Here is a 272,667-nt window from a genome sequence, read left to right as displayed (position 1 = left end):
GTTGCCTTTGGAGATCGTTAACAGGACGCAGCAATGTGACAAGATGAAGAAACACACCTGCCGTGGCCTCCTCCAGCACGAGCCACCTGCCCACCCCCGGGCACTGGGCACTGAGGGTCAGAGTTGTCAGCAAAGACAGCGTGTCTGAACACAGGGGGCAGAATTTTAAAAGCCTACAGGATTTTGTTTAGAACTCCAAAGTTCAACAAATGCCCTATTTTAGGGTGAAAACAATTATAAATCTGAAAATGATGCACAGCATCCATGAGCAGTTTCCCTTTCATAGTAATTTTGAAGTAGTGTCATTAACTACGACAGATATTGAAGGTTTACATTTCTAACGAGAAATAACAGCAGATTGAATAGTTTCTTTCCTATCACAAGTGATAACCAGTGTTTGATATTTTACATTTTCTTCCAAGAAATATCAGTCTATCAACGTTTTAAAATAAAATGTTTGCAATAACAATTATCTTAGAACTTTAAATTAAAAAATGATTCTGAATTTAGACTTTCAAAAAAGACCTAGTTGTACTTCAGGGTCTTCTGACAAACAAATTATTAAAACAGAGACCAGATGAGGCCTTAAAAATAGACAATATACTATATTTGAAACAAGATTGCACTCTTGAATTTTAGAATATATCAGAATTGCATTATTATTTCATAAATTCTTCTTTTACTTAACATGCTGACATGTCCAGCTATTCCCAGGTGTGTGTGTGTGCGTGTGCGTGTGTGTACATGTGTGTGCATGTGGGTTTTTTTTGGTGTTCAAGTTTAAGGAAGAAAAATCATGGTTCTTTTGTTTAGCATATATGTTTTCCACCTTAATTAACTAGATCTTTAAAAATGAAAATGAAAACCTTCTCTGACAGCAGTATTTATCACGTCGAAGGATAAATAATTCTTCAGAGCGGAGTGTTGCTAGTCTATTAGAAAACATGTCCGGTGTGTCCTCCCGCGCGGCTCCTCCCGCCGGCCCGCGGCCACCTTCTGCTGCTTCCTCCTTTCCACAAGGTCCTTTTCTGAGCACGAGGACCTCGATGGAGACAGCCGGTTCAAACCCCCCAGAGGAGTTGCCTTCTGCTCAATCCACCTCCCCAGTGACTTGTCAGGGGTCCGGCAGATCCGAAGTATCCACTATGACTTTAATAAAAATGGTATCATCTTTAATATATGTCCCGTTTTCTAGCACAGTTTGGGCCACAAACACTGGGCAGCCAGAGGCAATATTCATCTCCCCGGTGGGCTTCTTGAAGCTGCTGCTGTTGGGGTCCGGCTTGAACGCATCTCCCAGGTGACGCCGAGAGGACCCCTGATCCATCAGCATGAGCGTCACTTTTTGCTTGAACGGCCAAGGAAGCAGAGCATCGTACTCTCCACGCATGATGACAAAAAACAGCGACAAATGCGTCCCCTTCCCCATGCCATCCCCGTTCAGGTAGACCCTGGCACACATCTTATAGCCAAAATAGCCCGTGTAGAAAGGCTGGCTGTAAAGAGACAGGGTCTTCCCCATGACAGCTTCCTGCTTCCGCCGCTTATAATCTCGGATCTTCCAAATCAGCACGCCATTGTAGCTGGCCGTCTCCAGGACCTGGAAGCGCAGGTCCATGTCGGCCAGGCGGATGTCGTGGACGCTCAGCATCTGGTCGTGCCGGCTCAGCTGGGACTCCAGCAAGCCTGCCGTGGGTGAGGAGAGACGGGGTGAAGGAGGCCAGTGAGTGTCAGGAAGGCGGGAGGAGCCCATTCCTAGCACCGGCACTAAACGAAATGGGCTTCTGGGTAGAAGACAAGCACCTGTACGTGTCCTGAAAAACAGGCCTCAGATCCCTGCCTCGTTGGCCCCCCACACCCACGGCCACAGCCTGCTGGGAGGCAACACCTGGGGGACCCGGGCCTGTGTGCCCCAGGGCACATCACCGCAGGGCCCTCTCTCCCACAGGGCGCCCTCAGAGCCCCACTGGGGGCAGGGAAAGGCCAGCTTCCTGTCACATGCCCCCACCTTCCAGCCTGATGCTCAGTCACCTGTGCCCTGCATGGCCTCGCACCATCCCGTCCTCGGCCTAACCCGATGGGGAGGGGGGGGCGGTGGGCGTTGCCATAACCTCAGTTCTTCTGCACCATTAATCCTTGTCATGCAAACATTCAGAATATTCACTCAGTCCCCAAAGCAGCTTCTAGATATCAGAAACACACTGGCTGAGCACACTGCAGGGTCTTGTGCTCACCTGCTTGTCACTTCTGTCCCTTGGGCCTCTCCCTCACCTCCCCCCACCCTCCCGGAAGCCCTGCCCTCTGCCTGGTGTCCACCCTACACCTCCTCTCTACCCTGCTGGCGTCACATGGAGGGGGTGCGTCTAGGTGGGAGACGTTTCTCTCTCAAAGGCATCTCTGGCTGGAAAGTCATCACACCTCTGAACAAGTAATATCTCACTAGAAATCACTGCTTAAGGTGGTGTGTGCCCAACGGACCACCTACCCGCCAGCTCAAGCCCCCAGACTTGGCCGGGCTGGCCAGGCTCCCCAGAACAGACCAGGAGGCACGCTGCCCGCTCCAGACCCCTCCCTGACCTCCCTGCACCTGCCCCCGCCGCCCCCACCTGTGTTCCGCGCCGCCTGTCCTGCACTCTTGTCCACGCTCTCCAGCTCTGTCACTCGGTTCTGGAGGGATTCCACGCTGCTCTTCATGCTGTCTGCTTCTTCCCAGTTCTGCCGGAAGGGACGGATCTCTTTGTCCAGCTCTTTCAGTTTCTCCGCCTGGCTGTCTATCACTCGCTTCCAGATCAAAGGCATCAGAAAGGTACAACACAGTTAGAACTCCGCAGACCCCGTGCTACTGCCCCAGACGCCAGCTGGTTAGGAAGGACAGCCGGCCCAGCGCCAGCCCCACGCCAGCTCCCACACGGGCATCTCACCGGTCGCCCAAACACATCTCAGGGGACGCAGGGGCCACAGGTCCCTAGCCCAGAGGAGGGCCCAGGCAGAGAGAAGCCTCACCCACCAGCTGCAGGGCACGGGGCCCACACCACTCTGTCCCAAGCCTCAGGTGCAGGACCCTGGAGCGACACCCATCAGCCGTCGGAAGGTCTCCGTCTCCTAAAGGGCCGAGCCATCTCCAGGGGCCAAACAATGTGGGTCTCCCACGAGGCTGCCTGACCCAGGGCTGGAGGGGTCGCCCTCTCTCTGTGGCTGCAGGCAGCGCCCCGGGGCCCTGCTGGGGCCTGAGAGACAGCAGCCACCACCCGGCCCCCCGCTCCAGAGACCACCCGGCCCCCCGCTCCAGAGACCTGGCACCGCACAGGGCTGGCCGCAGGAAGAGCCCGGACAGCGCCTCTTCAGACCCTGGCTGAAACCGACAGGCCGATGCCTAGGAGTGGGGCTTGCTTCCCCCATCCCCACGATGCTCAGTGCCCTGTGCCCACTGGGCCCAGAAACACTACTGACAAACATGTGGCTGTTGACAGCAAGGCTGCATTTCATGCTATCTTAATTTAAGTAATTCAGAAAGCCTTTTTTTGCAGAAACACACAGACCATTTACAACAATAAGCAAAGGGTAAGACTCAGACTCCAGCCTGTTTTTAAGGACTGGCACGCCCACCTGTTGGATGAAGCTGGGACCTAAAGGGTTTTCACTTCTTTTTAAAGGTTTTATTCATGTACCTGAGGTGGGGGGGGGGGGGGAGCGGCAGAGGCAGAGGGAGAAGCAGGCTCCCCGCTGAGCAGGGAGCCCGACGCGGGGCTCGATCCCAGGACCCTGGGACCATGACCTGAGCCAAAGGCAGACGCTTAACGGACTGAGCCACCCCCAGGCATCCCAGGGTTTTCACTTCTAAAAAGGATTTGCATTTTTTGAAGTGAAGCTCATGAAGGCTGGGTGGTCTGGCCACCAGTGAAGCCGTGAGTAACTGGGCCGCCTCTGAAGCTTCAGGCCACACAGGGGAGAGCCCCAGGGCCTGCTGAGTTCACTTCTCCTTTCAGAAGCCTATTTTTAAACATTCAGTTTCAGCACCTTTGCTGGCTGTTAATAACCACCAAGGAACAAACATGGTAGGTTTGGGTTACTTTTTTGGGGGAGAAGTACAGTGTTACTCTTCCTCTTCTTTCCAAGAAAGATATTAGCTAACATTGAAAAAGAAAAATGGTTTCTGGAAAGAATACCTCTTCCCACACTGATGTCAATTTGTTTAGATTCACGTGTCTGGAGGCATATTTAATTAGTTCGCGAAGTCTGGGTTCTGGGGACAGCACTACTGGCCTCCCCAAACACCCAAACCCATCATGTATTTCTGATGAGCATCTGCTACTCCACCCGCTCAAGCAACCAGCTGAGCTAACGTGGATACTAGTGCGTTTAGGAGGGAGGTTAACGGAAACCTAGGTCATCAGTGGTGGCTCTGAGAGATGCCATTCTGTGGCCTGGTCCACATCGAGTGAACTGCACGGTGGCCCGGGACAAGCCACGCATCACCCCTCAGGCTCATGCCCCTGAGATAAAGCGGGGGTGACAAAGAGGTGCCTCCTCCCCAAGACCGGTGCTGTGCACGGGGCGATGGGCGCAAAGGCACATGGCGATCTCAGGAACAGAACTGTGGGTGTGAGAGGAGGACTGCCGTGGGGGCCCCGGGCGCCAGCTCAGTGACACAGAGTCGGCATGTGGGGGCGGGGGCGGGGGGGACACATGCACACACTTGCACACACTCACACATGCATGGACGTGTGCACACAGACAAGGCTCCACCAAGTCACTTAAAAGGAGCCCTCCCCCCACATAGCAAGGGACAATGTGTAGTTTTAAACACTCGTCTCCTTTGTATAAATGGCACAGAGTCAAGCAGAGCACTGATCTCAATCAAACTTTCTCTGCAGAATGCAGTAAACATGATCTCATTCCTCAAGAGCGGTCTGCACTCAGCTGCTGTCATCTTTCTATAAAAATAGATCTTAAATGCAGGTGTAGAAAAAGAACCCAGGAGCTGAGAGACGGTACACACTGCAGGCGAGGGAAATAAATCCTCATCAAAAGATGAGCTGCCAGAGCATCAATTCATCAATGTCATGCACAGTGCACCCGAGGGCTTCAACTACCGTCTCTCTTCCTGTCCCTTGCACCGCTCGGGTCACTGGGACCTCTGTACCAAACACCGTGCCAACGAGACCGTGTGGGGGTGGTGCAGGGGCCGGGTGGCCCGCACGGCTTCAGTCCTGCACTCCTGACTGCAGGACTGACCAGCTCCTCTCGTCTCTGCCAACAACAGGGACACGGGGAGTAAGCGGACACTAAAAAAAGTGGTCTTTTTTTCATGAAGAAAAACAGGCTGTTTAAAAAGTATAATATTAAGAAACTGCCCTTCCTGGGTCAGCAAAAGCAAATACTCTCTTAAATTCCACTCCCTTTGGCCAACTCTGATCGCATCCCTGTCCACCGTGTACATGTGGGGCCCTAAGGGACTCTACACTTTATGTGTTGCCACCGTCTCTGGGATTTTAGGGTCTCCTAGAGGATCCGACAAGGAAGGAGATGATACAGAGAGTAACATGTCTGTTGTCACCGTGGTGGTCCGATGCACAGGGCTGGGGGAGCACGCGAGGGGAAGCTGACGGGAAGGGTTTGGGATGAGGAAGGAATAATGAGGGGCACAGGTGAGCCAGGCTCAGGGTGGAGAAGGCTCTGAGGGACCGGGGAGAAGTGCCCCCGGGCCAAGCGTGCTTCACAGATAGCCAAGGCCTCCGGGGGCCAGCCACAGAGGTCTTCCACCCATGCTCCCCAAAGACTGAGAGCCCCAACTCTGTCGGTCGGGCCAGCCCCACAGTGAAGCACAGGTGAGCTGCCACCTTTCCCGTCACACAGTCACCCAGACGGGTTCAGTCTACAGAAGCCGCTGCGGGGGGAGCAGTGTGCCATCCCGACGCCCTCAGTAAGATCAGCATTGCATGTCCAGTGTGATCGGAGTCTCTTTCTTTCCACATAGTCTGTTTCCCTCCATGCTTTTCTCTACGTGGAGAAGAGCGATGGCAAGTGGCTGCCCTCCTACTTAGGACCCAACAGGGGCACGAACTGTGTGGCTGCTCAGCCTCCGCCGCGCTGGGCGCCAGCAACCCGGTTTCCCCCTTTCTTTCTGACTTAGAGCTCGGCGGTTTAGTCCCTCACTGAAGTGTTCAAACATACATCACACACGGTGCAACGACTGAACTCTACTAAAAAGTAAATTAGGGGCGCCTGGGTGGCTCAGTCGTTAAGCGTCTGCCTTCGGCTCAGGTCATGATCCCAGGGTCCTGGGATCGAGCCCCGCATCGGGCTCCCTGCTCAGCGGGAAGCCTGCTTCTCCCTCTCCCACTCCCCCTGCTTGTGTTCCCTCTCTCGCTGTGTCTCTGTCAAATAAATAAATAAATAAAATCTTTAAAAAAAAACTAAAGTAAATTCAAATTTTTCACCCTGGGAGAAGTGGATGTGGAGGATGCATGTAATGACATCAGAGCTTTCAGACAAACACCCCAATGACCTCATCATGGAGATCCTAATTTTTCTGGTTACAAATGACAATGCATAAATGAACCCTTCGGTTGTTATTTTTAACAGGTGGTTTTCTAGCATTGCTTTTATTTCCGTGTCCTTTCCACGCACCTCTGAGAGCCCCAAGCCAGCAGTACGTTGCTGGTAGCTCGGAGCCGAGTGGGGCATCCTGAACTACATTCCCACGGGCACTCGCCAGCAGGGGGCTTGCTGGTGTTTTATGGGATGTACTTTTCCTGGCTTGATTCAATACCAATGACTTGTACCTTTTCTAACACAATCTATTATAATTTCATTGTGTTTTTCCTCGTCTCTGGACAACCACAAAGTTTTAACACAAATGAAATTAATTTCATACACCTCTATGCAATTCAAGCCACTATGACTAATCTCTGACGTTAAAATGGGAGGAAAGGCATTCTCAAAGACGCTGTGACTCTGAGCTCTTGGAAATAATTTTTTAACTTCCAGATAATTTAAGGAAACGCACCTAAGTAAAAGCACAGCAAAGGCATTTTGGAAACATGTTAGTGATTCTTCCATGGGTGTGTGAGATACACGTGGGAATCCGTGTACAGACGCACACCCTGAGGAAGCTAACGTGCAGGGAGATCTACAGGAGTCACACACTAACAGGTGCCTGTGTAGGTAACAAACGAGAAGCGACACCTAATGAAGCCCCTTACAGAACAGCAAAGGTTTGCATGCTTGTGTGAGGCACATGCGGACCACTATGGTGAGATAAAGTGCAGTGTGTGTCACTAGAAAATCCAGAACAAAACAGATTGGCTTCACTTCACTTCAGGAAGTGAAACTTTACACATAACTACTCTTGAACAATATGAAATCTTAAATAATAATAAAAACAGCTAATTTTTTTAAAACACAGGCTTTAAGTCTTACTTCACCAACAGTGAATCAAAGACACATAAGAGAGGCAGTGGGCTTGCTTTCCAGGGAAAAGCAGGGAAGAAACAGCCGCCTGGGTCTTTCTCAAGTCTTCACTTAAGCAAGAGAAACAGGTCGTCTGTTTGACAAAAGTCGGGGCTTTTGCTCAAACATCTTACTGAGAAAGTCTGGAAGGAGAACACAGACATGCTCCTCTACCCTTTGATCCAGCCACAGTCTTAAGCTTCTTACCTGTAAATGAAGTATTTTGGATTCATTATTTCGGAGCATTTCCTTTTGTCTCTCAATTTCAATTTCAAAGCTACATATCTGATTGTGCAAACTTTGTATGCTCTTGTTTTTCTCTACACTTTCATTCTGTAGCAAGGAAACCTGAAAAAGAAATTCTTCAATTAAGCAAAAAGTGGTTTTATTAATTAATACAATTATAATGACAGTACTTACATTTTCACAATATAGGCCTTCTACTAGCTAACTGGAAGACGTTCCAGGAGAAAAAAAATCCCTTCATACAGGAAACAGAAGTCCCGGTAACTTAACAGGAAATCCTACACATTGCCTCCCAGTAATTAACTAAGATGAGGCAAAGTATTTCAGAATGAATGGGACATACTTTCTAAAGTTTTTGCTGAAAAGCAATAAACCTCTTACCAGAGTGGCTTTCAAACTTGACCAGGAAACACATTCGCACATCTCAGCCGTGTGTGTGTGTGTGTGTGTGTGTGTGTGTACCTAAGAAATAGGGATCGCAAAACCATCCTTGCCCTAGTCATTTCCATGCGACCTGGTACTTTCTCTTTTATTCTAATTTACTCTAGAAAGTACTAGTTGCAACCCACTAAATTACTTCACTTCCACCAGTGGGCCACATCGCACACTCTGAAAAGCTCTCCCAACACAAGGGGAAAGCACAGTGAGAATAAAACAGCTATGTATGTGCCCACTTACTCCTTAGGGCCGACCACTACCCTGCAACAGAGACACGGAGCTGCAGAGTCCGTGCGTGCGGCCTGTGGCCTGAGAAGACCCTCCACAAAACTCAACATATTCACCTGCAATGCCACGTCAGCCCCAGGAAGGGCCTGCTTGGGGGGCAGTTCTAAGCTCACCGCGGACCTTTTCAAAATATCTTTCTGAAAACTACCTAGCTCCCAAGAACACACTTACACTGGTCTTAAAAGCCCTCGGGTGAGGAGTCCGAGGGCAAGTCTGACAAGGCGGCCTGCTCAAAAAACTTCTCCATGGGGCACTCCGGCCCTTGGAAAGGCCCCTGGGAAGATGTGTCTGTGCGCGGGCGCGGCTGCCGCCCCCGAAGACAGCAGGCTCCATGAGGGACGCTGTGCCCCGAATACCAGCCAACACCTAACCTGACAGCCCAAGGGCGCCCCAGGACAGACCTGGGTGTGTAAAGCACGGATTCCTGATGTCCCTGCAAAGAACCACCTGCCTTAAGACAGGCAACCAGCAGCGCCTTTGGATACAGTCTGTTTCGTCTTAGAACAAATGCGTATTTACTAAGGAACCTGCAACGTCTCATGGGCAAAAGAACACTTCACTTTCCTAGGATTTTACTCAGCACCAGTGGACTTTCCTCTCTAAAATACACTCTCATGCCCCCGGACTCCTACAAGTGATGCAGACGGGCCATGTGCGCATCCTGCGGGCAGGTCTGCCTTTTCCAAAGTTATGGCTCACTCATTCCCATCTCTCAAGCTGGACATGATTCCCAGACTCTTCAGTCTCACACCCAAAAAAAGAAAAGCCTGCATGCATGCCAACCCTTTTGATAAAAAATCTCAGTAATATCTCCAAAAACAATGGCAATTTTTTTCTATAACAGAACAAGCGACCTGAGGATGAGCAGAAGCATTTCACATTAATGAACACACATCATGCCATATTAAACTCTTAATTTATTAATTTAGGGGCCGCCCTAATTTAAATTTTTATTTATTTACTTACTTATTTATTTTAATGAAAAAATCCACCTCCCAAGCGCCTGCAGATCCCAGCTTTCACCCGTCTATCAGGTAGACATGACATGCATGGGAAAATCTACCTGGCAGGGGTGTTTCCAAGAAAACAGCAGAACATCCCCATGGCAGATGAAAGCAGGAGTCCCCCTGTCCTTTCCTGAGACCCTCCTCAGTGAGAACAACATTTACTCCAGCCTATTTTGGTGGGGCACTCCATATTTCCCTGTAAGCTTCCCTAGTACAGAAAATGGGTGTTTTTAAGTCCACATTTTACAAAATAGTTTTTCCTTAATTTGACATGAACGTGATGGATCAGAGTTTTTGAACCAACTCAAACATCCTATTTTCCACTACACATGAACAAAATAACCTGAGAGATTCCAACTGAGTAATTCTATAATGAGAAATAAATTCCCATTTTAAAAAAGATGAGTATCTCCATTCTTTGTCTAGCCTCTGCCTCTGGGCCCAGGGAAGAGACAGGCACCTTCGCGTGCACACACACAACACCACACCGCCCAGGCTCGGCTGACCTGACGCCTGGGCAGGGGTCCATTCTGCTGGGCAGAGTCAGGAAGAGACCAAGAGGGCAAAGATTTCGAGCTGTCAGCTGCAGTGCACGGCGACGCATCCTGCTCTTGCAGGTGCTCGGCGTGGCCAGCGATGGTTCCAACACATGAGGTGTTTGCAGGGCGAGAAACCGCTGTGGGCCGTGCACAGGCAGCCACCGTGCTGGGTCCCGGCATTTCCACGGACACAAACCACTCACGTGGAGGGGGGCACGCATGATGAAGCAGGGTGGGGAGAAGAACAAAACCGAGGGATCACCCTCTGCGCGCGTTCGCGGGGGCTCAGCTCTGGGAGCAGACTTGGCGAAGGCGCCTTCTACGACTGTCCCGCTGGACAGCCACACCCCTCAGAACCGCAAACTCTTAGCTAACTAGTACAGCTGGAACAGAACCAATGCATTTTAAACGAAAGAAATAACCTTTTTCCTAAGTGAGAAGCAGAGTGCCGACAAGAGACAGAGAGCCCTGGCGTCTACGCCTGTAATTTTTTAAAAAGCAGAAACAGAACACATTCTTCAAGCAGAGGGGAAAAAAGACTTACGTAAACCATCATTAACTCAGAGTGACTACTATGTGTTCATGGGGAGTTCACAACGACTCTTCTCACACACATTTTATGTCCCCGTTGACGAGGACCCCCCTATGCCGTACTTGTGTGTGTACGTGTGACAAGTCAACCGTTCTGTCGCTTCTCATCTTCAGCATAAACATTTGTATTAAAAAACTATGTCAGTTCATATAAGTCTTTTGATTAAGAATTTTAGACTTTTTCAAATACATTCACATTTTAAATTGGTTGGATTTCATACTGGAAACAAGGTATTCAAATCTCTACAAATCTTTAGAAAATAAACATCAATTCCACCGGTTTCTCTAATTCATCTCGGTACCTTCCTACTCCAAATTTTCTATAAATGTTTCCCGAATACTGAAATAAGTTTTTATTTTTGTATAGAAACCACAATGAGAGATCCTATTACAATTTCTTCTCTATCCATTCTTGGAGGTCTTCATGTTTTTCTCATGAATAGAGGGCCCGGCCCAGGTGAACACCACGGACCGAGAACTCCCCGGGAAGAAGTATTACATGGGGAAGGTGCCTGCTAAGGAGCCCACAGCCCCCACAACTGAGGCCTCCTGAAAAGAAGCCCAGCTGGAGAACAAGGGCGCTCTGCACCAAACTTCCACAAAGTGTCTGGTGAGGAAGTCAACGGTAACACCGGGCGGGGGGGGATTGTTGCTCAGAAAAGACAAAGAACGGTGAAGCATTTAACCCTCATCACCTTCCAGACTGGGTGCTGGCAGACTTTTTCTGTAAAGAGCCAGAGAGTAAACATTTTGGGCTGTGAGGTCTGTGCAGTCTCTGTCTCACTCCTAAACTCTGCAAAAGCAGCCATGGACACAGGGAAACGAATGAGCATGGCTACATTCCAATAAAACTTTATTTACAAAAAGATGAGGCTGATGGGAAGAAAGGAGGTTTAGCAGTCTGAGAACCCCCGTTCTAGGTCAATGCTAAGGTAACCACAATGTGATTAAAAAAAAAAAAAAGGCACTGCATGCTTGCTTGGCAATTAACAAACAAAGAACACACACACACAAATGCCTTCATTTAGGAGCTCAAGGTCATGTGAAAAGAAATTTACTTTTTTGACATTCTCTTGATACTGTTTCTTTTATCCAAAACCATTAGTAACTATAAAAAAGATTTTCTTCTTTAAATAATTTGAATAAATGATTAAAAGCCAACAAAAGCGGGAAGCAGTCTGGCGTACCTTTTTCTCTAGAGAGTTACTCCACTCTTTCAGTAAGTTGACATGCTGCACCGCGGAGCTGGCCTCATGGGCCTTAATCTGCTGGTTTGTCCCCTGCGAGAACAGAGATGCAGTGCATTAAGCTGACCTCACTCCATCACAGAGTGCAGCAAGACTAACACATGACCTAAACCCAGCACTAAACACGAAGAGGGGAGCCCTATTCTTTACAGCTATCGGGCGGTCTCTAAGCCTTCGAAAGGCCATGCTCAGCAACCCCCCACTCCACCGAGTGCAGGTGGGGAGGCAGGCAAGAAGAGCAGACATCCTGTAATTCTACAGCAATCTCAAGTTCGTCATGCTCATCGCTCCTCAAGCTTCTTACCAAGAGCCTTCTCATCTGCATTTTGTATTTGTAAGATCAAGAAATTAAATCTTAGACCTCTCATTTTTGTTCCTTTATAACTTTTTTCATTAAAAATACAAATGGGAAATGTTTAGGCACCTGCAGTTACAGCTAGACAGTGCTACAATAATCTAGTGAACGAACATGTAATCAAAGTGGGATTCTAAATAATTTTCTAGAATATTAACTTATTAGGGAAATACACTGTATTAGAAAACGTATTGCTCCTCACTGTTCTAAGTATACTTGGAAAGTTACATACAAAACATAAACAATCTACAGAGTACATAAGATGGAGACCATTTTAGAGTCAGTAATAAGCACATGAAATAGTACTAGAAATATATTTAAGGAAATAATCGGTATGAAAACATAATTTGTTTTGATATTAGAAAATTAAGAAGCCACAGAAAGCATTTTAATGATCTCCAAAACATATACTCTGTACATAGAATATTCATATATATATGTTGATATAAGTACTGCTATATATAAACATATATATATATACATACACAGAATGAATGGTACTACATACGACATAACAGTGGCGAGCGCCCCGTCTCGTTAGGAGACGGAGACAGAGGGAGGCTACAGTCACTCTCACTCTTGGGGTTCTTTACTTTCTAAGAAAATACTGAGATGCCAGTATCTCTCTACTGATTTCATAATAATGTATTGATAATACACAAAATTAAATATAAAATACTTTAATTGTAATATATACTGCCCTCTGATTAGTTTTAAGATTGAGATATACGTTTCAATGAAACTCAGTTCAAATTCACTAGCAATCTCAGACGTGTTAAAAAACCAAAAACCCCCAGACACAGGATTCTCGCAGCACGAGTGTGGTGGTGGAGAAGCTCTCTCCACACGGCTGTTCTGGGGGCGGCACAGATACTATGAAATGCGTTTGTGGACACACGAGTGTGGTCCTCACGGCTGTGTACTGTGCGCACATCGCCCAAACCGTGTCTGGTTTGATAGCCACTTATAGTCAAGTACTGGCTAAAGTTCCATAACCATCTCTCTAGAAACCCCCCCACGACTGTCAGTCCTATTTGTCCCACGTCCTCGCTGGTTTTAGATGGAGTTGTTCTGCTAACGTCCTGACTTCCTTCTCAGCACAGGTGTCCACCTGAAGTCTCAGAACACCACAGGCATGGAGAGCGAGCGCCCACGTCGGCTGCATGGGGCTTTCACCACCCATGCAGCATGGTGACTCGGTCCCATGACAAAGGCTACAAGTCCAGAACTTGCATGTTAAGATGTTAAGATAAACTTTCTCTCATGGCAGAATGTCAGTGACTGGGAAGGACAAATGTTGGATACTGACCTGAAAAACGCAGCCATAGCGCTTAAAACTACAGGTGCTGGGGGCATTGACACACTCTGACAAGTGTGCACTCAACTGCAACGGGAAAGAGACGTGAGTTGTGGCACAAGCGTCTGCATGAAAATGTTCAAACATATTAAGGGCACAGAGAGCATCTGGTTTGCACTGTCACGAAGGGGGCTTATCAGCTAAGGTGTGTATATACCATCCGCTTCCTAGACTTAGACGCAGTAAATATACACTACTGCCACGTGTATGCACATAGGTACGCCAATATACATAAATACAGTTACTGTAACATTTCTTAAACCTGCAGTTTCTTTAGAACAAATTGTTCAAAATGTAACATGCCGTCTGCAGTGCCAGAATTTAAAAAAGAAGGAAAAAAACGTAAACTGAAATGAACATTTAAAGACTATAAACAAAAATTGCATGAAACACAAAAAAGAGAAAGCATTCAGGATGTAACTGGGTCACACATCTAATATACAGTACACAAAAATAAATATATTTTTGAAGCAAGCTTACACGATGTACCATTACTCTCAATACTCAAGATAACGAGATGAGTTTTTCCTTCTTCTGAAAAGACTTTTTTTTCCCTCTGAGTGTCCATAAATTCATGTAACTTCTCACAGATCGCTAAGGTCATTCTAACAACATGAATCTTAATATTGTCACCTCTAATTGGTAAAAGAAAATTAAGAGAGATTGGGAGAGGATAGCTCTTCATACAAGGAAAAACCCCTTTGGTTCAGCTCAAATGTTGGCAAATCGTCAAATAAAAACCACTTATGATGCCCCCTCAAGAGAAAAGGGAATTGAAATGTCTACATTTTAAAGACATAGTGCTATTCATTAGGCTAATACAATTTAAGGACAGCTTCTTCTTTTACTGAAGAAATTCTCATCAGGAAACTCTAGGGATAGATCTTCTTTATAGAGAACAATTAGACCCTGAATTAGGAAAGGGGGTGTCTGAGCGCACTGCAGAGCTGGCCCTGGGTTTTTGTGTGTGCACACAGGCTTCCAGAGGCTCCTGGGCCCATCCTCTGTCACCAGGACAAAGAGTCCTTGAGTCCTTCCCCTTTAGGTCAGTATTTAGGACAGGGAGGAGCGTGGGTCTGTGGCGAGAGCTGCAGAGAAGGGCCAATGTCACGGGGAGCCTATGGGCCCATCTCTGCGGAAGGTCTCTGAGCCGGGGCAGAGTCATGGTGGTTACAGATCTAGCAGCCTAGCACACGTGATGTTCCTCTGAGCCAGGCCAGGAAGCTCTGGCCCGCACCTGGAGGAAAGCGCCCAAAAGGTAGATCACAGGTGACTGGCAGAGAGACGAAGCATGAGACTGTGTGTAGTAACAACAGCTTCAAAGTTTTAAGATCTACTCTTACAGTGCCAGCGCTATAATCGTGAACCTATCCAGCCAACGCTTTTGGTATTAAAGTCAGGGACACAGGGGTCTGATGTCATTTTCAGTGGGGCACTATAAATTCAGGGTCACACTTTCTCTTAAACTGGCTCATTATCATTCCTCTCAGAGTCTTTATCATCATTTCTCACAGGAGCTTTGGAATAGAGGCAAGAATAATTTATAGACCAATAGCATTGTTCACCAGAAACCCAAGATAAATGCAGGTTTAAAGATTTTTAAAAGAAAAATAACTTGGAGGCAAATGGAGTTAGCGTCTGTCCCTAATGCAGGTAGCCCTGAGTGAAAATTCTGGAAAGCGTATAAAACCCTGGTAATCACTTCAACATTGCAGACGCTTCATCCATTCGCTTTAGCAGAGGGACTTCCTAGTAGTGGAAATCTATATGCATCTCCCTGCCACTCCCAGAGGCACATTCCAGGCCTAGGGACCATGGCCACCCAGCAAGACCCTGCCCTGTCACCTTCCTGGGAGGACACACTCTGGGTGAGAGTGGTTCTGGGGGGTCCTCTCTCTACCCCATGTTCCTGGCTCCAGGCCCACATAGGTCCTCTTGCTCAGTGGGGATGTGAGAAGACACCGACCCTCACACCTCCTCAATATCCAATGGTAAAATTCCAGGCTGCTGAAAAAGGCTGAGGTGAGCAGCCTCCTCAGATCAGAGCACCCGGGCCCGAGGGCCCTGCCAGGGGACCAGGGGGCACAGGAGCCCCAGATGCTCCCAAAACAGCAACCAAAAGGGCTCCAGATCAGGACCAGATGCCAAAACATTTAAGAATCCTTGGAATTTTTCCAACTGGATATGCCCTGATCAAATTAAGTTAATGTAAAATCTACCTGTCTTAAAAAAAAGTGTGCCCAAGGGCAGTGTGAGACATGACCTCTGGGGGAGGCTACACAGGGCCCTTCTCACTGGCCCCTGCAATGTGGGAGCCACCTCCGGGCCCACTTGCTCCCCGGCACCAACCCTGCACAGCGTATGTGGCCACACGGGTCTGGAGTGTCTGTACAAAGTCATTTATTTTGAGATAATCTTAAAGTAACTCCTATTTTACAGATTTTAAAAATAGCTTTTTTTAGAACCTAAGCAGTTATTACTTTTGCTTGCACTTTTGTAAAGTAATTCCATTTTCTCAGTTCCTAACAATATTTTGCTCTGAATTTAACCACTCCGTAGCGTTTATTTGCTTGCTTCTGAAATTTCTGATGCCCCAAAATAGCGTGAGGTTCTCTGTTGTCTTTCTACCGTACGCATCACTATCGTGATCTGTGAAACCTTCGATTTCAGCTACTGGGTTAGGATGGAGTCTCTGGCATGCTAGTCTCGAAGATGTCACCAACTCCTCAACAGGCCTGGCCATGCCCCTTACCTCACTCCTCAGAAGGGTCTGGACACTGCACTTATGGGGGCAGGACACCACCACACAGGGACACTCAGTGTCTTCGTGTTTCTGGAGGAAAAAAAGAAAGCATCATCAACTTTGAGACATACAACCCGTCTCCCTTCAGACCCCATTGGTATCTCCAATGTCACCATGAAGACCCAAAGGACACCCTGCTCACTGGCCCGGTTTCCTTGAGTTCTGACACATTTGGAGGAGTCCTCACGCTCAGTTTGAGAGCCAAAAAAAGATAAGGTGTCTCAGGAGATCTACCCAAATCTGACAGGTGAGGGCCATCCGTGGGAGCACAGTGGTGTGGGGGGAGCTGGAGGTGGTGTCCCCACAGCAGCCTCCACGAGACAGCACCCATTTGTGCGGGTGCGCACAGGCAGACTTGGCCCTTGCTGCCACTCACACTGCAGCCCAGGGTCCAGACTTTGTTCGCTGGAGAGAAGGGTGGTTTTCTTTTGGCCTCTCAGGTTGGGGTCTGTAAATGATGCTTCTCCGACACCTGCAAACAGCATGAGCCGCTGGGTATTTAAATTACCACCCTGGAATTTTACTAGGTTATCTATAATGCATGGAAAATATGGACAAATTTTGATTTAGCCCTTCTTTGGACGGTATGAATTTCAACTCTGCAGAGCCTGGATGACAACGGTTCGACCCATGCCACGGGCACCTGCTGGGCATCTGTTCAGTAGCAAAGTTACGGCAAGAGCTGCCCACCAGGACACCAAATCCAAAAGCCCTGGAAGCACCGCCAGACACATGACAAAGGGCCACTCGAGAGAGACTAATGCAGGCAGAATCAGAGCTGTAACTGCAGGCCACACAACACAACCGGTGGGACAGGCTCCTGGAGGCCGCATCACCAAGCGAGAAGGAATCTTGTGCTGTTTTCCTCGTTACCCTCGATACTTGTGATTCTCCTCATCTGGTTTGTCAGATTAGGGCCTCCGCAGTTATGTTGGGATGCTGAACGACGGGGGTGGGGAGAGTGGGAGGCACAGCTGAGAGCCTCAGTCCAACTAGGAAGGCACCGTGTGGACCAAGGGCAGTGGGGGCCCAGGTGAGGCGCCAGGCACCGCACTCTCTTCGGCGTGGTCTGAAGTCCGGTGTCTCTCTGAGCGTGCTGGGGTATGGTCTGTAGAGCAGAGATGGCTCCGCTCCTGGGCTTGGGCCTCGGAGGCCTGCAGAGGCCCCAGAGGGCAAGTCCACAACTGCTCAGAGCTCAACAGAAAGCGCCTGACTGGACTGAGCCTGACCAGCTGGCCTCCCACAAGAGGCACCACGTGGGGCGGGGGGAGGGGGTGGGGCCCTGGCTTTCTATTCTGCCTGGCTGTGCTCGGATCCCTGAGAGTTCCCAGGTGCCATCAAGTCAAGGCTTTGTCTTTCAGTGGAAAACCCTGGACAAATGGCTCCACCTCCCTGCCTCATCTAGAAGTGGGAGGAGTGTCTGCGCTTCCCTCACAGGGGGGCCGTGAGGGCCCGATCAGTCATGGGCCTGGAGGGGTAACATGGTGAACGTTCCACAGATGCCAGGCCTCCTCCCTGCACCTACCCTTGAACCCACCTCCATCCCCCAGGCCCGGCGTGCACCAGGTGCTGCGGCCGGCCCGATGAAGACAGCTCGCGCACAGGTAAGCACCGCTGCGGCGAGCAGAGACCAGGAGGGAACACGGGGCAGGGGGCTCTGGGAAGGGAGCTCTGAGGAGGACTGGCAGTGGGTGGGGGCAGTGTTCTAGGAGGGTGGGGCAGGAGATGGTGGGACAAGAGGCTGGGGCCAGACCCATCAGTATCTTCCAACGTCTGTCTCTGCAGATCTGTGCAAACATACCAGAAAATAAATTTCTAGAAGTAGGCTTTGTTGGGTATCAAAGGGTACAGGTATTTTAAATGGATTTTGATAGATATTGTCAAACTGCTCTCCGATACCCTACACAAACGCACTCCCGTCATCACAGGAACATGGGCTTATACCCTTGTCAATTCCATCAGACTTTTCAATCTCTGACGTGACAGGTGGAAAACGCAGTGAGTGTGATTTGCAATTATTTAATAATGTGTGGGAAGGTATGTTTTGATATTTATTAATCATTTATAGTTCCTGTGACTTGCCTTTTCAAGGCTTTTGCCCATAGTAGTGGGCTGAATAGTGACCCCCAAAATTCATGTCTCTCTAGAACCTCAGAATATGACCTTATTTGGAAATCAGATCTTTGCAGATGTAATCAGTGAAGATGAGGCCCTGGTGGATTAGGATTAGGGTGGGCCCTCAATCCAACCATGGGTGCCCTTATGACAGGAGAGGACATGCCCCAGAAAAAGGCGTCTGAGCAGGGAGGCAGACAGCTGCCAGCCAAGGAATGCCACGGACCACAGCCTCTGGGAGCTGGAAGGGGCAGGAAAGGGTCTTTCCTGGAGCCCTCAGAGGGAGCCCTGGCAACACCTTGGGTTTGGATTTCTCGCCTCCAGAACTGTGAGAGACTACACTTCTGTTGTTTTAAGCCACCAGCTTTGTGGCACTTTGTTAGAGCAGCCCCAGGAAAACAACATGCCCACTTAAAAAAACGGATAACCTTCTGATGCATACGAATCCTCTCCATACTAAGAAGTTAGTCCTGTCTACCAAATTAAATGTAACTCTGACAGGCACAGAACAGATGTAACGATACGGTGGACACCCACCAAGGACAAGAACAGAACTGATGACTTCCTGTTTACCTGTGTGTCCTCCACCTTCCCCCAGGGAGGAACCCCTAACCCGAAAATCTGAATTTTGCATTTCTACTTCCTTTGCTTAAAGAAGTTACATTACACATAAATGTGGGCCAGACAAAATACTGTTTTGATTGCTTTTGAATTTTATTAAAATGGAACTCTACCCTGAGTCTTCGGAGACCCGGGTGAGTATGGTGTTTCTCAGGCTAACGCTCGTGTCGTGTGTAGCTGGGGGTCCTCAGTCCTAAAATTTTCCTGCCACGTCCGTCACATGCAGTCTGCTGGGTCCACAACTGACATGTCCCTGCCCCAGCTGATGGATGTGTGGGGTTGCTCCCAGAGTTCTGCAGCTCGGTTATGCTGGGCCCTGTCTCCTGGTGTGTATGTGTGACAGTTTCTCTCACACAGCTAGGAGAGGGACTGCTAATTAGCCAAGTACAGGAATGTTCAACCTAATAAAACATCGCCAAACTGCCTTCCACAGTGGCTGCACCTATATGATATATTCCCATTACAAGATACACATTTTCCCAGAAAAGGAGATCTCTAGAATTCTGACTTTCCACAAGTTAACAGAACTGTTTAGAGATCACATTCGACAGTTTCTAGACTAGATGTGACAGAGGGGATTCTCTCCTGGCACTTTAAATTATGCTGATTTATAGATTAAGAAAAAACAACTTGAAAACAGCAATGTAACGTCAATAGCATGGTTTAAACGTAGGAAAGGAACTTTCATACGAGCTGCAACGGGCTCGATGCTTTATCAGTCTGGATCTCATCAACACCCAGTGTACCTGATGCCCTTCATAAAACACAGGAGACGTGGGGATGTCAGGGTGACCTGGGCTGGAGACGTGCCTCTGAGATGTCTGCTCTTTCTAAAAATAAGCCCACAGCAGGGCAGGATGAGACGAAGCGTGCTCCTAGCTGACAGGAGGAGACCCGGGAGCCCCATCCCAGGCCCGACAGGACAGGAGCCCTCCCAGCATGTAGCTGCCCTGCTGTGGTCCAGGAGGGGGTCACCACGGTGACCTGGGGCAGGCGAGCCCCTACCTTGTTACCTGAACAGTCTCTGTTCAGCCTAGTTGGAGTTCAGAGTCAGTTACTTACATACTGTCTAACTGACACACTCTACAATTCTTTCTTGAATGAAGTTAACTCCTGGATTCTATTCTGCAAGTAAAGATAACTGGTTTTTGCAAGAAGCGAAGTATAACTTTGATAGCAACACACCAACATTGTAAAGGCTGCAATACTGCTCACTAACTATAAGTCTCATTGGTCTGAACTGAGTTATTGAAGGAACGATTCAATTAGGCCAAACACTATTCCTATTTTCTACAGTTCTTAAAAGTCCTTAATAACTGGAAATGTCTACAGAAATCGTACAGGAAAAAGACTTCACAAGAGAAGAAAATCACAGGCACAGGAAAGTTGTACAAAGGAAGGTAAACATGTAGATTATGAAGTAGAGTACATTTCATTTCATTTCATACAGAAAAACAAAAACTTTCCCTAAATTTTGGTCAATAAATGCTCTAGAATATCCACCAGGAACCACCTGGACCCCCACACCCTGGCTGCAAATCTCTGGTCCTCTCCCATCCTGGTCCCATCAGTCACGGTCCTGCCAAGTCCAGAGGTCATCCCCAGCAGCCCCCAGCTTCTCAGCAATGTCTGCCCCTCCTGCCCACCCCACCACCCCCAGCTCTCTCTGCCTCCGGGGCACCACTCTGCTGACCTTTCCATACTGGCCACTCCTTTGCTAGATGACCTCCCCTCTTAGCAGTCTGTAAGCATTCATGTGCCCCAGGCCTCTGTCCCCAAGGCTCCAGGGACCACCTAATTAAGATGCACCAGTAGCCCAGACCACTGCCCTATTCTCCCCTCCAGCCTGCTATGCTCCACCGAGCCCCACCTCAACAGAACACTCGGGTTCATCCAGCTGCTCTAGTTACAGACATCATCCTTAACACATACTCCGCATTTAAGCCATGAACCAAAACCACTGCCTCTACCTTCCCAGTGTATCCCAGTGTACCTCCCTTCTCCTTCCTGCACGGGCCAACACTGCCTTGCCTCCATGTTGTCCTCTCACCCTACATCTACCTGTCACACCTGCCAGAGTGCTGCACCTGATGGGGAGCTCTGACATCACCCCCTTGCTCAAGGCTGCCCAGTGCCTGCCTGCCCCCTCCCTCCCCCCTGCTATCCATCACCTCTGCACCAGGCATGTGAGCCATGCTGGCCTCTCACAGCTCCTGAAATCCACCTGCCAAGTCAGTTCCATCGCAGAGCCTGCGCACCCCTTGCTGTTGCCTCTGCTCGGGGCACTCTTCCCACACTACCTGCCTGACTGCCTTGGAGAGGCCAGCCCTGATCACCCCTTTGCCCATGATGCTAGTGCATTTTTCTTCATAGTACAAATCACTATCACACATTATGTTTGCCTATTAATTACCTCTTCCCACTAGAAGGTGAGTGTCACCACTGAACCCCCAGCTCCCAGCACAGTGCCCAGCACATAGTAGGTACTCAGTGAATATTTGTGCAAAAAATGGACAAATATTTGAGGGCTACTGTATTACTGACTGTTTTTTTGTTTTTGCTTTTTTTTTTTTTTAAGATTTTATTTATTTATTTGACAGAGAGACAGACATGGAGAGAGGGAACACAAGCAGGGGGAGTGGGAGAGGGAGAAGCAGGCTTCCCGCCAAGCAGTGAGCCCGATGCAGGGCTTGATCCCAGGACCCTGAGACCATGACCTGAGCCGAAGGCAGACGCTTAATGACTGAGCCACCCAGGCACCCCTACTACTGATTGTTTTTAAAGTCTGTCCTCCACTCCCAACATTTCTCTCTAATTTACAGATAAGGGATCTGATTTCTAACACGTGCACAATACAGAACTGTGCCAAAATAATCAAGGTGTGAAAAATGTGAAATTCTCATCTCTCTCCCAAGACAGACAGCTGCACTTCGATGCTGCAGGATGAATTACCCTGTTGAAGTGATGATTATGTCCCAGAGCTGCTTAAAAGATTAAGCAATCCAATAAGATTTTGAGGACATTCCCTGGGACAAGAGAAAAAATTCTACCTTTTTTTGATAATTAGTCTTCATTTTTTTTTTTGGCATCCCAAATGATAGTCAATCAAGGCAATGGGAAAATGTTAATTATACAAATCAAAATGGGCAAAATAAATAAAGCTTAACTCTGAATTAAAGCCAGATGAAAACTGCCATTTCCTCCTCTCTTTTCTCTTTATTCCTGTTAGAATAGTGCTTTAAAATGCTATTCTGTGACAAATTACACTTGGACGGAGCTGCAGGTAGGTGGGGGGGGGCAGCGCACCTGCAGCGTGATCATCGGGACCTGACTTTTGCAGTGGCTGCACGTGGCCTCCCGGTACTTGCAGGCCTTTTCCACGTGGTCACGCAGGTCTCTTCGCAACACTTTATCTTTGCAGTCAGCACGGACGCACGAAAGCTCTTCAAACTGGCAATCGTTCTTTAAATGCACCTGTAAAACAAACACTTCAAGGTTCTTAATTGGCAAAGAAATTCAACCTGAAATACTGAATTCTAGCCTCCAGAAATGTTTCTGCCTGCTGCTAGACCCGTTTTTCACAGAGAAGAGTGACAAATGTATCGAGAAACAATGAATTTTGTATTCTATTTAGTGATTACCCAAACTATACTGCTTTTGAAGGAGTAAGCCAACTCTTCTTCCTGGGTAAATGAATGGTTAACTGCTAAGGACTTTGTTTTATTCCAGTTCGAGTATCTTTCCAGGATAAAATAAGATGCCGATTAAAAAAAAAAAAAGAAGTTATGTGGAATTTCATGGTTAAAAAAAAAAAGAGAGAAGGTTTTAACAGGCCTTCCAAAATTAAAAACCAGTTCAGATTTCTTTCCATTCTAAATAGGGTGGGGGTGTTTAAAAACCAGTTGGCAATTCTGCCAATGATGTCATAAAAATAACATTTTGTACCTCAGTGGTTTGGACTGCTATTATGTTTGGTTGTGTTTTGAAAATCAATGTAACCATGGTCTTAGGGTACCACATCATACTGATCAGGGAGTTATATTTCATTTTTTTTTTTTTTTAAGATTTATTTATTTGACAGAGAGAGTGTGAGCAAGTGTGTGCGAGTCGGGGGAGGGGCAGAGGGAGAGGGAGAAAGAGAATCTCAAGCAAACTCCCTGCTGAGCACGGAGCCAACCGGGGGGGGGGGGGGGGGGGGGGTTGTTCCATCTCACCACCCTGAGACCATGACCTGAGCCGAAATCAAGATGCTAAAGCAACTGAGCCCCCAGGGCCCCAAGATGCTCTATTTCCTACTGTGAGCACGGAGCACGGCCCCAGGACTCACCAGCAGGTGTCCCAGTGCTAACTGCTCCGTGCAGCCCCCACCTTCATTCCTGCAGTAGACCTGAAGGGCGAGGATCTCTCTCTTGCAGCAATTATCCTTAAACACCTGAAATGGGAAGACAGTTATTTCAGAGGATTAATATTTCTTAATCTCCACATGCTGCTACTTCAGAGAAGGCAAAACCACTTTAAAAAAGTCACGAGAGCATCTCTTAAGTGGACCTCAGAAAGCATTAAGGACCAACTTAATTTCTAATTTCTAGAATAGAATGAAGGAGATGTCCCCACTAAGAGTCACAATTTAAACAATACAATCTTAACTACCGTCTTTTATTAGATAAGCCAAATGAAAACAAGTTATACCAAATAATTAACTCTGACATAATCTCAAGGTGGGGATGCACCAGGGCCAGGTTTGTATTTGGACTCTGGAGACTTCCAGGAGCCAGCTCTGTGGGGGTGTCCATGGGTGGAACATCCTACCAAGGGACAAGGGCAGAACCCACTATCACTCAATGCCTCCTTAGGTCGCTTGTTAAAGAAACAGCAAGACTACTGTAAAAGATCATATCTTGCAGATGGTTTGTAAAACATTTTAGTTCTTTCTCCTAAGGTTTGGTCCCTCGTAACTCATTTTTCACCAAAAAGGAGGCAGTATTAGCCTGCTACTAAAAAAAACCCTCTTTTTTTTTTTTTTAAAAAAGACTTTATTTTTATTTATTCATTTGACAGAGAGAGAGACAGCGTGAGAGGGAACACAAGCAGGGGGAGTGGGAGAGGGAGAAGCAGGCTTCCCGCTGAGCAGGGAGCCCGATGTGGGGCTCGATTCCAGGACCCTGGGATCATGACCTGAGCCGAAGGCAGATGCTTAACGACTGAGCCACCCAGGCAACCCCCCAAAAAAGCCCTCTTTTTAATAAATCTTGCAATGACTGAAGTTAATCCAATAATGAAAATCTTTCCGTTTCGGGGGCACCTGGGTGGCTCAGTCCGTTAAGTGTCTGCCTGTGGCTCAGGTCATGATCCCAGCGTCCTGGAATCGAGCCCCGCGTCGGGCTCCCTGCTCCGCAGGAAGCCTGCTTCTCCCTCTCCCACTCCCCCTGCTTGTGTTCCCTCTCTCGCTGTCTCTCTCTCTCAGTCAAATAAATAAATAAAATCTTTTTCAAAAAATTTTTAAAAAATAAAAAAAAAAATGTTTCCCTTTGAAAATGAAAACATTTAATTGTGTTTTTCCCTTAGAAAACAAGCAGGTTCATTCCTTCTAGCAAGAGTCTAGACCGTCTTCATCTTCAGGCGTTTCTAAGAAACTCCTATATGTTAACACTGTAACAGTGAAAAAAACAGACAGGACCTTACTATGCCTTTCTCAACTCCACAGGCAAAGAAATAGAATCAACAGCTGTTAAGAGTTAAAAATAATTTGGAGTCAAATCTAATCCTTCATAAACATGACCTTTTTAAAAACACACTAAAGTCACCAAACAGGTATTTTTAGCCAGTCGGAAATAAGCTTCCTTTTTGTGGCATTAAGTTTCTTAAGTCATTTGAGTTTAACTTTACGGATACAAAACAAAGATTGGCAATGTCAAAATAGTGAAAGTACAGCATCTGAGAGCTGAGATGATTTACTGCAACTTTCCCATTGTATAGAGGAGGAACCTGAGGCCCCAGTTACCTGCAGAGGGCAGATCTCAGTCTCCAAGCCCCATTTTCCCATGAGGATCCAAGGCATTCGTCAGTGTCATTCATGATGCTCCAACAAAACTAGTAATTCTTCTTCAGTTACTAATGCCATTGAAAAATAGGGATAGGGCGCCTGGGTGGCTCAGTTGGTTAAGCGACTGCCTTCGGCTCAGGTCATGATCCTGGAGTCCCGGGATCGAGCCCCACATCCGGCTCCCCGCTCAGCGGGGAGTCTGCTTCTCCCTCTGACCCTCCTCCCTCTCATGCTGTCTCTCATTCTCTCTCTCGCAAATAAATAAAATCTTAAAAGAAAAAAAATAGGGATAATAATTCTGAACAATGAGACAGACAAGGTCCGGTGTTTGAACCTCTACCTCGATCACAGGGGTCGGACACATGTTAACAAGCTGGCGGCCGTGCTAAGATAAGGGGTAGCTGAGTGACTTGTTTTCTTGGAAACAACCCCTTCCCTTCGATGCAGCGCAGCTGCAGCAGCAGGGAAACGCTGAGGGAGACGAGGGATGTGGTCATGGTGCCAGTTCCGTCTCTAAGCTGCCCAGAGGAGTTACGCCAGGCGCCCCTGTTCTGGCTGCGGCGGGGTCCCTACTGCCTGGATCCTCAAATCCTCGTACTCACCTGGGTGGCCCTGACCACAAACCTAATCTGCAAAGTGCTCTGGACACAAAACCCCAGAGCAGGAATTTTATTGTACAATTTAATGACCTACATTTAAAAAATTGTTAGGTTCATCAATCAAAATATTGGTACCACACATTTTTATTGATATTTTAAGTACTTTAAGAATGAGTCCTTTCAAACTAAAAGCAAGCCTAGCGGGCCTTGGCAATGCATAGATGACCAAAGGAGCCGCGGGGGGGTCAGAGCCCCAGGAGGGAAGCTGGTGGGCGCCCCCAGAGGCCCCCTGAGAGTCCACTCTGACAGAGAGCTTTCACCGGCACACACAACCATGCGGCGGGGGAGGGTGGAAACCCCACATCCGTCTAAGGACTGGGAGTGGCGCACAGGGGCAGGCGGAGAGCAAATCCCGCTGCACTCCGGAGACCTGTCTGGCGGGCAGGCTGTCCCGGGGTCTCCGGAGGTGGCGCCACTGCCGTCACCGGCAAGGACACAGGTGGGTGAGGTACCTGGCCAAGGTCCCCCAGCTGGGCAGCTCTGCTGCCTCGACCCTGCAGCACCCGCGGTCAAGCCCCAGACACAATCCGAGCATGTCCAGAGCACTGGGTGCAAGCCGCGGGCCAAGTATGACCGAAGCATTTGACAAGGTCGTTTATTAAAATCCCAAGAATACCTTATCTTTAATGATGCCTTCTTGACACGCAGTACATTTTGGGCTTGAGGAGCTGAGGGGAAAGCACACCATGAAGACATTAGATAGAGCGGAAGTCCTATTCTCACTTGAACCAGTATGGTCAACCCGCTGTGCGAAGCTCACGGCAGCGACCAGAGCCCCAGGATGCCACGGCGAACCGGGTTCAAATATGAAGCCACAGGAGAAAAGGGCTCAATTTTTTAATGGTAATTTTTCATAAGGAAGTTTTTAAGCAGCACAGCTTAGATCAGTCCCACTTGGAAAGCCCCTTTCAATTAAAAGTGAAATTTTATTTCAGAAACCAAAACTAGCTCTCTGTGGAGAAGCTCTGTGTGAGCGTCCATAGCTTATTAGGAGGGCCTACAAACGGTCTTGCTTTATAAAAACAGTCAGTACTTACTCCACAAGCTATTCTCCTTCACAATATACTGAAAAGCCAATGCAATTCTACAGTTAACAGGGGAATTTAACACTGACCTTGTCTAAGGAAACCACTCGTCCACTATATCATTCTTGTCCCCAAACGCAGGACAAGAGCCCCTGCTCCCAAGCTGCCCTTTTTTGGACTTGATTCTAACCCCATCTTGTGCCTGGAAACCATCTCCTAGAGATTAAAAATAAAACGAAGTTTGAGCCCTCTCTACTTCCACGGCCCCTGCCCTAGACAGCCAAGGGCTCCCAGAACCCAGGACAGGGAGCGTCAGCAGAGGCTTTGGGAAGGAGGACGCAGGGCTGGACATGTATACACCGGGGCCCTGGGCACAGTGGGGAGGCTCCAAAAGCCTGGAAGCTGGGCAGGAGAACTGAAGGTTGATGAGAGACAAAATTAATGTGTTTTTAAATAAAGGCTTTCATTTAAACTATACTAACATGAAGCCTGTGCTAAATTGCTTTAATCATACAAATCTTTTTACATCCTTAGACCCTAGGGCTGAGTAGCATCTGAGTGGGATCCCCTGACACCTGCAAAAACATGGAGCAGGAGGAGAGCCAGGGACAGAAAAAGGAGGGAAACCAGAAGAGGAACAGCCCTCTGGATCCCTAGCTCTAGGGACCACCCCCCACCCCGAGCCCCACAGCCAGCAGCCCTACCCTGGCCCAGCGCTCTGTCCAGGTTTGCATGGTAAGAAAAACCAGGTGCTCTGAGTCTGCTCTGCCATCACTAAGCTTGACTCAAGAGTCATTTTAGCCACAAAGCAGGGGAAGCTGAGCTCATTGTTTGGGATAAGTGGGTAAGACCACAGCCAGAAGTACCCAGGGGAAGGATGACAAGGAGGAAGGCTGCCTGCAGTGTGGTTATTAAGGGCCGTGCACTCAGCAGTGAATCAGGAGGAGAAGTGGGCAGCCCTCCCAGGCCCCTGTGCCCTGACCTTGGGGACCAAGTCTGAGAGCATCCTGCCATAACCCCCAGTGCCCAGCACCATGCCCAGAAAATACCTGGGGGATGAACCAAGATGCTCACTTGGACAATGTTGTTTGTGCTGTCAAACTCCAGCCTGCCTCCCAGACTCCCTCGGTGATTCTAAACTGTCAGTGATACTTAGCTGACAAGGGCTTCCAAAGGCTTGGTGCGTGCTTTGCTGACTGCTGGGTAAGCACACACTCGATTCCTACCCAGGCTGGGACATACTCAGTCCTCCCCGCTGACCCTGTCCTCCTCAGCCTCTGCCCCCCAAGAGCACCTGCACCTTCAGGGCTCCTTTGTCACTTGCTAATGGGCATGTCTCTCCATGGAACCGGAAGCCTCTAGAGCAACACAGAGAGGGGACACCGGGGCACAGGGTCAGAGTGGCGAGCACCATTGGGAAGTGGCAGGTGCAGGAGTGACTTTCAGGAGGTGCTTGGTGGGGAGGAGACAGAAATCTGTGGGACAGGCCTGGGCAGTCCAGGCTGCGAGTCACAGATACCCTGGAAAATTCAGGCATGAGGTTCTACTGAGGTTCCCTAAATGATTCACAGGCGAGGCTCAGAGAACTTTGAGTTTCTTCAGAGCTTTTAACCTTCCGAACGTATTGTTTGGAGAAGTGATGGCGCAGGCGGGAGAGAGACTGGAGAAGCTGGGCAGCGGGGCCTACCTCAGCAAGGCAGCCATGCAGGTCTCGCAGAACCGGTGTCCACACTCCGTCTGCTTCGGGTTACACAGCACCAGGCGGCACTTCTCACACTTGTACTTGTCCTCCACAGTCTTCACAAACCTTTCTTTGTAGCCTCCTTGTTCAGGGATGAAGACGGATGTCCCGGCGCCGCGCTCAGGGTGCAGCTTTAGCGGTGGGTTAGTCTGCAGGGTGCCGGCGGAGTCCATCTTTTTACTTGGCTCCATTTTAGGAAAGAGAAATTCTGTGGGGGAGAAAGTAACAGTAATGGGTAAAATGCTATCGCGTCCTCCCGTGCAAGGAGAAGAAACACAGGTTTGGGGATGGAAAAGTGCCTGAGAGCTGTGGGTTTTTTTCAGTTTAAGTAACACTCAAGAACCCTCCTGACTTAATACGTGATGGGAACAAGACAGGAGCAAGCGTGCCTCTTTCCCGACGTCAGCCAAACATGACTGTTACCGTTACTGTGCAGAAAACCTCTGAAAGGTACTGACTGTGTCATTAAGGCTCGTTGAAATACAGGTAATACTTGACTGTAACCTAAAAATTCTATGCATCATTTTGATATTTTGGCCAAAGCAACAGTCGTTCTCAGCCAGTTTTATTTCTTGGTTCTCCTCACTGCCGATGGCAGTCCCGTGACGTGCCTCAGGGGTGGCCGACCACACGGCGACAGCATCGCTGCGGAGCCCGTGCCCAGAACAGCGTCATTCGCTCCAACCACAGCAGGCCCTGCTGGATGGTGTCTGCAGACTCCTCATGCGACTTTTGCCCCCACACGGACCCCACGAGTGTGCCCACAAGGCTCCAGTCTGGGCACACTGTGACTGTCACCCGCTTTCTGCCCAGGCGGCGGCCTGGCCCCGCCTCGCCTCCCGCCTCCCCAGGAGCCCACCGCGCACCACAGAGCGGCAGGGTGCACCCGGTGCGGGGATGGAGCTGGGGGAGGGCACACGGCGACTGCACGACTGAACGGGTCTCCTGTCCGTGGGGGCAGGCTGTCCTACCGCACGTGGTGACAAGTGCACAGATGGCTGGGTCCCACCTGCAAGTTCCCATCGACAGGCAAAATGAGCAGCCCCTAGACACGAGCCACAGAGCGCTCAGCCTGCGCAGGCCTCCAGCTGAGGTGCACGGCAGCACATCTGGTGAACCTGCAGAGGAATTTTTTGCAAAGCTCACCAGGTCTCTCCAAACTACACTGTGTTCTTGCTCAATCCATCTATTTCTGTTCACTATAAAAATAAGGGCCAAATTCCTTCTACTCACAAGGCTGCGGGTGTCTGTGCTTCATCCCCTTCCCTTCTCTCGTCAGTGCAAGGCTGCCGGAGCCGGTGCGGGGGCCTGGCAGCGTGCCTCGGGTTTGCTGGAACGGGAGGCAGACCCTCACCCCGGGCCACGGCCTGCTGGGCGCAGAGCCCACTCTCTAGAGCCTGGTTCCTCGCACTGCCTCGTTCTGCCTCTTTATGAGGCTGAAAGAATGAGCGTTTCACGACTAGGGCCGTCAGAACGCCAGCAGCCTAACATCTGAAAAATAAATGAACTGGTGTTCTAGCCACACTCAGGCGGGTTTTAATAAAATAGAACATCACTGTGGCAAAGAGTGGGAGCCTCCTGTGAAATCCATTTATGAAAACAAAAAAAGCTTTCAAAATGACCTCAAAAGGCCAGCAGCCCTTTGCTCACCAATTTGTTGACCAGAATCCTTTTCATTAAGATGCTAAGCGGGAAGGTGCCTGGTGCTTACTTTGCCCGTCAGAGAAAACGGGTGACCAGGAGCCAATCTGCTGCCAAGTGGCCATGTCAGCTCTGGCAATGTGTGACCCTCTCCCACTCTCCATGTCGGGCCCTTGCTTCTGCAGATGCTCTGGGTTCCCCCACCCCCCGGAATGCACCTCCCCACCTTCTCAAGGAGGCTCACCCCGGGCCAACCCCACTCACCCGACCCACTCACCCGACCCCCTTTGCCCTGCTGTGCTTTTTCCATGGCACTTCCCACCCTCTAACTCTGCGTGCTTCTTGTGAATTGTCTCTCTCCTCAGGCAGAACGTAAGCTCCCTGGAGACACGAGTTTTGTTCACAAACCATAGTGCCTGATGGGCAGAAGGTACCCAGTACACAGCTGAGCTAACAGAGGGAAAGGTGAGGTCTGTGCCACTAGTACCAAGCTGTGTTTCTATGACAACCGACTCTTCCAGGAAAAGAAAACTCTTCAGCTTTTAGATCTGATCTTGGAGCTTCCAGCCTTGAAAACTCCTTCTTAGATTATAAGCTACTTATGACTTTGGTTTAGTTCCTAGCCCATGGTATGTAGGAAGCTATGTGTTCAATAAACAGTTTTTACGGAGAAATACTTGATTCTCAGGGCGCCTGGGTGGCTTGGTCAGTTAAGGGTCTGCCTTCAGCTCAGGTCATAATCCCAGAGTCCCAGGATCAAACCCCATGTCGGGCTCCCCACTCAGCCGGGAGTCTGCTTCTCCCTCTGCCCCTCCCCACCATTCATGCTCCCTCTCTCAAATAAATAAAATCTTCAAAAAAAGAGAGAAATATTTGCTTCTTTAAAGGTAATTCCTATTTCAAACCTGAGAGACAATTAGCTTTGGATCAAACTAATGATAAATGATAAATGTTCATTTACCTACAACATGGCATACTCTGTATGAACAAGGAAAGAATACAGTGTGGGATCTTCTGTTTTTGTACACTACTTAAGATAAGTGAACAGATGCAAAAGGTATGCCAGACACATCAAAGAAGACATCACAGCAAACCCGTCCTAAAGGGCAGAGGACGGCCCACGGCCAGCAGGTCTGTCAGGGCTCACCTGTAATGCAGGGTGCCCACGTGGGCATCTCTGCAACGGGCCACTGGGGGCCTCTGGCAATCCTACCCAGCATCCCTGCATTTCGTCCCACGCATGGCCCATTCCCGACCTAGGCTGCAGGCTGGAGGATGAGCCTTTGGGGAAGGAGGGAAAGACGCCCTACAGTGCTTGGGCTGCAGGAACCAGAGAAACACCAGACCTCCTCTACCTCATATCCACAAGGGAGGAAAAAGAAGCATAAGAAAATGGTCTAAACATGAAATGTCCAGAACAGGCAGATCCATAGAGACAGAAAGCAGATTCATGGTTGCCAGGGCTGGGGGATGGGGAGCGTGTGTACTAATGCATGCAGGGTTTCCTGCTGAGGTGATGGAGGTGTTCGGGAACTGGATAATGGGGATGGGTGCATAGCTCTGTGAATACACTACAACCCACTGCTGAACCAGACATTTTAAAGCGGTGAATTCTATAGTACGAGAATTATATTTCAATTTAAAATCTAAACAAAAAATATTACAAAATAACTGTTCAAAATGGCTCCACATTTGGGTTTGGTTAATTTGTGACATTTATATATAGCGGCATATGCTCTAAAGTATGAGACTCTAACACTGAATCTGTGTCTGCCCAATGCTGGGGTCCGTGACGGACATCTGCGGGAGCACAGGCAGACTTTCATTCATAATAGTACGTGCCCTCAGAGAAGACAACAAACAACTAAGATATGGGGGTGTAAAGTGCAAAGGATAAGGACCAGATCCCCCGACTGCAGATACCCAGAGGCAGATGCTCTCTTCTGGCGTTCTGTGAGAGCATAGAGACATCCAGAAATGGCAAATGCATGTAAAGAAAACGTGTCTTCTTTCTCCCTCCACACAAACTGTGTCGCACATGCAAATTAATCAACAGCTTCCTTTTTAAACCAATGCTGTATTCTGGCCATTTTCTGTATCAGCATATACAGATCTACTTTATTATTCTGAAGGGCTGCATATAGCACTCTACTGGATGGTTTACCATAATTTATATAACCAGTTCCATTAAGAGACTTAGGCTGGTTCTGAAGTTTTGCTATTTTTTTTAAAAAAGATTTTATTTTTTTTAGAGAGAGAGAGTGCGCGAGAGCACGCAAGCACGAATGGGGGGGCGGGGAGGGAGAGGGGCAGAGGGAGAGGGAGAATCCCAAGCAGACTCCCCACTGGAGCCCGTAGGGCTCCATCTCACAACACTAAGATCATGACGCTTAACTGACTGAGCCACCCAGGCGCCCCGATGTTTTGCTGTTATGACCATCTGCAGTGAACATTCCTGAACATCTATCTTCACACATTTAGGCAACCATACAGCAACAGAACTGCTGGGTCAAAGGTGATGTGCATTTTACAGTACTGTAATCACTGCCGAACACTTCTAAAAGGTTGTAAATTACATATTTCTCCAATATTTACTAAACTATTAAACAAATATTATTTTAGAGGACAACACCCCATTTCACTGCACTTCCCACTTTATTTCGGCCTCGACGGTGTTTCCTGAAGAGTGTTGCTGGCTACACCGTCATGCAAACATCATGGCCCTAAGCCTGGGAATGCCGGGGTGGGGGGCATGCCCACCACCCTTCTACATGGGCAGGAGCACCTTTCTCCACGAGAGTGACTCTGCAAAGGTTTGCCAAACCAAACACATTTTATTTCAACAAATACAACTGGGCACCTACAACATACACAGCTCTGTACCTCACATATCAGGGACACAGGGGTGGAGGAGACTGTCCCCATCCTTAGAGAGCTTTGAGGGAGTCATGAGGAGAGGAGATGAGCACTCCAGGATCAACAAGCAGAGGATGTAAGAACGGGAGTTATAAAGGGCTGCAGATCTTCAAAAGAGAAAGATATCACATTGGTTCTGGGGAGATCGGGGCTTTGTGAGTTGGGACTGGTGGTATCATTTCAATTCCAACACAGAAGGACAAGAAGGAGCAGCAGCAGACACAGCACTGTTAGGCGGTCGTGGAGGGGAACCTGGTGTTAGGGGTTCCGGGGGAGGAACCAGCCAGGCAGGACAGCTGGCACTTAGTGGCCTGGGTGATAAGGCTGCCCCAGTGTCCTTCCCTGAGGTGGATCCTTGGGCACAGCACTGATCCTCAGGGCCTCACTTCTCTTCACCTGAAAAGCAGATACTACCCCTAAGTGTCCCAGCACCATCAGGCGTCACTGTAATATTTTACGCTGAGTCCATCTGCAGACTCTGCAGCATTGCATACAGAGAAGACACGTCCTCCCGCCAGCAGTGGTCAGGAGGTCTGACAAGGATTGGGCTGTTTCCTCATCTTACTTAGCCCCAAGCCTTGTTTTAAAAGCCCCTTCTCAGCAATAGGACAAGAAAAAGAAATAAAAGGCATCCAGATTGGAAAGGAAGAAGTAAAACTATTTGTTTTCAGATGACATCATCCTGCATATACAACTCACAAAAGAATCAACTAAAAATGAGTTGAACTAATAAACTTATTCAACAAAGTTGCAGAATAAGAGATCAATCCATAAAAATCAATTGTATTTCTATACACTAGCAATGAGCGATCCAAAAATGAAATTAAGAAAACAATCCATTTGTAATAGCATCAAAAAGAATAAAATATCCAGGAATACACATAACCAAAGGAGGGCAACATATGTATACTGTACATTACAAAACACTGTTGAAAGACATCAAATTGTAAATAAACTGGAAGCCATCCCATGTTCATGGGTTGGAAGACTCGACACCTGATGAGGTGGCCACACTACTCAAACTGATCAGATGCGTCTCAACCCCTATTACAGTCCTTGCTGGTTCTTTTTGCAGAAGTTAATAAGTAGAACCTAAAAGTCAGATGGAAATTCAGGGGACCCAGAATAGACAAAACAATCTCAACAAAGAACAGAGCTGGAAGACTCACACTTCCTTGCTCTAAAACTTACTACAAATTATTCAGGACACTGTGGTGCTGGCGTTAGACGTACAGATCGATGAAAGAGAACTGAGAGCCCAGAAATAAACCCTCATGTTTATGGTCAACGGATTTCTGACACGAGTGCCAAGGTCTTTTCAATGGGGAAGGAACAGCACGCACTCAGTGCCAGCAACCTCACTATTGTTTTTGAACAAAGAAGGCCCTCCTCCTGGGTGTTCTCTTTACAGCTCTTCAAGGGCTGTACTGGTGGTCACCACCCAAGAGCGGCTTATAGCCCTGTCTTTCCCTCCCAGGGGAGCCACTCAGCATAGCTCTGGCAAACAAAGTACTGTTTCAGGGAGGACAGCTGGGTGGGTTCTGAGACCTCCCTGTCTGGTATCCTCCCTTCCTTCAAAAAAATGCATTAGGTGATACCTGACACATAAAAAAGGTGATTATGTGCAGGGGGCACCTGGCTGGCTCAGTCAGTAGTGCATGTGACTCTTAATCTCAGAGTTGTGAGTTCAAGCCTCAAGTTGGGGGTAGAGCCTACTTAAAAAATAAAACAAAATAAAGATTATGTACAATACACAGGAAAGGCAAGAATACAACAAAAAAAGAGCCCCAGAATCCACCACGTGCTTAACGGTCACCACCTACCCGTGTGCTTCTTCCTCAGCTGTCGTCCTGCCTCTCTCCAGAAGCAAGTATCAGCCTGAACTTTGCATCTGTAATTCTAACATATATATTTTTCTTCTTAAAAAATATACTTTCGCCTGTTTTTAATTTCACAGAATGCCGTCACACCATATGTAGCCCTCTGCCATCAGCACTGTAAGTTTTCACCCGCGTTTGCTGTATGCAGTAGTTCTACTTCATGCATTCTCACTGCTGCGTAATATTCCACAAGTGACCTAGCCATTTTCTGATCACAGCTGCCAGTCCTTGCTATCATGAAAAGTGTGCTCTGAACATTCTGGCACATCTGTTCTGGGGCCCTTGTGTAAGTTTCTCTAGGGTCTGTACTCTAGATCAGGGGATCAGGGTTTAGCAAACTGAAGTGTGTGGGTCAAATCTAGCCAGTAGCCGATTTTTGTTAGGTTATGGTTACCTATTGCCTATTTCCTTGAGCCAAGAATGCATTTTAGATTTTTAAAGGGTTGAACAAACAAATGAAACAATGGCAACTATATGACAAGACTGTATGTGGTCCACAAAGCCTAGAATTATTTACCACCTTGCCTTTTACAGAAAACGTCTGCCAATCCCTGCCAGGGACTCTGCATCTAGAGTCCAGAGGAACTGCTGATCTGCGGGTTGTACACACAGCCAATTTACAAGCTAGGGCCAACCTGCTCTCCAGAGCAAAGCAGCATGAATGTTTCTCTTAATCCACATCCTCACCAACACTGGGAATCGGACATCTTAGGTTCTGCCAACCTAGCAAGTACAATGGTTTCTGTTTTCTTACTCTGGTGATTAAAAAGGTTTAGCATCTTTTTATACATTCATGAGCTCATGGGCCACTTATGCTTTTCCTTCCGTGAAATGCCCGACTGTGTCTCTCTGCCATGTTTTAATTGGGCTATTATCTTTTACAATACTGATTTGTGGGGGTGACCTACATATTCTGACTGTTAAACCTACACCTGTAATATGTCTTCCCCCAGTCTGTGGATGGCTTTAACTTTATTTATGTCTTTTAATGAAGAGAAGTTCTTAATTTTAATGTAGTCAAATTTATCCAGATCTTGGCCTTTTAAAAATATTCAGATTATCTTACAGGTGGTGCTGATGAAAAAGGGACAACAAGCAAATACGAAACTAAAATAGAAAGCAGCTCCAACTCTATTACAAAATCGTTTTCAAAAGAAGAATATTATGTTCAAATAAAACTAGCAAATAAGCCACTATGTCAAATAGACTCACACTGCTCAAGGAAAACATTCTTCCTACATAAGAGCTGTTCAAGTCAGAAATGACATGAACCCTGAACGGACCCCGGGGGTAGGCCCATGACCTTCTGCATCAGTGAGATGGCAGATGTGGGCCTTAGCTGACCCAGGGAAAAGAGGAGCTAGGCACCTCAGCAGGTGCCAGGACAGGTGCACAGATGAATACTCTCAGGTGTACTGATCATCCCAGATTCTACCAGCCATCAACTGTCACTATGAAAAGTCAGTTCTGATTTAAAGTGCGAGAATCATCTAATCACTTCCTAAAACAACTAGGATAATAGGAACGATGTCTTTAAGTCTTAAAATAAGACAAATACCCACCTATTCTGTCCCAAGGAAAAGGAAGTTTGGATTTGGAAAAACCACCACTGGAGGCAAATTTTTCATAATCAACTCAGAGGCTGACAATCATGAGCTTTCCTAAAGTTGGACAGTAATGTGGTGATCACCTTGAGACCATCTACAAAGTCATGCAGATGGAGAAACCACGGAGGTGAATCTGCTTCAGGTTCCCTTCAATCTATGTAAGAGGGAGGACAGAAACCTCAAGATCACCAAAGGAAGCAAAACTTCAATCTGCAGGACCAAGTTTTCAGTAGCAACATGGGAGGGCACAGTTTTGACCAGAATGGCCTCTAACCAACAGGCACAAAACAAATACGAAAAATAATTTATCTTTTATCTTGTTCACCTCCCTAAGCCATCTTAAATCCTTTCTGAAATCAGGTGCGGTTACTTAAATTAGGCAAACTCAAAGTTAGTCACAATTAGTCACAACAGACTAATGAGTGGTATCAGTGAAAATGGCTGAGTAAGAAACTCCAAAAGTCTATCCTTCAATAAAAGCAGGAAAAAAATCCTGGCAAAATCCATCAGATACAACTTCTTTGGGACCTTGGAAACTAACTAAAAGCTTGCAGCAATCAGAGGCACACTTAATCATGAGAAACCAGCTGAATCTTGGTAAGAACAGTGAGCTCAGTGGCATTTTACCCAATCCTGAACCCATGTGCCAGGATAGTGGCCTGGAGGATAACAGTCTGTGATCCTGGGACAGGTATCTGGCAGGAGGTGGAGGGGTAGTGGAGAAGAACAGACCTCATTTGCAAAGAATTTCGGTGGTTTGTTTTGACCAACTCAAAGCACTTAGCTTTACCTTAATAGACTCAGAATTCTCCCAATGCTGAGGTGGCTACTGGTGATGGTGGCGGGGGGGTGGTTACTGAAAACATTTAGGGGCAAATTTATTAGTCATCATTGCCTGGAGCAATCAGTACAACTGAGGGAAATAATAGATTAACCAAAATGTTGAGAAGAAAAGCTGGGGGAAAAGGGCTCTGACAAGCTCCAATGTGTTTCTGGGAATCTAGAAGGCCACACAAATGCCCAGGGCTGTGTGCATGCTCAGGAAAGACCTGAGAAGACCTTAAGCCTCTGGCTGACCTTCAGGTTCTGCACAGAGAAAGTGAATGGTAAGTAAGAGTTGTTGACTGCCCAGCTGAGTGTTGAAAGCATACTCCAACACTCATAAAGACTCTACCTGAAAAGACTGGGAGATCATTTTGGTTGTAGGCACTTAAGGAAATCTGTGTCCAATCACTAGCTTACTACTACGCTAATCGAACAGGGACTTCAGTGACCACAAGATAAAGAATATAAACTTTACAAACTTAGCTCAAGAATTCATTACACAAACAACAGTTATAACAACAAATCCTGGGGAGAAGGGAGAATCTCATTTCCAGATTTGCCACATTATAATATTAAAAATGTCCAATTAAAAAAAAAAACTACAAAGCATGCAAAGAAACATGGAAGTATGGCCCCATACACAGGGGAAAAAGCAAAAAATAGAAACTGTCCAGGAGGAAACCCAGACACTGGACTTATAAACACTTTAAATCAGCTATTTTACATGTATTCAAAAAGATAAAGGAAGCCATGTCCAAAGACTAAAAGGAACCATCAGAACAAAGGCTCACAAAACAGAGTATCAATAAAGAGAAATTTTTTAAAGGCACAAAATAGAAACTCTGGAGTTGGAAAGCACAATAACTGAAATGAAATACTCACAATTGGGGCTAAACAGCAGAACTTAGCAGGCAGAAGAAAGAATTGTAGAACCTAAAGATGAGTCAACTGAGTTTATCCAGTATAAGTTACAGAAGGGAAAATACAACAAAGAAAAATGAACAGAGCCTCAAAGACCTGTGGGGCATCATCATCACACCAACATATATATTAGGGGAGTTCCAGAAAGGACAGGAGGGAGAGAAAGGGTTGGAAAGAATATCTGAAGAAATAGTGGACAAATACTTCCCATAGTTGATGAAAAATATTAATCTGCACATCCAAGAAGCTCAACACCATATAGGCTAAACTCAAAGAAATCCACACTAATATACATTATAATCAAACTGTGGAAAAACAAAGAGAAAATTCTGAAAGCAGCGAGAGAGAAGCTATTCCACTCATACAAGGATTTCCTTAATAAGAGTAACAGCTGGGCGCCTGGGGGGCTCAGTCGTTGAGCGTCTGCCTTCAGCTCAGGTCATGATCCCAGGGTCCTGGGATTGAGGCCCATGTAAGGCTCCCTGCTCCGCGGGAAGCCTGCTTCTCCCTCCCCCACTCCCCCTGCTTGTGTTCCCTCTCTCGCTGTGTCTCTCTCTGTCAAATAAATAAAATCTTAAAAAAAAAAAAGAGTAACAGCTGACATCTCCTCAGAAGTCAGGGAGGACAGAAGACAATGGACGACATGTTCAAAGGACTGAATGAAAAAAATTAACTAAGAATCCTGTATCTAGCAAAAACTATTCTTCAAAAATGAAGGAGACTCTCAACAAAAAAAATAGAAAACTGAATCCAACAGCATGTTAAAGGTATTATATACCATGATCTAGTGGGATTTATCCCAGGAAGGCAAGAGTGGTTCAGTGTAAGAAAATCAATCAATGTAATGTACCACATTACTAGAACAAGGGAGAAAAAAAAACCACACAATAATCTCAATTGATGCAGAAAAAAAATAGCTGACAAAATCTAACACCCTTTCATTATAAAGACCCTCAGAGAACTAGGAATAAAAGGGAACTACCTCGGGTGCCTGGGTGGCTCAGTTGGTTAAGCGACTGCCTTCGGCTCAGGTCATGATCCTGGAGTCCCAGGATCGAGTCCCGCATCGGGCTCCCTGCTCGGCGGGGAGTCTGCTTCTCCCTCTGACCCTCCTCCCTCTCATGCTCTCTGTCTCTCGTTCTCTCTCTCTCAAATAAATAAATAAAATCTTTAAAAAAAAAAAAAAAAAAAGGAACTACCTCAACAAGATAAAGGATATCTATGAAAAACTCACACTTCATGGCAAAAGACTGAGAGCTCTCACCCTAAGATCAGCTAGAAAGGGAAGGATGTATGTTTTCACCACTGCTATTCAACATTATATTGGAAGCTCTAGCCAGAGCAAGAAAAAGAAGTAAAAAGCATCCAAATAAGAAAGAAGGAAGCAAAATTATTTCTATTTACAGATGACACGGTCCTACATATAGAAAATCCCAAAGAATTCACAAGAAAAACAACTAGAGCTAATAAAGAAATTCATCAAAGTTGCAGGGTACAGGATTAAGACAGGAACATCAGTTGTGTTTCTATACAACAGTAATAAACAATCTAAAAAGTATATTAAAAAAGCAATTCCATTTACAATAGCATTCAAAAGAATAAAATACCTAGGAATAAATTTAACCAAGGAGGTAAAAGATTTGTTCACTTAAAACTACAAAACAACTGAGGGGTGCCTGGGTGGCTCAGATGGTTAAGCGTCTGCCTTCGGCTCAGGTCATGATCCCAGGGTTCTGGGATCGAGTCCCGCATCGGGCTCCCTGCTAGGCGGGGAGCCTGCTTCTCCCTCTGCCTCTGCCTCTCTCTCTCTCTCTGACTTTCATGAATAAATAAATAAAAAACATTAAAAAAAAAAAAAAATTAAAAAAAAAAAAAAACTACAAAACAACTGCTGAGATTAAAGAAGACACAATTAAGCAGCAAGACATGTGTTAGCTCCAAAACAAGTCTATGTACATGGATTAGCAGAGTAAATATTGTTATAACGGCAATACTACTTGTTGGTTAATTTATGTGTTAACGTGAATGGACCACAGGGTGCCTAGATATTTGGTCAAACACTATTTCTAGGTGTTTCTGTAAGAGTGCTGGATGAGATTAACATTAAAATTGGTAAACTGAGTAAAGCACACTGTCCTCCCCAATATGGATGGGCATCATCCAATCAAAGGCCTGAATAGAACAAAAAGGCTGACTCACCTCCAAGTAAGGAGGATTCTTTCTATCTGCCTTCAAACTGAGACATCGGCTTTTTTCTTACCTTTGGATTTGAACTGAAATACCAGCTCTTCTGGATTTTGAGCCTGCTGGCCTTTAGACAGGAACTACACCATTGGCTCTTACTGCCTCAGGTCTTCAGATTCAGGCTGGAACTAGGCCATTGACTCTCCTGGTTCTCCCGCTTGCCAACTTACCCTGCAGATCTTGGGACTTGCTTGCCTCCTTAACAGTGAGAGCCAATTCCTTATAATAAATATATCTTTCTAAACAAGCGTGTGCATGCACACATGTGCACACACACATGGGTTCTGTTTCTCTGGAGAACCCTAATACTCTACCCAAAGTGATCTACAGATGCAATGCAATCCCTATCAAAGCTCTAATGGCCTTTCTTCGACAGAAACGAAAAATCTGAGCCTCAAATTCATATGGAATTGCAAGGGACTGCAAAGAGCCAAGACAACATTGAAAAACAAAAATGAAGTTGGAAGACTCACACTTCTCAAACTTACTACTTCAAAACCTACTACAAAACTACAGTAATCTTAACAGTGTAATACCGGCATAAGGACAGACATACAGACCAATGAAATACAACTGAGAGTCCAGAAATAAACCCATATAGCTATGGCTAAATGATTTTTGATAAGGATACCAAGACCATTTAGTGGTGGAAAAAAAAAAAAAGTCTCTGGGACAACTGGGTAACCACAGGACGAAGGATGAACCTGGACCCTTACATCACTCTATATATACAAACTAGGATCAAATGAGATTACCAACTAAAATGTAAGAGATAACACAAAAAACTCTAGAAGAAAACATTGGGGCAAATATTCATAACCTTGGATTTGGCAAAGAATTCTTAGATATGACACCAAAAGCACAAGCAACAAAACAAAAAATAGATAAACTGGACTTCACCAAATTTGAAAACCTCTGTACATAGAAGGGTGTTACCAAGAATATGAAAAGACGGGGCGCCTGGGTGGCTCAATAGGTTAAGCGGCTGCCTTTGGCTCAGGTCATGGTCTCTGGGTCCTGGGATCAAGCAGGCATCAGGCTCCCTGCTCAGTGGGGAGTCTGCTTCCCCCTCTGGCCCCCCCCCCACTCATGACAGGTACTCTCTCTCTCTCAAATAAATGAATAAAATCTTAAAAAAAAAAAAAAAAAAGAATGTGAAAAGACACAAAATGGGAGAAAATACCTGCTAACCACATATCTGATAAGGGTCTACTATCCTAAATACATAAAGAGCCCTTACAACTCAACAACAAAAAGGCAAACAACCCAATTTAAAAATGGGCAAAATATATGAATAAACATTTCTCCAAGGAAGATACAGAAATGCCCACAAGCACACGAAAAGATGTTCAACATCATTAGTCACTAGGGAAATACAAGTAAGAACCACGATGAGTTACCACTTCATACCAACCAGGATGGCTGTAATTCTTCTAAAAAGGTAAAATAACTAGCATTGATGAGGATGTGGAGAAATTGGAACCTTCATACACTGCTGGTGGAAACATAAGATGGTTCCGCTGCTGTGGAAAACAACCTGGTGGTTCCTCAAACAGTTAAACATAGAATTCCCATATGACCCAGTGATTCCACTCTTAGGTACATACCCAAAAGAACTGAAAACAGGTACTCAAACATATGTACACACATGCTCACAGCAGCACTATTCACAATACCCATAAGGTGGAAACAACCAAAATGTCCATCAACAGATGAATGGATGAACAAAAGGTGGGATCTCCAATAGATTATTATTCAGCCATAAAACGAAATGAAGCAATGGTACAGGCTACAACATGGATGAACCTGGAAAACGTTATGTTCAACGGAAGATATCAGAAACAAAAGATCACATACAGTGTGATCCATTTATAAGAAATATACAGAATAGGTGAATCCCTAGAGACACATAGTAGACTGGTCATTGCCAGGGGTTGAGGGGAAGAGCAATGAGGACTAACTGCTTAATGGGTATGGTGTTTCCTTTTGGGGTAATGAAAATGTTTTGGAACCACACATAGGTTGTGGTTATACAACACTGTGAATGTACTAAATGGCATGAATTGTTTACTTTAAAATGGCTAAGTTGTGTGAATTTTATGTCAATTAAAAAAATTAATGTTTAAAAAAAGCTGACCATCATGAGATATTACTTCACAGCCACTAGGATGGCTATAATAAAAGAAAATGGAAAATTCGAAGTGTTGGTGAGGACATAAAGGAAACTGGAACCTTCATACACCGCTGGAGGGAATGCAACATGGTGTGGGCACTGTGGCAAAGTTTGTCAGTTCCTCAAAAAGTTAAACAGTTACCATTTGACCCAGAAATTCTACTCCTATGTATATACCCAAGAGAATCGAAAACACATGTTTACACAAAGACTTGTACACATATGCTCAAAGCAGCAACATTCATAATAAACAAAAAGAATTAATAGCCCAAGGGGTCCCAGAAAGAGATGACCAGATAAACAAAATGTGGTCTATCCACACAATATACTATTATTTCACCATAAAAAGGAATGAAATACTGAGACGTGCTACAACGTGAATGAACCCTAAAAACATTGTGCTAAATAAGAGAAGTCAGAAACAAAAGGCCACATACTGTATGATCTCATTTATATGAAATATTCAGAATAGGCAAATCCAGAGTCAGAAGGGAGATTAGTGGTTACCAGCCGCTGGGGCAAAGGGAAAATAATGGACAGGAACTTTTAGTGGTTACAGAGTTTCTTTTTGGGATGAATGAAAATATTCTGGAATTAGTGCTGATACTTTAAAATATTGTGAATATACTCAAAACCATTGAACTATATTTATTATTTTTGAAGATTTTATTGATTTCTTTGACAGAGAGAGACACAGCGAGAGAGGGAACATAAGCAAGGGGAGTGGGAGAGGGAGAAGCAGGCTTCCCGCTGAGCAGGGAGCCTGACGTGGGGCTCGATCCCAGGACCCCGGGATCATGACCTGAGCCAAAGGCAGATGCTTAACGACTGAGCCACCCAGGCGCCCCTGAACTATACTTTAAATGATAAATTTTTTCTTATTAAAAAATGTAACGTAAAAAAAAAAAAAGTAACGTAGTATAATATAAAAACCACTCTTCAACAACCCCAAGGAGAAAAATAATAATGGCAGTAACAACATAAAAAAATGGCTAGCACATTTGAACCTGATGTAATAAAATTCTGTCCATATTTAGATCCAAAGAATTTCATATCATTGTATTTTAATAAAAAAATTAAAAGTTGAGGAGTGCCTGGGTGGCTCAGTCAGTTAAGCAGCTGACTCTTGATTTTGGCTCAGGCCATGATCTCAGGGTCCTGGGATCGAGGGCCGTGTTTGACTCTGCACTTGGCGTGGAGTCTGCTTGAGATTCTCTCTCTCCCTCTGCCCCTCCCCCTGCTTGTGTGCCCTCTCTTTCTCTCTTTAAAATAAAATAAATCTTAAAAGTTGAGAGGGGAAAAGATATTAGAAGGCACTGAAACACTCGAGGTAATAATGTTTTAAATCAAATAGAGAGGGGCGTCTGGGTGGCTCAGTCATTAAGCATCTGCCTTCGGCTCAGGTCATGATCCCGGGGTCCTGGGATTGAGTCCCACATCAGGCTCCCTGCTCCGCGGGAAGCCTGCTTCTCCCTCTCCCACTCCCCCTGCTTGTGTTCCCTCTCTCGCTGTGTCTCTCTCTGTCAAATAAATAAATAAAATCTTTTAAAAAAATAAAAATAAATCAAATAGAGAAAAATAAGTGGCCAAGGGACGAGTGCCAACATCAACACATACCCTGCTGAGTGCCCATGCACATGGTAAATGGGTATCCACTGGAGCTGGCCAGATCGGAACAACGCTATCTACTGTAAGTATAGTTCAAAAGCTGATAGCGTGTTCAAAGGCCCCCAAACTAAAAACCACTGTAAAAAGAAAGTTCCTGCAAACATATTTACTGAAAATGCTAAACTTTTCCATCTGTGATGGCAATTTCTAACCTGCAACTGCATCTGGACATCCACACCAAGCTACAGACAGGCCAAGAATCCCATCGTGTGCTCCACATGTAGGCTAAGCACCAGAAGTAGCAACGTTAGAAAAGTCACATCTTTGGAACTTTCCAAAATATGTGATCGTGAAAACCTCTGACTAGGTTTCTTGATTTAAATATACATATTTTATTTCACTTGCTTATACATGGGTATAAAAATAGTTAAATTCTGCCTTAATTTCTAAAGTTTAGATGCGACAATTATAGGTTAATTAAATCCTATAATATTTACAATAACTGTGTTGAAGAAAACTAATGCACACTCAATCCGATATATTAAAGAGGCGGTAGAGGAAGGGCGACTCTTGGGCACAAGTGGATTAATATCTGACAGGCCAGTCTGGGGAAGCAGCCTGGGGGTTACCACACCCAGAGTGGACACACGTGCCTCCGGCCAGAGCGCCGGGCCGCGCAAGTGATGAGAACCTGAAGCTACCGCCAACACCTCACCTTTTCAGCATCAAGTGTGGGAAGAAGATGTTTGCTTCCACACATCAAGAAAAATGTTCTCCTGGGGCGCCTGGGTGGCTCAGTCATTAAGCATCTGCCTTCGGCTCAGGTCATGATCCCGGGGCCCTGGGATCGAGCCCCACGTCAGGCTCCTGTTTCAGTGGGGAGCCTGCTTCTCCCTCTCCCTCTGCCTCTCCCCCTGCTCATGCTCTCTCCCTCTCTCTCTCTGTGTCTCAAATGAATAAATAAAATCTTAAAAAAAAAAGAGAGAGAAAGAGAAATGTTCTGCTGGACAGAAACAATAGACACACGAAGCAAAGAGAGCACATTGGAAACTATAAGGTAGGGAAGGGATGGGACTGAGAGATGACTCCGGGGGTCTGTGCACTCTGGGGAAAAGAGAAGCCAAGAGCAGAAACCACCGGGAAGCAGCAGCCTTGGAGGTGGTGGCCGGGGCTGCCCCAAGGACCAGGGCCTGCCCAGGGCCTGACCTTCGTAGTTCTAGAACTCCCACTCTGCCGTGTCCTCTGAGTAGAATTACTACTCTATTATTACGTTATTTACTTTTGCTACATGTTTAGGCATGAATTTATTACATTCTGAGGCCATATTTTTATCCAAATGCAAAAACTTCTATTTGAGAAAATTCACAAAATTTTGGTTTCTAGTCAGCTCCGCAGGAAGCCCCCCTCTCTCAGCTGAGGCATATCCGTACTTAGGGATACAGCAAAGAGCTGGACTGGATTCCTCTGTGCCTTCATTACTCTAACGATTTATCTTCCCTACTTGTGATTTAAGTTGAGCTACATCTTACTTGGAGATTGGAAATTGGAAACCAAAGCACATCTGCTGACAAAAGGGTGTTCCAAGAACTGGAAAGCCCGGGGAAAACCAAAAAAGGGAAGCATCAGATAAACAAAGAAAATGGCTCCTGCCAGCAAGAAAGTACTAAACATAACATGGATGTAGGAAAATGAGCTCGACATCAAGCCCAGCAGGGGAATTAAAAATATCATTTAAGTAATGCCAATAAAAGATGAGAGAAAACCATAAACAGACAGGTGTGCTCTGTTGATAAAAAAAAAAGTTTTCTGGCAATACGTGTTTATGCAAACATTTCAGCACAGGCTCTTTTCACGATACCTGATGCCAAATGCTCAGCTAGGAGAGAGGGCCTGTGGATGACGCACTGACAAAGTAAAGAAGAGAGGAGACCCGATTCTTCTCCAAACAAACAGGCAGATCATAATCATGTATGAAAAGCCCCACTTGAGAGAGAGAAAGAGACTGGGGGGGAGGGGCGGTGAGGCAGGACAGACGGCGACAGGACAGACGGCTGGCCACAGGCTCCCAGCTGGAGAAGAACCAGATTAAACCCCAGTATAAAACTTGGTCCTAAATCCTTTAGAAAAACAACAGCTATGTGAGGCCCAGCACTGCCAATATTCCTTGATTTAGGGATTTTTTGTAAAGCACTCCTTCAACCCTGACTGTGCAAAGAAGCTGCGCCTCTCCTGGCCCAGGGCCAGAGTCCTACCGTCTGGGAGGGAGACAGGCTGAGGCCCAGGGCATTCGGCGGGCCACAAAGAGTCACATCCAGGTGGACGCGGCCCTGAGGCTGAGCCTGGACAGGAGGCAGAAGCAGCTGCACACGTGTGATAAGGTTCATTTCCCTGGAGCATCAACTTTACTTGAAAATATGAGTGAAAAACATACAGCGTGGTCACATGAAGGACTGGATTACAGTATTTAAATCGACTTTTAGAATAAAGCATGAGATTTCACAAAGCACTGGCTCTTATATCAATGTCTCCCCCCCAAATCTCTCCAGCAGACTCCCCCCTTTCTGACTGTGGTCTAAAGGCAGGGGCTGTCCGGGTGCTGATGCGGACACTCTTCTCTCCTCCGCACACTCATGCTGGCCCATCGCACCCCCTCCCAAGACCTCATCCGGCAGACCTGTACCCATGAGCCTCTCCTCTGAGCACCGCAGTACCACCCTTCCTGAGCTCCCAGACCACCTCGCTCAGTCTGTCCTGCTACACAGGTCCCTCGTATTTAATGCAGCCAACGTGCAATTTGCCGTTCTCGGTGCTTCCCATCCCTAGCTGACACATCTCTGCCCCCGCCACAACAACCTGCTCCCACCTCAGGAAGCACCACCAGCACTGAGCCAGCCGCCCCAGCAGAACCGTCCTAGCCTCCCTGGTTCTGACAACCATTTACTGACCAAGACCTGTGGGTTTCAGCACGCCTGATCTAACTCCCTGTCACCACCACCTCTGTGGATATAGGGTGTACATTTTTTTTGAAGATTTTATTTTTTTAAGTAATCTCCACACGCACTATGGGGCTCGAGATCAAGTGTCGCATGCTCCACCAACTGAGCCAGCCAGGCGCCCCACGGTGTACATTCTGTTGCTAGGGAGATGCTCTCAGATCCAGTTTACTTATCTGCAGTCTTTCAGCTAAAATAACCCATCTTGAGCTTCTAGTCCAAACCTTACATTTTATACATAAGGAAAACCAGGCACAGACAAGCAATGTGCTTATAAGGTCCCCCAAATTACTAAGAAATCAGCAACTGATTAAAGAGCAAAACTGATGACATTCACATACAGGAGAAACACATACGGACTAAAGCCAACATATTTTGAAAAATAAGCTTTTTTCTGTAATACATCCAGCATGATGGGAATACTACACAGCTACACAAAAAAGAATGAGGAGGATCCGTGTATACTACGGTGTGGGCCTCACAACATGCTGTTTAAGTTTAAAAAACAAAAACAAGATGGAGAAAAGCTGTATTGTATGCTACCAATTTCTAAAAAAGAGGGCTGTGTGCACATACATACATTAAAAATAGATCTGTTACCTATGGAGGAAGGAAGAAACAGGGTATAAAGATTAGGAACAAAAGCCTGATTTCTGAAAATATTTTATTTTGATTTGGAAAAATGAAAATGTTTTATAAACTTACAACAAAATTTTAAAAGAAGCTATTCCTTCAAATTCAAATAAAAAATGGATATGACTGTGTAAACAAGTTGCTGGCACACTAAGGGGCTGGCTCAGTGACTTTAAAGCTTAATTTGGCAAAATATCCCTAGGGATGTATACTCTAAAGACAAAAAAACCTGCAGGAAACCCTAAACTGTTCTCAGGAATCATACTGTTGGTAATATATTGGTATTGTTATTCTAAAGTATCACATAGATTTTATAGGATAAAACAAGTAATGATGCTAATGTTGTTAGAAACCAAGGTTTTCAGCATTAGAGAAAAGACATATCAATATAAACACAAAGAAGTAAAAACCAAATAATACTAAATTTGAAACAAACAGTATGAACTCATGATATTTTCACTTAAAAAGCATATTTGCTAGGCTGTCTGTCCAAAAGGCCTGGAAACAATAACAGCCCGGTAGCAGTGAGTCTCCCCAGTGCCCAGAGTGTGGTCTCAAGATTTTCTACAAAAGGGAACCAGAGCTGCTCAGAGAAAGAGGCAATGCCAGGCCTGAGGCAAAGAAGTTTAGAAGGAATCGGAAACATGTTACCAGCACAGAAAGCAAGGGAAGGAAGAGTGTGGGGCCCATCAAAGGACAAAGGAGCCCACTCAACGAGGCTCCGCTGGCCATAGTGGCTCAATGTTAGCATCTGTAAGAATCCTAATTGCGAGGGATTTAAACATACCACAGAGGACTAATTTCATGAGTTTGTCACACTACTTAAAACAGTCATTGGTCACTTTGGGAGTGGCCGGAGAACCATCTCACTGTTTTGAGATCTGATAAAGAGAAAGAACCAGCATTGATCCTCCCTTTTCTATTTGAACTGCCCTTTAGGGTAACCAAATACTTAAGGAGGGGAAGTTTCTATCTGTCGAAGTATTTCAGTTACTCAAGGCAAAGTAAATGACGAAGCGTGTAACACCATCATTTCATGACTTCCAGCGACTGAGGCCAGGCTGGCCCCGAGCCCGGAACACCTGCTGAGGGCACAAAGCGCCGCTCTGCAGGGCCTGTGCTCCAAGGCCGCGTGGGCCGCGGGCAAGCCGCTGGTCTACCCACCACGTCACAGCAGATGCAGCGGGCAGAACGCGCTCAGTGGAAAGGGCAGAAGTCAACACAGGGAAACCTCGGACTACAAACAAGCAACCAAGAAAATGCACAGAGGAAAAGGGACAGGGAGGGGTTGTCGAGTGATGGAACAGACTGAAGGGCCGCATCCGCTAGCTGCCACTGTTTGAACCCTGCTCCACACAAACTAAAAAACTCAAGACAGCTGAGAAAAACTGAGTAGTCCTGTGATTATGAATGATTTTTAAATAGCAGTTTTCTTGATACTTACCAATTTATCAAAAATAGCTATATATTAGATCTCACTTTGGATGCAAATATTTCAAACCCGTTTTATATTTATTTTACTGTTCTAACATATTAAAGAGTTCTTAATTTCAAGTATAAAGTGCCACTCAAGTCACAAATTAGAGACTAAAACACAGGGTATTTTGTTTCCTTTCAAACTCCTAGAGAACGATGGTTACAGAGCAAACAGTCCAAGTATCAAAAGATGCAATCCTGAGCTGAGCAGGCCTCCAGCCTGGGCCACTGGCAACTTCATGGCAGTGGGTGTCCTGCTGGGAAGGGCGGGCCTTGGGCTTTTGGAGGGCAGGCCTAGGAGGCAGAAACCCCTACCCCTGCCCTGGGTTTCAAACACATTCATCATTACTGGGCCATCAGGTGTAATGTCACCTATTCTCCAAGTGCAATGCTGGTTTAAAAAAATGAGAAATACAAGTAAGTTAGACAACCCCAAAGCACGGTGCCACGCGTGTGGAAGATACTCAGATACGTCTGTCACAGAGTGAGACTGCTAACGCCAAAAATGAGTAAGTTCAAGATGTGTTTTAATCACTTTATTTTTATGAAAAGCAAACTAGTTCCAGCTGCAAAAAGAAATCTATACAAATCAAAATTTTCCAGTGACGTACCCGTGTGTCATATGCTGTAAGGAAGATACAGCAAAGCTCAGTCCGGGAGGAAGAGACTTCGGTAAAGAAAGAAGCGAAGCAGTGCCAATCTTATCCTTCTTCAAAGAATGTAGTGGAGTCTCTTACCTGGGGAGTAAGAATAATACTTGGTCAACTCCACCGGGAATATTTTTCCAGATTTTAAAAACAGAAATCCAAAAATGTAAATTAAAAAAAAATGATCAAGAAAGAAGTTTAAAGAAAACATTTTAACCACTCTACAGAAACATGTGCTTTGGATTTTCCACATTTTTTTAGTTGGACACAAATTACAAAGTCTGAATATGTTCAGACTATTTTAATTTTAAAATAACTTTTATCACGGGGCGCCTGGGTGGCTCAGTCGGTTAAGCGTCTGCCTTCGGCTCAGGTCATGATCCCAGGGTCCTGGGATCGAGCCCCGCATCGGGCTCCCTGCTCGGCGGGGAGCCTGCTTCTCCTTCTCTCTCTGCCTGCCACTCTGCCTACTTGTGTTCTCTCTCTCTGTCAAATAAATAAATAAAATCTTTAAAAAAAAATAAAAAAATAAAAAATAACTTTTATCATGAAGTATTGCACACATAAAAAGCACAGGCAACACATATGTTCGCTACACAAACACTAGTCCAACTACCATCCAGGCCAAGGAAGGAAGATAACACTGCTGAAACCCCAAAAACTCTGGGTGCCTCTCCGACCCCAAGCCCCTTCCTCCCCCTGTGAGCAGCAACTACCCTAGCCTTTACAGTTATCACTTTACTTTTTAGATGTACCATCTAGGCATGCAGCACTGATATAGCTTCCTTTTGCCAAAATTTGAATTTTATATACACAGAATTATATTGTATGTATTCTTTCATCTTGCTTTTTTTTTTTTTCTCCACCTCTGCTGCTGTACCTGCCATTTATTTTCATTGCTGTGTAGTATTTCACTGTGTAAATATACCATAATTTACTTATCCATTCCCCTGTCCCCTGGGTAGTTCCTGCTTTGGAGCAAACACACACTACTGATAGTAGATCTTCCTGGTGCAGCTCCCTCAAGCACATGAGCACGCATTTCTCCCGTGCAGACCCAGAAATGGGACTGCTGGTTACTGGGTATCAATTCACCCTTGCTACATAAAAGCCAGACTATTTCCCAGATCAGTTGTTACAATTATACTCCCACCAGAAGCGTGTAAGAGAGTTCCTGGTGCTCAACTTCTTCAACAAGATTTGTCAGGCTTTTTAATTCTTGCTAACTGAATGGCTGTGTAGTGGTATCCTAAGAATTCTTTGTTACATAGACTTTTACAATTATTTTGAATAGGGGTGCCTGGGTGGCTCAGTCCATTAAGCATCTGATGCTTGATTTTGGTTCAGGTTATGACCTTGAGATGGAGCTCTGCTTTGAGCTCTGTGCTGGGCATGGAGCCTGCTCAAGATTCTCGCTCTCCCTCTCCCTCTGTGCCCCACTCTCTCTTGGTCTCTATCTTTAAAAAAAAAAAAAAAAAGAATTTTTTACATTTCTTACATCTGTAAGAATTTTACATCTGACAATCGCTGCAATGCAATTTTTTAAAAAGTAGGCTCCAAACCCGTGTGGAGCCCAAAACAGGGCCTGAACTCAGGGCCCTGAATCAACACCCGAGCTGAGGTCAAGAGTCAGACGCGTGGGGCGCCTGGGTGGCTCAGTCGTTAAGCGTCTGCCTTTGGCTCAGGTCATGATCCCAGGGTCCTGGGATCGAGCCCATCAGGCTCCCTGCTTGGCAGGAAGCCTGCTTCTCCCTCTCCCACTCCCCCTGCTTGTGTTCCTGCTCTCGCTATCTCTCTCTCTGTCAAATAAATAAATAAAATCTTAAAAAAAAAAAAAAAAAAAGAGTCCGACGCTTAACCAACTCAGCCACCCAGGCGCCCCTGCTACAATTGTGCAGCAAGCACCTGTTCATTTTTCTAATGGTTACTGTGCTACGATTTCTCACCAGATTTAATGAACTCCCCAGTCTCAGTCCACCAGCTTCCAGAGACACTGACTCCAACCCCCAGGCACAGGCGGCCGTGTGTCAGTCAGGCCTGGCCAGTGAGAGCATCCTATTCCCTGGTCAGAGCTGGTTTTCCCCTGTGAACATACAAGTCAAAATTAATGAAGTCTTTTCTTGCTCCTCGGGGACTACAAAAGATTCTCTTTCCCAAAGAACTCGAACATGTGGAAAGCAGCCTGCCAACTAGGACTACCTATCCTGAACTTTGTGTGAGCCAGAAATGAACTTGTTTATAATCTATTTATTTTGTTATGGGGCCTAGAGTTGCCCACCATGTTATGTGAAATGGCACTCTAGTCCTGCTTTTTGCCTTAAAATATATTTTGTCTAACACTACACAATCTTGCTCTTGGTGTTTGCATAGTTTATTTTTGCCATCATTTTACTTTCAACACTTCTGAATCCTTTTAGATGAATCTCTTGTAAACAGTATACACTTGGAATTTTTTTTTTAAATCTTATTTTAAAAAAACCTTGGTATCTTTGCCTTTTAAATGGAAAATTTACTCTATTTACATTGGAAGCCATTCCGAATATGTAGATTTATTTCTACTATTTTACCAGGGGCTATCTGCCTCCTTCAGGATTGTTATCATTCTAATCCCCGCTTCCCAGTAATCTAGAAGCTACAGGTTCTGTTTTTATTCTTTTAATGGTAACTTTAGAAATTACAATGTGCAGGTTCTTCTCAAAGGCCACTGTATCTTTACCCTTCTCCCAGATAGCAAGGACTTTAAAATATTATCTCCATTCATATTTCCAGTTTATGTCCTACCGTTGTGTATTTACACATGTGCACGAATTTTTGTCGCCATTAACGTTTTATGTAACATTTAATCATTTTGGTTAGAGAGAGAATCCTTTCCTTTCTCGTACTGAAGGTATCACTCCCAGCGCTGTGTGGCTCTCATTGCTGGTGTTGAGAAGCTGCCCGCTGTCCCTTTGTAGATAATCATGTGCTTCACTGCCCTGTGTTTGGGTGTGGATTTTTTACTTAGGATATCTTGTCAAGCCATTTGTTGAACATCTTAACACTGCAGTTTGGCTTAACTTTCCAGAAAAATTACAGCCATTATCTTTTCAAACACTGCTTCTGCACTGCCCCTCTCCTCTCAGAACCCAATCACTACTTCCTGTGTCTCCTGCCTTCCCTTTGTGCTTCCTGCATTTCCATCTCTTTGCTTCTCATTTTTCTGTTTGATCTATTAAGACGGTGGATTACATGGATTGATTTTCCAGTGTTAAACCAATTTTTCATTCCTGAGATAAACCTCACTTGATCATTACGTAATATCCTTTTTATATGTTTCTTTTCTTTTTTTTTAGATTTATTTGACAGAGACACAGCGAGAGAGGGAACACAAGCAGGGGGAGTGGGAGAGGGAGGAGCAGGCTTCCCGCCGAGCAGGGAGCCCAGTGTGGGGCTCGATCCCAGGACCCTGGGACCATGACCTGAGCCGAAGGCAGACGCTTAACGACTGAGCCACCCAGGCGCCCCTCTATGTTTCTATATGGATTCTATTTGCTACAATGCATGGAAGACCTGTGTGTAAGACAAATGCACTTGGTGGTTTTCCTTTATTGTAATGTCTTTGTCTAGTCTTGCTTTCAAGGCAGTGCTGGTTCACAGAATGAGATAGGAAATATTCCCTCCTCTTCTATTTTCTAGAAAAGTTTTTGTCAGATTAGTATTCCTTCTTCTTTAAGTGTTTAATACAATTTACCAGTGAAGTCATTTGGGTCTGGAGTTTTCTTTGAGGCAAGGATTTTTTTTTTTAAGATTTTATTTATTTATTTGAGAGAGCACGAGAGAGAGCATGAGCAGGGGGGAGGGGTGGACAGAGAGAGAGAGGGAGAAGCAGACGCCCAGCTGAGCCGGGAACCCAATGCAGGGCTCGATCCCAGGACGCTGAGATCATGACCCAAGCCGAAGGCAGAAGCTTAACTGACTGAGCCACCCAGGCGCCCCAAGGATTTTCATTACCAATTCAATTTCTTTTATAAACATAGAGTAATGAAAGTTATATATTTCTTTGAGTGAGCTTTGATAGTTTGTGTTTGTCGAGGAATGTTTTCATTTTAAGTTATCAAATCTATTGGCATAAAATTATTCGCAATTTTACTCTTACTACCCTTTCAATGTCTGTAGGGTCCGTAGTGGTACCCTATTTTACATCCTGTTATTGGCATTAATGTTTCCTTCTTTCGCCGATGACAGATTTTTCTGGATATGATGGTTATCTTTAACTTATCACAATTTACCTGCAAATACTATTATGCCACTTTAAGTATAGTGATACCATATTTCCATTTCTCCCCTCCCATCCTTTGTACTACTGTTTTCATTTATTTACCTCTACAAGTATTATAAGGCCCATCATATATTGTTATTTTTGCCTTAAATAGCCAATTTTTTTAAAAAAGCAATTAAAAGTGAGAATATTTATCCACCTATTGACCATTTCTGGTTCTTTTCACTCCCCTCTGAAAAAATTTCCATCTGGTGTCATTTGCTTCTACCTGAACTTCCTTTAAGTGTAGGTCTGCTGGCAATAAATTCTGTCAGCTTTTCTTGGCCTAGAAATTGTGATTTCACTTTTATTTCTGAAAGATATTTTCTCTGGGTACAGAATTCTAAACTAACAGGTTTTTCTTTCGGTGCTTTAAACATGTCACTGTGTTGTCTTCTGGCTAGCACAAGCTCGGACCAGATGTCAGCTGTCATTTCTGTCTTGTTCCTCTGTAATGTCTTTTCTTCTTGCCTTTTTTTTTTCCTCTTTAGCACTGGTTTTTCAGCAATATCATTATGCAGTACATTGGTATGGTTTTCTTTGTTTATTCTATTTGGGGTTTTTGAGCTCTGTGGTTTGTAGTTTTCATCAAATTTGGATTTTGTTTTTCAGCCATTATTTCTTCAAATGCTATTTGCATTCCCTCCTCTTTTGGAAGTCTAGTTACACGTATCTGAGAACAGCTAATTTTGTCTCACAGGTTCCTAAATATTGTTATTCTCTCTTCAGTCTTCTCTTTTTGTTTGTTTTTTAAAGATTATTTATTTATTTATCTGACAGAGAGATAGAGAGCACAAGTAGGCAGAGTAGCAGGCAGAGGAAGAGGGAGAAGCAGGCTCTCCGCTGAGCAGGGAGCCTGACGCGAAGCCCGATCCCAGGACCCTGGGATCATGACCTGAGCTGAAGGCAGACGGTTAACCAACTGAGCCACCCAGGCGCCCCAGTCTTCTCTTTTTGCTGTATTTTGGATCGTCTTGAAGTTCACTGAGCCATTCTTCTGTAATACCAAACTGATGTTCATCTCTCTATTGCATTTTTCATTTCAGATACTTTATTTTTCATCTCGAACTTTTATTTCAGCCTTTTTTTTTGTATTTTTCATTTTGCTAATTATGTTCATTTTTCTCTACATTTTTGATATGTGCAACTTATTTCTAACAGTTATTTTAAGGTCCTTATCTGTTATTTTGGGTCTGTTTCTATTGGTTGACTTTTCTCCTGGTTAGTATCATATTTTCTTGCTTCTTTGTATGCCTGGTAATTTTTATAAGATGCTGGACACTAAAATTTTTTTATGCTGCTGGCAACTGGATTTTATCATATCCTTTTAAATATAATTGGGACTTGGGGCACCTGGGTGGCTCAGTCACTTAAGTGGCTGACTCTTGATTTTGGTTCAGGTGATGATCTCAGGGTCTTGGGATCAAGCCTGGCATCGGGTTCCGCACTCAGTGGGGAGTCTGCTTCTCTCTCCTTCTTCCTCTGTCCTCCCACCCCCATGCACACACACACACACTCTTTTACTCTGTCAAATAAATAAATAAATAAATCTTTAAAAAAAAATAAATACAGGTGGGACTTTGTTCTGGGAACTTACTTGGAACCAGTTCGGCAGGTCCGCAGCAGCCCTTCTAGAGCTAACCCAGCCCCACTACTGAGGTGAGGGGAGTCTACCTGATGCCCTAATTGAAAAAGCTGCTCTGAAACCACCCTAACAAAGATTTAAAAACAAGCCTTAAAAGGACCTAACTGCTATTACCCTAGGTGGTGGGAACACAAACTATCTCAACCCTGTGTGATATCCACAAATTGTCCAGTCTACTCCTTTCTTGTGGTTCTTTTCCTGGCTTTGAGGTTTTCTCCTCCTGTATTTGCTGGTCAGTATTCAGTCAAAATCTCAAGGGGGTCCTTTTGCAGATCTCTGGAGTTCTCTAAGTAGCCCCCTTCCTCTCCTATGCTTTACCCCCCGACCCAAATTCTAGCTGCTTTGTCCTCCCAAACACTGAATGTTTGTCACTTCAGTAAGCCTGTGGGCTCTGGATTCTCTCTCCCTGCCCTGCAGTGTGGAAACTGTCTCTAGGCCAAGATTGGCAAACTATGGCCTGGGGCCAAATCTAACCTACCACCAGTTTTTTTAAACAAATAAAGTTTTATTGGAATACATCTACACCCATTCGTTCACATACTTGGTATGAAAGCAGACACAGAGTTGAGTTCGTAGTTGTGACAGAGATCATATGGTCTGAAAAGCCTGAGATATTTACTGTCTGGCCCTTTACATAAAAATTTCATGGACCCTGATCTAGAGAATAAGCTGGAATAACCGTAGGGCTCATTTATTTCAGGGAACACAGTCCTAACCTGTCTGCTGAGCAATGTCTAGAACTGTGGTTTCATATATTTTGTCTGGTTTTCAAGTTGTTTAAGATGGCAGTCAGGTTTGGAACTAGGGTAAGGTGAGTGAGATACTTGCCTCAGATACAAATTTTAGGGAGGAACAAAAAACACTCAGTAACAGAGATAAAAATCAAAATTAATGAAAAAAATCCACGAGAAACAAAAATATTAAAATTTTAAATAAAGATAGTACCAGTAACAGTGCTGAACTGAGCCATATTGGAACTGAGGCAAAAGGAAAAATCATTAATTCTGATCCTGTCTATATTTAATATTTGATTTTTTTCATTATGGATCTATTTGCATCAAATTTGATTTTCTCAAAGCACTGTATTAAAATGTTTATTCTGAGGGCAGCTGGGTGGCTCAGTTGGGCTTCTGATTCTTGATTCGGCTCAGGTCATGAGATTGAGCCCCACTTTGGGCTCTGCACTCAGCAGGGAGTCTGCTTGAGGACTCTCTCTCCCTCTGCCCCTCCTTCCACTAAAATAAATAAAATCTTTAAATAAGTAAAAAAAAAATTTTTTTTAATATTTTAAGTAATCTCTACACCTAACATGGGGCTCAAAATTACAACGCCAAGATCGAATCACATGCTCTACTTACTGTGCCAGCAAGGTACCCCTAAAATATTAATCTCAATTATTGAGCTTTCTGGTGCCCCCTTCAATTCTGCACCTGAGGCAAGTGCCTCACTTGCCTTACCTGGTCCTGGTGGAGAGTAAGTCTGGTCCCTGTTATTCAGTCATGGCAGAAATGCAAGACTCACGAGTAACTTTCTTACTAAGCACATCACACTAATATAACTACAAGAATTTATCAGAACTGGAAAATTCTTTTCTTTCTCAGAGATATCTTAAAACAGAAAATGCTTCAATATGAAATGCTATGCTCAAATTCCTTCTATTTGCAACTAAAGTCTTTTTTTTTTTTTAAGATTTTATTTATTTATTTATTTGACAGAGCGAGAGAGCACGAGCAGGCGGAGCAGTAGAGGGAGAGGGAGAAGCAGGCTCCCCACTGAGCAGGGAGCCCCGATGCGGGGCTCGATCCCAGGACCCTGGGATCATGACCTGAGCCGAAGGCAGACGCTTAACCGACTGAGCCAGCCAGGTGCCCCTAAAGTCTTTTTAAAAAATATTTTATTTATTTGTCAGCGAGAGAGCGTGCACAAGCGGGGGAGCAGCACACAGAGGGAGAAGCAGGCTCCTCACTGAGCAGGAGCCCGATGTGGGACTCGCCATGACCTGAGCCCAAGGCAGATGCTTAACTGACTGAGCCACCCAGGTATCCCAATTTGCAACTAAAGTCTTATATGTACATATTCCCACACATACCCACTTTGTAGGCAGGGAAATACTACAAGAATATAAAAACTTTCCTAAAATTGGGGCACCTGGCTGGCTCAGCTGGTAGAGTATGCGGCTCTTAATCTCAGGGTTGTGAGTTCAAGCCCCATGTTGGGTGTGGAGCCTACTTAAAGAAATTTTAAAAATAAATTAATTAAAAAAATAAAAACTTTTATATAATTACTAAATACATGCACACAAAAATACTATCACTGTAAAACAATACTGTAATTATACAATGTCAGGGTGACATATTTATATTATGGGGTATACGAAAAACAGCCATCAGCAGCAACTGCTACAAAGTCAATTTACTAACTGGTGAAAGTAGGTGCCAAGGTTCTCAATATATCAGTTCAATTCAAAGCAAATCAAGCAACAAACTATCATTCCAGATTCTGCAGGATTACCACCCTGCTGGTGCTCCTCTCTAGTAAATGCAGCAGGAAAGCACTAGGCAAGCACAAGCAAAAGGACTGTCATGGTTGCGAGAATAAAAGAACCTCCACCATAAGCCAACTTTTACGTATTCTGCGTTTACTTCATTTTCTAAAAGCACAAGTGCAGGAAAATGTTTTCAAATGTAATGACCTAAAAAAGTTTTCCCTTATATGGTATTAAGTTTAGTGGAGAAACAAAGACTATGAAATTAAAATTTGTAATTTTTATGAATAGACAGTCGAAACTCACGAAACTAATTAACAATCAGACACTGTTCGAGTTCATAAAGTATCCCCTCACCCCCAAATTCCCTCTTCCATCTGCTCCTTCTGACCTGGCCTTGGGTATGAGTCTGCCCCACCCAGCCCGGTGCAGCAGGCCTGCCCTCCCCTGCCAAGACCCTGCCTCTGCGTCACAGTGTCCTACTAGACACTTCATCCTCAAGACTCCAGTCAAGTATTTTGACACCTACCATTTACACTCAACTCACAGTTTGTCATGAAACTTCAGGGCAGGGATCATGCTAAATTTTTATCTGTAGCCTCCCTCCACCCCCAGCACCTAGCAAGATGCCAGGCACACTTGGCAGGCACCTGTTTTCTACGACGTTAAACGTCTCTAAGCATCTTTCCGAGAACCTTCCCTTCCTCAAGCCCTGATCTATACTATAAGGACACCCATCATAAGACAAGCCTACACTGGCTCTGCTTCCTTCTCTCTCTCCCACCTGACTGTGAGCTTTCTGAAGACAGAAAAGTGCTTTTCTTAGGTTTGTATCCTCAGCACTTAGAAATTATCTACCACACAGTAAACATTCAATATATATTAGTAGTTATTACATTATTCCTGTAATCACTCATTTATTCTTCACAACTCTGTAAATATCCTCCTTTACCGCCCCCTCCATTACAGAGATGAGGAAACTGGAACAGAAAGATTCAGCAATTTCCCAATATTACACATCAGCAAGCGACAGAGTGGTCTGCCTCTTCAGTAACATTCGTAACATCTATGACAGACAGCAACTACATCAACAAAGGCTCACTGACTCATGATGTCATAAGGATTAATAAAGATTTATGCTGTAAAATCGAATTTGCCATTTGCACCTCTCAAATTATCTTTAAAAGGTTATTACCCAATGCTCCAAATCTCTCCTTGGACTATTGAGGAACTAAGATAATGATACTTAGCAACTTGCCCAAAGTCAGAGTCAGCAGGACTGAAACCCTGGTCTCAAAGACCAGTGCTCCCGCCACGGTGACTTGAATGGGTTCTCAACAGCTCAGACACCTGTAAATTCAAATCCTGGGTGAGGAAGCAAAATACATGCCTCAAAATTCCCAAAACATCAATAATGCCTAACTAATGCATTTGTCACTTTTGAAAACCAAGCACTTTTTTTATTGTTTGAATGTCAGCGTTGACATCCCTGAAGTTTATTTATTCCCTTGGGACTAACAGGACATTCACGACCAGATGCACCAAAGACAGGGCCTCTGGCTGAACCAAGGCCGTTTCTGACTTCAAGGAAGATACTGAGATCTTGGCGAGGCTAAAATAAATTTCTCGCATCACTTAACTAATTATTTGCTTGGTTTCTAGCTACTTTAAATATGAGAACTGACTACAACTATTGAGCTTACTTTTGAAAAGCATTATCCAAATGGATTTGAACAAGGAGGAAAAATGCTAGTTAAGAGTGAAATGACTATCCCATGCTACTGGGTAATAGTTAAAATTACACTTGTGTGAAAAAAAACCATGTTCTGGAGCTGTAATGCAGTGTTTGGTTTTGTTTTTGGCAATATGATAGGTTTCTCTGAAGTCTTGTCCACCTGAAATCATGGTCGAATATCCATTACCACTGCATACTTACTTTAGTCTTAAAATATGAAATGTCACATATATTGTTACAGATAGAGTCACGTTGAAAATTTGAGATGTCTAGTGTAATATTTCTAGGACCTTTTTTTTTTTTTTTTTTTTAAGATTTTATTTATTTCCTTGACAGAGAGAGACACAGCGAGAGAGGGAACACAAGCAGGGGGAGTGGGAGAGGGAGAAGCAGGCTTCCCACGGAGCAGGGAGCCCGATGCGGGGCTCGATCCCAGGACCCTGGGATCATGACCTGAGCCGAAAGGCAGACGCTTAACAACTGAGCCACCCAGGCGCCCCTGAATCTAATAATTTTCATGCTACATAAATCCTCTAAAATAAATCGACTTCCTAATCAAATGTGATCCCATTTGCTAAAATTGCTGGACCCACCAGTAGGAAGTTTCCTACATGGCATCCAACTGATCACACTGTTTTAATGTAAGGGTGTACAAAAGTGTGACATCTTTCAGGTCACCTAGAAATTTTCATCTGATCAGTCTTTCAAATAAACCCTATTCTGCAATGTTTGCTTTTGCATAATTAATATAGTTACGATTCACTGCAATTTACTTGGTGAATTTAAACAGAGATTTGTTATGCAACATCAAATCTCTTAGGTTTCCCCCAAAATTAATCAATATTTTGAACATAAAATATTCTGTCAACACTTTTTATAAAAAAAAAAAGGCCACATTAATAAAATTTTCTACTGGAATAATATGAAAAGAAATCTAAATTTGTAGGTTAGATCAGTGCTGCTGAAAAACTCCAGGACTGACTCATTAGCCAGAAGTGCCCAGAGGGCAGGGAGCACCTGGCCACATTGTGGCCCCACAGCGCCACGCCACACCTTACACACAGCCCCTGGTGCTGTCCCAAATGGTCCAGCGGTTGGGACCAAAGTTTGCTTTGCCAGGTCCCCCTGTTTCCACTCTCACAAGTGCCCAATAAATAATTCTGAATGACAGCACCCTTCCCCAGCCTGGCACTGTCCTGAGAAAAATGGAAGAGCACTTCCTATAAATTAAAATATCAAAAGTGGGGCGCCTGGGCTCAGTCCATTAAACGTCTGCCTCCAGCTCAGGTCATGATCCCAGGGTCCTGGGATCAAGCCCCACATCGGGCTCCCTGCTCCACGGGAAGCCTGCTTGTCCCTCTCCCACTCCCCCTGCTTGTGTTCCTGCTCTCACTGTGTCTCTGTCTGTCAAATAAATAAACAAAATCTTAAAAAAAATAAAATAAAATAAAATAAAATATCAAAAGCACTGGGGCTGGTTTTACTAGTTTCTCAAAACTACCTCATTTTCCTCAAAAATCTCTACACTTGAATTCAAAGGATGCATTAAAGTCTGCTAGCCTCACAATGTATTTGTTCACTTACAAGAAAAGGAACATGGAGAGCGAAAGAGGAAAGGGCCATTTAGGACATAAATAGTCTTCTACTCTTGGTTGTTTCCGGCTCCTCGGTGGAGGGGAAAACACAAGTATTCAATAATTTGAAAAGATATTAAATTAGTAATGGAAAAAAGATTTCTTGGTTGAATCAAGAAAATAGTTGAAAACTTCCAAGACAGTCCTGTAAAGGACACAGAGCATCACAACCACCTTGGAGGGGCCTCTGGTGTCCTGTGCTCCTTCAACACGCACTCCAGCGCCTAGGATGGCCAGCACAGTACAGACAGGAGGGGACAAGAAAGACAGGGGCCCTGAAGACCGTTTACGGGGAAGGGGACACAGCACACGTAACTGTGTGTGCACATGCGTGTGACATGAAAACTACCAAGGAAGAATGTGGTGAGCATGCCAGCGACACCCATTTAAGTGGGTACAGGGAAGGCCTCCCTGGGGAGAGGACATTTAAACCATAATCTGAAGGATCACTAGAGATTAACTATTTCTGTAATTCTCAGATTTTAAAAATATAAACAAAGATAAATACAATAAGAAAAATCAAGGGTGTAAGAAGTGGCTCAGTACTGAGTATCAATACCTCACTTTATAGGTTACACAGGAAAAAAAAAATCACCTTATAATTTGAGGGTACCAATCTTTTTGCTGTACTTCTGCTTGATATTAATTAGTATTAACTAATGCACATACACGCATATATGCACACATACACACTAATATATATCAAACACAAGGAGATAAGTATATATATAACATAAATATAATCACATGGTATATTGATAAATATTGGTGATTAATAAATATGAATAAACTAAACGAATGAAACGGTTTCTGGCCAGAGCTCAGAAGATGCGTTAAAAAAAATACTTTTTTTCTCACACTTCTTTTGCAAGCAAGGAACTAAACCTCCAAGCAATTTACTTGCAGGCATTAAATTACATTTCAAAAATAGCTTTATTAAAGGGGGTACAGAGCTGTTTCTCAACAACTCATAATAGAAGCCTTCTTCTGAATAAATGTTATAAACAGAATTTTTAGATGAGCACAATCTGAACGCAGGAAATGAATTTGTTTTACCAGAGTTGTAGCTGCAAGTTGTAATAAACAATACCACTCATAATGATGAATAAAACCACCCAGCACTATTAGACATTTTCGAAATCCCAGGCAGAATAAAAAGGGAAACGATATGCTAGGAACTGTGGGCTGGGAGTTAAGGCTCTAAGCTGAGAAAAAGTCTGGGCAACAAGACTCCAGGCTGGCGTTGGAGGAAGAAGGCAATGCTGGGCAGGAGTGCATCCACCTGGGCTCTGACACTGCCCTCCGAGCCCCGGGGCTGGGTTTCAGTGACACGGGGCTGGGGCTATGAGGAAGGACTGAGCAAGATTCTGTATGGAGGTTTTAACATTTCACAGTTTGGACGGTCAACAGTCCAGAACACAGAGAAGACGGCAGACCTGAGCTCCACCCTGACCCTGTCTTTGCAGACTGTCTCAACTCCACCTGCTACTAGAGAGACAGTCTCAGTGCAACAGGGGAGTAACTCAGAAAATACAAGTCACCCAATTACATAGATGTCTTATGGCTGAGCACAAGCTGCACATAAAAGGGGTGCTTACTCCAACCTGAGGGTCTGAAGACCCTTGCAAAATAATCCTAATTAATGAACCTGCCTGAGAAATGCCATTTTAAAAAAATATTTTACTTATTTATTTGAGAAAGAGAGAGAGAGCACAAACAAGTGGAAGGGCAGAGGCAGAGGGAGAAGCAGGCTCCCTGCTGAGCAAGGAACCTGATGCGGGACTCGATCCCAGGACCCTGGGATCATGACCTGAGCCAAAGGCAGACGCCCAACCGACTGAGCCACCCGAGCTCCTCAGAAATGCCATTTTGTTAACATATGCAGGGCTTCTCTAAGTGTGAAATTTTGTCATTTTTAAGGGTTCTAGAGGGGAGGGGGTGGGGGGATGGGTTAGCCTGGTGATGGGTATTAAAGAGGGCATGTATTGAATGGAGCACTGTGTGTTATACGCAAACAATGAATCATGGAACACTACATCAAAAACTAATGGTGTAACGTTGTATGGGGATTAACATAACAATAAAAAATTTAAAAAAAACTAATGGTGTAATTATGGTGATTAACATAATAAAAGAAAGAAAAATTTGTCATTTTTAATTGAATGTCCTTTTTGACAAGTCAAGATACTGTTCTTCAATTAAAATGTTTTTATTCTTGGGCGCCTGGGTGGCTCAGTTGGTTAAGCGACTGCCTTCGGCTCAGGTCATGATCCTGGAGTCCCGGGATCGAGTCCCACATCGGGCTCCCTGCTCAGCAGGGAGTCTGCTTCTCCCTCTGACCCTCCCCCCTCTCATGCTCTCTCTCTCTCATTCTCTCCCTCAAATAAATAAATAAAATCTTTAAAAAAAAAAAAAAAAATGTTTAAAATGTTTTTATTCTTCTAAGCTAAAGAACAATTTTATTTTATTGTATTTATTTATTTTTTTAAAGATTTTATTTATTTATTTGACAGAGAGATAGCGAGAGCGGGAACACAAGCAGGGAGAGTGGGAGAGGGAGAAGCAGGCTTCCCGCAGAGCAGGGAGCCGGATGCGGGGCTCGATCCCAGGACCCTGAGATCATGACCTGAGCCGAAGGCAGACACTTAATGACTGAGCCACCCAGGCGCCCACTAAAGAACAATTTTAAATTATACTGTTGAATTTATTTTTAGTGTATCACAGGCTTCTAATAGCAGTACCTGATTCATTTACCATAAATTAGCGTGTGCTCCTGCATCTGGACTTACATGGTGGTGTGCAGTCAAAGAGTGTGCTGGTCTTCCCCCTGGGTTCTACTGCATCTCAACTGCCTGGGGAATGCAACACCAGGCTGTCTGTAGGGCACTTTCTCTAGAGACCTGATGAAGGCAGACTCTTAGGCAGGGCATCTGGGTTACAGGATTCCTCACCTATCGAGAAAAATCAGTATCCCCTAAGATCTGAAAGCAGAAATCTTTCTCCACCTGAAAGGTTACATCTAAGACTCTTTTGATCCGGCTCTCTATGAGAGAGGTCATTTAATTCTCTCTCACCTGAGGGTAACAACACACGTGTCCTGAGCGCTTTATACATCACCAAACGGAAACCTCTAAAGACTGCATTTTCAATCGCGTTCTCGCCGTCTCAGACTGTCCCGTATTTTACCACATGCCTCCTAAGCAACAGGATCCAGATGCTGCTGGACCTGCACCTGGCCTTATTCCTTCTGTCATCTTTGCCCACCGTCCCCAAATCTGCAACAGCCCTACCAGTTTTCAGGGACTCCAAAGTTATCCAGACACTTAATGGGTTTCTGTTATGTACTGAGCCTGAGATCCCACAGTGAGAAATGTGCCTCCTACCCTCACAAAGCTCAGTGTCAGGGGAGTGGGGGGGTGGGTACAGGACCCAAGTCCTGGAACACCCTAGCTGCCTGTAACCTGAGTACAAGCAGCCTTACAAGCTGAACCTCTTATTATTTGTAATAAGTAAGGTGTAATGTGTAAGCTGCACCTAATATTACTATGTTGTTTTGCCTTAGTGAACACAGCATTGTGACCTTGATTTAATAGCTAATGATTCAGTTCACCCCCCCCCCCCCCGCCCGAGACCACTGGGCACCCAGCCTCTCTGCAGAATACCACAGACAGGCAGAATGCAGCTGCAGAGCCACGACTCATCTCCACACACAGGCTGAGTGCTCTTGTGCTCAGGGCATGACCTCTCATCACAGCATGAGGCCTGGGGGGCAGAGGATGTGCCCCTCGAGTCTCCGGCACACTGAGTAGAAGCTGGGTAAATGATGGAATAAAGAAGAAAGGGAAAGTAGGAACTTTTATAAATTAGACAGTTCTATTCCTGTTATTACGTAGGCCTTTTTTTGATAAAAAGGAAAGCAAAAAACAGTTACTGAGAACAAAACTCTTCTGTCAGGAAAGCGATCTTTAGGAAAACAGAAAGCCAGGAGCCAGGGGGCGCCTGGGTGGCTCAGACGTTAAGCGTCTGCCTTCGGCTCAGGTCAAGATCCCAGGGTCCTGGGATCGAGCCCTGCATCGGGCTCCCCGCTCAGCGGGAAGCCTGCTTCTCCCTCTCCCACTCCCCCCGCTTGTGTTCCTGCTCTTCCTGTCTCTCTCTCTGTCAAATAAATAAAATCTTAAAAAAAAAAAAAAAAAAGAAAGCCAGGAGCCAGGTTTCTAACCTTAGATCTGGTTCTGACCTGCTGTGGGACCTTAACCACACCTTCTTTGGGCCTCAGTTTCCTCATCTGTAAAATACAAGGACTGAATGAGATGAAGATTCTTAACAAAGGCCTGCAGGTGAGCTACCACAAAATGCCCGCTGATGGGAGTCTGAAAAGCGGACTTTACTTTCAGGTTTAAAATCTAAGCTATATGATCTGAATGACCCTTAATACAGAGCATGAACTCCACACGAGTGTGAATGTCCTCCCCGAGCCTGACAGGGCCCCCTCCTGGGAGGGACTGCCTCAGCTGCCACTGCCATCCCCAGGGCTGTCTTGGACTTCCTAGGCAAGCTGTGCAGGTGCCTTTTTCAAAATATTTGCTAACAGATATTCTAGTGCCATGCAATCAAGGCATCAATATGGTTTACATGCACAAGAGGAACTAGTTTTCAAAGAAACTATGCGACACAGATTTCTAACCAACAGCAAACAATCCTCTGGTAATGAAGACAACAGGCCTTCGTCAAGTTTGGCATTTTGAAGGCGGGTCTTTCTAACCTGGGCCTCCCTCTCCAAAACCAATCGTCATGATATCCTAGAAATAGAAATTAGGCAGGGCGGCCTCCCTCGAAGTCAGCTCTCTCAGAGCCCTGCGCTGTGTTACTGGAGAGACGCTCTCCAGACAGACAGAAGGCCCTGCCAGGACCACACCAGCACACGGGCCTGCAGCTATGCTCTGGGGCTGTCGAGGATTTCCAGCCCTCTGGAGGCGCAGACGTGCCAGCCCATCCTATACCAGCCACACACTGAGGTGTCGGGACACAGCACACCCAGGCTCGCTCCCCAGCCTGAAGCTGAAAACCATCAAGAGACCATGGCAGATGTTAGCAGAGAAAGAACTGAGCTGAACAGACAAGTGGTAAACGAAGAAAAAGGATGTGATACACACAGAAAGCTGAATTTATTTACACGAATCATGAATGCAGGCTCTCAGCTGGAACATCTCACTTGAAACACCAGAAGGTTCAGTGCCCATTCATAAGCTTTTCAGAATGCATGCAGTTGCCATGGTAACCCTGACAGTGTATTTCTTGGCATCGGACATATAAATTACCACCCATAATGCATTTAATACAGTTTGGGGGCCAATTCATAGACAAATAAATAAACCTGAGTTCTGACTCTCAGCCTCCCTCTTAGATAAACAAAGAGGAGAGCTGGAGGTAGTCTCCAACTTGCCCCAGGATAAGCAGAGCTCCGCACTTCTGAAAACGCTCATCTGAAGGCAAATAAGAACTAAGGAACTTAGATTTCCTCATCCACTGCCATATGGTTGAGATTTTGTGAAACAAAATGTTCCATGCCAGATTAATGACACTGTCATTGCTTAAGTTAAAGAAGCAAATCCATTCTATCCGTGACCACATCTCTGGAACTCAACCATGTTCAGTAAGTCAAAGAACAAGCAGATCTCTTTAAAGAACATCTTTAATAATTTATTTAGATGGCATTTGTCAACACTAAATAAGAAGACTGTTCAAACATTCAAACTGTCCTTTAATAAGAAATCAAAGTTTTATTTCTTTGGTTCAGAAAAGATCGACTCCATTATAATTCTTCCCCTTCAATAGGGATATTCATTAACATTTAAAATACATATTATGCATGATTTCTAAAGTCCTTACCTTCTCATCATCCACCATCTGAACACAGAGAAGAAGACAGAATTACCATGTGCAAGCTGCAAAGGCATCTTGAATCTCACATCCCAGGAAGCCCAGCGCATCAGTAACTTCACAGAACTGCTGCAGGACATGCCTGGGCTGCCACAACGTTCTCAAAAATCACTCCCGCTCTGTCCCTAAACAGCTAAGTCCAGGGGAATATGGCCTTCATTACCTCCTCCTTCATACTGCAGGCCACAGTCCGTGGTAGGAAAGGGAGCAAAAGACCTCACCACCAGTTGTTTCCATATTAACAGAGACTTTGGTGACCGCTGCATTGCAGTCTTTCTGAAAGCTACAAACCTCAGAAGCAAGAGCGCTGGAGAGAGACTCCCCTGGCACAGGAAAGCTGCCTTTTGAATCACAAAAATTTTATAAGGATCTTTAAAAAAAATGTTGCAAATACCTCAGTGGGGGGTGGCATTTCTAGATTTCCAACCTGTTTCCTAAAGGCTGACTGGTTTGTGGTTTTTACTGGAGGATGGTTTTGACAATTTATTGTGCTGGGTAAGAATGCTGAAATTAATGAAATGTGCATGATGACACACCACCTTTTACGCTCAAGTACTCTCTGTGAGAATCCTGCACATCTGCCACTTCACACAAGCTTCGAAGCCCCTACTGAAAAGCTACTGAGAATGAACCATGACTTTCATTCCAGAAAATGCAAGTACAGTAAGAACTTCTAGTTCCTCTGTGGGGAGCAATCACCTTGAACAGCCAGCTACCTTCGCAGTATAGTAAAAACCATTACAATGTCAGAGCCCTTGAAATATTAAACCATTAACCATACAACCAAATTCAGAAAAAGACTTAAAATAGTAGCATGATTACTAAGTGACCTTTACTTTTCATTCATTCTATTCAATATATTTAATGAGCATTAACCAACCACACGCTGTGTGTGGAAGGGCATGAGTAAGGCAGAGCTCACCATCCTGGTGGTAACAGGCACTCCAGTGGGCAAGATCACTGGCAAACAAGTCACTCCAAGCATGAGGACTTGCGTGACGGAGGCGGGCAGACCTGGAGCTAGTCTGGGGATCCAGGACAAGCTCTATGAGGAAGGAGTATTTAACAGGAGCTAAAGGATGTGCACTCAGCTGGGAAAAGGGAGAGATGAGGGGAAAGCATCCTCAACATGGCACACACGTTCTTCACCACACACTAGTGCATCCTCAGCAAGGGTGTGTTCCGGAGCCCGTCGAACCCTCCCAGCAGCTCCAGGCAGGCACAGCTCCGACCACGACTGACAGACAGCTGAATGTCTCGTACCTGCGGCGTAAGCGTGCCCCAGGCACATGGTAGCCAAGTAGAGGTAACAATCTGAACCCTTCAGGGCGGCTCTGTGCCGTGCTCTCACACCACAGGGCCCCTCAGTAAATGAGAGCCGTCTTCTGGACATTCTGGTGACTGCCTCCTGATGGGAAATACTAAGTGGACTTGTTCAGACGTGTTCTGTTCTACCCTAAGTTGAGTGCCCAGCCTGGCCCTGAACAGTGCTTGCTAAATTTGGGTGAATGAACACATAGATTAAGGAACCTACTGGTCACCCCTCATTCTGGTAACAGAAATGAACTGTCGTATCCCTGCAAACATACTATTTCCTCTGATGATGAGAATCCTCTGCTTCACCTTCCCTCTGTTTACCTAACCCCCCCTTCACACATCTTCTCCCCCGGGTAGTCCTACCGACTCCCTGGCGGCAAGACCCTTCCTCTGGGCTCCCATCATCCCCCGCAGTCAACACACTACAAAGAAGGATCCCACCCCCCCACTGCCCCAAAGCAGTCACTTGTGTGGCTGCCACGAATCACCGTGGCAGCCGGCAGTCTCAAGAGGGCTCGCCAGGGTCAGCTGCCACCGCTCCACAGGCAGGACTCAGTTGCTCTGTGAGACCACCTCCAGCATCCTCTCCAGCAGCTGAGGAGACCTGGGCACAGGGGAGAGCCAGGATTCAAACCCAGCACCCAGGCTCCCAGCCCACACCTAACTACCCGATAGGCTGCTTTTCTAGGCACCCAGCAAAAGTTCACTAACATGGCCTTTACTCCTGGGAGTGGGAGATCAGATTTATGGAAATACTGCACCCTTCCTACCCTGATCTCTTCCCAAAAAGATGTGATATGAATCAATGAATATTTTCAACCAAACCAGATGCACCTCATGTGTAAATTCCTGACTGGCTGGGTAATCTCACAGCATGAGGTAGACGATCTGAGGGGAAGGCAAGAGGCAGTGTATGAGGAAATTTCTTTTTGTCATCATTGTGCTTTGTAGAGACTGACTAGTGATTTAACTGCCTCACAGGAACTTTGATCAAATGCCTCTGGGCATATTCAGGCGCCAGTCTGGGCACTCCCCCAGAGAAGACAGTCTGTAGAACTGTGCCTTTCAAATCAGAGATCAAGGCTGGTCCTCAGTGGCAGGCGCACCCCCACCAGCCCAACAGCTGCTATGCTGTAACAGGGCTGGTCCCCTACCAATCTGTCAGTCAGTCCAGGGACCCCGTGACTGGCAAGTAGAAATCCTGGGTTCTGGCCTGAGTGGGCTGTCCCAGGAAGGTCTGGAGGAACCAGTAGGGGTCTTACCCCAAGACTTTTGCATCTCCTGGAACAGACGATGCCTAGAGGGGGGGAGCCAACGCTGGCCCAGGGCTGAGACCCTTGCCCCACCCCCCAGCAATGAGAACTACCTTTGGGGTACTGGTGGAACAAGGCCCCCAGGAGGCCTCTAGGGCCAGCGGTTGAGGTCAGAGGAAGGGGGTGATGAAAGGAGCATGCTACAGGACCATTCAAACCACTTTTCAGGCCAACCAGAATCTGAAAACTAAGGGCAGCAAGTCAATGGTCAGTGCATGGAAACCAGGTCCAGTGACTAACAGACCAGAGATCCCCACCTGCCTGTAGAGTGGGCTCCTCTTATCTCCACTTTATGGATGAGGAGGCAGCGAGGCACAAACAGGAGAAATCTTCGTAAGTGCACCACTAGGTGTTAAAACAGAGTTGCTTGGCTGATAGCCGTCCGGTTGCTTTGGACTCGGCATAAGCCCCCTGGCCCAGGCACGACCTGATCCTGCCTCCTCTCTGCTCACAGCGCGGGGCAGAGTGAAAAGGACGCTGACTGCTCTCAGCCACTGCTCGCTCCTCCGAATCTGGGACTCCCGGTCTACAGGAGAGCAGTAAGACCTACCCTACAAACCTTCCGGGTGGATTTAATTTTAAATTGATCTAATACATGTGAAAGATTCTCAAAGTACAAGATTCCCAAAATGGAAGGCACAAGTGTTACAAAATACAGCCAGTATCTGTCAAGCACTCAATAATTTCCCAAGCTTAACTCCGTTTAAACACATGACCAGAGGCCCAAAGGGTTCTCACCACTAACTAGAATGACCACGGCAGAACACGAACCTTTATTAAATAGCAGTAATGAAATTCATAATCTAACTCAGGCAACCAACTAATACTGGTAATGCACATTTGCACGAATTTGATCCAAATTATGGAAACATTCCTCTAGGTCTCATTTGCACACCAAACAAAATGCTCAAGAGTATCACTAGGACCTTAAGGTGTTTATTACTTCAAAAATAGGCAACCCAGTTACCAGAACTACCATGAGAAAGAAAAAGAAAGGAATGAGTGGCATACAGCCTGAAGGGAAAATACACAAATCATTCACTGTCACTCCCCGTGCTGCTGGGGTCAAAGAACAAAGGATGTCCCCCGAGAAGAAGCAGAGAGAACACAAGGAAAATATAAAATACAGACAGATTTAGTTGGCTTGGATAAAGACCAGACTTAACTATCTGCCCAAAATCTAAAAGGATACTTATCTGATAAGACCTTGTGATGACCATCAGATGTGATCTGGTCTTAGGAAAGGATACTGTAATTCTACCTGTTTCCCCAGCAACAGGGGGATCCAGCCTGAAACAGCAGTCACCAGGTCACCAACACAGGTCTTAAGAAGCCCAGTCAAAAGTAGCAAAGTCTACAAACATAAATGAAAACCTGAACAGCAGATCAAAGAAGCATCAAAAGCTGATGCAAACTCCTAGGTATAAGCCCAAGAGAAATGAAAACACAGGTCCACATAAGAACCAGGACTCGCATACTCCAAGCAGCATTATTCCTAACAGCCAAAAAGAGGAAACAGCCCAAATGTCTACCAATGAGCTAATGGGTACATAAAAAGTGGTACATCCAGGGACACCTGGGTGGCTCAGTCAGTGAAGTGTCTGTGTCTGCCTTCAGCTCAGCTCATGATCCCAGGGTCCTGGGATTGAGTCCCGCATCAGGCTCCCTGCTCACCTGGGAGTCTGCTTCTCCCTCTCCCTCCGCTTGTGCTCTCTTTCACTATCTCTCCCTGTCAAATAAATAAATAAAAATATATTTTTTAAAAAAGTGGTACATCCATACAATAAACTTATTCAGCAACAAAAAGGAACAACTTAGTGATCCATGCTACAACATGGATGAATCTTAAAAACATGATGCTAAGTGAAAGAAGTCAGACACAAAATACCACATATTATATAATTCTATTTACATGAAATGTCCAAAATAGGCAATGACTGCACAACTCTGTGACTATACTAAAAACCACTGAATTAGATGCTTCCAATAGGTGAATCATATGTTATACGACAATCTCATACAGTTACATTTTTAAAAGCTGACATAATCGTACCAAAGGCCAAACATCAGATAGTTAACATCCCTTAATGAGACACAGCTCACCATCTCAATTAAAGAAACAAACAAAAGGAAAATGTTATTACAAGAGTCTTCATTATGCTCCTAAAAATACATTATTTTGGAGATGGCCCTTCCAAATAATTTTAAATAAGCTTCTCACTGTTCAAAACAACTCCTAACTATTTTGGGTAACGTTTCTCCCCCAAATCTGAGTTCAACAATTTTTTAAGAAGAAATTTGATTTTTACTTCAATGCAAAATATAAATTACACACATATAAATATGTGGCACTTTTAAACATGAGGGAGGAGCATCACTAGGGGAACTATCAACCCCACATCACCACCAAAAAGTACTCGTTTTCTTAGTTCTTTCTACTATGAAATAAGTAAGAGCACTTGGGTTTTTAAGACCGAGAAATATTTACAAGACTTGAAGTTAATACAGTCAAAGAAAACACATTCATTAACAACATAAAATTCACAAAAACGAAAATAAGACTTTGTATAAAATAAACAACTAACTGATTTACAGAAAGACTACGTCCTCAAACCTAACAAAAGAGCCCCAGGTCGTTCCCATTACTGTGTGTTCAGCTCGGGTCTTGACAACCCAACCCACAGAAAGCACGCGGGGCCTCAGCACACTCCTGTCATTGGATAACACTGTCATTGAAATAACGTGTTTCTATTTTCCGCAGGAAGAGAATCATGTCTACTCACAATTTACAATGAGTCAACCAGTGTGTAAAATATTTTACATAATGGGAAAATTTATTGTGCCCCCAAAGTTCAGTGTGTTCTCATTAAATTACCAGAAATTACAGATGTGAAGATACTGCTGTTAACCAAAATCAAGAAAAGAAACTACTTTAGATATGCACACATTTTCGGTTTGGCATATCTAATTCTTTTTATGCTACTATATTTCAAATTACTCAGATTGATAAATTTGTAGTTTAAATACCGAATAAAGAAAATCTGTATGTTGACAACATAGGTAGTTTTAAGTTGGGTTTGACACTGCATCACTTGCTATCTGTAAGCTAAGCAAACGTCAAAGCCTGGCTGGCAGAGAAGGCTGCAGTTTTTGTAAACACCCCTATGGTGAAATGGTTTTTCCAAAATTATGATACCATCTAAAGTGTTAATGGAGCCTTCCCATGTGCCTCATTGTGAATAAAAAACTTCTGTGGAAAATCTTATGGTGTTTGCATCCATTTCACATTTTCCCACATGTTACATTCTGTGTTTTTCTTAATAATCCCGGTGAAAGAAAATATTTAAGCAATTAAGACACATAAAACTTTTCAATTATGACCTTTCAAAAACAACTCCACTCTTCTATAATACTCTAGAGGCTACACTTGGAAACTGGCATGCTTATACATGCCCTACAGATGCAAACATTTTATTTTTTAATTTTTTTTAAAGATTTCATTTATTTATTTGACAGAGAGCGAGCGAGAGCAGGAACACAAGCAGGGGGAGTGGGAGAGGGAGAAGCAGGCTTCCCGCCGAGCAGGGAGCACGATGTGGGGCTCGATCCCAGGACCCCGGGATCATGACCTGAGCCAAAGGCAGACGCCTAACGACTGAGCCACCCAGGCGCCCTGATGCAAACATTTTAAACTAACACACTCGCTCTAAGAAATAATACTACCAGATATTGTTTACATTATAAATTGGTCCCCAGGAAAGGGTAATTATAAAACCCAAGAAGGAGTCTCTTTTAAACGCTATTAAATAAACTGTTTGCAAAGAATGACCACAACTGCATGGGTGACGCCACCTTGTCCTGTCACCATTACTCACTCATAAAACCCCAGAGTGTGTCTTGGAGCAAGTTTTCACAATACAAACTCTACTCTTGATGATCTTAAAATACATTGCAAAAGACAATTCTCACAAGTCCTTTTGAAAACCGTAGTATCTCTTATAAATGCTGAAAGACTGAAAGCATGTCTCTAATTCAGTGTCATGGCTCATTAAATCTTAAGTCAAGTACCTTGGACAAAAATAACTCTAAGTTGAAAGAATAAGCTTCAGTAGACATGCTCAGATGAGATTTAATACATTCTACATAATTTATCAAACACCACAGAAAAACTAGAAATAGTACAAAGTGCCACACCTGCTCCAGGAACAAACTACTCCACACCACATCCTTCTAAATGCTTGAAATATTTGAGTATGGGCTCCTCATTTTCTAGTAACACAGAGCTGGCTTTCCTGCAGCCTGGCAATTAAACATTTTTTTCACAATTCAAGCACCATTTCAGAAAGCAGGTAGATTTTTTTAAATTGAAGATTTTTCTCTACATCAAAAATGCATCTTAAACATTAAAATAAAGTTATACTCATATTTTAAAAGTCAGGAGACATAGATTAAATCCATCTAATGTTGAAAACTCCTGATCCAGCCAAGAGGGCAAAGTGTAGGGCCGCAGAGAAGTCCGTGCTAGCACTCAGGACCTCAAACCTGCCCCCCACCAGCCTCTGCCTCTGGGCTCCGGCCCCCGGCCAGTGAAGGAGACAAGGAACACAGGGTGTCCCCCGCAGTGCATCACGCTCTCTACTCCTTGAATCCCTGTGGCCAGATCCAAGGGAACCCGATCCAGAATGACCCCCGAACAGCCCCTTCCTACATGGGCCACCCTTTCCACCCGCGCCCCCGTGTAGCACACATGAAGCACTGAGCCCCTGCAGAGGGCACTTCTCAAAAGCAAATGGGGGTGACAGAAATGCCCGAGCCCCCCGAGCAGTGCCTTCTGTGTATGTGTGTGCTCAATACTTCACATGATGGCGGTCGCCCACCCTACACAGGAGGGCAGGAACTGCTTTCTTCCTCTGCATTTACAGCACACGGCAGAATGCGTAATAGACATTCACTAAAACAGGACCATCCCTTATCTGTGATTCTGAAACCCCAAAACCTCTGAAAACATGATCGTAACTCACTGAGCAGCATGCCCTGATGCGACGTGAGGCTATCCATAGTCTCTGTTTGTCCCACTTAGTGCAAATAGTTATGTACTTTGCTGCAAAAATCTGTTTGATTAGAGGATGCTGCTTAGGATGTTCCACAATATATGGTATATTCACTAATGCCATTCTAAAATCTTAAAATTTCCAAACTCCACAAAAGCTCTGGTACCAAGAATTGTGAAGGACTGCTGAATGACAACAGGCCAAGCCCTGGCTGAAAGAGTGACACATGAGCCCCCTTAATGGCAATCTGGATTACAAGTCTAGATTCATACATGTGTTCATTCTACATACTTTCTGAGCACGAGTGTGCCATACCCCTCACCAGGTGCTGGACCCAGTAGGCTCAAAACAAGACCATGGTCCTTGCCTTCATGGAGCCCACAGACTAGAGGGGAAGACCAAGAAGTAATAAAGGAGTGCTCCCGTCACACTTGGTGGAGGAATAAAGGCAAGAAAGGTGCCTGTGCAGGGATCCAAAGAGGGGCCATGCAGAGCGTGGTCAGGAAAGGCTTCCTGTCTAGTGACCTGAGGAAGCCAGCCTCTAGCAATGGAGAGTGCTGCAGGCAAAAGCACGTACCCCTGTTTTCCGGATTCAAGACAGGATGAGGGAAGGAGCAGGGCCACACCATACAGGTGGGCCCACAAGGTGGTGTGAGAACTGGGAAGCCAGGGGCATGTGGCCTAGTCATGCAAATAAACCACCCATTACAGATCAAGCTCCCCCTAGGCCCCAGCCATCTCATGTGTGGGGGACAGACCTCTGATTTTTCACATGCTCCCATCCCACGAACTAACTGTGGGATAATTCAAACAGCACTCTCACTAAAAAGGTTGAAAAACTAGGGCGCCTGGGTGGCTCAGTCAGTTAAGCATCTGACTCTTGATTTTGGCTCAGGTCGTGATCTCAGGGTCTTGAGACTGAGCCCTGAGTGAGGCTCTGAGCTCAGCGGGGAGTCTGCTTAAGATTCTCCCTTTTCCTCTGCCCCTCCCCCCTTTCTCTCTCTCTCTCCCTCCCTAAAAAAAAAAAAAATTAAAATTAAAAGGTCACTCTTTATATATAAAAAAAAGAAAGGTTGAAGAACCTAAATGGGGGAGGTGGGTATTAATCATACTAAAATTGTATGGAAAGAAAGTAGGCAAATGCGACTAACAGGAAAGAAGCCGAATAACTTTTTTTTTTTTAAGATTTTATTTATTTTTGGGGGGCGCCTGGGTGGCTCAGTCGTTAAGCGTCTGCCTTCAGCTCGGGTCATGATCCCAGGGTCCTGGGATCGAGCCCCACATCGGGCTCCCTGCTCCGCGGGAAGCCTGCTTCTCCCTCTCCCACTCCCCCTGCTTGTGTTCCCTCTCGCGCTGTGTCTCTCTCTGTCAAATAAATAAAATCTTTAAAAAAAAAAAAAAGATTTTATTTATTTTTTTGACAGAGAAAGAGAGAGAGAGAGCATAAGCAGGGGGGAGTGGGAGAGAGAGAAGCAGACTCCCTGCGAAAGGACTCAATCCCAGGACCCTGAGATCATGACCTGGGCCTAAGGCAGAGGCTTAACCGACTGAGCCACCCAGGCGCCCCCTGCCAAGTAACTTTCAGTCACTACAGACTGTTAAGTATCATAAAAGGCTGGCTAATAGCACTACACTCAGCTCACTCAAACCACCCTGTCAGAATTAAAGATGTGCAGTGTATCTGTTAAGTGTTTTGAGACAACAGGAAAAGGTCTGCTAAAATATTCTTGGAGGGCGTCGCACTTCAGGGGCCCTGCCTTCTTCCACACCCTCTTCCCCAAACGGAGTGGAAAGGATGGGAACGAGGGCATTCAACCTACAGACACCCGCGGCCTACCGCACCAGGCCTTTCCTGCCGCAGAATGAAGTGGCTTGCCAAGCAACAATTAAGATGCACAAATGGAGGGATATTTGGAGCAGCTGCAAAAGCTCTATTAAGGATAACAAAATGGGTAAGTGAATCTCAAACTCTTTAAGGTTAAATACTCACTTGGGTGAGATTTAACAACATAACAATAGAATACAATAATGAAGTGGCTTCTCAAACTTTTCCACCAAAATACCCCCAAAGGCACAGGAGAGAGAACCCCAAAGGTAAGCACTTTGAAGTAACTCAATTTATATGAAGTCTTATGTTTGATATTAAAAATTTATGCGAATTTTACATTTAACTCCGTAACAAATCCTACAACACCCCTTCCCACCTTGTCACACTCTGTTTCTTTGGCAACAGAGGTGACCTGAAATTTTCTCAACCTCTCACTGCTGAATGGAAAGCCTGCCAGTCTACTTGGCCTTCTCTCCTGATGCTAGGAGAGAGGCCCATCTCCACTCTGGGGCAGGATCTCAGCCACTCCCCCCACAGCCTCTCTCCAGGACACTCCCACCAGTGCAGGGAAAGGGCAATCTGTCCCCAGTTCACCCATCCCCCATCATTCTGTCCATGTTAAAGCAAACTCTTTCAAGGAGTTGTCAATACACGCATCCCATTCTTCCCTGAAAAATTTCACCCACCACCCCAGCACAGCCTACAGACACCTCTTACCAAAGTCCCCAAAGACCTCCATGTTCCCAAATGCAATAGTGAATACTCACTCAACCTGCTTGATGTTCAAGTAGCTTTTTTTAACTCCAAATATGCATCGCTAGCTCCACGTCCCCTGTGATTTCCAGACTGGTGCATCATAGTTACCACCTCAACATCTCCACTGGAGCACCCAAAAGGCATTTCAAACTTAACAGGTCTAACACTGAACTCTGGGTTCCCCTCCCTCTCTAATGCAGTCTGGCAATCCCTGGCTCAGTAAATGGTACCACACCATTCATTGCTCAGGTCATGAAGGCCTCCCATTCCTCACATGCCCCACACCCAATCCATCAGCAGAGACTGTAAGTTCCATCTTCAAAATGCTTTCCAGGGGCACCTGGGTGGCTCAGTTGGTTAAGCATCTGCCTTCAGCTCAGGTCATGATCCCAGGGTCCTGGGATTGAGTCCTGCATCGGGCTTCCTGCTCATCAGGGAGCCTGCTTCTCCCTCTCCCTCTGCCTCCCCCTCTGCCTGCTCATGCTCTCTCTCTGTCAAATAATAAAATCTTTAAAAAAAAATGTATTCCAAATCCAACTACTTCTCAGCACGTTCTAGCTACATTGGCCTCCTTGCTGTTCCTAATAAAACAAACCAAGCATATTCCCGTATCAAGGTCTCTACACTTCCCGACTCCTCTACCTAAAAACATTCTTCTCCCAGATCTGCACAGGGCTCCCTTCCTTGCTTCTTCCAGTCCCTGCTCAAATGTGATTTGCTCAGAAAGCACCCCCTGACGATTCTATCAGGACAATATTCCCACCACACTGTAGCCCATAGGCCGGTTTTCTTGTCCTTCCCAACACGGCTCTTCAGTATTAACTGATACGGTTATGGTTTATGGACTATCCCTTTCCCCTCTTACAACATAGGCTCCATGAGGGCTAGAATTTGGACTCATGCAAGTTGTGTTCCCATCTCTTAGAACAGACCCTGACACATTGGGAGAGGGGCTCAATCAGTATTTGTGGAGTCTGTTTACAGCCTTATTTTGAAACAATATTATTTTTTAAATATGGAAACATTAATTCTCAACTCAACTCTATAACAGGATAGTTTGCATGCCCTAGACTCAGAAGCAGCAAACACATTTCCCAAGTCCTCCAGAACCTGGTCCGGACAGCATCACAGAAGTGCACAAAGACCTGGATACTAGGTCACTCATTAGAGCACCACATAAAACAGAGAACACTGGCAACAATCTCAGTGTCCAACCACAGACAAGTGAATCAAGAAACTTCATGCCACGCTATTAAAAAATACTTCTGGGGGCACCTGGGTGGCTCAGTCGTTAAGCGTCTGCCTTTGGCTAAGGTCATGGTCCCAGGGTCCTGGGATCAAGCCCCGCATCGGGCTCCCTGCTCCATGGGAAGCCTGCTTCTCCCTCTCCCACTCCCCCTGCTTGTGTTCCTTCTCTCGCTGTTGTCTCTCTCTGTCAAATAAATAAATAAAATCTTAAAAAAATAAAATAAAATATACTTCTGTTTAACACACATATGAGAATCACATAATTTGAAATCTTCTACTAGCCATGTTAAAAATGTAAATAGGTAAACTTATGCAATGTGTATTATTTAACCCAATATAAAATTTTATCATTTTAATATATAATCAACATAAAAAATTGTTCATGAGATAGTGTGTGTTCTTTTTTTCCATATGAACTCTTCAAAACCAGGTGTCAGTATAAACTGCACATATCAATCTGGACTGGCCACAATTCACATGCTCACTAGGCACATGTAGCTCATGGCTACTGAACTGAACAGCACAATGACAGACTAAGAAAAAGAAAATGTTCAAGACAGGGTGCCTGGGTGGCTCAGTTGGTTAAGCGACTGCCTTCGGCTCAGGTCATGATCCCGGAGTCCTGGGATCGAGTCCCGCATCGGGCTCCCGGCTCGGCAGGGAGCCTGCTTCTCCCTCTGACCCTATCCCCTCTCATGCTGTTTCTCTCTCTCTCTCTCTCTCTCAAATAAATAAATAAATAAAATCTTTAAAAAAAAAAAAAAAGAAAGAAAATGTTCAAGACATAATAAAAGAAAGTTGTAGTTTGCAGAAATTGACAAACTGATCCTTAAATGCACAAGGGAATGCAAGGGACTCAGAATAGACAAAACAATCCTGCAAAAGAACAAATTTGGAGGATTCACAATTCCCAATTTCAAAACTTACTACCAAGCTAAGTAATCAAGACAGTATTGGCATAATAAGGATAGACATAAAGATCAACAGAATAGAATTTAAAGTCCAGAAATAAACCCCTCCATTTGTGGTCAATTAATTTTGACAAGGGTACCAAGACCATTCAATGGGGGAGAAGACCAGTCTTTTTAGCTAATGGACAACAGGGTATCCACATGCAAAAGAGTGAAACTAGACCAAAATCCCACACCATACACAAAGATTAACTCAAAATGAATCACAGGCTAAAGGTAAGAGCTAAAACTATAAAATTCTTAGAAGTAAGCAGGTGCATATCTTCATGACCTTCAATTAGGCAGTGGTTTCTTAAATATGACACCAAAAGCAAAAGCAACCAAAGAAAAAATAGACAACGTGGACTTCACCAAAGTTAAAAAAATTTTTGCATCAAAGGTGACCATCAGGAAAGTGAAAAGATAACCCAAAGAATGTGAGAAAATATTTACAAGTCATATACTGATAAAGAAATTGTATGTATGTAAAGAACTCTTATAAATCAATAAAAAGACAACCCAATTTTAAAAATGGGCAAAGGATATGAACTGACATTTTTCCAAGGAAGATACCTAAATGGTCAGTAAGTATATAAAAGGATGCGTAACATCATTAGTCATTAAGGAAATACAAATCAAAACCACAATGAGAAACCACTTCACACCCACTAGGATGGCTGGAATAAAAATGATGGACAATAACAAGTGTTGGTGAAGACGTGAAGAAACTGGAACTCTCACACATTGCCGACAGGAATGCAAAATTGTCCCAGCTGCTTTGATAGTCTGGCAGTACCTCAAAATATTAAACACAGAGTTACCATATGACCACTTATATATACAACAGATTAAAAAAAACAGGTTCTCACAAAAACTTGTACAGGACTTTTCACAACAGCATTATTCATAATATCCAAAAAGAGGAAACAACCCAATGTCCATCACCTGCTAAATGTATAAACAAAATGTAGTCTATCTATTCAATGGAATATTATTTCCCTATAAAAAGAAATTACTGGGGCGCCTGGGTGGCTCAGTCGTTAAGCGTCTGCCTTCGGCTCAGGTCATGATCCCAGGGTCCTGGGATCGAGCCCCGCATCAGGCTCCCTGCTCAGCGGGAAGCCTGCTTCTCCCTCCCCCACTCCCCCTGCTTGTGTTCCCTCTCTCACTGTGTCTCTCTGTGTCAAATAAATAAATAAAATCTTTAAAAAAAAAAAAAAGAAAGAAATTACTGATACATGCTATAGCATGAATGAACCTTGAAAACATGCTGTGTGAATGAAATCACTTGCAAAAAACTACATACTATATGATTCAATTTGTATAAATTTCAAGAAATGGCAAACCAGTAGAAACAGAAAATAGATGAATGACTGTCTAGGGTTGGGAGCGGGGAAGAATGGGAAGTGACAGCTAATGGGTACAAGGTTTCTTTCTGGGATGATGAAAATGTTCTAAAATTAGAAAGTGGTGAACACTGCAAAATTCTTTAACATACCAAAACTGACTGCACTGTATGCTTTAAAATGATGAATATTATATCTGAATTGCATCTCAATAAAGCTATTATTTTAAAAAGCAAATTATAAAATGGTATTTAGAATAAATCTACTTTTATAAAATATATGCCCCCAAAATGGCTTAGAAGAGCATATACAGCAGTAATCTGAATGGACAGGATTTTATTTATATTTTTCATCTTTTTTGATTTTTTTATAGGAGATGGTCACAAATTACTAGACAACAGTAAGGTATTTTCAGGTGTCATTCAATAATGCACTATACTTCCACCCATCTGTTCTAATAAGCTTTTTTTTTCCCCACATATAAGAGAGATCATATAGTATTTGTCTTTCTCTTATTTACTTCTCATAGCATAATGCCCTCAAGGACCATCCATGTTGTTGTGAATGGCAAGATTTCATTCTTTTTTATGGCTGAAAAATATTCCACTGTATGTGGAACTGCTGGATCATATGGTAATTCTAACTGAGGAACATCTATACTGTTTTTCATAGTGGCCGTAACAATATACATTCCCACTGACAGTGGATAAGGTTCTCTTTTCTCCACATCCTTGTCAACACTTAAGATTTCTTGTCTTTTTGATTATAACCACTCTATCAAGTGTGAGGTTGTATCTCATTGCGGTTTTGATTTGCATTTCCCTATTAATGAGATCAAACATCTTTTCTTGTACCTGTTGGCCATCTGTATGTCTTCTTTAGAAAAAAAATATCTATTCAGATCCTCTGCCCATTTTTAAGTCTGACCGTTTGGGCTTATTTTTTTTATTTGCTACTGAGTTGTATGAGTTATTTACATATTTTGGACATTAGTCCCTTATCAGATACATGACTTGCAAATATTTCTCCCATTCAGTAGGTTGCCTTTCCATTTTGTTGATGGTTTCTCCTGTGCTGTGCAGAATTTTTTTTTTTTTTTTAAAGATTTTATTTCTTTATTTGAGAGAGAGAGGGAGAGCGAGCACAAGCAGGGGGTGGGGCAGAGGGAGAAGGAGAAGAGGCTCCCTGCCAAGTAGGGAGCCCAACGTGGGGCTCGATCCCAGGACTCTGGGATCACGACTTGAGCTGAAGGCAGACGCTCAACTAAGCCACCCAGGTGCCCCTGTGCAGAAGCTTTTTAATGTGATGTAGACCCACTTACTCACTTTTGCTGCTTTTGATTTTGGTGTCAGATTAAAAACTCATCACCAAGACCGATGTCAAGGAGTTTATTACTGCCTGTTTTTTCTGCTAGTTTTACGGTTTCAGGTCTTATGTTCAAGTCTTTAACCCATTTTGAGTTTTGTGTATGGTGTGAGATAGCGGTCCAGTTTTCCTGGCAACATTTCCTGAGAAGACTGTCCTTAGCTCACAGTATATTCTTGGCTCCTTTGTGGTAAATTAGCCAACCATATGTGTGTGGGTTTATTTCTGGGCTCTCTTTTTTTTTTTTTTTTTTTAAGATTTTATTTATTTATTTGACAGAGAGGGAGACAGCGAGAGAGGGAACACCAAACAGCGGGAGTGGGAGAGGGAGAACCAGGCTTCCCGCCGAGCAGGGAGCCCGATGCGGGGCTCGATCCCAGGACCCTGGGATCATAACCTGAGCCGAAGGCAGACGCTTAACGACTGAGCCACCCAGGCACTCTGGGCTCTCTCTTCTGTTCCAATGATCTGTGTGTCTTTTTTTGAGGCTGATACTGTACTGTTTTAGTTACTACAGCTTGGTAGTTTAGTTTGAAGTCAAGGAGCACAGTGCCTCCAGCTTCGTACTTTCTCAAGATTGCTTTGGCTATTCAGGGTTTTTTTGTACTTCCATGCAAATTTTAGAATTATTTGTTATTTCTTTGAAAAATGTCATTGGAATTTTGATAGGAAATGCACTGAATCTGCAGATTGCTTTGGATATTAGGAACATTTTAACAATATTTATTCTTCCAATCCAAAAGCATGGAATATCTTTCCACTTGTTCGTGTTGTCTTCAATTTTTTCATCAATGTCTTGTAGTTTTCAGTGTACAGGTCTTCCACCTTCTTGGTTAAACATTCCTAAGTACTGGGGAGCATGGGTGGCTCTGTCAGTTAAGCACCCCACTCTTGATTTTGGCTCAGGTCATGATCTCAGGGTCTCGAGATCGAGCCCCACGTTAGGCTCTGCACTGGGTGTGGAACCTGCTTAAGATTCTCTCTCTCCGGGACGCCTGGGTGGCTCAGTCGTTAAGTGTCTGCCTTCGGCTCAGGTCATGATCTCAGGGTCCTGGGATCGAGCCCCGCATCGGGCTCCCTGCTCAGCGGGAAGCCTGCTTCTCTCTCTCCCACTCCCCCTGCTTGTGTTCCCTCTCTCACTGTGTCTCTCTCTGTGAAATAAATAAATAAAATCTTTAAAAAAAGATTCTCTCTCTCCTCTCCCTCTGCCCCTCCCCACCACCCTCAAGCACATGCACACGCACGTTCTCTAAAATAAATAAATTATAAACCTTAAAAAAACAAAATATTCCCAGGTATTTCATTCTTTTTGATGCAACTGCAAATGGGATCATTATCTTTATTCCTCTTGAGTTTGCTATTAGTGTCTAGAAACACAACAGAATTTGTGTATTGATTTTGTACCCTGCAACTTTACTGAATTCATTTATTAGTCCTAATAGTTTTTTGATGGGATTCTGTAGGGTTTTCTATGTATAATATCGTGTCATCAGCAGATAGTGTGTTTTACTTCTTCCTTTCCAATCTAGATACATTTTCTTTCTTTTTCTTGCCTGATTGTTCTGACTTGGACTTCCAATACTATGTTCAATAAAAGTGGCAAGAATGAGCATCCTTGTCTTGTTCCTGTGTATTTTTCATCTTTGGCTCTGCCTATTAACACAATTTTCCTGTTACTGAATGGGCATTCCCTTTTGAATAAGAAGGGGTGGGGTTTTTTTTGGTATTTTAAAGGGTGTTTTTAAAAACTAAAAATTATTTAATATGCTATTTTTGTAAAAATGCATAGAATTGTGGCCCCAAAAAAGACAAAATATCAACCGTGGTGAGGCAATGGTAAATATTTGCATTTTTTATATTCTACCACGAACACACTGGCTTTCTCCTTAAACAAAAGACACACACACACACACACACACACACACACACCCCTCTCTCCTTCCAGGACACTAAAATTCTGGTGTGGGGGCAGTATGGCTCTTGGGAAGCTCACCATGAGAGGGTAAATGTTAGCAAGTGCTGGTCCATGTGGGTGCCTGTCCTCTGAAGTGAGGTCCACAGGGACCCACATGTTTGTTGCTAAAACCAGGGGGGCCAATCTCCCATTCAAGGGAAAGGGGAATCACACAGCCCCACTAAGAGTAGTGGCTGTGTCCAGAGACCATGGCAACTCTCATGGGGAAGATGGGGAGGGAGGCTCTGGATGGACAGGCCCAGGCAGGGATTTGGGTGGGGGGGACCCTGACCTCCTAGGACTGGTCAGGAATCCTCAGGGATGACTCTGGTGCAAACAAGGCCTTTTGAAGGACTCAGTTCATAAAGGTAACTGCTATTGGGCTGGAGCAGTACCCTCTTCACAATCTTAGTCCATCTGAACAACTTTGGATGAAGCCAATCAACAAATCAAGACGTTTGAATGAAAGCCTTCATCACCTTTGCACTCTGAGACCAGGGTTCTGACTTCTGCAAAAAATAGTTCACATACCAATGGTTCCCTGTTGGCGAGGCTCAGAATCAGTACAGCGCCCCTCGTTTGCTCAGAAGAGAACGAGTATGAGAGCGAGGAGACTCCAGGGAGAACCATGGGAACACAGTATTCAGCATCCTCCTCAACTAGCAGGCCACACCTTATTCCACCACAAGGTACAAAGTGTGTAACATATAGGACTTGATTCTCACAAAATGATCTAAGTGCATACGTACTGAAAAAAGACTCAAAAACTACTCACCTAAATGTTAACAGTGGGGGAATAATTGAAAAGTTTATTTTCTTTATCTTCACCCATTTTCCCTGGGTGTGTACACTTAGAAAGTTTGGATACTGTTATGCAGCTTTCTCCTGGGAGACCCCCTTTTGGAAACAGGTTACCGTAAACTTCTGTCTTCAGAGACACTCTATCATTGGCAATCAGGGCATCTTTTCTACATTTCTATATTTCATCTCTCAAAGAATATAACCACACCTAGGTAGGCTGATTCTGAGAGCATACAGATTTTAAATTCTCTGTGAAGAAATTTAACAGCTGAAATACAATTATTGACTTCAGCAAGAATTTTTCTACCTTTTTAGAGATTCTCTGAAGTTCTTCAATTTACAAGATCATGGATCCTTCACAAATGTTTGCTGCTGCTCAGAAAACATAAATAAAATGAGAAGCACATCAACCAATCTTTAGCCTTAAACTTTCTGGACCCATGTGCACAAGCACCAGAGTCAGGGGCCTGTTAAGTGATACAATCACTTCTAAAGAACAGATCAGGAGAGCATATCTCAGAAAAAATGGAATACTTACCTCAGTTTCTCACAATTAACTCTAATTATGACGTTGACATTCTCCTACTCAGAAGTTTTTGATGGTTCATGTCTCACTTGAGAACTGTTGTTACTTAAGAGGAGCTGTGATGGGACACCTGGGTGGCTCAGTCGGTTAAGCGTCTGCCTTCAGCTCAGGTCATGAACCCAGAGTCCTGGAACAGAGCCTACACATCGGGGTCCCTGCTCAATGCGGGGCCTGCTTCTCCCTGTCCCTCTGCCACTCCCCGTGCTTGTGCTCTCTCTCAAATAATTTTTTTTTTTTAAAAAGAGGAGCTGTGATTGTTTCCTCCCCTCCCCCAGTCCTCACATACTCAGCCCACTCTCAGCCCTCCCCACCCCATTGTAGTACTTTTGCCCCGCCTCATGTCTTTTCTCACTTTGGACCTCCCACAGCAACACCCCCACCCTCAACCTTGCTGCCCTGAAAATCAAAATGTTATTTTTATCCTATAAAATACCAGCTCAAATTTTAGTTTTTGTAAAGCAGTTCCTGATCCCTTAAGCCAAGAGTCAGCCAACCTTCTCTATAAAGGGCCAGATGGTCTCTGTTACATTTTCTTCTTTGCTTATTTTTACAACCCTTTAAAAACATAAAAAACATTCTTAGACCTATAGTTTGCCAACCTCTGCTTTAAAAACCAGTACTCCCACATTGTGATCTGATGTCCCATTCTACGCTGCTTCTGCCTCTACTTCTAACGTGATTACTATTACTCTATCACACCTTCTGTCTCTTCCGTCTTATCCGACAGCTCATACTGTCACATGCCTGCCCCTCCTCAGACTGCATGTTCTCTGCAGGCAAGAAAAAGCTATTCTATCCCTATGTCACCTACTATATAATACTAATACACATAAAGGGCTTTGTCCATGAATCTTTTAAACTGATTGCCTTTAAGTACAGTGTGTTAAATTTTAAATTGCTTATTTAAGCATTTTCTATCACAAGTAGCGAAGAATTTGGTTTTGGTAAAGCAGATTTCTGATGAGCTTCCTGAACACATGAAGACTGTCTGGAGTTAGATGGGTGAGCCTCCTTGGTTTATTTTCGATTAGATGAACTTTTCAAGCCAAACTGAGGTTTCCCTTCAAAGACCTGTTCCTGTCCACATGGGTCTTTAAAATTCTATGATGTGAAAGATTTTATTATAGAACCTAAAAATAATCCTCACATGGTATAGATTCAGTTTCCAGGAGATATGTAAGCTTTAAAAAACCCAATCTTATCAGCAAGCTCAAAACAATCAAAATTGAGACTAGGACTCAAATTTTTCTAGAAACCTCAATCAGTTGTTAAGAGGATGTATTTTCCCTCTTTAGGAAAATGTATTTTCAGAATTTCCAGCTTATTACTTCTTGTAAAATAGCTCTATGTCTGGGATCCACCTGCTAGACAAATTCAGAAGTTTCTCTGTCACCAATCATCTTAAATAACGTCGTAGGCATTTCTTTCTCTCAGAGGCCACCTGGGAACCCCTCTAACTCCTGACTGGTATGGGCCTTCTTTCATACTCATTTTCTATGTGGAAACTTAAGAATTCTCAGCATCAGCCTGTGGCAAATAAGGAACAAGGCCAAACAGATTCTTTGTGCCCACTTCCTACATCCTGCTCATCCAAAAAACTGAGCCAAATAAATGCACTATGATTCAATGATAAACACCTGGAGTATGTGTTCTTCTGTATCTAACAAAACTGTACCTCAGGCCTGCCTTAAGGACCAGCAGGGCAGACAGGTGTACTACCCTAACTTCCTCGCACACCAGTATGCATGCTGGAGTAATTATGCCAGACTGGGGCACTGGTTGTCCACTTCCTGTTCTGTAGTAAGAAAGACCTACTAACTCACCATGCTTTACTTTAAAAGCTTACTGACAAAATCAGTACATAGCTATCTTTCTGTCCTCTGTGAAAACAGGGTGGAATATAAGCCAGCCGTAGGGATCAGAGAACTCCCAGGAGGTGTGGTCACTGCCCCCTCCACATACACACACACACACACACACACACACACACACACACGCACACGCGCGCGCGCGCACACACGCCCTACGGCCACCGCTATTTTAATACTCCAAAAGGTGAGGAAAAAATAACTGACAGAAAAATCCCCTATGCAAAAACCCCAACTCTGCGGGAAGGAGGGTGGGTCCCTGTGAATCACCCACTCCTCCTCCACGTGAAATGTAGCCAGGTGAGTGATTTCTCAACTAATGATGGCCAACATAAAAGGACTCAGCACGGCATGGACATCTGAGGGCGCCTGCAGGAAACAGAGCAACGGGAATCCAGAGTGGAGGGGCAGGAAGATAGGCTCCAGCTCCCCCCCCACACCGCCCCAAGGAAGAGGGATGAACACACAGGCAGGACAGGCCCTAGTCCAGAGGAGAATGGACACAACCTCTGGGCAGGCAGATTCTTTTGGGGAAGAAGCCCACAGGGAGGCGAGATCATCTGGAGCTCAGTCAGAAGGGCTGCACAGGGCCTAGTGAGGAGGCCGTACAGGGCCTCGGGCTGTATTTTCTGAGTGCAGTGGGAAGCCACTGCAGTGAAGGGCGGGAGGCAACCTAAAAGACCTCGGTGGAAGCTATGTGGGGAAGGGCCTGGAGTAACTTGGGACAAGTGGAGAGACCAGTCAGGGGCCACCGGTCCAGGCAAGAGGGCTGGACCTGACTGGGAACCAGGGAGGTGGGGAAAAAGCAGGACACAGGCCTGAGCCACAGACAGAAAGAGAAACAAGGAGAGGGATCAAGGAATGCTCCCCAGTGTTCTCATTTAAACAACTGGATATGGGTAGCAAGGATCAAGAGTTCAGAGTTCACTGGGGACAGGTCAGGTGACGTCTAAGGGACAACAACAAGTACCTCAGTCGTGTCTGACCACTCTTACTCAGGGCTGAAAACACCCCCTCCCGCAAGGCTCTCATCAGCAAGCTCCCCCAAGACCAGCTACTTCAAGTGGCTCACTCTCAACTCACCCCCTTCCCACCAACCCTGCTCTATTCTGGAACTAGCATCTGGACCTCCCTCTCTGTCCTCAAGCCCTGCTGTATCATACAGGCTTCATGATAATGGGAAGCTGCCTACATTGTTTCTTGCTGTGTCCCTGGCACTTAGCAAGGTGTCTGGCACACATTGAGGACTCCGTCAATTGCTTTTATTTATTTATTTATTTTTAAAGATTTTATTTATTTATTTGACAGAGAGAGACACAGCAAGAGAGGGAACACAAGCAGGGGGAGTAGGAGAGAGAGAAGCAGGCTTCCCGCTGAGCAGGGAGCCCGATGCGGGGCTCGATCCCAGGACCCCGGGATCATGACCTGAGCCGAAGGCAGACGCTTAACGACTGAGCCACCCAGGCGCCCCCGTCAATTGCTTTTAAATAAATACATGGGGCTAGAGCTCAAAGAGAGTTATGGGTTAAAAACAAGTCTGGGGAACTTGGGAACCACAGCTGGAAAATTCTTTTATTTTTCTAATGGTACCTTCTCAAAAATTCCCATCCTGCTAACCAAAGTTTCAGTGTAAATTATGGTATCTCAGGGAGTTTATCCAAACGGAGTGATGGACATCTGGGCTTCTGTTGAAGGCACTCTGATCTCCCAGTTCCCTCTGCTGACTTTAATACATACTTCTAGTAGAACCTCACTATGTTAAAAAGATTTTTTTGACTCCTTAAGATCTCATGTAATGACTAAAGATTGAATTTTTGTAGAAAGCACCTCACCTTGCAAAAATATTAAATCTTAATAGTCATACATCTGGAAATCAAGAACATCTTTGACCATCTACACCAGGTTTCTCAACCACAGCACTACTGCCATATTGGGCCAGATAATTCTTTGTCATGGGGGGATGTCCTGAGCATTGTAGGACATTTACAGCATACCGGGCCTGTACTCACTAGATACCAGCAGCATTACCCCCTCTCCACCCCCCTCCCCAAGCAAGTTTCTAGACATTGCCAAATGTCCCTTGGGAGAACAAAATTGCCCCCCCTCCCCCCGAGAACAATTATCTAGAGACCAAGTGGTCTTTTCCTATTATTAACACAACCAAGGAAACAGGGATCAAATTCTAAGTTTGAAATGCTCACTTAAAAACAACTGGCCCAAATTACATCCTCTAGTGAAACCGAAAGCAAAACAGGTACTTAACACACACACACAAACCATCCTGGTAGGGTTTTGAACCATAACATCAAGAAATGCTAACATTTCCTTTGGAGAGAGTCTAAGTCTAAATGTGAGAATCGCTGGAAGGGCTGCCTCACACTCCGGGTGAGGGAACTCATTACCAAGCCTCTCCACCTCTACAGGATGGAGAGCCTGCAAGTAAAATGCCTGTACTGACCAAAGCCCTTTCAGACACACAGGAAAACACAGCCTTGTAGAGCTGTTCTTACATGGGTAAGACTGGGTATAATCACGGAGGTGGCTGAATGCCGGCAGCTCCCTCGCACCACCTCCTCAGCCCTCCCTGCTCCTCAGCCCGGGGAGAGGCCCACAGAAACCTCCGGGCAGTGCAGTTAGGGCCGCAGGCCCTGAGGCGTCCCCGAGGCGGGCCTGTCTGCTGTGAGGGAAGGTGCTGGCTTCAAGGACTAAGAGCCAGTTAGTTAACAGTCAATTACTCGGGCATTCTCTTCTACCTACCATTGTTTTTATGCACACTGCTCTCTACAAACAAGTTAATAAGTCTTACATGCTTGAAATCACTTAAGACATTTGTAGTATCAGATTCCCACATCAGTTTACCACAGAGTTTCTGAGGTCGTGACTTTTCTCTCCCCGTCCCAGAGCATTCGAACCCAGAGCAAGCATCCAGTGAGTCTCAGTTTCCAAATGACCCTCGATGGGACCGATGATGATGGAATCCAGATCAAAATTTTTGATAATAAGATCAAAACTAGTTGCCAATTACCTAAATTATCTAAACCAAAACGCACCAAATGTACATGTGGTGCAAATACACCCTTACGGGTCAAAAAAAGCCCTGAGGACAAGTAATTAAGGGCTTCAAGATGTGTCAGTCTCGATACAGATTCTGCTCTGCCCACAGAAGGTCAAAACCTCTTCTCGTGCTTCTCAGAGTGCAGCGGCTTGCAGGGGCACATTAGCTCGGCCCGAAGGTCAGTTTTGATAAGCAGAAAGATTTTTAGAGGTTTGTAACATTAAACACACATTATACAACAAAATGTAAATTTCATACTAATTTCAGATAAAACAGACCACAAAAACCATGTGTTAAGAACAGGCCGCCTCCGAATGCTGTGCCCTCCGCCCTGCGAAGGGGTACTCGTCACACGTCCACTGTTCTGTCGCTAGGGGGCCTCCCAGTGGGAAGTTCGGGACTGCTGATAACTGTCCACTACTGTGCACCAAAGAGTATCAGAGAACCCAAGAGTCTAAGTCTCCACAGAGAAAAATAAGTAAAGGGGGAGGGAGCTATTTATAAAGGTACAGAAGTAAAAATGTCTCTGAATTTTTAGCCAACTTCATAGGGTCACCTCCTCCAAATCAAGAGCTCCATCTGTGCATGTTTCTGTGATACACATAGTGGTCATCGCACACAGAAATGTCAGAAGAGAGGCTGAGCGAGGTCAGAGACTGCCCAGAGCCACAATGCAGTGAGAGGTCCACACCCTCAGCCACCACACCCCATTGCCCCTAGCGCCCCCCCACCCCACCCTGAGGCTGCACCACGGGGTGAAAGGCTGAGCACTAACATTCTAAGAGCCTATCATTCTAAAGCATAAGGGTCCTTCAAGCTCACAAGAATTCCACCTCTTCTATGAAAGCTTGCCAGGAGGCCAGGCCTCTTGGCCTGAAAAGTTATTCAATAGATTCTTTTTAAAAAACCATCCACATTTTCTCTTTCTAGGACTAATTTCTAAGCTCTTGGTCAGCAGGGACCATGTCATATACACATTGCCATGACATCCAGCCCAGATACATGCACAGAGTGGATGACGAATACCCAGTTGCAGATTCACTTTACTTACAATTTATGGAAAATACTGAATTATCTGAAGAATAAAGTCTGGTATGCCAAATATAAAGGTACTGGGAAATCAAAGAAACCAGATGGGGAAAGTATAAACACACAAATGGAGGAATTAAAGGAGCATTAATAGCCGCATTTGTTGGATGCCTATTAACTGCCAGGAGTTTTATATACATACTGACATGTAAATTTGATATACACTCACTCCCTACAGCCACCTATCAGCTGAATCTCCTCAGCTCCACAATCTCTTACCCAAACCAAACCCAGATGTGTTTCAGAGTTTAGAATTCTTTTTTGGGTTTTAGAAAGGAAATACTGTGTGTATATCTTAACATAACGCCACCAGTGAAGTCCGGGACAGCGCCCACAAGAAAACACATTAATTAACAGTCTGCAGTAAAATACAGGAATATTCATACTAAGTGGAAGAGAGATTATATATAACATCATATCACTTCAGCTCAGGTTTTGGCACCAAATATATGACAGTATCATTCCATTTCAGAGGCTCTGGGGCTTCACAACTGTGGCTGGGGAACTGGGTGCCTGGCTTTACTGTCCTTATTTTACTGCAGGGACCTGAGGCTCAGGAAGGTCAAGTAACTTGCTTAAGTTGACTCAAGCTGAGGAGGAGAGGCAGGGTTTGGCCCTGCTTCTCTTGCCCAAAGCCTGTATGGAGCTTCATACCCGAGAGCATGCCCATCAGGAAACCCTGAAAACTCAGACTGGGAGCCAGCAGGTCCAAGGCACCTGGAAAGGTGCTGCTGATGGGATCATCCCCTGTGGGAGGAAAAAGTGTGCTCCTTCCACTAAACCACAGGCTCTCAGGCCTGGCTCAGTGTCAGCATCCCCTCAGGACTCTTCAAAGATAGCCATTAAAGGGGCGCCTGGGTGGCTCAGTCGTTAAGCGTCTGCCTTCGGCTCAGGTCATGATCCCGGGGTCCTGGGATCGAGCCCCACATCAGGCTCCTTGCTCCACGGGAAGCCTGCTTCTCCCTCTCCCACTCCCCTGCTTGTGTTCCCTCTCTCGCTGTGTCTCTCTCTGTCAAATAAATAAATAAAATCTTAAAAAAAAAAAAGCCATTAAATCAAATTTCTGGGGTCTTAACTGATTGAAATCATCTGAAGTGGGGCCCCCAGCTTTTGTGGTTCTAATAATTCTAATGTGCAGCCAGGATTCAGAATCACTGACATGAGGGGCACCTGGGTGGCTCAGTTGGTTAGGCATCTGCCTTCGGCTCAGGTCATGATCCCAGGGTCCGGGGATCGAGCCCCACATCAGGCTCCTTGCTCAGCAGGGAGCCTGCTTCTCCCTCTGCCTGCCGCTCCCCCTGCTTGTGCTCTCTCTCTCCGTGTCAAATAAATAAATAAAATCTTTAAAAAAAAAAAAAAAAAAGAATCACTGACAGGGAAACCATTAGGAGAAAAGAAATCACTGATAAAGTAAGACTCTTGAGAAGGCATCCTGCAAGCCCGGTCAGGACTTCCACTAGAGTCTCTGTATTCTATCAAAGGTGTCTGGGAGGCTTCCAGTCCTGACCAGGAACTGTTACTAAATTCCTTAGGGATAGAATACCCCAGCCATCCCAGGCTCTGCGGGTCATAAGCACTTTCTCCTCCCTTGAAAGCACTGAAATCCTAGACATCCCACACTAAAGGCAAAGTCCTACAGGACAAGCACACATCAGTGCAGAACTAGGAGGTAATGCTGCCTACCAGCTGACAGAAACAAGTATTTAGTAGGAGACTATGCAAAAAGAAGTTCTAACTCTTATGCTGTACGTACACTATGGTATCAATGCGTGAATGGAGTAGAATCTGCACACACAAATCAAGTTGTGGATTTTAAATTATGCTCACTGAATCCTAAGATTGAAAGGCACATTAGTGGTCATGCAGCCTGCTCCCCCCACAGATGTCTGCCAGCTTCCACTGGACACACCCATCCAAAGAAGACAGAATAGGCCTTCCACAATGCAAATCTGCCCCTTAATGCCACCTGAACTCAAATTTTGCTTCCAAAATTCTGAATTAGCCAACATCTTCCACACCCAGTCTCGGGTCATTTCTGGTATGACCCATATGCACTCCAGCCCAGCAAATCCCTAACGTCAGTTCTCTGGAGAGGCTTGTTTGGTAAAATTCCTCATGGAAACCGAAGAGTCCTATTCTGACCTGTGTGTTAGCTTGCTAACTTACTCATCCTGTAACCTGCACCACCCCCTGCTTTTTAGGCCATGCAGAGATCCTCAGGGCCGCCTCCTCAGTTTCCAAGGTGGGTGGCCATCACCAAATTTCAACAGGCCAAATGGCAGTCGCCTAGAGACTTGAGGCCACAACCCCCACCCAGAAGAGGCAGGACCTCCACCCCAAAGGGTCGACAAAGCAGGGAATCAAACCAAAGAGGTTCTTCTCAAGCCTTAAGATCTAATGGAATTGCCTGGCTAAGTGTGGACGTGCTTGGGACCTGCCTTCTTTCCTATTTCTCCCTTTCAGAATGGGAACAGCTATCCTATGCCTGCCCCACCATTACATTTTCGAAGCTCCTAACTTACATGGTTTCATAGGTTCACAGTTGGGAGAGGAATTCTGCCTCAAGATGAATTCATACCTCGAGGCTTACCCACATCTGATTTAGATGATATTTAGATGAGACTTTGGACTTTATAGGTTGTATTAAGATTTTGGGGCTGCTGGGATGGAATGAATGTATTTTGTATGTGAGAAGGACATGAATTTGGGGGGTCGAGGGCAGAATACTATGTATGGTCTGAATTATGGCCCTCAAAATTTATCTAGTGGCACTCTAACTCCTACTGTGATGTATCTGGAGATGGGCCTTTGGCAGGTAATTAAGGGCCAACAGAAGAAAGCTTGCTTCCTGTCTCTCACTCCCCACCATGTGAGGATACAGTTAAAAAGAGGCCATCTGCAAGCCAGGAAGAGAGCCCTCAACCGGAAACTGACCTGGCTGGCACCTCAATCTTGGCCCTTGAGCCAACTACCATGAAAGCAGACGGGGGCTTTAAAGGTTAAACAATTTGCCCAGGGTCACAAAGACTGGTGGGGCCTAGCTTGTGGGGCCCTCACTCCTACTTAAATCTTGTCCCTCCACCGCAGGGAGGCCACCAGCTCCTTTACTCAACCTCTCCAGCACCAACAAATACTCTTCCATGCTTTCCACCATTCTATATATTTTAGAAACTTTTACACTTGTAGTGTTACACTTAGAAGAACAGAATGTCAAAGCTTGGGGCACCTGGGTGGCTCAGTCAGTTAAGCATCTGTCTTCGACTCAGGTCATGATCCCAGGGCCCTGGGATGGAGCCCTGTGTCAGGCTCTCTGCTCAGTGGGGAGTCTGCTTCTCCCTCTCACTCTCCCTCTGTGCTCACTTTCTCTCTCTCAAATAAGTAAATAAAATCTTAAAAAAAAAAAAAAACAATGTCAAAGCTTTAAGAGCCTTTTTTCATATGCAGAATTGGGACCTCAATGAAGATGCCTCACAGACAATTGGTTCAGGTTAAACTATACCTTATATATTCCACTCCAAGCAAAAGTGACTAAAATCTGATGCAGTTCCCAAGAACCCTAAGACAAAATGAAAAGCAAGGGTAACTATCTTAATTTATCTTAACACAAGTACACATCCTTGTTTATATGAACCAGAGCAGAGAGAAGACAGGCAACATTATCAACTGTGTGAAATGCCGCTGCCCTCCTGGCCCCATCCTCCCTGTCTGGGTTACCACCCTCCCCAATCCTCCAGTTTCATTACCCTTCCTCAGCCCCGATGCTGGTCACCTCCAGGCCACAGTCACCACATTATGGTGTAGAGAATCTTGAAGGTGATGGTGAGTGAAAAAGGCAAGTGGTATCAAAAGAAGCATCCCCAAAGACATGCAGAGAGCAAGTATTTTCTCCTGATGATATGTCAAAGGTCAGCACACTTTTGGAATTCATAAAAGGGCAGAATGAGAAATGGGCATGTGTGTGCATGAAACGTCACTGCTATAAAAGTCCTCAGACCGTCTAGACCACAGGCTCTTGACCTCAGGCATGACAGAAGAGGATTCAGGAACTCCCAGGACTCCCTGAAATTTCGTGCACTAGTCAGGCACTCTGGTGTATCACCCAATTAAAGAGGTTGTTTCTCTTCATTCATGCCTACTTTGAACAGGTGGTTAGATGCCCAGGAGTGATGGGTATTTGGGAACAAAGGCACAGTATGCTTGGGAAACAGGACCGGGCAGCTCACATGGTGGCTGGCCTCCTGGCCAGGGATGCAGTAATGGCCGTGCTCTATCTGGCAGGGCTCTCTGTGCAGCTGCAAGCAAAGGGCCCACAGGGAGCACAGACACAGCTCTTCCCCTCTCCACCCTCATCAGTCCCCATACAGATGCAGATTTCTTCTTTCGTTATTTAAATCTACTCTCTCACTCCTCTATGACCTCATCACATTTGCTTGCTCAAATAGTGTTGCAACAATCAGCTGAGAAAGGCTGAGAAAGCAGGGTTTACAGAAAATGCGACTTCCATGTTACAACTAATGTGTACACACCTCTTCACCAGCTGTCAAATTATCCCACACTTTTCTACATAAACAGCCATAACTTAATTCTAATAAGTCTCTCGGGGATTTACTAGAATGATAGGGTGAACACAGGAAATTTAGGATATGTAGGCTTACTAATTTTTTCTCGATGGAGCTTTTTTTAAGAACAGAAAGAAATATAAACTTCAATTCCACAACACTCTTCAAAATGAAAGTGAATTTTCAAATAATTTTTTTAAATGAACTAATAGGAGGGGTGCTTGGGTGGCTGAGTCAGTTAAGTGTCAGACTCTTGATCTCAGCTCAAGTCTTGATCTCAGGGTCATGAGATCAATCTCCACCTTGGGCTCCACGCTGGGCATGAAGCCTATTCAAAATTAAAAAAGAATTAAATAAAAAATAAATGAACTAACAGGAAGGGAAAATTTACAGACCCAAAGTTGTACTTGAAAAACTCCTGACAAACAGATGATCAAGGATGCCTGCTGATTAAGTAGAAAAAACCTACATTTTATTACCATTTTATGAATGGGTGTATTCCAAAATTTTATTCATGAATTCTTGGTTGAGAACACAGAATGCATTTTCTCACAGAAAACAGATAACACACAACAGTTGGGGTTTCCATTTTAGCCCACAAAAGCCTGTCTTACAAAGTATATGCAACCCACACTGCTGATAGCACTAGAACCGAACCACCACACATACAGTGGGTTAAAGAGGGCCACAAATTCCTTGACACTCCTTTCAATAAGAGCTAGGCAATGTGTCCCCTCTCCCTATTTAAACCGGGAGTACCTTGCGGGTTCTTCGACCAATAGAACAGAGCAGGGATAATGGTGCACCAATGCATCAGCCTCTGCTTCCTCTCCCAGAATACTCACTGTAGGAGTCCTAGGCTGCCAGGTAAGAAGTCCACCCACCCTGGCAGACAGGCCATCTGCAGAGGCCCTGACAGTACCTGGAAAGGGAAGAACCACTAAGCCAGGCCTTCCAACCATCCAGCCATGTTGGACTCCAGACCAGATGCCAGATAAATACCAGTGAGTGACCTAGGTTAATGCCACACAGAGCAGAAGAATCACCCAGCTGAACCCTGCCTGATCAACTCACAGGACCATGAGATCTAAAAATAGATTACTGCTGTTTTAGGTCACTGATGCTTAGGACAGTTTGTTACTCAGAAGTCATTATCTGGGACAATCTGTAGCTTTTTCAGAAAATGACAAGCATATCTCTCTCCTGTCCTGGCAACAGGAATAGTGTCCCCTCCTCCCTTCTCCACTGGTGGACACAGAGTTATGGTGGTCACGTCAGCCAGGATTTTCCCAGTGATAGGCCATGAAGGGCAGCCTTGTGTTGGGAAGCGGGGAGGTATGTGGCATGATCATCATCATCCTGTCTGCTTCAAAACCCTTCTTGAATTTTCTACACACTACTGAGGACAGGAAAGTTTTCAAAATTCTGAAGAAATAGGATGTCCAATCAAAATGCAGTTGGGGGGCGCCTGGGTGGCTCAGTCGTTAAGCGTCTGCCTTCGGCTCAGGTCGTGATCCCAGGGTCCTGGGATCGAGCCCCACGTTGGGCTCCCTGCTCCGCGGGAAGCCTGCTTCTCCCTCTCCCACTCCCCCTGCTTGTGTTCCCTCTCTCGCTGTGTCTCTCTCTGTCAAATAAATAAATAAAATCTTTAAAAAAAAAAAAAAATGCAGTTGGTATCCTGATACAAAAGCCAGACAAAGATACCACAAGAAAACTAAAAACCCATATCCCTTATGAACTTGGATGTAAAAATCTCAACAAAATATTAGCAAATCAAATCCAACAAGACATTAAAAGGATGATACACCCCGGCAAAGTGAGATTTATCCCAGGAGAGCAAGTGTGGTTCAACATACCAGAATCAATTAACATAAATACACCACACTGATAGAATAAAGGGGGAAAAAACCACATGATCATATCAATAGACACACAGAAAGCATGTGACAAAAGTCAACATCCTTTCATGATAAAACACTCAGCCAAGTAGGAACTGAAGGGAACTTCCTTAACATGATAAAGGGCATCTATTAAAAAACAAAACAAAACAAACAACCCACACCTAACTTCATAATCAATGGTGAAAGACTGAAAACTGTCCCCTAAGACCAGGAACAAGATAGGGATGTCTGCTTTCACTTCTGCTATTCAACACTATAGAAGTGGTAGCTAGAGCAATTAGGTAAGAAAAAGAAAAAAAAAAAAGGTATCCAAATTGGAAAGAGATAAACTATCCCTATTTGCATATGACATGATTCCATATATAGAAAATTCCATAAAAACCCCAGAAAACTACTAGAGGGGGCGCCTGGGGGGCTCAGTTATTAAGCATCTGCCTTTGGCTCAGGTCATGATCCCAGGGTCCTGGGATTGAGCCCCACATTGGGCTCCCTGCTCAGAGGGAAGCCTGCTTCTCCCTCTCCCTCTCCCCCTGCTTGTGTTCCCTCTCTTGCTGTGTCTCTGTCAAATAAATAAATAAAATCTTAAAAAAAAAAAAAAAGAAAACTACTAGAGGTAATAACCAAATTCAGCAAAGTCTGGGTGTATGATCACCACACAAAAATCAGTTGTGTTTTTATACACTAGCAATGAATAATCTGAAAGAAAATTAAGGAAACAATTCCATGTAAAAAACATCCAAAAGAACAAAATATCTAGGAATAAATTTAACCAAGGAGGTAAAAGATTCGTACACTGACACTACAAAATCTTGCTAAAAGAAATTAAAGATATAAATAAGTGGAAAGACACCCCACAATCATGGATCTGAAGACTTAGTATTGTTACAATGGCAACTCCCCAAAGCAGATTCAATGCAATCTGGATCAAAATTCCAATGACCTTTTTTTGCAGAAAGAGAAAAACTAATCCTCAAATTAATATGAAGCCGCAAGAGGTCCCAATAGTCAAAGCAATACTGAAAAAGAAAAATAGAGTTGAAAGACTCATACTTCTCTTACTACCTCAAAACTTTCTACAAAGCTATAGTAATTAAAACAGTGTGCCACTGGCATAAGGACAGACATACAGACCAAGAGAACAGAACTGAGAGTCCAAAAAATAAATTCAAACATCTATGGCCAACTGATTTCCAACAAGGGTGCCAAGACCATCCAATGGAGAAAGAATAGTCCCTTCAACACATGGTGCTGGGACAAGTGTATAACCACATACAAAAGAATGAAGTGGGACTCCTAGCTCACTCCATATAAAAAAATTAACTCAAAATGGATCAAAGACCTAAATATAAGAGCTAAAACTATAAAATATAGAGATAAATCTTCATGACCTCAGATTTGGCAACAGATTCTCAGATTTGATACCAAAAGCTCAAGCAACAAAAAGAAAAAAAATAAATTGGACCTTATCAGAATTAAGAACTTCTGTGCATTAAAGGGCATTTATTAAGCATGTGAAAAAAACACCTACAGAATGGAAGAAAATATTTGTCAACCACATACTTAATTAGGGTTTAATATTTAAAATATATAAAAAACTCTTACAACCCAACAACAAAAAGATAAACAACCCAACTAAAACATGGGCAGAGGGTTTGAATGGATATCACTCTAAAAAAAGGACATACAATTCAAAGATGTTCAATATCACTGGCCATTAAGGAAATACAAAATTATAATGAAAATACCACTTAACATCCACTAGAATAGCTTATGTACATACTTACATACATACATACATAAATGTTGGTGAAGATGTACAGAAATTGGAACCTAGTACATTGCTTGTAGAAATAAGTTAAACACAGAATTATTGTATGACCCAGCAATTCCATTTCCTAGGTATTTCACGCAAGAGAAATGAAAACACATGTCTACACAGAAACTTGTACGCATTGTTCATAATAGCCAAAAGGGGAAAACAATCCAAACGTTCATCAGTGGATGAATGGATAATTTGTGGTATACACACACACAATGGAATATTATCCAGCCATAAAAAGGAACAAAATACTTATACACGCTCCAATGTAGCTGTACCTCAAAAACATTACACTAAGTGAAAGAAGCGAGACATAAAAGGTCACACACTGTATGATCCCTTTTATATGACATGTCCAGAGAAGACAAATCCATAGACAGAAAGCAGATTAGAGGTTCCCAGGGGTCGGGAGGAAGAGAGAATGGGGAATGATTACTTAATGGGTATAAGATTATTTAATGGGGTGATGAAAAAGTTTTGAAACTAGACAAAGCTGGTGGTTGCACAACACTGTGAATATGCTAAGTACTACTGAACTGCACACTTAAAATGGTTAATTGCATGTTCTGTGAATTTTGCCTCAATAAAAGAAAATGTGGTTAGACTATAGTATATTGATTCATCCATACGAATACTTGAGTACCTACCACACACCAGGCACTTCTCTAGTATATGGATTAAGATGATGAATAAAAATTTCCTGCTACGAATTTAAAAAGCAAGGTAAGAGACTAGAGTTACAGCATGGAGTATTTTAATTAGGGTGTTCAGGGACGACCTCCTGGAAGAAGTGACATTTGAACAGAGACTGGAATGAATTGAAGAATGTTATTCTGCTAAATAATAAAAGAAAATAATGTACTAAAATTAAATATAATTTTTATCAAAAATCATCACATGCAAAAATTCCTTTTCTAAAAATCATTTTACTCTTTATTACGAATAATTTCTTTATAGTCCAATAATACGCTGCTTCTACACTTACCTTGTAGCTTTCAGGGCCAAGCCATAATCTCAAGAGAGCGTCATTCACCTTGCTAGCAAGGCATGTTTTCCCTTTAGGAAATCACTCAGGAAAGGAAAGAGAGGAATTACCACTTATGATATGATAGGTTCTCACATTCACTCATATTCTCACTTTTATTCCTCACAACTACCTTTTCATCAATGAGAAAACTGAGGTTCAGAAAGGGTAAGTAACTTACCACCATAGTTAGCTAAAGGAAGGACCAGAATTCAAATCGGGTCTGATTTCAAACCCATACTCCTTCCATACATAAATTCGTCTCATTTTTACAGAGCACATCTTAGGCTAGACTGAAAATATGATGAAGTGACCCTGTCCTTGAGAAGCTTGTCATCTCAACACTAGAGACCCATCCAAGATGCACCAGAACATTCCTCAATCTGAAGAAGGCAGAGCAGGCTCCAGAAACATGAGGTCTTTGCTATCCAGTGCCGTGGCATGCACCCAAAAAGTCCAACTAGTGTTAAGAACTATGGAATCTACCCTCTACCACGCCAGGAACATAACCTCGTGGCCTCGGCGTCCAGCTGCGTGCCAGTATGCACAACCCTTCCTGGAGCTACCGATGCCTATGCAACCAGCCTCCTCGCCCCAATCCAGCCATCACTGACCCCTCCTGGTTCTGTGTTCAAAACTGTACAGCGGTTCTAGCAGAAGAGCCACACAAAATCTTCTCCAAAATAGTCAACAACATCATTTCCTTGCTAAATCTGGAGAAGGCTTCCTTGCCTTTAACTTATACTCCCGTAAGTAATCTGTAGTTAGAATTACATTCCAGATGAATGGGTAGAAGTTTGACTGTGCTGGGCTGCAATCATTACACTCTCTACAGAGTGCCCAGGCCTCGGGGACTTGTTCACCACTAACAAGCTAATGTTTGTAAAACTCTATAAAGACATAATGACTAAATACTATCATTATTACTAGACTACCAGTTTAAGTGTAAATTAAGAGAGGGAAAGGGGAAAGAAAACACATTAGTAAGTCAGGTTTGGGACTGCTACTCAGCAAGATGTAAGCAACATTTGAGCCACAAGGGTAAAGAACGTCTTAACCGAATTTGTTAAAGGATACTGAATGCAATACTGCTGCTATAAGAAAATAACTCAAAAGAGAAAGAAGGAATGGAGGGAAGACCGGCTAGAAAAATAAGTCAATACAGGCAAAGCAGATGTTAAAGGAAAGGAAAGGCCACATACGAAAAACATATGCTGGAAAAATACATAATTTCTTTAAAAAGCACTGCATAGCAGTAAAACTAAAACACTAGAATCTGAAAGCAAAACTAAAAAGTCTAGAATGCGAACAAAATCCAAAACTGGATTATAATTTGGCTTAAACTGACGACACGGCACAGTAATGAAAACACAAACTCTATGGAGTCTATTGCTCTTCATTATTCTCATCTGTAAAATGGGAATGATTCTTACTTCAAAAGTTAGGCTGGCACAGAGGCGGCCCCCAAAGGCAGCCAGTTCCCAGTTCCTGAGCCCTCTCCCTGAAACACAGCCGTGGGGAACAGCTTCAGACTCATGGGCCCTCTGACATGCAACTCTGCCAGCGAATGCTCTTCCTCTTCTGCAAGCTTGCTCATGCTTGTTCTCCCTGGAAAACACCTCCTAACCCCCCAGTCCACATTACACGGCACCCACGCTCCCTCAGCAGCTCACAGCATCTACCACACTATGCCATAACCCACAGCCTCTTCTGGTTCACCACCTTACAGAAGCTCCTTGAGGATGGCCATCATACAGCATCTTACTTGACTATTTAGCTTTGACATCTGGCATAGCTCCTGACTAAGCTCTCAAATGTGTGCTGATCAAATAACTGTCAATTCTCCTAAGTTGGAACAGAGGCCAAGCAGGTTCCCTGGGGCAAATCTTGACAAGTGAAGAATGTAAAGAAAAAACTCTAGTCTGGGTGAACAGTCCATGCTTTGCCATTACCTGACTGGGGACAGTTACTAACCCAAACACTCCAAGCCTCCCATATAAAAAGAGGGAATTTGACTAGAAAGTCTCCACAGTCCTTACCATAGGCAAAGACATATCATGCAGTCAAATGCTCTACCACTGAGCTGTAGCCCCGGCAAAGACATATTATGTTCATATTTTAAGATCTTAACATTCTTATTCTACTACATCTTGACTAGCTATTGTATTAGTAGTTATTGTTATGAAAATTAACATCAGGGGCACCTGGGTGGCTCATTCCACTGACTCTTGATTTCACCTCAGTTCATGATCTCAGGGTGGTGAGATCGAGCTCTGCATCAGGCTCGACATTGGGCATGGAGCCTGCTCAAGATTCTCTCTCTTTCCCTCCCCCTCTCTTACAAAAAAAAAAAAAAAAAAATTAACATCAGTAGAATGCTTTATTGTCCATTTCACTCATAACAAGCATGTGATGTGCATGGTGCTTTCTACCCCATTTTAAAGATGGGGAAACCTATTCAGAGAGAACCAAGAGCATGCCCAAGTACAGAGGGCAGGACTGGCATTCAGATCCTCCCCTTCTCAAGCTGGGGAATGGACAGCTCCAAGGACACATGGTAGGATGCCAGGGAAGCCCTCGGGGATCCTAGGGAAGCCAAGGACAAACGAAATGCATCTTTTGGAGAATTAACTATACTCAAAAATTTGGGAAACAAAGTGTGTTTATATTTTTAAAAAATCGGACATATTATTGAGCACGACGTAAAATCTGTATTAAAATTTAAGATAAAGGACGCCCGGCTGGCTCAATCATAGAACATGTGACTCTTTTTTTTTTTTTTTTTAGATTTTATTTATTTATTTGAGAGAGAGAATGAGAGAGAGAGCGAGCATGAGATGGGGGAGGGTCAGAGGGAGAAGCAGACTCCCTGCTGAGCAGGGAGCCCGATGCGGGACTCAATCCTGGGACTCCAGGATCATGACCTGAGCCAAAGGCAGTCGCTTAACCAACTGAGCCACCCAGGCGCCCCAGAACATGCGACTCTTGATCTCAGGGTCGTGAGTTCAAGCCCCATGTTGGGTGCAGAGATTACTTAAAAAATAAAAAATAAATTAAAAAAAAAATTAAAGCTAAAACTTAACAGGCCTAGACTCCCGTTAAGGGCTTGAGACATACTAAAGCCATGCCATGCCCTTTCTCACACACAAAAGCCATCTGAAATCAGAACATTTAATTTGCCCTATAATAACATCTCAAAACATCAGGCTGTATTAATCCAAAAAGGAAAGAATTTAATTTCTAGAATAAAGCTGTGACTTCAGGGCCTTACTGAGCAGGGAAAGACACGAAGTAGTTTTCCTGTTCTTCCTTTCTAAGTCATTAAAAGCACCCAGGGAAGTTACAATGTCAAATGAAGTCTCCCATCATACAAGCCTCTTAATGCAACAAACCAGGGAGCTAAGCCTGACAGAAGAGGGGGTCACAGTCAAGGGAGGCAGCTACGGGGCCCGCCCGCCTGCAGGTGTTGGCAGCCAAACCACACGGAGTCACTGTGGGGGCATCTGGCGCGTTTCTTCTCTCTCCCAAACCTGCAGTTCTGGACACAAACACTGACAGGAGAGGCCTAATGGGGCCCTCATCACCTCCAGTGTATGCAGGCCTCCTACTGGGCATTAACCTTCCAGAGTACAAAGCCAGTCTCTGAAAACCTTCACTATAATTATCATGACTCCTGGAGACTCAGGTTTTACCACTCTGATACTACTGTTGTCCTAAAGATTTTATTATCCTACTTGGTTTATCAATTTAGCTTTTCTCTCCATTTAAGGAACCAAGTTTCCAATAAACAGGCTTTTGGGTTTTGCCATAGAGTCAGTGTTTTAATTGGAAAGGAAATCAGAGTATCAGAACAGCAGGCCTGGTATCTTTCTTGGTAGAATGACCTCATAAAAAGTTACCCAATCACCTCCATTAAAAAAATAACATAGTTCAAATCAGCACAGAACAAGCTCTAGAAAAACGTAAATCATGAAATGAAATTATAGGACCCGACTTTTTTATTTCTTGAGAATTAAAGAGATTTAGGTCACTTCAGCACAGATGACAGGGCAGTAGGTTGATGGGGGTGGGGGGCAAGTTCCTGAGGAACAGGTGCTTTTTATTAACATTTACACCCCTCCCCCACCACCACCTTTTGAGACTCGACCTACAACGAAAACAGGAGAGAGAGCAGTGTGCTGCCGATCCACTGCTCTGCTCCCAGTGCAGGCCGGGCCCTTCGCAGCGGCACACCGCCTGACCCACTTGAGCTCCTGGGTAAGAGCTAGAGGACAGCACAGAAAACATCACAACTGGAAATCCACTGACCAGCAGCATCACCAGCACTGTGTCTAACTGGCAAGAAGTGACAGGAGAGCAAATTGTCAGATCTCATCTTACCAAAACACAGGGGGTAGTGAGAAATCCTCTTCCTGCCATTCAAAGGGTCCTGCAAGAGGCCCAATGGCCTCCCTGATGCTGGGGCTCAACACCCGCCTCCCAGACGCCTTCCCCGACTACCCCCAGCCAGCCAAAAGCTTCCCCTTTCCTGAATTCCCACCATGCTTCCAGTCTTCCACACAATCCACTAATTCACTTTACCCTACATTTTATGACTACTTAAGTTTCCTCCTGGTGGGGCTTCCCTCTCCAGCTGAGCACCAGTTCCTTGAGGGCAGGGTGGTAAATTTCTGCTTTTCCTCACTCTTCCTGCCACAAGCTTCAGTCCTGGTGCTGTCTTGGTCCAATACCCATGGTTTCAGGCATCTCCCTTCCTGGTGCACAGGGGCGGACTTCTGCAGACCTTGGCCTTAAAGGCAGGTGCTGTATCGCACTCATCCTAGCTCTGTAACAAGAACATTATGGGAACTCAAGGCACATTAATTGAACATTAAGTTGGATGAGAAAAAGATTCCCAACTCCCAGTTAATGATCCACTCATCTTGAGGAACACAGAATTCAGCAAGAGATTCCCACCTGATTTTTGGAGTTGTGAGAAACCGACAGTCACCTACATTTATGACATCTTACTACCTGCCAGCCTCAGCCCAAGGTGTCTGCACAGTGAGACAAAAAATTTTCGCCGCAAGAAATTTTACTGCTTAATGATAAAAACCTCACCCCTCCTTCCTAGGTTGGTCAGTTCCCCACCCCCCACTCCTCTAACACAGTGTTGTGCAGAACACAGTCAATAAAGCCTCTTTAAAATGAGAAAGCCGTTTTGTATTTTTTAGTTAATTATGAATCATAGATACTACTCAGGCACACGTAGTTTTCTTACATTTTTCCTTTCTGTTTAAAATTACATTTTCTTCTATGTCCATTGCCTCCTTTGGACCCAAAGCCTCTAGCTATGATGCAAGTGGCACCTTCCCCCATTCACCTCTCTACTGCCCTCCTGCCCACAGGAATCTGGCCTCTCCCTCTGGCTCTACTCCTCCCGCTCAGAACAAGCCTAAGCATCACCTCCACAGTTAGGCCTCGACTGCCTCTCTCTGGTCACCTTCCAGATCCACTGGCCTCACTTCCTTCTTTCTCCCTCAGTAACTCCCTTCCCAGTTTCTGTCAGTATGTGAAGTCAATATTATGACTCTCCCCCACCACCCCACCAAAAAAATAATATTTCTTCCTCTACCAGCACTTGTAAAAAAAAGCACACAAGGGGTCTTGACTCTATGGAATCAACACAGGGGCCCTTGGTCATAAGATGTCTCCTCTAGCAAGTTAACAGTTCTTAAATCGACCATGGCAAGGAAACTCAGCTATTGCATAATACTTGATAGTTCAGATCACTTGCTGTTTGGAGAGTCCTGCTATACGAAGATGAGAAAATAGAGATGGGCAAATTTAACGCAATTTCCTTTGTTTGCTTGAGCCAGCCCAGACTTGCAACACCACAGTGACAGTTTTATCTTTCTTGAAGTACAGCTTTAACATCACAGAGAAGGACTTTAAGGGAGTGATAAATCATTCTCCTCCTCAGTTCATTAGCATATCTATCCTGACAATACCCCAGAAAGGCCTTTCTCGGCTTGGCACAGTTAAAAATTAAAGGGATTCTAGCCGGGATGTTTACAGAATCAAAATCCCAAACACAGGGGAAAACAGCAAGAAGCAGCCCAGGTGTTTCAGTTAAATGAAGGCCCTTCTTCAAGGCATGAACAAGAGCAGGAATATTTTGACGGTATTAACAGAAACAACTGACCACTGCTATTGCCTGTTTCCAGCGAATGTGTTTACACCAGTCTCATTAAGTGAGGCCATCTTATTAATTCCAAAATGCATGAATAGAATCCAAGGAAAATAATTGGTCTTCTTTCCCCTCACAGAAAAATTCACATGAATGTCTTTAAAAAAAAAAAAAAAAATGCTGGACTTCTCCCTGCCAGTTCTCTCTGCTTTCCTGGCTTCTGCACTGTGACAGCTGGAACAGATGGCGTCTGGCTGAGACACCTCAACGTCTTAAACCTCATGCGTGACGGGGGCTGATTTTAACTAGTGATGCTGGAATCCCAGGTCTGTCAGGGTGTCTGCCACGAGCATCTACTCACAAGGATTTCCAATCTTATAGATTTTCCAGTTTCCATACCAGTAAGGCTTATTTTGCTTGGCCGAGGAATTTTTCATCTTTCCACTAATTCGAAATATATATCTATACAGTCACAACAGGGTAAAAAGGCAAATATCCCCTTTCACTTGAAAATAGAATGGCTGTGCACTATTTTGCCAGACATCCTACACATGATGCAGTCTTTTTAACAGGCCATTTTCAAAGACGGGAAAGACACCCGAAGATTTTTTAGCACCAACTGGATGGTCCGCCTGCTCATTTCTTTAAATAAGGATTTTATAGATAATATAGAAGATTACAGAATATGTTTCCAAAAGCTTCACCAGTGTGTATTCACGGCAAATGCCAGAAAAAAAAAAAATTATGGCTCCTCCTCAGTTGTATGCTGTGAATGTAAATTAAGAAGCAGTAAGGTAACGCTACTCGGTGCAGCCTTTATGACTCCACAAAAATAAATGAACACACGCGCGCGCACACGCACACACACACACACACCCCGTATCTCCCTCTGAAATCTGATTCAGAGCTTAGCAGGAAAAACGTGAAATAAAACTGCTTCCTTCAACGGCCCATTATCTGAAGGGTTCTTAAATTTCAAACCACGTCCACGACAGTTCATCCATTTCCATTTTGTTGCTATGTTTTCAGATTAAGGGTAAAGAATGTTCCACACAGAATCCTCTCTACAGGTCCAAATATGAAATAGATGTCCCCAAATGGGGTGACAGTGTGAAAACGTGGCAAAGCGTACGCGAGCCAGAGCCTGGCGCCTCCAGATGAGATTTTAAATACCGTGGCACGGATCATTTTCATTTTTTGCACCTCTGGGAGCCCAGCCTGACCTTTACTATTAATCAAAGGTGGAATGTGTGCATTTTGCCCAAAATTGGAGCCCAGTACCCGCCTGCCTTCGAGGCCACTGCAGTTCCCCGATTATGAATCAGTCAGAGGCTCATCTGCAGAGGAATGACTCAGTATAAACTTTTAAATAATGGCTTAAAAAATCCCACCCGCCGCCAGCCCCGGGCGAGCACGTCAGCGGGCGCAGACCCCCGAGCCAGAGCGTCCCTCCCACCGCGAAAACACACCGCCCCGCAGGAGATGCCGGCTCTCCCCACCCCGCGGGACTCACGCTTGCAAGAGGCCTCGGCACCCCGTTTCCTGAAAAGCTGCGGGCACCCCGGCCCGCGGGCCCCGGGCCCGGCCTCGAGGACAAAGTTTTCCGAAGTTGAGGCGCTCGGGGGGCGGGCGGGCCCGGGCGGGGGCGGGGGCGAGGCGGCGCCGCACCGGGCACTCGCCGCCGGGCGCCGGGCCTGCTCCGCCCCGGCCCCGCTCCGGCCCCGCTCCGGCCCCGGGCCGCCGGCGCCGCCGCCGAGGGCGCGGGAAGGAGCCGCCGGGGATGGAGCCGCCCGCCCGCCGCAGCCCGCCGCCGCCCGCCAACGCCGCCAACGCCGCGGCCCCTTACCCCGCGGTCCGCCCCGCTCGGCCGGCTCAGGGGCGCCGGGCGCGTCCTCCGCCGCGGTCCGCAGCGTCCTGCTCCCCGGGCAGCCCCATGTCGGGGGGCGGGGAAGGGCCGGCGGCCGCCGCCGCCGCCGGCTGGAAAGTCCCTGCTGGGCTGCAACCCCGGCTCGCGCACGCGGCGGCCGCGCCGCGCCGCGCTCCCTCGCGCCCTCACGCACCCTCTCACAGCACTTCCTCTCGCGCGCTGGAAATCCCCGCCGGCCGCCGGAGCGCGCCCCGGCGCGCGCCCGCCCCGCCCCCGCCGCCCGCGCGCGCGTGGGAGCGCAGGAGCCGGCGAGCGCGGCCGGCCCCACGCGCCCGCGGCCCGCGCGGCCCCGCTCCCCCCAGCGCGCGCGCCCGCCGCCCGCTGCTAAGGCCCGCCCGCCCCGCGCCCGCCCGCCGGCCTTAGCAACGGCGCCGCGGCGCGAGCCCGGGCGGCCCCCGACGCCCCCCGCGCCCGCCGCCGCGCCGCCCGCCCCCTCGCTCTGCGCGGCCCCCGCCCCCCGGGCCGCCGCGCGCTCCCGCCGTCCCCCCCTTTCCGGGTAAAAAAAAAAAAAAAAAACAGCCACGCAGCCGCGTGTGGGCCCCAAAGGTGCAGGTTCCGTGGCGGCCGGGAGCGATGGCGTCACCCGGCTCACCCGCGCAGCCACGCTCACTCCCACAGACTGCACCCCTGGACGCACGCTCGCCATCACCCACACGCACCCGCACACTTGCCGACACAGGCTCTCAGACACGCATTCCTAAACACGGCGCCGCTCGGACGCGCTCACACTCACCTGGGCACAGACACGCTCACATCCCTCGCACTACCCACCCCTGCACGGACCGGCCGACACACGCTCCCGCACAGCCGTGCTCACAGCACACACGCGCGCGCTCACACACACATTCCTCGCACACACACGCGCGCAGGTGGGTGGGGCCGAAGGTGACTCAAGCCGTCTGGGCCTCCGCTCTCTCTTATTGAGAGGGGCCGTCGGAGCACTTGTCTGGTTGGAGTTCCTTTCCTTCCTCCCTGGGCTCCTCCCACACCCAGGAAGCCGCGCTCGGTCAAGTGTGACAGGGTGGCCAGTGTGCCACAAGTGCCCCGACTTCGCCTCTGGCCCGGGCGCCCCGAGTGGACGGGACTGCGCCGCCCGCGCACCGCTCTCCTGCGTCGAGCTCGGGCCTCTGCCGGAGAGGCGGCCTCCGGAGCCAGGGGCGCCCGCTTCCCCGAGGCCGCGGCCCCGCTGCCCCCCAAGTCATCAGCGGTACCCCTGGTCCTCTAAGACCGCTGCACCCCGCCTGGCGGGGCCTCTCTCGGGGAGGCTCCAGGCCAACTCTACCCATGTTGACAAGTCAACACTGGGGCAACAGAAAGGGCTTTTCGAGAAGGCTCCTGAAGGTCCCTGACCGGAGCTGAGGCCAGTGGGAGCAGCTCGGGCCAGTCTTCCTTCTTGTATTTCTCCCATGACTCATGTGAGTAGAGGCAGGAAGTCCAGCATCTCCTCCGGCAGCTTCCCCTTGGAACGTTCCGGAACCCTGGACCGCCTGCACAGGCTGCTGCAGCCATGGGGTCTGGCTCCATCGGCCCAGCAGGTGTCTGTCCCCAGCCACCGCAGCGGGGGGCCCTGCGCCCCAGACCCAGGCTGCAGTGGCGCCCCCGCTTGGGCCACAGAGGGGCACAGCTCTTCGAGCTCAGAGCAGAGAACCCGAGATGGCTGCCTTCCCCGCCCCCCCATCAAGCAACCATGTCCGGGTGACAGGCCGGCCGCAGCCAGCCTTTGCACACAGACGCCCCGGCCCCCGGCTGAGCCGAGGGCCCCTCATGGTGGGCTCCCCTCCAGAGCCCGGGGTGTCCTTTCCCGCCTGTGAGACCGTATGGTGAGTTGACCTGAAAGGGGCAGGCCGCGGCTGCTTCGCTCGGCCCGTCTCCTCCCAGGTCCCCAGGCCGGCTCACTGTCCCGGGACACTGCGGCCAGGGGCTCACTCCCGCCTCCTGCCTCACATTATGGCGCAAGGGCTCTTTTTAAGACTTTGCCAAAATAAGACTGCCAAAAATTCTCTGGGCTGGGCTATTTTTGGTCCTTTTAAAATAAGCCACAAGGTAGAAGTTTCGGAGATCCGTCAGGGGTTTTCTGGGACTCCCGCCGCTCTCCACCAAAGCACGTGAAGCAACACGGAGAAGGCGCGGATCCAAGATTCGGCCACCACCCTGGTGGAGCCCTCTGCTGGTGAGACCTGCTCCTGCTCCTTCCCGGCCACCTCTCCTTTCTCTTCTCCAGCTGTCCGAGCAGTTCTGGATCCCCAGCTCCAGGGACTCGACGGGAACGACAGCACGACCATTCTGCCCCAAACAGGTCAACCGCTCTGGGGGCGGGTCCTCCGGCCTCTGCGGGTTCAGCCGGCCTAGCAGCCGTGATGGGCAGCAAGCAGGGCCAATCACAGCCCTCCTCTGCCTTTCAGAGGCCGCCCTCTCGGTTCCCTATGGCAACGCGGAACAACAAGCTGACACCATTTCTGGACAAAGAAATTTCTCCCGGGGATTTGTGTAGCATTACATGTTCTGTTTGCTGTGTTCCTGGGAGAAGTGCACACGGATATTAGAGCCGGGGCTCGGAAGCCAGTCCTGTTTGTTTTCCAGAGAAGGGGGAAGCGTAGTCATGGATAGTGTGAGGGGACTTCAGGCCTCTCCCTGAATGTGATGATCAGGCCTTCAAGTGACACCCACACAAAGCCCATGGGCCCCCCGGGGGAGGTCTACTTGGGCTGCAGGACCCTGTCAACTTCTCCCACTGAAACGTGTTAAGTGTCACCTCCGGAGGGACCGGGACTCACGGCAAAATAAAACCAGTGATACCAACCGTCCAGGCAAGTGGCTTCCAAGCTTTGTGAATTTTACAGCACAACCCAGTCGTGTATCATGTATGTGCACACACACACACACGTATGACAGCACTTCACCTCAAACATGTGATGTGCTCTATTTTCTAGTCCATTCTGTTTTGTAAATACCGTTGTGACCCTCTCCATGCACTGTTGGTTTGTAACCTGAAGTTTGAAAACACTACCTTGGACTGAAAGAAGGGCTGAGGATGGTGCACTGGGCCCCCCGCGTGCGGGGGGGTGGTCGGCAGGGGAAATCCCCCTCCCTGGCCTGCTCCGGGGTGAGTGTGCGCTGCCCCTGCTGAGCTGGGCAGCCAAGGTCCCCAGCACCCCCACCCTCCAAGTGGACCCTGCGCACCAGCAAAGAGGCGGACTACCTCTGCCCCTCTCTGGACAGGGGTAGCAGAAAGCAAATGCAAAGGAAATGGGGCCCGGAGAGGCCCAGGATGGCTAAGGTGTTCAAACCTAGCCAGGGGTCTTGTGCAAGTGACAGACAAGAGCAGGGAGGGTGGGAGATTTGGGGAACTGGCCAGATGAACTTTTAATTTTCTCTCATTTCTGTGGGCCACTCAGGGAGATGAAGGGGAAGACCCACTCTGGGATTTGCACACGTGTGAGTGCACACACACCATCTCCACACTTTCCCCCCAATCCTTCAGGAGAACCCAAGCACGGGGTGAGGCCAGCCTCCCACAGGTGCCTTGATTGGAGCCCCACATCGACCTTGACCTTTAACACCTTCTGAAAATTAGATTCAGTCTCACCAAGAAAAAGGGGTATTCTTCTGCAGGCCTCATGGGAGATAGGGAAGAGGGTTTGCATCAAGAACCACACAGCAAACTCATAAATCCTGCTTTGAAAATCTGGATGCCTGCCTTCAAATCCTATTTAGAAGTTTCACCTCCTCTGTGTGATCACTGACCTTCTCCCTCAACCTGCGGGTTTGTCACAGCCCCTTTGCTCCCCCCACCCCAACGCCCCCCTGGGAATTCAGCTCCAGCCTCAGCTCACACACACACAGCGAGCCAGCCAGTGGCTGGTAGAATCCTACTGCCAGCTCATCCTACCCCAGCAGACTCCTAGGAAGTAGGCTCTGCTCCTCCCTGCTCATTAGAAATGAGGAGGGAGGAGGTCATTAGGTCCAAATTAAGTCTTGGATTAATGAGATAAAACGTTTGAAAAGGAAAAGAATCGTTCTAATTCATCAAAACTGCAATGTGACATCTCACTATGAGTAAAGGCAAATGGGGTGCCCTTCCCCAGCTCTCAAGGCTGGTGGCAATGCACCTGAAATGTCATATGATGCCAGATCAAAGCCATTGTCCCCTTGTTCATTAGTGCAGTCAGTCAAGACCTGCTTGTAGTCAAGACCCTCCAGCTCTCTTCCAGCACAGAACCAATTAAATGCTTGCCCATTTGGAGCTTACCTTCTAGCAGGTGAAAACAAAATAAATTGCAAGTGAATTTATAACAAGAGCTCTGGAGCAAGCCAGAGCAGAGAAAGGGAAGAGGGAGGCCTGGAGCGAATGGTCAGGGAAGGAGGCAGGTAAGGTGCCAGGTAAGATACCACTTGCATGTAGAACTAAAAGAAAAGAGGAGGGTACCATGTGGCTATCAATGGGAAAAGCATCCAGGAGGAGGGAACAGCCTGGGCAAAGGCTTTGAGGTCAGTAAGCATTTGGGAGGCCAGTGTGGCTGGAGCCAAGGAGCCAGAGAAAGTCACAGAGGATGAAGGTGAGCGTGGGGATTAGGGCTCAAGGGAGCTGGAGACAAAGGGCCTTTCAGGTCATTAAGAGCATTTTGATTTTACTCTGAGAAGGGGACCACTGTAAAGTTTAATTGGCAGCTTATATTCTATCCACACTAGCCCTACATTTGATCGTACTTCATTTTCATTCAGCCAATAAACACATGCTGAGAACCAGGCAAATCTGAACAACAATGGGACGTTTTCTTGTTACGTGATGAATGAGATCACCGTTGATGAAGCTTGGTGCAGGCCTGCAACTACGAACACAGACCTCCCGAGTGTTAAAAAAAGGAGGTGACTCCCTCTCGACACAGTGACCCCATGTCTGGGACTCTCTTCCAAAGAAATAATATCAATACTGGAAAACCATTAGGCACCTCCCCCCTCCAAAACTGAAGAAAGGGAATGAGCATCACCCTTTAGCTGGTGGCCATCACAGTGGTGTTCTAAACCTAGTAGATGCTTAGAGCCCCACGGGGCTGAGAACCCACGGCACACGGCCTATAGGCCAAGCTCTGGCCACAGCAGTGTGGCCCCACACAGCAGCCCTTGCCCCGCTGCTCTCAGTCCCCAGGAAAAACCGACGGGCTAAGGTTCCCCGAACTCACCTGCTCCACCCACACTGGCCTCCAGGGAGCCTCTGTGACTCAGGCCAACTCAGTTCTCAGAGCCTTTGCCCGTGCCGTTCCCTCTGCCCAGAACACTCTTCCTCCAGGTCTCTGTATGCTTCACTCTCTCTCTCCCTGTGGGTCATAGCCATTTGGAGCAATTCCAAATAAAACATGCATTTCTAGGATTTGCCCTATCCACCTCCAAATGGGCCCTTGGCCCGACACAGTGACTTCACACCCCAGCAGGAAGGATGCCATGGGTCAGGCCCCCAGCTCTTCTTGCCAAAGGGCCCCCCAAAATATTGTGGTGATGAGTTCCCTAGGAAAGGTGAACCAGAGAGGAATTCACTAGAACAGGACAATGCTAGACCAGGAATCGAAAAAGCAGAACTCAACTCATGACTAACTGTATCATCTTAGGAAGGTACCTTACCTCCCTGGCCCTGGGTTTCCCCTTTTGTAGAGCGGAAATAAGACTGCATGCCCTACCCCAAGGGGGCTGTGAAGGAGGATGATGCCAGTGGGGCCATGTGGCCAACATGTCCCCCAGAGGTGCCCCGATGCCCAGAAGAAATGTGCAGGGCTGTATTTCGGATGCCCTTGTCCTCACTGTGTATAAAGGACCTGCCCGCCTTTCCCAGGTTATGAGGGATTGTTTGAATTGCAGGTGTTCATCATCGATTGCCATGGGTAAAAGTCACATTTGCCCCAGAATTTGGGGGAGGGATGTCACCTAACCTAGGACTTTCAGGGGTGCCAGCCATGTGCAATGTGAAATTATCCATTCACTGAAAAGCATTTTTTGAGGAGCTGGTCCTCGGGCTTTCACGGCCTCTATGAAAAGAACCGTGCCCGCACCAGTGCCCAGGGCACAGTGTTCTTCAACCTGCAGCTGCCAATCCCTCAGTAGGTCATAAAATCAGTGGAGCGGGCGTGACCAGCCTCTTATCAAAAAATGAAATAAAATAAAATAGAAAATAGCAGAAGGCTTCACACCGAGGGAGGGCTGGTATCATTCCATAAAACTCTTGTTCTAGTTCCGCCTGGCTGGTTCTGGTCATGTATCTTTCTCACCGTGCGTCCCGGTGAAGAAGTCCAAAAAGCCACGGTCCTCAGGGAGACACAGCTCCGGCGTCATTTCTACGGTCGTGTGAAAGCTCTTTTCCTCACTTCTGCTGACACATCTCCGTGTGTGCCAAGCAAATACAAGTTTCACCCACTCTGGGATGGAACACTCAAGATTAGTAGAGTCTGAATTAACAAGGTTTGTTATATTAAAAATGAAAACCATGATGATGCGGCTCAGCTTGCATCCCTCCTGCTCTCCCTGAGTGGTTCCATGGACAATGCTGGGCCCTGGCTTCCCCATCACCCGGCTGGCTGAAGGCTTTGGTCTGCGGGATCAGCTCCCTCTCTCTCTCTCCAGGGCTGCCACAGGCCTGGCTGGGGCAGAAGTCACTGCCATTCTCCCACGCAGAAGGCCCTAGGCAGCCATTAAAATATCTAGCCAAGCGAAGAATGTCTGAGTGAATGAATGAATGAATGAACGAACGAACGAACCAGCGAACCATCCATCCCAAGCCACATCTCTCCTGTCCACTTCACGTACCTCCAGTTTCACGCGGTCAAACTTCATCAACAAGCAGCTCCCCACAAAGGACTCTGACCCAGGACTGGGCTCAGAGCTCGTGTCGGCTCCAGAATCTCCACAAGGTTTATGATGTGATCATCTGTCTAGAAGAGCATCCGAAGGACTTGTCTTCAATCCTTACTGCCATAACAAGATGATTCCTTTATTTCGTATGTGGATCTGAGGTGGATTTGGGGAGCTGTGGAAGATTGGGAGTCTTTGCCCACCCCTTGGCCTCACCACTGTGTCCACTTCTGCATGGACACAAAAGAAACCCAAGGCCTGCTATCTGTCCACCCACCCCCCCCTCCAGCTGATCAAGAATCCACTCCAGAACACTAAAGATTTTGCTTCCCAGGGAGTTGCCACCCTCACCAGCTCTGACTTCATTCCTTCTGGCCAGGTTGTATTTGGGGCAGCCTAAGTGGACTTGTGTCTTGCTATTCACCTGAAGCATGTGAACTATGATTAATCAAGTCAACTATAACTAGAATGCCCAAACTCTGGGGCATTTTAAGGCCTCAAGAGTAAGCTGAAGCCAGTGTTGGGTGAGCTGGTACGAAGGAATCCAGTCTGGCCGTCCTTTTGCGGAGGTGGGTCTATGAGCGGTTCTTGGGGACGGCAGTTGAGGTGTGGAGTTTCCAGTCTGGAGTCCAAAAGGGATCTAATGAGCCCCGTAATCGCCAAATCACCTCTGTCCTCTGTCCTAGGTAGTTGAGCATAAAAACAGCAGATTCACAAATTCATGTTCTCATTACACCTCTAGCTAATCAATGGCTCTAAGATATTAATTTCCATGAGTGATTTGCAATGTAGATGAGTTTTCATAACGACCACATTTGAATTTCCCTCTACTATTTTTTAACATGGACCCAAATAAGCTCATTTCACAGGAAGACCTAACCTTGCTACGTGCTGATACCTGAAATGACAGTCATAGGGCTTCAGTCACTAATGACTGCTTTGCAATTAGCAGGGCACCTAAATAGCCCTGCTTCGTCAGCCTAACAAGAGTTTGCTAAACACCAGCTGTATTGTACTTCCTAAAGCCAGGGGACCCAGGGCTGGCCAACAAGCCTAGAGGACACGATTAAAGGGACCAAGGACTGGAGCGGGCATCCACCTGGGGTCTCTACGGACCCTGTGGCCCCTGGCGCAGGTGTCTTGGGCAGGCCCTGGGCCTCTCCGGTGGCATACTTCCCCTCTTGTGGGGGATTTAAGTCAGTCGGGCAGGGCTCCCATACAGCGTCCCGTGACGCGGCCCACGATGCCCCAGTCGGGGCAGGCCCTGCGGGGTGGGCACTCAGGATGCAGCCTGGGGTGGCTGCCCCCGATGGCTGTCACAGGAAATGGCCTTTCCTCCCTTGCTGTTTCTTTTTGAGTATGAGGCAAACTCAAAAATTCCCCCACAGATGGTGAAGGAACCAATGTCGGACACTCTAACTTTGGTTTGGGGATTTTGCTCTTCTGATGGGGCGCTTCATTCTGCAAGTCCAAGTGCAGAAACTGAGCTGCCAGTGCCCGGAACAAGGCTCTTCTGAGCAGCCGCTTCCAGGCCACTCCCCGGCAAGAACACCACCGGCCCAGGGCCTCCCTCGGACCCTGTCCTCTGTGGGGAAATAATTTGAATAGTCGCAGGCCTGTCTGAAGTTGCCTGGGTGATCAAGAAGTGGGACTTGGGGGGCGCCTGGGTGGCTCCGTCGGTTAGGCGTCTGCCTTCGGCTCAGGTCATGATCCCTGGATCCTGGGATCCAGCCCCAAGTTGGGCTCCCTGCTCATTGGGGAGTCTGCTTGTCCCTCGCCCTCTGCCCCTCTCCCTGCTTGTGCTCTCTCTCTCAAATAAATGAATGAAATTTTAAGAAAAAGTGGGACTTGGGTGTTCCTTCCATGCTTTGATTCCAATGGATGTGAGTCTTCTTGATTCCGAAAAGAAAAAAATGTTAGAAAAGGATCAAGGAGAAGTCCCCCAGCTTGTCTAGAACCTTGATTCCATTTTTTTCCCCACCATTTTTAAGGATAAATAAAATTCATTTTGCCCCAGGATCGGTCAAAAATAACATCCACCTATGCATCTTTGAAATGTTCATTCATTCCTACACTCACAATGCCCACTGGACAGGTGAGGAATCGGATCTACTCCGAGCCTCTTCTGCTTGTAAATCCCAAAAAGCTGCTCAGCCCAGGGGGTGGTGGGCAGGGGGAGACCGCATCTTCCCCTCTGTGGGTAAAGCCCTGTGAGGGGTCTTCCCCACTCCCTCCTCTTCACTCCCCTCTGCCCAAGCTTCAGGGCTCCCCAGGATGGCTGGCTGCGAGAAGGGGTGAACGTGAACTCGCTGAAATCGTTTTTCAGCGCTTTTTGCCCTTGGACAAGGGCCCAGCTACCCCTGGGTTGTCAAAAGACCTGAAACTAATAATGCAATAGAATCTCTGACATTTGTCCAGAAAAACAAGATGGCCTAATATACAGCTCCTAATACCTTTTGTCACATAGCATCATCCAGTTCTATGCATCGAAGTTAGGATCCTTTCAAAAATGCTGTAATTTCCCCCCAAGCCATTCCTTGCCACCCACCATCCCTCCCTCACCCCTCACTCTCACCCGCCATTACCCCTCACCATTCTTGCCACCATCATCTCCATCTTCCCCTGCCATGACTCTCTTCCCACCATGCCCTCCCCACTTCCCTAACATCCTGTCCTGTGTGTGCCCCCTGCAACCACTAATGTCTCCCCCACATGCCTGCCACTCACCATTCCCCCATCACTCCTCTGCCGACCTCTCTCCTCCCATCATCCCCTACCTACCATCCTCAGCCTCCTGGGGATGAAGTGCGTCACTCTCCCTACTCTTCGACCCCTAGACCCAGCTGTTAAGCAAAGCCTGAAAAGTGGGCAGCCTTTGCGGGCTGGGGATTGATGCCAACACCTCTAAATTGCATCTTAAACCCCAGACCTCTGCCTCCAGGAATCACCTCCTTCCTGGCCTTCCCCTGCTCTCCTGGTCCTTGAAAACTCCAGCTTGTCTTGCAGAACCACACTCCTGAGACTGGGGACTTGCTCAAAAAGGCTGGAGATGCAGAGGGCAGTCTGAGAAGAAGTCCAGACAAAGTTTGATTCCTTTGGAAATGGGCACACTTCCAAAGTTCCCAACAAAGAAGAAAGACCTTTAACCAGCCTGCCACCGGCCCTCCTACTGAGCAACCACAAAGAGACTTACTGTTCTGGAAGCTTCTCTCCTGGATTCTCTAGTGGAAAAGAGGTTAGAGGGGCAGGATGGCTTGCTGGAGAACAAGGAAGATCTGTCTGGCTACAAACACGAGGGTCCCAGTGTACCAGACCTTCCGCTAACATTCATTGATACTGCCGTGAGCCAGGCACTTTGAGAGGCTCTGGGAGTGGAAAGAGAAATGGGACTAATGGGACAGACATGTGTGCATGCACGTGCACACACACACACGTGCAAACACACAGTTAACCTGTGCACAGAGTGAGAACAGAGGACCAGCGGTTTGGACAGTGTCTCAAGTCCTCAGGAAGCCCCGCCTTCTGTTCTCCATGGTAACGGGGAGATGGACATTGTCTAAGAGTAGTGCATGGTCACAATTACTGCCCCACAAATTAGGCCAAAACTTAGTGGCTTACACAACAAAGATCATTTATTATCTCTCAAGGCTTCTGGGGCGTCCAAAATTCGGGAAAGCTTTAGCTGAGTAAAGTCCCTCCTCCAGGTGCAAGCAGAGTGCAGTGACGTCTGAACAGTATGGGGCTGGCTGAGCATCTCGCCACGTGGGCCAGTTTGAGCTTTCTCACAACACGGCAGCCTCAGGGCCGTCTGTCAGGCTAGAGGCTTCAAGAGCCGGTTTCCAGTCAACAAGGCAGGAGCTATGTTACCTTCCAGAACCTTCCACTGGAAGTCACACAGCCTCACTTTCGCCATTCCCTGTTGGTTACAAGCAGGGAGTGTCCAGGGCACCCTCTAGAGACACGAGTGGAATAGAAAATATCATTGGACCATCCTGAGAAAATACAATCTCCCCAGCTGAGTTCCCTGGAAGCAGAGCCTGAGAGGGATTCAGGGGCATGTGGTCTGCTGAGGGCATGCTTTTCAATAAAAGCCTGTCCGGGAGAGAGGGAGGGAAGTGGGGCAGGGAAGGGGAAAGAGCCGAGCAAGGGGGTGAGGGCCCAAGTAAAGTCAAGCCCTCACTGGTGCCCAATGGGCTCAGGACCACAAATCACGCCACAGTTGGCCCTGTCTTGAAGAAAGGGGGCCAGCCTCTTTGTACCTTTGAACCAGTCAGCTGTTGGCTGTGAGGACCCCCAGGCAGAAACAAAGAATGTAAGCTGGGGTGCGTGGCTCTCATCAGCTGAAGTCATTCTCTAGAGAAGACAGCTGTGAGCTGTTAGCAGCCAACCCTCAGAGCATTTGGAGAAGGGGTAACACCAGCCCTGTAAAGGTGGTCTAGGTGGGGCTCTGTGGAGACTGCAGAATGCCACAAATCCCTCCTATCTCTGCATCCATGCCCTTTTGCATGTGACTTTGTTACGCCCTCCATCAGGAGTCTGTTCCCCACTCCTTAAGTCTGGGCTTGGCCATATGCCTTGCCTTGGCCAGTGGGACATCAGCAAACATGATACATGCAAAGGCTTGAAAACTGCTTGTTCATTGGGGTTTATGCTCTCTTGCGGCACTTGGAGCCCTGAAACCATGGAAACAAGCTCAAGCCAACTTCCAAAGGGGCCACATGGAAGAGAACCAAGGCAATCCAGTCAACAGTCTTCATCCGGCAGAAATGTGCATCCGGCCATCCTAAATCATCCAGTCCCAGCTGAGCCACATGAGTGAGCCCAGGTGCGACCATAGACCCACCCAGCTGAGCTCAGCCCAAATTGCCAATTCACAGAATCAAAGACCAATAAATGATGATTATTTTAAGTCACTAAGTTTCTGGGTTGTTTGTGACACAGCAAGGCTACCTAATAATACAAGCAGGTCCCCCTACAGGAATCTAGTGGTCCCAAAGGCCTGCTAACCCTCAATACTGGCATGGATGGAGAAAAAGAAGGGCTTTCTCCTGGGTCTGGACTTGGCCCTCTCACCCTCTAACCCTTTGGTATGCCACTCACACCAAGAGTGTTCCCTAAACACCCAGAGTCCCTCATCCCATAAATGAGATCTGTGGCCCAATCAGAGGCTCTGGGGCTCCTGGGGATCCTGGAGGCAAACGGGAACCAGCCCTTGAGGAATTCCCAGAGCAGTGCCCCCTGCCTAAGTCCATGCTTTTTGCCCTTGGGACTTTGACCTCTGGGGCCCCAAACTTTGGGGGGGGGTTGGGGCAAAAGTCAGGGTCACAGAGTCATCTTTCCAGTTATCACAGCCTCACATTAGAGTCAGGAAACTATGTCAGCAGGTTTAGGAAATGCCAAGCTGCTCCCTGCAAAACACTTTTTGGTCTCTTGGATAAAGATTTCAATATTAAACATTAAGATTTTGCTATGATTAAATTCTCACTGGGCATGAAGAAAGAGCTGTAACTACATTTCAGTGTAGCATTTGAAGGGATTTAGTGCTTTTCCATTAATTTTTTTTTAAATGTCAAGGGTATATATCTTTCTTCGAGGACTCAGCCTATGGCAAATTTCAGATTTAAAAAGACCCAGCGATGGACTTAGGAGACCAAAAGGGGAGGTGAAAATCTATAATTCAAAAATTATGAAACTGCTAAGTTTTCAGTTAATTCAAAAATCATCTCAGTGGAAAATTCTGTAAGCTTCCCACACATAATCAAAGAGATCTGGTTTGGAATTGCAACTGAAATGAACCCTTGTAAGGGCTCGCTTTCTGAATTAAATGATCAAGCTGAGATCAAAGCAAATGGTGAGTGATCCAGTCTCATTACAAAAAACCCAATTGAAGGACCACATGTACACTGTCACAGAGAAACAGGCTGGACCCTCCCTCTCCCCTTCCCAGCTGCCTCCCTCTCTCCCTCAGCCCTGCCTCCAAGCCAAGAAAGCAAGCCAAGAAGAAGGCACTGTCTTCAGTTTTATGGAGCAATGAGATTTGTAGTAAATATTTATTAGCTGTTTAGTAAATACAATAAAATTTCTGGCTGAGCTTTACCGTGGCTATTTTATTCGAATTAACTAAGGTTTACTTTCAAGTCCAAGTGGATCCCGTGGAGTAAAGCCGCGCAGACGTTAAAGCGCAAATGACAGGGGCGCCTGGGTGGCTCAGTGGTTAAGCGTCTGCCTTCGGCTCAGGTCATGATCCCAGGGTCCTGGGATCGAGCCCCGCATCGGGCTCCCTGCTCAAGTGGGGAGCCTGCTTCTCCCTCTCCCTCTGCCATTCTCTCCACTTGTGCTCTCTGGCTCTATCTCTCTGTCAAATAAATAAATAAAATCTTTAAAAAAAAAAAAAAAGCGCAAATGACAAACGGGTGCTGGTTACAGCAGGAGGGCGGGGTCTCTCTGTCTCTGAGGATCAAAGGGCCTGGTCAGGGAGCCAAAGCCAGGGCAGATGCCCGCGTCCTGTGCCCTCTCTGCCCTCTGGCAGGTTACAGCAGGACGGCACCGCCCTCCCTGGCCAGCACAGTGCCGGAGAAACCGTGGCTCCTTCCCCAGGAAGGAAGCGGGCAGGCAGGTGCCCTCTCAGGGCTGGGCACATCCACTCAGCACCCGTGTCACTGAGATGCACGAGAGAAGGCCTCTGGCCAAGGTCCTACAGGCCCCAGACAGAGCGGCCCGGACCACAACCTCCTGACTCCCTCCCAGTGCGCAGAACACGAACCCCACCCACTCACCACTTAAACGCATCTGTGCTTTCACCTCCTAAAAAAGCCTTTTACCCGCGATTTCATTCCTAGGTATCTGCTCTAGCGGAATGAAAACATCCGTCCGTACGGAAGTTGTTCCCGAACGTTCCCGGCAGCACAGGTCATGACAGCCAAGGGAGGAAGCAATGTCCCTGGGCTGACGAACGCACAAACGCAGTGGCACGTGTCCCGACCACGGGACGAGGCCCGAGACACGCGGCAACACGGGTGAACCCTCAAGTGGTCACGCTGAGTGGGAGAAGCCGGACACAAAGACCACACACGGTACGACCCACTATGTCAAATGTCCCAGACGGGCAAACCCCGAGACAGAAAGTAGATTCGTGGTGACCGGGCCGGAGGGAGGGAAATCGGGGGTGACCACTGCAGGACCAGCGGCTTCTCTTTGGGGCAACGAACTTGTTCTACAGTTGGTGTGGTGATGGTTGCACAACCTCGTGAATACAGCAGCAACCACTGAACTGTACACTTCAACAAGTGGTACCGTTACGGTATGCAAATTACACCTCGTTTTTAAAAAGCACTTCCACGGGATGGGTGTGGTGGCAGCTAGGCTCTGGGTTCGAATCCCAGCTCCCCCTCTGACAGGCTGTGGGCCTTTGCATGACCCCCTTCGGCCCATGTCTTCCCGGCTCCCCGACCCCGGCCCGGTGGCGGCCGCGGAGCTGCGGTGAGGACTCCCCGAGGCGCCCCCAGGGCCCCCGACCTGCACCCAGCACACGCTTGCTCCTCCCGCTCTTAGGCTTTGGGCGGAAGAGGCAGGCCAGGCTCTGCCATGTGACTCGAGGCCAAACCCTGATTGGCAGAGCCAATGGCCCTCCTAGCCAATGATTGGCTCAGCACAGAGCATGTGACGCAATCTGAGCCAATCAGATGTGAGTGGCCGGCGACTGAGGAATGCGGCGCCCAGGGTTTGAGGCGGATGGCAGACGCAGAGGTGGAGGTCGTTTCCTTTTTCTGCTGATGGTTGGGTCGGCAGGTGGCTGCCAGGGTCTGGTCAGTCACCGCGCAGCCGTTTGGGGACTCACCGGAGCATGGCCGGGCAAAGGTGTGGGAGAATGGCCCTTCAAGATGGCGCCGAGGGGCGAGGACCAGCCTGGAGCCGCCCGGCCTTGGGACAGGCCCCGTGCGCCCCCGAGCTCGGCTGGTGTCCGTGCGGCGGAAGCGCGCTAGGCGGCGGCGGGCAGGCGCAGAGAAGCCCGAGCTGTAACGACAGGGGCGTCGCGGATGCGGGGTGTCCACGGTCAGCGTAGGGCTGGCAGGAGGCGTGTCTCCACGCAGGTGCCGAGCTGACCGCTGGCTTTTCTTTTGGAAGCATGCGCTCTTTGCAACGCTTGCCTGCCCTGAGCGTCCTTTCGCCTGCATCTGTGACTGATACGTGTGCTGGCTCTAGATCGGCTGCCGGAAGAGAAGCAGGCCGCCCTGCTTGTGTGGAACTGGATTCGTCTCTTGTGTGCTTTGTCCTGGACACCGAGCAAGACAGGACGTCAGACCTCCAGCGCTGTGACCCTCTGGCTCTTCGCACCAGCACCCTGAGGTCTGACGCTGGTCACGTCCTTCTCCCTGGCGGCCCCTCGGGGAGAAGGCCCGGATGAGGCCTTCAAGAGGTGTGTGCTCCCCCGTGCCAACCCCTGCCTCAGTTTCTCCATTGTCAGTGAGGAGGCCCAGATGATCTCTGCATCCCTCCTCTCTCAGATGTGCTGTATGACCCCACGGTGCTGGTGACAGGTAACAGGAGGAACAAAGGGCCACTTGTCCCTCTTTGGGGAGAAGAATTCATGCATTCATTCCTTCACTTCTTCCATGACCTTCACTTAGTTCCTCAGGCTCCCCAAAGGAGGCAGCTGTTAAATTGCCTCTCAAGAGCGGCCGGGGCTTTCTGGGCTCAGGAGGAGAGAAGCGGTCTTCAGGCGTGGAACCCGAGAGGGGCCGAGGCAGGGAGACACCAGGATGTTGTGCACTCAGGACGGAGGGGCAGCAGGGACCCTCAGTGTTTGTTGCTCGCCCAGGTGGGGAGGTCAGGAGCAGGTCTGAATCCTATCTTTGGACTCCAGGCAGCGGTTGCTGATGGAGGGGTGACAGGATGCTCAGATCCTCTTCAGGAAAGGAACTCCAGGTGGAGTGTGGACCAAGGTGGCCATGGGCCCAAGGACAGCGATGCCAAGGGTCTGAGCAGATTCCCAGCTTTCATCTGGCAGGTGGGAGGTTGGCATTCTCTTTCCTCTGACATCAGCAGGACTGGATGACCAACTGGATGTCAGAGGAAAGAGAAGGTACAGCGGACCCTGAGGCTTCAGGTGCTTCGGCCTGGGCGCCTGGGGCAGGAGGCGTGAGGATAGTGGGTCTGGCTGTGCTGAGCTTGGATGTGTGCAGATGAGGCTCCTGTGGCACGTCTTGGGGAGACCCAAGGGAGCTGGGGTGGTGGTGGAGGTCAGGAATGGGAGCCTCTGAGGTGAGGACGGGGGATCTGGAGAGAGAAGGGGTCCACCGTGGGGCCTTCACCGGGCATTCCTTCTAAGCAGGCACGGTGGTCAAAGGCCTGCTGAGTCAGGGCCCAGTTTCTGTGAGCCAGAGCGCCCTGGAGGAGGGAGGAGAGAATCAGGGGAGTGGAAATAAGGCCCCAGTGACGAGCACAGACAGTAGACATGCATGGTTTAACTTGGGGTGGTAAAAATAACTCAAACCCAACCTCTCCCCTGAGGTACTAAAATTCCCCAGTTTTAGAGTGGGGTTAACTTTAGCAAGAGTGAGAGTAAGCCAGCTTGGTGGAAGACTGTTCCCAGGTCTCCTTAGGTGGCCTCATGGATTCCAACAGCTGGTTCCACCCCTGCCTCAGTTTCCCCATTCTTGGTGGTTGGCAGAGCTGCTCCCTCCCACAGTTTCACCCAGGGAGCAGCCCTCACCCTGGAACTTGGAGGCCCCGGGTGGGGAAATGAAGCCTCAGCCCCCTTGGAGCCACCGCTTTCCACTCGCTCATGCCCCAAGTCCATGGTCCTGCAAACCCAGCCTCCTCTTGGGCTTCCAGCAGAAATTTATAAAGATTTAACAGCTGAGGGCTGTAATGAGAGTTTAGATTATTAAGATCTCATTTCTCTATGAAAATATCTCATGAAGTATTCTCTTAAATAATTAAAACTAAATCCCACCAATCCAAATAAATGAAAAGGCGAGTGTCCTCGAGTGACTTGTCAGGGCCACCTGCTCTTTTCTGTGTGCTCTGAGCTGGAGGAATTGGCTCACAAATCCTGGGCTTTCTAAACCCACCCCCCCCCTTCTCTCAGGCCAATGTCGTTCACGTTGACACTGGCCAAGTGACCAACCTTCCCGATATACGGCCACCCTGAAGCTACACAGACAGGCAAAAAAAACCCATGTCGACATCAGATGTTGGCACCAATTGGCCCACCCCAAAATAAGGATTTATATATATTCCAAGAATGCAATTTCGTCTATACTTAGGAGATGAAAATCAGCCTTGCTGGACGGTGAGCTCATCACCTCCCAGGACTCAGCCGGCGCCTGTCTGTGGGACCTCCCAGCAGCCTCTCCGGGCGGCGGGGACCTCTGGCGGGGCAAGTCGGGGGCCATGGCTCCCTCGGGACAGGAGTGGAGGCCTTGGGCTGAGGCCGTTGCGACGGTGACGGACAGCAGAGGGAAGGGAAGACAGGCTGAGCAAGCGGTACTGATCGGATGGTCTTCCTCCGCACGTCTGGGGCCCAGGTGTCTGTCGCTTCCCATTCATGCACCTTCCTGGTTCGCTTGGGTTCTGAACTTCCCTCCCGAGGGCCTCATTCACACACCGCCCAGGAAGGGCTCGCCGAGAGGCCATTTGGCCCGCACACACCCCAGGCAGGGCATGGCGGGGCGGGGAGGGGGGGGCGGCTCAGCAGTGCCCGGCTGAGGCCCATTCCGAAAAACTGGGGCTGCCACGACCTCCCGGCCCCTCCAGTCCTTCAGAAACCACCACTCAGGTGTCACTGCTCCAGAACACACAGTGGCTCCCACGGCCAACCAGAGGTCCAACCCTGAGCGAGCAAAGCAGATAATTAAAGAACGAAGCCCGACCGTGGGCCGGAGCTGAGTCTGCCCCCAGGGGAGGGAATGTGAGGGAGACTAAGACGTGGTCTCGGCCCTTAAAAGGCTTCCCTTTAGTGGGGAAACAACTTCACACCCACAGTGTGGACATATGGGTGTGTACCCAGCACGCGAAGGCCTGGGGTCATCACGGGGGCCTCCCCAGAGGGGACGCCTGAGCCGGCTGGCCGAGAACATCCAGGCAGAGGGCACAGCTGGAACAAGGGCTGGAGGAGGCTAGGGGAGAGCGGGGGCCAGGGTGCTGAAGGCCCAGGAAGCTGGGGTTTACCTCAGGGCCCGGGGGAGCCACGGAAGAGGGGGGTCCTGGTCAGATGTGCTTTCTGGACAGAACCCCTGCTGGCCCAGGTGGAGGACAGACTTGTGGGAAGGAGTGGAGGGGGGAGGCAGGATCCCGGGGAGGGTGCTGAGAGCCTGAGCTGGGCAAGCAGCGGGAGACACCAAGCAGGAGGCTGGGCTTTGGGGCACTGCTGGAGGCGGCAGAGACGGGGCTGGTGGCCTGGGGACCGGGAAGGGGGGGCGGGTGGCCAACCAGGGGGTGCTCAGGATTGAGGCTTGGGTGGCCGGGGGGACGACGGTGCCACCGCTGAGGGTTGGGAGAAGGGCCAGGCAGGAACAGGTGCTGGGAACGGCAGAGGGGCGAGCTTCGAGGAGACAGTGTTATTCGTTCAGACGTTTCTGGCCCCAGGCCTCCAAGGGTCAGGCCTCCTGCAGCTGGGGACGCGCTGGCGGTCAGCACACATGGCTCCCTGCAGCCGCAGCAGGCAGGAGCCCTCACTACCCTATCCCACAGCAAGTATACCTCACAGGTGGGACAGCGCCTGAGCCCTCCAGGAAAGCCCAGGGGCTGGGAAGGCTTCTCTGAGGTGAGCCGGAGCCGAGCCCAATAGAGGGAGTCCTGGAGAAGGCTGGGGGGTGCGGGGGGCTAAAGGATGTGGAGAGGAAGCTAGAGGTATCTGAAGAGATCCCATCAGGGCCCTGACACGGTTCAAAGTGCACTGTTAGAAGAGCTACTGCATTAGATAGCTCCAAGGAAGAGCTCTTCCTGGGCAGCCCTGTGAAGTTGCACAGGTTGTGCGTTATACAAGGTCAGATGTCACTCTCCAGACCCGTCCCCAGCCTCCACAAGGAGGGCCTGGCACTCGGTTTGTGGCCTTAGCTGGCCCTTCCCAGGATTCAAACCATGATGGAGAAGGAGGGAGGGAGAGTCACGAGGGGCCAGGAGGGGACACAGGAGCTGATCAGCTGTGGCCGCTGAACACAGGTCGGAAGAGAAGCCACACAGAGCATCTTGAAAAGAAAGAGCAGTCTGTCCAACCATGCTAATAATGATGATGATGATAATCGTAACAGTGATGGTAGCCTCCCCCCCTGCTTCTTCTCTCCAGCGCCCTGAGTTCCCCCCCACACCATTGTCTCACTTATTACCGCCCCCATGAGGAGCTTCCATCATCTCTGAAGCCCAGAGAGGGGAAGTAACTCTCGGGGGGTCACACAGCTCCTGAACGGTGCAGCTGCATGGACCCCCAGCACTTGCAGGTGGGAGCCAGGGACCTCCGGCCTCCCCCACCCAGGGCGCTGCCGCCCGAGAGCCAGTTCTAAGGCACACAGCTTGGCAAGTACACACAGCATAAAACACAGACGCTTCCAGATGGACTTGTCTGCATTCTCGACCTCTGACCACCCTGTGACTTCCTCCTGGGGCCCCCGTGGTTGCTTTCCAGAACCCCATCCTGCGCCCTGACCCCCTAAGCCCTGGATTCCCCTCCCCGATCTGGGCCCTGATGGAGCTGCCCTGGGATGTCTGTCCTCATCCACGCAGGTTTTGCCGGGGGGGGCGCCTTGCTTTGTGACCACATCCTCGTTCCTGACCACAGGAGAGCCGGTCTCGGGGTCAAGGAGCTCTGGGCAGGAGGCTCCCTGCAGGGCCATTCCGGGGGGTCCTGGGGCACACTGCTGTGGGTGAAAAGCAGAGGCTTTTGCTGACCTTGAGCCCTCTGGGGCGTTTTGTAGGAGCAGACCTTGACATCATTGTCCCCTTCTCTTCCAAGGCCATATGGTCTGAAGAAGGCACCTGGCCAGGCTCTGGGGGTATCCCTGGCCCGTACCCCGATTTCTGCACAGCCATGGGGGACGGTGCTGGATGAGCCCAGGTCCTGTGTCAGGCCCGAGCCAGCAGAGGGCTCATGCCAGCTGAGGAGTCGTTCCAGCCTCAAGGGGCACGGTTTCTCTGAAGCCAGGAAAGCTATAGGGCCAGCTCCCAGCAGAAAGAGCAGGACTGTCATTGCCCCAGTGGCCATCCTCAGCCAGCCGGATCAGTCTTTGGGTAAATAGCCAGCCTCCTTTCCTTCTGATGAGCCGTCCCGAGGTACATTCTAGATGATTCCTCAGGGTCCCCGCGGATTGAGCCCTGAGTGATTGCAGCGGTGACCGGCTCCAGCCCTCGGCCTGCAGTGGCTCCGTGTGGGTCTCCTTCCTGCTTCCCTGGACCCTCGCCCAGATGAGCCGCCTGCACCCAGGTCCTTGCTGTCCCTGTTTTCCGGGCCCTCGTGTGGGCCCTAGGACCCCTCCGAGCTCTGACTTCCTCACCTGGAAAGAGCACCAGGAATAGGGCAGGAGGTTTGAGGGGCCCGGGCTGGGCTCGTGGAGGTGCTCAGCAAACTGAGGGAGAGCCGTGAATGAGCTGACAGGCGCCAGTCTCGCTCTTATTACTTATGGATTCCTGGTGTATTATTATTTGTTGATTGTTGGTATAATTTTTGTTGATTTGCTGATTATTGTTTGTTGATTCTGGGCTTGCACAGCCACAGATATTCACATATCTCAAACATTCCCTGCTGTCTCCTGGCTAATTCAAGCAAAACCCAGAATGTTCTGCCTGGGTGCTCGGCGTCTCGCTGTTGCCTGATAATGGACAGGGAGAGGCCCTGCCCCGACCTGCTCTGGGAAAACAGAACGATCAGCCAGGAAGACTTCACTGGGTGGGTGGTCAGCATGGCGCGGAGACATCAGCCCCGGCCGGCTCTGACCACGCAGAAAGCCAGAGCACAGAGATGGGGGTGCTCTCCCCACACAGGCGCCGCTGAGGCTTTGGGGACAGGAGCTGATGGACAGCCACACCACTGTCCTCCCCCTCCCCACAGTCCAGCCTCCGGGACGCGCCTGCAGGACGTTGCCCGGGCTGTCCAGCTAAATCCTGAAATGCTTACACAGTAAGGTACATAGCAAAATAGGTGACATCAAGCGCTGTCCCAGCCCTTGCAGCTGGACACCGCGTGAGCGGCTGGGGTGGCAACGGTGGCAGCTTGAGGACGCACACGGCTTATGCACAGGGCCTGGGGCTGGGCCGTGTCGCCCTGCGGCCCCTGAGTGTGGCCTGGTCCAGACACCCAGCTACGGGGGAGGACCGTCTGCACGAAATGTCACAGAATCCCCTCCAGGTCTCGCAGGGACATGTGACAGCCGCAGTCCCGGCCATGCCAATGGGGAGGGGAGGTCTCCAGCTGAGAGAGGCTGGGACACGGTGTTTACAGCAGCTTTGGAGCCGAGGGCACTAAAAATAGCTGGGGCCTTGCCCCCTGTACCCCCTCCGCCTGGCCGCCCGGCAGGTGCTGGGACAGGAATAGGCAGCAGACCCCAGCCTGCAGGCATGGGGAGCCTCGACCTCGCTGGGGGGTGAGCCAGGCTGTGGGACCCTGGATCCTTGCGCTGAGCTGCAGGGGGAATGAGGAAGGGTCAGATCTGGCCACCCTGGGGGACCCCTGTCCTGCTTGGGGCAGGGAAGCAGGCCCAGTATGATGAAGAGACAGGCCCCACCATTTTGAGGGCCAACCACTGTCCCCGAAGCCCCAAAGCAGTACCCTGGAGTTCAGAGCCAGAGCAGGGGTTCCTGGTCCGTGCATCAGCTCTGTAACCCCCTTAGCTCTCAGGGTGCAGCCTCCTCGCCTGCACTCCAGGCACTGTGAGTCTGACCCAGGGTGACGGGCATGGGGACCCCTAGGGCATGGGCAGCCGGGCCTGGCTCAGGGGGTCAACGGAGGACCCATACGCTGTGGCCGGGGTTTCCAGAACATCGGAGGCGGTGGATGTGAGCTGCGCCACACGAAGGGGCGAGTCTGGGCATGAGCGTTTCAGTCCCGAGGCCCAGAGGGAGCAGAGACCGGGGCCCCACTCCCGGCCCCCCAGGCACACCGTGTGCCCTTGCACAGCTGATAAGAATAGGCTGCTGCTTGATGGCTTTTCAATCCAAACCTTCTTGGAAGTGACATGTTCTGCAGGCTAAAAAGGTTCGGTCACCAAAATACGGCCCCAAGGCGCCAGAGGTCTGGGTGGAGGGCTGAGCCACACTCTTTGACATCGACCTCATGTTTTCAAAATATCACACCTCGTGACTGTTCCCAGCACGGCCTGGAGGGCTCAGGGCTTCTGTGTCGGTCTTCCGTTTTCACTGTAAGTGCGGGCAGCTGGTCCTGGGCTGCGGACAGAGCGCTGCGCCCTGGCACCCGGGGATCGGGCACAGGTGGGCCGGAGCCGGAGCCGCACACGTCACCGGAAGGTAAAGACGTGCGGGCAGGAGAATCCCCCTGGAGAAGCTGAGAAGAGGACTCGCAGGGCTAAACTGGGGTTTGGAGAGGGTGACCACAGCCCAGTTCCGTCCTCAAGACTGCGTTCTTCCTCCAGGGTTGAGCATCCATTCGGCACCCCTTGTGGGCGTCACAAGCATTAGGCGTCCTGTGCTGGGGCCCCCGCACACAGCCCGGCAGACGAGAAGCTTCTTGCACCCACAAAGCTGCTGCGGGCAGATCCTGGCTGGACGGTAGACGGGGTGGGGGCGGGGTGAGGAGAGCCAGCACCCACCTGCCCACAGTCGCATGTGGGCTCCTCCCGGAAGGCCCTGCTCCCCTCGTACGGCATCCTGACAGAGGGCAGGGCTGGGTGCCAGGGCTGGAGCCCCTCGGGCCTCGGCAGCAGCCCCTCCCCGTCTTGCCCGTCCTGCTGAAGGCCTTCGGAGTAGACCCCGGGCAGCATGTGTATTTGTCGCCGTCATAAAGTGTCTGGGGCAGAAGGCTAAGAAACGGGCAGGCACCCCTTCTGTCAGGGCCCCTAGGCTCCAGATCACTGTTACCGTCCACCTGATCGCTCCCTGCACACTGTACACGAAGCCCAAACGGGCCATGGCTGGCTGGAGCTGAGAGCCTGTCCCTGCAGGGGCCTGGCCAGCCTCATGGGACCCTGCTCTCTCCCTCTCTCCCCTCCCCAGAGTTGCCCCTCGCCGCCCCAGCGGCCCGAGGACACAGGCAGGAAGGCAGGGACAGGCCCTGGGCGGCCTCCAGGGTTTCTACGGCCTCAGAACACTCTGAGGAGCTACGGCCCCTCTCCAGTCTCGGGATATCCTCCCTCCGTGGGGCTGGGGAACCCCACTGACTCCCTAAGCTCACCTGCTTCCCAGATGTCTGGGAGGGAGGTGAGCCTCTGAAGCGGTCCCATATGTCCCACCCACCACTTCCACTAAAGCCTCCACCTCGGGGACCCAGACCCCACTTGGGAGTCCTCCGCATGCCCGGGTCGCAGCCTGCGAATGCAGGTGGTTCAAGCAGCAGACAGGACTTCCAGGGCCACGCAGAGCACAGTGGTCACTGGGTGGGGGGGCAGCTTGAGTCTCACCAGTGGGCCTTCTCCTCAGCATCTGGGGACTGTCATCCCCAGTGGATGTCCCTTGGGAGTGGACTGAGGACCAGGACTGGGATCTGCCTCTGGACTTCACCTGGGTAAAGCCGGAGGGCTCAGGGATCCACCCAAAATGGCTTCTTGGGGACTTTGCACCCCAAACCAGGAAGTCCTGGGAACAGTAATGACCCCAAAGTCACTGGGCTCCCCTCCCCACACCCCCACATGCACACAGAACCTTGATACCCCCCACAAGTTGTTTCCAGTAGTTCCTAGAGCCCAGGTCTTGTTGAGCTCACCCTCCAGCCAGGCAGCAACCCGGGGGCTCTTGTTACCTGTGTGGCCCTCCCCCTCCCCTGGGAACCATCCAAGAGGCAGCCCAAGGAATGGGGTGGGGACAGGCATCTCCCACGGCAACCCCGGGGCCCTGCGTTGCTCACTGTTGCCTAGGCAGCAGGGAGGGCTCTTCCAGAGCCGGCTTTCCCCACCTGGACGCAGGCCTGTGAGGTGAAGCCTAACAGCTCCTCATCCTGCCAAACTCGAGTCCCAGCTGGGCTCTTCCCGTGATGACTGGAAGGTGGCCCAGGTGGCCCAGGTGCTCGGGCTGTTGCCCCTCCTTCCCCCAGATGCTCCCCCCTCCAACCTCCCCACCCCAACCCTGACCAGCCTTAGAGATCCAGCAGGGCTCTGTCCCATCCGGGCTGCATCCATCCAGCCAGTGGGGGGGTCCTTCCTCCTAACAGTTCCAGAGACGGGTTGCAGGGGCCGGGCGGGGGGGCTCACAGCCTGGAGACAAGCCCGTCCTGACAGGTGTTCAGCAGCAGGGAGGGAATCCTCTGGATCACAAGGCTCAAATCCGGCCCACATCACTTCCTTGCTGCAGAATTTGGGGCAAATCCTTAAATTCTCCAAACCCGACTCATCAGCAAATGGGACAAACAGCCACTGTGGGAGGATGACACTCTGTGGGGTAGCTTACGTGAGGCCTGAGCAGACTCAGGGTGAGCTCAGAAAAGGGAGCAGGCGACGGAGAGAGCCAGAGACTGTGCGATCGTGCTGGGGACGTGGCAGCGTCCAGCCTCCGTGGTGGGGGCGGGGGTGGATGCCACCTGCAGGTCCTCATGGAAGCGCTTCAAGGTTGCCATCTGGGGGCTGTTCCCGGCAGCAGGGCCTCAGCCTGGTTCCTGTGGCTCCAAGATTCTGTGGGCTTCCCACTCCCCCTGGGTCACAGGCTTACCTTGCTATTTGATCAATTAATGTGAGAGGTGAAATCTCCAGGCACAGTCTCAGACTTGTCTCCTCCCTTATTGTGTCAGATTTTGCCTCCTGCATTTTGAAGCCCTGTTATGAGGTGCGTACCCATTTATCATTGTTAGGTCTTCCTGCTCAGCTAGCCCTTTCATCATTATGAACTGTCTCTCTTTGTCTCTAATAATATGCTTCCCCTTAAAGTCGATGCAGGGAGGGAATACGTAGACCCTGGTGTTAGTATAACCTCCAGCCTTCCTAGGCTTACTGTTTGTCAGGCATGGCTTTTTCCAGACTTTTACTTGCAACCTGTCTGTGCCTTTGCATGCCAAGTACACAGCTTGGAATCAGACCTTGCTTTTTATCCAGTCCGACAATGTTTACCTTTGCACTGGAGTGTTTATTCCATCCACATGGACTTTTGGTTGCAGTTAAGTTAGATTTAGATCTGCCATTTTGCTCTTTGTCCCCTCTGTTGGTTCCTCTGTTCCTCTTTTCCTGCCTTCTTTTGTGTTACTACAATATTGTTTAATATTTTATAGTTTTCCTATTGGATTTCCAGCAGTAGGTCTTTGCATATATTGTTTTTTCAAAGGTTGCTCTAGAGATTCAAATACGCATTTCAGCGTATCCCAAGCTACATGGGTTCTGGATTACTTCAGCTAAAACACAGCAGCAGGACATTTCCACTTACCCCACCCATAGGGGTATTGTTGTCTATCGCACATCTGTGTTATAAATACAGCAAATACGGTGTTAACTACTTTTGCTTTCAACAATGTCTTTTAAAGAAGATTTTAAAAAGTAGAAGTAAGTAGATAGCTCGCTGGTTATCAGTGCATGGTCTCTCAGCTCCAAATCTGCCCTTCTTTGCCCTGTGCTGTGAACCGGGAGCTGGACCCTGTAAATATTTCTTCAGCTGCCAGAGCAATGCTGGGCTTTGCCAATAGAGGGCACAAGGGGTCCACTGCAAGGCAACAGCCAAGCTGCAGCCTCTCTTCCTGTCCCCGGGGTTTTTGTCCACCTGTGGCCAGCGGCTTGCGGGAGGCCCACTGGTGTGCTCTCTCCAGTGCGTTTCTTGGCCAACCAGTGGGTCACTTCCTGTGAACCAGCTTCAACCAGCTCCTTCTGTCTGCTTTCTGCTACTCCTTGGGGCTCTGAATCTCAGCCTCGTGGGGCAGACATCCCTCTTCTACGTTCTTAATTTATTCTCCCTGAGCACTAGACGGAGCAGCTCTTTTCTGCTTTTGCTATTCCCGAATCCCTAAAGTTCTCTTTTGTCCGATTTGGGAGCTAACCATCTCTTACCAATTGATAATTCTTTGTTAAGACTTCTCTGTTTGAATTCGAGTGGCTTTGGTCTTCTGGCTGGAACTGGAGCCATCCATCTAGTCTCTTACTCCACGAGCGTCCATTCCTACCTGTCCTTCGGAGATGTCTTCTTTGGAGGTTATTTCCTTTCCCCCGGAACATCTTCCTTTAGCATTTCTTACAGTGAAGACCTGCTTGGAACAAATTCTCTCAATTTTTGTTTATAGAAAATTTCCTTCTTTTGCCTTTATTTGAAGGTTTTGCTGGATATAGAGTTGTTTGCCAGTTTTTCATGTTAGCACTCTGAGTATGATATTCGGAAGTCTTCTGTTGAGAAGTCAGCTGTTAATTATAGAACTGTTCCCCATCTATATAACCTGTTGTTTTTCTCTTGCTGCTTTCAAGACTTTCTCACTCTCTGGCTTTTAGCAGTTGTGCTATGATATTCCTAGGTGTAGTTTCCATTGTTTTCATCCAGCTTTAGGCTTACGGAGATTCTTGAATCTATAATTTTAATGCTTTCCACAGAATTTGGGGTCGTTTTTCTATTATTTCTTCAAATATGTTCCCTGTCCCTTTCTCCATGTCCTCACTTTCTGACTCAAGTAGATACATGTTGGCTGCTTCGTATTGTCCCACATAGATCTGACACTGTTCATTTTTCGTCCAATCTTTTATTCTCCAGTGTTTGGATTGTTTAATTTCTTTTGGTCTAGAAGTTCACCAATTCTGCCATTTTTTAAATTTCTTTTTAAAAAATTTTAAATTTTTATTTGTTTTTAAAGATTTTATTTATTTATTTGAGAGAGAGAGAGAGAGCATGAGCAGGAGGGAGGAACAAGGGGAGAGGGAGAAGCAGGTTCCCCGCTGAGCAGGGAGCCTGACATGGGGCTCAATCCCAGGACCCTGAGATCATGACCTGAGCCAAAGGCAGATGCTTAACCGACTGAGCCACCCAGGCACCCTCTTCTGCCATTTCTAATCCGCTAGTCAGACCATTTAAAATTTTTCATTTCAGTTCTCATACTGTACACCTCTAGAAATTCCATTTTTAATAGTTTTTAAAAACTCTTCTGAATTTCCCTATCATTAAAATAATGATCTCCTAATGATTGATACATACCTATAATAGATATTTTGAAATTTTTGTCTGCTAAATCCAACATCTAGGTCCACTTGGGAGTCAATTTCTATTGACGGTCTTTTTCCTGATCATGAATCATACCTTCCTGATTCTTTTCATGTCTATTAATCTTCGGTTGAAAATTGGACATTTTGGATAATACATTGTAGTGACTCTGGATTCTGTTGTTCTTATGATCATCATGTTGTTATTGTTATTGCTTAAGAGGGCAGGTAATGTGCCTACATTCATACTACAAGCAGCCAATATCTCTGCTCATTCTCTTCTGCTTCTAGCTGCAGGTTTTGTTACCCTGCTCCCGGGGGAACTCCCCTGTGCCTGTATCATCTGGCAGCCAGTCAAGGATTTCAATAAAGTGTATACATAGGAGCTCATTATCCCTGTGGCTCCCTTGCTTCTGAGGATTCCCTCCTGTATTCACAGCTTCTCTGCCAGCACCCGGTTATGTCCACTGGTCCCTCAAGGCAGTAAAGCTTCGGCTTTCTATCCCCCAAGCTGTACATATTTGGGGAATGCATGCAGTTCAAAAGCAGTAAACTCACAGATCTCATCCAGCTGCCTTTCTAGATTCCTCTCCATTCTGCTGATCATCCTGGTGTCTGTAGCACATGCACAGACTCATGGTCAGCCAGGGATGTGAGCACACTTTATACTCAGATTTGGGGGCTCATCCCCTCTGTGGTTCTCACTGCCAGAGGTCTCCTGAGGTTTCCTTCTAGCTCTAAACTCTGTTCTTGGTTACTTCAAGGTGATAGGGTTGTGGTGTCCCCTGCTCTTTTCCTCCACTCTGGCAGTGGGCATGGGGCAGGGTTCTCAGGGAAAGAGGAAACATAAACTCTCAATTCTTACCTCTTTTGGTTGCAGTTTTTTAGGAAAAATACTCCTCCAGTTCCTCTCTGCTTTTAGGTGTTTGCAGATCTTTTAAATAGTTGGAATGTGTTTGTTTTTATTTTTATTTTTTTAAAGATTTAATTTATTGAGTGCTTGGGTGGCTCAGTTTGTTAAGCGTCTGCCTTCAGTTCAGGACATGATCTCATGGTCCTGGGATTGAGCCCCGCACTGGGCTCCCTGCCCAGCGGGGAGTTGGCTTCTCCCTCTGCCTCTGCCCCTTCTCCTACTCATGCTCTCTCTTGCTCTCTCGAATAAATAAAAAATCTTTAAAAATTTGAGAGAGAGAGAGATCACAAGCGGGGGAGAGGGAGAAGCATCTACAGCATCTCTGAAGAGTCCAGGGTGCAAGGAAGAGAGAATGAACAGGATGACTCTCGTCTCCTCTTGGCTGGAGTTCCTGGAGGGCATTGACACCTGTCGCAGTTGCAGGTTGCACAATTGTGGGTGCTGAGAAGCCCCTATTGTGTTCTGTGCTTCAGCAGCTACAGGATAGCCCCCGGGCTGGAGAGAAGGGGTAGAGAGTCTGGGTGTGATGTGAAGCACCGTGGGAGTGTGTCCTTGAGCAGAAGCCCAGAAGCAGCTGCTGCTACATGCCTGAATCCACAAGCACAGGAACAGGACAAGGCAATGCAAGGATGCAAGGACCAGAAAGCAGGGCACGTGGGCAGGTCTAGGGTGGTGTGTGTCTCGTGCGGGTGGGGAATGGGGAGATGTTGGCCAAAGGGTACAAACTTTGAGTTAGAAGGTATTTAATATGTTCTGGGGATCTAACGTACAACATGGTGACTGTTGGTTAACAATACTGTGTTGTACACTTGAAATTTGTTAAGTGAGTAGATCTTGTGAAGTGAGGGATGTGTTAACTATCTTTATGGTTGTGATTATTTGTTACTTATTATAAATCAATATATACATTTATCACATTTTTAAAATGTCAGTAGTACCACTGTTAAGAAATCCTGGCCTAGTGAAGGAAAAAATAAATAAATATATTAAGTCCTAGAGTCTGGTGTTCAGGGACCAGCCTCTAGGTATGAGGTTGCAAGGGCAGCAGAGCCGGGACAAACCTAAGACAGCTGAGCACCTCCGTGAAGCAGGACAGCTTTTTACCTGCATCTTCTCCTGCTGGACACAAAGAGCCTATCCACTCCAGCACATAGTGTCTTGGTTAGTATTGACATCTTAATAATATTAAGTCTTCCAATCCATGAACATGGGATGTCTTTCCATTTATCTGTCTTCTTTAATTTCTTGCAGTAATGCTTTGTAGTTTTTAGTGTACAAGTCTATTTCCTCCTTGGTTAAGTTTATTCCTAAGTATTTTATTCTTTTTGATGCCACTGTAAATTATTTTCTTAATTTCCTTTTCAGATTGTTGTTTGTGTAGGAAGTGCAACTGATTTTTGTGTGTTGACTTTGTATCCTGCTACTTTGCTGACTTATTAGTTCTAACAGTTTCTTTGTGTAATCTTTAGGACTTTCCACATATAAGATCATATAAGAAGATCATATGATCTTCTTTTCCAATTTGGATTACTTTTATTTCCTTTTCTCACCTAAATTGCTCTGGCTAGGATGGCAAGTACTATGTTGAATAGAAGTGGTGAAAGCTTGCATCCTTACCTTCTCCCTGACCTTACAGAAAGGCTTTCAGTCTGTCACCATTGAGTATGTTACTGTGGGATTTTCATATATGGCTTCTATTATGTTGATTTAGATTCCTTCTATTCCTAGTTTGTTGAGTGTTTTTATCATGGAAAGGTGTTGAATTTTGTCAAATGTTTTTTCTGCATTAATTAAGATGATCATGTGTTTTTAGTTCTTTCATTCTTTTTTTTTTAGAGGGGGGAGGGGCAAAGAGAGAGGGAGAGAGAGAGAGAATCTTAAGCAAGTTCCATACCCAGTGTGGAACCTGATGTGGGGCTCGATCTCACAACCCTGAGATCATGACCTGAGCTGAAATCAGAGTTGGATGGTAGGGCACCTGGGTGACTCAGTCGATTAAGCATCTGCCTTCGGCTCCGGTCATGATTCCAGGGTCCTGGGATTGAGCCCCACATTCATCTCCCTGCTCACTGGGGAGCCTGCTTCTCCCTCTCCCTCTGCTGCTCTCCCTGCTTGTGCTCTCTTGCTCTCTCTCTCAAATAAATAAATAAATAAATAAATAAATAAATAAATAAATAAAATCTTTTAAAAAACGAGTCAGATGCTTCACCAACTGAGACATTCTAGGCACCCTGTTCACTCCAACCTCTTCATCTGTCATGTTTTCTTCTTCTTCTTCTTTTTTTTTTTAAGTAGGATCCATGCACAGCATGGAGCCCAGTTTGGGGCTTGAACTCATGACCCTGAGATCAAGAGTCAGACGGTGAACCAACTGAGCCACCCAGGTGCTCCCTTCTTTCTTTCTGTTAATGTGATGAATTACACTGATCGATTTTCATATGTTGAACCATCCTTACATTCCAGGAATAAATCCCACTTGGTCATGGTGTATGATCCTTTTAATATGCTGTTGAGTTCAATTTGCTAATATTTTGTTGAGGCTTTTTGCATCAATGTTTGTAAGAGATATTGGTCAGTAGGTATCTTTTCTTGTAGTATCTTTTTCTAGCTTTGGTATCAGGGTAATGCTGGTCTCATAAAATTAGGCAGTGTTCCCTCAATTTTTTTGGAAGAGTTTGAGAAGTATTGGTGTCAATTCTTTAAATGTTTGGTAGAAGTCACTAGTGAAGCCATTAGATCCAAGGCTTTTTCTTTGTTGGGATATTTTTCTTTTTACTGATTTAATCTCCTTACTACTTATAGCTCTATTCAGATTTTCTATTTCTTCATTATTTAGTGTTGGTAGGTTTTGTGTTTATAGGAATTTTTCCATTTTATTTAGGTTATCCAATTCTTTGGCATACAGCTGTACATACTACTCTCTTATAATCCTTTTTTATTTCTGAAGGCAGCAGTAATGCCCACACTTTCATTTCTAATTTTAGGAAGTTGAAGTCTTCTTTTTCTTAGTCCAGCTAAAGGTTTGTCAATTTTGTTGATCTTTTCAAAGAACTAACTTTTGGGTTCATTGATTTTCTCTACTGTTTTTCTGTTTTCTATTTGATTTACCTCTGCTCTGTTATTTCCTTCCTTCTGCTAGCTTTGAGTTTAGTTCTCTTTCTAGTTCCTCAAGTTAGCTTGTTGATTTGAGATCTTTGTTTTTGTTTGAAATCTTTTTTTTTTTTTTTTTAAGTAAGCATTTATAGTTATAAACTTTCCCCTTAGCACAGCTTTCACTGTGTCCCATAGTTTTGGTATGTTGTATTTTCATTTTCATCTATCCCTGGGTATGTTCTAATTTCCCTTGTGATTTCTTCTTTGATCCACTGATTATTTAAAAGTGGACTGTTTAGTTGTGCCTGGCTGGCTCAGTTGGTGGAGTGTGCGACTCTTGATCTCAGGGCTGTGAGTCTGAGCCCCACGATGGGTGTAGAGATTACTTAAAAATCTTTTTTTTTAAAAAATAAATAAAAGGGGTGCCTTGGTGGCTCGTCGTTAACCGTCTGCCTTCAGCTCAGGTCATGATCCCAGGGTCCTGGGATCGAGCCCCACATTGGGCTCCCCGCTCAGCGGGAAGCCTGCTTCTCCCCGCCACTCCCCCTGCTTGTGTTCCCTCTCTCGCTGTGTCTCTCTGTGTCAAATAAATAAAATCTTAATAAATAAATAAATAAATAAAAATAAAATGTACTTTGTCTGAGTATAGCCACCCTGCTCTGTTTGGTTACTACTTACATGGACTATCTTTTTTTATCCCTTCACTTTCAACCTGTTTGTGTCTTTGTTTTTTGTTTTTTTTTTAAGATTTTATTTATTTATTTGACAGAGAGAGACACAGCGAGAGCAGGAACACAAGCAGGGGGAGTGGGAGAGGGAGAAGCAGGCCTCCCGCCGAGCAGGGAGCCCGATGTGGGACTCGATCCCAGGACCCTGAGATCATGACCCGAGCCAAAGGCAGACACTTAACGACTGAGCCACCCAGGCACCCCATCAACCTGTTTGTGTCTTTGGATCTCAGCCGAGTCTCTTATAGACAGCATTTAGTGCATCATTTTTTAAAAATCCATTCTGCCAGGGGCACCTGGATAGCTCAGTTGGTTAAGTGTCTGACTCTTGGTTTCCCCTCAGGTCATGATCTCATGGGTGGTAGGACTGAGCCCCGAGTTGGGCTCCATGCTCAGCAGGGAGTCTGCTTGAAGATTCTCTCCCTCTGTCCCAGCCCCCATGTGCATGCAGGTATGCGGGCTCACACACTGTCTGTCTCAAAATAAATAAATAAATCTTAAAAAAAAAAAAAAAAATCTATCCTGCCAATCTCTGTCTTTTGATTGGAGAGTTTAATCCATTTCCATTTAAATACTGCTAAGGAAGGACTTCAGTCATCTTGTTGTTTTCTATATTTCTTCTAGGTTTTTGCCCTTCATTTCCTGAATTGCTGTATTCTTTGGCATTTACTTGATTTTTTTTTGTGGTGGAATATACTCCCCTCTCATTTCTTAGTATATATTCTGTCACTGTTCTCTTTGTGGTTACCATGAGGATTCTATTTAACATCCCAACGTGATAAAACCCTAATCTGAATTTATACCAACTTAGCTTCGATAACATACAAAAACTGCTCCTTTACAGCTGTCCCTACCTCTTTCAGTTCTCAGTGTCACAATTACAACTTTATATGTGAGTGTCCAACAGCTTAAGCTAGTAATTGTTTTTCTTTTAATGCATTAGTCTTCTAAATTATTTAGAAAAAAATGGAGTTACAAAGTGAGATAATACTAGCTTTTAATTTTAAATGTCAGTTTCTTAAATCATGTAGAAAACAAAAAGTGGGGTTACAAACCACTGTCACAATAATAGTAGCTTGTATAATTGCCCACGTATTTACTTTTACTGAGGTCTCAATTTCTTCGGAGAGCTTCCACTTACTGTCCAGTATCTTTTCATTCTGACCTGCAGGGGTCCCTTGAGGATTTCCTGCAGGGAAGGTCCAGTGGTGACAGACTCCCTCAGCTTTTGGTTATCTTATCTTAATTTCTCCTTCACTTTTGAAGGATGGTTTTGCTAGATGTAGGATTCTTTTAGCCCTTTGATATATTGGCCCCATGCCTTCTGGCCTCCAGTGTTTCTGAGAAGAAGCTGCTCATTATCTTATGAGGGTCCCCCATATGTGGTGACTTGCTTCTCTCTTGTTGCTTTCAAGACTCTCTTTGGTTTGGCTTTGGACAGTTTAGTTGTAATGTGTCTTGGTGAGTGTCTGAGTTCATCTTACTTGGGGTTCGTTGAGCTTCCTGGGTGTTTATATTTGTATCTCTCATAAAACTTGGGAAACCTTTGGCTGTTATTTCCTCAAATAATCTCTCACTGCCCTCTTTTCTTCCTGAGACTCCCACAGTCTGTACCTTGGTTTATCTGGTGGTCCCTTAGGTTCTGTTCACTTTTCATCAGTCTTTATTTTTTCTGACCTCAGACTTGATCATTTCAATGATCCGATCTTTAAATTTGCTGATTCTTCTGCCTGTTTAATCTGCTATTGAATCCCTCCAGTAAATTACTCGTTTCCAGTATTGTACTTTCAGCTTTGGATTTTTTTTGGTTTCCTTTTAAGTTTTTTATCTCTTTATTGTGATTTCCATTTAATTAATACATTGTTTTCTTGACTTTTTCCTCATTCTCCTTTAGTTCCCTGAGCATCTTTTTTTTTTTTTTTTTTTTTTTAATCCATTTGACAGAGACATAGCGAGAGAGGGAACACAAGCAGGGGGGAGTGGGAGAGGGAGAAGCAGGCTTCCCGCCGTGCAGGGAGCCCGACGCGGGGCTCCATCCCAGGACCCTGGTATCATGACCTGACCTGAAGGCAGACGCTTTACCGACTGAGCCACCCAGGCACCCCTCCCTGAGCATTTTTAAGACAGTTGTTTTAAACTCTTTGTCTGGTAGGTCTGCCATCTGGTCTTCCTCGGGAACGGTTTCCATTGGCTTATGTGTTCCTTTGAATGGACCATTTCTTTGTATGCCTTGTGTTTTTGTCGTTGTTGAAAACTGGACATTTGAATCTAATAATATGGTAACTCTGGTGATTAGATCTTCGCCTTCCTCAACCTTTGCCACTGTTGTTGTTTTGTTTTTATTGTTGTAGGCTACTCCATGCCAGGGATCGGCCTGAGGTATAATCTTAAGCCTTCCTTGGACATTTCCTGAGCCTGCATCTTTCCCTGGGCAGGTGCAGTGACTTTCTAATTTCCTCCATAGATGCAGTTGCTTTTGAATGTCCTAGTCTTCAATGTCTGGATCCCAGAGGGGAAAAAGAGGAAAATGGGGGTAGGGGGTGGGTAAAAGGTGTTGGCCCCTTAAGTCCCCTGGAGGTTGCTTCCATCGAGGATGAGGGGCCTGCAGCAATCATGCCCTCCTGCCTCTGTGTCTGCACCTCCATGGTCAGAACACAGATCAGGATATTTGGAGGAGAGGATTCTTGCTCCCACAGGTGGCTCCAGGGACAGGCACATGGCTGCCTGCCATGGGGCTGGGTATCTGCTAAAATGCCGTGAGCTGAAACTGATGGACTGCCATCATCATTTATTGTCCAAGACCTTCCCAGGAAGTTGCAAGGCTTCAGTAGGCTCCAGATTTCCAGAATAATGATGTCAGGCAGATTCTGTTGGTATAATTGTTGTCTAGGTGGAAACAGATCCCTGCTATTTCTACTCTGCCATCTCCCACAGTCCTCTCTGAGGACTGTTGAAATTGCTGGTAGGTTCCGGTTCAGCCTGATCCGTTACCAGGTTCTCTACCAACCTACTTGATGGTTTTAGCAGCCAATGATGATCTGTGATTAGGTCTGTGATTTCATAGTAGGCTGCCAATTAGTTATTTTCATGTCCTTCTGCATGTATTAGCTGGAATTCTGTAAGGAACATTTGCTCTTGGTGACTGGAGTGTACTGAAAAGTGTGGATAGGAAAGTTGAATACACGTGATATCCTCTAGTATCCAGGCGTGATCACTGGGTATTATCATTATGAACTTTTGGATTCTTCTGTTGGCTGCGTTTCAATCAGTCATTATGCTTTTGATGGCAAACTGGTCCATGTTAGGCCAATGGGAGGCATTTTGTGTTGGCTTTCATGTCCTCTAGATACAACCCCATTATTTTCTGGGTGCTTTTTTGGGCAGTCCCTTGTATACTTCTTGCCATATCTGAAACCAGCCACTTCTCCAAAGATCTCTGGTTCCTTTTATGGGGAAATGGCATTCAGAGACCACAAGCTGGGCTCGGAGGTGGGGATGTAAGGAAGGGCAGGTCCATATCCTAGCCTAGGTCATGCTGCACTGGCCGGGGGCCTGCCTACCTTTGCCTTCGTGCCTCATATCCAGGGCTGCCTTCCTGCTGCTGAGAGCCTGGGACCCATTCAGCAGCTAAACCTGTTAAGTACTAAACCTCGGCTCGTGGATGGATTATGCTCCCGGCAGGATGGGCTCCATCTCCTGAAGTCAAACCAAAGCTGGTGACAAGGCCTTCCTGGACGCCCCACAGGGAAGGAGACTCCGGGCCAAGATGGGACAAGGCCAGTGGTGACGCTCTGGTCCGTTGCAGCCCAGCCAACTAATCTAATCACAGAAAGCCTGTGGTTATCTTGGCTTTGTGGATGTTCCTACTTCCTGGTCGCCCCAACAGTGTGCTCCTTGAGGACAGGGACCTCACCTGTCTTGCTCAGTCGCTCTGCCAGGGCCGCAGTAAATACCTGCTAACAACCAAATGAACCCAAGGCACCATTTCCTTTGACCACGAATCCCAGCAACTGAATGACTCCCCGACCCTACGCAGCAGAGCAGGGCCTGGGCCAGAGGCTCCAGGCTGGCTGCCTCTAAGGCAGCCCCAGCTCCACTCCCCATCCTGCTACTGGGTCCCAAGGGTGCCTAAGGGCTGTGTAGAGCATGCTGGCCTTGGCACTTTGCTTGAACAGGCCTGTAGGGACATCAGTCCTACTGGCTGCTCCCAGAAAGACTGGGACATTCCCCAGCCTCATTCTGTCCTGCAATCCAACCCAGGTTAGCAGGGGAAATATCTGTCCTTTAGTCAGGGAGGGAGCTGGGTGGCCACCTCCCTACCACGTCACCCAAAGAAGGAGGGAATGCCCCCCTCTTCCTGGTTGGGGGGGAAGAGAATGTGGAGGGATTAAAGCTTGCCTAAGGTCACAGTGATTCGGGGACAGGATCCAAGCCCAGTTTCTAGCCAGGCATGGTTTGGCTTCAAAGCTGGAAAAAGATGCTCCAGGCACACACAGGCTAGAGCAGGAAGGCAAGGAGAATGTGGGTGGAAGGAATGAGGGGACAGGGCAGTAGGGAAAGCATTTCCATCCTGAATCCCCTTAATGAAGAAGGCGGACCCAGCAGGACCCAGACTTACTAGCCTGGAAGGCTATTGAGAGCGACTGCAAGAAAGCCTGCCGCCTCCCCACAATAAACATGCTCAGTCCATTGTGGGCTGGGCCCTGGCTCCGGGGTCTCAGCAGCCTGCAGCTTCCACCCGTGACCCTGCCTCTCAGAGCTGGGATCCGAGCAGCACCCCAGGCACCAAAAGCCCGGCCTGTTCTGCAGCCTGAACCTTCTCAAATGCCCCTGCCCGCCACCCTCCCCCGCCCCCCCCGCCCTCCCCACGGCTCAGTATCTCCTGCGGGTGCCAAACCACTCCCCAATCAGTGGCCTAGAGCCAGTCACTGCACATGCCCGCTGTGCTGGGGGACAGTGGTTTGGGCTGGGTTCGTCCTGGCCGCTCCCCCGGGGTTCCGGGCCTCACTCACAGGTCCGCCGGGTCCCTTGTGTCCACATGGTTGTCCCACAGTTGTCCCAAGCTTCTCCACGGCAGAGCAGTTGGCAGCAGGGGGAGGCCGTCCCTGGCGCTCCCGGCACGCTTGCTGAGGTTCCGCTGACCTAGGCGAGTCGCGGAGCAGGCCCGGGGTTAGGGGAAGTGGCCTCCCGAGGCGCGGGCACTCCGCGGCCGTCGCTGGCTGTGTTCCCTGAGCAGGCGCCGTCGGGGCCGTCGGGGTCAGGGCCAGACCAAGGCCCAGTCGTGTCCGAGCTCCGCCGGGGAGGCTGACCGGGCTCAGTATCCCAGGGCTGCAGACCAGCAGGGGTCACTCTGCTGAGGAAGGGCCTGGAAAAGGACAAGGTGGCGAGGGGCAGCAAGTCCTCTTGGACTGCCCAGGGCCACAGGGGAAGGAAGGACCAGGAAGGTCGTGGCGGAGGAGGAGGACCGGATGCGGGGTCGTCAGCACGGGGCACCACGGCCATCTGGGGGCAGGCGTTGTGCCCCGAGCAGGGCAGTGGGGCCGTGCCTACGGCATCGGGCGTCTGCAGGAAGGGTGCGCGCCCGCAGCCAGGCCTCGGCAGGAGGCAGCCGGCTGGAAGGGACATCCCAGCAGTGGCGCTTGGGCCTGTAATCCAGGACCAACTTGGGGGCGGCAGGGAGGCTCAGGTCGGGCCTCTTCAGTTGGGCCACAGCCCAGGCCCCTTGGCCCCAGCTCGGTCCACTTAGCGGCAGCCACGGCAGCGGGGCCTCGTGAGGAGCTCTGTCTCAGGGCCACCCACCACTTACTAGCTGAGTGACCTGCAGACGTCACTTCACCTCTCTGGCCTCAGTCCCCTCCTCTCCAAAGTGGGGGCCCACCTGTGTGACAGCAGTCGGCCCACGCCTCGGAACAGTCTGGCCAGGGACGGTCGGCCGCCTAGAATAGTGGGTGTAGAACTGGTGGGTTTTACTAATTTGGACCATGCTAGTTGCGAGAACTGCGTGCGTGTGAGTTGCAGGTGAACACACAAGCAGATGCGTGGCCAGAGTATGCCACCAAAACCACGTGGTGATCACTGGCCTGGGCAAGGACTGGAGGCGGGAATCTATGGAGAGAAGAGAGTTGTGTGTGCAGGACACGGGTCTCGAGCCGCTCCGGCCTTGCCCTGCCCCACAGGAGGGGCCAGCAGTGGCCCTACCACTGAGACCGGTCTTGACAGAATGACAGCACCGGCCATGGATCCGGTGTCTCTTCCACCAATCAGCCGGGCGAGCCGCAAGTGTTTCTGCACCGACCTCGGCTCCTCTCACCGCCCTTTAAAGGGTGTCACCCTGGCTTCACAGGTGAGGAGCCGGGCCTTCGGGGCTGAGGGAGTGACTGAGATGGCGACATGCCAGCGCGGAGCGAGGACGGGAGCCAGCATCCTGGAGTCTGAACAGAGGCCGCAGGTGGAGTGGGGCCCGGCTGCGGCCTCGGGGTCGTGCAGCTCGGGCTCGGCGTTCTTCTGGCAGTCCCGGTCTCGCCTGTAAAACAGGGATGTGGTCTCTACCCGAAGGTGGCTGTGGGCATTAAATCAAAGAAAGCATAGTTTGTCCTTGAGCAGCAAGGCAATCTTCAATAAATAAAGCAATTATTACTAAAAACCACAAATAATTTGCTACACATGATTATCCACCATATAAGACTTAATTGTTGCCACATTTATTTCCAGTCGATGAAGCACCCTGAGCAGACCCCTCAGCGGAGCTTCTCCTTGGGCCCAAGGCAAGCGAGAGGCCGGGACCTTGGACCACCCAGCGCCCCGAAGGGCGTAGCGAGCACCTCACAGCCCGTGCTTGGCTCCCACGGTGCGGCCAGGACGCAGGGGCGACAGCAGCGCGCGGAGAAGCTGCCAGGACGTCAGGTCTGTGGCAGGTGTGAGCGTCAGCAGGTGCTCTGACCCAGAAGCTCCCGCCCTAGGAATCTGTCCTACAGCGGGGCCGGCGGGTGGCGAAGGCAGACGGTCACCCCCAGTCGGCGCCCCACACAGGGTGACTGCCCGCACCTGACCACAGGACAGGGAAATCATCGGAGTCCTACCCGGAGGGCCGGACCGACGACCACGGAGCCTCCAGGGGCAGGACGCGTGGAAAGAGGGAGGTGTTGGTGTGTCGGGCGACACGAGGCGGGCACAGGACGGCCGTTTGCCTGTGCGTGGAGGCTGCGCGGAGCGGGGCGGGCGGCAGCCTGTGGCGGGGTCCAGCCCCTGCAGCGCTCGGCGACCTCCAAGAGTCAGAGACGTTTTAAGCCATTTCTTAAGAGCCCCGCGAAGAGGGAAGTGCAGAGGCGGGCGTGGGGGCAGCCCGGGCAGCAGGGGAGGCCCCGCAGCCGGCCGAGCGCGCACAGTCCCGGAGCGGGAAGGCCCCGCAGCACGCGCACGCCGGGCTGGGTTTCTGTTCGAAGCCGCACACGGCCTGACGACGGCTGCGGACGAGGAGTGTCGGCCGAGCCGGGCGGCCCACGAAGGGCTCGCGCTGTCGCCGCAGGAGCAACGGCGGGAGGCGCGAGGGGGACTCAGAGGCGGGTGACCAGACGCGCAGCCGTGCAGACGCGGAGAACTCGCGAGGAGGAGGGGCGGGGACGTCCCGGCCGGGTCCCTGCGAGGCACGGACGGACACGGCGCGGGCCCGCTGCGAGCGCGGTCAGGCCCCGGCGGGGGACGCACGGCCCGGGGCAGGGGAGCCGAGGCGGGGAGGCCCGCGCGTGCGTCGGCGCCGCGAACCTGGGCGGCCGCCCCGGGAGGCTTCCGGCGGGAGGGCCCTCATGACGCAGCTGCGGCGGGGAGCAAGCGGGCTCTGAACCGCCGACGAGGACGGAGACCGGGCCGCGCGGCGCGTCCCCGGGGCCACAGCTTCGGAGCGGGGCGACGGGCGCCGGCAGCGGCAGGCTGGCCCTCAGCGCGCCCGGGGAGCTGGGCCCCGCGCCTCCCGACGTCCAGGCTGCCCGGCGCCCTCCAGGCCTGGCCCCGGCAGCTCTGCGGCCCGGGACACTCCTGCCGCCTCCGCGTGTCCTTGGCCCCGAGGGCGCGGGAAAGCAGCGCCCACGAGGAGGGCCTGCTTCTGAACGTGATCCCAGGAACGGGAGCGGGGACGAGAAGGGACAGGGGCCGTCTTCAGTCGGGCACCACGGTGGCCCGCGGGGGCTGCCCCAGCGCCTCCCGGCCCCGAGAGCGGGCAGCTGCGCCTGCGGGGCTGAGAGCAGGGGCCGGGGGGCGCGAGACGCGGCCGGCCGGGCTTCCTCAGGCCCCGTCGGGGTCGGGCCCCAGCGCTCTCCCGCTGCCTGAGGCCCGCCTTTGGGAGCCCTCCGCTCGGCACCGCCCGCCCGCCCCGCGTCCTTCCCTCAGTGCTGGGCGCTCTTCGGAGGCGGCGGAGGCCGAGCCCAAGCGGCCGTTCGGCCCCATCCTGGCAGGCGCCCCGCACTGTTGACAGGGGGCCACCTCCTTCCCGCAGCCGTGACCCTCCTCGGCTCCCCCTGCGCCCGCACTCTCCGTTTCCCTCCTCCCACCTCCTGGCCGCGCAGCCCAGGGTGCTTTCGGTACCACGGGGCACCTCCACGGGGCACGCGGGGCGCCTCTGAGCCCCTGTCCGCCCCTCCTGGCTGCTGCCCTCAGGTGCCAGCCACGGAGACCTCTGCCGGGACGCCGAGCGTGGTGACTGCGGGAGGAACGCTCACAGGTGTCCTGCGAAGCCCCTTCTACCCTCTGCCGAGTCCCACACAGAGAGGGACCCCATCCCGTATCTTAAACGCTGCCCGAAGCAACGCCGGATTCGGAAGGCAGGTTCTCCTGGCAGTTCTCCAGCCAGATGCTACACTCTGGCTACGAAAGGGGACAGGGCAGAGGTGACAGTGGGGGCTCCGAGTGTTCTTCATACCACTCGGTGCTGAGGTCAGAGCTGTGTCCACTCTCGGCAGACCAGAGGCGACAAGGCAGTCGTCCGCCTCTTCGCCGCCGCGGTCCAGGGCCGTGCAGAGGCCAGCATCCAGGTGTCAAGCCTGGTCACGCTGAAAAGAGAAAAACCACTAATGGGGAAAAAAATGTCCTCTCACTGAACCTTAAAATGTAAGCCCTCAAGAGCTGCCAACTTTTATGAATTCATGTACCTCAACTTGGTCCCAACTGTAAGTTCATCGTACATTAAAATTAAAAAAAAAAAAAAAAAAAAATGCAGTTCAAGGAGAGCCGAAGGCTAAACACAGAAGGCACGCGTGGCTGCTTCCAAGGGTGTAGCTCTGGGGGGCGTCTACGCTCTGAAACCCCAAGGCCCAAAGCAAACCCCACTACGCATTAGCGCGGAGCACTGCTTTGATGGAAAGGGGAGGGTGCAGAAAATGGTTTTGTCTCATATTTTATTACATCAATGGCTTGAAAATTTTTTATTTAACTTCAGCAAATATTAGAAATAGAAAAATGAATTCTGCAGAATTTCACAAATAAATTTTTCGATCTCCACTAACAAATGTTATCATTCAATGGCTAAGCAATTATAATGCTATGAACATTCACCACAATGAGTGTGCTGATATAGAAAACAGGCAAAAAGAGACATTAAAATATTACTTACAACAGCATTATTACAACGTATTTTCTTTAAAATTCCAACATGGATTTTATCACTTCAAAAGATATACAGCATTTCCATTATATTTGCAAACTTAACCTTATACATCTTTTAAAATCTTGAAAAATTTTTAAGCAATCTAAAAAGCACTTAGCAAAGTTGATAGGTCTACGTAATGGAATACTATCCACTCCAGTAAAAATTTTAGTTTTCGGAGAAGGTGACTGTAAACACTCATTATCACACGACATGCATAGACTCTACTGACCTTCCTTCTTCTGAATTGTAACATGGCCGCAATTGTGCTTTAGTGTAAGAGGGAAAGCTGCAGGGACCCAGGGAGGGGCGGAGAGAGAATCTGTTTTTGAGCATTGCACAAGATCACTAGATTCAGATTAGCTAACTACCTTGAGTCAACGTGAAGCCAAGTTTCACTCGATACTGAAAGCTTGGATCCTGGGTCACTGGGCTTAGACACAGGCTGGACGAGAGAGGAAACGAGGCTCTCGTCTGAGTTGGCTCCGTCTTTCCTTTGCTCCGTTTAAGCAGGGATCCAGTTAGTGTAATGCACTGTTTGGCTTATTTTTGGTATGCAATTATACCAATAGTACATCTGATATTTAGAAAGACAAAAATAGGGCATAGTTGAAATTTAAAGTGACAGTGAGCACACTTAGTGGTGTGTGGTGTCTGAGGGAACTTTTATACACAGGAAACAACTGCTTAATTAGTCCACCACAGTAAGCTTGTAAAACGCAACAATTTTTTCATTTTCATTTTTTGATTAGAGAGGTTGGTGACCATCGAAGGGCTGTATAGGTTAAAAACTATCAAAACCCATTCTGAGGAACTGGTGTCCTGGTGGGCACAAGCAGCCCCAGACCACGCGGTGGGCGTGTTGCACTAACTGCCGGCCCCGCAGCCCCAGCACCCGGCCGAGCACAACCGAGGCGCGGCCTCCTGGTGAAAACAGCTACGTTACAGGGTCGATCGCTGGTTCAGACCAGTCAGCACAGTATTCAAGTAACAAGGTGTTTAAATGGATAAGTGAAAACAATTTTTACCTAACACTTTACACACCTACATAAAATTAAATAGAACAAACTTTTAATGCATATGCAGTACAATTTATATCTTTTAGGATTTCTAAACTAAAAGTTAAACTATCATTTGCTTCAATGGTACTATATTTTGCACAATAACTTATACTTAGGAGAAATTTTCCACAAAAATATATATATAATTATGACATTCACATGGATCAATTCTTAAGAAGACAAAGCTTAAGTGAACATTACATCCGCAGCAGCTGTCACCGTGGACCCTTATACATCCAAACACGACCTGCTGATGCACCGAAGTCTTGATATGTTAAAAAAGGGGCTTCACATAAATAAGATCAATCACTCAGCTTTTAAAGCTAAGTGATTTCTTGCATTTACAACATCATTGCAAAGACAGTGTAATGAAACAGTTTAAAACACAGTGCTACGTTATGCTTGAAACTACAACGAGGGAGTCAGGCAAAGACAGCCATCTTTCTTCCTTCCGGCCAATGACAACGACGACGCCCCCTTCTGGTGGAGAAAGCCAGAGCCGGGCTGCTGTGGCGGCCTCGGGTACTGGAGCAGTGATTCCTCAGCACTGGGCGAGCACAGGAGGGGCTGGTGCAGAACACACCCAGGGGCCCGGCGCCCCTGCCGCGCTGCCTGCCCCGCTCCCTAGGAACCAGCGTGGGGCTTTCACGCCTTGCCAGAAGGAGAACTGCCCGGGCACGCAGAGGAACAGATCTACTGGCAGAACGAGACCCACTGCAGCAAACTGCCTGCTGCTTCCATAAAGAGGAAGGGGGCCTTGAGAAGCAAAGAGAACCTACGGCCTCGCTTCTTGCCTAGTGTCCCCTTTAAGCGATGTGCAAAACTTTTGCCACCTCCTCTCCATGGTTTACCTGCCATTTTCCAATCACACAGCAGGCTTAGGATACGAGCCCAAACAAACCCTACCTCATGACTAGTGTTACTAGGCTACCCCGTCTAGGTAGGAGCAGCGAGCTGTGACTGCCCTCTGGCCTCCTCAGATGCCGTTCTTCACACGCTCTTACCAGACCCACAGACTCCCTGTGAAGGGACAAGATGACAAAAGTCGGGAAAGTCCCATTTTACTCCCCTTGTGAATGACCTTTCTCCAGATTTCTAAAAACATACAAATCCAAACAGTCTAGGTTTCTAGCTGACGTTCTTCCTAAAGAGACAATCAGCTGACTTTAAAAAAAGTGGGGGGGGGGGGCAAGGTGCTTGGGAGTCAAAACACATCAAATTTTAATTGCATATTTTAAATTCTTAAGAATTCTGTTTGTGCCTTAAAGCATCTGCATTTTTTTTCTTTTTGGTATTGAAAGCAGGAAAAATATTTAAATGATGCAAAACAACAACAACAAAAGCTCCTTCAACATATTTAGTGCAGGCTGGACTGACCGTGGGCGGGACACAGGTTATGCGAGAACGCAGTCTGACAGTCTATCCCTCAGCCCCGCAGCGGGTCCAGAGTCTGGTACGAGAATAAGTGATTCTGGAAATCTCAGAACATTTATTAGAAACATTTACTTGTTCCCAGTCCAACCAAAAGGCATTACAGACCACTTTGTACATGGTTTCTTTTCGTCTTGGTCTTACTAGAGCCGATAAACTGATCACTTCTCTGTCCTGTACTATAATATTAAAAGAGAAAGAATGGTGTTTATATGATCACGTCAGTATACGAAGGACAAAAAAAGCTGTATGGAGTGAGATGTAGAAGGCCAGGCATACCAACAGAACGGGGAACACACAATGTGTAGCTTTTATAAAACCCTCACCAGCTATTCTAATACCCTTTATTGAGCTAACCTGACATTTAAAATCTGCACTCTGTCAGAATCTGCAGCAATTTCTCCCCTGTCTCCTAATCTCAGTGATGTTATCTTTGGCAAGCAATAAACTTTAAAGAAGAAATAAGACACTAAAACAGAAAAAGGGTTGATAACATGGTTGCCAAAAGGAGAAGGCACCAATTCCAATGCACAAGCACCAGGTACAGTGGTATGGACCGCATCTCTTGGAGTTGGATGGTGGGGTGGGGGGATCCAAAAAGACAGGGTTGGCTCCCGTCCTGGGATTACAATGCTGAAAGCTGAAGGCAGAAAGTGTTGAGGTCCACGTTCCCTTTAAGCTAGCGTCCAAGGACAGTTGCTGTGAATGAGCTTTCTACCACTTGGGAAGGGAGAAGGGCGAGATTTAAGCCAGATAAATTTACAAACCATAATTACACCCAACGTTTGGGGAAATGTGAGCTGTCTCAGGATGTTTGGCACAATGGAGGTTATAATGCAGTCTGCCAGTATACTGTGATTTCCAAAGAAGCATGATATCACTTAGGTGGCTGCCTCAGAAAAGACCAAGAGAAACTTTCTAAAAGGCCAACAGGGTCACAGTCACTCTGAAAATTACATTATGCACAAAGTAGAAGTTGCAGGCCATGCAGGAACAGAGTCGTGCCTTCCAAGTGGACTACCTGTTTGAAGAAGCTGCTGACTGGGCAGAGCTGCCATTGGTGGGGCTCAGGAGCTTCGACTGGGGAGGGGTCCCCAGAGTCACAGGAGGCGTGCAGGCCACGAAGACTCCCCAGCACTGAGGCAGAGTGTGAGAGATGCAAAGGGGCTCTCTGGGAAGTGGCGCCACATGGAGGAACGAGCACAGAATTAAGGCAGATGGAGCACAGGACTGGAAGTGTATGCCTTTTTTGGTAATAGCTGCTTGTCCACAGAGATGTGATGCAGATGGCTAGGTGATGTCTTGTAATACCTGATATCCTGGATAACACAGTCGTCCATACCAAGTGCTCAAAGCTACCAGAGTTTCTCATGAAGCAGATGCGTATCTGACGTCAAGAACAGAAGCAGCCTGAGGAGAAAAGGGGAAAGAAAAAAAAAATCAAAGAGCAGGTAAACACCGCAAACCGCTACTTCTGGTGTGGCGAGACAGGGCGAGAGGGTGTGGGCTGCCTGTCTATCCCGCACGCACGCGTGTTCCTAAGGGCAGGGCCTGGGCACGGCAGGCAAGGTTAAGGGGGCGGCCTCCATGGCCAGATATCTCAGGCTCGAATCCTGGCTCTTCCACTTTCTAGATGTGGATCCTTGGATGAGTTACTTCTTTTCCAATTTCTGTTTCCTCATCTGCAGAATAGACACAATAGTGACGTCTACTTCGCAGGATCAGATAAAACCCCTGGAAAGGGCTTGTCAGCACAGTGCGTGGCCAAAGGCAGCACTCAGGCGTGTCAGCACTGGCTGGAGGGAAGCCGTGGCACCTTCCCCACTCAACCAACAGCCACTGGCCCGCGCTGGGACACAGCGACACACAGGAGAGCCAAGATTGCAGGATCTTCTTTAAAAGCCTCAAAGGCATTTCTGAACTAAAACGGACTCCCAGACCCAAACCAGAAAGTTACAAGGTATCTTAGTGCTCATTGCTACCCTCATGATGTCGCTCTTATTTCTAGGGAAACCACTGGGTTATGAACCCCAAATCTGAAAACTGCGGTTCCTTCGGGCGATATCACAATTTATGAGAACAGTTAGGTCAGGAGATTTCTCCTCACTAGTAACGCACTCAAGCCATTCTGTAACTTTAAGGGAGACTCTACCTCTGAGCCGGTCCTGTCTAGCATCCCCATCACCCGTTCTGACACGCACCCACCCCTGCTCTGTACTGCATCCTTGTCCACCTCAGAGAACTCTGAATCTCAAAAGCTCAAAACCCGTGGGCTGCCTTCCCTTCTCAGCCCTGAAGGAAATAAAGCCTACAGCTAACAGGCCATTATGTTACTGGAACTTCTGGCAATTCTGATGTCCTCCCTCCTCCCTGTCTGTGCTACATTTAACACATAAAATCTGAGGGCAGAAGAGGTGGGCAGGACACTAGCAGACCTCTTTCTTAGCTGCTGGAATCCACAGGCTACACAAGAATGAGAAATTACAGGGGCACCCAGTTCTAGGCACTGACTAGACAGACAATTAAACCAGCATTCTAACAAGTTCCCTCAGGCCCCTCATGGACACAGAGAAGCAGCTGGTCCCTGTACAGAATGATTTCCTTTTGCAAACTGCTATACGGAGAAGAGAAAAGCAGGGTGGTAGAGTGGGAAGGCTGGTACGACAAGGAGCATAAGAAAGGGACCGTGGCGCCTGGGTGGCTCAGCCAGTGAAGCGTCTGCCTTCGGCTCAGGTCATGATCCCAGAGTCCTGGGATCGAGTCCCGCATCGGGCTCCCTGCTCAGCGGGGAGTCGGCTTCTCCCTCTGCCTCTCCTTCTGTGATCACTCTTGCTCTCTCTTAAATAAGTAAATGAAGAAAGAAAAGGAAGGAAGGAGCCAAAGAAAAGGAAGTAAGGTGTGCGATGGCGGGGATTTAAATGACTGAGGAGGTGAAAATGTTTACAGACAACATAAAGATCATACATTAAAGAGAAGTCAGGTAATAGTGCTGGTTTTGAAGAGAAGGGTGGGCAAACAGACACATGGAAGATCAACCACCAGAGAGACATGAAGATGTGCTGCTTGGTGGGAAATGTGGTCATGGGTGAGCCAATGCTCCCAGAGACTGGGAAGAGAATTATGTGCGTATATTTTGATGTGCAATCAACATGGTGAATGGACCATGAAGAATGGCCCTTCTGGACTACAAAGAAAGAAACGTACTGTCAGTGAATGAACCAGGCTTAAGAAAAGGGAGGAAAATATATGGGAAAGAACTCACATGCCATCCCATTGGTGATGGCCCTTGGTCCCAAATTTACGACCACATTTTTTAGGCTAACCCTGCCAATGCCCACTTTGATTAAATTTGAAGAAAGAAGAAAGCTAGAGTTTCCTATTATTTCTGCTTCCTGGGACTAAAGCTGAAAAACACACATGGAAGCTGTCCTTCCCTGGTGATTCTCACCTTTCAGTGCTTCCTGAGCGCAGGACGTGAGGGAAGTTAATTTGCTGCTAAGGCGGCAACCAGCACTGGGGCAAGAATTACTGCTCAAAGCTGCAAACCCCTTCTCTCTGCTCACACGCTGCCAGGTTCCAGGGTCTCAGGCTGGGCCATGCATGCGTGTGGCTCAGGAAAACACTCACACTGTTGATAATATAAATTCTGTACACTTATTACAAAGATTTTCTGGTAGAAAGCTCTAAAGAGTCTAACAAAGTGAGGATGTTTTAACCCCCTTCTGACAGATGAAGTACCTTGTGGCCTTTCACACTGGTGCAGAGGCACGGAGCGCTCCATCTATGGCATGGCGGGGGGGGGTGCAGATCTCCCTCGTGAGGCACCCTGTGTGCTCAGGTCAGGAGGGGGGCCTCTGGGCAGCTTTTATAACCAGCTTCTTAGAGTAAAGGGGGAGCACAGACAATACAAACTAGGTAATTGCAAATCATTCCTGCATGGTCTGGGAGAGGCTTTGATGAGAAAGTAAATTTTCCTGTAAAGCTCAATTAATCCTTGGAGTTCCGTGTGAGTGAACAAACTCAAACGTCAAGTGATTGGCAATGAACTCTTACCTCTGTCTAGCCCCATTCTCCTCCTCTGTGGGAGCGGGGGTAAATATATGTAGCAGGGCCGGCCAGACTAGCGAGGGAAAAGGCCGCAGCCCTGTCCCACGAAGCAGGGAGACAGCCCAGGGGGCCGTGCGGCCTCACTGATCTGGCTGCCTAAGCTGTGCCGAGCCGGCAGAGGAGATGGGGGCAGCTACCCTGGAGACGGCCAGAACGTCAGCCTCCAGCCTGGAAGGTCCAGCCAACCACAGAACCTGGAACTGTCCCCATCAATATGTAAACCCATTAGCCCCAAACAGCATCAAAGTCTGGATGATCTGGGACAGCAGAGCCAGACCTAGGAGCTCCTGGCTGGCCAGCTGCGCCGATTTACCAGTAAGTTCATTAACCTCCCATTGAGATGACAGTGCATTTTATACGACTGAGCTTGACTGACGCTGTTCAAGGCACTTCCAACTAACTGTTTTATGGCTGAGTTCTTACTTGATCTGAGGAATGTTGGTAATGTGGAATATACTGTGACTGGAGGAAACCAGGATGGAACTAAGAATTTGTACAGCAATTAAAATGTGAATAATTTACCTAGTGACCAAAAACTAACTGGCGTCAACACTCACATTATGGTATTTATAGGTAGAAGTCAAGTCACTGACAGAGCTGAGAGCTAAAAATATTTCTACAGCTGAGAAAGGCCATCAAAGAAGAAACCAAATATCGAGCATGAACCTGGCAGCGATCTTATTGTTTCAGATTTACCTCGTCTTCCTCTTCAGGCATCTTGATAGAATTATCCGGGGACTTGATAGGTTTCTGGCTACTGGGCCCATTGGTCTCTTCTTTACCATGTTCTGCCTCCCATTCTTGTAAAACTTCATCTATGTTGAAGCGGCGTCGATAATTTACAAAAAAGTTTTTCACTTGTACCACTGATTTGTTCCCAATCACATCTGAGATTGCCTGAAAATCTCGGCCATATTTCCTGATGGCTAAGGACGTAAGAGAGCATTGTTTTTCAATATAGGGGAAAAACAACTTTGAAAACCCACACAACTGAGACTTACCCCTTCCTTTATCTAGATAAGAAAACATACGGGGCTTCTAACAGCAGGCACTATCTTAATGCATTATACCAGTGGGAAAAAGCAGCAACGTAGATCTATTTCGTAGATGACTGATCTAAGAAGTCCAGTATGACCCTGTCATCCAGAAATCTGCACCTTCTATCACCTGTCCCAAGATACCTGAAGTCACCCAGCCAGCATCCTGTGGCTATGGACATTCTGCATTCTTCTTTTCAGGATCCCCAGGACTAGAATACCGCCCAACTGTAAAATTCTGACAACCTGCTGCTTTTGGGGTTTTGTACTTTCCGACCATTCAGAACCCAACACACTCCCACAAGTGGTGGGATGGGAATGGGGTGAGGCATGACTTTTCTTAAAGGCGCCAGAGCTGCAAGCCCACAAGAAGGACTCCCCATACCTTGTACCGCAAGAAGCTGCTCTTCTGTGGTCCAACGTGCATTACATTTCTGAATGACCTGCATATCCAAATGAGTCACATGAGCATAATGCATCTACACGTGCGTATGTCCTTACGAGAGTTAATGAATCTTATTTTTTTTCCTATCAGAATTTCAACATCAACTAGGTTTTCAATATTGTGTCTATACCTTTCTTTCTATGGGATGTATACTGGAGATGTATTATATAGGCATTAAATTCTTAGCACATAAAACTTGGTTATGACTTCTAAGATGATGTCAACGTAATCCTACCTCTGGAAGCCGATATGGTTCTATTCCACCGTCAAGTTTTTCTTTGAGAGCACTGTTTGTCTGTTTAATATTCTGAATCTAAGAGAAAGAAGAAAGTATTTTAATTTTAAAAATGAAAAACTTTTATAAAGGTATGAAATGAAAACGAAACTAAAAAAAAGTAAAAGAAACAAAAAACCAAGAGCAAAGAAGTACCAGATCTGTATGGTAGCCAAGATTTGAGGTCCCTACATTATCCCTTCAGAGCATCTAACTAGATGCTTTGACTTGCTTAGAGCAGCATACAAGGGACAAGAAGGAGGGCATGGCGGTGAAAGGGCTCCTGTGCGCACAGTCCTAACTCATAATTTCGTAAGAGTTCATCCCCTGAGGAGCATATCTGGAGTCTGACACAAAAGAGAGGCAATGCCTGGGCTTCCCGCCACACAGAACTGAGCTCAAGCAGGAGAGCGGGCAGAGGCAGGGCTGAAGAGAAGAAGCACGGGCTCTGCAGCAGGACTGTAGTGCAGACTCCCGGAGCCCCAAGCACTGTCCGTCCAGGCGCCACACAGGGCAGAAGCCCACAGTGCAGCCTTCTTTAACGAGAAGAAAAAAGAAAGCAATATGTCAGTTTCCCACAAGCCTAATTTTCATCAACTGTAATTCTTCACTTTCTCACAGATTTTCTTTTCCACATTATTGTTTGGATTTGGTGCACCTAATCTTTCACTGCTCATACCTAATCAAAAGAAAGACACAAACACCACCAACCACTGAATCAATCCATGGCTCCTCCTGACTTCTGCATGGACTCCTGAATGAGCTGGGTCATGGGAATGGGCCCTTCCCGCTCAGCCCTACGTGCAGAGGCATTTCCAGGCGAAGCACCAGGGGGGGACTCTGACCCTAGGGTTTTTCCTTTCTGAATAATCCCATGGGCAAAAAAAGAAAAAAAAAAAAAAAAAAGCAAGCAAGGGGAGAAACAAATTCATTTTCCCAAATAAAACCTCAAAGACACTCATGAGCAGAAGGTGCCCTCGGAAGCAGCAACCTTATTAAGACAAATAAAGAAAAGCAGGACTTCGAGGGGTAGGAGAGGGACGGGAGATTAGCGGAGATGGTGGTGAAGGACATGGTCTCATGGACACTTTAATAATTCTCTCCTCTACAAATCTTTCTATACTTAGAAGAAAATTTCATTTTCAAATACTTACGGTTCACAGAATTCTAGTTTTGCATTTCCTTTCCTATGTTTTACTTCTTCTAAAAGATTTAAAATGGGGGCGCCTGGGTGGCTCAGTTGGTTAAGCGACTGCCTTCGGCTCAGGTCATGATCCCGGAGCCCGGGATCGAGTCCCACATCGGGCTCCCCGCTCGGCGGGGAGTCTGCTTCTCCCTCTAACCCTACCCCCTCTTGCGCTCTCTCTCTCTCTCTCTCTCACTCTCTCTCTCAAATAAATAAATAAATAAAATCTTAAAAAAAAAAAAAGTTTAAAAGATTTAAAACGGGGTGGAGATGTACAGGGGACCAGTGGCCCAGTAAGTAAGACCAGCGCTATCAGGGACCAGAAAGTGAGCCTGTTTGCCACTCATAAGGGCCTTAAAGCCTACCAGAAATACAGCCTACGCCAAATCTTTTTCTATTAATGGCAAATCAGAACATAGAAACAACCGAAAAGAAAAATATAGGAAATGTGCACAAAATTTACTCTACTGTAAAACTAAAACTGAGGACCCTGATTTACTGAAATTTGCTTTAGTGAATTTTTGAAAAGGTACAAGTCAAATAAAATAAACTGGTACCAGAAATTGATTCACAGTGAGTTGCTGGGACGGTGACGCCAAGCTCTCAGAGAAGCATTACCTCACAGAATGTTCTTGGACGCAGTATTCTGTAGCCGTGGCTACCTGACACGGGAGCCGCCAGCCACATGTCACTACTAAGCACCTGAAATGGAGCTTATGCAACTAAGGAATCGAATTTTTCATGTCTTCTACTTTCATCCAAACTTGAATTTAAATGACCATGTGTGTCTACTGGCTACCCGATCAAACAGCAGGGTCTTAGACACTTGCTCAGAGCTCTCAGGCACCAACCACCCATAAAATGTTGTAAGACATTCAAGATTATGTCCGCTGAACTCTCCTTAGGCTAAACACTAGACCTAGAAACTTGTGACAGGGAATTAGCGAATTCTCAAAAGTCAGCAATCTAGAATACTCGATGCCGCCAAGCACGCCAGTTAAATATGTTATTCTATTTGCTCCAGCTTGTTGTTCACATATGTATAAAACTGGGGATATATTGCATTGTGATTAAGTAACATACGTTTTTCTAAGGAGACCAACCTATTTGCCACATGCATCTTCTCTTTAAAAATCAATAAAGCATCACAGAGATTACGTAAGTGACTACACAGCAAGACATCCACAAATTCTGAACTAAAAGTTAGCTCTAAATTCTCATTAACCTTCACCTCTCTTCCTAATGTATTTGCCTTGTTAGAAATACTCAGTGTTTACTACCAGAATAAGGATAGGGTTTGGCTGCCAACATCATGCTACCTGGAAGTCAGAGTGGCAATGAACTGCGTTAAGGAATACGATAAGAAAGCAATCAGCATTTAAAGAAAAAAACAAAAAAAGCCATTGACTTGGCCTGGTGCCTTACCTAGACCTCCCAGCTGTACGGGGCTTTTCTACTTTCTTGTGTGACCGTCTCCCCCTCCACCCAGGAAAACTAATGCACCAGGCACTGGGCGGTCGCTAATCTAACAGACGTCTGTTCCCCAGTCCCCCTCTCACAGATATCGTCCATAGAGGCTGGGGGTCTTCCTCGGAGCTAGAAGGAGCCGTTCTGCAGAGCTCTGGCATGCACAAAGGACAGGAGCCCCCCGGGAAGGTAAAAGCTTCTCCTGCTAGGAGGGCAGATGGGCTGGCTCCGCCTCCAGCCCCTCCTCCGCCCTGAGCGCAGATGTGCAGGCCACAGAATGGCTTCTGAAGCTTCCATTGCGAGAGAGCAGCAAGGCAAAAGCCAGGACACTAAGAATGGCAGAGGAGAAAATGTGGAAGAATCTGGGTCCTCGACAACACCACTGAAAAGACGGGCTGATGCCAGTAACTACTGGCGTTGGGACTTCTTGTTATTTGATAAAAATAAATTCTGAATTGTTTAAGCTGCTGTTAGTCAGGTTTTCTGCTATGTTCGTGCGAGCCCTTCCCTGATACCCCACCACACAGGGAGGCATCCAGAGAGCATGTCCAGGGTGTGGACTGGGTGCCACTGTTGAGTCGGCAAGTGCGTTTGGCAGTAGCCCCGCCAGGCTGTGGGGGGTGAACAAACCGTCTCCTCCCTGGAGATGTAACCCTCTCTATTCAGTGTGAACTCGGAGTAGCTACCTCCCAGTAAAAAACCCCCGCTCCTGACCCTGGCTGTGAAACCAAAGACCGATGTACCTGACTGCACTGTCAGTCACACCTCCATGGAAGAAGGGGCTCCTTTTCTTTCCTCCATGTATTAACGTTGAATGGCAAGCGTTAGGGACTTGCTCAGCAGAGGGGGAAACGCGGCCCCTTGTACAGGAAGATGACAGTGCATGTGGGAGCTCAGAGCCCCAGTCAGAGAGCTCTTCCAGCACAGACAGAGCTTAAAACGCTCCCTCACGCAGCAGCCCTCCGACAGCCGGGGTGAGATCAGGCAGGCAAGGATTAATCTCCTCATTTGAAAAGAGGCCCAGAAAGATTAAGTGATTCTCCTAAGAAGAGGGTGCGGCACCGTGCCAGCAGCCAAGACTCGAAGCCAGGCCTCTGCCTGCACAGAACACTTGGTCCTGTTCCGGGCTGCCACCTGACACGAGGGGACAGACCCGGCCCACAGCCCCCTCCTCTCATCTGTGGAATGATGGTTGGCCTCCTATTCAACCTTCCATGGAACCATCAAGATCAACGAGTCAAAAGCAGCAAAAACTAAAAGTAAACCATCAGCCCACCACAACTGGCTCTGAATTCCAGAGAGAGAAGGATGGGGGAGGGGCGGAACACTAACGAAAGGACAACATTAGGCTACTCGATTCAATCTGCAGTTGAAATGTACCGTGTAAAATCAGATTCAAATGATGAGCCATTCCTCATGAGAGACATAAGTAATTAGAAAAGGATTAATTTTAAGAACAGTATCCTTTACAAGAGCATCATAACGTACCAAACATCTAGGGTAACTCTGACAAAGCGCTGGACGCAGAAACAGCACAACACCGAGAATTACAGATCTGTGTTGGTGGGGGGCAGATCATGTTCGTGAGTCCCGGGTGAGTTCTCCAGTTTAATGCTAAGTCTCTATTTTGATCTATACATTCAATACAATCCCAATAAAAATTCTAGAAGAATTATTCTTCTGGAAACTGAGAAGGTGAATCTAAATTTTCTATGGAAACAAAGAGCCAGGACAGACAATCTTGGAGGACTTACAATCTAGACCAGATACTCAGATTTGTAAGGTAGGTATAATGAAGGCAGGATAGTATCGGTGAAGAATAGACACACAGACCAGAGTAACAACAGAAAACCCCAAAGCAGATCATGCATATATGGACATGGGATTCAAAACAAAGGTCCTAATGCATTGAGGTGAGAAAAGGATAGTCTTCAATCAACATTACTGTTAACTAGCTATCCACATGGAAACACAAATGTCAACCCTACATGTAAAACACACACAGAAAAACATTCCCGGACAGACTGAAGATCAAAATGCGAAGAGCAAAACACCACTTTCAAGATAGCACGGGAGAACAGCTTCATAACCCTAGGAAAGGTTCTTAACTTAAGAGCACTAACCATAAAAGATAAGAATGAGAAACTGGACTACCTTAAAATAAAAAATTTCATCAAAAGATGAACCATTAAGAGGGTGAAAAGGCAAGCAAACCTCAGAATGGGAAGGAGTAAGTAATTTTGCCCCCACACCCGGGGTGGGTGGAGATAATTAGGCAACGCCTGAGGCTGTTTCGGCTGGCACAACTGATGGGGCCACGGTGCTACTGGCACCTCGTGGGTGAAGGCCAGGGATGCTGCTGAACATCCTACAACACACAGGACAGCTCCTCATGACAAGTTCTTACCCAGCCCCAATGTCAACAGCGCTACACTTAGCAGGCCTAATGTAGTGTAACCAAACTCACATAAATCGACATGACCACCCTGGAAAACTGTTGGGAGTTGTTTTTGAAAATGCTGGACAGGGGCCCTTGGGTGGCTCAGCTGGATAAGCATCTGACTCTTGGTCTTGGCTTAGGTCATGACCTCAGGGCCGTGAGCTCGAGCCCCGTGTCAGGCTCTGTGCTGGGCAGGGCGCCTGCTCCAGTCTCTCTTTCCCTCTCCCTCTGCATAACCCCCTCCCCTCAAGAGAAAGTAAGAGAGGAGAGGAGAAGAGAAGGAAAGAGAAGAAAAAATGAAATAAAATGTTGGTCATACGCGTACTCTGTGACTCAGCAGCTCTGCTCTCGTGTGCGTGTCCAACAAAGGTGCACACGTAACACCAAGAGTCACATAAAAAAATGTATCAGTATTATCTGTTAATGGCCTAAAACATCTACTAGTAGTACAATGGGTAAGCCACAGGGTATTCACACAGTAATGAGAAAGAACAACATCTACGGCTCTATACCATCCTGACGGATCTCATATGTTGAATGAATATCGGGTGTAAAAGAAACCACATCATATGATTTTGTTTATATAAAAATCAAAAAATGGATAAATAATGTGTGGTTTAAAAAGCAGACCAGCGATCAGCTACTCAAAGAAGGTGGGTCATGGGTGACAGGGAGATTAGTGAGCACTGGAGGCAGCACTGAGTCCCCGAAGGGCAGGGGCTACAAGGGGAAATGAACAGGCCTTGGGAGGCAGCGTTTCTTTTCTTGATCAAGAGGGTGGCTGTGTGGTGGGTGTGCTTACACTGTGAAAATCACTGACACACACACACACACTATATATATAAATCTTCAATTTCAAAGTTAATTTAAAGAACACCAACGGATCAGTACCCAAGATCTTCTGTCCAATTCCTTAGAAACAAAAGCCCTCTGGAGATCTGTGACGAGCACAGCTAGGTGAGTGACACACAAAGGCCCTGGCACCCAGGACGGCCCGCGGTACCTGCCGCTTGATGGAGACCAGCTCCATGTCCAGCTGCCTGAGCACCGTGGTAGCAGCCGTGGCGTTGGCAGAGACAGCCTCCACGTCTTCTTGGGACAGAAACATTCCTTTGGGAGGTTTCCTTTTTGCTCTATTTTTAGCTTGTGTGCTATGCTTCTCTTTTTTGATCTGAGGAACTGTCTCCGTAGGGGGCACCTGCATGATATACATATTTGATAAATGAGACTCTAAAACATTAAAATGCCAAAAGAACAGTAATAAGCATATTTCCTTAACATGGCTCTAAACACCTGAAGACAAACACCATGCCATATCATAATAACCATCTACAAACAGGCAGTTAACAAAAACATTGGCTACTGAATTTTGGCTAAACACATCAAAGTAGAATCCACTGCGGTCCGTATAAACAACCTTCTTCTATCACTCTAAGCCTCTGGCAATAGGCATTCTCAGTTCACTACAGTAATACAGGAAGAAAAAAGATCTGTATTCTCGTCTGGTGTGCTTTGTATATATGAATGGGGAGCTATTTAATCCTAATAGTTCTTAGCAAAATAGATGGATTTGGGACCACAAAAAGAAAAGAGAAAAATATGATTTAGCACATATATAAAAATCCATTTAAATTCTTTAAATCTATATAGAAGTTTATTAAAATATAAACTTCCATACAAAACTGTGACTTTTTTATATACCTCTTTTTGGATGACTCTTAACTTTTAGGGCAACTGTGTAATTTGCCTCAAAAATATATGCTGTCATTTTATAATGCATGACTGCTGCTCATTTCTTTAAGTGCTTTCTCTAAAACCAAAACCTGTGGAAATGAAATGTAATAAAATCTTGGCAAGGAAAGGATACTGTCTTCCTGATAACAATTTTAAGAAGAAGTTTTTGTAATTGTTAATAATCTCATCTTCCTAGCATATTTACATTTGCTTATGAAGCTGAGAATACATTCAGGTTTTTTTTACTTCATATTTTAAAACACTTGAGATAAGCAGACTCTGTAATTACGATGGTGCCCATGAGGTCTTGAACAAGTGGTCATAAACAATACATAAAAATATTAGGAGGCAATAACCTTTGTCTGTAATAGCACTACGCTGTTTAGTAAAGATCACCGAATGACCATGTGTCTGTTTTAACAACATTTTAGTACATAAAGAATTTAAGATATAAATCATTTTTCTCTTTTAATCAGAAATTGTGCTATATAAATAAGAATTATAGAAATTAATGTAAAATCAAGCCTTTCCTCTTTCATTTAAAATGTTCCATTGAAGAGCCTAATACAGAACAATGCATCAAAACAAAGCTTCCTAAAAATTGCAGGTACAATCTGATTTCCTAAACAATCTAATTTAGCTAACCATTAAAATAGTCTTGTTATTTGGGCATTCATATAAATCACTGGCTAGAGAGCCATCCAGAAAGAATTACCAGTTTTCAGTTTGGTGGTATGCAGCAGCATACCAAAAGAAGCCTGACCCAACAACTCAACTTCCAGAAATTTGTTCCAATGGAAAAAATTCAGTGTACTAATATTTAATCATGAGATCAGCACTTCAGCATTGTTTATAATAGCAAAAAGCAGAGGGGAAAACCGATAAAAACCCCTAAGATTACTTGACTGAATTATGTAATGTGTGTATGATAAACCAACAGTTATGTATACAAATATATTTGACATAAAAACATGTCCAAGAAAGAGTAAACTTAAAAGGTTATAAATATTATATATTAAGATCCCATTTTATTTTTTTAAAGTGAGTACCGATTCAAAGTTATGTAAATAGGCATATTCATTTCATAGGAAGTCATCTGGAAGAAGTCACCCAAATGTTAGCAGTGATTAAGGATGATAATATTGTGAATCATCTTCATTTTCCCTTTTTTGTTTAACTGGATCTCCTACTTTGCCCAGAAAAATCATGTATTACTGGCGTGATTTTTAAGTTTAGGTATGTCCAGACCCTTTTGTTTTTCGTAGAACAGTCTAAAACAGCTGTTCTCATACTTTAGAACCTTTTGAGATAGAGAATTCTTTGAGGTTTTACTGAAACTATAGCTATAAGACTCTGTCTTCAGAAAAACACTTGTATGAACATATAAAAGTCATATCCCACACTGGGAGGCGACACTCCAGCCTGAACCGAGGAGCTAAAGGGCGCCAATGGACAACGAGGCCCTTTCCTCCAGGGACTGTATCACTAGCCCACCAGGGGCCTGCCGCAGGTAACGCTGTGCTGTGCAGGGTTTCCAATCTGTGCCAAGGAGCCTTGGGTTTCCTTGGAGGGCCCTCAGGGATCCCACATATGCTTTACTTAATTGTTATAAATGGGCAAAATAACCTTAGACTATAACCCATTTCAAAAGGTTAGTAGAATCAAAAAGATTCTACTAAGATCATCTACACACCCCATCGTTCTCAATGGACAGTTTACAATAAAGAAACGTTATAAATATACAAAAGTCATATACAATTGTAGGAATTCATGGGTCTCTTGAATCCTCTGACATAATGATTTTTAAGATGTGAAAGATGAAACATTCACCATGTGTGAGGCTCGTTGCCATATGACCTATGCTGCTGGCTCTGAGTAACGGGAACACTTGCACCGAGTCCCTGCCAGCCCCCTCCAGCCTCCTCCAGAACCACTGTGCAGACCTCTGGAGCTGGCCATCATGAGGAAGGAGACCCCGAGGGCTGAAAGGAGGAACCAAACCCTCACCTGTTCCTCACCAACACCACCCCACCACTCGCTAACCTAGGGAAGAAGGCAGTGAGGACGGCTGCCCAGTGGCGACAAAATCCTTACTTGATAACACTCTCACTTCCTTTAGGGCTTCCTTTATTCCTGTTTCTTGGCAAACAAAATTCTAAGGTCTATAAAGCAAAGTTAGTATTGTTTAAAAAGTCTTATCACAATGCCTTATACATAGCACTTAATATTTTAAAGAGTAAGAGGAATGTTTTACTTATGGAACTAGTAATTAAATTTATTTGCCTAAATAATACTAGGGAAAAAAAAATACCTCCTTTTTGCTTTCCTTGTTTTGATCAATCTCAATGTCAATGGGGTTATTTCCATTTGTTTCTTCCAGTTCATCCTCACTGGAAGACAAGAACAAGTTACTGAAAGATTATTTGGTACTAATTCTATTTAATATACAAATATAAGCAATAAATTGATTTAATTACAAATTTAATATAAAATTAGTAAGTTTTCAGATTGCGGAGATAAAAAAAAATTTTTTTAATTCAAATAAAATAATATCAACTCCATAGTTCTCTTGGTCTAAATGATTAAAAAAAAAAAACAACTATTAAAATAGGTCTCTAACTGCTTTATATCTGTAAAATGCTTTTTCTCAACTCTCCACTGAAAATATCAAATTTAAGACGCTTATGTAATTGCCCCATAATTAGTTTGTGGTGCGCTAGGACATGATCTTGAGACGTAACCAGGAGATGGCTCAAGAATCGAGTCCTACTGCATTGGGAACAAACTCCCCAACAAGTAAAACTCCATTGCAAGTCCCATGAGTAGATGCTCATAACTCAACACAAGTGAGAATGGGAGAGCCTTCTTGGTGGCCTACAGAGATTGGTATTTCAAATTAGGTTAATTTTAAAAAGAACATTCGGGGCGCCTGGGTGGCTCAGTTGGTTAAGCGACTGCCTTCGGCTCAGGTCATGATCCTGGAGTCCTGGGATCAAGTCCCGCATCGGGCTCCCTGCTCTGCGGGGAGTCTGCTTCTCCCTCTGACCTTCCCCCCTCTCATGCTCTATTTCATTCTCTCAAATAAATAAAATCTTAAAATAAAAAAAAAAAATAAGAACATTCGTGTTGACATGGTACTTCAAATGCTTTTGTTTATAGCCTTCCATGTATTACTAAATTTTTAAAAGAGCTTAGTAGTAGTTAGGACCTTTATTTTAAAAAATAAGAAAATAAGGATGACACAAGTCAAGTAGCTGGCCCTAGTTTGCCCACGGTTTTGACCAGCTCAACAGTGGTGGCAGCAAAACAGTCAGCTGTTCAAATGTCAATGTCCCCACTGTCTCAGGAATCCATCCCGGGGCCCATGCTACCCTTTCTCCCCACCCGCCCTGGCTGAGGAGAGTGTCTGAAAGGAGGATGGGTCTGGGGCTGAGGAAATTCTTTCCCACTATTGCCAACAACCTCTCTGGTGCGACCGCCATGTGGCGTGCCCTCCTTGGTCTGCATCCTGACAGCGGGGAAGGTGCTCGCAGGAGGTGGGAGCACAGCTGGTCTCCTACCCTTGGTGCTGATGCAAAGCACCAGGAAAGGGAGTACACAGGTGTCAGCCGATGCTCTTACCATGTCATACAAGGAAAACAAATCCCAGATACTTTTTAATTTAACTCTGATTTCAGCTTAGTAGAGTATACCTGCCTATAGTAATAGATTCAATTTATAAAAAGTAAATGAGACCAAACATAATGGGTGTAAAAATTTTTAATCAAAAGTTACTGGAACACTAAAAACAAATTCAGTAGTGTTTGCCACTTCTGGTCACTAAGAGTAAGGACCCAAAAACAGACCCACTGGTATCTCTGCGGCAGACCACACAGCATGCAGATGCCTCAAGGCCAACAGTCTTACAGACTCTTACAGCTGGAGAGAGCTTTGAGGATGTTCCACCACTGCCCCCATTTTACAGCTGGGCCCACGGATCCGAATTCTCCAAAAGTCATACTCCCAATTTGTTCCCACATGTTATTCTATTTAAAATCATAAAACACTCTCTTAAAATGGGGCCATGGAGGTCATACAGTCTTTCTTCACTTTACTTGTACTATTGATTTTTAAAAATAACATTACAGAAAATGTGGAAAACATAATTTTAAAAAGCCACCTATAGTCCCACCAACCTAACACAAAAACCAGTATGTGTATGCGCTGCCTTCTGGACTTAGAGCTTCTTCATTCTGAGTTGAGGAAGTGAGGCTTGGGGAAGGAGCATGTGGAGTGAACTCGCCTGTGAGCACACAGCCAGATCCTCTGGAGCTCACATGCCAACCTGCCTCTGCGTGTGAGCACAGGGCTGTGCCCACTACTCTGTGCCATTTATAAGACCAAGGGAGTGCTGGCTAAGATGCAGCCTACTCACCAAGCTATTCTTAAAAGTAGATCCTTATTAAGGAGAAATCATAAAATGTTTCTCTCTCTCATACACAAAACAGATGGTCAAAAAAGGGATGAAGGAAATCTAAACTGTACAGTCATCTTTTAACATATCAGACATTAAAATATGGCAAATCTTATGTATCAAAAAATAAATTCAACCTAGGAAATAACAGATTCCTTCTTATTAACAGGAGACACCTTCAGGGGCAGGAAAGAATATGTGGGAAAGTTTGCTCTTTCAGAATGGAAGCTTACTAAATGGCAGAAAGAGCGCGCTAAGAAAAACATCTGCAGAACAGAACGCGTGTTAACACAGCTCAGGAGCATCAGAGGAAGAGTATCTGTGTACGTGTGGCTCCAGCAGGAAGGCACTGGGGCAGACCCATCACTCAACCTTTCCTTTGTGCGTCTACCAGCTCTCAGCAATTTTACTGACCCAGGAGATCCCCATGTGGGGAGACACCACCTCCAGGCAGGCACTGACCTCTCCTCCCGCTCCCGCTTCTGTTTCCGAGCATGGCGGTCCATCACACTGGTTTTAGTCCTCGTCTTCTTCCAAGAGTAGTAAAATTTCACCAGACTTGCTATAGATTTATCAGGAAGCTAAACATAAAAACTAAGTTGGTTTCGATTTAGAGCGAATCTTCCCAAATCAAGTGTGCTTATTAGGTATGGTTAAGGGTTGTCTCACGCACCCAGAAATGTCCTAAGTCACAGCCCTTTTCTCTGAGAAGGAGATTCAAAGAGAAGTCTTATCAATACATTCCAAACTAGTGCAGTGTGACTGGAAGTGACACTTGGCCCAGGAAAGATTGCTAAAGCAGTCTGAGATGAATCCAAGGATTTACCTAAAGTTTCTAGCCTAACTCTCGGGTTATTTTTTAAAAATTCATTTTAGCACTCATGTAACCACCAATAAGCTTTCCTAGTAGGACTCCACCAAATAGCCTTCTAGAATATAAGAGATAAGCAAACCTTCCCCAGGCAGATAGGGTTCCATGATGCTCCACCTCATCAAACAACCATCAAAGAAGCTTTCTATCAGACTAATCTGGGGAGTCCCAACAAGAGAGATGGGGATGGGGGTGGGGGTGGAGGAGGGCTTCTGTTACAGCTGCTATCAAGCTGGGAAGTGCTAGGAAATGATTCACTCTTGTAATGTAAAGCCTCTTATCTACCCCGCAGCAAGTATGAACTATCTAAAGGGAGCTTTATTAAAAATGAGAATATTCATGCTTGCAGGTTATCCCTACCCTTCTGGTATGCTACAGTGAAGAGAGGCTGGGGAAAAGAGAAAATACAGTGGTCTCATTTACTTACCATTTGTTGGATTCTATGAAAAGTTTTCCCATGAAAACTAAAGGCTTGTTCAAACAAGACTTTATCTTCCACAGTCCACTCATCTGGGAAGGGGGTAAAGTTGGGCAAATCAGCCAATGACTTTTCAATATTATGCTTATGCCAAAAGAGCATCCCAAGAGCCTAGAAAAATAGTATCAGTGAAATTTTAGACCAAAGGCAGGAGTGAAACATTAAAATGGCAATGAGATTAGCAAAAGAAGAGCCTGTGCTTCCCTGCAAGCAGACCAGACTGCCATGTGACTAAGGGGGTCTACGCCTGCCTACACGTGGGCGGCTGTGAGGCAGGTTCCATTATGCTCACTTCTCAGATTAGAATACAGTGGCCTGAGAAATTAAGTCCTTGCCAACGGTCCAGTAAGGAAGGTAGGTGAAGAGGCAGTGTGGCCCCTAAATCTGTGCTCTTAGAAGGCCACAATCGAATGCCTCCATATACAATAGGACAAAGTAACTCATAAAAGCACTTAATTGGGGGTGCCTGGGTGGTGCAGCTGGTTAAGCTCCGACTCTTGGTTTCGGCTCAGATTGCAATCTCAAGGTCATGAAATCAAGCTGCATGTCAGGCTCCACGCTCAGCATGGAGTTTGCTTAAGACTCTCTCTCCCTCTGCACCCCACCTCGCTCGCTCTCTCTAAAATAAATAAATCTTCTAAAAAAAATTTTTTTTAAAGATTTTATTTATTTATTTGACAGAGACACAGCAAGAGAGGGAACACAAGCAGGGGGAGTGGGAGAGGGAGAAGCAGGCTTCCCACGGAGCAGGGAGTCTGACGCGGGGCTCGATCCCAGGACCCTGGGAACATGACCCGAGCCAAAGGCAGACGCCTAATGACTGAGCCACCCAGGTGCCCCTAAAAATTTTTTTAAAAAGTAATCGTTCTGTTATTCTTTTGCCGAAAAAGCTCAAAAATAGTTTTGTTTTATGGTGTTTTTTTTTTTTTTGGTAGCTCAGAAGGGAGAAAATATTCAAATGGGTGAGGGACAAACTGGAAAAAAGAGAGAGAATTCAGCAATTTTTTCCTGAGAAAACTTTCTATAACTCCAAAGTGAGAATGATCATACTTTTGAAGATCAGAATCCTTAAAAATTCATACAAGTATATTTAGCAATCACCAATTTTTTTTAAGGTTTTATTTTTATTTTTAAGTAATCTCTACACCCAACGTGGTGGCTCAAACTCACAACCCTGAGATTAAGAGTCCCATGCCCTTTCGACCGAACCAGCCAGATGCCCAACTGCTGAGTAATTTTTACACTTTCTAAATAGAATTTATAATTGGTGATGTTTGGGGCGCCTAACTGGCTCAGTCAGTGGAGCATGCGACTCTTGATCTCGGGGTTGTGAGTTTGAGTCCCACATTGGGTGTAGAGATTACATAAAAAATAAAATCTTAAAAAAAAAATTGGTGATCTGAGCAACTTCGTGAAGTTCATGAGTAGGGTTTGGAAAAAGAGAAAGCATACATCTCTTGCTTTGAAAGATTCTGGAACTATCTCATTGTAATTGGCTTTCCTAACAAATTCTACCAGGGTGGAATAATTAAAAGTAAGACCAGGGCTAAAAGAAGGAGTCAAATTCTATATAATGTAACTTAGTGGTACCCTCAGTCATGAGGATAAATGCTAGAAACTTACAGGTTTTAATACCTAGATCAATGCCAAAGCACTAATCCAACTTAATATACTTACTTTTAAAACAGTAATTAGAAATAAGGCTGACACAGGATTATTATCACACTTTGAGCAAAATTAATTTCATATATTTCTCATTAATAGGTTCCAAGCAATTTTTAAAAGAAAACCTTAGTCCAATTTCACAACCTGAAAGTGATTCAAAAGAACTGATATGAAAACACTGTGAGTCTGTGTGGGTCTGAGTGTGACAACACGGGGTCAGGAAAAAAGCCAACTCACAAACACACAAACGACAAACACACCATGTATTCAAATAGGGAAGCCTCATGCCCAGGTATCTGGGCACCCCGGGGCTACTCTGGAGTTACAGGTGCCATAGATCTACAAACCCGCAGAAAGACGCAGATGCTTTTCAAACCAAAGGCTCCTCTAATACTCATCTCAAGCACAAAAGGGGGCTGGAGCCTCAATTTGCTAGTGACCACCAAAAATTTGCACTGCTACTCAACACACAGAACACGAACAATTTAACAGGTTAGCTACAACCCCTCCCCCTTTAAAAATAAAAAACTCATCCTGAACAACAAAAGAAAACCACGTCATTACCTGTTCCATGTTGTACCCATGCTTCTCTTTAGCGATGGCAATGTATTCATCTACTGAAAAACAAGACAAGAGGCCAATAAACAAACGGAGGGGCAGGAAACAACAGTCTAGGAGCACTAGAGTTGTATATATGTTTCAGGCCTGCCATGCACAGGAATAAAAATAAAGAACAGACAAAGTCCATTACGGATCTTACATATATAAATCCCACAGAGGAATGGCTCAAAATATACTCAAGTATTAACAGTACTTGGCTCTGGATGGGAAGACTATGATTCTTCCTTTTTTTTTTTTTAACTTGCTTCTACTTAAATTTCCTATGATAAATATTATTTTGCTACTCTGAAAGATAATTAAAAGAAGTATTAAAATTGGGGGTTTGTTTTTAGTCTCAGCCAAAGCTGAACAACAAGCCACTTATCTTCATATTAAAAAAATCTAAGAGATGAATTACACGAACCAGCGCCTGGTATTTGCTTCCAAACCCCAACACGAGGCGACAAGCGCCGACTCTAAGCACTAAGGGTAACGCCAAGGAAAACTGATGGACTCAATCTCCAGGAGAAGTTAACACACCCCCAAAGTTACTTCCTCTCTACATTTTCTAGTCTTTTTTCCAGGAATAAAAGAGACTAGCAATCAATAACAACACTTCATTGTATTCCTGTATAGCTTTTTTTTTTTTTGATAAATTACAAAAAATAACACAGGCTCCCAAAAAACCCCCAAAAGCAAAAACAAAACAAAACAAAAACCAACCACCAAAAACAAAAAATTAAAAAAAAAAACCCAACTAGCACAGAACTGTCTAAAACAAACAGTAGTTTCCCATTGGCCTGTGCCTCTCTCTGGAGACCCTCAGCCTCACTCTCCAGGTGTGGCAGACGTGGAGATGCACACTGGAGGAGACCAAGATGCACACGGCAACACACTAGACCCTGAGGGATGGACTGCAGGTCAGATGATAAAAACTAAGTAATGAGGTGTGTTCAAGCCAAGGCTATGTCAGGGGAGAAGAGAAAAACAATCTACGGTGAACTGAGGGTCAACCCCGGAGAGGGTCTGCTCTAAGGGTGGTTTCTTTTAATAGATATTTGGTAAATGAACCTCAAACTTCTGCTGTCCAACCTCAACTCTGCAAGCACACACATTTCCAGACGCTATTACTCCCCTCAGCTGAGTGAGGGACGTGTGACGCGTGCGCGGCCCCCCTGCAGTCACGTGACCCGCCAGCAGCTGCCCGCACAGGCCGACCAAGGGGGCAGACGCGATCTGCTCCGTCAGCAGCAGGGCCAGTAAGCCTGTCCCCAGGTCTCCAACCAGATTTAGCTTAAAAATTACATGCAGAACCAAAGCAGTCTTTGGATGCTACTCTATTTTCATCTGCTTCTTTGCTTTCTAACATAAAAATTAGCTGGTGGTAGGAAGAGTAAAATTCCGAGTGTTGCAGCTAAGTTTGGACAGAACATTTTCCATGTTGTAAACAGCAAGGTATTCTTACTAGGTACCTTTAAAAATCACACCTCTTTTAGATTTTCTTGGAGACTAGCCTGAGGAATCAAATCTAAAGCAAAGGAAGAAAGAATTCTATCAGAACCACTTACGGGAAGTCACTTGGTATCTCTACCAGGTGCCCTGAAGGTGTGACCCCAGTAAGTTCAAACATGGGGAGGCTTGCAACTTGCCAAAGAATTACCATCTGATACCCACTGGCAAAAATACAATTTTTCATTCTTTTTATTGTCCCCAATGTCCAACAGAGATTAAATAGTTTGCTAAATGAATGCTAGGGGTGCTGTGATGTGTAGAGTGTCACTGAAAAGAAAGGCTCTTTTCTAGCAAGGTGAGAGGCGGTAGAGCTTAGCGATGTGGTTAAGAAAGATGGAGGTCCAGTCTTGGCTCTGTCTCAGACAAAACGAGCTGACAGACAGTGGTGCGTGATGTATAAGTAAGAACTACAGTTTAAACTGTGTTACCTTTAGCAACTTTCCTGACCTTCCCAGGAAGGAGCTCTCCCCAGTAAAGCTGCGTCATCACCTATCTGAAAAACAGCAGAGTAGAAGTCCTTCCGCAATGTTTTCGTCTGGAGTGAATTCAGAAACCAAGCCATGTGCTTGCACAAAGGATGCTGCTTACAGCCTGGTCTCTGACTGCCTCCCTACTGTATATAGATAGTCCTCAGCTCTCGTTCCCTTTCACGATCAGGGGGACAGGGCTTCCCACCACAGTTTTTAGACTCCCGTCTTCTCTACCACCTACCCTGCTCCTTTACAGAGCGCATGCCAGTAGTTGCCAGTAGGGCATGATGAAAATGGAACGTGTGCATTTTCAAAACTTCCCACATGCTTTCCTTAAGCAAAAATAAGCTTTCAACCTAAGACAGTAAAATCCACTCCCACATGCCTTCATAAAAACAAAGGATGACCAGATACTTCAGGCTGTGGATGAAAGATGAAACAGGAAGGGACACAAGAGAAATACAAGCTACTTGAGACCAACAGCTCTAAAACAAAGAACACAGGGTTCCTTGGGGATTTTTCCAGTACTTTCTCATCTCTGGCAACAGGGATCCTGATTTCATCTCTAAGAAATTAAAGGTTAACCAGAGTCAGTCCCAATCTGGCAGTGAGGAGTCATTCCAGGCAGAGAGTCATCAAGCTGTGATTAGGACAATGCACAAAGTCCACGTGGCTTAAGGAAATGCCGGGACGTTTCTACGGCCCCGTCATTTATATCCGCCAGCCTTCCCCAACTTGGGCACAGGGGACAGAACCAGGCAGTCATCTGGGTGCAAGAAGAAGCTGAGCTGACATTCTCATCTGTCGGTGAGAAGCAGAAAGATCAGTCACTAAGTATACTCTCCTTTAAAAAAACAATTCCAGGGGCACCTGGGTGACCACGTCAGTTAAGTGTCCAACTCCTGATTTCTGCTCAGGTCATGATCTCAGGGTCCTGAGGTCAAGCCCTGCATAGGCCCCGTGCTCTGCGGGGAGTCTGCTTAAGATTCTGTCTCTCCCTCTCCCTCTGCCCCTTCCCCCACTCGCATGCTCTTTAATAAATCTTTTTTAAAAAATTTTAAAAATGTATAATGCGGTATTTTTTTAAAAACTGATTTTTTTTTAAGATTTTTTTTTTTAATTTATTTATTCGAGACACAGAGATACAGAGAGAGAGGGAGAAGCAGAGGGAGAGGAAGAAGCAGGCTCCCCGCTGCGGGGCTCGAACCCAGGACCCCGGGATCATGACGTGAGGCGAAGGCAGACACCCAACCATCTGAGCCACCCAGGCGCCCCTATAATGCGGTATTTTTAAAAACTTGAATATCCTATGGAAACGACCAAAGAGAACTATCTGATCTTAAATTATGACGGATAAAGTCATGTATCACTCCGATTCTTTAAGGAGTACACAGACTGTACAAACCACTGGCTTTTTTGACAAGAACTTAGCATTACGGAAAGCACAGGTAAGTGAGTTATGTTTTGGCATAACATCACTTAAAGGGAGAATGTGAGATTCATCAAGAAAATTTATAAAATTCCTAAAAAAAACAAAACAAAAAAAACAGTAAGAAAGAAGAAAGAAACTTTACAAAATTCCTAAAGCCTAGTCAAACACTTATTGAACTACCCTTACTCTGTACAGAATACTGTACTAAGTAGCAGGCCAAAATACAGAAGAAACTAGCTTGAAACAATACACAAGTAACAGAGAACAGAAATACATAAAGTAACAGTACAGATGTAGACTAGCATGGGAATCCAAAATAATCAGTAAATAATGATGGTAATGATGTTAAATCAAGATAAGCTTCCTGAAGATTCAACAGCTATATTGATTAATAACAATAGCTAATATTTGAGAATTTACTATGTGCCAGCCACTGTTCTAAGCTCTTTACAAGGATTATCTTTTTAATCCTCTCCAATAATTCTATTATCACTCCCATTCATAAATAAAGAAACTGAGGCTCAGAGAAGTTAAGTAATTTGGCCAAGTGACACAGCTGGTAAATAGCAGAAATAGGACTTATATACACGCAGAGTGTCTGACCACAGGACCCGTGATATTAAACCACTATATGCTATCCTACCTCTTGAGTAAAGGACACGGTGGGAGAAGGGCACTCAGATAAGAACAGTCTCCATGGTACAGAGAACTGAGCAAGACTAACCAATATTGTCTATGTCGCCTGAATAGAGTTAAGAAAATAAAACGGGGGTTGATGACGGAAGTGATGGAAAGCAAGGTTAACAGGCAAAAGGCTGCCTTGCAATAGGCATCATTTGCTTCTATATTCTTGTTTCTATCCGATGAACTAAATGTCTTCAGTTCCATTAGTGAGAGTCTCAAACTCAACTGCAAAAAAGGGAAAAATGCAGATGAAAGTTGCCACAGTAACCTGAGCTCCCCCACTCCTCCCTCCTCTAGACACTGCAGAGACTCAGGACACCTTGTGATCTTGCATATTCTATTCAGAGCAAGAGGCTGACACCATAAGGTGGGTTAAGGACAAAGCTATAACCTCAATACAGTTTAAAAAAAATTTTATTATCCTAACACTTGAAGTAGCATCAGTACTACAAAGGAACGTGGCACCAATTTCTCTCTCATAACTCAAACTGAGAATACCAAAATTTTCTTTAGGAATATGATAAATATCATGGCATCTCCTTTTATTATTAAAATAAGAAATGAGTTATCACTGTAACTCACTGAGAATGGAAATGAGCTTAAATCATTTAAGTAAAGCAATTATGCCACCTGGTGGGCATAGATATTACTACAGTTAACATTTCAATGATCCCTCTGAATATCTGGGGGGGGCCCCCACAAGAAACAAGATAAGCCGCAGAGACTCTGCAAGAATACAATATAATGAACCAGTCCTTCCTAGTCAGTAATAAAATGCACTTTATGAAAATTCTGTTTCCTAATGTAGTTTCGTCAAAATCCCACTTTATAGAAAAAGCACCCCTGCAGGCTCTCCAGTAAATTTTACTACAAAATCCAACCCAGTCTCATAGACTATCTGATCAAGTGGAAGTAAGTAATATGAACACCCTCCCAAGCTACACGTATTTAAATTCAGTTTCTGGCATCTATTCCTACCTAATCTGCATTTCTGTATTCCCCGTCCCTGCCAGTATCCACTAGTATGACTGTGGCTAAGTTCCACCCCCGCCTCTGTGCCTCCTTTCCTCATCAGAAGAGTCGACTGACTATCATGATCTTAAAAGTGGTTCCAGGGCTAACATTTTATGAGTAATTAAAAAACTTGGGGAGGGGGCGCCTAAGTGGCTCAGCTGGTTAAGGGTTCAACTCTTGATTCGGGCTCAGGTCATAATCTCGGGGTCATGAGATCGAGCCTCAGGCAGGGCTCCACTGAGTCAGCTTGAGATTTTCCCTCTCCCTCTGCTCCCTACTCCCCGCCGCGCATATGTGCACATGCGCGCACTAATAAATCAATCTTAAAAAAAAAATTTCTGGGCGCCTGGGTGACTCAGTCGGTTGGGCGTCTGCCTTCGGCTCAGGTCATGATCCCAGGGTCCTGGGATCGAGTCCCACATCGGGCTCCCTGCTCAGTGGGGAGCCTCCTTCTTCTCCTCCCCACTCATACTCTTTGTCGCTCTCTCTCTCTCAAATAAAATCTTTAAAAAAAAAAAAATTTTCTCCCCCCCCCCCGCCCCTCTGGCTCATGTGCATGCTCTAAAATGGATAAATAATCCACCTTTACTCCAGTCCTCAAACACTTGTGAGCCTTCCAGAATGGCACAGGTAGGATATCCTGTATTTTACAAAATGATCATCACTAGAATGACATTTAGTTGTAATTAAAACAATAACTACCTTTCTCTTCAAAATGTGCAAGGCCAATGGTAAAGAATCAATCAGCATAGTGACACACTATCGCCTTGCATCTCTCACCTGACAGCTAAGTCCCTAGGCAGGCAACTGTGTACTCAAAATGATTTCATTTGCTCTCACCCATGTTTTCCGTTTACAGTATGAGCTGAAGGAAGGAACCGTGCTCCAAACAAGGTCTGCATCTCCCTTAACTAAAGGCAACATTCCCTGACAATAAAAGGAGAGAGGGGAACACACTGTAGATTCACCCATAAATTCACAGCAGGCAACAGTGAAAAGAGCCTTGCGTCCTTGCTTTCTATCAGGAACTTGCGAGCTAAACCCATTTCCTCACCTATTTGACAAGAGTGAGGTAAGATATCCTGCTCAAACCCTTTACAAAGTAGTAAAGCAGCCAAGATATACAAATATGAAGTATTACTAAAATGAATTCCTCCATAAACATGTGTGAGATTCAATTAGAGATGGGGTAGGGTGCACTTCACAACCACAGAATTAGCTTTATCAAGAGACACCCAGTCCTTGAATCCCAGGAGAGCTGTGCCCCAGTCCAGAAGTTCCCAATCCTAACTGATGAGAACCAGATGGTAAACTTTGAAATACTGATTCTTGGGCTCCACCCTCCTTCGTTTATATACATGTGTGTACACGTATGTAAGTTTATGCATGTATATTTATGTGCGTGGATGTGTGTACTTCATGTATATATAGTTTTTATAAAGTATGATGGGCACAGAGAAAAGCACACACATAAAGGCCCAGCTTGGTGATTTTTCAGAAAATCAAACACACCTAGCTCAAGGAAAGAACTGACTACACTCAAGATGTTTTGGTTTGCTTTCAATGCCCCCAGATGATTCTGAGTGAATTAGAGCATAATATTAATGTGTGAAGAACATGAGTTTGATAACATTCCTCATTTTAATGTGATAAAAAGCACCTCAACAAGCACAAAATTTTTAAATTTAGTATTAAAAAGATTAGACACTATCAGGACAACAGAAACAGGAAGAAATGTGCTTTTTATGTTACTACTATATAGAAAGGAGGTTTGTGAATTTCAATCATGCAAAAAAAAATTCCTTTCAGCGACTATACAGAAGTTCTCTTTTAAATTACCGACTTCAGGGGCGCCTGCGTGGCTCAGTCGGTTAAGTGTCTGACTTCAGCTTGGGGCATGATCTCAGGGTCCTGGGATCCAGATCAGCATCACGTTCCACACTCAGCAGGGAGTCGGCTTGTCCCTCTCCCTCTGCCCCTCCCCCCTGCTCATGCTCTGTCTCTCTCTCAAATAAATAAATAAAATCTTTAAAAATAAGTAGATTAAATAAATTACCCACTTCAAACTCCCATCCTGCAGAGGGGGAGGTGGTCAGAAGGATTTATAAGCCTGCAAATCCTAGTGACTCCTCACAGATTGGTCTACAAACCTCAAATTATAGGGACATTTGTCCTTTAACCCTGCCTTTGCCACCCTACATATACAATGGTCCTTCCCTTAGTACAACCCATTGTGTACAAGAATGCAGAAAAAAGGGATTCCTAAGTGAGACGAAAACAGCCAAGGGAAACACAGAGGGAGTCTGGGTTCTAGGACGGGCACAGGGACACAAGGCTCTGCCCACCACTCCCACAGACTTGAAGAAAGGCCACTTCTCCTCTGTGGGCCCTGGTTTCTCGAGCTCTGAAAATGGAAGGTCAACTGCACAGTGGTATAGTGAGAATGGGGGGAGGGGACAATGGCATGTTTGTTGGGAGGGGGTGGGCTTTCCCACTCTAAGTCCTACCCACTTTCAATGTTTGAATCTTGTGGGGGTGGCAGGGGTGAGGGTGGGGGTATCTTCATCCAGTAAAGAAACCCAACATTTCCAATTAAGTGGCAGAAAGGTGACATTTTATAATTACTATACTTATATTTAACCATTCTCCACTGATTCAACAAATCTTTCAGGCCTACTGTGTGCCCAGTGCTGCTTTTACAGCCACAATTAAAACAGCCTGCCTTCACAGAATTCAGTCTGGCTGGAGACAGAAATAATTACACAAATAATTAACTCCAATCGTCATAAGTGTCAGAGAAAAAGAACTATGAGTGCACTTACCTGGGAAACCTGATCTGCAGAATCAAGGGAGGCTTCCTTTTCTACTGGAAAAGGACATTATAAATTCCTGCTTACCCATTTGTTATTTTTAGTATGGAAAATTTGAAAAAATGGAAATATTCAAGAATGGGGACATGGTTAAATAAATTAAGCTATAAACTGAGGGTTGCTGGAGTGGAGGGGGGTGGGAGGGATGGGGGGCTGGGTGATGGACATTGGGGAGGGTATGTGCTATGGTAAGCGCTGTGAATTGTGTAAGACTGATGAATCACAGACCTGTACTCCTGAAACAAATAATACATTATATGTTAAATAAATAAATAAATAAATAAGGCTATATGATGGGATATTCAGGGATCAATACTCAGTTTAATGTTTAATTATAGGAAAATTAAAGTTGATAAACTATTATTTACAGTGTGACCCATCTGTGCTTAAATCCAGAGTGTGCAGAAGCATAAAGACATGAAAGCAAAATTTTAATAGTGGCTATACCCATGTGATGAGGTAAAGGAGTTCTAGGCTATTTTTAATAATAAAAACAAGCTTGTGTGTTTATGTGTAATTTCTTTTCTGAACCATTTGAGACTACCATAATTATACCCTGTACTCTTAAATACTCAGCACATATCTTCTAAGAGTAGGTACGTTCTCTTACATAACCACAGAACAGTAAATTCAACATTTAAACAATAACCTGGGTCCGTATTCCAATCTGGCCGTGGACCCCAAAATGTGCTTTACATTGTGCTCAAGAATTTTAAAGTAAATACTAGTTATCTCTATATATAACCAATACACATCTTTTTAAAAATGTGGACCAAGAAAAGTGGACATATTTTTTTAATAGAACCACAATACCATTATTACACCTAACAAAAACAGCAAAATTCCTTGACGTGAGAAACAGTGGTACAATCACTGGATTGTCTAAAATGTGTAAGTCCAACAATAGCAATTACTGGTGAGGACACGGAGCACATAAATTTTGCATTTTATTGGTAGCAGTATGAACCAGTTTCACCACTTTGGAAAATAATTTGGCATTGATCTCTCATAGCTGAGTATCTACATTCTCGATGGATATCAAGAACCAAGTCACAGAAAGTTCCTAGTAACAGTCATAGAAATAAAAAACTGGAAGCAAATGTCCATTGTGAACAGAAACGATAAATAAATTGTAACAAGATGAAATTCTTTAAGTATAAAAGGATGAAGATAAGACACACTGGCATGATGAAAGGGGAAGGCAACCCTTGATTTTTAGTGGAGGGCTTCAACTACAGGCTGTAAATCCAGCTCTGAACATTGACCTAACTCTAAAACACTTAATAAAAATGACAAAAATAATTTTCACACGCTAAAAAACATCATTTTAATCACAATTATCAAGCTCTCTGAAAGCCATTTACTTATAAAAAGCTGAAAACCAAGGCCAGTATTAGCTTATCCTATCCTTACCCCTGCACAAATTCCAGTCAAAGACCTAACAGGTTAAGAATTTTAAGTTCACTTCTCCCTCCTGTCAATGACCAGGACAGGTTCCCATCAGACCATAAGCTACACTTGGACAGGGACTTGTCAGACTGTTCATTCTTATATTCCCCCAGTGCCTGGCACATATGTATCACTCAAATATTTACTGAGTAAATGAATGGTCACTAGGCGAGTGGCAGAAAAGAAAATGTTGGAGGATTCCAGATGACCCAAGATGCAGAACAGGGAGCTGAAAAGCCTGTATTTGCAAATCTCCATACAGAGGAGTGTCCACATCCCCATCATTTTCTCATTCACCGGACAAGTATTTATTATATCCACCATGTGCTGAGAGGATTGACAGCTGAGCAAACATACCAAGTTCCCCATCAGTTTTTAGTAGAGGGAGACAAAGTAAAAAAAATACTACGTCCGGTGACGATAAATGAAACGAAGGCAATGAAGCAAGGTAAGTAAGAGGCAGCAGTAATCTCTATTTCACAGTGTGGTCAAGGGAAGCCGCTGATACTGACGAATAAGCAATGACCGGGAGGGACTGAGGGGGCCATGCAGACATTTGGGAAAAGACTATTGCAGACAAAGGAACAGAAAAGGCTCTAGGGAGCACGTTTTGGGTGGACTCAGGAGGGCAGAAGTGGGGTCAGACCATGTAGGGTCTTGTGGCCAACTGTCGGGTCTTCTTTTTTTTGGTTTTTTTTAAAGATTTTATTTATTTGACAGAGAGACAGTGAGAGAGGGAACACAAGCAGGGGGAGCGGGAGAGGGAGAAGCAGACCCCCTGTCAAGCAGGGAGCCCGATGCGGGGCTCGATCCCAGGACCCTGGGATCATGACCTGAGCTGAAGGCAGATGCTTAACGACTGAGCCACCCAGGCGCCCAAAGGTCTTCTGATTTTTATACTGAACTGGAAAGGCACTGGAACATTTTAGAGATTTTTTTTTTTTTTTTTTAAGATTTTATTTATTTATTTGGCAGAGAGAGAGCAGGAGAGCACAAGCAGTGGGAAAGGCAGAGGGAGAATGAGAAGCAGGCCCCCTGTCAAGCAGGGAGCCCGATGCAGGGTTCGATCCCACAACCCTGGGATCATGACCTGAGCTGAAGGCAGTCGCTTAACCAACTGAGCCACCCAGGTGCCCCTGTTTTAGAGATTCTTGACATGTACTATGTATTTATATGAATGTTAAAAAATTTACTGTATATCTATGAAACTTTCGCACACAATATAATCTTGAAAATGTGTTCTGAAGTCAAATGTCCTAACATAGAAACGTTTGTGTATGTTGCAGGTCTAAGGAAGGTTCTCATTCCAAGAAAGCTACAACTTGTTTTAAAATCTCTAATTTGACTTTGCCTTTTGACACATCTTTCAATTCTGTATGTCTAGCATATTGTATATGTTAATTTATCATTAGCCAGCTTAAAAAAAAAAATCATCCAGCTTGACGGTCTCTGCCATAGCTAATGATTTCCATCTATGTCCATTTTAACATTGAGATTTGTGCTTACCACTGTACCAGTTTCTCCTCATTTCTATACAATAAAAATAAAATGCAATCAAACACTTAAATAACTGCAGAAGTACTGATTATATATAACCTATAAAGTACATGATGCATAATTGAGCAGGACCATCTGTTTCACTGATTCCCAACAGCCAAAGTTACCTTGCAAATTTCTACACCCAAGGCAAGTGCAGCTGAGTCTAGGAAATTTGCTTCTTCAGGAAATGACCCACAGTGGGCATGGCTGTCCACCGGCTTGTCCTCTGGCTCCAATTTGCCTCTTATAGGTGAGTCAAACAACAAAAACCATCCTCAGATTACCCCCTTTCCTAACCCATCCTCTCTCCTGAAACTGCCTTCTAAGAGCTCTTTCAGGCCACAGTTCTGTATTACATTTGACCGCACCTGCTTTGGTAAACTTTTTTTTTTTTTTTTTTCATTAAAGCAATGAAGTGAACCCAGACTTGGAATAAGATCTGGCCTAACTATACATTTCAAAGAAGACAAGACTATCCAGTAAAAAACAAACAAAAAAAACAACTTTTTGAGATTTTTGCTACTAACATGTCCACTTTGTTTTGCTAACGTTCAGCTGCTTCTCTCCACAGTTCAGACCTTGGCTGGGTCTGCGTGTAACGGTAGGGCCACAAGGGGTAAGGACAGAGTAGCCTGTCCGCGCTCAGGGCAGCAGCTGCCCCCCAGAGAGCAGGCTGTCCTAAAGCCATTAGGTTGGGGCAAGCAGGTAGGCATCCAGGGTGTAGACCAAGTGGGATGAGGAGGGAGTCCCCAAGGAAGAGCAGCCTGAAATGGGGTGGGGAGGATGTTCACAGATGGGAGTAGAGGGGGGCATCCATGCAGGAGGGCACCTTACATACATCACAGAGGGGACTAAGGAGATGATGTCATATCACAGGTGCCTTGAAAGTATCGATAAAAATGTGTGGAAGAACTGATGGAGTAGCACAGGTACACCTAGATATGATAGTATTCTGCTTATTTAAAGGTCTGTTAGAGGAGAGGGGTGGAAGGATGGGGTAACTGGGTGATGGACATTAAGGAGGGCACGTGATGTGATGAGCACTGGGTGTTATATAAGACTGATGAATCACTGGGTTCTACCTCTGAAACCAGTAACACACTATATGTTAATTAATTGAATTTATTTTTTTAAAATTTAATTATGTTAATTTAAATAAAAATACATTTTAAAGAGCAACAATGAAAATTTGGTAGAAAATGAAGCCTGAAACCAAGAACTATTTTATCATGGGTGGGTTTTAATAACCATCAACTAATAGATGTGAAATACTACTGCTTTTTTACCTGGAAAAGAAAGTAGAAATATTTCAAAAAATAATAATATTAAAGGCCTGTTCAAGGCCACCCAACACCCACCCAACCTCACATTTCTATGATCTCCATCTCCTCTGAGCAAGTTCACACACTCCTGACACTACCAGTGTGACTTCTCAAATTTCAATCAAACCTCTCTCTTTTTTTAGTTTTTATTTATTTGACAGAGAGAGACACAGCAAGTGAGGGAACACAAGCAGGGGGAGTGGGAGAGGGAGAAGCAGGCTTCCCGCTGAGCAGGGAGCCCGATGTGGGGCTCAATCCCAGGACCCTGGGATCATGACCTGAGCCGAAGGCAGACGCTCAATGACTGAGCCCCCCAGGCGCCCCAATCAAACCTCTCTTTAACAAGCAATGGCCTAGTGAGGGCATCAACTTCTCTCAGCTGCAATGGATCAACACTTACTGCCTCTACCCTAGCTCTTCACTAAACCACAAGACTGTCAAGAGCCTTGACATACAGTTTCACTGCTTCTCACCTCCCCGAGGACAACCCGTGTCACAGCCAGGCAGGTCTCCAAAACAAAGCACTGCATCTCCTCCCCACCTCCTCAGGCCTGTCCGAATGCACATGCATCTTTCCCCTGTCTGCAGTGTGTGTGTGCACCTTGTCCCACCAGCCAGCTCTTATTCCTCAACACTCTACCCTGCAGTCAGCCGGCTCCAACGCTTCCCTTGTTTCTACCCAGGAAAATATTTCTTCTACATGAAAGGTGTCTCTACAAGGCACATTTTCTAGGCATACCCCAAAGGTTGGATCTCTCCCTGAAGTTTTACTTAGACACAGCCCAAAGCAACTCATGTAACATCATTAATGTTTTAAGAATGTAATTATAGTTTATTAAATGAAGCAGCACATGAAGGCAGATGTGTATAATAAATGCCATCTGGAGACCAGAGATCTAGCCCAAACTTGGCTACTAATTAGCTGTGGGATCTTAAGCATTTGACTTAACTTCTCTAGACCTCAACTTTTTGCATCCAAAAAAGAACTGGACTAGAGGAAATACATATAAATTACTTGTTTACATGTTCATTTTCCCTTCTTTCTCCATTAGAGTATAAGCTTCCCGAATCCCTCACTCCTGCTATAGTACCAAGCACACAAAGCTGCTCGATTCAGTACAACCCCAATCAAGATACTTCTGGAGAGAATGTGAAACTATGAGCCTAAACTTCACCTAGAAAAATAAATACATGAGCCAAAAACACTGAAAAGAATCAAAATGGTACAAATCAGGAAACAGATAAATCAATGAAACAAAATCAAGAGTCCAGATACAGACCAAAGTAGACATACAAGTTTAACATAAGTAAAGGAGAAAAGATTTAAATAATTCCAGATGAACAATGGTGTAATGAGGAGGGAGGAGGAAGGAGGGGAGGGCAGAAGACACGTAGGTATCTATGTCTGTAATATGTGGAGGGGAGGGGCATTTTCAGCATGACAGTATGCTAGAAGCCACAAATAAGGTTAATAAATTTAAGTACATATAATTCTAAAACACAAATTAAAAAATAAGGTAAGATTTAACTGCTATTTAGAGAAGAATTAAAAGATCAAAATATGAAGATGCTCAACCTCAGTAGTAATTAAATTCTTTTCTATCAGTTCAGCAAAGTTTAAAAAACAATTAATATTCTCATACAGTGAGACACCACCTCACATCCATTAAAATAGATACTATTAAAAAAAAAAAACTCAAGCAAACTGAAAATAACAATCCTGACGAGGAGGGGGAGCTACTGGAGCCCGTGCACTGTTGGTGGGAGAGTAAAATGGTAACAGCCTCCGTAGGTGGTGTTGAGGATGGTGGTGCCTCAAGAAAATTTAAAAACAGAAATGACCAAATCCAGCAATTCCACTTCTGAGTACCCAAAAGAAACGAAAGCAGGTCCTCAAAGAGGTATCCGCACACCCGTATTCACAGCAGCAGCATTCATGGTAGCCAAAATGCAGAAACAACCCAAGTGCCCATCAACAGATAAACAGAGACAAATGTGGTCTTATCCATTCGTATAGTGGAGTATTATTCAGTCATAAAAATGAAGGAAACTGACACAGGCTACAATGGGGATGAAACCTGAGGACATTATGCTGAGTGAAATAAGCCAGTCACCAAAATAGTATAATTCCACTTATATGAAGTACCCAGGGTGGTCAAATTCACTGAGTCAGAAAGTAGAATGGTGGCTGCCAGGTGCTGGGGGGAGGAAAAATGTAGACTTGGGTTCTTTAATGAGTACGGAGTTTCAGTTCTGCAAGATGAAAAGAATTCTAGAGGGACGCCTGGGTGGCTCAGTCGGTTAAGCGTCCGACTCTTGATTTTGGCTCAGGTCATGGTCCCAGGGTCCTGGGATCAAGCCCCACGTCAGGCTCCCTGCTCAGTGGGGCACCTGCTTCTCCCTCTGCCTTCCATTCCACCTACTTGTGTGCTCACTCCCCGCCCCCAACAAATAAATAAATAAAATCTTAAAAAAAAAAAAAGTTCTAGAGGTTGGGTGCACAACAGTATGAATTTACTTAATACCATTACACTATACACTTAAAAATGGTTAAGATGGGGCGCCTGGGTGGCTCAGTCGTCAAGCGTCTGCCCTCGGCTCAGGTCGTGATCCCAGGGTCCTGGGATCGAGCCCCACATCGGGCTCTCTGCTCAGCAGGAAGCCTGCTTCTCCCTCTCCCACTCCCCCTGCTTGTGTTCCCTCTCTCGCTGTGTCTCTGTCAAATAAATAAATAAAATCTTTAAAAAAAAAAAAATGGTTAAGATGGAAATATAAATCAACATATTTCATTTGCTTGTTATAGTTTCACAATAAAATTTGCTTGGAATTAAAGAAATGGTTAAGATGGTAAATTTTACACTGTATTTTACTATAATTAAAAATAATTATTAAAAAATTTTAAGAAAAAAATTAATATACCCAGTGATGGGGACATTTTGGAAAAGAGGCACACTCCTTTAACTCTTCGGATGACACATGGAAAGATCTATAAGTGTCAAATGTACATATCACTTGACCCAGCCACCCCACTTTAATGATGTTCACAGCACTGTTTAGAAATGCTTAACTATGAAACACCTATATTATATGACCATTAAAAAAAAATAGTAAGTGTATAGGGACTAATAGACACCCCAAATATTAACATAACACTGGTTAACTTGAGAGAATTAGAATATTTTTATCTTGTGCATATGTATTATTTTTTTAGTTTAAAAGAAAATAAACTATACACTTATTTAGAGTGGCCAAAATCCAAAATACTTGTAACACCAAATACTTACAAGGACACAGAGCAACAGGAACTCTCATTCATTGCTGGTAGGAATGCAAAATGGCATAGCCACTTCAGAAGACAGTCTTGCTCTCTCTCAAATAAATAAAATTTAAAGGGGGGGAGGCGCCTGGGTGGTTCAGTCAGTTAAGCATCTGCAGAGTTCATGATCCCAGGGTCCCTCTCCCCCTCCCCATCACTTGTGCTCTCTCTCTCAAATCAAATCAAATAGATAGTCTTGCAATTTCTTACAAAATTAAATGTATTCTTAACATACAATCCAGCGATCCTCCTCTTTGGTATCTACCCAAAATAGCTGAAAACTTATGTCCACACCAAAACCCACATATACATGTTATAGCAGCTTTATTCATAAATGCCAAAACTTGGGAGCAACCAAGACGCCCTTCAGCACGTGGATGGTTAAACACACTGCAGTCCGTCCAGATAATGGAATGCTGTTCGGCACCAAAAAGAAAATGAGCCATCAAGCCATGAAAAAGACATGGAGGAAACTCAAATAAATGTGTATTATTATTAAGTCAAAAAAGCCAATCTGAAAAGGCCACAAACTATACCATTCCAGCTACATGACAGTTCTGGAAAAGACAAAACTATGGAGACAGTAAAAAGATCAGTAGTTGCCAAGAGTTATGGGGTTGGGGGAGACGCATAGGCAGATCACAGAGAATTTTTAGGGCAGGGAAACTTTTCAGTATGATATTACAACAGTGAATACGTGTCATTATACATTTGTCAAAGCCTCCAGAATGTACAACACAAGAGTGAGCCCTAATGTAAACTATGAACCATGGGTAACAATGATGCATCAATGTAGGTTCACTGATAACAAGTTTACCACTCTGATAGGGGATGTCCACAATGGGGGAGGCTGTGCATGTGTTGGGACAGAAGGATATGGGAAATCTCTGTACTTTCTATTCAATTTGGCTGTGAACCTAAAACTGCTCTAGAAATTAAATCTATTTTTAAAAATGAAAAGAAAAAAGAAGAAATAATGTATTTGCCCCTTGGCCTAGGAGCTCTATTTCTAGGGATTTATCATTCCCTTACAGCTTTTTTTTTTTTTAAGATTTTATTTATTTATTTGAGAGAGAGAGAGAGAATGCAAGCAGGGAGAGGGAGGCAGAGGGAGAGGGAGAAGCAGACTCCCCACTAAGCAAGGAGCCCTACACGAGACTCGATCCCAGGACCCTCGGACCATGACCTGAGCTGAACGCTTAACGACTGAGCCACCCAGGCGCCCCTCCCCACAGCTTTTTTAAAAAAGTTTAAAAACCAAGAAACAGACTTTTAACTATAGAGAACAAACTGGTAGCTACCGGGGGGCAGGGGGATATGGGTGAAATAGGTGATGGAGATTAAGGAGTGCACTTATGATGAATACCACGTGATTAAAATAAAAACTTAAAAAAATAATTAAGTTTAAAAAAGAAAGAAGAGCTGAAAGACTTCAAATATCCAGTTATGGAATGAGTAAGTAATGGGGAATGAAAGGTACAGCGTAGGGAATATAGTCAGTGGTACTGTCATAGTGTTGTATGGTGATGGATGTATGGTGACAACCAAGACTTACACATTCTTTGAAAATAAAGAACGGCAAGAAGAAAAGGTTTCTTTTTTGCCCATATACCGTGGGGAAGGGAGTTGAGGGGGAAATGGTAGGTGTGCAAATGGAAAAAACTGTGTACCCCTGTCCGCATTCATACTATAATCACACTGTAATGCCTAACTGTGATTAGACTACTAGTCACGAACTGTATGATTTACAAAGCTCCATAAACAGAAGCCTAGTACTAAGCGGAACCTAACTCATGTCAGGACACTGCATTATGTTTACGTCCTTACCCCTGAGCAGTTGAGCAAGTTCCCAATAATCCACACTCCATTCCTAGAGCTCTACTTAAGAAAAGACTAAAAACACAACAAAAACAAAAAACAAAAGAGGACAAAGCTCTAGGATTCAGTTTTTCACTATAGCTTCTTTTACAACAGCCAACAAGCAGAAACAACATAAATTTTCAACAGAAGAAGGTTAATAAACACATGGATCCACCCATATGATGTACATGGTTATTTAACAATGTGGAAAATGCTTAGGTCAGTATCAGGAAAACAATACACACACATACACACACCTACATCATCTTACTTATATAAATATGCACACAAGAGGAAAAAAAGAGGACAGGGAAAAATCCCAAAATGTTTACAACAGTTATCTCTGGGTAATGGAATAATGTGTGAGCTGTTCCTTCTTTGTAAGTTCCTGTATCTTCTGAACTCTCAACAATATAGCAATGTTACTTCCATATTGGTTTTAAAAGTCTCAAGTTTTAAAGGCTAACATTAAAACTGCAAGTTTATTTTAGGCAATGCCATTGTTTAAAAATCAACTAACTTCTCATATTCTCCTCTTTTCTTCTAGGTCTAGGAAAAATAAGAGAATATCAAAATTAAATTCTGACTCCACAGATGTCAACAGGTAATACAATCACGAAGGGCACTGATCGACTGTGAGCTGTAGGAACAGAAGATCATGGCAGAAATACAGAACACCGAGAGCTAATGAGTTCTCCCAAAGAGAGGCACTCAGAGCATGAATCAGGGTGAAATCAGCAAACCTGGACAGTGCTACTGGCTTCACCACTTATTATCTGTGTCAGTTTCACAAACCTTTGAACTGTGGAATGCCATCTGTAAAATGGGGACAAAAACTTCCTCTTGGCTGACTGTGAAGAGTGAATGCATTTTAGTGCAGGGCTTGGCATAAAGATTCAACGAATGCTCATGATTCTGGATATTCGGTTCTGGGCACCATCATTTCATATGGGCAGTCTGACCCAACTGGAACATACCAGTAGTGCAAGAGAGAGATCCAAAAACCAAACCATCTGAAAAACACCTGAAACAACCAGGCAGGTTTAACTTGGACTGAGGGAAGCCTGAACATCTGAAAGACTTGTCAGAAAGCAAACCTATTTAGCAGAGTTCAGGAAAGTAAAGCTTTAAAAATTACAGGGAGGCAGATTTTCAGCTTTCTGTTAAAAAGAGTATGTTCAAAAAAGGAATAGATTGCTTTTGTAAGTTAATGCGAGTACTCAAAGGGGAAATAAACACGCTAGAAATACTTAAAAGGTCTCTCCCAGCATAGTGAAGACATCAGAAATGCCAATACACTTCCTTTTGCCATTCTGTTCTTCATTATAAACTCATTAAGCAGCAGCCTGATAGAGGCAAAATTAAGATACTCTTAAAATCAGATTAGACTGAGATTATTTTATTACTGCTAAATTCAGCATTAAGAGTAGATGAATTTCCCGTGTTCCATGGAGGGGACGGTACAAAAAAAGAATCTTTCCTGATCAAAATTAAACCTGTTTCTTTACCATATGAGCTCTTTGCACCTTAAATGTGCTAACATGGATACTGAATATACAAGAGGAGAATATTTAATGTGTATCCTCTCATATGAAAACACACATTGGGAAATCCTGATCAAAGCCTAAAAATCTGAGCCTTTACTCACAATCAAACAGTTTCCTAATAACATTTACCACTGGTGGCTTTCCAAGACCTACCCTTTTTTAGAGCATTGATTCTTAACCCATTTTTGTCAAAGACCCCTTTGAAAATCCAGAAAAACAAACACATACACCAAAAAAACTTTGCATGTGATTTCTAAGTTCACAAATCCCCATAAATTCCATCCATGAACCCCCATTGAAAAATTCTCCAAAAGGAGATTTAGTTTTTCTTAAGTTATGAAGAAAATAAAAACTCTGAAAATGCCAAAGACTAGAATTAATTTTGCTGGTATCATCTGAGCAGAGCGAATATAAAAGCTGAAAGAGCGAACTCTGAATATACAAGTAATATTACTAATAGCTAAAGGACCCCTATCCCCTCAAAATAAGATTCAAAGTAGCTCAGAGTATTCATCCTAATACAACTTTAAACTCATAAAATAGAACCAATTCAACAGTTCTCCTTCTAGCTAGGCTGAAGTCTTACAGTATAAATAAAGCCTGTTTCCAATAACATACATTTGCCCTTTGTAACCCTTCAATTAGAAATTTATAAATCTATCAATTCCCAGCTGATGGAACTTTACATTGCATTATAATTTTCTTCCACTCTAAGCTTTTCCTCCTAGTAACTCCAGCATTTTGAAAAAAGTAGATTATGAAACCACTGGTTAAGAATCTTTAAGTCCTTATGACAGGCCACAGTAAAGAAATGCACATTTAATTTGAAAAAAAATGTAACGTGTATAGGGACTTTTAGCTACAAAAGTGACTTTAAAACTTTGCATTAAATAAGAAAGGGGGGAAATAAAAGTCCTTTAAAACTTACGTTTTGCTTCTGATAGATTCTGATTAGGTGACCAGACCAGCATGCCAAGATTGTCTCGTTCTTGACTGCGTCTTGCTAGTTTGGCTTGGGAGAAATAAAAAAGAACATTCTTATTATAATTTAACAGACATAATAAGCAATGAGTAACAGCACCATTCTGGTCTTTTATTCCTCACAATATGGTGACATTACCCACCTTTTACTAAAATCTGCCCCAGTGGAACCTGCACAATTACCATCATAGGGTGAGGGTGGCCTTGGAGTCTGCCAAAATGTATCTACTTCCAAGCCCTTTACTATTAACAGACAGGTTTATTATTCTCATTTGCTAGGTGAGGAAACGAAACAGGTCATTTACTAGAACAAGGAGGAGTCAGGACTGAACTCAGGCAGAATGGCTACAGTACGTTTAAGCACTATTTACTAGGATGCTCTGCTTTCAGACATGGGACATCCAAAAGGGAAGCTTCAAAGATTCTTTTAAAATATGTATACTTCATGTGTGCTTTGAATACCTTTACCCTTCTCTGCCAGAATAACTTTTTAGGGACTTGACAACAGGAATCCAAAGATTCTTTTAACAACTTTATTAAAGAATAACCACTGGGGCGCCTGGGTGGCTCAGTCGTTAAGCGTCTGCCTTCGGCTCAGGTCATGATCCCAGGGTCCTGGGATCGAGCCCCACATCGGGCTCCCTGCTCAGCAGGAAGCCTGCTTCTCCCTCTCCCACTCCCTCTGCTTGTGTTCCCCTCTCTCGCTATGTCTCTCTCTGTCAAATAAATAAATAAAATCCTTAAAAAAAAAAATTACAAAAAAAAAAGAATAACCATTAAAAATAATCTTAAAGCAAACTTTTATTTTTAAAGATTTTATTTATGAGAGAGAGCGCGCACAAGCGGAGGGAGCAGCAGGCGGAGTTGGAGAAGCAGGCTCCCTGCTGGGCAGACAGCCCGACGTGAGGTTCTGAGGTTCGATCCCAGGACCCCGGGATCATGACCTCAGCTGAAGGCAGGCGTTTAACTGACTGAGCCACCCAGGAGCCCCTGAAAGCAAACTTCTTAAATGCATTCAAATTCTTAAAAATCTATGATACAAAATAGTAGGCCAAGGTTTACAAGTGGCATGTGTTGAGCTGACATGTGTAACTGGATTAACCACAAACAACAGTCATATACTACATCAGAGACATTTAAATGTTATCTTCAAAAGGTACAAAGGATTCAAGACATAAGAGGCTCACTAACACGCCTTTTACACTGGTTAGGCCCAAACTCACTCATTCCAAACTTCCAAAGGTATTCTTTCTTACCTTTGTTTTTTCTTTTTCCTTTTTTTAAGATTTTATTTATTTGAAAGAGAGCGACCAAGAGCGCGCGTGTGAGAGAGAGCATGCCCGCACGTGCTCCTGAGCAGGTAGAAGGGGAGAGGCAGAGGCAGAGGGAGAAGCAGACTCTCGGCTGAGCAGGGAGCCTGACGCGGGGCTCGATCCCAGGACCCTGGGATCATGATCTGAGCCAAAGGCTCATAAAGCCTGGTTTAAGAATTCCTGCTTCTATGAAACTGCCATATCTATCAATGTGTTCTAGGTTTTACAAAGAAAGAGATTTTTGGCAAAATCTAGGGGGCAGTTACTTTAAGGAAAAATAATGGGATGGTGGAAGGGAAAGACCCAAAGTGTGAACACGATGAATCTGGCAAGGTGGGAATGGGGTGTAAACGATGGAGAGACAGGAATAGGAAATAATTCTGACTTTCAGAAAAATGTTACTGCTACACATAATCTAAAAATAAAATAAAATCAACAAAGATGTATGTGGGGAGGACCCCACACGATATACAACCTTGCTGTATTTCAAATTAAAACTCAAAAGTCAATGGGGCGCCTGGGTGGCTCAGTCATTAAGCATCTGTCTTCCGGCTCAGGTCATGATCCCAGGGTCCTGGGATGGAGCCCCGCATCGGGCTCCCTGCTCAGTGGGAAGCCTGCTTCTCCCTCTCCCACTCCCCCTGCTTGTGTTCCCTCTCTCGCTGTCTCTCTGTCAAATAAATAAATAAATAAATCTTTAAAAAAAAAAATCAAAAGTCAAAACAGAAATAAAGGGAATACACATTGAAAAGGCAGAATTAAAAATGTCTTATTCACAGACAACATGATCATCTGTGTAGAAAATCTACAAAAAGTTACTAGAACAAATGAGTTTAACAAAGTTGCAGGAAACAAGATCAGTAGTAAAAAAAGGAAAAGTAAAAACCAAAATAGTTAATAAAAATCAAAATTAAAGAATACCTCTTTCAGGAGTTAATAAAGTTAATAAAAGTTAATAAAAATTAAAACTAAAGAATATCCCTTTCATATCCCTATTCCCTTTAGGGATCTGAAAAACATTCTGAAAGTCATACAGGAGCACAAAGTACCTAAACAGCCAAAATAACTTTGAAAAGGAACAAAACTGGAAGATCTACCTGAATCAAAACTAGTTATAAAGATGCAGTAATCAAGACAGTGCTGTACTGGCATACAGGGAAATAAATTAATATAACGGGGCCCAAAAAGAGGACCACACATGCAGCGTCAAACGATTACCCACAAAGGCGCAAAGGCAAAATTCAACGGAGAAAAAGAATCTTTTTAACAAATGATGCTGGAACAAATGGATACTCATATTTTAAAAAGTTAACATGGGTCCATATTTCACATATACAAATATATAAAAATTAACTCAAAACTGATGATAGAACTAAATGTAAAACCAGAAGTTAAAAAACTGCTAGAGGAAAACATTGAAAAAACCTTTTTTGGGGCACCTGAGGAGCTCATTGGTTAAGCATCCGACTCCTGATTTCCACTCAGGTCATGATCTTAGGGTAGTGAGATCAAGCCCTGTGTGGGGCTCCTCGCTCAGCAGGGGACCTGCCTGAGATTCTCTCTCTCCTCTGCCACTCCCCCTGCTCATGCACATGTGCTCTCTAATATAAATAAATAAATTTTAAAAAAAGACCTTTTTGGGGCACCTGGGTGGCTCAGTCGGTTAAGCATCTGGCTTTGGCTTGGATCATGATCTCAGGCTCCTGGGAACGAGCCCCGCATCGGACTCCCTGATCTTTGGGGAGCCTGCTTCTCCCTCTCCCTGCTTGTTCACTCTGTCAAATAAATAAAATCTTTAAAAAAAAAAAAAAATAAATGCATAAAATTTTAAAAAGACCTTTTTGAACTTAGGTGGAAAAAGATCTTACATAAAACACCAAAAGCACAATCCATAAAAGAAAAAAATCCACAAACTGGACTTCATCCAAAGTAAGAACTTCCGTTCTTCAAACGACCCTTTTAAGGAAACAAAAAGCCAAGCCAAAGACTGAGAAATTACAAATCACATATCTGATAAAGCCAGAATCTATAAAGAACCCTCAAAACAACATTAAGAAATAATGATACTGTTAAAAAAAAAAACATTGGGCAAAAAATTTGAATAAACATGCCTCCAAAGAAGGCGTAAGAACAGCAAATAAGTACATGGAATAGAAAACTATGCAAATTAGTCAATCTAGAAAGGCAAATTAAAAACATCCAAGATTTCAAAACAAACCTATTAAGAGTATAAAATTAAGAAGACAGACAATATCAAAGTTTGGCAATAATGTGGAGGAACTAGAACTCTAGTGCACTGCTGGTTGGAATGTAAAATGGTACCATCGCTTTGGGGGGGAAAGTCTGGCAATTTCCTAAAATTGTGACATACCACTCAATGGAATAATTTTTCTTGGCAACTTTTCTCTTAAAAAAAAAAATGAACTATTTAAACATACGAATGAATCTCAAAGTAATTATGCTGAGTGAAAGAGTTACAAATAAAGGGGGGGTTAGAAAGAATTCTGTAGTGCTGGACAGGACTGGATGTTAACAGTACAAACTCATAGTTTTCAATGTCCACTGAGAGGGTCTTGCTGCAACCCAGCAATAATGTGCACATCTAGCTCCCAGATCTTGATGCTAAATACCATTCTCTTATAAAAGAAACTAGATCTCCTTGGAGAAATGGTTGATTCCAGGACTAGGACAGGAAATGGACAAGAGGACCCTAGAACATCTTGTTATGCCAGAAGGTAAGAAGTGTTCAAAGAATGATGGGATATGTCTCCCCCTGGCCAAATCTACAACATAAGCAAAAACTTAAATGACAGCAATAAAATAACAATCTGTGAGTCCACATTGATATAAAACAAAAGGATAGATAGATCGAGTAAAGGGGGAGGCCAGAATTGTCAGGTCAAAGTTGGAAGTTGCACACAACTCTAAGTCAAGTCTTACTGTATAAAGGAACAGTAATCAAGACAGTGTGGTATTGGGGCGCCTGGGTGGCTCAGTCGTTAAGCGTCTGCCTTCGGCTCAGGTCATGATCCCAGGGTCCTGGGATCGAGCCCCGCATCGGGCTCCCTGTTCAGCGGGGAGTCTGCTTCTCCTCCCTCTCCTGCTCCCCCTGCTTGTGCTCTCTCTCCCACTGTATCTCGCTCTGTCAAATAAATAAATAAAATCTTTAAAAAAAAAAAAAAAAAACATTAAAAAGACAGTGTGGTATTGGCAAAAGAACATACACACATCAGTGGAACAAGAGGCAGTTCAGAAACACTCATATAAATATGGTCAAATGATTTGTGATCGGGTGCAAAACCAATTCAATGGAGAAAGCATTCAATTCCATACCCTTTTAATAAAGGGGATTTTCACAATTGGATCTCCATATGCAAAAAGAAAAGAAGAGAAAAGAAAAGGTGAACCTCGAACTATACCTCAACACCTTATAAAAATTTTATTCAAAATGAATCTCATAGATAAAAGTAAAACCTAACAGTAAAATTTTTTTTAAAAATGAGAAAATCTGGGCGCCTGGGTGGCTCAGTTCGTTGAGCATCTGCCTTCAGCTCAGGTCATGATCTCAGGGTCCTGAGTCAGGCTCCGTGCTCAGCAGAGAGCCTGCTTCTCCCTCTCCTGCCTGCTGTTCAGCCTACTTGTGATCCCTCTCTCTGTCAAATAAATAAATAAAATTAATTAAATAATAAATAAATAAATAAAAATGAGAAAATCTTCGTGAACTTGGCTTAGGAAGAGTTCTTAGATATGACACCTGAAGTGTAATCTATAAAAGTTTAAAAATGGGGCACCTGGGTGGCTCAGTCAGGTAATCGTCTGCCTTCCACTCAGGTCACGATCCTGGAGTCCTGGGATTGAGGCCCACATCGAAGGGAGTTGGCTTGTCCCTCTCCCTCTGCCCCTGCCCACTGCCCTTCCCACCCGCTTGTGATTTCTCTCTTTCAAAAAAAATAAAATCTTTTTTAAAAAAAATTTACGGGTGCCTGGGTGGCTCAGTCGTTAAGCCTCTGTCTTCGGCTCAGGTCGTGATCCCAGGGTCCTGGGATCGAGCCCCGCATCGGGCTCCTGCTCAGCGGGAAGGCTGCTTCTCCCTCTCCCACTCCCCCTGCTTGTATTCCCTCTCTTGCTATCTCTCTCTGTCAAAAAAAAATCTTTAAAAAAATAAAAATAAAAAAATTAAAAAGTTTAAAATGGTAAACTGGGCTTAATCAAAACCTTGAAACTTACGCTCTGCAAAAGGAATCGTTAAGAATCCCTTGCAGACTGGGAGAAAACATTTGCAAATCACATATCTGACAAAGGACTTGTTACCAGAATGTATATAAAGAACTTCAAAAATGCAGTAAGAAAATGACCCAATTTTTAAAAAATGGGCAAAAGATCTGAACTACTTCACCAGAGGAAAATATACAAATGGCATGTAAGCACATGAAAAAATGCCCAAGATCATTAGCCATTAGGGAAATGCAAATTAAAGCCATAGTGAGAATTCAACACATACTATTAGAATGTCTAAAATAAAAGAAATAGGGGCACCTGGGTGGCTCAGTCAGTTAAGTGTCTGACTCTTGATTTCGGCTCAGGTCATGATCTCAGGATTGTGAGATCCATCCCCATGTTGGTGTGGAGCCCACTTAAGATTCTCTCTCTCCCTCTGTCCTCCCCCCCAACCCCCAGCTACAGCATGCTCTCTCTTTCTGTCTCTCTTTCTGAAAGATAAAGAAAAAAGAAATGGACAATACCAAGCACTGGCAAGAATGAGGAGTATCTGAAACTTTCATAAAGTGCTAATATAAATGCAAAATAAAATGGTAAAAGTCACTCAGGAAAAGTTCTATAGTTTTTTTTAAAGATTCAACATTTAACAAATGACTGACCCAATAATTACACTCTTAGATATATATACCCTATAGAACTGACATGTTCACAATAAAACCTGCACAAAATATTTATAGCAGCTTTATTCACAATCACTGAAAACTGGGAGGAAAAAAACCCCAAATGTCCTTCAAAGAGTAAATGGACAAACTGTAGAGCATCCATACGCTGGAATACTACACAGCAATAAAAATAAACTACTGATACATGGGCCATATCTCCAATGCATCATACTCGGCGAAAGAAGTAAGTCTCCAAAGGTTACATATTATATGATTCCATTTATATGACATTCTGGGAAAGGTGAAACTATAATGATAGGAAAAAGATCAATGTTTCAGGGGTCAGAAGTAGGAGGAAGGCTAAGAACCATACAAGGTAATTTTTTGAAGAGATGAAACTGTTCTGTATCCCAACTGTGGTGGTGGTTGTATGGAACTATGCTTATTTTAACACTCACAAATATGTACACCAAAAACTAGTCCATTTTGCTGTGTGTGAATTGAAGAATACAAATATGATGAAAACAAAGCAATGTCATTAATTTCTGGATTGATACTGATGTCTTCTGAGGGTGCTAACTCTAAAGCTGCTCTCTTTGTTTAAAGTCGATTGCCAAGTGTTATAAACCTTAAAAAATAAACCCAGACCTGATGGAAGTAGAAGGATTACAAAGAAATTGAAATTACCAACTTCCATGAAGGGGGAGAAGAAAGAATTCACTAGTGAGAATATACCTTTGCATAACTACTTTAGAAAGTTGGCAGCATATGATAAAGTTGAAGTATGGATACCCTGCAAACCAACAATCCATTTCTAGATATAAAATATATACAATAGCAATGTTTTTCAAATTACAGGTCAGACCTATGAAGTTAATTTACTGGGACCTAATCAGGATTTTTTTTTTTTTAATTAAGAATAGAAAGCATCAGCATATTGCTTCATTAAGTATGTATATAAGCTATTGGTGAAAATTTACACACACATACACATACACACACACACACACACACACACACACACACACACCTACTGGTTTGGTTCTCTGGAGAACCATGACTGATATGACTGTTACCAGATGCTTGTTTATGGTTCTAAAATACAAGAAAAATTTAAAGGTCTATCAACAGGAATTGGCTAAATCATAGTATATGCAGTCAAAGGAATTAAATACAGAATATAAAATTGATCAGATGTACAGATATCAACAATTTTGATTCCAAAAAGTTAAAGGGTAAGATTAACAAAATCAAAGTTGGTCTCGAGAAAAAGCTAATAGACTAATCTCTGCAGAATTTGAGGAGATACAAATAATTTTAATCCAAAAAGTGGATATAATTCCAAATACATTAAAAATAAAGGGAAAAAAAATTACAAACGACACTGCCCAAACTTGAGAATTAAAGCAAAAGGATTGTTTTTGTGCGACGTTATATATGCGTTATCCTCTTTTCTCTTGTAGTGGCTTAGGACTAGGAGCAACTGTTAAAAAGGCACTGCTCTAGGGGTGCCCGGTCTCCCTCTGCCTGCCACTCCCCGCTTGTGCTCACTTGCACTCTCTCTGACAAGTAAATAAAATCTTTAAAAAACTTAATTAAATTTTAAAAATTGGTAAATTCTTGGGGCACCTGGGTGGTGTAGTTGGTTAAGCACTGACTCTTGATTTCTGCTCAGGCCATGATCTCAGGGTCGTGAAATTGAGCCCTGCACTGGGGTCTACACTCAGCGCGGAGTCTCCTTGTCCCTCTCCCTCTGCTCCCTGCCCCAACCCAGCTCGTGCACTTTTTTTTTTTTTTAAGATTTTATTTATTTGAGAGAGAAAGAATGAGAGAGAGAGAGAGCACAAGAGGGGGGAGGGTCAGAGGGAGAAGCAGACTCCCTGCTGTGCAGTGAGCCCGATGCGGGACTCGATCCCGGGACTCCAGGATTATGACCTGAGCCGACGGCAGTCACTTAACTGACTGAGCCACCCAGGCGCCCTCAAATAAATAAGATCTTAAAAAAAAGGGTGATGCAATCCCATTTCTATTAAAAAAAAATTTTTTTTAAAGCCCTTAAAAACGCAAACTTCAGGGTGCCTGGGTAGCTCAGTCGGTTAAGCATCTGCCTTCAGCTCAGGCTGATTCCAGGGTCCTGGGATTGAGTCCAGCATTGAGCCCCGCATAAGGCTCTCTGCTCAGCAGGGAGCCTGCTTCTCCCTCTCCCTATCCCCCTGTTTGTGAGCACAAAGGCTCTCTCCCCTCCCCTAAATAAATAAATAAATTCTTAAAAAAAACAAAAACAAAAAACACTTCAAACTTCATCCAAGTGCTCCTGAATTTGAGAGACACCTGACATACCCTATCTCCGCCAGGTGATGAAAGTCAACATCAGTATTTGGTAAGTCATGCTGATAGTATGTACCCCTGCAAGTCATCTTGAACCCCTCCTCCCCCACTTCCTGCCAGGTCCCTAACCCCAACGTACTAAACCCCTCAATTATACCTCCTCAACTTTTCTCAAATCACTCTCTTTCCAACCCCACTGCCACTGTCTTAAGTTGAGGTCTTCATCTTTTCTCACCTTATCTGGAACTCTCCAGGCTAACCAAGACCCCACACATGAACCTATCCTCAACGTCAGTCTCTCCACTCTGGCTAAAGCAATCTTTCGGACTCACAATTCTGATTAAATCACTTCTGATGTTTAAAATCCTTCCACAGAGAGAGAGATCATAACCCTCCCCTCCTTAAGTGTGGAATGCACATAGTATCTTCCTCAAAAGAAGATGTTATAGAAAGGAGGATGGGGAGGGGGGAAGGGAGTGATTAACCTCACAGTGGAGATACCTGACAAATCAGCCAGGCGATGAAAGCCAACATCGACAGAGACTAAGCCATGTTACTAGTATGTGCCCTTGACATGTGACAGGAAAGGCACATTACATCTGGGGTCTTCCTCCCAATACCTTCAGTCTAACCATTAGAAGAACATAGACAAATCCCAACTGAAGAACATTTTTTTAAGATTCCTGACTAGTATTCCTCAAAACTGCCAAAGTCATCAAACACAAGGAAAGTCTTTAAGACTGTCACAGCCAAGAGAGCCTAAGGAGACGTGGCCACTAAATGGAATGTCGTGTCCTGGATGGGATCCTGGACCAGGAAAAGGGCATTAGGTAAAAACTAAGGCAATCTGAATAAATTATGATTTTGGATAATAATAATGAATCAATATTGGTTCATTAATTGTAACAAATGTACCATACTAATGTAAGATATTAATAATAGGGGAAACAGGGAGTGGGATATACAGGAATTTTCTTTGTAACTTCTGTAAATCTAAAACTACTCTAAAATAAATTTACTTTGAAAACAAATCCTCCCAGAGCTTCTCCACTGTCTTTAGGATAAAGCCATAACATTCTAAGGCCCTACGCAATCTGGCCAGCCTTTCTAACCTTATGTCCCATTCTCATGACTCATCTACCCCACACATGGCAATTCTACTGCTGTGCCTTTTTACTTTCCCACGTCTTTCTTCATACATTTCCTTCTCACTGCAATGCCCCTCGCTATCTTTTCCCACCAGCTGACTCTCATTACTCTTTCAAGATAGCCCAAGGATTAGCATCTTTGGAAAGTCTAACTCTCCCAGGCCAGGTGAGCAGTCCACCCCTCCTCAATACTCCCATAACACTCTCATAGCTTAAAGTCTGATCATTCATGGTTTGCATGAAGACACACCGCAGGGTGCCTGACTGGCTCAATCAGTGGAGCCTATGACTCTTGATCTTGGGGTTGTGAGTTCAAACCCCATGCTGGGTGTAGAGATTACTTAAAAGTTAAAAACCTTCAAAGAAAAAAAGAGGAAAAACAAAGACACATTGCTGCTGGGCAAAGAAAAGGGGCTCTGTAAGTTAAGACTCAATTATTATTGATAGTGATTATTGTGAGTGACTTTAGGATCAATAAGATCTCATTATTATTAACTCTTACTATGTGCCAGTAACTGAGCTAAAGCATCTTACATTTCTGTGTCACAAAATACACAAAACAACCTTATGAGGTAAGAACTGTTCTATCTCTGTTTGAAAACAGGGGTTAAGTGACTTGCATTCAAGCCCAACACTGGCCAGGATCTGAGCTCACCATCTGAGACTAAGTCCCACACAGGGTCTGAATCCTATCTTAACCACCTTGTCCCTGAGGGATGCGGAACAGTTTCACGGACCCCTGCTGAAAAATGGAGAATGCTTTCCTTGTGTCCAGGTTTCTATGAGCATTAAAAGGGACACATATTAGTAAGTTCCTGGTACCTACTTAATAACGATTGTCCTCTTCTGTCTCCCCTATTAGACAGGTCCTTGAGACCTGTGTATCTTCACTGTCTGACACATTCAAGGTGCTTCATAAAAGATGAGTAAGTTAAAATGCATGAAGTAACAAGTTAGGTGGCCAGCTCATGGAAAGCTTTAGAAAGGGAGCAGTACATACTCTAATCCGGATCACCCCAGCAGTCCAGACTGACAAGGGTGGGAGCCAACAGGCTGAGCAGCACAAACTCTATCCCCACAGACAGGCTATTTCAAACATACCATGATTCACAATATTCCAAGCTGACCTCAGAACTCGTTGTGTCAGGGTCCGGTAACCTGAGTCCAGCCAATGCCTCACCTACGTCCCTTTCCTGATTCCCAAGAAGGAAGTTAGATTCTAATCAAATGCCACTGAGGTAAACTGCTTATACTAGCAACTGGATTTCTGGACTCCATTTATTTTCTTCTCATTCCCCTGACCTACAGGTGCCTTGGACTCAGACTCAGTCTTCTCTAGAGAAAATACAAATATGTTTCTTCAATGCTATCAATTTAATTGACTCAACATTTAACACCAATGTACTATCACCACATATAAACCTTAAACCAAAACAAACAGGGACAAAATACTTCCGAGACACGAGTGGCGGCACAGTGTTGACCCCGTATGCTTTCTCCCAGTGCTTTCAACACTACGCCACCAGCGACATCACCAAAGCACAGTCCTCCGCACAGGCGAGGAAGATGATACTGGTGCTTCGGCACCAGGTACCCTACAGGGAAAAGCCTCAAGCCACAGTCCGATTAAAGGGGATGCACCACCATCTTAGGGGTGGTTCACCCCAGAACACAACATTCCCAATATCCTCACCACTTCCGCACAGTCCAGCAAAAACGTTAACTACTTGAACTGCCAGCTGAGGACATATCTTTTGAATTCACACACGTTCTAAGAACTTCCTTATGAAGAGCTGAGATAGGAAAAAGAGAACACGGAATTCTTTCCAAAAGTTTGGCAGAGCAGGATGTTAGAAATGGGTACAGATAAAGTAGCCACCAAAAATGCTGACAGATGTGTGCTGTCAATTAGTTTAGGCTTTCTGAAGGGCAGTTTGGCAATGTTTACCAAAGGCTCTACTAATTTATCCTAAAACAAAAGATCCATCTACAAAGTTGTTCATCAAGTGCTGCTAAAAATGGCAATAACCTGGCAATAGCTCAGGAAGCCTGGGTGGCTCAGTCAGTGTAAGTGTCTGCCTTCGGTTTAGGCTAGGGTCCTGGGATCGAGTCCCGCATGGGGCTCCTTGCTCAGCAGGGCGCCTGCTTCTCCTCTGTCTGCCACTCCCCCCTGCTTGTGCTCTCTCTTCTGACAAATAAAATCTTAAAAAAATAAATAAATAAATTGGCAACAGCTCAAATGTCCAACAACAGAGACTTTTTTTTTTTTTTTTAAATATTTTATTTATTTATTTGACAGAGAGAGAGATAGCGAGAGAGGGAACACAAGCAGGGGGAGTGGGAGAGGGAGAAGCAGGCTTCCCGCCGAGCAGGGAGCCTGATGCGGGGCTCGATCCCAGGACTCTGGGATCATGACCTGAGCCGAAGGCAGATGCTTAACAACTGAGCCACCCAGGCGCCCCGTGAGACTTAAAGTTTCGTACAATACAGTGGAAACTACACACACATTAAAAGTTGTAGAAGTACACTTAACTTGGGGAACAGTAAAGTAAAACAGCAGACTATGAAGAAGCACCTTACAGAATCATCCGATACAACTCATGTCCAACTGAAACCATGTTTCTATAAACAGAACTAGGTAAGTTAGAGGGGCCTCCCTGGGCTCCAGGAGCAACACCTGTGCTCACCCCTAAGGAGAGGAGCTACTGTCCATGGAGCTGCTCTCCACCAGTGCTTGTCCCAAAGCTTAATACTTAACAAATACAAATTACACTGTTGACTAAATTTTTCTTAGGAAAAACACTACTTTCTTCTCTCTTTAATCTTAAGAGGTTAGGAGATGCTGAGAGTATAAAGCTACCGATGTAGTTTAATGAAAGAAGGAATGAATATCCAATCTTTTGGTGCAATAAAAAATAGCACTATGGGTCAGATATTTTTTAACTTACTTATTACTGACTTTTCTACAATTAATCCAGATTTGTGAGAATTTTATTAGATTCCAGCCTCCACAGTCTTTCCTTACAGTGCCATATCCCTCTAAAAAACTGTTGAGCATTTCTGGTCCCACACAGTCTAAAATGCCCTGTTAGAAGCATGACAAATGTACAGTAGGCATAATTTCTGAATATATTGACACTAACCTAATCAGACCCAAGAGCAGTGTTCAAACAAGCTGGGCTCCAGAAAGCACAGAACCAAATTAAAAATAAGACTTTTTGCTGTGTTTTTAAACAGGAAGTAGGGAATTCCTTCCTTTTTGACATATAATGATATAATGGACTTTTTTGGGGGATACCATCTCATTCTTGTGAGCAATGATCTATATTGTATATATAGTCTGAAGCTACAACTATTACTATTCTAATTCAAACAATAACACTTACATAAAAATAAACATTATACCCCAGAACTCAGCAATATCACAATATACAATATTACTGGTGGTTCTTTTAAAAACAAATCTGAGCCAACTTTTAAGATTGTAATTTATGCAAGTCAAACCATATTAAGGAAACTTTATCCTTTTTTTTTTTTTTTTAAGATTTTATTTATTTATTTGACAGAGAAAGAGAGAGAGAGCACAAGCACGGGGAGCGGCAGGCAGCGGGAGAGGGAGAAGCACGCTCCGTGCCAAGCAGGGAGCCCAATGTGGGGTTCGATCCCAGGACCCTGGGATCATGACCTGAGCAGAAAGGCAGACGTTTAACCGATTGAGCAACCCAAGCATCCTGAAACTTCTATCCTTAATATTATACTTGAAGATGAAAACTGTCGTACAATTTCTTCATAGCATACTAATCTGGTAATGACACACTTTAACAATGGCAGAAACACAGATGCTGTCAATTTCTTATTAGCAGTCACAGAAAAGGTACATCTCTTTTCCCCTTAATTTAGAACAGATTGAAAAGTTAATTTTATTACACAAGATATGAAAAGAAACTTAATTTTTGCCCAAAAAACCTATGCAAAAGTATCTGTTCAAATTTCCGTATTTGTTAAGAAAATCACTTACAAATCACAACAAATATCACTTACCTTGTACATCAAATTCTTAGAGCTATTTTATTAAAAAGCAGCAAAATGTTCACATTCAGCAGAGCACATAAACCGTACTAACTTTGGCTCATATCTACAGAGAACCTACTAAGAGGAATTGGTTAAACAGAGGAGCTCAGAGCTCAAACCACCATGGGTTAGAAAACAATCACAGGTTAGAGTTCCAGTTCTGCACTTAGAAAGTTAAAGACACTGGAAGTTTCTTAGAAGGAAGTCTTTATCTTCTTATATGGAAAAGGCAGTTAAAAAGAATCTCCACCTCACAGTCAAAGAATTAAATGAGACAATACATGTAAGGATCTTGGCTAAATGCCTTGGCTCACCTTGAGTACTCTACTTACCAAATAATTGATTACTCTTATTATTAAAGCCAACTGTTGGGAGTAAAACAAGCAAAAACAAAACAAAACAACAAACCTAAAAATAACTGAACATTACTTCCCTCATGCTTCTTGGCTATGGCTATCTTCTCCTACATTTCCAAACACTGGTCTAGGCCCTAAGTTCCTTGTTCAGGTTGTAGTAACATCCTTACCAAACTTTGAGATTCTTCTCCTTGCTTCCAAATCCAAATCTATTCCATAAACAGCAGCAAGAAATATTTCCCCTCTACTGTCCATGTGATAGTACTTCACATTACTTTGCAAGAAATGTCTCCAAAATTCATGCAAGCTCAGAAACTGACTCAGAATATTAAAGCTACAAAGAATATCATAGACGGAGTTTGCTGGGGCGCCTGGGTGGCTCAGTCGTTAAGCGTCTGCCTTCGGCTCAGGTCATGATCCCAGGGTCCTGGGATCGAGCCCCACATCGGGCTCCCTGCTCGGCGGGAAGCCTGCTTCTCCCTCTCCCACTCTCCCTGCTTGTGTTCCTGCTCTCGCTGTGTCTCTCTGTCAAATAAATAAATAAAATCTTTAAAAAAAAAAAAGAATATCACAGACGGAGTTTGCTTAGTCTGTAAGTGAGGAAGCCACACTCTCAGAGACGTGAAGTGTCTTGCCCTTGGCGGTATGGTGTCAAAGCTGTCTTCAGTGGAGGCTCCCATCCCTACTCCGGCCTGGTGTTCTCTCAGCCACACTTGATTACATTCAAGGTAAATCAAGAATTGCTCTATTTCTTGTTTAAGAAATAAGCATAATTCTTTGTCCTGGTATTCTGTGGCACTTCACAGGAATTTCTGGTAAAACAAGGTGAGTGTCTCTGTTGTTGATAATATTATCTGGCACCAGAATAGCCAATATAAAAATGGAAGACTTATGGGGCCCTAATGATTCTGGTACTTAGCTATTTATAAATGCTGATGAGATGAAAAGACATTTGTTTGATAGTAAAGATCTCGTAACTTTCTATCAACAAACCTACCCATTCAAATACAAGTAGGTAGTTAGTAATTCATCCAAATATTTATGCAGATCCTAAGTAAAGCGCTTTTTAAAACCAAATAAAAAGCCCAATAAGCCAACAGAAAAATGGGCAAAGAAGATATTTCCTAGAGAAAGCAGCTTCTCTGAAGAATTTCAAATAATCTACATAAATACTCCCTACAAGAGGTGGAGATTAATTCCCTCAAGTGTGGTCTGTACTTAGTAACTTGATTTCAAAGAATAGAGTGTGAAAGGGGATTGGGGTAACTTTATAGCAGAGAAACCTAGTAAACATTACCTGGGCCAGGTAATCAAAGTTAACACAGCCAGTGAGAAGTCATGATTACAGCACACACACTGCCCTCCAACTCCAATACGATAAAATGCGAAGGGCACTTTATCTCTGTAGATTCTTCCCCAAACCTATGTTCCCAGTCTAATCATAAGAAAAAAGGTCAGATAGGGGCGCCTGGGTGGCTCAGTTGGTTAAGCAACTGCCTTCGGCTCAGGTCATGATCCTGGAGTCCCGGGATCGAGTCCCGCATCAGGCTCCCTGCTTGGCGGGGAGTCTGCTTCTCCCTCTGACCCTCCCCCCTCTATGCTCTCTCTCTCTCTCAAATAAATAAATAAAATCTTTAAAAAAAAAGAAAAAAGGTCAGATAAATTGAGGGATATTCTACACAATACCTAAACCTGACTAGAACGCCTCAAAACTCTCAAGATCATGAATAACAAGTTAAGACTGGATAACAAGTTAAGACAGAAACTGTCACAGACCAGCGGAGACTGGGAAGGCAGGACAATTAAATGCAATGTGGTACCTTGGATTGGATTCCAGAGCAGAAAAAGCAAAATGTGAATAAAGGCTGGAGCTTGGTTAGTAATAGTAATGTACCAATGCTGGCTTCTTAATTTTCATAATGTAATGTAATGGTAATGTAAGATGTTAACATTTGGGGAAATTGGGTGAAGGGTCAGATAACCTACCATAGTCAGGAAATGCGAAGGGACTGGTAGCCACTCCCTTGCTGAGAAAGTAACACTCTAAAAACTCCCAGAATTAGAGCCATAAACATATGAAAAACATCAAAACTACAGTTTGTAGCTCATTTTTATGATTTTATTTATTTTGAGAGAGAGAGAGCACGAGCTGGGGGAGGTCCAGAGGGAGAGGGACAGGGATAAGCAAACTCCCCACTGAATGCAGTGCCCGACTTGGGGCTCGATCCCAGGATCCCGAGATCATGACCTGAGCCAAGGTCAGACACTTAACCCACTGAGCCACCCAAGTGACCCTGTAGCTCATTTTTAAAAAGAAAGATCATTCAGGGGCACCTGGGTGGCTCAGTGAGTTAAGCATCCAAGTTTTGATTTCCACTCAGGTTATGATCTCAGGGTGATGAGATCAAGTCCCATGTGGGGCTCCTCGATCAATAGGGATTCTGCTTGAGGATTTTCTCTCTGCCTTCACATTCCCCCCACCCCCGCTCACATGTGTGCTCTCTCTAATAAATAAATCTTAAAAAAATAAAATAAAATTGCATTAGATAAATAAAATTTCTAAATACCTGAAAGGATGGATAAGACTGAAATTTGTGTTTTATACTCCAGGTAGTTTTCTAGTGTGCTGACATTCTAATTACACACCAATTATGAAGTTCTCTGTATATGCAAAAGCCATTAATTAATTAATCCTCAGAACACCTCTGTGCTATATCAATCTTACTCTGGATTGAAGACAACTTCACTAGAAAGGTTAATATAAAATTAGCTCCATGTGGAAAGAATCAGTCTAGGATTAGGATGAAAATACCTGGTGGGTTGGTTGGTTGATTGTGTGTGTATATATGTATGTACGTATGTCATCTCTACCCCCGATGGAGGGCTTGAACTCACAACCCTGACATCGAGAGTTGCATGCTCCTCTGACTGAGCCAGCCACGCACCCGAAAATACTTGTGGTTTAAAAAAATATATATGTATTTATTTTAGAGAGAGAGTAAAAGCAAGAGAGAGAGTGAACCGGCATCTGCCGGGGGGGGGGGGGGGGAATCCCAAAGATACTCCCTGCTGAGCACAGAGCCTGACTCAGGGCTCAATCCCAGGACCCTGAGATCACGACCTGAGCCGAAATCAAGAGTTGGACGCTCAACCGACTGAGCCACCCAGGCACCCTGAAAATACTTGGGTTTTAACACATCTACCAAGAAGCCAGTATGGCTGTATGTTTTAAACCTGAGGACACTGGGCACCTGGGTGGCTCAGTCGGTTAAGCGTCTGCCTTTGGGTCAAGTCATGATCCCAGGGTCCCGGGGTCGAGTCCCACATCAGGCTCCCTGCTCATCAGGAAGTTGGCTTCTGCCCATGCCCCACCCCCGCTCGTGCGCACTCTCTCTCTCAAAAAAGAAATAAAGTAAAATCTTTAAAAATAAATAAATATACCTGAGGACATGAAGTCACCTAAGAGGACCCACAGTAAGAACAATACCAGTGGGAAAACCTAAATCCAGACACTAGGCACACAACAGCATTCATCACTGTGATGAGGAACATTTTGCAAAGATATCTTCAAAAATCTTGTTCACAAGTCTCTAGCCCGTATGTGTTTGGGTTACAGTCAATGTAAAGAAATTATATAAGGGAAGAACTAGGCTTGAGGAATTTCTTTTTAAATAATCTGAGCAAAGGGAATTCAAAGAATGAAAATAATTTGTTTCCACTCAAAATGAATGAGTTCAAGAAACAATTCACACAAGCTTAACCTTAATTTTGGAATCCACTGCACGGTCTGGTTCACAAATATTTTTTCATCTTTTTTTTTTTTAAAGATTTTTTATTTCCTTATTTGAGAGAGTGAGCGAGAGAGAGGGAGAGAGAACACGAGCAGCGGGAGGAGCAGAGGGAGGGAGAAGCAGACTTCCCGCTGAGCAGGGCGCCCGATGTGGGGCTCTATCCCGGGACTCTGGGATCATGACCTGAGCTGAAGGCAGACACTTAACCAACTTAGCCACCCAGGCGCCCCTCATCTTGCTTTTTTTTTTTTACACACACCACCAGTGGGAGGGAAAGACGGTACAAAACGAAAGGAAATATCTATTGATCAACTATTATGTGCCAGGAACTTTCACAAACCTTAGCTTGTAATCATCGCAATTTTCTGAAATAGATACCAAAGCCAGTTCTTAAAACAAAAGTGGAAAATCATAAAAACACAGGAAAATGTCATGATAAAAAGAAAAAAGCGAATTACAAAACTTGCCACAGGAAAGGTACTGAGAGGAAGGAATACCAATGAGCTTGATGAAAGGAAAAAAATGTCTGAATGTGAGTCATTCAGCTTCCTGCCGTTCTAAAGTGCAGCAGCAAAGATACTCCTCTGGAAGCCAGGGTCAACTCATACAGAAGAAACTAGTAAAAATGGCTGTCTCCAGGGAGGGGAAAATGGAAGGCTAAGAATGCAGGAGAGGTCTCCTTTTTATGGTACATACCCTTTTGCACCTTTTAATTCTGTACCACATATCTGTATTACCTATTCAAATATCCAATTAAAAAAAAATTTTTTTTAAGTCAACCACAGGCAAAGAGGTGTGACCAAGACCAACAATTATAAATTACACAGATCAGATCAGTTTTGATCGCCTTCCTCTGCCAGGGAACACTGTGGTTCCAAAACACCCTTCTCTCTAGGCCTCCCACATCACAGAGAGGGGTCTGCTGTCAGCACCCAAGAGCCATCATAAGGCATTACTCAATGACTGAATGACTAGCTCCAGTGAGAACTAAATCTCGTCTTTACTCACTCTTTACCCAAGTGCCCAACTCAAAATGGAATCCATACTGTACATGATGGCTACAAACATGTAAAATGAGTCTTCTGAGAATTAAGGAATAACACTATAAAATTCAAGTTATTTTCTAATAGCTTTTTTCCATACTTCTCTGAAATCGTGCATACACCCTTCCAATTTTATGTGCACAGTTATGCATTCTAAGTACATTCATTATTTACCAATAACAATATTTTTGTCTGGGGCGCCTGGGTGGTGCAGTCGGTTAAGCGTTCAACTCTTGGTTCCGGCTCAGGTCATGATCTCAGGGTTGTTAGATTGAGCCCCGTGTCCAGCTCCACGCTCAGCGGGGAGTCTGCTTGACATTCTCCCTCTTCCTCTACTCCTCCCACTTGTGCGCACATGCACACTCTCTCTCTCTCTCAAATAAAATCTTTAAAAATAAATAATATTTTTGTCAACTGGAAGACAGAAAATGTTAAAAAGTAGGTGGTTGCTATGTATCTATCAAAAAAGTCTCATCTGGGAAGCTGGTTCTAGGTAATACAAACAGAATATACTAGCAAGAAATGCAGTTTGGAGAATTTTCACCCAAATTAGGGTCTCAATGAAAAGATACAACATACTTAAACACACAATATTTAAATACAGATGTGGAGGAATGGTACGACACTTGGAAGAACTGTTCAGAGGAACACAGAGGCAAGCTTAGGTGTGGAAGAAACGGACATAATGCAATCACACAAAACACTCAGGCAAAGGTCTGAGAAATGTGAACGCTCCCAAAGAAGGCAGAGCAGGGGAGAAGGAGCCTACATGTAACTCACTTCTCAGCATTCCTCCTTCCAGGTAAATGGATACGGGAGGCTCAAGGTATTCCCTGTCGGCCATTCTTTAATGCAGCTAACATTTATCGGGATCAGTCCAGTCTAACATTTATCAGGATCAGTGTAACAGTCAAGTGTCACCGAATAAGGTCCCAGCTCTGCCTAGATCAAAGGAGAGTTCTCTCTCTCTCCACCCCTCAGTTTTCTTGTCCATAAAAATGGAGGACATAAGACTTTCCCCACAGAGATGAAATAAAATAGCATTTTAAAACAAGTAGCAAAGGTCCTGCTACATATTGGGAGCTTAAAATAATCGATCCGGACGTGAAAATAGATTCAATCACAAGGATGTTTTTAAGAGACCTGGTTACAATGCTCTCATCTAAAGCAGATCTAGCAATTCCTACTTATTCCAGCCAACTCAGCATAAAGATCTCCAGTCTAAGTTTCCTTTTATTTAAAAGATCTACTCATAGTCAACTCAGGCAACACTCAGCCGTAAGAAATCAGATGTGTGTAGCTATCTAAATAATTAGGGAGCCCATTTATTTCACAAGTACACTTACTCTTATCAACCATTTCTACTTCAGTCTCCCCTCATTAATGTCAATATACAAAATTTACTGTCAAATTATTCTAGCCAACCATATTTATTGTGAATTTATTGTAATTCACAATACAATATTTTGTATTTATTTTATTGTGAATTTATTGTGATTTATTTATTTATTGTGAAACAATGACAATTCCATCAGGTGCTAGTAAGTTAGGAGTTAACTTTAAAAATGAGAACATTCTCATTAAGATATCTGGATTCTATTATGAGTCCGAGTCTCAATGCCTAATACAGCAACTGCTTTTGAGAAGAAAACTAAACTATTCGGTACAAGGGGAAACTATCCAACATTTGATGACTAGGACTGACAATTCTGAAATGAGTCCTATACTTTTAAAACATTTCAGGAAACTCATTCCTAACTTGGCTGTAAGGAACCCACAATTCCAATGAGAACAAATGGAGCCCAGTCACCCCAGGACTATTCCTTCTTATACAACAACCACAGAATAACCAATGGCTTGCAGAAATGTAGAAATTTCAAAAAAGTACCCAAGACTCAGTTTCCGCATAAGTAAAATTAGAGGACTGGACTTGACCTCTAGAGTCAATTTGATAAACAAATGAAAAGGCATAATCCTGTCCACTATGTTTTGAAGTCTGACCTCCCTTTCCCGCTATCCCAGGAAATCCTGTTTTGTTTTGTTTGTTATGAGTGGGTATGGTGAGGTTTGTAAAATTTGTGTTTTTTCACTCACTTCTCCCTGAAACTTAATACAATGACTGAATAATAGACTAATCTTAAGTCATTAAACACCGCTGATTACTTTGATTCTTCAAGCTCTCTCTCCTTTCTCTCTTCACTGCCTTCATATACAACCAGGCTAGACAACCAATCTATTTCCTTAGAGACTCTTAGTGCCAATTTCTTCATCAATCAGATTTTTTACTCTAAACGGAACCCACTCTGCTACTAGAAATAACTAAGAGGCTCCAAAAACGTCTAGAAGGTAGGAGAATCAGGCTTAGTGGCCTGATCACAGGCTGACCCCAGAATGATCCCACAGTGCTGCTCTGGTGGGCACTGCTCAAGCTGCTGCTCAACGAGGGCCCTGGACAGTGGGCACTACCATTAGAACCTGCTGCCCCTAAAAGCTGGATGCCCTTCAGCCTACTGATGCTGGGCCTACTTTACACCACCTGCTCCCCACTCTCGGGCTTGCCTTGGGATTCAGGGAGCAAAAGTTACATGTCTACATGGCTAACTACAAAGAAGGGTGGGAAGGAAAGCATAACAGCTCCCACTTTAGGATTAATAAAGTAGGAAATCCCCCACCAAAGATAAGAGTGTTCAAAAGTACTAGTGGCCAAACTGCATAATACCCACAAGTGATGCCACACCAGCCGCTTCCCTCCTAAGGCCCATGCCCAGTTTTTTCTCAGCTTATTCCCTAAAGCTTGGTGTTATGGCTCTCTCTCTCCTCACTCTACAGAGTGAAATCACTTTCAACTCTCTTAGCCGTTTCTACTATTTCTAAACAACATGTTTATACTGCTATTGATTTCCTCCCCAGTTTCAATAATATCTACTCACTACCTTATATAGAAGAAGAGGATTTGGCTTTCTTATACAAACAACCTCTCCCTTTCTCCAGTCATTCCACAATATGCTTAACATGTTTTGATTAAATTAATATTTTAGCTGTTTGTGACTATGTGAATGCTACCCACAGCTGATTCACGTTGCATACTATTATTACAGGTCCATTTTTGTACAGTATGCCTCATCTGGAATTAATAATTGTCTTCTTTTGCCTGCTTGGTTTTCTGCATACTCAACACTAATTCACTCCCTCCCTCCAAACTTCCACCAGAAGTGTAAATCTCAGTTGTTTATTTCTTGAAAACACCCCTTGAGAGCCGCCTTCACTCGCCGACCCAGACGGCTGGTTGATGCCTGCCGAGCTACGATCTCAAGATTTCTCGTTACCATCACCCTGGGAATTCCCTTCACCTTATCTCCCTTGTTGAGTTCCCCTTTTCCTGGATCCCATGTCCAAGCCAAGCTTTCAGGAAGAATAAGCAAATGGGTAAATATACTGAGGATAATGAAAAGCAGGACTCTCGGTGCCAAAGAAGGGAGTTAAGAAAGAGGAAGGCCAGAATGAACTCTATGGTGCCCGATCAAAAATGGTGGCACTGGTATGAATCCAGGTGTCTAATATATACAAATGGATAGGTATAGAAAGATGTAACAGAGGTGTGTATGTATATACATAAATGTCCTTTCTAGTTCTGCCCACTGAGAGGCCTCGAAGCAATGATACTCTGGCAGCAATGAGCACATCTAAGGCCCCAGTCTTGGTTTCTACAGTACTATTCCCGCCACCAAAAGCAATCAGTCCTCCTTAAAGAAACAGCTGACTACAGCATGAGGCAGGAAAAATACAAGATGAACTTGGAATATTTTGACACATCAGCAAACAAAGAAGTATTCAAAGAATGGTGGAAATTTGTCAAGAGGACAAAGGAGCCAGCTTGAAGGGGCCTTCACTGGACAAAGCTGGAATAATTTGAGCATCAAATAAAATAATAATAGTTATGAATTGTAATCCTTTGAGTAAAATGGAAAATCATAAGTCTACACGGATATAAATAAAGGAATAAATGTGTGGCAGAGAATTAGAAGCTACATACTATTTCCTCACAAAATATTTATTACAAATCAATCAGTATAAAAATATTTCTTAAACAATTCTACAGTGCAGAAGAATCCTGGCAGACACCAATTAAAAGTCAAGAAATAAAGGTTACATACTAATATGGCCAATACCAGGACAAACCGATATTGTGTATCTCCTGCTAGGATGCACTAAGAGCACAGTGTCTCTTCTGCACTATCCCTGCCCCAAAACACAAAACTTGAATTTAATCATGAGAAACACCAAACTCAATTCTCATCTATAAAGTAACTAGTTGTATTCTTCAAAAATATCAAGGTCATAAGAGACGAGGAAAGACCAAGGAACAATTCCAGATGGAAGGAAACAAAAGAGACAGGACAACTAAATACGACACACGATCCAGGACTGGATTCTGGGCCTTCAGAGAACATTACTGGGACAAATGATGAAATTTAAATGGGTTTGTGGATTAGAGGTATGGCTGCATCAGTATTCCAATTTCCTCATTTTGACAGTTATACTGTGGTTGTAAAGGAGAACACCCTTATTCATAAGAAATACACAGTGACATATTAAAAAATAATGGAGCAGGGGCGCCTGGGTGGCTCAGTTGGTTAAGCGTCTGCCTTCGGCTCAGGTCATGATCTCAGGGTCCTGGGATCGAGTCCCGCATCAGGCTCCCTGCTCAGTGGGGAGTCTGCTTCTCCCTCTGACCCCCCCCCCATGTGCTCTCTCTCATTCTCTCTCTCTCAAATAAATAAATAAAATCTTAAAAAAAAAAAAAAAAAAAAAAAAAGATGTGGAGAAACTGGAACCCTCCCCTACACTGCTTGTAGGAATGAAAAATGATGCAGGCACTTTGGAAAACAGCTTGGCAGTTCCTCAAAGGTTAAATACAAAGTTAACATATGACTCAGCAATTCTACTCCTGGGTATTTCCAAGAGAAATGAAACACTTATTTCCACACAAAAATTTGTATACAAATGTTCACAGCAGCCTTATTCATAATAATTAAGAAGTAGAAACAACAGGGGCGCCTGACTGGCTCAGTCAGTAGAGCATGAGACTTTTGATCTTGGGGTAATGAGTTCAAGCACTACGCTGGGGGTAGAGTTTGCTTAAAAGTAAGTTCTAAAAAAATTTTTTTAAAAAGTAGACACAACACAAATGCCCATCAACAGATGAGTGGCTAAATGTGGTATATCCATATAATGGAGTATTATTCACCAATAAAGAATGAAGGACCGGGCGCCTGGGTGGCTCAGTTGGTTAAGCGACTGCCTTCGGCTCAGGTCATGATCCTGGAGTCCCTGGATCGAGTCCCGCATCGGGCTCCCTGCTCAGCAGGGAGTCTGCTTTTCCCTCTGACCCTCCCCCCTCTCATGTGCTCTCTCTCTCCTCTCATCCTCTCTCAAATAAATAAATAAAAATCTTTAAAAAAAAAAAAAAAAAAGAATGAAGGACCGATACATGCTATAACATGGATGAACCTAAAAAGTACTATGCTAAGTAAAAGCAGCCAGTAACAAAGGATCACATATGATATGATCCTGTTATATGTAATATCCAGAATAGGCAAATCCAGAGACAGGAAGTAGATTTGGTGGATGCCTAGGACTGAGTGTTGGGGAAAATGGGGAGTGACTGCTAATGGGTATGGGGTTTCTTTTAGGATGATGAAAACGTTCTAAAACAGATGTAGTGATGGATGCACAACTCTGTAAATATACTAAAATCACTTAACTGTACACTTCAAATGGGCAAATTATATTTCAATAAAGCTATTATTTAAAAAAAAAAAACAACAAAACCCTCTGGGGCACCGGGCTGGCTCAGTCAGTAGACCATGTGACTCCTGATCTCAGGATCATGAGTTTAAGCCCCACATTGGACAGAGAGCCTACTTCAAAAAACAAAACAAAACAAACCTCAGAGAACAAAAATAAAGTATCACATCTGTCCCTTATTCTCAGAGTCCCAAAAAAGGCAGCACATGTAGTGATGGGGAAGGTAAGCCCCCCACCCTTAAAAAAAAAGAGAGAGAGAGAGAGAGAGAGAGACTTGTCTAAAAAAATGCCTTTGTTTCCACACCTGACACAGTTTGACATAAGACTCCTACATTGGAAGAAATACTCCCAGCATCCGAAGACACTATTCATTCCACTGTCACCTACATTCCAGTGTCATGCAGATCCTCAGGCCATTGTTATAACTTGATTTGTTGCCTCTGGAAGATTTTGGGATCCTCTCCCTTCTCACTGTTCTGAAATCTCATTGGGATATAACGACATATATTTTCTCTTATTCACTGTGCTGGGCACTCAGTAGATCTGTTCATTCTGGAGATTTATGACCTTCAGTCCTAGAAAATGTTTAAGTGTTAATTTAATCACCGTTCCCTCCTAACCCATCCCCCCACACCTAGGAATTCAGAGTTTGGATCTCCCGAACTGATCCATTAATTCTGTTATGCTCTGTTTTGTTTTGTATTCATCATTATTAACGTTGTGCCATAATAGCTTTAATTTCCTCTCTCTCGTGCCTGCCCTCTCTCCCTCCCCCCACACATACACATAACCATTTGAAGAATGCAGACACCATAACACTCAACTCCTTCAGTATCTATCTTCTAGGAATAAGGACATTCTGCTACATAAACACAGTACCATTATCACACTTTGGAAAAATTAACATTAATTATCACTTAATATACAGTCCATAGTCACATTTCCACACTTCCTCCTCCCACCTTAAATGATATTTGTCAATCAAGGATCCAATCAAGGCCCAGGCACTGTCCAGTCTCTTTTTCATCGGTCTTTGCCTACTACTTTCTGGAAGATTTTCTCAGTTTCCTATTGAAAATTTTCCCTGCTATTCTTTTTTCCAAGAGTTTCTTATTTTCTGAATGGTTGCCTGTTTTACCCCATCCTATTTTTGTGTCACGAATGTAATGCCCCCTGTTCCTGAAGTCTGAACTCCTTCTGCGGCCTGCACTGCCTCTTTCTTCAGGGTCTTTTTGTCTGTTTTTGTTGGACTGTTAGAAGCTTTCTTCATGTGTAGGATGATCCTTGACTGCTCAGTCATAGTTACGAAGAAGTACCAGCTAAAAAGCAGACCTGATGTTCATGTGCACAGATGGAGCTTATTAGGCAGCAAGGCCTGCCTGTGGGGTGTTCAGACCGGGGTCTGTTCCTCTAAGAGGCGCGGCAGACTGTGTTTTCTAAAGCTGACCACATTATCTCCCATCTCACGTGATCTTCTTACAGTGCAACCAACTGGACCTCTTGCCTTCAAGAGGTGACGTCTGTCTATGTTCTCTCCCCCTTGAACCTGGGCAAATTTGTGACTACAGCAGAAATGATGTGACATGACTTCCAAGACTAAATCATAAAGAGATGAAACATTCTGCCTGCCGGTTCTCTTGAGACAAATATCTTTGGACAATGCGTGTGCATGTAAGCAACTGAAGGGCCCGGAAGCAGGAACACAAACTAATCCACACACAGAGACCTAATGGAGAGGCTCTGAGACCACCTGGAGAGAGAAGTACAACCCCTGCCCCCCTGCCACACACTGCCTCACCTGCCCTGTGCCCACTGCTCTTCCAGCTCCACCAACTGACTGACTGCCACCCCAAAAGTGACCTGAGCCAGAACCACCCAGCCAAGCTACCCTCAACTTCCTGACCCAGAGAAACCATGAAATTATTTTAAGTCACATAATGGGGGAGGGGAGTGTCATATTTTAGGCAGCAAGAACAGGCAGAACAGATTTTGGTACCCGGAAGTGAGATGTTGCTGTAACAAAAACCTAAAACAAAAGGTACTGGCTTTGGGACTACTGGAAGGCCTTGAGGAGGCTGTCAAGAGAAAGCCTGCAGGGCCTCAACAAGGAGACGATCAGTAAAGGTTTGGTGGAAAGTAAGAAAAATATTACTGTGTATTGGAGAAGGGGGTACCCTTGTTACGTAGTGGTAGAAAACAGGAAACGCATCTAATAAGCTCAGTGATCTATCTAAGTTTCCAGGAAGAATACTCAAAGTGACACCTAGCTTCTTCACACAGCCTAAGACAAATGAGAGAAGAGAGAGATGAGCTGGGGAAAACTGTTAAAAATAAAAGCATCAGGATTTGCTGGGTTCAAAAATAAAACTATTTCTCATTCCCAGCCTCCCTGAAGGCAAAACAATTCTCAGAAGACATGGCTATAGGGGGAAAAATCAAATCCAGGTTACGACTGAAAAATTTTTAAAACCTCAGAAAGATCCAAGAAGGTGTCAGCTGGGCCTTCCACGGATCTCTAAAGAGCCTCTCCAAACAATGGAGTTTCATAGACTGTTACAGGTGGTTGTCCCATAGCACACTCACAAAGGAGTCCAAGGAAGCAAAGAACTTATCACAAAGAGATTTGTAAATGTGGCTTTTGTCTAACAGAGTGGATGTTTCTCTAAAGAAAATTCACAAATGGTCAAGAAGCACATGAGAAGATACTTGGTATCACTAATCATTATGGAAATGCGAAACAAAACTACAACGAGACTGATTACCTCACACCCATTAGGAAGCCTACTGCTAAAATAATAACAATAACAATAATAATAATAATAATGTTAGCATTGGCAAGGATGTGGAGAAAGTGGAACCCTTGTGCCCTACTGGTTGGAATGTAAAATGGTATGACACTGTGGAAAACAATATGCAGTTCCTCAAAAATTTAAAATACAATTACCATAAAAAAATTACCATATGATCAGGCAATTCCACTTCTGGGTATGTACGTACCCAAAACAACTAATAGCAGGGTCTTGAAGAGACATTTATACTCTCAAAGAGACACTTGTATGTACATACAAGATTATCCACAATAGCTAAAACATGGAAGGAACCCAAGTATCCATCCATGAAGAACAGATAAGCAAAATACAGTATATATAGCCACACAATGAAGTATTACTCAGCCTTAAAAAGGAAGAAGATCCTGACATAGGCTACAATATGGATGAACCTTGAAGGCATTATGCTAAGTGAAATAAGCAGTCACAAAAACACAAATAACTGTATGACTCCACTCACACGAGGTACTTAAAAGTATTCAGCATCACAGAGACAGAAAGGAGAATGGTTAAGTGCCAGGAGTTAGAGGAGGGAGAATGGGGAGTTAGTATTTAATGGGTACAGTTTCAGTTTTACAAGATGAAAAGAGGTCTGGAGGTGGATGGTGGTGATGGCTGCACAACATTATGAATGTACTTAATACTCCTGAACTGTACACTTAAGAATGGTTAAGATAGTAAATTTCATGTTATCTGTATTTTAACACACTTAAAAACAAAAAAAACAGCCACTGCTTATGGAAAAGGATAACTTATTTTTTTTAAAGATTTTATTTATTTATTTGACAGAGAGAGAGAAAAAGAGAGCAGGAACACAAGCAGGGGGAGAGGGAGAAGCAGGCTTCCCACTGAGCAGGAGCCCGATGTGGGACTCGATCCCGGGACCCTGGGATCATGACCTGAGCCGAAGGCAGACGCTTAACCAACTGAGCCACCCAGGTGCCCCTGGGAAAGGATAACTTAGAAGGCAAAACAAAACTCTCAGAGTAGGGGTGCCTGGGTGGCTCAGATGGTTAAGCGTCTGCCTTCAGCTCAGGTCATGATCCCAGGGTCCTGGGGTCGAGTCCCGCATCAGGCTCCCGGCTCAGCAGGGAGCCTGCTTCTCCCTCTCCCTCTCTCCCTGTACCTCTGTGTCTCAAATGAATAAATAAAAAAAATCTTAAAAAAAAAAACCACACACACAAAACTCTCAGAGTAGAGCCAAGAGCCTCAGGGAAATCATTCCCAGGCAACAAAACTAAGTCTTTACCAAGGAACTGGCAAGTTGTGCCTGACTGGATTTCAGAAAAGCTATGAACCAGAGACTTTTTTACCTTTTTTCCCCTTTTCTGAACAGATGTGTCGACAGCCATTATCCTAAGCCTGGCCCACCATTTTAAGTTGGAAGGAGTGGCAGATTACTTGTCTCTTGAGTTCACATGTGTTGGGATCTAGAACTATACCTGAGTCTCGTCTAGCCACAACTGAGCCTGATTTAGATAACAAGACCCTGAACTTAGAGCTAATGCCATAATGGGATGAGACCAGGGAGAACTGGGGGAGAACAGGAATATAATTTGTACATAGTAGAACGTATTACAAGCAAAGGGTAAACTGGTAAATCCTACTTTCCAAAGATGGCCACATCATCATCCTACATGGTCTCCTTACAATCTGACTTTTTAAAATAATTTCGACACCCAATGTGGGGCTCTAATTCACAACCCCCAAGATCAACCCCTGAGATCAAGAGTCAGATGCTTGCTCTTTCTCGGCGCTGCCTGCGGAGGTGGCAGCCTTCTCTTACTCAGCATCACGGCTGCCCTCAGACCTCTGATGAAGCCCAAGATCGTTAAAAAGAGAACCAAGAAGGGGCGCCTGGGTGGCTCAGTCAGTGAAGTGTCTGCCTTTGGCTCAGGTCATGATCCCAGGGTCCCGGGACTGAGGCCCGCATCGGGCTCCCTCCTCAGTGGGGAGCCTGCATCTACCTCTGCCTCCCGCTCCCCCTGCTTGTGCTCTCTCTCTCTCAAATAAACAAACAGAACCATTAAAGAGGACCAAGAAGTTCATCCAGCACGAGGCAGACCGATACGTCAAAATTAAGTACAACTGGTGGAAACCCAGAGGCATTAACATTAGGGTGCGCACAAGATTCAAGGGCCAGATCTTGATGCCCAACACTGGTTAGAGGAGCAGTAAGAAAACAAAGCACATGCTGCCCAGGGGCTTCCGGAAGCTCCTAGTCCACAACGTCAAGGAGCCTGCAGTGCTGCTGATGTGCAGCAAACCCCACTGTGCAGAGACTGCTCACAGTGTCTCCTCCAAGAACCGCAGAGCTATTGTGGGAAGAACGGCCCAGCGGGCCATCAGAGTCACCAATCCCAACGCCAGGCTGCGCAGTGAAGAAAATGAATAGACAGCTTATGTACATGTCATATTTGTGTCAATTAAACCATAAAACCACACACACACACACACACACACACACAGAGTCAGATGCTCTACGGACTGACCCAGACAGGAACCCCTACAATGTGACTTTGATTCAACATCTATCAAGAGATGGAATCTACACTGTCTCCTGTCTCCCTTTAAAACATGAGAAAAGATGTGTGGCCAGCCCATTTGGCTTCAGTCACCACGTGACCACAACCTGAAGAGAAACCTGAGTCAGAACTGCCCAGCTGAACCCTTCCAAAATCCTGACCACGAGAAACTGTGAGAAATCAGAAAATGATTGTTGTTTTAAAGCAACAATAACTTGAATACAGGGTGACAACTGTCAAGACTGTTGACATTTACACCTGGCCCACTTTTCTCCCAAAGAAGAATCTTCTAGTCTGCTGCCTAGAGAGTATAAGCCAGGCTGCAAGAATTTGGGGGATGTTCTGGGGTTCTCCCCATTCAATATGCAAGCTTTCACTGAATCTATGCACCTTCCCACACTCCCATGTCCGGTTCTATCCATCCTTCCCTCTTCAAATCTGGTGTCCCTCTGGTTCAAACTCCACCAAGAATTAATCTGTCCTCTGCTGGGACAGGAAAGGGGCAGTTGCTGGGCTGCTGGAGTGAAGCCAGAAGCTAGGGACTTAACTTCCCACCGACGTTGGGTCAGCCCTCCAGTCTGCCTCACCACAGCACACGGAGGCCTGGGGAGGCACCTGGTACTTCTACTTCCCAGGCCTCTCTGCGGTTCTGGGGCAGCAATCTGCTTACTTCTCACCAGTGTCACTACTTCTCCTTCTGGTTTCAGCTTTCTCAGTTTGCCAAGGTAATCACTCTACATTAAACTATTTTTTTCAGTTTTCAAAATATTAGTGACATCTCCAGACTGCTCTACTGTTTACAGAACCACTACTCAAAGTATCAAAACTCGCGCTTTTTACCTCCCTTCCTCTCTGCCAGCCCAGTATGGTTTGTTCACATCCTCTCAAATATGTTCCATTCCTAATGCTTTGAGCCTTCACTCTCTAGTTCAGGACTGTAAAATGTTTAAAATGGCATTCCTGACTCCATTCTCCCCTACTCCAATCCCTCCTATGATGCCTCAGAACACTTTTCTCCCCATACTATGCTAGCACATACTAAATGCCCGGCAAGTTTAACCATTAGTATTACTGTTAAATCATCAGCCCAACTCCTTGCTCAGCAGGCAACCTGCTTCTCCCCTCTGCCTGCTGCGCCCCTGCTTGTGCACACTCGCTTGCTCACTCTCACTCTCTGGCAAATAAATAAAATCTTAAAAAAAAAAAATCATCAGCCCAAGACTTTTATAAAGATTCTCTCTTAATCCTCTATATCGACCCTGTGAGATAAATATTAAGTCCACTTAATAAATGAAGAAAATAATTCAAAAATTATCTATGGAATTGAACTGTCCCTCATTTTCCTCTTGCCAAATAATCTCGATAATCAAGCTGTAAATTTTTTTTTTCTATTATTTAGGGGTAAGAAACTGGAGGCACTACATACAATTAATACTAAACGTAGATTTCCAAGACCACGGACTCTCGTCAATATCAACATTTAGAGTTTGTTCCTTCTATTTGATCCCTTCAATTACTACTTACTTATTCCTTCACTTAGATCAAGAAACTAAAAAGACACAGGGCCAAACTAGATACAGTTGGAGCAGGAGTGGAGAGAAAGGGGTAAAAACTACACATACCAAAAGGAATGGAGTCACAATTATCTCAATCCCTATGTTAACCACCCTCATCTCCAAACACTGGATCTTCTCAAATTACAAGAGATTTCTCTCAAACGTTCCCAAGATGAAATCCAAAAATATAAGGTTCCCTTGATAAATATGCAGATTCAATGCTACTCCAACACTCAATGCGATTTCTCTATGAATAGGAGTTTGTTACATCTACACAAGTTCAAAGCTAATAAATGAAGATAACCATCTTTGTAAAACCAGCCTTCATATACATTTGACACGCTACTCAAACCCCATAGGAACTACGCTATATACAGGGAACAAAGCAGAAACAAAGAATAGACCCTACTTTCCTGGAGCATACAATCTAGTGAGCAAGAAATAGTAAATCTTGTGCAAGTGATTTAACTTCTCTAAGCTTTGGTTTCCTTATCAGTAAAATTGAGTTAACTGAGTTTAACTGAGTTAAAATCGACTACTTCCTAAGATTGTCCTGTAATGTACTATCACAGTGGCTGGCACACAGAAATGCCTAAATATTATCCATTATTATTAAATAACTATTCAAATAATTCTTTAAGTTATAATCGGATAAGAAGGGAATAAGCATAGTAGCCTCTGGGGGAACTGTGTGACTTTGAAAACATAGGTAAGAGACCAATTGTGTTTTACTGTATTATCTTTTTGAAATTAATTTAGTTGTTTTATACCAATGACACACTACCTATTAAATTTTTAATTAAAAAAATTAAAATGTCAACCAAAATAAGAGTCCATTATCTCAATCTCCAGGAGGCTTCCATGGTGAGACCCCCACGTCTTCTGGAGTCAGAAGGACTACCTAAAATACCTGTCCTTATTCTGCAATGTTACGTACACTCTAGGATGGATCAGGTGTAGTCCATACACATCTGAATACTGACCTTTTAAGCTTAAGAGGCTAAATTTACAGAATACAGTGAGTTATTTCAACTCTCCTCCCTTTCAAACATTAAAATTAATTAAAAACAGAACCAGTCCTTTCTATTAAAAGAGTTTACACAATTTCACAGTTATAATTCCAAACCACCCTGTTTAAGTTACCTTCCCCCACAGAAGGTAAAACATCCAAACACCTTTTAATGAGAAAATTTTAATACGTTCCAAGCTAGATCTGCCTAGCAACAAGTTATAAACTCATGTCATCCTACTTGTGTTCCCATGGATACAGTCATGAACAGTACGGTGGCAGCTGTACAAATCAAGAAAAGAATTCCAAGAGAATTGTATTTAAAACGTGGACAGAAAACAATACTATAAAGGTAGGAATAACATCTAGCACCCTTCCCATTTAAATCCACCTTTCCAGGGACGCCTGAGTGGCTCAGATGGTTAGGCATCTGCCTTCTGCTCAGGTCGTAATCTCCAGGTCCTGGGATCGAGCCCCATGTCGGGCTCCCAGCTCAGCGGGGAGTCTGCTTCTCCCTCTCCCTCTGCCTCTTCCCCTGCTTCTACTCTCTCTGTCTCTCTCCTTAAATCAATCAATCAATCAATCAATCCACATCTTTAGGGGTGCCCGGCTGGCTTGGTCAGGGCAACATGCGACTCTTGATCTTGGGGTCATGAGTCTGAGCCCCACGCCGGGTGATTACTTAAAAAAACAAAAAACCCCATCTCTCCATTCCCTATAAGTCCCAAACAGCCTTCCACTTAGAAACTCCCTCCTTAAGCCCGCTCCCACCCAGTATTCCTGAACACAACTGTAAATAAAGCTTTAGCAACAACCTCTGCATTAGCTGATAATGACTTTGGGCTATTTGTTTGTATGCTATTCCCAGGACTGGTACATAGCTCTTTCTGATGTAGCAAACTTATCACACTGGCTTGAACACAAGGTAGGAACCCATTCTACATTTTAAACCTGAAATCTGGGGAATGTTAAACGTTTTTATTAGTTTTCTAAAACATTTTTTTTTTTAAATACTGACATTTGAACTAAAAGAAGTACATGATCCAAACTGTGAAGAAGACAATTATTTTATAACTAATATATATTATTTTGTAAAACAACCGGGATGGATATTTATTTCCAGTGTTTAAACACTGTAAGGACCATAAAAAACTAAATTTAGACACACTGCAACTAGAGAAAATAAAGGAATGCTCCCACAGAGCAATTTAAAGACACTCTTCCTTTGTTCAAATACGTTTTCCTAAATTGTAAAACTTCTAAAAGCACAAAAAGAGGCATATGTTTTTTAAACCATCTTTCTCCTAGCACTCTATCAAAAACTAGAGATTAACAATCCCAGAATTCATAAATAAAATGATAAATCTGACTATATAAAATTTTAAACTTTTCTACAAACTATCCATACATCCCAAAAAGAAAAACATTTACAAAACTTCTACCAAAGACCTAGTCCCTTTAATATATAAAGAGTTCCCATAAATCAGTAAAAACGTGAAATGGGCAAAGGTCACAGATAGGCAGTACACAGGAAGAAAAAACAAATGGTCCATAAATATATGAATAGATAGATGCTTAAGTTCACAAGTTAAAAGCACTGACAACTACTCTTCAAGTAAGGACACTTTTAAAATCTGCAGTGAATGAAAAGCAGCCTCTGCAGAAGGCAATTTGGTAGTTATCTCAATTTTGATCCAACTATTCCACTTCTAGGAATCTACTCCACAGAAAAGTTAACCTATGTGAGCAGAGATTATATTAGAAAGAAAATCATGCAGAATTAGTTGTAACAGAAAATATTAGAAACAAGATGGCCATCAGTAGGGTCAAATGATGATTAAATCCATACATTCTACATACTTACTATGAAAAAATACAGCTGTCTTTAGCTCATTTCTGTATATGTATATACACATTGTAAAAAACATAAATTACTTCCATTATTTTTTATGTTAGGAGATTTTAGAAACATACATGAAGAAAAATCTACAACCCACATGAGAAAAACTAGGAGAAATGGACAGGGAAGGAAGACTTCTTAGAAGCACGTGCAAAATAAACCACAGATTTGACTTTAAAAACCTGAAAGTACTAAAAAGGCAAGCACTGGGGTGCCTGGCTTACTCAGTTGGTAGAACATGCAACTCTTGGATCTCGGGGTCATGAGCTGAGTCCCATGTTGAACTTAGAAATTACTTTTTAAGAAAGGCAAGCAGGGGCGCCTGGGTGGCTCAGTCAGTTAAGCCTTTGCCTTTGTTCAGGTCATGATCCCGGGGTCCTGGGATTGAGCCCTGCATCATCGGGCTCCCTGCTCAGAGGGAGCCTGCTTCTCCCTCTCCCTCTGCCTGCCGCTCCCCCTGCTTGTGCTCTCTCACACTCTCTCTCTCTGTGTCAAATAAACAAACAAATCCTTAAAAAAAAAAAAAAAAAAAGGCAAGCATTCTCAGAATAACATAGTTGTAACAGGTGACTAAGTATCTCAAACTATTAAAACCATAAAAACCCTATTTAATGGGAAAAAGACAAAGACAATTCACAAGAGTACACAGAAAATGTTCCACCTGTCTGGAAATGAGAATACTTAATAACGTGGCAATCTTCTGCTCATTAAACTTGTCTGCTTACTGCAAGCCAGATGACACAGCAATACAGCCCGCAGTACACGCTGGGACACACACCAGCGTACGCCCTCTGGAGAGCACCTGGCAATGTCTACCATCTTCACTATGTTCATACATTTTGACCCGGTAAACTCACTTTGGGGGATATACAGAAATAATCCAAAATATAGGGAACTGTTATAACTACATGAAGATTCATCTCAAGTTGCTTATAAAACGAAAACAAAACAAAACAAAGACACTTTCTGAGCAACCCTCTCGGGTCCCCTCAGGAGCTTCGTACTATCACTTTGCTATCGCTCAATAAACCTTGCTTTGCTGCCCCCCTCTCAAAAAAAACCTTTTTAAAATGATCTGGTAAAGAGGAAGGGTTTTTTTTTAATCAAAGTATAGTTGACACACGTTACATTAGTTTCAGATGTACAGCACAGTGATTCCACAACTCCACCCCGTACATCACGCTGTGCTCCCCACAAGCGTACACCCATCTGTCACCACACAACACTATGACAGTACTGCTGACTGTATTCCCTGCGCTGTACCTTTCACTCCCCACTACTTACTCATTCCATAACTGGAAGCCTATACCGCCCACTCCCCTTCACCCATTTTGACCATCCCCCTTAGAAAAATGAATTTTGAACCCAAATACTGACAACAATAGGAGCTGGTATGCCTGGTAATATTCTATTCCATGGACTATTATCCAATTATTAAAAAGTCTTGAAGACCATGCACATAGAAAACTATTAATGTTAATAACAATACTAATAGTGAACTTACTTCTTGTCAGGCCCTATTCTAAGCACTTTAAGTATATTAATTCATTTAATAATAGTGTTGGAAAATATTAATGGCATAAAGCAGAGGCTCTTGAGGCTGTTTTTTGAGGCAGAAAACATTGAGAATTTTATGAAAGCTATGGATCCTAACATTTTCCAAAAAAATGCACATATAACAGTTTGCACACAACTTCCAAGGGTTCATAGGTCCCAGGGTAAAAATCCCAGTATGTTGAATATTTACAACAATGTAAGAAATAGGATATGAAAAATATGAAGGCAATATAGCTAGTTATAACAATTTTCCCAGGAAGGTTGGATCTATGTATTTGGTGGAAGATAAAGTATAGACAGGGTAGTTGGGGGGCAGGGAGAGAGGGGATGGACCACAAGCATTTTATCTATTTTTATTTTTATTTTTTTTAAAGATTTTTTTATTTATTTGACAGAGAGAGACACAGCGAGAGAGGGAACACAAGCAGGGCAGAGGGAGGGGGAGAAGGAGGCTTCCCGCGGAGCAGGGAGCCCGATGTGGGGCTCGATCCCAGGACCCTGGGATCTTGACCTGAGCCGAAGGCAGACGCCTAAGGACTGAGCCACCCAGGCACCCCACCACAAACATTTTAAAGCCAAACAAATCTGAGATCAAATCCAAGCTTTGACAATTACTAGCTGTATCACATACAACCCTGGGAAAGTCAATCTTCATTCCCTCATGTATAAAATGACATGGTCTTCTTCACAGGACAGCTAAAAATGAGTACATATAAAAGGTACTCTATAAATGGTAATCCTTTCCCTATTTAACAGTTCTTAAATAAACATTACCTGTGCCAAAGTCATCTTAAAAGTCAATGTTTTCCCTGAATCTCAATATAAACCAACTTGTCAAACAACTGCAAAGAAAAGTGTACTTGTCACCCTGACTTACCGACCCACCTTCCTCCCCGACCCTAGAGGTAGACCAACAGCAATACAGGAGGTTGGGCTTCCTTATTAACAAATGCCGCCAGTGTCAGAGCTGCTGCAAATTAAAAAGCGTACTATAAGACATGTCGTGAGGAAAAAATCATAAATATATAGAATATTTGGTATATATTACATAAAATCAGTGGGAACCCTGTGCTCCCAGATGGCAGAAAGTCATGTGACTATAGTCATATATTAGTGACCTGTTCAGCCAAAAAAGATGTCACAACTATTCAGCAGAAACATGGAGAAGTTTGTTTCTTATACTGTAGTCAGGATTAATAAATAAGGAGACTATTACACTGCATTCAAGTCAAGAATTTTCACTGAACCTTCCCCCCTCCCCAACCAGCGCAAGACACAGAACTGCATCAGGTAAGCATTCCGTAAGAATGACACCGTTTCCCCCCAGGGAACAACTTCAGGAAAGACAAAATGGACCCTCCTACTACGTTCCGAAGCGCAATCACGTGTGGGTGCACAAGCATGAGACATGCTGGAGGCACGTCACTTCAAAATGGGATCTTAACGGCAGGCCTCCGAAATCTAGCATCTATTGTACAGAAAAGTGGGATTTTTAATTTTAGAATTATCTTTTACAGCCAACCTTTTAAGACTCAATATTCTTTTGAGAAAAAATTCCATTTTGGATTGCAAACTAACTTTTCTTAACAGTATAAAGCAACTTTACCACATACAGTTGTCTGGATTCCCACCTGGCCCCAGATCACATCCAAAGTATGAAAGCCTTTATCACGGCTCTCCAATTGTTGTTTGGGTACTTGTAACAACTTTCTATGAGACAGAACAGAAGTTTAGATCTGGAAGAGACCTCTGAGATCATCTGATTAACTGCAGAACGTAGCTAGGTCTTATGATAGGATTCCAAGTTAATAAGGTGAAAATGGTACATGGTCAAAATTAATCTTGAAAAATACCTCAGGAAAGCCACCGGCTGGAGACCAACAAAATCACCTCAGTAAGCTCAAAGCCAGTTTCCCACTCCACTGTTAGAGTAAGTGATTCCTTCTATAGTCATTGGGCACCCAAACAAAGTTGTTGGATTGTGTTTAGAAGTCATGTTCAATTTAGAACATAAGCAGCCTGGGACGCCTGAGTGGCTTAGTCAGTTAAGCACCTGCCATCAGCTCAGGTCATGATCCCGGGGTTCTGGGATCAAGTCCCGCATAGGGCTCCTTGCTCAGCGGGGAGTCTGCTTCTCCCTCTGCCTGCCGCTCACCCTGCTTGTGCTCTCGCATGTGCTAACAAATAAATAAATAAAAACAAAATCCATGAGCAGCATATTGAACATGGTCCTATTTTCACACTAAGAAGATCACATGGAAAAATTCAGGGTAATACCTATCTCTTGCTTCTTCCAGGGCACAAGTATGACTATGATGACCATAAGTCCAGGTTAGTCCTGGACAGTTCCAATTTACACCTGTCAACCTGGCATAATTTTTAATAGGCCCTTATTCACTCTCAAAAGTAGTTTGGGCTAAGAGGAATGTTGAAAAAGAAAAGCAAAGCTGGCGGCATCACAATTCCGGACTTCCAGCTCTACTACAAAGCTGTCATCATCAAGACAATATGGTACTGGCACAAAAACAGACACATAGATCAATGCAACAGAACAGAGAGCCCAGAAATGGACCCTCAACTATATGGTCAACTAATCTTTGACAAAGCAGGAAAGAATGTCCAATGGAAAAAAGACAGTCTCTTCAACAAATGGTGTTGGGAAAATTGGACAGCCACATGCAGAAGAATGAAACTGGACCATTTCCTTACACCACACACAAAAATAGACTCCAAATGGTTGAAAGACCTCAATGTGAGACAGGAGTCCATCAAAATCCTAAAGGAGAACACAGGCAGCAACCTCTTCGACCTCAGCCGCAGCAACTTCTTCCTAGAAACACTGCCAAAGGCAAGGGAAGCAAGGGCCAAAATGAACTATTGGGACTTCATCAAGATAAAAAAAGCTTTTGCAAAGCAAAGGAAACAGTCAACAAAACCAAAAGACAACTGACAGAATGGGAGAAGATATTTGCAAATGACATATCAGATAAAGGGCTAGTATCCAAAATCTATAAAGAACTCATCAAACTCAACACCAAAAGAACAAAGAATCCAATCAAGAAATGGGCAGAAGACATGAACAGACATTTTTCCAAAGAAGACATCCAAACGGCCAACAGACACATGAAAAAGTGTTCAATATCGCTCGGCATCAGGGAAATCCAAATCAAAACCTCAATGAGATACCACCTCACACCAGTCAGAATGGCTAAAATTAACAAGTCAGGAAATGACAGATATTGGCGGGGATGGGGAGAAAGAGGAACCCTCCTACACTGTTGGTGGGAATGCAAGCTGGTGCATCCACTCTGGAAAACAGTGTGGAGGTTCCTCAAAAAGTTGAAAATAGAGCTACCATATGATCCAGCAATTGCACTACTGGGTATTTACCCCAAAGATACAAAAGTAGGGATCCGAAAGGGTACGTGCACCCCGATGTTTATAGCAGCAATGTCCACAATAGCCAAACTGTGGAAAGAGCCAAGATGTCCATCGACAGATGAATGGATAAAGATGTGGTATATATATACAATGGAATATTATGCAGCCATCAAAAGGAATGAGATCTTGCCATTTGCAACGACGTGGATAGAACTGGAGGGTGTTATGCTGAGCGAAATAAGTCAAACAGAGAAAGACATGTATCATATGACCTCACTGATATGAGGAATTCTTAATCTCAGGAAACAAACTGAGGGTTGCTGGAGTGGGGGGTGGGGTGGGAGGGATGGGGTGACTGGGTGATGGACACTGGGGAGGGTATGTGCTCTGGTAAGCGCTGTGAATTGTGCAAGACTGTTGAATCTCAGATCTGTACCTCTGAAACAAATAATGCAATATATGTTAAGAAAGAAAAAAAGAAGAAGAAGAATGTAGCAGGAGGGGAAGAATGAAGGGGGGGGAAATTGGAGGGGGAGAAGAACCATGAGAGACGATGGACTCTGAAAAACAAACAGAGGGTTCTAGAGGGGAGGGGGGTGGGAGGATGGGTTAGCCTGGTGATGGGTATTGAGGAGGGCACGTTCTGCATGGAGCACTGGGTGTTATGCACAAACAATGAATCATGGAACACTACATCTAAAACTAATGATGTAATGTATGGGGATTAACATAACAATAAAAAATTAAAAAAAAAATAGTTTGGGCTAGGGGCGCCTGGGTGGCTCAGCTGGTTTAGTGTCTGCCTTCAGCTCAGGTCATGATCCCAGGGTCCTGGGATCGAGTCCCGCATCGCGCTCCTTGTGCTGTGGGGAGTCTGCTTCTTCCGCTCCCTCCGCCTGCCACTCCCCCTGCTTGTGCTCTCTCTGTGTCAAATAAATAAATAAAATCTTTTAAAAAAAAAGTAGTTGGGGCTAGTCTACCCCCAATAAACCTACTCCCACACCCTCTGTAGTCAACTCTCACAACGAATCCAAGCTGGGCCATGACTCATGTTTACCAAGGAAGTGTGGCAGAAGTGATAATGTGCCAGTTCTGGGCCTACACTTGCAAAGGGCTAGCAATTTCTGCTTCCTCCTTCTTGAAATGCTTGCTTTGGGGAGCCCTGAGTCACTAGGTGAGAAATCTGACTATCCCACTAGAGACCTCTCCCACTGGAAAAAGGATAGGCCCTGAGACTACACAGAGATAAAAATAGGTCCAGCTGTCCCAGCATCTCAATGAAGCCACCCCATGACACCAACCCCACAAAGCAACCAAAGGAGACACTCTAAGCAAGCCCAGCAGAACAACTATACAACTAGGCAAGAATCATAAAATAGTAATTTCAAACAATAAAATCTGAGTGGTTTGTTACAGTTTCCTATGAGGGAAAAGGGGACTCCTGTAATTCCTCAAGGAATACCCCAGAGGTAGATGGAGGTAATTAATAACTTGAGCCAGAAAAGGCAAGATCCTTCACGATGGCAGTCACCACTACCATTCTAATCTTCTAGACAAGGTACGTACCTCTGATCCAGAAACCTAAATAGGAGGACTGAGCCTAGGAAGATGTGGGAAGGCTAAAGCTGAGAAAGGCTCTAGGTTGAGTTATTTTTGCACCGATCTGAGAGAGAATTCCTAACTTTGAATGGTTCTTTGTGCCAAGTATACACTGAGCAGATACTCTGGTTATTTAACACTATTATGGCTATAAGGGGTTAAATAGCCTGCCCAACATTCCTAAGTTCCTGCAGGACACAACATCTATTTAGGATATGGCATCTCATGTAAGAACAGTCAAGAATACAGATCTAGATCAACTCGGATTCTCCCACTTACCAGTGGAGACCTCAGGCAAGTTGTTCAAGCTTTCTACATCTGTTTCATTGTCTGCACAAATGGGGATGATACCACTTGTACTGTAGGACTGTTCCAAGAATTAAATAAGGTCTTATTTGTAAAGCTCTCCAACACAGTGCTGGTTCTTACACACACAGCTAGGAGGAAAGGAGTTGAGAAGGATGGCGAGGTGCCTTCGGAATCACATCACCTCACCCAGTCAGGCTATAAAAGACCTATGCAAAAGGCATCTATGAGCCAATAAGGGTACCCACTGCTGAGAACTCGGGCTGAAAACCTCTGTTTTGTAAACTTACTAGAAAGAGTTGCTGTCCATGTTTTTAAACAAACAAAGTTGTTACTGAGAGACACTTGTACCAGCCACTATTCTAGATCACCTCACAGAGCTTACCTTCTGGTTGGAGCAGTCAGGCAAAAAATAAGATAAATAAGGAAGTATGTGGATAATGATAAGAGTGAATGAGAAAAAATAAAGTAAGGGGTACAGGAAACACCAGGGATGCAGCTGAAATTTTTAGAGGTATTGATCAGGAAAAGCCTCACTGAGAGTGTGACACTTCAATGCAGAGGGAAAGAAATAAGACTATGAGCTATATGGATTAAGAATAAGGGGAGAGGTGTAGAGAAGCAAGGAAAAAGCACTGGAGGCAGAAGAAAAATGAGTGCAGAGACCCTAAGGCAGGAACATATTTGGCGATGGTCAAGAAAGAGCAGGTAGGCACCTGTGACTAGAGTGGAGAAAAGAAAGGAGTAGCTGGAGCTGAGGTCAGGGGTGACAGGGACTAGATCTCCTACAGAACAAACTGACATCTTGTTCTAGATGTTTTGGGAGAGAAAGGGTTTTATGATGGTTAATTTTATGTGTCAACTTGACCAGGTTGTAGGTTGCCTAGATATTGGTCAAACATTATTCTGGTGCATCTATAATAAGAGTATTTTTGGACGAGATTAACATCTGAATTGGTAAACTGAGTAAAGCAGATTGCCCTCCATAATGTGGGTGGTTCTCATCCAGTCAGGTAAAGGCCTGAATTTAACAAAAAGGCTGAGTAAGAGGGAACCTCTCTCTCCAGCCTCATGGCTTGAGCTGGGACACTAGTTCTCTCTCAGGCCTTTGGACTCAGACTACACCTACCATCAGAATTTCTCTTGCGCCTCTAGTTTGCTGACTGGCAGATCCTGGAACTTCTCAGCCTCCACAGTCACATGAGCCAATTCCTTATAACAAATCCCTTTAATATATACTTTCTATTGGTTCTGTTTCTCTGGAGAACCCTAACTGATCAGGTTTCAAAGAAGAGTGATCTACTTGGGTCCTGGGGTAAATAAGGTGAAGACTGCAAGTTGACATTAGATTTTGCAACATGGAGGTCACTAGTGACATCATGAGCAATTCTGGAGAAGCAATGGGGGCAACAGTCTGAAAGAAATGTGTTCAAGAGGAGAATATGAGAAAAGAATGGAAAACAGAATATAGACAATTATCAAGAAAAAATTTTTTAAACAAGGGAGATATAACAGCCTGCTATATGCACAACACAGAATAAAAGTTTATGATGCAAATAAAAGATGAATCACTGGCGTGGTATCGAAGGGTCTAACGCACATGCAGAGGAGCTGGCCTTGGCTGGGAACAGGGATAAAGCAGAGGATTAGGCACAGATGCAGGAAGGTGGCACATACAGCAATGGGAACCTGTGGAAGTTCTCTTCCAATTACTTCCATTTTGTTCTACTTAAAGGAAAAAAGAGGAAGGAAAAATGGAAGATTTTTTTTTGAAGATTTTATTTATTTATTTATTTGACAGAGAGAGAGAGATAGCGAGAGCAGGAACACAAGCAGGGGGAGTGGGAGAGGGAGAAGCAGGCTTCCCGCTGAGCAGGGAGCCCGATGCGGGGCTCGATCCCAGGACCCTGGGATCATGATCTGAGCCGAAGGCAGACACTTAACGACTGAGCCACCCAGGCGCCCCAAAATGGAAGATTTAAAGTGAGATATTCAAATACTATCTAGAAAAGTAACTGGAGTAGGAAAACAGAATATAACCTATAATGGGCCTATGTGATTTTGGTGGTCATGATTTTAAGTGAGATTAGTCAGTATGGCTTCTTCAGTCACATTCAGCTGTCTGGATACAAGCAAAAAAATAAGCAAAGGCTGGATTAAACAAGCCTTAACAGATGCAGTTCATGCACCCTCCCCCAAATCCACTCTGCCTTGCCTGCTGCTCTACTTCCCAGCGGGAGCAGCCCCACGAGGCCTAGCAAAAACGCAAGCTTCAGGCGATCATAAAGCCTCTCAGCTCACTGCCCATGTCTTCTCTCCTAACATCACCAGCTGTCTCTAGCTCCCCCAGGGGTACAGGCTGAACTCTGGTAGCCTTCACCATGTGCACTGTGACCGAAGCCACAACAGCTCTAATACCCAAATTCTGCTGCTTCTCCAGGAGTTGCCTGGAGAGGCCAAGTAACAAGCCTGAAAGAAGAGAACAGTTAAGACCCTCTGGGGCAACTCTTACCAGTAAGAGACAGGCAATGGGAAAGGGCCAACAAATTTCTCAGCTGTCCTTTCCACATACCTGCCTGCCCCCCATCCCCTGGGAGTGCTCTGAGAGGGGTCATGACTCACTCCCTACAGATTCCCAGCATGGCCCAGCAGTCAGCCACTAAGGTTCTCATGAAGCTGTGACGGCTTGGTAACATACCACTTTGTATTTGTTCTCTCTCCTTCTCTGCCTCACCTTTTTTCTCTCCTCATGCTAACTACAAATAAAGCATCAGCACATACACTCATGCCCTCTTCCAGGGAATTCAGGCTGAGAGAGACTGTATCTTAGCCAAGATTATAGATGAAATGAGAGGAAAACAAGAGAATACGAGTACAGGACATATTGTAATGACTATGGAATTTAAGGTGAACAAAGACATGAGAGTGACGGGAAAGGTGGCAGGAACGATGAACTGAAATTCACAATGGGACTGAAGACTACAGGAAATGGGATAGTAGAAGGTGTGAGCTATAAAGTCTGGAAGAGGTAGTCAGAGTGCTAAGTCTGAAAATGAGGTGGCAGAATTTTTTCAGATAACAGTAATTCAAGGGAATGGGTTACCAAGGTAGGGTAGAGAACATGATAGCTGGGAGAGAGGTCAAAGAACTAAGAAGCCAAAGTATTTGAAGGATCAGGGTCACTGTTGTTCAATAGTTGTCCAGCCAGCCATTCACAGTTGCTCTGGGACGAATTATTTCCAGGGTTACTGAAATCACAAAAGACTAAAGACACTGTACTGTAGCAGGTGAGAAAAGTAGAAGCTACTTCTACTCTAGTAATAAACTAAGTAACTTACACCCCTCCCACTGAGGACAATCAGAGAAGCTGAACAAAATATTAACATCTGCTTGAAGGAACCAGAGAACTAACAAGACTGGGCTGGAACACAGCAGAGACTGAGGCTTAGGAAGGGAAGTACAGATCTTGGGGTCACTTTTCCCCCAGAGGTTATTTGCCAATTCCAGAGGAAAGCACTGAGAGGCTGAGAAACTGAATAATGCATCTGACAGGCTCATGGCTTTGGGTAATAGGCTCTGACTTCAAGTACTGCCACTGGGGGGAGGGAGAGAGAGCAGCAGCTAGCAATGACCATTTCTTTGAGTTGGGACTCCAAAAGGCCGTACCCTGGAAGTTAAGAATAAAACTGAAGTTGGGGGGGGGGGGGATGTGCCTGGGTGGCTCAGTCGGTTAAGCATCTGCCTTTGGCTTGGGTCATGATCCTGGAGTCCTGGGATCGAGCCCCACATCGGGCTCCCTGCTCAATGGGGCGTCTGCTTCTCCCTCTCTCTCTGCTCCTCCCCTGCTCGTGCTCTCTCGTTCACTCTCTCAAATAAATAAAATCTTAAAAGAAAAAAAAACTGAAGTTGGGGCACCTGGGTGGCTCAGCTGGTTAAGCGTCTGCCTTCTGCTCAGGTTGATCTTGGGGTCCTGGGACAGAGCCCCACATCAGGCTCCCTGCTCAGCGAGGAGTCTGCTTCTCCCTCTCCCTCTGCCCCTCCCCACCATTCACGCATTCTCTCTCTCTCTAATAAATAAATAAAGTCTAAAAAAAAAAGGGGGGGGCCTAGGTGGCTCAGTTGGTTAAGCATCTGCCTTCAGCTCAGGTCATGATCCCAGGGTTCTAGGATCGAGCCCTCATCGGGCTCCCTGTTCAGCAGGGAGCCTGCTTTTCTCTCTCTCCCTCTGCCCCTCCTCCCCTCCTGCACATACACACACGTGTTCTCTCTCTCCCCTCTCTCAAATAAATAAAATCTTTAAAAAGAGAGACAGAGAGAGAGAAAACCTAAAAAGAAATCAAAAAAATTCTGGAGATGAAAAATGCAATAATTGAAATGAATTTAAATACTATTTTTTTTAATGTTTTATTTATTTATTCATGAGAGTCAGAGAGAGAGAGAGAGGCAGAGGCAAAGGGAGAAGCAGGCTCCCCGCCTAGCAGGGAGCCCGATGCGGGACTCGATCCCAGGACCCTGGGGGATCATGACCTGAGCCGAAGGCAGACGCTTAACCATCTGAGCCATCCAGGTGCCCTGAAATGAATAATTTACTATAGGGACTCAAAGGGAGATACGAGCAATCAAAAGAATGAATCAGTGAATCTGAAGATAGGAAAATGGAAATTGTCAAGTCTAAGGAACAGAAAGAAAAGATTAAAGAAAAGTGAACAGAGAGCCTAAGGGACCTGTGGGATACCATCAAACAGACCGACATATGGATTGTGGGGATCCCAGAAGAGAGAGAGGGGCAGAGAGAATATTTGAAGAAATAATGGCTAAGAACCTCCCAAATTTGATGAAAGACATGAATATTAACATCTAAGAAACTCAACAAACCCCAAGTAAGATGAATCAGAGACCTACACCAAAGCACATTATAATCAAACTTTCCGAAGTCAAGGACAAAGACAGAATCTTGAAAGTAGCAAGAGAAATGACTCAACACATATAAAGGATTCTCAATAAGTTAATCAGATTTCTGATCAGAAAGTACAGAGGCCAGAAGACAGTGGACCAATACATTCGAAGTGCTAAAAGAAAAAACTGTCAATCAAGAAACCTATATCCTGCAAAACTGTCCTTCAAACAGCCTTGAAAAGGAAGGAAATTCTGACATAGGCTACAACATGGATGAATCTTAAGGGCATTAAGACAAGTGAAATAAACCAGTCACCAAAAACAAATTCTGTGTGACTCCACTTATAAAAGATACTTAGAGTGGTCAAAATCATAGAGACAGAAAGTAGAATGGTGGGGTGGACAGGGGCTGGAGGAGGGGTGCACGGAGAGTCATTGTTTAATAGGAATAGAGTTTCAGTTTTGTAAGATGAAAAGAGTTCTGAAGATGGAAGATAAGGATGACTGTACAGCCCATTATGGGTGTATTTAATACCTCTGAACTGTACACTTTTTTAAAAATGGTTAAATATGACAAATTTTATATTGTTTATTTTACCATAATTTTAAAAATTGAATACAAAACTAAAAACACCTGTAACCCCTAGGATAATCATTAAGAGAATATTATTTTTAAAAAGAGCATATAGGGGTGCCTGGTTGGCTCAGTCATTAAGCGTCTGCCTTCCGCTCAGGTCATGATCCCAGGGTTCTGGGATCGAGCCCCGCATCGGGGTCCCTGCTCCGCAGGAAGCCTGCTTCTCCCTCTCCCACTCCACCTGCTTGTGTTCCCTCTCTCATTGTGTCTCTCTGTCAAATAAATAAATAAATCTTAAAAATAAATAAACAGGGGCGCCTGGGTGGCTCAGTTGTTAAGCGTCTGCCTTCGGCTCAGGTCATGATCCCAGGGTCCTGGGATCGAGCCCCACGTCGGGCTCCCTGCTCCGCGGGAAGCCTGCTTCTCCCTCTCCCACTCCCCCTGCTTCTGTTCCCTCTCTCACTGTGTCTCTCTCTGTCAAATAAATAAAATCTTTAAAAAAAAAATTAAAATAAATAAATAAATAAATAAATAAATAAAAAGAGCATATAACTACCAAGCTAAGGAGAGAGGGTAGAATAATAATAAACACTAAAACAATGCAAAAGAAGGGCAAAGGAACAAAAACGAAACACAGAACAAGTGGGTCAAATAAATAGAAAGATCTGAGTTGGTAGATCTAAATACAAAAACATATCAATAAATACTTAAGTGAAACTGTAAATGGAACGAAATGCCTTAGGTAAAAGCAAAGATTTGCTTTTATGATTTGGATAAAAACCTGTTTAGACATACCTAAATCATCAGAATAGAGGAAGGATGAAAGCACAAAGATGAAAAGACATAGTATGCAAACACTAACGAAAAGGAACGGGCACAGCTGTGCCGATATTACACAGAGCAGGCATGAAGGAGCGTTACTAGAGATAAGGATAAAGGTTCACTCTTCCAGCAGTTTGTGGAAAGGCAGATTACAGCAAAAAGCAGTAGTAAATGGTGTAATCTGATGACATCATATTCATAGTGGGGTATTTTCGGGAAAAGAATGGTATGGAACTGGCAATAAAGAACAAGGAGAACATCCCACTTCCAGACCCAGGGACACAAGAAATGTAGCGGAAGCAAGTACTACTTGAGAGTGCTACAGGGAAAACAGTGCCATCAGAAGACAATCAATTTTCTGTTAGAACAAGAATGTAAGGGAAATTCACCAAAGAAATTGAGGATTGGGGGTTCTGCTGATGCACCCAGAGTTTCAGAAGGCTCAGTGTGAAGACTTCAAGGGAAGGTCAGAGGTGGGAGATGAGGTCAGAAAAAACAACGCAGGTAAGAGTCTTGGAGGTTGGAGTCCACATAATGGGAGGATGACCCAGTAATTCTGGCCTGCTGGGTGAAATCACTTAAAAAAAAAAAGCACATGATGAGATTAATACTGATGTTCCCAAGGCAGAAAGTGATGCAGAAGCTAGGTGTGCTGAGGCAAGGGAGGGGGTGTGTGAGGATTTTGCCAGGAACAGCAAAGCTCCTGGGCTTCCTCCTGACATCTGGTGAAGCCTCTTGGCTGGCAGAGGGCAGTCTCACCAAAGCACTGCTCTTCCTTTCTGCTGAAAAAGGCTGCTAGGTTTGGGCTAGGATTGTAAAGAGCCAATCAATCTCTGGTAGCTACCAAAAAGAGGCTTATTCTCAGAGGAAGAAGTAGAGCCGGTGACACAACCCTCCTCCAAAATCCATCTCTAGAGTTTGTAACTGCCCAAATTCCAGAGGATTTTATATTACTTTTAATAATGTTGCTAAGCACAATTAATCTAACAAAAGAAAATGTTACTTTTCTATGGACAGTAGTGAAGGCTAGGCAGTTTATCAGTTCTGTGCCTTGGTATTTCATTCACTTATTCAAGAGATTTTATTTTGTACCAACTATGTGCTAAACAATGTTCTAAACTCTGAGGATACAGGAATCTAGATACAAAACAAGGGTGTTACAAAACAAAGACCCATGCCTTTATGGGGTTTATGATTTTTTAAAAAAGATTTTATTCATTTATTTGAGAGAGAGAGAAAGCACAAGAGGGGGGCGGGTCAAAGGAAGAAGCAGACTCCCTGCTGAGCAGGGAGCCCAATGCGGGACTCGATCCTGGACCTGAGCTGAAGGCAGACGTTTAACCGAATGAGTCATGCAGGCACCCTACAGAGTCTGTATATATTTTAGAACAGACATTAAACAAATACGTACATTTACAGCATGTTAGAAGGTGCTATGAAAATTAGAAATAGTAGAGCAAGATGAGGGGGCCTGGAGTGCAGTGAAGTTCCCATTTTAAATAGGATGGTCGAAATACCTCCTGTAAATTATTCCTGACAAAAATAATTTTTTTTTTTTTTAAAGATTTTATTTATTTATTTGAGACAGAGAGAATGAGAGAGAGAGAGAGCACATGAGAGGGGGGAGGGTCAGAGGGAGAAGCAGGCTCTCCGCCGAGCAGGGAGCCCGATGCGGAACTCGATCCAGGGACTCCAGGATCATGACCTGAGCCGAAGGCAGTCGCTTAACCAACTGAGCCACCCAGGCGCCCCTGACAAAAATAATTTTAATCAAAAAATCAATCAACCTCCTAAATCTAACTACCAAGTTTACAGAAAATACAGAGGACAAAGAACATGATAAAAACATCAAGGCGATACATCAGCAGATCCAGCATGAGGGAAACTCATCCAGACAATCTAGTGTTTTTCCACCACTAAATTACAAGGAAAATAAAAAAAGGAGAAAATCTATATATTAAAATTGAGTGGGTATGCTTTTGGCCAGGATGGAGTAACAGAGACCAGACTGACCCTCACCCTTGAAACATCCTGAAGAACAAACAAACAAAATATATGCAACAACGGTCTTCCAGTCAACGGACATCAGGTGACAAAGGACAGTGATCCCTGATGGGAAACGAGATGAGCTTCCAAACTGTCCCAACGTACTGCTTTGAGAGAGTTTCCAGGCCATGAAGCTGAGAAAGGGAAGTGACGTTATTTCACCAAAGAAGATGGGGATGGCAAATAAGCATATAAAAAAACAAAACTCAGCATCATTTGTCACTAGAAAAATGTAGGTAAAATCAGATACCACTACATATAGGTCAAAATGTCTAAAATTAAAAAGACTGACCACACCAAGTGTTAGCAAGGTTGTGGAGCAACTAGAATTCTTATACACTGTTGGTGGGATGTAAAATTGTAAAACCACTTTGAAAAATTTTGCAGTTTCTTAAAAAATTAACAAACATACAACTACTATATGATTCCATTCCTGAGGACTTTACCCAGCAGAAAAGGGAATATATACTCACACAACTGCACACGAGATTGCACACGAATCTTCATAGCAGTTTTGTCATAGCCAAACAATGGAAATAACCCAGATGTTCATCAAGAGGTGAATGGATTAAAAAAAAATTAGTGTATTCATACAATGTAATACCACTCAGGAATAAAAATAATCAATTGATACATGCAACAATGTGGATGACCCTCAAAATAAGTATGCTGAAAGAAGTCAAACTAGTGCATAATTTAAGATTGCATTTCTGTAAAACTCTAGAAAATGCAAACTGATCAATAATGACAAAAAGAGGATCAGTGGTTGCTTAAAAGAGTGGCAGGTAAGAGGAATTATAAAGAGGCATTAGGAGGGCGCCTGGGTGGCTCAGTTGGTTAAGCGACTGCCTTCGGCTCAGGTCATGATCCTGGAGTCCCGGGATCGAGTCCCACATCGGGCTCCCTGCTCAGCAGGGAGTCTGCTTCTCCCTCTCCCGCTCCCCCCTCTTGTGCTCTCTCTCTCAAATAAATAAATAAAATCTTAAAAAAAAAAAAAAAAAGAGGCATTAGGAAACTTTTGGAAATGATAGATATAATCAGTATCTTGATTGTGGTGATAACTTCGCAGGTGTACATATATGTCAAAACTAATCAAACTATACACTTTAAATATGAGTTTATTCTATGTCAATTATACCTCAACAAAGCTATTTTTAAAAAATGCAACATGTGGCTCATGTCTGAATCCTGATTCAAACAGACCAACTGTTTAAAAATAGTTTACTTAGAGGGGCACCTGGGTGGCTCAGTCAGTTAAGCGTCTGACTCTTGGTGTCAATTCACGTCATGATCTCATCATGATCTCATGGGTCGTGAGATCAAGCCCCATATTGGGCTCCATGCTCAGCGGGGAGTCTGCTTGAGCTTCTCTCCTTCTGCCCCTTTCCCTACATTAGCAGGCACACACGCTCTCTCAAATAAATGAATAGATCTTTAAAAAAATAAAATAAATAAAAATTAAAATAGTTTACTGGAGATTTAATTCTACTAAAGAATAAATATTTTATTTAATGATGATATTTGCAGTTAGATTTTGTTGTTGCTGTTTTTATATTTAAAGACTACTTTCTTTAGGGCAGTTTTAGGTTTACAAGAGAATTGGCAAAGTACAGAGATTTCCCACATATCCCTGCTCCCACACATGCAGAGCTTCCCCCATTAACAACAGCCTCCCCCCTCAACACACACCGAGTGGGACACCGACAGATGAACCCACACTGACACATCATAATCACACAAAGTTCATAGTGTACCTTAGGGTTCACTTTTGGTGTGCATTCTGTGGGTTTAGATAAATGTATAATGACATGCACCCATCATTGCTGTATCATACAGAGTGGTTTCACTGCCCTAAAAATCCTCTGTGCTCTCCTTAATCTTCCCTGCTCCTACTCTAACCCCTTAGCAACCACTGATCTTTTTACTGTCACCATAGTTTTGCCTTCTCCAGAACTGTCATATAGGTGGAACCGTACAATATGTAGCTAGATTGTCTGAAAGTCATATTTTAGAGATAATATGCTTCTAGATGGATAGCTAGGTAGGTCAAGATAGGCCTCATTGAGATGGTAACATTTGAGCAAAGATCTGAAAGAAGGGAAGGAGATAAAGTCAGAGTAGTAGTGCAAGACCAGACTAAGAAGGTCTTATGAGGCCCCTGTCAAATGTGGGCCACTGTGAGGTTTTAATGGCAGAGAAACATATTGACTTACGTTTTAATAAACAGAAGCAGGAGACCTACCAGAAGGCTACTGCAGTGATTCGAGTTTCAGATGATGATGGCTTACAAGGGGACAGCAGCAGTAGAGGCAATGAGAATTATATACTGCATGCTAGTTAAATGGTCTGCAGGAGGGATCCAAAAATGATATGGGCAGTCCCCACCTTCAATGAGCAGCAGAGAAGACGTAAAAGCTAGCAACTAAAGATGGAGAAGTGCCATAATAAAGGTAAGTAACAAGGTACACACAGAAGACATACAAGGTGGACCTAACTTAGAGGAGAGACAGGAGAAGAGTCCATGACAGTTCAATAAATGCTGCCTGAATTATTATGTGCAGGCATCTCAATCTCGAAACCGCAATCACTCCTATTTCAGTGAATGGCATCATCAATCACACAGTCACCTAAGCCAGAAATCCAGAAGTCACTGTCGCCTCCTTGTGCCCCACATCCAACCTACCATCAAAGTCTATTCTAACAGCTTAAGAGCTTTCAAATCTATCCCCATTCCCTTCCCCTCACTACAACTTAATTCCATGAGGGCAGAGAATGTCTAGTTTGTTCACAGAGCCTAGAACAGTGTCTGGAAAAATAGGAGATGCTTATTTAAAGGTTTCTGAATGAATGACTAGTATTCTCTACCTTCAGTGAATCCATTCTTACAAGCTCTCTTCAACACAACCACCAATGATCTTTCCAAACTGCAATTACATTCACACCACTGTCTGGCTTAAAATTCTCCAGTGTTACTCACACTGAAGAACAATGTTTATCCAAAATGGAGTAGTGTGGTTTTAAAATGAATCGTCAGGGGTGCCTGGGTGGCTCAGTCAGTTAAGCGTCCGACTCTTGATTTTGGCTCAGGTCATGATCGCAGTGTTGTGGGATCAAGCCCCAAGCCAGGCTCTGTGCTGGGTGTGGAGTCCGCTTGAGATTCTTTCCCCCTCCCTACCTCCTGCTCTAAAAATAAATAAAATAAAATAAAAAATAAAATGCATGGTCAATACCACATGCATTATTTCACAAAAATATACATTACTGCTTCCATAATACAAACAAACATTAAGGAAAGTATATTATTTTTATGCATATCAAAAAGACTTGTATCTTTAATGATTGTTGAAAATCATTTAAACAACATTTAAAATAAATTCCAAATAGGAATGACTGCTAATAAGTACAGGGCTTCTTTTGGGGTAATGAAAATGAAATTAAGATAGTGGTAATGGTTGCACAACTGTGACTATATGCAAACCCACCAAACTGCACAGTTTTAAAGAGTGAATTTTATGGTATGTGAATTACATCTTAATAAATACATTCCTCAGCTTGGCACACAGGCCCTTGTGATTAATATGTATCTACCTCTCCCATCTCACCTTCCAACACTTTCCTGATTACCTTCCTGAGTTTTAATTATATCAAACTACTAATGATTCCTCAAAAACGTCAAGCCCTCTCTACCCATAGGGCTCTATGTAAATACATAGCTCCTTCAGCCTGGAGCATTGTTTCTTCATCTGCCCTTCCAGACCCACCTTAAGGGTCACCTCAAGAAAGCATCCCCTTCCACACCCCATTTCAACCACGTCACCTTGTCCCACTGACCCACAGGCTCTCAGAGCACAGGTACGCCCCTATAACACAGCATTTATCATACCAGACTAGGCATTTTATGACTGTGGAAAATAGTAGATATCCAATAAATAATTAAGTCTAAAAGGGTTAGACTTAATTATTATATTCTGTAATGTGCAAATACCACTTAAAAGCAAATTTACTAAACTTCAGCCATAAAAACTCTTTTTGATTAACAAAATATGACAAAAATCATACAATTATTAAATCTGGTTGCTAAACATACAGGATTCATTAATATCCGATTTTTTCTACATGTTTAAATTTTTCATTAGCAAAAAAAAAAAGCAAGTTACTAATATTTAGGGAAACTATATGTGTAATATCCTCTAACAGAAAAATTTAGTGTTCTTAGGTCAGCAAAATTATAAGGAGTCCATCATGTTCTCACATAATGAATTCCTAAAAACATGTACAAAAGTGGAATGTGTGAAAGCAAGGCAATAGACATGCCCAAAGGGTCATAATCATGTTCCTGAAAAGCTAAAAACTAAAAAACACCTAATTACATCTCATTTTACTTTTCCACAGTGTAATTCCAATTTTATACATGTTCTTGGTTTTCTTCCCTTCACAGTTAAACACAGCCAACCAATGAATACGTCTGAGGTAAGAGCTGCATGCTTTTAGAATGCCTAATGATTATTAGCTTTGTCTCAACTGCATGAAAGTTTGTAGAACCTACACTTCAAATCACTGGTATCAACACTTTCACTTTGCTATTGCTACTTGTTCTTAATAAGGCAGAAAGTGTGGCTTTAAAATTTTTACAGCAATAAAACTCTCTAAACATTATCTAGAAACTTAATATACAAAGCTAAATAAAGTTCAGCTATTGCAGTTTATAAGCTCCTTCTAACAGGGTAAGGGGAAGCATCCCTACCCCCCAACTTCTCGGCACCATTAACAATGCTGTACAGAAACGGCAATGCCATGGCAACTGACGTGCTGCCGAGCAAGCAGAACACCAAGCGGCTACTCAAAATGATAGTTCATGAGCTGATCCATAAAACTCTAATTTAGTTTAGTATCAATATATGGCATTTGAATGCACCAGATGTTCAAAAATCTCAAAGACATCCAGCTGAAAGTGACTAGAAAACAATAAAAATTCTGTGTTTCAAAAGGAATACACATATCATTTTACTACATTCCAGCAAGATGGAGGTCCAAGACAGTCCAAGAATGAGATATTTCCTAAATCATACTTTTCTCAAAAATACATTAGAAGTAGTAAGTTTTAAATAATTTACTTTCTAAAGAATGGTGAATTTTAAAAAACTCTCTTCCTTTGGAAAATTGTGGGCTAGAATCATCAAGTTTCAATGAGCAGGTAGATCAGAGGAAGCACTTTATTACAAATACTGAAATGAATAGTGGCTATATAAAAACACAAAATTTGGCATTATGGTTTCTAAAAGCATTATTATTCTATTTACAGAATGTTTTCATGAACATAAAACCCAAATTTGAAAGTTTAAAAGCCGGGGTGCCTGGGTGGCTCAGTCATTAAGCGTCTGCCTTCGGCTCAGGTCATGATCCCAGGGTCCTGGGATAGAGGCCCACCCCTCTCCCCGCCCCAAATCAGGCTCCCTGCTCAGCGGGAAGCCTGCTTCTCCCACTCCCCCTGCTTGTGTTCCCTCTCTCGCTGTGTCTGTCAAATAAATAAATAAAATCTTCAAAAATAAAAGAAAGTTTAAAAGCCTTACCAACTTCAAGAAGAAACCAAATAGGTTAGGGGCAAAAGGCAATATATAAAACAAGTATCAATGTTTTCTAACAAAAAGCAAATGTAACAGGGTGCCTACCTGGCTCAGTCAGGAGAGCATGTGACTCTTGATCTGAGTGGTGAGTTTGAGCCCCACATTGGGTATAGAAATTAAACAAATAAAACTTAAAAAAAGGGGGGGGGAATATAACCAATTCCTCTGCTTACCTTTTTTAAGTTTATTTACTTAAGCAATCTCTACACCCAACGTGGTGCTTGAACTCACGAGCCCAAGACCGAGAGTTGTATGCTCCTCCAACTGAGCCAGCCAGGTGCCCCTCTGTTTAGCTTTAAAAAAAATAAAGGGGCACCTGGGTGGCTCAGTTGTTAAGTGTCAGCCTTCAGCTCAGATTATGGTCCCAGGGTCCTCGGATCAAGCCCCGCATCGGGCTCCCTGCTTGGCGGGAAGCCTGCTTCTCCCTCTCCCACTCCCCCTGCTTGTGTTCCCTCTCTTGCTGTCTCTCTCTCTGTCAAATAAATAAATAAATTGAAATAAATAAAATAAAATCTAGAAAAAATAAAATTTTTGACCTTTTGCTTCCAGCCAAGGTGGAGTGACATGAACCAGATTTACCCTGTTGTCTCAAACAACTAAAACCTGGACAACTATATGAAGCAACAGTTTTCAAGACACTGGACACCAAGCAACAAAGTACAGTGAGCCCTGAGAGATGAGAAATGAAGTAAATCCTACAACTGCCCCAAGTTTATTGCCTGAAGAGTTTCCACCTGACAGCATGGGTTTGGGGACTCAGGGAAACTCTTTCTAGGTTGAGGGAACAAGTTGAGTTCAAGAAGCCAAGGCAGTTTGTAGGGAAGAATATCAGAAGAGAGCTGGATGCTGCACAGAACTGGGATGCCAGAGATCTGCAGAGGGTCCCCCCTGAGTATTCAGAAGAGTACTGAGGAGCACATTAGCACATCCTTATGAAGAAAATACTTGAGGTTTCTGGATGAAGAACCACCCAAAACAATAAAAGGGAACAATTCACAAAGCCCACATACGGCCAAGAGGACTGCCTGTTCCCAACAGCCAGAGTAGAAAACCTCAAAATTCATGGACTACTGCGTAGACTACTCAGAAGAGTTTTGACTCTGTAGTGGGAAATAATCAGCTCAGATGAAATGCTGCCCCGACGCTGCCTACCAAAGCTTAAAATTTAAATGATCTGAAATGAACAGGCTATTTCTAAGGAACTTAACCATGTCCCAGAAAAAAAGCTCAAGAATATTTATAGGAATACAAAAATATCCAGCATCCATCAAAGTAAAATTCATAATGTCTGGCATCCAAACAAAAACTACCAGACAAGCAAAGAAGCAAGAAAAGGCAACCCATAATGAGGAGAAAAATCAATCAAAACCAACCCAGAAATGACGCAGATGATAGAATTAGTAGACAAAAGCATTAAAAACAATTGTAACTGTATTTCAATGTGCCTAAGATATTAAAGGAAAGACTGACTATGCTAAGTAGAGACATGAAATACATATAGAGGGGTGGGGTGCCTGGGTGGCTCAGTTGGTTAAGCGCTGTCTTCGGCTCAGGTCATGATCCCAGGGTCCTGGAATCAAGCCCTGCATCGGGCTCCCTGCTCAGCGGGGAGCCTGCTTCTCCCTCTCCCTCTGCCTGCCCTCTCTGCCTACTTGTTCTATCTCTCTGTCAAATAAATAAATAAAATCTTTAAAAAAAAAAAAAAAAGAAATATATATACAGGGGCACCTGGGTGGCTCAGTCAGTTAAGCTTCCTCTTGGTCTCGGCTCAGGTCATGGTCTCAGGATTCTGAGGTCAAGCCCCATGTCAGGCTCCACGCTCACTGTGAGAGTCTGCTTGGGATTCTCTCTCCCTCTTCCTCTGCCCCTCTCCCCAGTGCTCTCTCTCTCAAAATCTTTTTTAGAAAAAGAAATATATAATATTTTTATATACACTTTTTGAGATTTTACTTATTTTATAGAGAGGGAGAGTGTAAGCAGGGGGAGGAGCAGAGGGAGAGGGACAAGCAGACTCCACACTGCGTAAGGAGCCTGACACAGGGCTCGATCCCACGACCCTGAGATCATGACCTGAGCCAAAATCAAGAGTAGGACACTCAACCAACCGAGCCACCCAGAGGGCCCAATGAAATATATATTTTTAAGAAGACCCAAATCAAACTTCTACGTATGAAACCCATAATGTCTGAGATGAAAAATGGGATTGAGGGCAGATTATACATTGCAAATGAATAGTAAACTTAAAGACATAGCAATAGAAAGTATTCAAAATGAAACAAAAAAAGATTAACGATAGCATCAGTAAGCAGTGTGACTTCAGCCTATCATACGTCTAACTGTACACTTTAAATATGCAGTTTGTCAATTATACCTCAATAAGGCTGTTTTCAGAAACCTAACCTTTGAAGACAAGGCTGAGACTTCATACTGTCAATTTTTTAAGTCCTACATTTATCTTCAATATAGCCATACATCTTAATCATTGTTCTGGTTTAATTAGGTACTAAATAACCACCTCAAAAAACAAAGCTCTCCTAAGCTTTCTATTTCTACTTGCTTTCAAGAAGCCTCATTATAATACCTTAAGAGCACTATTTAAACAAATACCCCACTACAAGACTTCAGTACACAGCCATCATAATATTTAGCAGTTGCTCCAAAATCCCATTTCACCACACACCTTGATTAAAGAGGCAAAACTTCTGAACTAATTATAAAAATTGAAAACAAGAAAACTTTCAAGTCGTCAGAATCCCTAGATCAGTGCTGTCCCGCAGAACTTTCTGGTATAACAGAAACGTTCTATTCTGCACTGTCCAATACGGTAACCAGTACCTACACAGGAATACAGAGCACCTGAAATGTGGCTAGTGTGACAGAACTGAATTTTTTGTTTAGTTTAGTTTAGTTTTGTTTTAAATAATCTCTACACCCAATGTGAGGCTGGAACTCACGACCCCGAGATCAAGAGTCACATGTTTTACTGACAGATTTTAATAAATTTAAATTTAAATATTTTTATATAGTAGTGGCTACATTATTGGACAACACAGCTCAAGACAAAAAGAAAATCTGGATTGAAATTTTTAGGATTAGAATTTTCCCAAAATAATTTTTAAAATTTATAGCTTATATATATTGATTTTAAAATAAGCACCATAAAATCGTAAATATTAAAGAGCTCTTTTTTTTAAGTAGGTTCTACGCCTGACGTGGGGCTCAGACTCACAACCCTGAGATCAAGAGTCACATGCTCCAAAGAGCCCCTGAAAAACTATTTTTTAAAGCTTGGCTCAAAGGATCGTATCACCTAAAACTTCCTGGTTCCTTCAATTGCCCTACCCTCCACCCCAGGAGGGATCAGGTGGCCCCACTGTCAGGTCTCATGTACTCTCTGTATACTGTCAGCAATGTACTGGGGGCTGGGACAGTGGGGCGTGGGAAGTAACCACCTCATGGGGAGGTGATTTCCTTTTAGGGGGAGGAAAATGTTTTGGAACCAGACAGGGTGGTGGCTGCACAATGTACTAATGAATGTACTAAATGCCAATAAATTGTTCACTTGAAAATGGTTAATTTTATGTTACGTGACTCTCACCTTGAGAAAAAAAATTTTAATGTATCTAAGCAAGATGTGCATCTCTAATTTATACAAATTCACTGTAAGAAAGCACAGAAAATGGGGGAAATCAGTTTTTACCAGCAATTTAAAAGTTCATTTTTCCTTGGGTTTTCACTTCTTAAATAATTGAACTTGATGCTTAGTTATTAAATGTCCATTACAAAATGCCTATTCAAAGAAAGTCAGCCAAACCAAGCACATGGCTCAGAACCACACTCAGCTGGGACAAGTTAGCAAATGAGCCTTAAAATATTTAAACCTGAATTGGTGACTCAAAAAACTATACTATTGCACTCTATAAAAGCAGAAGTACATGGCACCACTAGCTCCCAGAAAACTTGACAGTATTAAGACCAAACTAATTACTTATTCTACTCTTTCTACTATCCTGGTCTCCCTATGTCCATGCTAAATTTGAAAGCAGAACAAGCCCCAAGTCCAAAAGCTTCCATGCCACTAGAGGTAAAGAAGGAACGTGACCTTAAGTGAGAGAGAGTGCATGTGTATATGTCTGTAAAACAACACAGAAATGCCCTAAATTCAGGTAAATATTAATGTTTAGCTAACCTCAAAATTTTAATCAACCTTTTCAGACAAAGGCCATCAGGCAGTGTTTCCGGGCCAGTAGATGAAACTGGAAAAAGATACCATAGCCAAACTTTAGGAGCAAAGACTACTTAAGTAACCTCAATTTAAGTACAAAGGAAGCCCTGAGGTTCTGGGCAGACAACAATTAGTCCTTCGGTAATTTGGTCCTTAAATTACACTATGATAAAATCAAACATGGCATAGCTCATATCTGAGTCCATCAGAAAAAGGCTTGCAATTTTCTTTATACTCTGGTCTCTAAAAAATAGAACAAAATTGACTAATAACACCAAGAAATATATACTTTGGAATGGGGGGCAGGGTTAGTTTGGGGGGGCTTGGGGGAGGGGCTTGAAGAGGGGGGGCTTGAGGAGGGGAGGGAGGATAGGAATAATATGCAAGAAAGGGAAATTAGTTGCTGAACAATACTAACCAGATAGCTGGTACAGGTGAAATCAAGGGTTTTTAAAAAATACTCTGTCAAAAATTAATTAATTAAAATAAATTACTTTCGGGGTGCCTGGGTGGCTCAGTCGTTAAGCGTCTGCCTTCGGCTCAGGTCATGATCCCAGGGTCCTGGGATCGAGCCCCACATCGGGCTCCCTGCTCGGCGGGAAGCCTGCTTCTCCCTCTCCTACTCCCCCTGCTTGTGTTCCCTCTCTTGCTGTGTTTCTATCAAATAAATAAATAAAATCTTTAAAATAAAATAAAATAAATTACTTTCTCAGATATTTTATCATTTCACACCTTATTCAAGGCATGGTTCTTAAATTCACTCCACAGCTCAAGTTCAATGTGAACCTGTAGAAAAATGGACAGGAGGATGGGATAAACAATATTTAAATATTATATTCATATTTGTTAAACTAAAGGGTAACCAACCTAACACTATCCATTATAACCTTAAATCATACAATCATAAGAAATCGCTCCCCTCAAAAAAACTTACAATTATGTTTTAAGCTCTGAAGAAGACTATTTCAACATACATGCAGGAGTAAAACAACTCACTCCAATTTGCGCCAATCAACCAAACCAATCTGGGTCTTCACTGCCAGAAAGAAGAGGAATATAACTGGACATGACACGAAGCAGACTCTGGTAATCCTAAACCTGTAACTTCAGAACACCTGAGAGCACATGGAAACAACTAATCAATTAATTGATCCAAAAAGCACTACTCCTATGTAAGTTTTTTCTTCAAGAGGACTTCTGGCTGACTCTCCCTAAAATATACTAGATTGAAATCTAACTGCAACATAACAGTGGTATCTTGGAGCTTTTCCTTTCTTGGTGATATATAAAATAACGGTACATCTTACAACTAATGGCATCTCAGAATGCACTACCTTGGGCAAGTTATTAGGTTAAACCAGAACGGTAAGCCTTTGTTTCCTCATCTGGAAAATGGGGATAACTACTTTACCTTATGTGATTGTGTGTTATTTAAGAGATATAAAGTATTCAAACCAGACTGGAACATAATAAGCACACTCTGACCTGGCATTGATAGATCATTCCTTTGAAGGTTTTGTTAGTGATGACAAGTTTTACCTCCCCATCCACACACTCACCCATTCCCTTATAATCAGTGGCAAATCCATCAGACAGATAGATGAATTTAGCACCTTAACCATTTGCAAGAAACTAACCAACCATTACAGGAACTAAAGCCATTAACTTTAACATGCTGCTGCTTTAACTACATGCTGGACAGAAATTAAATCAGCTTTCCAAGTCATCTGGCACTGTAATGTGGGCCAATCGGTTAATAGTTTAGTATACCAAAATGACTAACACTGAAACAAAACAAAAAAAGATGTCAGTTCTCAGTAACATTCATCTTACAAATCAAGGATCCTAGTGATAAATATTACAGGGGCTACATTCCAAGGCCAAGCTTTAAGCAGAAATATGTCCATTCAGGGATATTATTTTTATTCCTTCCTAACCAAACTCAATTAATACCCCCCCATACTAAAGAGAAAACAAAAACTCTATATATGCAACCCTAACAAAGGATTATAGCCAAATTATAAAGAACTCACACAAATCAGTAAGACCAACACCCTACAGAAAAACAGCAAAAGGCATATTCTTTTTCATTTTTTTTAAGATTTTATTTATTTATTTGACAGAGAGAGAGAGAGATAGTGAGAGCAGGAACACAAGCAGGGGGAGTGGGAGAGGGAGAAGTAGGCTTCCCGCCGAGCAGGGAGCCCAATGCGGGGCTCGATCCCAGGACCCTGGGATCATGACCTGAGCCAAAGGCAGACACTTACCGACTGAGCCACCCAGGCGCCCCAGCAAAAGGCATATTCATAGGAGGAATCCAAGTAGTCAAAAAACATATAAAAAGACATTTAACCTCACCAGTAATTAGAAAAATGACAACAGAGGAGTGCCTGGGTGACTCAGTCGGTTAACCGTCTGCCTTAGGCTCAGGTCATGATCTCAGGGTCCTAGGATCGAGCCCTACATGGGGCTCCCTGCTCAGCAAGGAGTCAGCTTCTTCATCTCCCTCTGCCCACCCCCCCCCCACTTGTGTGCTCATGTACTCTCTCTCTCTCAAATAAATAAAATCTTTAAAAAAAAAAAATAAGAAAAGAAAAATGCCAACATAAACCACAAAAGGAGAGCAACTGCAAAAAGTTAATAAATCTAACAGTATAGTGAAGATTGGGTGAAATGGAACTCATGTGCCTTGTTAGTGGACATGTACTCGTTTGGAAAGCATCAAAGCAAATGAATATACAAAATAATTTCATTTACAAAAGGATTTTGACATCACAAAACATATTGTTTATCATACATAAGTATGTATTAAAATACAAAAACATGTATGGGAATTCTGAAGGCCTTGAGAGCATGGCACTCAGATTTCCCTTCAAAAGAGAAAGTGCTGAGAGATGTCTAATTAGCTGGCAGTCCCATCCGCCTGGCACCTTTGGGATCCACTGCAGCATTCATACCAGTGCCAGGCCAATGACTGAACACAGCAAGCATTCTAGAGCAGGGCCACTCCTGCCCAATGGACTCCTCTAACAAACAATCTGCTCTGGCTCAGACTTTCTCCAAGCTGCACTCCAACCTTAGGCTCCTGGATCCAACCACAAATCATCCTGCCTTCTGTTTTCCTTCAGGGGTGTCACGCCGACATCCAGTTTGAAGGCTTTTGCCACCTAAGCATCCCCTCCTCTTTATCCTTCACACGCATTTACCCCGATGAATCTCTTGCACATCTGATCCTGTCTTGGCATCTGCTTCTAAGAGGATGCAAATGAACTATCTCAGGAAAAACATCAATCAACTCCAAATTAGTGCAGGAAGTGAGAGAATTAGCCTTCAGCTGCACATGACACAAATACAGCCTAATATTAAGTATTAATCACAGTGGTGGGTACATGTATTACTTGCTGTTTTATCTGAATGTTTACTTTTTTTTAAATAACTCTATGATTACAATTCTATCCTATCCAATGGTAATACACAAAGATATTCAAAATATGCGTAACTATCCAGTCACTTCAATTTAAAAAATTTTTAAACTCTTATGTCTCGATCTAAAATTTTGAACACATATTACTGTTCCCAATTACTGTACCCAGTAACAAGACTCTACAACATCTAAAATAAGCCAAGTTTGAAGTTTGGCCTCATATGGCCTCAACTCAACCTTGTGACACTTTCAATGATTAGATATTGAAAGAAAGACAAACATAAGTCATTTTATCTCTTTCTTTCCTCATCTAGGACATAGGAAGGTTGGATTAGATGGGCATTACAATTTTCACTCATTACTTTGAGGGAGAAAAAATTAGAAACTTCAAAAATTATGTCTGGTGTTCAATTTTCATTAAGACCCACATCTTTTAAAAATCTGACTAATTTGAAAAAATAGGAGTTTTAGGGCTTACTGTTAACATCTTATTTATTTATTTATCAGAGAGAGAGACAAAGACAGAGCACAAGCAGGGGGAGCGGCAGCAGAGGGAGAGGGAGAAGGAGGCTCTCCGCTAACAAGGAGCTCAACGTGGGGCTCGATCCCAGAACCCTGGGATCATGACCTGAGCCAAAGGCAGACACCTGACCAACTGAGCCACTCAGGCGTCCCTCATTTATTTCTTTTTTAAGATTTTATTTATTTGAGAGAGAGAGCACGGGTGCATGTGTGAGCAGGGGGGAGGGGTCACCCAGGTACTCCATTAAAATGTCATTTAAATGAAATGTTAAGGGGAGCCTGGGGGGGCGCCTGGCAGGTCATGATCTTGGGGTCCTGGAACTGAGCCCCACTTTGGGCTCCCTGTTCAGCGGGGAGTCTGCTTCTCCCTCTCCCCCTGCCCCACCCCCCCACTCTCCCTTCGTGCACCCATGCACACTCGCTCTCTCTCAAATAAATAAAATCTTAAAAATAAATGACATTTTGGGGCGCCTGGGTGGCTCAGTCGTTAAGCGTCTGCCTTCAGCTCAGGTCATGATCCCGGGGTCCTGGGATCGAGTCCCACATCGGGCTCCCTGCTCCGCGGGAAGCCTGCTTCTCCCTCTCCCACTCCCCCTGCTTGTGTTCCTGCTCTATGTCTCTCTCTGTCAAATAAATAAATAAAATCTTTAAAAAAAAAAAAAAAATGACATTTTAATGTCATTTCTCTCAAACATTTTGGAAGAACACTTTGTCACCTTAAACCAACTTTAAAAAAAAATCGACAAGGGGGAAGGGGGGGTCTGGCTGGCTCAGCTGTGGGGCATGTTGACTCTTGACCTCTGCGTTTTAAGTTCGAGCCCCATGTTGGATATAGACATTACTTAAAAATAAAATCTTTGGGGGGGCGCCTGAGTGGCTCAGTTAGTTAAGCGGCTGCCTTCGGCTAGGGTCATGTTCCCAGGGTCCTGGGATCGAGCCACACATCGGGCTCCCTGCTCAGCAGGAAGCCTGCTTCTCCCTCTCCCACTCCCCCTGCTTGTGTTCCCTCTCTCACTGTCTCTCTCTCTGTCAAATAAATAAATAAATAATCTAAAAATAAATAAAATCAAAAAATAAAATATTTAAAAAAATACATAAATAATAAAAATCAACACAGAAACCATAAAACTCAACTAGACACTAGATACGATGTATTAATAAAACATTCAAAACACAAAACAGAAGAAACTGTTATACTGCAACTATAACCCTATCATTTCTAGGGTCACAAATACTTTCGACAATTGTATTTAAAGCTGTGGGAGGAATTAACTCCTTCCAAATCACTGAATCAGTATTCAATCCCCAAACTCTACCTTATTCAGACTTCTACTACATTGCTACAGATTTCCTCTCCCACAAAGTGATTTCAAGTTCTGTTTTTAATATAAATACAAACTTACATTACACCTTAGCAAAGATCACTGTTTTCCATTAGAGTAGGGGACATATAGAAGACTATTTCTTTTTACATTATGCACGGAACCTCTGAAGAAAGACTCAGAAAAAAGTGAGGGCTAAACCATAAATTGCTTACAACAATCTATGTAGCAGAGAAGAAAATATAAAAAGACAACCTGGGAGAAAATACAGTAACTTGGATAGAACTTTGATGTTTCATCTCCAAAGATTTAAGAGTTTTTTCAACTGAACTGCCCCCCAGAACCTTATAATACCAAGGAAAATGACCTTCTAAAAGCCTAAATTTCTACAGTACAAGTTAACACTGATTTTATTTATTTTTTTTAAAGATTTTATTTATTCATTTGACACACAGAGAGCAATAGCGAGAGCAGGAACACAAGCGGGGGGGGCGGGAGAGGGAGAAGCAGGCTTCCCTCCGAGCAGGAGCAGGGAGCCCGATGCGGGGCTCGATCCCAGGACCCTGGGATCATGACCTGAGCCGAAGGCAGACGCTTAATGACTGAGCCACCCAGGCGCCCGATTTTTTTTTTTTTTTTAAGATTTTATTTACTTGAGAGAAAGAGAACATGAGCAGGGAGCCCGCTGTGGGTACTCGATCCCAAGACCCTGAGATCATCTCTTGAGCCAAAGTCAGATGCTTAACTGACTTGAGACACCTAGGCGCCCCTTAACATTGATTTTTTTTTTTTAAAGATTTTATTTATTTATTTGACAGAGAGAGAGACAGCGAGAGAGGGAACACAAGCAGGGGGAGTGGGAGAGGGAGAAGCAGGCTTCCCGCCGAGCAGGGAGCCCGATGTGGGGCTCGATCCCAGGACCCTGAGATCATGACCTGAGCCGAAGGCAGACGCTTAACGGCTGAGCCACCCAGGCGCCCCTATTGATTTTTAAAACCACTATGTTCTGGTCAGTCTCAACCAGCTAACCTTTGAATCACAGTCACCATCCACGGAAGGGAGTACTGTGGTAGAACCCTACCTTGAAAGCATTAACTCTCAAAGACAAGAACCTCAAAGTTTAGAGCAAAAACTCCCTGACTCAGAACCTAGTTAATGTGTACCTCCCCTGGCCCAGGGAGTGATTCAAGGTGTCTTTACACTATCTAGAAACTTGATCTGAAGAGATTTACCTACGCTCTCTGGTCCTCAGTATTCTTTTCTGCTACATAAATGTTTTGGACTCCTCCATCTTCGAGGAAAGGGTATATAACTAAACTGTAGTAAGTACACGTGACTTAAGAGCAATCATCTTCAAATATCTCAGTGCATGACTTACGTTCAAATCAATGGCTTCATTATAATCCAGTCTTCCCTATGAGTAAAGCAGGTGATGCAAGGACCACTATTTGGCAACTTAAGTTAAATGAATGATAATCAGAATAAGGATAGCAGAAAATGTTTACTTAGCACTCTGTGTGCCAGGCACTGTGCTAGGCATTTTACATGTGTAAGTTAAGATATTCTATTATCTGTTTTACAGATGAAGACAAGAGGGAGGGAACTTGCCCAGGGGCAACACACACAGCTGGCAGGAGGCCCTGCCAGGACCCAAACCCAAGTTTGAGGACGGAGCACCGTAGGGCACTGAGACAGCCCAGGCTCTCCCAATCCACGCTACACTGCTTCTGAAAGAAACACGAAATTACAAAGGGGACACGTGGGTGGCACAGTCAGCTAAGGCTCCAACTCTTGGTTTTGGCTCAGGCAGTGATGTCAGGGTCCCTGGGCTCCACGCTCAGCGGGCAGTCTGCTTCTCTCCCTCCCCCTCTGCCCCTCCCCCCGCTCTTGCACTTGTGCTCTCTCTCAAATAAATATCTTAAAAAAAAAATTACAAAGAGGACTATAACTGACATAATCATGGACTATTAGTGATGCAAACAACCCCTGATTTATGACAGAGGAAACTGAGGTTTCTGGAAATAAAATGACCAGCTCTACCTTTAGCACCTGCTTAGTGACAGAGCCAGGGCATTCAATCTGCAGACAACCAGTTCCAAGTGTCTCCTCACCACACGACTTGACAAGGTTGATCTCACAGGATCTATCATTACCCCAACCTCTCATGGTTGGGTGAACACTGCTGTCTAAATCACAAAACATTCACCGTAACTTATTAATTTTAGAATATTTATAAAATTGATTTTTACAATGAAACTGAAGCATAGAAAATAATGTGTTCAAAGAGAAACACAGAACCACCAGTAAAAAATGAAAAGCAGGTCAAGACCTCTGTTCAGTAAAATTATTCCACATTAAAGCAGAACACATTTTACTAATATAAATCAACTCTGAAGTGACAGTTGAGTCAATGACAACCCAAATTTTCAAATCTCATTAAGTTGTATTCAACGTTCCAAATATAGGTTGCTTTTTTAAAGGACCATTATCTCAAAAGTATTTACCATTAACAATTTCCTCTTCTGTAAGTCTCAATTTTAGTATCAGTAAACTGTGATACTGAAAACCAATCCAGGATAAAAGTTGACATAATAACCCATGCTTCAGAAAACAAAGAACTTGAGTCAACCTTAACATCCTGTCACTGTGTTTCTCCAGCTAGAAGACAACAAAGAGGAAGAGTACCAAACAATGATAGAAATATATAAGCTATAAAAATATATAGGTATCTATCTATGTGTATATATATATATATATATATATATCGACTATAGATTCCTTCCTTTGCATGCTTACTGGTAAGATCATGGAAACATTCACATCTTTATATAGAAAAACACTACTCATTTCCAATTAAATTATGCTTTGCAAGTGTAGGAAATAACTAACCAGAGGTAGGACAGAGTAAGCATTCCTCCCTCTTACTCTATTCTGTGATTACTAAATTCTAAAAGAAACCAACGACAACTCAGCACACGCTACAGCAGGGGTATGGAAGGACAGTCTGGACGCCAGACCTGGGAAAGAAGCCTAACTTTTGTGTTTTTTTTTTTTTAAAGATTTTATTTATTTGACAGAGAGAGACACAGCAAGAGAGGGAACACAAGCAGGGGGAGTGGGAGAGGGAGAAGCAGGCTTCCCGCTGAGCAGGGAGCCCGATGCAGGGCTCGATCCCAGGACCCCGGGATCATGACCTGAGCTGAAGGCAGAAGCTTAACGACTGAGCCACCAGGCGCCCCAAGAACAAAGCCTAAGTTAAAGATGTAGAACTACATTCTGGTCTTTGTTTTTAAAACTAATTGATAAAACTTTTCCTATCATTTTATTTGCCAAGTCACACCACAGTCCACAAATCTAGTCTGGGTCTTCATCTGATTAGAAGAACTGAACCAGCATTTTAGGGTTACAGTGCTCCATCCATTTTATTCACTACCTGTAAGGAATGACAGAAGTGGATCTTCCTTGGACTATACAGGGAAGGTCAGGTGTTCCTAGCTTCAACCATTTGCTTTTAAAGCTAAATAAGGTCAAGTTGGGATACCATAAAGAAAATCTGACTTTAAAAAAAATTAAAATCAACTTCTTCCACTCACACATCTTTACCAGAGATGTTTTTTTAAAAAAAGAAAGAAAAAAAGGCTTCCTGAGGAGTTTCACATTCACTTGTTCAAATTCTGGTTTAAAAAAAAAAAAAATGCACTCAAAACTCAGGCAGGGAGAAACAACAAGCACTAACAATCACAATTTCAAAGTCCGTATTATTCCTAACCTGTACTCATAGAAAGAACCTTTCAGTCTTAAGACCTAAAAAAACTTTTTTTTTTTTGCCATGAATCAAACATGGTGTACCATTTCTATTCCGAAATGGAAGTCTCCTCTTCCTGATACTAAGTTCTGTATAAGAACACACCTAAAAAAAAAAAAAAAAAAAAAAAACACTAGGAAACAATGAGTTCCCACAATTTTCAGCCATACCTATGAATGTGTCCCACTGCTCAGACTAGCAAAACAGGGCTTAAAATTGTTTGTCAGTTAGATTCCTTTCCAGATTAAAACAACACAAAATAAGAAATTTATAAATATTAATACCAAACCCCAATCAACTGGCAGTAAGACTACACAGAACATTTACAATGCTTTACTTTTTAGAATGGCAGCTCTCTAGTATTTTTATGGTTGTATCTATTCCATCAAAAATACAAGGGCAGCTCAAAATATGATCCTACTACATCTGCTATTTCAGAGAACAAACCCAAAGAAGTCATTACTAACAATGCAGAGGTAGACATCCATATTTAGAAGAACGTCAGAAATCTAATTCCTGTTGCTGCCATCAAATATGCCCTTTTCCTTAGTCACATCATTTAAGTAAAGCTCTCGAAATTAATATAACTAAAACGTACTAAAAATCGACCAACTTAACTAAAAGATCTATGCAAGCTGATTTTTTTTAATATGTGTGGGAAACTTGGTGACAACCTTTGCTTTATGTTCTGTATATTAAAACAAAGATGGACTTGACCTACAAAATGAAGATAGGGTCAACTGTAACCAAAAAACAGTATGCTTCCCCTGGTGGCCAACCTAGGAACGGAGAAGGCATGCATACAAGAGAAAAAGCCTGGTCTCCCGGTCCTATCCTGTCACTCTTGTAAATGAGAAGTCACTACCAAAAAAGGAAGATGTGGGGGAAGGGGAAACTATCAAAAAGACTAACACGAATTTAAAAGGAATACAAACCTGGGTATTATACTACATAAATTTAAGAGATTTAAATCAACAGACTAAAATTTAGAAGGCCAATATGGGCAAGGTCATTTATTTCCAGAGTGCCCAAAAGCTCACGCAGGGATCCCTGTGTATTTTCACTTCAAAGAACACCCAGAGTTTAGTACCTTAATAACAGCTTAAGAGCAATCTCCTTTTTCAAGGACTAGATCCTTGCAATTTTCTGCAGTCTTGTTTCCAAGGAAAAGCATTTATGCATTTATTTTCTCAAATAAACTAGTGGTATAACCTACATAGATACCTTCCAGCTCCAAAGCCCTCCAACCAGAAAGCCTGTTAACAACTCCAGTTCTGCAGGATTCTCTTTTGAATTTTATTTCTGAAATAAAACCCGTATCCTTTCAAACATCTTCTATGCCAACAATCTTTAAAGAACAGTCCTACGGAGACCAGCTAGAATCTCACGCATTAAAATCTGACGAATTCCTTTGTCTGATTAGATTTTTTTCTGGTACCACTTTAAATTTGCTTCCACGCAGAATAGCAAGGAAAGTAAATGTTCCATTCTAGGGTGTAGGGATTTCTCGGAGGTGGAAATCATTCCTTAGGCTAAAGCCTCTGAAGGTTCTATTCTTTCACAACCCCTTCCTTCAAGGAAAACAAAACAAAACAAAACAAAAAAGGAAACACACGGACATTTACAAATAGGTCCTAAAATCAAACTGCCACGAGCAAGCCTCTCTCCCCAGGCAGGCGCCCTCTGGGAAGCACACTTCTTAACTGATTTTGGGGGGTCGCTTTTCTACTCCCCCTCGGGCTGGGAGGGGAGCCAGGGGCGAGCAGAAGCCCGGGGGGCCGGCAGGAGGAGGGAAGGGCCAGCGCTGCGACATTTGGCAGGACAGAGACGGGTGGGCGGACGTCCCAAGTGCAGGGCGCTCGCAGCACGCTAACTCTCCGGCGCCGGCACCCCGACCCCCCGGCCAGGGCGCAGCCGGCCCGGGACCCCGGGCCCGCGGGAGCCTGCAGGCCAGGTGCGGCCGCGCCGACGCCGCCCCCGCCCCCGGGGCTCAGCGGGCCCGCGGCAGCGACCCGACCCCGGGCGGCTCGGGCCTCCGTCCCCGGGGTGCCGAGGCGCGCTGGCGGACCACGCTCGGGTGTGTGTTCCCCTCCCGGTTCTCGCCCTGCTGTTCTCCCCGCGGACGGCAGGCGAACACACACAAAAAGAAAAGTTGTCCGAGGGCCCCCGCCCCCTCGGGTCGCGGGGCCCCGGGCCGCTACTCACCGGGGTCGAAGTCGGGCACCACCGCCTGGTACTGGGGTCCGACCCGCATGCCGCCGCCACCTGCGGGGAAGCAGAGCACGGCGGTCAGCGCGGGCGGGCGGGCGCGGGGGCGGCGCGGGGCGGCTGCCACCTACCGTGCTCCTCGTCGCTGGACGAGCCCGAGCTGCCTTCCTCCCAGGAGTTGCTGCTGCTGTTACCATTGGGCGCCGCCGCCGCCAAACTTTTATTCTGCCCATTATTGGGGGCGGCGGCGGCCGAGGCGGCGGCCGAGGCGGAGGCGGCGGCGGCGGCCGAGGCGGAGGCGGCGGCCGAGGCGGCGGAGGCGGCCGAAGCGGAGGCGGCCGAGGCGGCAGCGGCCGAGGCGGCCGCGCTGGCCGCGTTGTTCCTCCCTCTCCGCTTCCCTGAGACCTCGGGGCCCTTCTCCACCATGGCCGGCATCGGCGGGGGCCGGGGCCGGGCGAAAGTGGCGGGGCCCCGCGGCTCCTGAGGAGGGGGCGCCGGGCCGGGGGGGGTAGGGAGCGCGGGCGGGCGCGGGCCTGGGCGGGCGCGGTGGAAGCCCGCGGGCGCGAGTCGGGGCTGGGGGTGGCCTGGCGGGCGGAGAGCGGTGCCGCTTCAAGCCCCCAGCGCCGAGCCGAGCGCAACTTTCGCTCTCATCGCCGGCCGCACTTCACTGGCACTAACTACTCCGGGAGCCGCGAGCGGGCGGGGGGGGCGGGGCCTGGGGCGAGAAGGGGGGAAAGCCGCGCGCAGCCCAACCCGAAGCGGGCTGGCTCCGCCCCCCACGGGCTCCCATTGGCTTCTGTGGGATTCGGACAGCGAGCGGCAGCGCGGTTGGCTCGGCACTCCCGTCTGTCCAAGGGACGGGGGCGGGAGCGCGGGGAGGGGGAGGCTCCGGGCTTCCGTTGGTCAGGTTCGGTTGACGCGTATCGCCCGCTGTACGTGGTTTGAGGTTTGTAATCTCTCTACGCCCCATGATCCATCTCTCTAGGCAATAGCGAGGAGTTAGCTGCCCTCCCCGCCCCCTCCCTCTGCTGCGGCCCCCCCCACCCCCTCACCTGCGCTCACCCCCCGCAGCCTCTGCCCCTACATTCCGCGAAGGGCCCCACTGTGAGTCCCGTTGGCTTCAAAAAGTAAAATATGCGCGACACGAGAAGAGAAATAGGATGCAAGGTCGGGACTACTTTCCCCCTCGCGCGGAGGATTACAGCCACAGTTTGAATGGGTTCTATACAAAGAGGGGAAACTAATTGGAAGAAACTAATTGCGCCCCCACCTTTCCCAAGGGATATGGGGGTGCCTCGGTGCCGGCGGTCCCCGGTGCAGGGGACAGGGTTCCCAGGTGACAGTCTCCCCTGGAGAGAAAGGAAGCAGCGTGGGGGCTCGGAGGGTCTGTGGAGGTTTCTGCTAATTGGGTGGGGGGAGGCTGGAAGTCGCCGCAATTGCCGGAGTTGCGGGCGCGGCGTCCGCGGGGGCCGGAGGGAGGGTCCCGAGCGGCCCCTGGCCAGACGCGGAGTCCGGGCGTCGGGCCCCCTGCCATCCCTGATGACCGTTTAGTCCTCGGTGAGGGGGCCGAATTGTCCCTGCGGGAGGGGGCACTTGCAGAAATGGGGAGGAGGACTTATAGAAATGGGCTGGGGCCAGGAAGGGTAAAGAGGAAGAAGCTATTTTCATCCCAAGCCCTTGGTAGGGGAGGAGGGTCAACTTCCTCCCAGGCAACAGCCACTTTTCCGGATCTGCTGCCTGCCCTGCCTCCCCCAGTCCCCACCGGGCACCCGGCGAGGGAGAGCATGACCCAGCCCGAGACATCCCCGCCTGGAGGGTGGTCACCAGCCAGCCTGGGGGTGCTTTACCGCTGGCTGGGGAGTGGGGGGAGCGTGGGACTCCCCTGGAGGTCCGCGTCAGTCCCACCTCCACAGGCCCCCCCCCAAAACAGCGCGCTGATCCTGCATAATTAGGAGGCAAGAGAAGATCTATAAATGATTTTTTTTTAATTCAACGGATAGCTATTTTTCTTTGAAGTTACTTCAAACCTAAGCTTTATAGGGGGACAGTTTACACCAGCTCTAGATATAAATAGCTACAGGGAGAAATCTGGAGTTTTATGTTTTTAAAACCTGAATAAATAAGCAGAGTGTTCTCGTCCACATTTTATGCAGCATGAACCATCATTATTAACTTCAGTGAAGTAACCACATTCACTTCTGCCTACATGGCCTTTAAGAAACAGGGCTGGGAGCCCTCCCAGTGGAGGACCCCTGCCCCCACCAAGTTCAGGGTCGCATCTTCTGGCCTCCCCTTAAAAGGATGCCCCTCTTGTTGGAGAGCCCCAAGCGTTGCAGATGTGTGCCCTTGGGAATCCCCCTAGACCACCACCTCCCCACCACCACCAGCTGGCCTGGGTAGGGTGCAGACAGCAAAGCCCAGGGTTAGGAACCAGAGGTGGTATTCTGGGGCCCAGCCACCTGCTCACTTGGAGTCTATGAAATTCTACCACCAGACCCTGGAATGATTAGCCTACAACAGCGCGAAGGTGATACTAAGTCATTTATTAGGGCAGCAGGGATGGCAGGACACCAGGTCATGAGCACCACCCACCAAACCCCAAGGTTGGGGCTACTTCCTGACTGGGTTATGACTGTGGTTACATCATTGGGCTATCCAACCATTCACTTTCTTCAACAAATATTAACACCTAAGTTACTTTGACATGTGTTGAGGCCTCTTTCTAGTTTGACCCCAAAGCCACGTAGATACCATACTGGCCTTGACCCTCCCAACTTCCTCATCTGTAAAACACAGACAACAATAACCACTTCCTGGCCTGGTGAATTTTTATAGAGTCCATCTCCCCAGCCCCAATCTTCGTCTGCCATAGGGAACCCTCCAACCTTAGGAAAACCCCCTTCCTGCACCTCCTATTGCTTGGGGCAGTGGAGGGCCGCTGGGGTGTCCACACACAACCCTTCTGATTGGGAATCTGTGACCTCAGACTTCAAACAGGCAGAGTCAGCAGCCCTACCATGTTTTCCAGTGACACTCTCTCCCACTCTGAGACTAAGATATCCCACCTTCTCTCCTTTCCTCACACCTCCCACAGTCCCTTCTGCCCTCGCTCCCAGCCAACGACCTTGGGTGACCTTCTCATTCTTGGGTGAGAAAAGCTGAAGCCATCAAATGGGATCCCTCTGAACTTCCAGGCCCCAAACGGACAAATGCCCGGGCCTAGCACCCACTCCCCTCCCCTTCAGGCTCTCCCACTCTGATCTGGATCTCTGGCACCTGCTTCCCGCTGCCCTCCCCTGGCTGGTCTCCTGTGCCATCAACCTCTCTCTTTCCCCTGGGTCAGTATTTTCCAAAGAAAGGGGAAAACTCTCCCTTGCTTCCAAGCCTCCTCCCCCTCCTCCCCCTCTCCCTACTCCACACAGAAACCTGCAAAAATGTGTCCACTCCCTTCCTTCCTTCCTAGTCTTTCCTCATGCCACCTTAGCAGGGCTGTCCCCACTCTTTATTCTTGCTAAGGTCATCCACAACCTCCAGGCGTCCCAATCCAGTGGTCAGTTCATGGTTTCACTGAGCTCCTCAGCAGCACCTGAGTCCATCACTCCACCTTCTGGAAACTCCCTGAGGTGTCTAGACCTCAGGATGCCTGGTTCTCCTGCCTCACAGACCACTCCTTCCCAGTCCCCTTTGCAGCCTCCATCCCCCTCCTTTCAACCTGGTGCATAGTAGGTGCTCACTAAATAATTACTTTATTATTATTATTTTTTTAAGATTTTATTTATTTGACAGAGAGAGACACAGCGAGAGAGGGAACACAAGCAGGGGGAGTGGGAGAGGGAGAAGCAGGCTTCCCGCGGAGCAGGGAGCCCGATGTGGAGCTCGATCCCAGGACCCTGGGATCATGACCTGAGCCGAAAGCAGATGCCTAAGGACTGAGCCACCCAAGAGCCCCTCACTAAATAATTATTGAGTGAGAAGTGAGCAGTAGGGAATACAGGCTGCTGTTGGTGCGCAGAACAGGAGCCAGTTCCAGTGAGGGGAGGATTCCTGAAACAAGTGAGGTCTGACCAAGACTTGATACGTGCCCTACAAGAGGGGAAGACCTTTGAATTTCATCAGCCCAGCATCTCCCCAGAGCGAGCCCCTCCCCATCATCCTCCTTCAGGAGTTTGGCTTGGGGCCTTACGAGCCTGTGACCCAGGCCTGGCTAGTCAGAGCCCCCCAGCCCCTGGCTGCTGTGACCGGCTCAAGCATTGGCACATGACCTAGCCAGGCCAATCAAGGTCCTTTCTGGAACCTTTTGGGGAAACTCTTAGGAAAGAGTGTCTCTCTCTCTGAGGACCAGGAAAGCCTGGAGCCTCCAGGTCAGGGCCAGGTACCTGGGTCCTGTGCCCAGGCTCCGTGTGGTCAGTCAGTAGCCCAGGCACCTGAGGAAGGGGTCCTCACTTGTCCTGGCCCTGCTCGAGGGAGCACCCACTACCTGACCAGCCTGTGGACAGGGGAGGGCTGAGGCCTGATGGGATGTTTGGAACTCTCCTCCTCTCCACACCCTATAAACGGCCTGAAATCCTGGCCTTTTAAATGGAGCAATTTGAGTTTCTGTTAGAACGCAAAGACTCCTGGGGCACCTGGGTGGCTCAGTTGGTTAAGCAGTTAAGCGTCTGCCTTCTGCTCAGGTCATGATCCTGGGGTCCTAGGATCCAGCCCCAAAGCGGGCTCCTTGCTCAGTGAGGAGTCTGCTTGTCCCTCTCCTTCTGCTCCTACCCACTGCTCGTGTGCTGTCTCTCTCTCTCAAATAAATAAATAAAATCTTAAAAAAAAAATGAACTCAAAGACTCCTGACCGCTACAAATAATTGGGCATTAACCTGGTGCAGAGCAAGGGAAAGAATGTGTAGGCAGAGGAAATAGCAGCCTCCCGTCTCCTGTGAAAGGCTTAATGAAAATAGCTGGGGCGCCTGGGTGGCTCAGTGGGTGAAGTGTCTGCCTTCAGCTCAGGTCATGATCTCAGGGTCCTGGGATCGAGTCCCGCATCGGGCTCCCTGCTCAGCGGGGAGTCTGCTTCTCCCTCCCCCCACCCCTGCTCCTCCGCACTGCTCATGCTCTGTGTGTGTGTGTGTGTGTGTGTCAAATAAGTAAATAAAATCTTAAAAAAAAGAAAGAAAATTAAAAAGCTGGTATCTTCGGGGTGTGCCTGTGTGCCCCGTTCTGCTCTCAGCCTTGAAATCCTACACTGATGGAATCAGCCCAATAATCCCATGAGGTGAACACAGTTTTGACGGCCCACCCATGCCTTGCAGGTAAGCAGAGGCACCTAGGGAATGAAGTAATCTGGCCAGTGGAGGGGCCTGCATGTCTCAGCCACACAGCTCTGCAGCCTCGCTTTGTTAACAAATTCTGCTGGGCCAGGAATAGCTTCCCCAAGTCTGCAGCCAGGCAGAGGGCGAAGGGAACAGGGGCTGGGGTGGCAGGAAAACTGCCCAGAAGCCAGTCCTGGGAGGGTTCGAACCCCCAAGACTATTGAGAAACTGCGATATGCGGCATGAATTTTAGCCATCCCAGGAGTTCTTAACCAATCTGTAGATAGAATTCAGGGGAACCGTGAACCAGGGAGAATAATTACAGCTTTATGAACCTTCTTTCACTGAAATCCAGCATTTTCTTCAATTATGAATGTAGGTGGTCTTAGCCATGGCTGCGACTCTGTCACTCATAGAATTCATGATACTGTCTCATCATCACACTGCAATTGTTGGAAAGATCTCAGAATAACTTGTACCCTCACCTCCAAAATCACAGAGATGTTAGACCCACTGCCAGATCTTGTTACCTTTAATGTGTTAATAACTCAAAAAATAACTCAAAATGGATCATAGACCTAACTGTAACAGCTAAAACTATAAACCTCGAAGGAGAAAACAAAGGAGTAAGTCTTGGTGACCTCGAGTTAGACAAACGCTTCTTAAATGCATTCCCAAAGCATAAGGAACAAAAGAAAGAAGTCGATAAATCAGAGTTCTTCAAAATTCAAAAATTTTGTGTTGCCAAGTGATACCATCAAGAAAGGGAAAAGACAGTCCACACAATGGGAGACAATATTTGCAAATCATGCCCTGTAAGAGACTTTATCTGAATATAGAAAGAACTCTCACAACTCAATAATAAAAAGATTGAATAACCCAATTTTAAAATGGGTGAAGTATCTGAATAGACATGTCTCCAAAGAAGATCTACAAATGGCCAGTAAGCGCCTGAAAAGATGCTCAACATAAGTCATCAGGGAAATGCAAATCAAGACTACAATGAGATACCACTTCATACCCACTAGGATGGCTGGAGTGAGAAAAGATAATAGCCAGCATTCGTGAGGATGTGGAGAAATTGGAAACTTCATGCCCTGCTCCTGGGTATGTGAAATGGTGCAGCCACTTTGGAAAACAGTCTGGCAGTTCCTCAAAAAGTTAAATATGGAAAAAATAGAAAAAAAAAAAAGCTAAATATAGAGTTACTATATGACCCAGCAATCCCACTCTTAGATGTCTAACCAAAAGAATCGAAAATGTATGTCCGCACAAACACTCATACATAAATGTCCATAGCGGTATTATTTACAGGAGCCAGAAAGAAAGTGTCCAGCCCCTCTGTCTCAGCAGCCATGGAGGGGCAGCAGCTACGGCTCTGCGCTCCCCCATGGCCCGTGGGCCTCAACAAGGGCCACAAGGGACCAAGGACACGAGCCAGCAGAAGTGCAGCCGCCACGGTCACACCAAAATCTGTTCAGGACATGATCCAAGAGATGTGTGGCTTTGCCCCATATGAGCAGCGTGTCATGATGCTGCTCAAGGTCTCCAAGGACAAGGGGGCCCTCAAGGTCAACAAGGAAAGTGTGGGGACATGTGTCTGTGCCAAGAGGACAAAAGACGAGCTGAGCAAGGTCCTGGCAACCATGAGGAAAGCGGCAGCCAGGAGGGACTGAACACCCACCCCCTCTCTACGCAATAAAACCTTTTCAGAAAATGAAAAGAATGGGGCGCCTAGGTGGCTCATTTGGTTAAGCGTCCTGCTTTTGATTTCGGATCAGGTCATGATCTCAGGGTCCTGGGATTGAACCCCCCATTGGGCTCATGCACTGGGCATGGAGTCTGCTTGAGATTCTTTCCCCTTCCTTCTCCCCCCCCCCATGTGTGTGTGTGTGCGTGCACGCGCTCTCTCTCTCGCACGCAAATAAATAAATCTTTAAAAAAAAGAAAGAGGGGCGCCTGAGTGGCTCAGTTGGTTAAGCGTCTGCCTTCAGCTCAGGTCATGATCCCAGGGTCCCTGCTGAGCAGGGAGCCTGCTTCTCC

At 45.2% G+C, this 272,667-nt stretch overlaps 2 protein-coding genes and 1 pseudogene across 11 annotated transcripts; 1 reads left to right on the top strand and 2 right to left on the bottom strand.

Moving 5' to 3' along the window:
• Nucleotides 1-272: 272 nt before the first annotated feature.
• On the bottom strand, nucleotides 273-110,505 carry TRAF3 (TNF receptor associated factor 3). Of its 10 annotated transcripts, none has more exons than XM_036099499.2 (13): nucleotides 109,673-109,880; nucleotides 52,038-52,174; nucleotides 50,056-50,181; nucleotides 28,474-28,735; nucleotides 26,378-26,429; nucleotides 23,387-23,491; nucleotides 22,366-22,533; nucleotides 16,273-16,353; nucleotides 13,473-13,547; nucleotides 11,749-11,841; nucleotides 7,660-7,800; nucleotides 2,607-2,781; nucleotides 273-1,686 (listed from the first exon to the last, which is right to left on the bottom strand). In XM_036099499.2, exons 4-13 carry the CDS (start codon nucleotides 28,716-28,718, stop codon nucleotides 1,115-1,117), a joined length of 1,707 nt encoding a protein of 568 aa, XP_035955392.2. In that variant the 5' UTR covers nucleotides 28,719-28,735; nucleotides 50,056-50,181; nucleotides 52,038-52,174; nucleotides 109,673-109,880; the 3' UTR covers nucleotides 273-1,114. The 10 variants fall into 10 exon arrangements, with proteins under 10 accessions (XP_035955392.2, XP_077910373.1, XP_077910375.1 ...); XM_078054247.1 differs by lacking the exon at nucleotides 109,673-109,880 and adding an exon at nucleotides 101,619-101,637; XM_078054249.1 differs by lacking the exons at nucleotides 52,038-52,174; nucleotides 109,673-109,880 and adding an exon at nucleotides 110,487-110,505.
• A 40,472-nt stretch (nucleotides 110,506-150,977) lies between these two features.
• On the bottom strand, nucleotides 150,978-266,008 carry RCOR1 (REST corepressor 1). Its single transcript, XM_078054246.1, has 12 exons — nucleotides 265,460-266,008; nucleotides 265,326-265,385; nucleotides 194,406-194,489; nucleotides 174,427-174,479; nucleotides 172,147-172,308; nucleotides 171,311-171,429; nucleotides 168,707-168,785; nucleotides 165,665-165,859; nucleotides 159,530-159,607; nucleotides 159,235-159,292; nucleotides 158,509-158,738; nucleotides 150,978-155,115 (listed from the first exon to the last, which is right to left on the bottom strand). Exons 1-12 carry the CDS (start codon nucleotides 265,761-265,763, stop codon nucleotides 155,074-155,076), a joined length of 1,464 nt encoding a protein of 487 aa, XP_077910372.1. The 5' UTR covers nucleotides 265,764-266,008; the 3' UTR covers nucleotides 150,978-155,073.
• Nucleotides 266,009-271,979: 5,971 nt separating this feature from the next.
• On the top strand, nucleotides 271,980-272,300 carry LOC118547651 (large ribosomal subunit protein eL36 pseudogene; annotated as a pseudogene).
• Nucleotides 272,301-272,667: the final 367 nt, after the last annotated feature.

This window comes from Halichoerus grypus, chromosome 8 (genome assembly GCF_964656455.1).
Source record: "Halichoerus grypus chromosome 8, mHalGry1.hap1.1, whole genome shotgun sequence".
In the NCBI taxonomy this organism is placed as follows: Eukaryota; Metazoa; Chordata; class Mammalia; order Carnivora; family Phocidae; genus Halichoerus; species Halichoerus grypus.
This window is presented reverse-complemented; position numbering and strand designations above follow the sequence as displayed.

Bases quoted from the DNA above. Each gene is read 5' to 3' on its own strand.
- TRAF3 (XM_078054249.1), bottom strand. From the start codon at position 28,718: ATGGAGCCAAGTAAAAAGATGGACTCCGCCGGCACCCTGCAGACTAAC. The intron at 16,354-22,365 runs GTGCGCTGCCCC...TTTTTCCTCCAG, and splicing joins TCCCGATGATCACGCTGCAG to AAACACGAAGACACTGAGTG. The intron at 11,842-13,472 runs GTCAGTATCCAA...CTGTTCTCGCAG, and splicing joins GCTATGGCTGCGTTTTTCAG to GGGACAAACCAGCAGATTAA.
- RCOR1 (XM_078054246.1), bottom strand. From the start codon at position 265,763: ATGCCGGCCATGGTGGAGAAGGGCCCCGAGGTCTCAGGGAAGCGGAGA. The intron at 165,860-168,706 runs GTATTTTTTTTT...TATATCATGCAG, and splicing joins ACAAGGAAAGCAAAAAGGAG to GTGCCCCCTACGGAGACAGT. The intron at 158,739-159,234 runs GTATGGGGAGTC...TTACGTCCTTAG, and splicing joins GCAGCTTCTTGCGGTACAAG to CCATCAGGAAATATGGCCGA.